General features: G+C 41.0%; 1 protein-coding gene and 2 long non-coding RNA genes across 3 annotated transcripts; 2 read left to right on the top strand and 1 right to left on the bottom strand.

The window, feature by feature from the left end:
* Positions 1-15,919: 15,919 nt before the first annotated feature.
* Positions 15,920-26,329, top strand: LOC105480215 (uncharacterized). Its single transcript, XR_986344.2, has 3 exons — positions 15,920-16,001; positions 21,842-21,981; positions 25,551-26,329. It is a non-coding gene; the product is annotated as an uncharacterized lncRNA (long non-coding RNA).
* Positions 26,330-54,289: 27,960 nt separating this feature from the next.
* On the top strand, positions 54,290-162,950 carry LOC105480214 (sodium voltage-gated channel alpha subunit 11). The gene is made up of 25 exons (XM_071091459.1): positions 54,290-54,617; positions 57,780-57,898; positions 59,217-59,318; positions 71,044-71,172; positions 72,785-72,879; positions 77,398-77,577; positions 78,627-78,693; positions 88,950-89,091; positions 90,011-90,208; positions 91,086-91,259; positions 93,856-93,985; positions 95,099-95,337; positions 99,208-99,384; positions 102,383-102,763; positions 104,644-105,075; positions 123,973-124,087; positions 125,990-126,144; positions 129,242-129,415; positions 136,667-136,768; positions 137,252-137,515; positions 138,208-138,261; positions 141,558-141,695; positions 143,455-143,559; positions 157,945-158,215; positions 161,268-162,950. Exons 1-25 carry the CDS (start codon positions 54,351-54,353, stop codon positions 162,314-162,316), a joined length of 5,259 nt encoding a protein of 1,752 aa, XP_070947560.1. The 5' UTR covers positions 54,290-54,350; the 3' UTR covers positions 162,317-162,950.
* On the bottom strand, positions 133,864-138,270 carry LOC105480213 (uncharacterized). Its single transcript, XR_986343.3, has 4 exons — positions 137,498-138,270; positions 137,283-137,357; positions 136,645-136,775; positions 133,864-135,503 (listed from the first exon to the last, which is right to left on the bottom strand). It is a non-coding gene; the product is annotated as an uncharacterized lncRNA (long non-coding RNA).
* Positions 162,951-212,677: the final 49,727 nt, after the last annotated feature.

Genomic DNA, 212,677 nt, shown 5'->3' with positions numbered 1-212,677 from the left:
CCATCAGAGAATACTATAAACACCTCTACGCAAATAAACTGGAAAATCTAGAAGAAATGGATAATTTCCTGGACACTTACACTCTTCCAAGACTAAACCAGGAAGAAGTTGAATCCCTGAATAGACCAATAGCAGGCTCTGAAATTGAGGCAACAATTAATAGTCTACCAACCAAAAAAAGTCCAGGACCAGATGGATTCACAGCTGAATTCTACCAGAGGTACAAGGAAGAGTTGGTACCATTCCTTCTGAAACTATTCCAATCAATAGAAAAAGAGGGAATCCTCCCTAACTCATTTTATGAGGCCAACATCATCCTGATACCAAAGCCTGGCAGAGACACAACAAAAAAAGAGAATTTTAGACCAATATCCCTGATGAACATCGATGCAAAAATCCTCAATAAAATACTGGCAAACCGGATTCAGCAACACATCAAAAAGCTTATCCACCATGATCAAGTGGGCTTCATCCCTGGGATGCAAGGCTGGTTCAACATTCGCAAATCAATAAACATAATCCAGCATATAAACAGAACCAAAGACAAGAACCACATGATTATCTCAATTGATGCAGAAAAGGCTTTTGACAAAATTCAACAGCCCTTCATGCTAAAAACGCTCAATAAATTCGGTATTGATGGAACGTACCTCAAAATAATAAGAGCTATTTATGACAAACCCACAGCCAATATCATACTGAATGGGCAAAAACTGGAAAAATTCCCTTTGAAAACTGGCACAAGACAGGGATGCCCTCTCTCACCACTCCTATTCAACATAGTGTTGGAAGTTCTGGCTAGGGCAATCAGGCAAGAGAAAGAAATCAAGGGTATTCAGTTAGGAAAAGAAGAAGTCAAATTGTCCCTGTTTGCAGATGACATGATTGTATATTTAGAAAACCCCATCATCTCAGCCCAAAATCTCCTTAAGCTGATAAGCAACTTCAGCAAAGTCTCAGGATACAAAATTAATGTGCAAAAATCACAAGCATTCTTATACACCAGTAACAGACAAACAGAGAGCCAAATCAGGAATGAACTTCCATTCACAATTGCTTCAAAGAGAATCAAATACCTAGGAATCCAACTGACAAGGGATGTAAAGGACCTCTTCAAGGAGAACTACAAACCACTGCTCAGTGAAATCAAAGAGGACACAAACAAATGGAAGAACATACCATGCTCATGGATAGGAAGAATCAATATCGTGAAAATGGCCATACTGCCCAAGGTAATTTATAGATTCAATGCCATCCCCATCAAGCTACCAATGAGTTTCTTCACAGAATTGGAAAAAACTGCTTTAAAGTTCATATGGAACCAAAAAAGAGCCCGCATCTCCAAGACAATACTAAGTCAAAAGAACAAAGCTGGAGGCATCACGCTACCTGACTTCAAACTATACTACAAGGCTACAGTAACCAAAACAGCATGGTACTGGTACCAAAACAGAGATATAGACCAATGGAACAGAACAGAGTCCTCAGAAATAATACCACACATCTACAGCCATTTGATCTTTGACAAACCTGAGAGAAACAAGAAATGGGGAAAGGATTCCCTATTTAATAAATGGTGCTGGGAAAATTGGCTAGCCATAAGTAGAAAGCTGAAACTGGATCCTTTCCTTACTCCTTATACGAAAATTAATTCAAGATGGATTAGAGACTTAAATGTTAGACCTAATACCATAAAAATCCTAGAGGAAAACCTAGGTAGTACCATTCAGGACATAGGCATGGGCAAAGACTTCATGTCTAAAACACCAAAAGCAACGGCAGCAAAAGCCAAAATTGACAAATGGGATCTCATTAAACTAAAGAGCTTCTGCACAGCAAAAGAAACTACCATCAGAGTGAACAGGCAACCTACAGAATGGGAGAAAATTTTTGCAATCTACTCATCTGACAAAGGGCTAATATCCAGAACCTACAAAGAACTCAAACAAATTTACAAGAAAAAAACAAACAACCCCATCAAAAAGTGGGCAAAGGATATGAACAGACATTTCTCAAAAGAAGACATTCATACAGCCAACAGACACATGAAAAAATGCTCATCATCACTGGCCATCAGAGAAATGCAAATCAAAACCACAATGAGATACCATCTCACACCAGTTAGAATGGCGATCATTAAAAAGTCAGGAAACAACAGGTGCTGGAGAGGATGTGGAGAAATAGGAACACTTTTACACTGTTGGTGGGATTGTAAACTAGTTCAACCATTATGGAAAACAGTATGGCGATTCCTCAAGGATCTAGAACTAGATGTACCATATGACCCAGCCATCCCATTACTGGGTATATACCCAAAGGATTATAAATTATGCTGCTATAAAGACACATGCACACGTATGTTTATTGCGGCACTATTCACAATAGCAAAGACTTGGAATCAACCCAAATGTCCATCAGTGACAGATTGGATTAAGAAAATGTGGCACATATACACCATGGAATACTATGCAGCCATCAAAAAGGATGAGTTTGAGTCCTTTGTAGGGACTTGGATGCAGCTGGAATCCATCATTCTTAGCAAACTATCACAAGAACAGAAAACCAAACACCGCATGTTCTCACTCATAGGTGGGAACTGAACAATGAGATCACTCGGACTCAGGAAGGGGAACATCACACACCGGGGCCTATCATGGGGAGGGGGGAGGGGGGAGGGATTGCACTGGGAGTTATACCTGATGTAAATGACGAGTTGATGGGTGCAGCACAGCAACATGGCACAAGTATACATATGTAACAAACCTGCACGTTATGCACATGTACCCTCCAACTTAAAGTATAATAATAATAAATAAATTAAAAAAAAAAAAAAAAAAAACCCAAAACTCTAAAAACCCTGACAGACAACCTAGGCAATACCACCCTGGACATAGGAATAGGCAAAGATTTCATGACAAAGACACCAAAAGCAATTGCAACAAAAGCAAAATTTGACAACTGGAATCTAATTAAGCTTAAGAGCTTCATCACAGCAAGACAAACCATCAACAGAGTAAACAACCTACAGAATAGGAGAAAATATTTGCAAACTATGCATCTGACAAAGGTCTAATATCCAGCATCTATAAGGAACTTAAACAAACTTACAAGAAATAAAAACTCATTAAAAAGTGGACAAAGGACATGAACAGACAGTTTTCAAAAGAAGACATACATGCAGCCAACAGGCATATGAAGAAAAGTTTAACATCACAGATCATTAAAGAAATGCAAATAAAAACCACAATGAGATACCATCTCACACCAGTCAGAATGGCTATCACTAAAAGGTAAAAAAAGAACAGATGCTGGGGAAGTTGTGGAGAGAAGGGAACACATATACTGTCGGTGGGAGTGTAAATTAGTTCAACCACCGTGGAAATCCATGTGGTGATTCCTCAAAGAGCTACAAGTAGAACTACCATTCAACCCAGCAATCCCATTAGTGGGTATAGACCTAGAGGAATATAAATCGTTCGACCATAAAGACACATATGTGGATGTTCATTGCAGCACTGTTCACAAGAGCAAAGATATGGAATCAACCCGAATGCCCATCAATGACAGATTGGATAAAGAAAATCTGGTACATGTACATCATGGAATACTATGCAGTCCTAAAAAAGAATGAGATCATGTCTTTTGCAGAAATGTGGATGGAGCTGGAGGCCATTATCCCTAGGAAACTAATGCAGAAACAGAAAACTAAATATTGCATGTTCTCACTTATAAGTGGAAGCTAAATGATGAGAACTTATGAACACAAAGAAGAAAAACACTGTGGTCTACTTGAGGATAGAGGGTAGGAAGAGGGAGAGGAGCAGAAAAGATAACTATTGGGTACTGGACTTCATATCTGGGTGATTGAATAATCTGTGCAACAAATTCCCATGACATGGGTTTATCTATGTAACAAACCTTCTACATGCACCTCTGAACCTAAAATAAAAGTTAAAAAAGAAATACTTTCTACAAAGACTAAATAAGTTTACTCCATACTAGTTGGGTAGGCAAAACACTATAATAAACAACTTTTAATTTTCTAAATTAAGTTCCTAAAAAAGAACGAGAACATGATCCTGTTGACTGATTTAGACTGAACTTAGTTGGTGCAGTTCAGCTTGACTCCATGGGTCTCCTATCCTTCTCCTGGCCAAGCAGGCTAACTCAAGCATGTTTCTCTTTGACAGAGGCAGAGGTTCAAGAAAGCAAACAAAATTACAGAAGAGCATTTAAGGTTTGCAACCGACATACTATGACTTCTGCTTTGTTCCATTGGCCAAAGCAAGTCACAAAGCCAAATCCAAAATCAAGGAGTGTGTGAAACTGCAAAGCCACATGGCAAAGGGTATGGATACAGGGAAGGGTGAAGAATTATACTACCTCTGTCTCCTTACATCTTATATACCTCGATGTCAGTTGGAGCCTCCATGGTTTGTGTGATCTGGGTAAAATGGCTTTGAACCTTCAGTTACACAACTTGTAGAAATACAAATCCCTTCTTAAAAGACAGCAAATTCCTGGACTGTATATGTTTTCCTGTTCCTTTTTGCCTTTGGCCTTCTGCTTGTATAACTCATTCAAGATGGTGAAACTCAGCTCTTTTTACTTCGCAAACATAGTCCATTTACACAAAGCTCATGTGAGTAAGGAGAATTTATTAAAGCACCGGTTGTGGGTCATATTATAGACAAAATGAATCACAATGTTTGTTTCTCATTTAGACTTTTTTTTTACTTTTCAGGTTAGGAATCACTGACAGAATTTCAAAACTTATTATAAATTACAGTAATCAAACAGTTTGGTACTGGCATAAAGATAGATGTAAAGCTGAATGGAATAAAATTGAGAGTTCACAAATAAACTCATACATCTATGGTCAATTGATTTCTGACAAGTGTGCCAAGACCTTCAGTCGGGAAATAATAATAGTTTTTTGTTGTTGTTGTTTGTTTGTTTGTTTTTAACAAATGCTACTGGGAACAACTAGATAGCTACATACAAAAGAATAAAGTTGGGCCCCTACTTGCCCAATATTGTGAATATATCAAAAGCCACTAAATTGTACACTTTCAGATGGTTAAAAAGGTGAATTTTACCTTACTAAAAAAATGAGTTTAGGAGGTTGATGTAACCTTGGTGAAACTAAGGACCATTTGGCATAATCGTGGTTTTGTTTTTGTTTTTGTTTTTTGAGACAGAGTCTTGCTCTGTCACCCAGGCTGGAGTGCAGTAGCATGATCTTGGCTCACTGCCACCTCTGCCTCCCAGGTTCAAGCAATTCTCATGCCTCAGCCACCTGAGTAGCTGGGATTGTAGGCACACGCCACCATGCCCAGCTATTTTTTGTATTTTCAGTAGAGACAAGGTTTCGCCATGTTACCCAGGCTGGTCTCAAACTCCTGGCCTCAAGTGATTCGCCCACCTTGGCCTGCAAAGTGCTGAAATTACAGCAGTGAGCCGCTGCACCCAGGCAATCATGGTATTTTAAAAAATTAATTTAATAAATGTTTAGTGATTATCTTCAATGTGCTAGGTAGTGAATGGAATACATGCTAATAAGATCAAACCGTAACAGTTGCACCCCAAAATCTTGAGTTTAGAGGAAGAAATGGACTATTAAATAATTAAGTTGCATGTGGTAAATGTAACAGAACTGAGTAAAACTTGATCTAAAAGCACAGAAGAAAGTGAGAACAAGTTTGGGGAGGCGGGAGTTGAGAACGCCCTTCTAGAGGGGATATTTGAATTTGATTTTTAAGGAGAACAGTTTGCTGATTGAGTGGAGGAGAAGCTGGAGAGTAGGTCAACAGTATAAAGAACACATGCAAAGTCAGGAGATGAAAGAACAAGCCTTATTCCAAGAGTGAATCATCATGCATACCTTGAGGACTTGTAGAACCAAGCTCTACCCAGTCCACACCAACCCAGACACAAATCTAAGACCTCCAAACAGACTCCCAGCAGAGGGAAAGGATTTTAAGTCTTGTCAGCTCTTACAAAGCTAAACTAAGCCATCCAAGTGACAGACTACATGCAATGTATTGCCCCCTAGAGTTGGTTATGATGTCAACAACAATAAAATTGGAAATGAAGCTTCAATTTCACTAGATGGCAGTAGCTACAAAGCAGATATTTGTGTTACTTTATCTTTTCAGTATTCTAGCTTTAGGTGTTGACCACATCTTAGGGCTCAAACCCAGAGGAGTTGGGAGCCAAGCCTGAAGGGGTCTTGGTCTGTTCCTCAGCCAGCATGCATAGGTTACAGCTGATCACCTTTACAGGTGCTATATCCATCATCATACTTCTTCCTATTAGTCCTTTCACCAAGAACCTGCAATGCTAATTCCTGTTTTTGAGTGCAGGGGAACCTCATTTTCAGAGTATTTTCTACTGGAATACCCATAATTATAAGTTGGGATGCAAAGGTCATCCCAACACGAAATGTTCACTAACAGAACCTTATAAAGCTAGTCCCCACTCACACCTCCCTCCGGCTTAACACTGGCATCTACTCCCACCCAATACTATTGTCAGGTGTTTTTACTGTGATTACTATGCTGACAAATTGCAAGGTGAAACTGCCAATCTCACAAACGTGAAGGATTTCACTAAGATAATGAAAGCAATGGAGGAGGACTGATGGAATAATTATTAGAATGCCTCCAAGAAATGCGGATCTGGCAGAGTTTGTCTGATTACAATTTAAGACGAGAAAATTAACAAAGATGGTGACACAGTAGTCTTCAAAAGGGGATAATTAGAAATTCAAAGGGTTAGGAGAGGTCCTGGAGAAAAGTGAAGTCCTTGATTATTTTGCAAAATTCACCTTCTTTAAAATCTTGCTGTGAAGGTCAAATGAGAAATGATGGATGCCATATTTTGCTATCTTACAATTTTTTTGTTAGAAAAAAAGCACACCAAAATGAGTCTCGATTCAACCTCCTGTCCTAAGAATTCGTCTATAGTTGCAATTATAATCAAAAGTGGTTAAATATAAAACAAATATAGTATTATAATTTTTAGTTCTTTTAAAGCTAAAGCTTCAATCCACACTCTCCCTTACCTCCATCATTTGCTGTTAAATGTTACTTCCCATTTAAGTGGATTCATGTTAAGTGGACTTTTCCCAGGAATAATTATCCTTAAATAGGCTTTTTCTAAGGAACTCCTTAATTCTACCTTATAAGAGCTTACAGAGCCCACTAGGCATAAAAGCGTCATAGAGGTGCTACTATGTGTTTGGTTAGTGGAGATTACAAACCCGATTCCAGACTCACTCATCCAGCTTCTTCCTCTAAGAGGAATGAGGTTTTCCTATGATGGCTACATCTGCTTGCTTCAAACTTAAATCATAGAAATGCTGGGCTGGCTCATAAAAGCTGCCCTCTGGATGTTGTGAGAAATTCAGCTGCGGAGATAACTGTTTGTTCTTCCTTCCCTTAATGTAGTAGTCATATTTCTGAAAAACAGTACATGCAAATAAAGTATTTATAAAGTGAGTCTAATTCTAATCAGTTCTGGAAGAAGTTCCATGTTTAAAAAGCAAGACTTCTTTTTTACGGGAGGGAGTTGTTAAAGCAAAGAATCCCTTTGTTTTTGGAAGGGGATTATGAAAATCCTTTTCTTTTCATCCTTAAGTTATAGATGTTTAATACATTTATTTTAAAAATCGGATTCTCTCCTACCAGCATATGTCTTCATTGTCCCAAGTGAGGATATCTTGAATTAAAAGTATTAATCTATAACATGTACCCTAACAGGCATTGGTTGGTATTCATGATAAATACTTACAGGTATTATGTGATACTGCAGACGGTGGGGAAAGCCCCATTGTCTAAGGCCTACACTCCTTTCTGAATCTTTGGAGATAGAAAATTAGAGATGAACATGGAGATCCCACATTCATTTATCTCCATTATTCAAGCACTAACTTACTCATTCAACAAACATTTACTAAATGTCTCATTTGTGTTCTATACAGTGTTGTAGGCACACGAGATTGTCAGTGAACAAAACAGATACAGATCCCTGCCCTTGTGTAGCTAACATTCTAGTGGGGGTGGGGGAATACATATCAAACCTAGTATGTTGTATAGGATGTTAAAAAAAGAATAAGTACTATGGAAACAAAAAATAAAAATAAAGCATAGCATGGGGACTGGGATTTCTTTGTGAACTATAATTTAAATAGGGTGACTGGTATAGATGTATGGAGAAGGTGACAGTTGAGCAGAGACTTAAAGGAGATGAGGGAGCTAGGTATTTTCACATCTGGGGATGAGCACTCCAGCAGGGGGAATGACCAGGGCCAAAACCCTGAGAGGAGAGCAGCCTGGTTTGTCCCAGGAACATCAGGGAAGACTAACGTGGTTGGAGTGGAGTAAGTGTAGGTAAGAAAGACCAAAAGCAAGGTCAGAGATGTAATGGGAGTGAAGCAGATAGAACAGGGCTTTGGAGGTCATTGAGGTCACTGCGAAGACTTTGAGAGAAATAGAGAACCGTGGGAAGGTTTTGAGCAGTGCGGTGACATGACATGACTTTATTAAAAGATCACTGGACTGCTATGTTGAGGATAGATTACCGGGGGCAAGGGTGGAAGCAGGGGGATCAGTTAGGAGGCCATTTGTGGTAACTGAGGGGGGAACTGATGGTCATGTAAACCCAGGAGGGTTTGCAAAGAAAGCAGTAAGATGTGATTGGCGGTGAAGGAAGAATTAACATTTATCCTGTACAGTGGTATGATCCAGTGGCTGCTCACTGCAGCCTTGAACTCCTGAGTTCAAGTGATCCTCCCGTCTCAGCCTCTTGGTAGCCAGGACTACAGGCATGCACCACCATGCCTGGTTGACTCTCCTTCTTGAAGAGAGAAACTGCAAATTTACACAACTATAGGGCATGGAAGAATTTGTTGCCATCTTTGCAGTATACCACAGGAGGGAAGACAGTGCTTATGGATGCAGATGCTAATAGGTGGGTCAATACAGTTGTAGTATTATGGGAACATTCTCTTCTCAGCACTTTGATCTTCTCAAAAGTAGGGTCTCAAGTTCAAAGTCAACACAAGGCTGCTGTTGATTTATTCATTTACAATAAGAGACAACACTGCCAAGATAACTGGGGCCTTATGGCAGCTTCCTAGAGTCTTCAGAAAAATGCTTCCTGGAAGCCACCTTATCATGAAGTCTGGGATTCCTGCAAATGAGGCTAATTGGATAAATGATGGCTGATGTCATGAATCTTGACAGCAAGATGCACTCATCCTTGAAAAGCACAGACTTTTCAAGCAGATTGAAATACCTATCTGCTAGGCACTCCCTGTCCTGGATAATGCTACATACGGGCTGCTGGGCTCTGTCTTAGTAGACAGAAAGAGAGAGAGAAAGAGAGAGAGAGAGAGAGAGAGAGCGCTTATGCTCTGGTGTCTCTTCATCTTTTGCAAGGGTACCAGCTCTATCAGATTACAGCCACATTCTTATGACCTTATTTACAGTCCTTATCTCTATATACATCCTTATCTCTACATTGGGAGGTTATGGCTTTGTATTAGTCAGGGTTCTCCAGAGAAACAAAAGATAGATAGATAGATAGATAGATAGATAGATAGATAGATAGATAGATAGATAGATAGACAGACAGACAGACAATTTATTGTGAGAAATTGGCTCACATTATATGGAGGCTGAGAAGTTCCACATTCTGCCATTTGCAGGCTGGAGAACCAGGAAAAACTGTGGTGTAATTCTAGTCCAAACCCAAAGGCCTGAGAACCAGGGGAGCCAGGGCTGTAAATTCTAGTCCAAGAGCAGGAGAATATTGAGGTCCCAGCTCAAACAGGCAGGTGGGAAGGAAAAGGGAGGAATTTCTCCTTCCTCTTCCTTTCTGTTCTATTCAGACTCCCAACAGATTAAATGATGTCCCCCATCTCCTGACATGGAGGAAGGTGGTCCACTGAATCCACAATTCAAACACTAATTTCATCCAGGAAGCTTCATTCACATTTCCTCTTAAACTTCTTAAATTGGCCGGGCGCCAATTTAAGCCGTGGCTTAAATTTAAGCCGTGGCTCACGCCTGTAATCACAGCACTTTGGGAGGCCGAGTCGGGCAGATCACAAGGTCAGGAGATCGAGACCATCCTGGCTAACATGGTGAAACCCTGTCTCTACTAAAAATACAAAAAATTAGCCGGGCATGGTGGCAGGCACCTGTAGTCTCAGCTACTCAGGAGGCTGAGGCAGGAGAATGGCGTGAACCCGGGAGGCGGAGCTTTCAGTGAGCCGAGATCATGCCACTGCACTCCAGCCTGGGCAACAGAGGGAGGCTCTGTCTCAAAAAATAAAAAAAGTTCTTAAATTAAAGCTTCTCTTGTATGCCAATATGGCTTATTTGGGGCCTAGAAATCACACTATGTCTTCTCTACCCTTTCCTGCCAGCTTGTTAGCTTCCCAGGGAGTGTGTCTGTCTCTTTGAGGGTGGAGGGTGGGTGAATGTGGATGCCAGGAGGTGGGGAGGTAGAATGAGAGGTAGGGGTGTTTCCCTTAATGACTATGTGGTGCTTCTGTGGGTCTTCAGAGACTGGCCTCACATTTCTGGCAGCCTCTCAGCTGCAGACAAATAGCTCCTCTGCTGGCCATGTGAGTCTCTCCCCTAGAGCCCTGTGAGTGTAGGTCCCTCCAGCTTCCATCTGTCTCCAGGTGGATCTTGTGGGCCAAGTCTAGTTAAATTGCCTCTCCCCTTTGCCTCCCACGTGGTCCATAGAAACACTCCCCATGCTTTGGCTTGACAAACCTCTCCATGCTCCACAGAGTCTGCAGACTCCAAGGGACTTAGGCCAACTTCCTCAGGAGTGCCCCTTGATGTCCTCTAACTAGGTTTGATGTAGGGGTTTGTAAACCTACATGCTTATCTCTGATGGATAAGTAGGGAGGAATCATAATACAACAACAGTTCTCTCCAAAGAAATCCTCTTTCTCTTTTCCAGTTTGTGGCCCCTTAACATCAACAATAAACGGGAAAGTGGCAAAGAGTCTTGGAACCAGTTTTATGTAAGTCCTAGATATGTCCTAAACATGTTCTGAACATTTCCTATGCTAGTCTAGCACTTCACCTTAAATGTGACACGCAGTATCCTGGGTGCTCATTTTACCATCCTGTTACAGGTTCCTATAGAGGGATCCAGGAGCTTAGCTGGTCCATCGTTCTGTCATGACAATATATAGGAATACTTTATAATTAGCATTAAGAAAAATAAGATTAATTGCAATCAAAATATATCATTGAGTTAGTTTTCAGTCTTATCTTGTGTCTAGTTTGATTCTTTCAGACCCTGAAACAACGACTTGGATGCACATAATTTATTTGGGAAGTGATCCCAGGAAGACCAGTAGAGGACAGAGGAGAATGAGGCAGGGAAAGGAGGAAAGTCCACGTAGAGTATGCTATTGAATGGTTACTGCATGGACAGCTAGGGCTGCACTGCACTGGGCCCTCTAAGAGACTGCGTGGAAGATGCTGCACAATCTTCTCACCGGAGGAAGGCGAGGCTGCTTCCCACGTAATTTGTGGCGAACTTGCCCCCAGTGGTGTTAATTGCAGCCTCCTACTCCAAGTTCCCTGCATGCAGGAGACAGAAAAGAAGAGAGACACTAGGCACATTAGGGGTTGGAAGCCATCTCCAGTGCTGTGGAACTTAGGTGGGCTGGGATAGGTGGGATATTGGTCAGGGCAGAAACAACAGCTGATACCGTTGCACACAAGCCGGAAGAAAAGTGATGAAAAAAGATTGCTTGGGTGTTTCTTTCTTTGAATGTGTAGATTTTCCTATCTCAGACCCCTTTCTTCTGCATTTGCAGTCTCTCCCTGTAGTTTTATGAAATCTCAGTGACCAGAACTTTCTCTTGGCCTGATGTTATGATCAATACATGTTTTGTTTATTATAGTAAAACCAATTTCCCTCCTGTTTAGTATGAAAGTATTTGATAGGAAACTAAAAGTTTTAGAGGAGGAGAAGGGAGCCAAGGCTAGCATAACTTTGAGACATCTGCTATACGACATAACCTGGCTGAGGAGAGTGAGACCCAGCTTTGGCTCAGTGCCTCTCAGTGGCATTTGAGATTGGCTTCTGTTAGGGTTCTTTTTTTTCTGATCCCAGTAGCCTTCATCCTGGATTCTTCAATGAATAACACTCCCAGAGGTGCTCCAGTGTCTGGCGTCTATTGTCCCTTAAAAGGCCCTTCAAAAAGGACACTATTCTTCTCCCATGGCCACCCCAGAGGAGTCCAGGTGGATTCTCAAGCACTTGGGAGTCACAGTCATCTCAAACAACCACAGTCACAGGTAATCTGAAGAAGAGGAATGCCTCAAGAGAACCACATTTTCTTTTCCTCTTATTGCAACCCATTAGGGACCAGTTTTCTGGGGCTGAGTGGGCTGAGTGCAGCATTGGCCATTGCTCCTGAGAATCGGGGATGTCTGTACCTGACCTAGGACTGAGCTGGCAAGTGTGTGTGGTAAGGTAGGAGAGTGGCATAGGAAGATCTCAGCCTGGCCCACAGCTGAAGGCTAAGCAGTGAACAAAAGCAAAATGGAAAAGGGAAAGGTAGCCAGTAAAACTCTACCTGCCCTTGATATATCAAGAAAAAGCACTAGATTGGTGCAGGTCCCAGCTGGGAGATATGATGCTTGGCAAGCTACCTAACCTATCTGTGCATTGATTTCCTAACCTGTAATGTGGTGACCATGCCACCCTCCAGGGGTTGCTGTAAGTATTCGGTGAGACTAAAGGTAAGAAAGAGCTTTAGCATGACACACAGGCTGTAAGGGTATTTTCTTTTACTATTTGTAATGAATCAGGTAATAGGTATAAGGGATTCCTCCTTTTGTTGATACATGAGTCATTCATATAATATGCATGAGCAAGAGAGATGTAATGGGAAGTTGACTGTCAAGGCAGGAAGACAGATCCGCCAGAGGGATGCAGTTTGTTTGTAAAGACAGATAACAGAAATCAGAAGTTATATTTAGTAAAACCATAAGCCTAGGGGAGAGCAGCATGTTGTCTATCAATATTCCGAGGCATAAAAGCACAGAGCATTCTTGAGGAGGATTGAGCGTTGAGCTGCACAGATGATGTGGCCATAGCCAATCCTGGATAGACTGAAATCCAGGTCTTTACTCTGTAACTTAATCATGACAGATCAGTTCATCAGGCCTTCAACAAAAAGCTTCACTGTTAGAATATAGGTGGAATGCAAAGGATGTGTTGGACTTTGTTTCTGCACTCAAGGATCTTTGGGAAAACAGAAGTGTGAAACAACTGGAAGTTATTTGCAATCTAAAGCACAGAGTGACCAGGCGCGTTGGCTCACACCTGTAATCCCAGCACTTTGGAAGGCTGAGGCGGGCAGATTACCTGAGGTCAGGAGTTTGAGACCAGCCTGGCCAACATGGCAAAACCCCATCTCTACTAAAAGTATAAAAATTAGCTGGGCGTGGTGGCGTGCTCCTGTAATCCCAGCTACTCAGGAGACTGAGGCATAGAATCATTTGAACCCAGGAGGCAGAGGTTGTAGTGAGCCAAGATCACGCCACTGGACTCCAGCCTGGGGGATAGAGTGAGACTCTGTCTCAAAAATAAAATACAATAAAATAAATAAACAAAAAATAAAGCACAGACTGCCGATTCAACTGCTTACCAGGACCCAGCAGGTGATATAGCTAAGCAAGCATGCTAGTTATAAGAAAAACAACAGCATAGGTGCCATGTAAATGACATTTGACCTTAACATCAACTCTGCTTCCAGATTGTCCAGTGAAAATGCAGGCCTAGGATTGTCAGATCTTTTATTTTATCCAAAGTCAGAAATCCAAATTTTTACACAAATTTTGTCAATTTTTGTAAGCTCTCAAGTAACTTTAGGAAATTGTACAACATTATCAGGTCAAACAAAGAGGTCTTCATCTCTCTGTGATCTCTGCAAACACACGGTTGTGAGTAGAAAGCTTGGGGAGCTCAGAGAGAAAGGAAGAGAGGGTGGGGGTGAGCGTAGTGTCCAGAGCCTGAAGGATGGATTCTGTGAGCTGGCAGGAGGGCAGGTCCCCAGCTCCCTCTGGGCGGCGGAAAGAGTCCATAGGCTCATCTTCCCTGTACCCAGTTGCTGCCAAGGACCGGCCCTGGCTTGGTCGGCTTGGTCTGCTTTTCCTTCTGAGCAAGTGCTTCCTTTAGAGAAATGGTGGGACATGGGGAGGATAGTCTTAATTTGTTTTTTATAAAACAATATTTAGTTGTAAAAGTGATTCAAGGTGAAATTTTCTAACTTTTAGAAAGTATAAAATACTTTTTTCACTTCACTCTCATCCATTTCTAAGAAGTAATCACTGATAACATTTATTTTTCCATATCATTCCGGAAATTTCCTAAGCACAAAAAACCATATACATGATTATTTTTTCCCCCAGGAGACGGAAGAAAGATGTGATTGGCCGCTGAGTGGGGAGCAGAGGCCCCACTCTGTACATTTGTGCCTGCAGTGTCTCCTGCTTGGAAGGTCCTTCCCTTTCTTCTCGTCTACTTTACTGCCTTGAAAGACACACAGTGTGGTGGTGAAGAACACAGGCCCCCAAGTCAGACTTTCTGGCTCCACATCCTGCCTCTACCAGTTACTAGCTCTGACCTGTGCCGAGTTTCTCAACCTTTCATGCTATGATTTTCTCATCTGTGTAAAAGAGGGATTGGAAGCAGACTCTATCTCGAAGGGCTGTGGAGAGGAGTGAATGTGTAAAGTATATAAAAGGCTTGCACAGGATTTGGACCAGAGCATGTGGTATGTAAGTGTTTACTATTATTATTGTTCTCAAAGGCCCAGCACTTGTTTCCTTCCTAGCAGGAAACCATTCTCAATTATCCCTCATCTTTGCTCCTCTCTCCCGCTCCCATTTACCTCTTTTAATGCTCATTATGCCATCTAAATTGGCACCTAATTATATTGCCTCACATTATCTCACCACCTATCATACATGCAAGCATAATGCTGACTTTCTGAGGGCAGGCACCATGCCTTTCACTCCTTTGTGCCCACACAGAGGCATTGCGTGGGCAGATTTGGGTCAGGAATGCAGGTGTGAGGGGCTCCATGTCTGTGTTCGTCTCTGCCCCTTATTGCAGAGGTGAGTGAGATGCAGCAGGAAGCCAGGGGCCCAGCAGTTTCTCCCCTCCAGCACCTTGGATAAGGGGGAGATGGAGTGCCTCCCTTGCTCTTAGCTGCTCTTTATATTCCCCAGAAGTTCCTCTGCCAAAATTTAGAGCCAACCGTTTTAGAAACTCTCGGCAAGCACCAGGGCCCTAAGGGCAGCAATGCTCTGCACTTCCCCTGCTCCCCGGGGAGCCTCTGAGCTCATCTCAGTAAAACTTTAATGCCTGGAAGTCAATTAGAGTGAATTCTCCTGTAATCAAAAGAGGCAATGCTTTTATTGGAAAGGTGCAAACTGGAAGAGAAAGATGACAGCTGCGTGAGTCTCTGGAAAGCTAATGGCTTGGACTGGGAACATTATTTCGACAGAGTCACCCTGTATCTACCAGGCACCAAGGCAAAATGAGAGGGGATGGGATGGACTGGGGGAACAGATTGTAGGGAGCCTTAATGATTATTTTCATAATGTGCTGCAAAGTTCCCAGAGCATGTTCATACATTTGCTTTCCTAAAATCCCCCACTAGTTCCACAATGTGGAATTACTCACTAATTCCCATTTTACAGAGGAAAAACTGAAGTTCAGAGAAGTTAAGTATGGAACTGGAGTTGGAACCCTAGCCTGTCCACTTCTTTTCAGAAAGCAGACCTGGCTGGACTGAGGCATGTGGATGAGGAAGAGGAATTCCTGCTCTTTCTAAGCACATTCTTCAAAAGCACCATCTTTTTGTTGCCTGTTGAAGGAATTCTGAAAAGCAGTTAGAGGAAGTCATGTGAAATTTATGACTTGAACATCGGTGGACAGATGCACAGGTTGTATCTAGCTATTCCAATTACTACTGTTGCATAACAGCTCACTCCGAAACTTACTGTCTTTGAACAACCATTTTAGTATACTCGCAGATCTGTGGGTTAGGGATTCAGTCAGGGCAGTGGGTCTCTGCTCCATGATGTCTGGAGCCTCAGTTAAAAAAACTTTTAGGCAGGGGCTGGAATCTTCTAATGGCCTAACTGGCTGGAAGTCCAAGATTGCTCATTGCATGGCTGGAGTTAATGCTGGCTGCTGGCTGGATGCTCAACTAGGGCTGTTGACCAGAGCGCTACATGTGATCTCCCCAGGATGGCGGTCTCAGGATGTCTGGAGTTCTTATATGGAGGCTGACTTTCCCCCAGAGTGAGCATCACAGGAGAACCAGGCAGACTTTTGTTGACTTTTCATCACTTCCACCTTACTCTAATGGTTGCAGTCACAAGCCTGCCCAGACTCAGAAGGGACATAGATCCCCACCTCTCAATGGTGCCAAAGAATATGCAGCCATTGTTTTAAAAAACCACATACTGTCTTTTTCCTTTATGTCCTTATTCTTTCATTCTCCTATGACCCCATCAGTCCCAACTTTAGGAGTTGTAGTAGGAGTCAGCAAGTGCTGAAATCCCATCTCGGCTTTGCCACTCATTAGTTATGTGACCTTGGACAAGCCACTTACCCCATCCACATTCCTATTTCCTCATTTATAAAATCAGAGTTGTAATAAAAATAAACTTTTAGATATCTCCTGTCACTTATAAAATATCTTTAAAGTCTAGCAGTCTTATAAAATTCTGAACAGAGTTGTTACAAGGGGTGGGAATATTCCCAAGTTGCTGGCAGAACTCTTTTGTTGGGCAGAATCCTGGTGACAAGACAAATAAATGAGGCAATGGCTTTCAGAAACAATGGCAGAGAGTTGGAGTCAGGGCTGGACAGGGGAAAGATGTGTGGGAGGACTACTTGAGATAGAAAGAGACTGCAAGGTGTGTGGAAGGCAGGCAGGGGCTGCAGACAGGGAAAGAACTGTAACAAGGAGGGATGGGGGAGCCCAGAGACTTGTGATGGAGACCACAGGGTCTGTACTGCCCAGGAGATGAATGATGGAATTGCCTAGGCTCAGAGAATGAGAGATAGGTGATAAATAAGGAAGGAAGAGTATTTCTCTTTCAGAGCCCTGTGTGGCTCAGCCCGGGGCTAGAGAGGCATGCAAGGAGACTGGCTGGAAGGATGTTAAGGGCAGGCATCAAGGCTGTGGACTCAGAGGAAGTCACAGGCAGGCAGGGTGAGCTTTATGGGTGTGTAACCAGTGCAGTCACACGGGCCCAGTGCTTTAATGCTCTGTTGTCACCATTCTGAAATTCTGAATTATTTATGGACAAGGAGCCTCAAATTCCCATTTGCACCGGGTGCCACAAATTATGTAGCTAGTCCTGGAGGCAGGATGGTATGACTATTTCCTTCATGCTTGATTCTTAGACTTAACTAGACTTTGTGCTCAAATCCTTCCCAGGATGGCACAGTTGAGTTATGTGCCAGCTCTGCGAATGTGGGCTGGAGGCAGAAACAGGGCAGCAAAATATTCTGCCACTGGAGAAGTCAGACAGGTTTGGGATGTGGTCCTTTATTAAGAAAATTTCTCCTCAAGGTTGGGCCCAGAGGAAGAGGGCACCTTGGCTCCCTGAGAGAGCAGCCCTGGGCTCTGTGGCTTCACAGAGCCTGCTCTTTGCATTTTTAAGGTAAGATTCAGCAAATTTGATCAACTAGGCTTCACTGAAGTGCCAGTGTCCAGAACGAGTGTGAGGTCGCCTCAGGGATGAAGTTAAAACCCTTCAAGTCACATGGGCAAATGGTGTCTCTTTTGTGTGATGCCTGCTCTTAGCAGAAAACTCTTGGATCTCAGAGTGTCTTGGGGAGATTACTACTTTCCTCAATACTTGATCCACATTCCTTGAGGAGTCCCTAAGAAGGTTCAGGCACTGAGAGAGAGAGAGAGAGCCCTGTCCCTATGGAAGAAGCTGTAAGTTAGAAATATGGGACCCAGACATGCCTGTGCCATTAGCCAGCCTTGCAAGGTGAGTGGCTCCTGTAAAGGACAGGACAGGTGTGTGTGTGTGTGTGTGTGTGTGTGTGTGTGTGAGAGGGAGAGAGAGAGAGAGAGAGGCACTGGAAAGGAGAGAAAGGGAGGGAGAAGAAAGAGGAGGGAAGAGGGGAGAAAGGAGAGATGAAAAGAGGACAGGACAGGAAAGAGGAGTAATGGATGAATGTCTGTGATATTAATTTTCCCATCCTCCCTTCCAAAGATATTCAGCTTCTGTCTTTTACTGAGTATTAGTCACTATGTACTGTGTTTAGGGTGGTTTCACATTAAACACTTGTGCGTGTGTGGTAGGCAGAGGCTTGTGTTTCTCAATGGGATGTATCTCTACTGGCCTTGTTGTAGTTGTCCAGGTGCGGAAAGAAAGGGGTAGGGGTACAAAAATGCAGGGTACTGAATTCCACCTTGACCTGTCAAGGGGAAAGTGGTTTCATAGCTGGAAAATGACATATGGCTCTATAGATCCTTGCTCCAAGTGACTCAGTACAAACCTCAAACACGAGGCTGTGCTCTGCATGGCCAGGCTGCAAAAATCACAGAGTTAATTGCAAGACTTCCACTCTGGTTTTATCAGTATCATATGGATCTGCCCAATGTTTCAATGCCTCCTTGTCCTTTGTTTGCTCCTCTCCAACATGCTTGATCTCTGGCTCATTCCACAACTCTACTCCCACTCAATACTACAACACCACCACCACTACCACACACACACACACACACACACACACACACACACAGAGAGAGAGAGAGAGAGAGAAGGAGGGAGGGGGAGATACTTGCATCTTCAACCTGGTTAGCAGCCTGGATTGATTTCTTTTTACATCTTCAGTTTCGGGTTCCCCCTTCTTTCTTGTGGTCACCTCACTGCATCACCATTCATAAAGCCTGGTGGGCCACTCAGTATGTAAGGCAGAAGCAGGATCTGTCCAGCTCAGCTCACCCTTTAATGGGGAACACCCAGCTCCACTGAAGTCTCCATTCCATGTGTCTGGAATCATTCACTTTGACCCATTTGTATCTCTCTGAATCTGATCATTCCACTCCCGTTCCTGCCTATTCTTCAGTTCCTCTTTATTAGACTGGCCTCCCTGACACTCCTGCTGGCTTTGTCTGCACTTCCTTCTGGCAGCAGTGTGGAGGGTGTGGTGACTGTCCATTGAAATGGCCCCTAGTAATATTCAGCTCCTAGTATTCATGCCCCTGTGTAGTCTCCTCCCACAATAAAGGCAGCTGATCTGTATTACCAACAGTATATTGTGGAAATCAGAGTGTGACCTCCAAGGCTAGACATTGTGGCTTTTGCCTTACTTTCTTACATCACTTGTATAGGACATTCAAACAGACTGTGGAAAGGTCCAGGTAGGAAGAAATGGCAGCTTCCCACCAATGGCCAGTACAACTTCACCTCATGAGTGAGCCACCTGCAAAGCAGACGCTTTATCCCCAACTGAGACCAACTAGCCAACATCTTGACTGCAACCTCAGGAGAGATCATGAGCCGGAGGCACCCAGCTAAGCCATTCTGGAATTTGTGACCCATAGAAACTGTGAGATGGTAAATGCTTATGGCTATTTTAAGCCACTAAGTTTTGAGGTCATTTCTTACGCAGCAGTAGATGACTAATACTTTAAATGTTATGTCTCCTCTAGTTTTCACCATTCCAGCAAATGGCAAATCCATTTATGCTGTTGTTGAGTCCAAAATCTAAGACTCAGCCTTGATTATACTCTTCCCCTCACAATCCACATCAGCAAATTATGTGAGACAGCTTTTCCTTGAAACAGTATCACGAATCTGTCTGCCTTTCTCACTGCCATAACTCACACCCAAGCCATGGTCACCTCCAGCCTGCACTCCTGCAACAGTGTCCCCACTGTTCTTTTCATTTTTACATTTGTCCCTAACAGTTGATTCTTAAGACAGCCAGCCAGAAAGACATTTTTTAAAAAATTGGAATATGTCATCCTCTGTTCAAGCCCTCCTGTGGCTTTCATTGTATCACAAAACTGAAATAGTCTGCTGCAGCCTAGTGACCGTACCTAATCCAGCCCCTGCCTACATCTCTGCCTCATCTCCTACCATGCTTGCTCACTCACTCAACTCCAGTCACATTGGCCTCCTCGCTGCCCTTGAATATGTTTCTGAGTCAAGGTCTTTGCATTTGCTCTTATTTTCTTGGAATGTTCCTTCCCTCAGACTTCTGCGTGCCTTGTTCTCACACTTCACTGAAAGCTCAACACGAATTTCAGCCAGGCGCAGTGGCTCACACCTGTAATCTCAGCACATTGGAAAGCTGAGGTGGGTGGATCACCTGAGGTCAGGAGTTGGAGACCAGCCTGGCCAACATGGTGAAACCCTGTATCTACTAAAAATACAAAAATTAGCTGGGCGTGGTGGCAGGCGCCTGTAATCCCAGCTACTTGGGAGGCTGAGGCAGGAGAATTGCTTGAACCCGGGAGGCAGAAGTTGCAGTGAGCCGAGATCACATCATTGCGCTCCAGCCTGGGGGACAAGAGTGAGACTTTGTCTCAAAAAAAAAAGAAAGCTCAGCACAAATTTCACCTCCTCAGAAAGGCTTTTCTTGACAATTCAATATAAATATCTCCCTTTTACCATCTACCCCTTTGTCCTCACCACTAAGGTGCATATTGGAGTTAGGGTTCTTGAGTTGCAAGCAACAGAAACCAGCTCTTTCTTATTTAAACTAAAATAACAATTATGGGAAGGTAGGAGGAGCTCTTTAGGTTGAATGCAATGCTGAAGAGCCAGAAGGAGGCAGATACTAGCAGCTCTGAACATGTTGATCTCCAGATGAATAGAGCACCTTCCTCAGTGGAGGGACCCCCTGAAGAGTGAGTACATTCCTAGAGAATGTGGTCTAAGAGGATTGTGAGTGAAAAGGACCTGATGGCCATGGAGCAAGACTGCTCTGGGATTCCTCCTTTCCTGGTGGTTGCAGAGAAGGAATAGCGAGAAAGAGAGAGCCTGTAGGAGGATGACTGGTGTAAAAACTTTCCCAAAGCAATGGGACTAAAAAGATTTAGAAATGTGATCAGCAGGACTTCATTCTACCCTGTTCTCCTGGGAACAAATCAATGAGGTGATCATTATTATCTTCACCAGAGGCCCATTTAGAAATATAACATTTTAAAAAGCACACAGAACAGAAGGATTTGTAATGTGTAAGTTTATCTCTAAGTAATTTCTCTTTCTAACTTCCTGGTGGATAAAACCCAACACAAGTTAGCTTAAGTAAAAAAGGTTTGTGTTTTTTGTTTTTGTTTTTTAAATAGAGATAGATAGTTCTTTCGTAAAACCACAGGACTGTCATGATGGTCAAAGAACTAGAACCAGAAACTTAAGAGTTATTAGCAACTCAAAGAGATTCTTTCAAGCTCCCTTATGGGGTAGGGGTTGTCATTAACTTATAGATGAGGAAACTCAGGCACAGAGGTTAAGTGACTTGCCTTAGGGTCACACTTGGCTTTACCTTGATGATAGAAGGGTCCTTGTTTGTCTTGCGGGTTTCAGAATTTCCTTGTTCATTTCTCTATTACTTTCTTTCCCCATTCAAGTGAGACTCAAGTTGCCAACACAGGGGAGGTCAGGTCACAGAGGACCCAGTGTCCATTGAAACTCTATTTTATAGGGCACAGTAAGCACCCTTCCTCAGCCCCCAATGCTGCTTCTTTCTAGGAGCCCTTAACTTAACTAGGGGAGCTGAAAGTCATGTACCTTTTGCCTAGGTCTGAATATTGAAGAATGACCTGACTACTCTGGGGAAGGTGACATGGAGCAAAAAGCATCAAAGCTCAGGGGTGAAGAGGAATCATGAAGACCATCTAATGCAGGGGCCACAAACCCACATGCAGTAGGAACCTCTCAGGTACTATAAAAGAAATAAGTAGCATAGTAAGAAGAGTGGTGAGGTCCGTGGCTAATGGTGTCATCTAAAACAGCCCTCCCTATTCAGCTCTGGCTTCTTGCTGACATTTTGGATGGATACTCAACATTGTTAGATTTTCTGAGTTTTCTAGAGAAGCAGAATTTTTCCCTCCTACTTTGTATTGTTGTGAAAATTAAATGAGATAACTCACATAAGGTGATTGGAAGATGTGTCTGGCATATGGGGTAAGCTTTCAGTAAGTGTTCATGGCCATAATAGCATTTCACAGATGTGGAAACCAAGGCCCAGAATGGTCTCCCCCAAGATCACATTTATTGGAAGATGTTACATGACAGCCCAGGATCCTGACCCTGGGTCCAGTGTTCTTCCTTTCTGGTTTTCCTCTCCTGACCCCTACGCCATCCTTGAGCCATCACCATTGTCACTGTGTAGCATGACATATTTTAACTAACTATATACTGCTTCACCACTGTATCTTTCATGCATTATGTCTGCTGATTCCCTACTTTCAGAGAAATTTTCCTCCCTTAGTAAATGAAACCTATTTCAAAGTTTGTTCCAGTAAAACAATCCACTGGGTTGTTTGTGTAAAAGCAATAGCTCCAAAGCAGCTCCCCACCCTGGCTTATTAGCTCGGCAGGGCTGTATTACATAATCTCAGACCTTTCCATTTAAGTCAGGGGCTCACCCACTGTTTACCCAGGGCCCATTAAATCATTAAGAAAAAAGGATGCCTTAGTGGGCCAGGAAGGCTTGTGCACTTTGTTGGGAATGAAGCTAATTTCCTCTTGCTCTGTGGAAACAAATGTGCTTTACACCCAGTAAAAGTTCCAGGAATTCCGCATCCTGTAGTGGTGCAGGTGTGGTCCCACAGAGCAGGCAGCAGGGACTGCCATTTCCTCCTTAGTACTCACAGCTCCAAACGGGCCAGGGTTGGCCCAAGTTGGTACTTTCATCTTTTGCTCATTCCCACAGTTCTAAGTTAATGCCATCTCGCCTTGCACTTCGTGTCAGCTTCATTTGACTCACTGGAGCACCGGAGGCTGGATGGGGCCACACTGTCCCTTGTGGTTTTGTTTTTGTTTTTTTCTTTTTTTTTTTTTTTGAGACAGAGTCATGCTCTGTTGCTCAGGCTAGAGTACAGTGGCACAATCTTGGGATCTTGGCTCACTGCAAGCTCTGCCTCCTGGGTTCAAGCGATTCTCATGCTTCAGCCTCCAGAGTAGTTGGGACTACAGGTGCCTGCCACCATGCCCGACTCATTTTTGTAATTTTAGTAGAACAGGATTTTGCCATGTTGGCCAGGTTGGTCTCAAACTCCTGACCTCAGGTGATCCGCCTGCCTCAGCCTACCAAAGTGCTGGGATTACAGGAGTGAGCCACTGTGCCAGGCTGTTCCTTATGTTTTTTGAACTGGAATTCTCTCTGTGGATTGCCCTGGTGCTAGATTCATGCTTGGCCTTGGGATGGCTACTATGGCACTTTGTCTATAAAATTTGCCATAAATCAGATGCCTGCTGATCTTTCCTGAGACCATGGATGAGGAACACACACACACACACACACACACACACACACACACACATACACACATGCACACAAAACCCAGGTACACTGACCCCTAAAGGTACCAGGAAGATGGGCCCTGGAGGCACTGGCCACCTTGGTGCTCAATGTAGCTGCTTTTTCAGGCTTTCTCTCAGTGCTCTATTCATATTGGAGTCAAATTCAAGTCATTTTCCAGGTCTGTTTTTCTGAATCACTTGGAAATGTAATTAAAGTATAAAAGAAGGGATTCTTTGAATTTGTCCAACAGGTCAGGAAGTGACATTCCTGGATAATAAGAATTTCCATAATATATGGAAAGCTCAACTCAGAGAAGGCTTGTTAAACATGTGGTTGATCAGATTAGAGTTTTTTTGAATCAGGAAGATAAGGAAGAAAACCAAGAGCCACAGCATAAACTGTAGCCTTGGAAACTGTGACATACTAGTGGAAAATGCAGATGGAGGGTAGACAGCTACAGAAAGGGCAGACAAAGGATTTCTCCTGAAATTGAAGAAAACCAATTACAGGGTTTGTTCTGCTACCGACAAGAGAGAGATACTGTGTCTGGTGTTCTGGGGTATCTCACCCTGGTTTTGACAGACCATTTCTCCACTGCATCAGAAATTTCAGGCTCTGTGTAAGTTGCGGTTTAAAAAAACTGTGTCTCTGACTATCTGGTCCCCTTGGCTCAGCTTCCACCTCCAGTAAGTAAATCTCTGGTTATTAATTTGGTTTCCTTGAAAGTGTGATATTGGGGAAAAGCTGCCCTGGATACCAGTCAGAACCATTTTCTTAAATAAATGAAATGTTTCTGAATCATCAAAGGTGGGGACAAAATTCTGGATCTGACCTGGTTTATCTGTAAGCCCCTCTCTGCCAGAAGCAACCACCTCCAGAAAACCCAAAAAGCCCCCACGGGTCTCTCTTGAGCTCATACACACTTGAAACCAGGCTACAGTTTATAACACCTCTTCACATATTCTCCCACTTTTCTGATGACGTTTACTTTACCATCTCCGTAACACAGACTCAGAGAGGTTCTGTGATTTGCCTGGGCTCTGCAGTAAGAGCATATTGTAGCTGCAGCTCCATGATGGACATCACTGAATCACAGTTGCCTGCAGTGGGTCTTTTGTTGGATTGCTTCCCCATTAACTTCCCTTCCTGGAGAGATGGTTTTAGAAACCAATTTGCCTCTGGAGGTGATTCCGCTTGTTTCTGCCATTCTTCTCCCTGAGTGCAGTTTTCCATGGTTTTCCCAGGATCCATGTAAAGTAAATGATTCTATTCTTTCAATGTGAGTTGCTTTTTTTCTCAAAGAAAGCAGAAAGAGAGATTTTCATTCACACCCATTATAAGTTGTGCCTAAGTTGATGCCTCCTCCGGCATTTACGAGCACCCGGCAGCAAGGGTTGTCTGCACCTCTGAGAGCTTCCTCAGGTGTGGGGACTAACGCTGAGTTGCTCAGGTTCTCCTTCTGCCTGGTCGCCTGGGCCTGGCACTAGTGTGGGTGTGATGTGGGCCATAGATGAGCTGCAGGCCTGGGTTGAATCTCAGGGTGGCCACAGAACAGCAAGCAGCTTTCTCTTCTGTTGGGCAAAGAAGTTGAATGGGCAGGGTGGGGTCTGCACTAACGGAGGTGTTAAATGTTTGCTGGGGAAGCCTTCATGTGATTTGTGGGGAATTGGGAGTTGGGAGACTTCCTAGTGTTTCAGCTAAGAGGCAACCTGCCCATATATGAATCTAGGACTGTGCCTGTTAGAGAATCCATTAGAGAAGACAAAGGCTGGAGAGCTCTGTTAGAATGGTTGAGATGCCAGGGACAAGAGTGTGACTTAGAGATTGGCAGTGGAGACAGAGAGATTTTGGAGAAATACTATGCAGACTTGGCGGAGAAATGATCACCTTTTTTTGGTGTTTTATGAAATGTGAAGTCTAAAAGAATCATGGAAGGCTGTTTTACACCTTGTTAATTATATCTTTATTTTTCCATGTGGAAGCCCCTGCCTGTCGGTCACAGTCCTGTGTGAATGGGATGACACAGATCTGCAAAGGATGGACAATGGAGATGGCAGTATCTGGAGGACTCAGAAGATTCAGAAAGCGCTGACTCTCAAAACTTGTGAGCACCACACTCAGCTGTGCCTCCTTGGTCAAAGGAAGCAGTGGTGACCTCACTGGAGAAAGCTTACAGTATCTCTCACACCACATAATCAAGTCAGAAACACAGGTGTTGAGTAGGGAAGAAAAGAGTTACATCCACAAGGAATTGCGCTTTACTACTCAGATTTCAAAAATCTGGGAACCATTCAGTCACTCGTTCACTCTTTCATTCATTCAGCAAATACTATTAAATGCCTACTGTGTATCAGGCACCATGCAAAATTCTGGAAATTCAATGGTGAGCAAAACCAGGAATAGTCATAGCCCTGGTGGAATTTATATGACAGAGGCTAATCAATTTCATAAACAAATGCAAAACTATCCCTGGGAAAAGTGCTATGAAGGAGAGACCCACAGTGCCCTGAGGCCTGAGGTAGAGAGGATTTGGCCCAATTAAGTCTTTAAAGGTTTCTTGAGGCTGACCTTTGAAAGACTGGAAGGAGGTAAGTAAACATGATGGGGAAGAGGGTTTTAGGTCAAGGAATGTCATGTGCAAATACCCTGTGGCAGTAGCATGGCAAGCACTAAGGACAGAAAGAAGGCTGCTGTGGAAGGGCAAGGGGGAGAGTGAAGGGGTCGAGGCTGGAGGGGACAGGGCCAAAGTATGCTGGGTCCACAAACCACATTAGGGAGCTTTTCTTTATCCTCCGTATCGTGTTTAAATTTAATAACATCAAATTATCTTCATTTCACTTTATATTACTTTCTGTTTATGAAAAGAATTATTAATTTTTTTTCGAGACAGGGTCTTACTCTGTCATCCTGACTGGAGTGTAGTGGCGCAATCTCGGTTCTCCGCAACCTCTGCCTCCCAGGCTCAAGTAATTCTGCCTCGGCCTCCCGAGTAGCTGGGATTACAGGAGTGTGCCATCACACCCAGCTAATTTTTGTATTTTTAGTAGAAACAGGGTTTCACCATGTTGGCCAGGCTGGTCTTGAACTCCTGACCTCAAATGATCCACCCACCTGGGCCTTCCAAAGTGCTGGGATTACAGGTATGAACTACCGTGGAAGTGTTATTCATTTTTAATGAACAGGAGTGACATACAGATTTTAAAAAGAATATATTTAAGAATAAAAATGGACTTGATATCAATAAAAATAGTGAGTTAATAGTTACACAGGTGGTCGGCAGAAGTGGCAAAAATGGCAGACCCGGAGCAGAGATGACTGCGGTGGAAGGAGTGTGGGTTCTGGAGGAAGCAGATGTGTTCGTGGATCCTGGCCTCTCCACTACCAGCTCTGTGATCTTGGCATTCAGCATCAGTTTTCTTGTCTGTAAAACGGGGATAATAATACCTGCTGTATGTGGGTAGTTGCAGTGAGTAATAAAATATTGCAGAAGGTTCTAACAGTGCTTGGCATATCATAGGCAATCAGTGAATGTATGTTCTTCTAAAAGGAAAAGAACTTTCTGGAAGCACTGAGAATAGTAATATTGGTGGGGAGAGGCTGAAGGTGGTCTGACTATTCAACTATTCCTGGTGAGAGGTGATGCAGATTTAATATGGGATGGTGGCAAGAAGAAAGTCCATGGAGGAGGTAAACTTGAGTTATGCCTTTAAAAGAATGGCTTATCTGCTGATTAATCAGTATGTAGAGAGAAAAAAAAAATCCATTCCAAGTAGAAGTTACAGAGTGAACTAAGCACAGAAGGGGAAGCTCCAAGGCATGTTGTCGGGGGATAGAGATGTTCCAATTTGGGTCTCAGTGGGAAATGAGTCTGGAAAGGCAGGTGAAGGTAGGGCCATATTCTGCAGCTTTACTTGCAGAGCAGAGTTGTGATCAAAACAAGAGAAAACACAAAGCACTAACAGCGGTAATGGCTCACTTTTGTTGAGCACTTATGATGTATCAAGCCATGTTCTAAAGGGTTTTCAAATATTGACTCTTCATTCTTGTATCAACCACATGACTGCCTACAAATTATTACCATCTACAATTTACAAACGAAGGAACTGAGGCACAGAGGGGTAAAGTGACTTGTTCAGGTGATGTAATTCTTATCCAGCGCTAATGGGGAGCCCTCCAAGTCTTCTAAGCAACGCTGGTCTCAGATGTGGCATGTACAGCGCCAGTGGAGGGGGAGGAGGAACAGCAGGCCAACTGGCTAGAGAAGAAACCATGGCAACATTTCAGACAAATTAGGAGGGCTGGACTAGGAAGTCAAGGGTGGAGTGGAAACCCACTCTTTCTTCCTTTTGAGTGATCACAACCTACTCAGCAACAGTAATTTCTTTTTGTTTTCTCTTTTGCTTAATAGAGATGTTTGTGGATCCAAATCCACGGTAGGAGGTCTGATTAAGAGGATTTGCAGAGAGGCGTTTGAGAAGTTGGATGCTCACTGCTGGTTAGAAACTACTGCTCTGGAATGAGCCACACTCTGCGCAGTATTTGATATTAAAATAGTCTCCTGATTGCTTCTAATTCTACAAGTAATAATAAATCACTACCTTCTGAGAAGGAAGGCTCTTATTAAGTAAAACGTCTGTCAATATTCTGAGCGTCTACATGAATTTGGATATTGACTGGGTTTGGGTAGGGCGACTGGAGAAAGCTGAATTCCTGGGCATGATGAGCAAGAAGAATTAGAGATCCTGGGTGCAAGTGTGGGAGACAGAGGGGAAGGGTTAAGGGAGAAGCCAATGAGATTATATGATGCCTGCAGCTTTGGAGTGGGGTGACTAAAGAACTGCTGAGATCAAGTGTACAATACAGGTTGAGTATCCCTTATCCAAAATACTTGGGACAAGAAGTACCTTGAATTTCAGATTTTTAAAGATTTTGGAATATTTGCAGACCAGTTGAGCATTCCTAATCTGAAAATATGAAATCTGAAATGTTTTAGTGAGCATTGCCTTTGAATGTCATATCAGTGTTCAAAATGTTTCAGATTTTGGAGCATTTCTGACTTCAGATTTTTTAGATTATGAATGCTCTATCTGTATTTGATTTGAAATTGTTTCTATTTCTGTATGCAGTTTCTGCCATCACCTCCCCAGGCCTTAAGTCTGCTGCATTCAAAAGTGTCTTGTGGGAGGTGTGAGTAGATGTGTTGAGTATGTAAAACTAAGAAACAGTCCTCATAAGTATGGAAACTTGGTTTGTGACAGTATATATATTTCTGTTCTTTGACTTTCAATATTTCTGTCTTCTTATATTTTAATTATATCTCATAACAAGCATGTAACTGGATTGCTACTTTAAATCCAATATGAAAACACTGTTTGAAACTGGAGAGTTAAGTCTATTGAATTTTAAAGTGATTACTGATATATTAAGATATATTTACACTATCTTATGCTTATTATGTGTTTTCTCTTTATACCTCATTTTATGGTTAAAAAAATTTTCTAAACAATTTCCTCTCTTTTTTCCTTTTAAAATATTGTGGCAAATACACCTAACATCTCTACCATTTTAAAGTGTACCATTCAATAGTGTTACGTACATTCACATGGTTGTGAGATCAATCTCCAGAGCTTTTTCATCTTCCCAAACTGAAACTCTATATCCATTAAACAACTCCTCTTTCTCCCCTCCTCTTGGCCCCTGGCTACTACCATTTTACCTTCTGTCTCTATGAATGGCTAGGTATCCCATATAAGTGTAATCATATAATATTTATCTTTTTGTGACTGTATTATGTCACTTTACATAATGTTTAACAATCTTCAATTTTGACTTCTTTTCCTTTTCTTACTATAATTTCCTTCTTGACTTGTTTGGAAAAAGTTATCCACTCTATGTCCACTTGAACAACTTGCTCAACTTGCTAAAGAAGTTGAACAATTTGTTGAGCAAGTTATTTTAATATGCCTGCACTAAACCAAAACCAACCCATATATTAATCCTGCTGAATTAGACCAGTACGAGGATCTGAGAATGCTTTAATTCTCGTTAGCCTCTCTCAATTTAGATGCTTTTGTTATTCCGTATTTTATTTCCAGCTTACCTTCTAATCCCTCGAATTAGACATTATTCTATTAGACATTATTACTATTGTTAGTGTTATTATTAACTTCAGAGTTAGAGTTTGCTCAGCTGTATCCCCCTATTCATATCCACTGAAATTTTTACTCACCATTCCTTCATGTGTCTCAGACTTAGCATTTGGAAGTATTTTTCTTCTGCTTGAAGTATATTTTTTAGGATTTTCTTCAGTGAGGATCTTTTAATGATAAACTTTTCTTAGTTTTTGTCTGAAATTGTCTATATTTTACTGTTGTTTTTGAAAGAGTTTTTATCAGCATACAAGTTTAGGTTGACAGTTTGGGGTTTTTTCTTCTCTCAATATATTGAACATTTTACTCTACTGATTTCTGTATTCTTTTATTGATATTGAGGTATCAGCCAAGAATTAAATTGCCATTCATTGGTACATGATCTATATTTTCTATATGGCTTTCAGAATCTAGTTGCCTTCGATGTTTCAAAATTTCACTATTTTGTATGTAGTTATTGATTTTAAAAATTATTTCACCTTGGATTTATTGAACTTCTTAGATTCGAAGATTGGCATTTCCCAATACTTCTGGAAATTTCTCCATTGTTATAATACACTTCGAATATTGTTTTTCTTATTTTTTCTATTATTTCCTTTTAGAAATTCAATTAGACTTGAATTAGGCCTTCTTTTTTTTTTTTTTTTTTTTTTTTTTTTGAGATGGTATCTTGCTCTCTTTTTGTTTTCAGTCTTAATTCACTTTATTTTTCTTGTATAAAAACCCTATGTTGTAGCCACAGCTGGAGCCTGGGTCCGCTGCACGGATACTCTGGTGTGGGTCTTGACAAGGTGGTCAGTGAATTCCTGATAGGGTGTCTCCTTCTTTCGCCCTGGCTGGAGTCCAGTGGCGCAATCTCGGCTCACTGCAAGCTCCGCCTCCCGAGTTCACGCCATTCTCCTGCCTCAGCCTCCCGAGTAGCTGGGACTACAGGCGCCCGCCACTATGCCCGGCTAATTTTTTTTTATATTTTTAGTAGAGACGGGGTTTCACTGTGTTAGTCAGGATGGTCCCGATCTCCTGACTTTGTGATCCACCCACCTCGGCCTCACAAAGTGCTGGGATTACAGGTGTGAGCCACCGCGTCTGGCCTTGAATTAGGCCTTCTTAATTCATTCTTCATGTCCCAACCCTTCTTACTTATTTGCGTCATTTTGTATTCCTGTGTGGTACTTCAGTTTAATTTTGTTATATTTACCTTTTAGTTTACTAACTTTCTCTTCATATATGTCTAATCTGTTTAACTTGTGCATTACATTTGTAAATCCCAGTTGTTAATTATTTTTATTTCTAGAAATTCTGTTTCTTTAATTTTGAAATTTTCTAAGATTATTCTTTATGATCTCTTGTACGCTCATATTTTTCAGCTGTTCTATTAGTTTTCACATTTTCTATCTATTAATTCCAGTTCCTAAGTCTTTGTGTTGTCTATTACTTTGGCTCTCACTCATGGTGACTTATTTCCTTGTATGTTTTGTGATTTTGATCATAAGGTGATATTTTTACTAAAATCTTATTTGTGGGAATTGCTTGAGGTCTGGGTCACAGTAGAACTCCTTCAGAAAGAATTCGTGTTGGCATCTGCCAGCCTCCTTCTAAAGAGAGATTTTATTTCTTGTTCACCTTACACTGTAAGTGGAGCCCTTTGATGCTCCAGCTTTACACAATGAACTCCTTTAAAATATTCCACTTTAGGTGGCCCCCAGGCTTTCTGTCCTGCCTCAACCCTGTGCAGTCATCCAAGTGGAAGCCTAAGATCTTCAGGTGGGGCACAGATCCTTCAGGTCAAAGCTGCTTCCAACACTCTCTTCCACCCAGAGGTTTCTGTTTTATATTGATCTCTAGAGTCCTTAAATCATCAGAGCTTTTTAAATATTCTAATTTTTAAACTTTTAATATTTTATCTAATATTTTAGTTGTTTTACTAGCAAGAATTATTCAAGGTATCTAACTATCCATACTGATAGAACTGTCGTTCTAGGCTCTTCTTTAAGCATCACAGTTGTTTAATATAAAAACCATTATCTCATATTCCTTTCTTTGTTAGCATTTTGATTTTGCTACATATAATTATATATATATATGTGTGTGTGTGTGTGTGTATCTCCACACCATTTATGTGGTGTTACTGTTGACTTCTGACTGCAAGAAGAGACTGTGAGCCTCTAATTAACAGACTTGTGAAAAAGCTTTTCATCCTGAGATAACATTTATTTATTCAAAAGTTTATTCAAACGAATATAGCAGTTAAAAACATTTTCTTGTGATAAAACTGAAGGTTGAGAATAGTTTCTAAACATAAGATTAAATGTAAATTTAAATATTGTTTAGAAAAAATGACATGGCCTTCCAACTTATACCTGTGCTACATCTTATCACTTTCTTTTTCTACTTCTATAATTATAAAAATGCCTTTTGATGGTACTTATTAAAGTATCTTGTAGACATGTGGACTTCAACATTTTAATATTGTCTCCTATATAATGTAATGAAAACTCTCCAAGCCTCATTAATTAATTTTTATGTAAACATTTTGTGTGAAATCCTGATCCGTAACACATGTTCCTCAATTTCTTTCCTTTGCTGACAGTATTATCAAGCTCACTTTGCCTGCCTCTTCTCCCTTTGGCCACAGGATTATTAATAAAATCCCAAACTCTAACAGATTCTTTGTGTTGAATTAAGTGTTAGAAAGACTTTTTTTTTTTCCTATGCAGCCCACAATAAATTCAATATACTTGTATCTGCCTTCCCCAGTAAGTGAAGGCAGAAACTGTGTCTTACTCATTTCTGTATGTCTCCTTTGACCCCTTTCTCCACTAAGTGCTTTATAATTTGGTAAAAACGCTCAGTGTACCTCAGTGTGTTTCAGTGTGTGTATGTACATATATATATGTGTGTGTATATATATGTGTGTGTGTGTGTGTATACATATATATGAAACATAAGGGAAAAAAGAGTCACAATCCAAGTTCTTAACTGAGATTAAATCTGCTGTTGATGCCATCTAGCTTTCTTTCGGGTGAGAGACAGCTGGGGCCTGGTTGGTGTTCAGAGTCTGGGGCATCCTTTAGGTGACCTCTGGCCACTCAGCTCACCTCTGATTCTCTCTCTCTTGGGCTACCTGGGCTGCCAATGACTCAAGCCTGCTAGAGGACCACAGCATAGGTAAAAGGACCTGGGTCACCGCAGGAAGCTGGGGAGTGAACGGTGGTTTGTCAGCCCTTCATCGTGGCTGCGTGGTCCTGGAGAAGTGAAAAATCTGAGACTGCAAGGGGGCTTCCAAGGCTCCCCGCTCCCTCCACCATCCAGGCAGGCACAGCTCTGAGCTCTTCTCTGTGGCAGCATTTTGTTCCCTCCAATTAACTGTACATAACAACAAGGAGTGAAACCAAGTAATTTAAGAAATAATTTATCATATTCAGTTCACCATTAACAGCCATCTAGTGTTTCCTTTGCCCTCTTAAATGAGTCTTTGTTCTGATGCTCAGCTCTTCTGTGTATTCCATAAGCTTTTAGTGAGTGCCTCTTCCCCCTCCCTCCCTCTCTGCCTCCCTCCTTCCTCCTGCCTCCTGCCTTCCTTAAGCTTTGAAGCACAAGTGTCTTTCTGGAAGCAGCTGAGCCTTCTCCCATCCAACATCTTTTGTCCCAGTTAATAAGGAATTGAATATTAATTTATGAGCATGAACTCCAGGCTGGGTGTTGAGATATACAGAGAATAGGATAGTCTTTGCCCTGAACCAGCTTTCAGCCCACCCAGGAGATGAGGCTTATTCACCAAGAAACAGGGAGAGGAGGAAGGAGCACATAGTATTTGTCAGTGTCATTGGCTGGGCTACTGGGGCCCAAGAGAGGTCAGATCTTGCTGTGAGAAAAACTCCGTGGAAGAAGAGGGCTTGAACCCGTTCTGAATGTTGGTATGGATTTGGAAAGGAAGTAAAGAAGAGGGCAGCTCATATAGGGGTCCAGCAGGAGCACAGATGTGGCTGTGGAAATAAGCCTCTGGCATGAGGGCAGGTGAGAGTGAGGACATAGAGGTGAGCCTTAGCCAGGCCAGGGCCCAGTTAGTAAGGCCCTTTACCTGCTTGCTTGCTCTTTTGTCTCCGCTTTGGGATCACCTGGCCTGTGAGCCTCTCTTTCCTTACCTCTAGGGTAAAGGGAGTCCAACCGTCCAGAATAGATTAGGTGGCGTCCTCAGTGACGTTTTAGGTTTTAGAGTCTGTTTCTTTCACTTGTCTCTTCTGCTGAGCTCTGTGTATGTGTGTGTAAGCCCAGGAGGTCAACCCTGCAGGGAGCTATGATTGTGCCACTGAGCTCCAACCTGGGCAGCAGAGAGAGACCCTGTCCCTTAAAAAAAATAAGAAAAAGAAAAGAAAAAAAGTGTGTGTAAGTGTATGGGTGAGTGTGAATGCACAGCTGAGCTCTCAGGGACACACATCAGACATTTACATCTTTGGATTTGAGCCATGGCAGCAGGGTCTATAGCTTTGAGTTGCTGAGGCTGTGAGACCCTGGACCCTCCACTGGGGCTCTGGTAGCAGCTCTGCCTCTACTTCAAAGCCTGTTAAGCTCCCTGATGGTGGAAGATGGGTCTAGGGATTGGGAGATCAGGAAGTCTGGGGCTGAAAGAGTACCCACACATGCCCCTCTTTTTGAGCAAGGTCCCAAAGCTCTGGGGGCACAATGAAACCTTCATGGTCAAGGTGTGCTCATGGCCCATGGTGCTGACCTCTTCTCAGAAGGCAGCATCATGCTGAGTGCTATAGGGAAGGCGTCTTGCTGGTGTCCAAGGAGCCTAGAGGCTAACAGTCTGGACTGCCCAGAGCATGGACCACAGATGATCCAGGAAGAGTGAGCTAAGCAGGGACCCCGAGGGTCTGACTCTCTAGACATCTATGAGCAGGCACACACACTCACCTCAAGGCCTCTTGAATAGTGTCTGAAAGGCCAGGCCTCAACCAAAAAGTTAACTAAGATTTCCAGTATCTATTTTTAATTTCTAAGATTAAATATGAAATTGACAGCAAACTAAAAAAGAAAGATACCTTTAATTCCAAATTATGACAATATAATGAGCTGGTGACATATTTCTTTACTAAAATTTCTTTTGGAGAGGGCATATTATTTGAAAGAAATATTCAGGTAAATTGAGTGAGATAGAGAGTAAGATCCCAAGGGCATGCATGCAAAAATTACAGGGGGTGGCATCTTTAAGATTGGAAACAGTATTGAAATTTGTTTCATTCCTGAGAGGAAAGATGGCAAGAAATTGAGGTGAATAGATACAATCGAGGGTCCAGTAGGGTTAGGGAAGGCCAAAAGAGATGCCCCTTCTTGCTGTGGGCTGTGCAGTATTACCCTCCTCCGCTCTCTCCCCTACAGAAACACTGGTGAGATCTACGGTGCTCATAATGCTTTCCTGAGAGCAGGCTCTTTGAGGGGCCAGAAGCCAGGGGCAGCGGGAGTGGATACAGGTGACAGCAGAGAAACAGGCGGCTAACATCTGCGCTGCAGATAAAAGGGAGCGTTCAAAAGATGGCCACACGGGCGGGCAAGCCTGGAGGTTTCGATTGGACCACTTATGTGGGAGGTAGACTCGGGGGCGGGGTTGTGTTCTCCATTTTAAAGAGAGAACGGAGCCTTCTTAAGACTAGGCTTTGGCATTAAGCAGTTACCTTATGGTGGAGTGAGGAGCTGATCCTGTGGTATCCAATCATGCTGCTTCTGAACTTGAACTTCGGTTATCAGACACTGTCTCTTTTCTTATGCACATTGTGAATTCATTTCCAGAAGCTTTTAAACTTGTTCCAGAAATACCAACATGCACTTTCTGCCTAGTCAGGAAAAAACAAGGCAAGCTGAAATGACCAAATACAGGGAGCATCACAAGGCAACCCTCCCTTGACTCTTCAAAGGACACTAAACTGCAGCCCCCAGACCACAGGGCCAGGGATGGCAGCTTCACAGCCAGGTCAGACGTGTGTTTCTTCCTGTCACTACAACTCAACTCCCTCACTCCCTGTGTTCCCTAAGGAGGGGCCGTGCAGGCAGCTGATGTCACAGCAGGCCGCTGAGATTGTGTTCAAAGCTTAGACCTGTTCCTCCCTCTTATGTGCTTGGTGGTGCTGCCCCTTTAAGATTTTTCTCCTCCTTCCTCCCCAGTAAGGGCAAACCAGGAAGAATGAAGCCAGGGTAAATTGAGAAAATATTTGAAGCCTATTAAGAATGGCAACAAGTTTATGGTGATTCTTAAGTTAATTATATCCTTTTTGACTTCCAGCCAGTCCCTTCGCTGGGCCTCCATGTAGACTTGGCCACCTATCCTAGCCTCAGTCTGGCAGCGTGCCTGCCTGCCTTGTTCCTTCTCTTCCTCCCTCCAACCACCTCTTCCCTGCACCCTCCTGCACAAATAGTCAGCAAGCCACTGCAGCTGCTACTTGGGGCTTAAATGTGGTAGGTAGGGGCTGGGATGGGCATAAATAATCTGGAGTGTGTATGTATTTGTATCTGTGTGTGGGGTAGGGACATGGTAGCTAGTGGGAGACCACATATATAAACACTATTACCACAACCATATGCATTTATTTTTGCATGTACTTTACAGTTTATAAAGTGTTATCTCCTGATCCTTTAAATACATGAAAACTTTACGTAGTAGATGTTATCAGTGCCATTTTCTAGATGAAGAAACTGAGGCTCAGAAAGTTCAAAAGGAGATCACACCGCTATTAGGTGGCAGAACAAGGTAGGCCTCAGGCCAGGTCTTTGATTCCGTCGTGTGTGTGTGCATGTGTGTGTATGTGTGTGATTGTGTGTTTGTGCGTGTATGCATGTGTGTGCACGTGTGTGCAGGCATGCATGTGTTTGCATATATGCATGTGTGTACATGGATATGCACATGTGTGCACGTGTGTGTGCATGTGTGTGCTTGTGTGGGTGTGTTTGCATATGTGTGTGTGTGCACATATGTAAGCACGTGTGTGTGCTTGTGTGTGTGTGTGCATGTGTGTGTGCATGTGTGTGTTGGGAGGAGGCATGGGTATTTTCCCTCTACACTATTACTGGTTCCCAAATAACAATAAAGTTGTACCTTTGTATAACATTTTAGAGTATACGAGGGGAAGTTTTGACATACTGCCTCATTTAATCCTTAAAACATTGCTATAATGTTGCTATCTCATTGGGGGTTTCTTTAGGGATTGCTTCTCCCTGGTCCACCAGGTCGGCAGGGGCAGCTGACCTCTGTCTCTCTAGCCTCTGTTGAGGTTCAGAGTGAGGCCCCTGAGCCAGGTGGGGCCACTCAGTCCCTTCCCTAGGAATTTTGTATCTGGGAATGAGAGAGAGCAGCATGTAAACATGGTGGTTGAGAGTGACCATTTTCTGTTAGGTGTACTAGGATCAGAGAAAACCAGTGAACACTGAGAAAGGAGAGCAAAGAGGCTGTAGACTAGCAACAACTGCAAGACATAAGGAGACACAGAGCTCCCCGTACTTCCTACAGGTCTTCATTCTTCGGTTCTACTCCACGAGGGTCAGGAGCTTCTCTCCCCTTGAATTCTGTGTGACACCCATGTTCTCTGCCAGTAAGGTTTCTTTTATGCTTATACTAGCTAGGGTTAGTGTTCTGTTCCAAAAGAATCCTCAATACTATATATTAGAATTGGAAGCAGAGTGAACTAAATACTTAGAATAGGTATAATGAATGAATAGTGGAAGTCAGAGGATGGAGCAGTTTTCACTGTTGTGTTGTAGGAGTTCTCATGAGTTGGGCGTTGATGCCTTTGGTGAATACTGACATGTGTGAGTAGCCCTTCGGTGAGCCCTGGGGAAGGGAAATAAGAATATGCAGGAATCATCTTTTAGGAAGTTGCTCAGTCTAGCAGGTGCTGTGGCGTCCATGCCACATTCCAGCAGCCCACCTCTGATTCCAGCTAAAGCTGTGGTGGACAGTTCCCTTGCATACTGACAGCATATCACCTCAAGAGTCTGCCTTGCTTCACTTGGCTTTTCTGTCTCAGCGCTTTCTCCAAAGCCATGGGAGCTCTCTTAGCCCATAAACAAGCATAGCCCAGGGAAGGAAATGAATCCCTGAGAGTAGAGGGTCTGCTTCCAAGATGACTTACTCATATGGCTGGTAAGTTGGTGCTGGCTATTGGCAAGAGGCCTCAGATACTCCCCACGTGGAATCTCCGTAGGGCTGATTGAGTGTCCTCACAGCATGGCAACTAACTTCCTCCAGAGTGAGCAATCCAAGACAGCAAGACAAAACATGCAATGCCCTTTACGACTGAGTCTCAGGAATTACACATTGTCACTTCTCCAATATTCTGTTGGTTACACATGTCAGCCCTGTTCAATTTGGGATAGAACCACACAAGAAAGTGAATTTCAGGAGATATGGATCATTGGGCTGCCTTGGAGGCTGGTTACCATGACATCTCTGACAATAGGGAATATAAGCCAGAGGATAAATGTTTCAGCCTCCTAATATTCAAGTACATTCTATGTGGTTCCCCAGACAGTCTCTAGAGAGGCTGAGCCACAGGTGGCCATATCAGTAATCATCTCAAGTGCACACCCCTTATTGGCTTTTCCTTCTTAACTTTCCATTGCTCACTCCCTCATTCCTGTTTCCTGAGATCACTTTCCAAATGAACTCCCACACTGAAGTGCTTGTCTAATGCTTCTGGGGGAACCCAAACCAAAACACAAAGGCAATATCGAAAATAATTTTGAAACATGAAAGTATGCAATGCACTGCACAAACATGGTCAAGAAAGGCTTCACAGAAGCCAAGTAGAATAATAGATACCAGAGGCTGGGAAGGATGTAGAGGGCAGTGGTAGGAAGAGAGATTGGTCAGTGGGTACAAACATGCAGTTAGGTAGAAGGCATAAGTTCTAATGTTCAATAGCAGAGCAGGGTGACTGTAGTTAACAACAATGTATTGTGTATTTCAAAGTAGCTAGAAGAGAGAATTTGAAATGTTTCCAATACATACAAATAATACATATTCAAGGTGATGGATACTGGCCCAGATACTCTGACTTGGTCGCTACACATTCTATGCATGCAACAAAATCAAACATACCCCATAAATGGGTAAAATATTGTATAGCAATAAAAATGTACAATCCTTGCTACTCTCTCCTCTTACCTTGCTTCATCTTTTTTTTTTTTTTTTTTTGTAAAATACTCCTACCTCAAATTATGTAATTTATTTGTTTTGTAATGAATGAATGATCTGTAATGATAATAATGAACTATGACATCAACGAATGTTAATTTCCTTTGTTATGTGAAACTGATACACAAATGGTGTCTCTCTGGTTCAGATCTCTAAAGTGAAGTCAGGGAGCCATTCTAGGCAGGACTGACGACCTGCAACCTTGCAAACAACAACAAAAACCCCCAGAAACTTGCCTCGAATTTGCAACCTTGACAGCAACATTCTGGAAAGCAGCTGAATTTCACCAGTGCTGCAACTTCTGAACAGAAACAACCAATGATCTCAGGTACTAAGCCAGCTGCTTCTACCAATGATATATATATTTTTTCAAAACAACTTGCATAGTGATCCTCAGCTTCCTTTTTAAAAAAATTTTTTTTGAGGGACAGCGTCTTGTTCTATTACCCAGGGTGGTGTAACGTGGCACAGTCCTAACTCACTGCAGTCTTCACCTCCAGGGCTCCCATAAGTCTCCTGCCTTAGCCTCCCAAAGTGCTGGGATTGCAGGTGTGCACCACCATATCCAGCCCTCGGCTTCCTTTTAAAAACCCATACTCCCCTCCCTCTCTTTGGAACACAAGTTGACTTCTAGTTGAATCTGTGTCTTCCAAATTACAATTCTTAAGACTCCAATAAACACCTTGTCATATGGGGAAAAAAAAAAAGAAAAAGAAAAAGAAAGGCTTCACAGGAGCAGCAGAAATTCAGAGATTGGGAAATGCAGTGAGAAGAAAGGCAAGAGGAGAGCACTGCAACCTCAGCAAGACTCAGTGGCCACAACGCCTGGCCAGGGCAGAGAACAGAGAAGAGCGAGATGTGGCTGGGACAGGGGTGGTCAGGACAGGGACAGCCTACCAGGAGGGAACTGGAGCAGATTGTCAATTGTGAAGGCCTTCATGATGGTCAAGGTGAGAGGTGAAAAGGGCTTGCACTGGGCGAAGCTGGCTGGAAACAAAAGATGGGAATGAAGAAACCAGATCTTACAAATGTTGTCTTACAGGGGCCTGGCAGGGCCTCCTTCCCAGGACCAGATAATTAAGATTGAGGAGCCAGGACTTGGTCTCAGAAAGGACTACGAGGAGGTTAGCAGTTATTTTATTTATTCACAAACAATTATTCAGCACCTGTTAAGTGATATGCACTGTTTTAATCATGGCACGGCAGTGAACAAGATCATGAAACTCTGTTCTCAATGAGCATGATTTCTGTAAGGATCTGCTAGGAGTCTCCATTAGAACTCTGGAGGAAGTGCTTCCTAGCCACTGATTCTGTGCTTCCTCAGAGCTGTCTCTGCAGAATCAGTCACAGCCAGTTCTTTTTGGTTTGCTTACTCTCAGTTTCCCCACACAATGCTCTGTTCACTTTGGCTGTTCACTCTTCTGCATGTTACTCATCCTACACTGAACGTTGCCCATTGACATCTGCTTCTTTGCATGGATGTCAGCAGTGGCACACATCAGGGAAACAGAAGACTTAGTGGTTATGCCTAAAGTAATCAAGAGCTTGAGATGGTGCCAGTGTCAGGCCTGCTGTGTGAATCAATACAAGTTCAGGTTTGAACTCCTTGGTGGTATGCAAGAGATATTCAAGGCCATGCAAAGCATTCCTTCAACTTTGCTTCCTCTTCTTCCACGGTCCTCCTGCTGGCAATACCACATCTTCATGAAACCACTTGAGGTTGTCTGCACATGCTTGTACCTCCAGGCCTGTGTGCCCTGGCTCCTCCTGCTTTTCTTGGAAAGCCCATCCCCACTTTCTCCACCTGTTGAGTTCTTAGTCATCTTCTATGCTTCAGTTTAAATCTCACCTCTTCTTGGAAGCCATCCCAGCATGAGTTGGCCCCTGTCTCACGTTGTGAAAGCCTCTGTATCTTACTTGCAGCTCCTTGATGCTCTCTTGCTTTTTTATGGTTCTTTCTCAGCACACCTGTTCTTTCTCATGCAGCAGACTGCATGCTCCTCAAGAGCTAAGGTCTTGTTTTGATGTTTTCAGGACACAGCATGGTGCTCTGCAGTAGTGGGGGCTCAATGTTATCTTTGCTAAATGAGCAGATGGGCAGTGTAGCTGCCACTAAAGCTGATGCACCTTACCTGGCCACTGATGCTGAAGCCAGACTCCTCATCAGATGGCAGAACTGAGACTGGCAGGGTCTTGCTGCCTGCTATCACCAAGGGAGGGCAATGTGCTGTGTGGCTCCAAGGATGCAAATGTAGGGGGCCTCCTGAACGTGTCTGATATTGACATCCTCTTACAATGTGGACTCAACACAGGTGTTCTGCTCCATTTGTCAGACACATGTTTTAATTTCCCGCAGGACAGAAAAGTCCTGAATGCAAACCCCATTCAAGTAAACTGTGTGTGTATTATTCTTTGTCACTTAAGTCTTTACACTTGGAATCATTTGCATTTACCTTAAAGAGGAAGCTAGAAAGATCCTTTGAAACTTCAGGAAGTCTGAATGTGACTTAAATGTGACTTAATTGTTTAGAAATTAAAAACAAATTTTTTTTCATAAGTTATTGGGGTACAGGTGGTATTTGGTTACATGAGTAAGTTCTTAAGTGGTGATTTGTGAGATTTTGGTACACATATCACCTGAGCAGTATACACTGTATCGTATTTGTAGTCTTTTAATCCCGCACCTCTCTCCCACTCTTTGCCCCGACTCCCCAAAGTCATTGTATCATTCCTATGCTTTTGCATCCTCATAGCTTAGCTCCCACATATCAATGAGAACATATGATGTTTGGTTTTCCATTCCTGAGTTACTTCACTTGAATAATAGCCTCCAGTCTTATCCAGGTCACTGCAAATACTGTTAATTCATTCCTTTTTATGTCTGTGTAGTAATATATATATATATATCACAATTTCTTTATCCACAGTTTATTTAATCACATAGTATTTCATATATATACATATATATACACACATATATATATATCACAGTTTTTTTATCCACTCATTGATTGATGGGCATTTAGGTTGGTTCCATGATTTTACAGTTGTGAATTGTGCTGCTACAAACATGCATGTGCAAATACCTTTTTCGAATAAAGACTTCTTTTCCTCTGGGTAGATACTCAATAGTGGGATTGCTAGATCAAATGGTAGTTCTATTTTTCGTTCTTTAAGGAATCTCCACACTGTTTTCCACAGTGGCTGTACTAGTTTACATTCCAACCAGCAGTGTAGAAGTGTTCCCTGTTCACTGTATCCATGCCAACGTCTACTGTTTTTTGATTTTTTAATTATGGCCATTCTTGCAGGAGTAAGGTAGTATCGCATTGTGTTTTGATTTGCGTTTTTCTGATCATTAGTGATGTTGAGCATTTTTCATATGTTTGTTGGCCATTTGTATATCTTCTTTTGAGAATTATCTATTCATGTCCTTAGCCCACTTTTTTTCTTTTTTTTATGGAGTTTCATTCTTTCGGTCAGGCTGGAGTAAAGTGGCATGGTATCAGCTCACTGCAACCTCCACTCCCTGTGTTCAAGTGATTCTCCTGCCTCAGACTGCTGAGTAGCTGGGATTATAGGTGCCTGCCACCATGCTCAGCTAATTTTGTGTTTTTAGTAGAGACGGGGTTTTGTCATGTTGTTCCGCCAAGGTCTCGAACTCCTGACCTCAAGTGATCCATTGGCCTCAGCCTCCCAAAGTGCTAGGATTACAGGTGTGAGCCACCGCATCCAGCCCTTAGCCCACTTTTTGATGGAATTAAAAGAAATCATAGATGACACAAACAAATGGAAACACATCCCATGCTCATGGATGGGTGGAATCAATATTGTGAAAATGACCATACCACCAAAAACAATCTACAAATTCAACACAATCCCCATCAAAATATCACCATCATTCTTCACAGAATTAGAAAAAACAATTCTAAAATTTATATGGAACCAAAAAAGAGCCCACACAGTGAAAGCAACACTAAGATAAAAGAACAAATCCGGAGGCATCACACTACCTGATTTTGAATTATACTATAGGGCCATAGTCATCAAAACAGTGCTATAAAAATAGGCACACAGACCTATGGAACAGAATAGGGAGCTCAGAAATAAACCCAAATACTTACAGCCAACTGATCTTCAACAAAGCAAACAAAAACATAAAGTGGGGAAAGGACACCCTTTTCAACAAATGGTGCTGGAATAATTGGCAAGCCACATGTAGAAGAGTGAAACTTGATCCTCATCTCTTGTCTTATGCAAAAATCAACTCAAGATGGATTAAAGACTTAAACCTAAGGCCTGAAACTATAAAAATTCTAGAAGATAACGTTGGAAAATCCCTTCTAGACGTTGGCTTAGGCAAGGATTTCATGACCAAGAACCCAAAAACAAATGCAATAAAAACAAAGATAAATATCTAGGACCAAATTGAACTAAAGAGCTTTTTCACAGCAAAAGGAACAGTCAGCAGAGTAAACAGACAAACAGAGTAAACAGAGTGGGAGAAAATCTTCACCATCTATACATTTGACAAAGGACTAATATCCAGAATCTACAACGAACTCAAACAAATCAGTAACAAAAAAACCCAAACAATCCCATTGGAAAAATAATATTTTTAAAGAGTCTACATTTTAAAAGGCCAGGGCTCTTTAAGATAATGGATTTAGAGGCCTCTTACCTTTTTAAACACACATGTTGCATTTATGTAAACAGTGCTTATTAACTCTAAGTACCTCTCTTATTCTTTGGTCTTCTCTTATTCTGAGAGTCACTGTGAAACCAGACAAGGGCTTAGAATTTCTGATCCCTGCTTCAAAAAGCCAAGCCATATGCTCCATGCCAGGCCAGATGCTGATCCCATGTCTGTGGTTTCAATTCCTCTCCAGAGGACCTGGGTGTTGGCTTAGTAGGGGGAGAAAAGCAACCAGGCATTTTTCCTCTTAAAAATCCACAGATACTTCAATGTAGTATTTGCTGAGTGTTTTTAGAGCTATTATCGCATTTGCTTCTTAACAGTAAAAAGATTTGAAAGAATTATCATATTTAACACGGAGAAAACTAAGGCTCAGGAAACTCAGTGATCTGTCCATTATCATGCAGCTGAGAAGTGGTGGAGCTGAAACTAGTATTCAGCGCCCCTTGTGGCGGCACCAAAATTTCCTATTTCCCATCCTGCACTACTTTTCCATCCCATAAGCACCTACTTCCTTGTGAACACTCACCCTGTACCCTTTATCTCAGCTGATTGTCAGCTAGTCTCCTGAAGGTGACAATGGCTGATAATAGCTTATGGTGTGATACTTTCCAGGGAGAGTTAAATTTTCCCCAGGAAAAAAAAAACACTAAGAGCTTACTTGGGGGAGTTTTGGGTTGGTGACAGGTCTGCTGTGGAGTTGCCTGGATGACCAAAAGTTCTTCTTGGTACCCCGGTGGCCACCACATAAGCATGCATGTTATTTGTATTTTTCTAGTTCTGAACCCTAAGGTTGATGGCACAAGAGAAGAGAAAGGAGGAGATGCCGAACGGACACCCTGTGAGCAATTCCATGTTGTACGGGCCTCAGTGGGTCCTGTGGGGGGTGAGACCCCAGAACCCTGGGTTAGGAGGCCTGCAGCTTAAGTTGAATGCGGTAGCACAATATGGCTTTTCACACAGACTTTTCTGTATTCCCTCACCCACTTGGATGAGGCCATAGGAAAAAAAACAACAACCTGTTTCTTTATTAATGATGCTTTCTGCAGAGTTAGATTAAGCACTGATTAAAGGCAGATGCTTCCAAAGTATAAATGTAAGTACCCTCTCAGTCACTTCTCCGGTTACAGGGTTTCCTACACAATTCTTTAGAATCACTTTGGCTCTCTTCCTATTTGCCTTCCTCCACACTCTCCACCCAGCTTCCAAGCCGCTCCTCCCAGAAGGGCTCCAGACAGCTGCCAGGAGCAGGAGCTCGAACTCTGCTGAGAGACTTGCTCTGGGGAGAGCTTCAAGAAGTATCGCTGGGATTGCTGTCTGGAGCCACCTTACCAAGAAGTCAGGTAAGTCCTCTGGGCTGGGTGCAGGCCTGTTCTGTTCTTTCAAGTCTGGGACCTGCCACCTGGAACTTGGTTGTTTTTCTCATCAGGATAGAGTACAGGACTTTTGTGATTATTTCCTGATCGAATTAGAAGCAGAGAGCGGGTATGAGATATATGGCTCAGCTGGTGGAGCCCATCGGGTTGTTTTTCCTGCTGTCAAATGCACTGAGAGGTCATGGGCTCACAGGGACAGGAGATGGCCAACTGGCCTAATAGGTGCTGGCAACCCTGGACTTTGTGTCAGCAATTGGACCTTGCTAGAAAAGGTCATCTCAAATCTTGTCTCCATCTGAGGCGATGGTAAAAATCCTCCAAATATTTTATGAATTCCCCGTGGCCAATTTATTTAATCAGAAATTGACATGCATGATTTCTTTACTGAAGAGCTAGCAAACTAATCTTGGGATTAACTTTGAATTGAAATCAATTTCATTAAACTCTGATCATGTTCGTTTGCTGTCTGATTTTCTTATGGGATCTATGAAAAGGGAAAGAGAGAAATTTTTTTGGTAACTATGTTAATAAATATGGATTATGTGTCACCAAAATTAAGAGCTTGTTCATGTTACACCTAAAATGAATGAGGAGGCTTTCTATAGGGCATGTCTACCATTAAGCTGTCTGACTTGGGTGGTGGGTGAGAGTGTCATGGTGGGGCCAGTGGAATTCCTGTAGGACTGACATGTGAATGAGGAGGTGGCAGCGGGCTGAGGTCCTGGGAGGCCATGTCACACATAGTGAGGCTGCCATAGATGCAGACCAGCCCAGTTAGAAGCTTGTGAGGCTTTCTCCTCTTGCCTCCTTTCTCCTATCTCCTTGGGGATATCTTAGTTTTAAGTATGAAGAACTAGGCACGTAGGTGGAATTGCATGGTGGCTAAGAGTACAAGGCCTGCAATGGGATTGTTTCAGCTTGAGATTTTCCAGCACTTATTTATGTGATCATAGGCAAGTTTTCTCAATTTCTGTAAGACCTAATGTCTTCTGCAAAATGGGGATGATGTAATCATGCCCACCTTGTAGATCTGGGGAAATTCTGAAAGATAATCCATTTAAAGCATTTGCCCCTTTGTTTAGCCCATAATTAATAGCTCTTATTAACCTCAGTGTGGACCTCTGGCATTCCAGATTGTGTGGACCACATCTATGCTGAAATGTTCCAGGTGAGCAGTTGCAAACGTCTTGCGATTTCCCTTACTGGTTAGGATAAAATATGAGAATCAGGGCGTCAGTTTGCTCTTTGCTAAAAGAGAAAGCTAGAAACATCAGGCAAGGAAGGTATAAGGTTAAAGACTCTGACCTTAAAGAGAAGGCCATAAATAATCCACCTTAATTCTAGATGAACATTTCTTTCAGAAATCCCCAAGAATAATATTTATCTCATAAAATTGTTTTGAGGGTTAAATGAGATAATGTATGTTAGCTAACACACCCCAAATTTCACCTGGAACAGCATAGACACTGAAATGGTAGCTTTCTTTATGAAAATGTTCTTGTTATAGGGTTTAGTGAAAAAGTCACCATTTAAAATTGTTATACAGGACAATGACAGTCATGTGAAATATATGGACAAAAAGACCACTGCAAAGAGATACACCAAAATGTTAAAACTTGCATGTATTAGATGGCTATGGCTTGTGAGTAATAATTTCCTTTTCTTGATTTCTAAATTGTATTTAGTGAATGACTCTATCAGCCAGAGCCCCAGCAGGAAACAGCACGTTCAAATTGGACATTGTGAGGATATTTTATTAAAGGGACTTTTTACAAAGGTGTGGGCAGAGTACCGTAACAGAAGCAGGTGATGGTGCATTTCTCAGGTTGGTGAGAGTGAGGTGCCATTACACCCCACAGCAGAAGAGGCCAGGGAAGGGAAGTATGAGTCCTGTAGATGGGCACCTCACAGCGTTGTGGCCCATGGCCACCATCAGGGGAAAGCTGGGGGAGAAATCCCTGCCCTCGCTTTCCTATCATATTCTGGGTCACTTGCTGGATGCCTCTCACCAACCAAACCCAGCCATAAGCCAGAGTGTGAGAGATCCCATGGGGGGCTACATGTGGGTCAGCTTTGCATCACTGAGCAGGGTGGGGAAGGATGGAGAGTGAGCTGGAGGGCACAGTGAGGCTACATGACTTTTATAACTACAGGCGAATTCATAAATAAGAGCCAGGAGCCGGTGTGCAACCCTCAGTGTTTTCACACTACGTTGCCTGTTGTCCAGGTCACCTCCCTCTCTCCTCCCAGCTAAATGACTTCTGATTCCTCGTCACCATGCCCCACTCAGGGCTCCCACAGTCCCAGACAATTGCCTCTGGTGCAGCCGTACACATGGCGTGGTTTCATCCTCCGTCATTTCTTCACCTGGTCCCCACAGGTTGGAAGACCCTGGAAGGCTGGTGTTTTACATCCCTTTGCATCCCCAGTGCCCACCACATGAATGAATGAACCACGGGAGGTCAGGTCTAAATACTTCTTTTTTTTTTTTTTTTTTTTTTTTTTGAGACAGAGTCTCCCTCTTTCGCCCAGGCTGGAATGCAGTGGCGGGATCTCAGCTCACTGCAAGCTCCGCCTCCCGAGTTTACGCCATTCTCCTGCCTCAGCCTCCCGAGTAGTTGGGATTACAGGCACCCGCCACCTCGCCCGGCTAGTTTTTTGTATTTTTTAGTAGAGACGGGTTTCACTGTGTTAGCCAGGATGGTCTCGATCTCCTGACCTCGTGATCCGTCCGTCTCGGCCTCCCAAAGTGCTGGGATTAGGGTCTAAATACTTCTATAAAGCTTGCAGCTTTGGAAAGTGAGGTCTTAGTCTTCTCTCCTAGGTGAGTGTTTGCTTTCTGTCTATTCGGCGGGAGTAGGCCAGGCCTCAAGAAGAGCGGTTGCAGAGTTCCCTGTGACAGGCAGCCCTGGCCACCCTGCAAGACAGGCCCCTTGGCTCATCAAGGTCTTGCAGGGGCTCCTCACTGCTCTCCCAGGCTCTGTCATTCCCCACATCAAGTGGTAACCTACGTGTAGCCGGCCTCCCAGTTTAAGACTGCATGCAAGTTGAGATTCTGCTTGTTTCCTTCATGGCCCAAGGGGATTGGGAGTCTGTCGTTGTGCTTGATATCTCGTCTCTCTAGTTTGAATCAGAAGACTTTTTGATCCCCTGAAGGGTTTTCACAATCCTTTTGCAACCTATAAAAGTAACACAAGCACATAATTCAAATAGCTTAGAAGGAAAAAATGTTGAGAAGGATATAACGTGAAAAGTAAAATGTCTCCACTTTCACCTCTATGCTCAGTCCCACTTCTAACCATTTTAGTTTTTAATTCTGGTCATTGTCTCTCTTTCTTTATTTAATTTTTTTAAAGTTTTATTTTATTTTTTTCTTTAGACTACTATGCCCAGGGACTATTTTATTTTCAACTGACAAAATAATCATCATATATATTTGTGGAGGGTCTCTCTAACTTTAAATTAGCTTATACTGCTATTTCTTGATTTATCAAGTTTGAGTAGAAGTTTTTGAATTGTCCCTATAGGAGATGGGGAATTTAGCTTATTGTTGGTAATTATTCTGGGCTCCCCATGATTCTTCCAGTTTTTGTTATTTGTATTTAAAATTTGGTTTTGTACTTTTTTTTTTTTTTTTTTTTTTTTTTGAGACAGAGTTTCACTCTTTTTGCCCAGGCTGGAGTGCAATGGCGCTATCTCGGCTCACCGCAACGTCTGCCTCCTGCGTTCAAGTGATTCTCTTGCCTCAGCCTCCTGAGTAGCTGGGATTACAGGCATGCACCACCATACCTGGCTAACTTTGTATTTTTAGTAGAGACGGGGTTTCTCCATGTTGGTCAGGCTGGTCTTGAACTCCCGACCTCAGGTGATCCACCCGCCTCGGCCTCCCAAAGTGCTGGGATTATAGGCGTGAGCTACCGCACCCGGCAGGTTTTGTACTTATCTGTGTAATTTTAAGGAATAAGCTTATTTTTGTATGGCTTGACCAACCTTTCATAGAGTGCCTTGACTCTCTAAATGTTTAAGGTAAGAAAATTGGTATCCTTAATCTTCCCTTCACTTTTTCTCTCCAACTTCAGCTTGCAGTAAAATTTTATAACATTTATAGCATTTGTATTCTACTCTATAATTGTATTAATTCTGCTTTATCTTTATGATGATTGTGAAAATTAAAAACTAATAGATAACCTGAATTATATAATAATTTTGTAGTTACTATTCTCCAAAAGCAAGAACTGTACTATATTTGGACCCGTAATAAAGGTAAAAGGATGGACTCTGGTGTTACTGACTGTCTGCTGCACATTCAATGTCAAGGTCAAATGAATGCTCTCATTTTTCCTATTATACTGAAGGATGGTCCTTACTAAGGTTCCTGTCAAAATGGCAGGGTATAAGGGCTCAAATCATTTAGTTGGCATTATCTGTAAACTATGACTTTTGAAGTATGTCTTATTTTGGTGGAATTTCTCATTGCCTTTCTTTTAACATGTGGAAAAATCATTTTCTTAAACATATTCTTTGTTACTTAAAATTTTCTTTATAGTTTAAAGATTTTTCCCAGGATTCTCTGACTTTTCTATGCAGTTGGAGCAATTGCTTGTTCTTCTTCTTCTTCCTCTTCTTCTTCTTTTTTTTTTGAGACAGTCTCCCTCTGTCACCCAGGCTGGGGTGCAATGGCACAATCTTGGCTCATGGAAACCTCCACCTCCAGGGTTCAAGTGATTCTGCTGCCTCAGCCTCCTGAGTAGCTGGGATTACAGGCACACACTACCACACCCGGCTAATTTTTGTATTTTTAGTAAAGATGGGGTTTCACCATGTTGGCCAGGCTGGTCTCGAACTCCTGACCTCTTGATCTGTCCTCCTCGGCCTCCCAAAGTGCTGGGATTACAGGCGTGAGCCACCATGCCTGGCCAAGATCCCCAACTTACAGCTTTTTTTTTTTTTTTTTTTTAATTAACTTTAAGTTCTGGGATACATGTGCAGAACGTGCAGGTTTGTTACATAGGTATACATGTGCCATGGTGGTTGAGCAATTACTTCTTAAGCCTATTGATGTGTGGTTGACCGGAAATATTTTATTGCACTCTTGGATTAAGGACACAATGTCTTGGATTCCATGCATCCTGTTTTCTGAATTCTCTTTTCATTGTTTGAAAGCATATACTCAAGTAACTTTTTTTTTGTAAAGAGTCATTCAATATCCGAAAATTTTACCTTCAAATTTGTTAGCAGGACTTGGAAAATAATTGCACCTACCTAATTTAATTCTTTGATCAATTTTCTAGTAACGCAATCTATTTTCTGTACAGAAAACTTTCAGAATTAAGTATTTCTGTACAAATTTCACCGTAAAGATTTGAGTCATTTCAAATATTACCAATTACAGCTCATGATTTTCTATTAATTTATCTATTTTATCTATTTTGTGGATGCAGCCTTGATTTTCACAGTCTAATTTTCTTGAGTTTACTTATTAAAGAATACTTGATTCTTCCATTAATTTTTTTTTTTTAGTAAATAAGGAAATTTTACTGCATACTACATGTGATTTTGTCAGACTTAATTTGAGTTGATGATTTTTATTCAGTTTTCCTTTTCCTGGGTCAATTTTTGCAGTTTTCAATGTTACTTTCTTTTTTTTGAGACAGAGTCTCATTCTGTGGCCCAAACTCAAGGGCAGTAGCGTGATCTCAGTTCACTGCAACCGCTACCTCCTGGTTCAAGTGATTCTGGTGCCTCAGCCTCCGGAGTAGGTGGGATTACAGGCACACGCCACCACACCCAACTAATTTTTGCATTTTTAGTAGAGATGGGGTTTCACCATGTTGGCCAGGCTGGTCTCGAACTCCTGGTCTCAAGCAATCTGTCTGACTTGGCATCTCAGTGTTGGGATTACAGGTGTAAGCCATTGCACCTGGCCTCAATGTTACTTTTTTCTTTTTTTCTTTCCTTTTTTTTTTTTTTGAGACACAGTCTGACTGGGTTACCCAGGCTAAAGTGCAGTGGCATGACCTTGGCTCGCTGCAACCTCCGCCTCCTGGATTCAACCGATTCTCTTGCTCAGCCTCCTGAGTGGCTAGGATTACAGGCACACGCCACCGTGCCCAGCCAATTTTGGTATTTTTAGTAGAAACAGGATTTCACCATGTTGGCCAGGCTGGTCTCAAACTCCTGACCTCAGGCGATCCACTCGCCTTGGCCTCCCAAAGTGCTAGGATTACAGGCATGAGCCACCACGCCTGGCTAATGTTACTTTTAAGATGTGGTTCTTCAGGGGTGTGTGTGTGTGTGTGTGTGTGTGTGTGTGTGTTTTATCATCTATAACAAATTTTAATGTGTGCACTTTCAGGGGTTGTCAGTTTTATTTTGTGTTATTTATTTTTAGCAAGTTTCTCTTTCTTAAGAACCCAGGCAAAATATCTTCCAGGGTCAAAATGGCAGGGCGATAGTGTCCGGTTGCTTCTTTAATCGCCACATTAGAATGGCAGCACCCGCCACTGGGCTCCTTGCTGTAACTGAGCATAGGGTCCAGGTTTTGCCATCCAGGGTCTTTCACAGAGCATCCATTTTATAGGATTGACTAGCATCCATATGGTGTTCACTGCAAAAGACTTATGCTCTGAATAAAATTTATTTCTTGAGCTCTAGAATCAAATGCAGCAGAGTCTCATTATATGCCCACTTCATTCATACAAATTCAATTATACATGTTCATGAGGAGGGGGGAATTTAAATAGTGTGGGAAATTCAATCATCCAGACCTATCAGTAATGAACTTGACTCTGGATGAGTGTGAGGTAGAATGTGATGAATCTACAGTCCTACATTCAGTTTCAGCTGATATATGGCTCTCACAGTATTATCATTGCTTGCCCTAATCATGCTTGATCTAATCATACTTGATTACTATGATAAGTAATTATCATACTTGCCCTTCAAGTATATTAATCATAGTATACTTGACGGGTCGTACATTGCTTTTATCATGGCCCTGAAACACAATCCAACTACTTTGTTTGGGGCTAACCTGAAGAAAGAGTGCCTGGTTCTGGCCCTGGAAGAAAAGCTGGTTGTATTGAACTCATTTAAGTAGTGAGTTGGGATGCCTCTTTAGTATGCTGCCTTCCTGAGGGAGTTTCAAGAGAAATTTTGACTACTTTTCTTTGCTTTCACACTGTTTTCAGAGCCTGGCATGCGTGAACTGTGATTTCCCTATATTTGAGAGCCTTTTAGTTCTCTCCACTTGCAGGTGCCTCAGGCAGCTTCAGCTTCATGTGTTGTAAATCAAATTTATTCCCTCGCAGCACCCTCCTTTTCTTGCACTTTCTGTCTCAGTGTGTGACCATGCTGTCCTCCAAGCTGCCCAAGCCAGGAATCTTGGTAAGGACCATCCCTCAAGTCTCTCTTCCCATTAATCACGTGTCAAGGCTATTTATTAACTCTCAAATCCGTCCATGTCATTGGATCATCCCCTGTGGTTTGATTTGCTGCAACAGTTTCCAAGCTCACTTCTCTGATTTTAGCCTCCCCTTTATCCTCCCATCTCAGGCCTTTTCAATCCCCAACAGTTAGAGGGACTTTTTTTTTTAACTTGTATTTTAAGTTCAGGGGTACACATGCAGGTTTGTTACACAGGTAAACTTGTGTCATGGAGGTTTGTGGTAGATTATTTCATCACCCAGATATTAAGCCTAGTATCCATTACTTATTTTTCCTGATCCTTTCCTTCCACCCTCCACCTTCCCATAGGCCTCAGTGTGTGTTGTCCCCCTCTATGTGTCCATGAGTTCCTATCATTTAGCTCCCACTTATAAGTGAGAACATGTGGTATTTGGTTTTCTGTTCCTGAGTTAGTTTGCTAAGGGCCTTCCAGCTCCATCCATATCCCTGCAATTCCCAATAGAGTGGCTTTTCTTTTTCTTTCTTTCTTTCTTTCTTTTTTTTTTTAAAAAAACCAAATCTGATAGCGTTTCTCCTCTATAATAATAATAATAGTAATGAAAAGCCAAATCTTCAGTAATTCCCCATTATCCTCAGGGGAAGTCCATGATCTTTATCAAAGATTATAGGCCTGCCCACTCTCTCCCTCTGCTGAGTAAAGCCCTATTAGCCATTCCACTCCATGAAATCCCCATTCCTGGCAAACAGAACCAGTTGCTGGACATCATGTTCTGAGGGTTCCTGTACACACTATTTGCTCTCCCTCAGCATCCTAATGCCCCCTTTTTCTCTTGTCCTAAGTCTTACATCTCCTTCAGGTCTCAATTTAGACATTAAAGCTTTGGACAACAATCCCTGATTCCCTGATGAGATGCCTATCCTATGTTGAGATACCTGTCCTATGCATAGACATAACCCCACTACTTCTCCCTGTAGTAGCATTTGTTCTATTTTAATTTCCTGTCTTTGTCTTTTCTACTACTCCAGGACAGTGTAACTGTTGGACTAGGGACTGTGTTTCTTCACCATTAGTGCCTGGCACCATGCCTACATAGACACAGGGCACATAATTGTTGAACGAACAAACTGGTGATATGTTGGGTTTCTTACTATAATTTCCTGGAGTGGGTGTAAGAGTCAGCCCTAGATTAGCATTCAGTAAATAAGAAAGAAAGAGGATGCCTGGCATGGGGAATATAGGCATTCAACCTGAACACTACTGCTTCTTTTCAGTGTTTAGCTTGAACCTTAGGGCTGTAGAGAAAGTCCTCAAAGGAGCGATTATCCTGTGGTAGAGTAACCCTATTAACAAACCCTTTCCACTTTCTTAGGGTCAGAGTCCTAGAAGTGAGAGGGCTGGCACGGGGTTGCAGTTCATGCCTACGTTTATGGCTCTTTTGTTCCCGTTTTATCACATTGTAAGAACTTTACTGACTGGATGTGAGAAAAGACCCATGCACTTACAGCTTTGCTTTTGCAGCCCATACCTATGGCCCAGTCAATCCCCTATTCCTTTTCCTCTTGTTTTGGCCATGGTGGCCACTTGCTGCTACTTGTAGGTCCCATTTCAGCAGTTCAGCCGGCTCAGCCTTATTGTCTTGCTTAATGTCTGGGTTTCAGTTTTAGAGACGGGGCTTCTTCTGCTCACTTGTTCCTGAACTCAACTTTCCATCTCTTGCCAGGTCCTCCAGGAATGATGCCCTGCTTTGGTTTTGTCTATGCCAAAAGTTTCTGCTATACCCACAGTGGTGGTCATCTCTTCTGATCTTCACAGCCAATCAGCTCGCAAGGCCCCTGACCTCAGCTCAGCTCTTGTAGATCCTTATGACATCATCCTTTAAGAGTGGAGTCCTAGGGCAGGCTGTTTTATTCCTGCCTCCTGAGGCCTTTCTGAGGATCTGTGGCTTATCTCTGTCCTGAGGGTGAAGATGGATGACAGATGCTACCCAGTAATCTTTCCAGATGAGCGGAATTTCCGCCCCTTCACTTCTGACTCTCTGGCTGCAATTGAGAAGCGGATTGCCATCCAAAAGGAGAAAGATAAGTCTAAAGACAAGACAGGAGAAGTACCCCATCTTCGGCCTCAGCTTGACCTAAAGGCCTCCAGGAAGTTGCCCAATCTCTATGGCGACATTCCTCGTGAGCTCATAGGAAAGCCCCTGGAAGACCTGGACCCATTCTACAGAAATCATAAGGTACTTCATGAGGAGGTGGGGGTGTTCTAACCATGTAGTTATAACTGGTGTTATGGGTTCTCCAAACACCACTCTTGGAGTTTACAGCAGGCAGGCTGTGCCTCTTCTTTGCTGTCATCCCCTGGCATTGCCTTGATAGTCCTGAAAACCCTTTTCAGTCCTCATTTTTTCTCTGCAATGCATGTATTAGAGGAGACGATGAGGATGAGGGACTGCAGAAGGATAAAAGGAAAACAGAGAAAACACAAAATGAAGTCTGGAAAGAGGACCGGACTAGTAGTCCCAGAAGTTAAGTACAGGCCATTTCAAGTGATTGGCTTTATGACTCTGGGCAAGTCACTTTACAAATCTTCACTTTGAAAATCTGTGTAACAGAAATAATGCCTGATGTTCCTACCTTAAAGCATAGACATGCTGGGAAAGCACTTTATCACTGTAATGCATTACACTGATACAAAGGATTAATATCATGGTCCAGAAATGCTCATTTTAGTGACAAGATTGTACCTTAAAAACTCTTGCATAATAGGCTTTCTAGGCTATTAAATGAGACTGATAGGGTTCAAACCAACACTTGATGCATAGTAGGAGCTCAGTAAATGAAACTTAAGAAAATGATAACCAAGTGGGCACATGCAGATTGTGTGTAAACTCAATGCAAATATGTGAAAGCCTTGCTATTTTATCTGCCTGGATGCAGTTCTTGCAGGGAAAGTCTAGTAAAGGTTTCTTGAAGGGGCTCCTGAGTAAGGAAATGTAAACTTTTAGCTCCCACATGACTGTTTTAGAGCCTGAGGTTGTGAGCACACTTGTCCCTTTCAGGAAAGTCTCAGAAGATTTTGCCATCATCACTTCGCAGTGTGATCCAGCAGAGGTTGGAAACACCACCTTGCCATACTGAGGTTAGAGGCCTAGGAGGCTGGGAGCTTTGGGGAAGCCCAAGAAAATATGGGATGCTGAGAGCATCTTTGGCTGGCATCCATAAGAAACTGATCTTTCAAAGAAAGATTGCCTGATTTGCATGTCCTTCAATTGGGACAGACTTAGGGTCATCAGGCCAAATGAGGACCACATGTACAGAGGAAAGCAGAGTATAAGTAGGAAGGACAAGCAAGGGGAAAGAAGTGAAGGAGCAAAAACACTCCAATATTTCTCCTTTTTCTGATGCCCCAAGATTCCAGGGTCTTCTTGGAGGTGTAGCTGTTGGAGGTGAGTTAACTGTAGAGGTCTCCTTCTGCCTCAATGCTGGAGAAGAGACCTATGAGTCAGGCGCAGTTTGGTGTGCAGCTGACAGTCCTGGGAGAACAGGACTATTCCAGCCTGAGTGGTAATTCTAGGACCACCACTTCTCGGCCTGGGTCCTCCCTTTAAATCAGAAGACATGATATCTGTTTAGAGCTCTGCACACCCATGATCTCACGTGACCAGTGCCCTCAGCAGTCATGTGAGGTATGTGTGATCATGATTAGCACTCTGCCTCACAGATGAGGAAACCAGAGCCCAGCTGGGAAAGCGGCTTAAGCCAGGTCAAGCAGCCAGTGAGTGGTGGAGCTAGGATGCAAACCCAAGGGTGCTTTTTATCGTCACAGGCTACTTCTCTTTAGAAGCCCCATTTTGAAGAGCAACAGGGGAAAGAAGTAGAGAAGTGTCAGCAAGCAGGCAGGAGGAGCTAGTACCTATCATTTTAATCATTAAAACCCTGGCACATAGAGTTAAATACACCATTAGTTAAAATATTTAAAGCAGTAAGAAGAGGCATCAATAAAACGTCAAAATCAAAGGGCACAGGAGAGCCATATTGTACCACTTATTAATGTGGGGTAACTTACCTCAAAGAGAGGTTTGTTTCTGCCCTAAAATTGTCTGTCTGTTCAAAGGAAAGGCACAGAATTTCCAAAGCAGGTCTTGGGGTCCTGGCTCATATTAAAAAAAAAAAAAACCCTGTGGCTCATTTCATTATTATGGGGGCAAAGAAAAATATCCTAGCACAGTTTTCTCTGCAGCCAGATGACCATCAGACCAGTCAATCCCAGCAACTCATTAAAGGAAGGTTGATGGTTGGCAGTGGCTAACGTTCTGGCACCTGAGCCAAGGTAGCACTCACAGTGCTGACATTGGGCCTGGGTGCCGAGGTCTGTTTTTCTTGCCTGAGAACATGCTGTATTACATGGCCAAGTAGTACTTTTTTGCAAATCTGAAAGGAGTCACGAGTTGGAGAGAAATGAATGACTTACTTTCTGAAGGCTTTTGTAACTGACAGCCATGGGGACAGATATGGGGACAGCTAGATAACAGTTAAATGGAAAGAGGGAGGTCTGGAGGTGGATGTTAGAAGCCTGTTAGTGACAGGTTGTTGTCCAGGGGCTGCTTCATTCCCAGTGCCCAGGGAGTCATGCTAGGAGAAAATGGGCAGAGGTTCAGTGTTCTTCAGTGGGACTCCATTGGACACCTTGGGGGGGCATAGTGTACCACTGGCAACTCTGTCCTGTTTGGCATCCCTGAGTCTTCCCAATAAAGGCCAGTAGAGCCCACAGTCATTACAGCAGACAACCAAAAATACCCACACACATTTCCAAATGCCTTCTGTAGGGGCAATGCCCACCTCTCCTGCTGGTTAAGGACCATGGGCAGATTTGCCCCTATGTCCATAGAGGTAAAGAAAGAGCAAATCCAGGAAACTTGGTGACTTTTTTCTTGAACATCATCAAGGTTAGAATTGACTGCTTATTTCACACAGTGCTTCTCAGACCTGAGGTAGCAAACATGCACCCTTTAGGTCACTTACTATTCTAAGATTCTTTACAAAGTTTTCATTAATAATCAAAATAATTTAAAATAATCTGCTGAATCTAAACGTCCAAGCTCAATTTCTGTCTCTTCAAGTTCTCTCCTAGTCCCTTTCCCCATTGATACATACCATGGAGTACAATATTAAGGATTTTGTTTTCCCCAGTTATTACTCTATACTCCTAATTTTGGTATTTTCAAGTGCCACGTTTTCCATCTCTGATTCCTCTGGAGTATCCCATTGGATAAATATTCCACAACCCAACAGTTACATTATAATTTTCTCTGAATGAATTCATGATAAATATTGCTTTGTCACTGCGTTTAATTCCTGTTGTGTATGTGTGTGTTTTCTTGTTTTGTTTTGTTTTGCAGACATTTATGGTGTTAAACAAAAAGAGGACAATCTACCGCTTCAGTGCCAAGCGTGCCTTGTTCATTTTTGGGCCTTTCAATTCAATCAGAAGTTTAGCCATTAGAGTCTCAGTCCATTCATATCCTTTCATTGCACCTTTTACTAAGTCCAGATTATTTGAAAAGCACACGTGCCCCACGATGTTCATGTTATTGAATGGAAGCAAATAACTAATTCTTTCTACAAATACTGGCTGAATGCCTACTGCTCAGGCAGGGACTGTGCTGGATGTGAGCAAGACGTCATCTCCTTCTCTGGGGTGCTATGGCCTCAGAAGGGCATGGACTAAAAGGCAGGCAATTTCTTTAGTGAGATTGGTAGTGTGAAAGTTCAGTGTTCTTCAGTGGGACTCCATTGGACACCTTGGGAGGGGTGTAGCAGGGAGGGGCACTGCTCTGCTTTAGAGGCATCAAGGATGGCTTCTTAGAGGAAGGCACATCTAAGCTGACACGTAAAGAGTTCTAAGCTGGCAACCTGTGCACCATATTGAGTTGATAATGTGTTGTGTTGGACCTACACAGTACTTAAAACTTTAAAAAACACTTTGTAATGTGAATACTCCAGATTTCCAGCTTTTCTTGAAAGATGGAAACTGGCAAGGGTAGGTTCACATTTCTGTTAATACCTGGCAAAAATCGGTAGAGTAAGAAATTGCTGCCTCTTTGGAGGGGGCATGTAAGCTGTGTCTCATCACCTTTGCACCCCTCTTGTGGCTGAACACCAGCCCATTTTACCCATTTATATGCCTTTTCAGGCTCTTAAAACTTAGGGTTTGCAATGTCAGTCTTAAAGCGTAAAGGCAGGTAGGAATTATGAAGCATTTCTGATGTATGCAAGGGTTGGGGGAGACACTAGGAAGTTTTAGACAGGGGAATGAGAAAAAGATATGGGTTGATAGATTTAGTAAAATGTTGAGGAGAATGGCAATGAATAACTATTTGGGTTTGGTTCCCTAGAAGCAGAGCCTGATGTGGGCATTCTTATTTAAGTGATTTAACAGAGGAGTGCTTTCTGGAGAAGGAGAAAGGGAAGCAGAACGGGGGGAAACAAAGAGCCAAGCAAGGATATGGTCTCAGCTGAGTCAGCTTCATCCTGATCCCACGAGGAACTCTGGAGCATGAATTGCACCACAGAATTGTCCCACTTTGAAGCAAGGGCTTGTGTCAGTCAGACATGTGGAAGGGGGTGCGTAGCTCTCCAAGTGAGAAGGCTGCCATTCAGCAGGGGACAATTCTCCACAGGAGGGGACAGTTGTGAGTTGTTCTCAGTCAATACTCACAGTCAGAAGATAGATGCACCTGCAGAAAAGGGGACCAGCAGGGGTACCCCCAGTCTTACCCAATAGCTAATGGCTCATGCCATCCTACAACATATCTGCCTTAATGGATGCTGGCCACATTGTTCAGCATGTTCATAATCGGCACTGTTATCATCAACTGCGTGTTCATGGCTACAGGGCCTGCTAAAAACAGCAACAGCAACAATACTGACATCGCAGAGTAAGTATTTTTCCTTCACTCACCTATCCTAAGTTTTTAAACAACTATACCTAAGACAGTTAATGATTACACTGGAGGGAAAGAAAAAGTCGCTGATAATTCTAACACACATGTTGGCAGAATCAGTTTTATTTTTGTCCTTTGTTTTTTTACAATTTGTAATAAACAGCACACATATGTTCACATTTTAAGTGGTTTTCTTTGTATTTACATAAGTTTTATAGGTGTCCATTTTGATGGTTATATAATATTTCATAGGTGAATAAACCATAATGTACTCAACCACTCTAGCATTTTAGTAGATTATAACATTGTCATAAAAATTTTTGAAGGGGAACATCACACACCGGGGCCTATCATGGGGAGGGCGGAGGGGGGAGGGATTGCATTGGGAGTTATACCTGATGTAAATGACGAGTTGATGGGTGCTGACGAGTTGATGGGTGCAGCACAGCAACATGGCACAAGTATACATATGTAACAAACCTGCACGTTATGCACATGTACCCTAGAACTTAAAGTATAATAAAAAAAAAAAAAAAAAAAAAGAATAGCAGGTCCTAAAGATGAATTGTAGCTCAGCACTCTTATCAGGATCAATAAATAGAGACTTTCAAGATAATTCAATACAGTGAGTTGCTGTTGAAATAAAAAAAAAAATTTTTTTTGCATAAAGCTACATTTATGTATTTATTTATTCTTTGTTTTTGTTTGTAAAAAATTTTTATGCCAATTCACTCTGCCAAAAATAAAGCTATCCTTTTTTAATTTTAATTTTTTTTTTAATTTTTTGAGACGGTTTCGCTGTTGTTGCCCAGGCTGGAGTGCAATGGTGCTATCTCAGCTCACTGCAACATCTGCCTCCCAGGTTCAAGCGATTCTCCGACGTCACCCTCCCAAGTAGCTGGGATTACAGGCGCCTGCCTCCACACCCAGCTAATTCTTTTGTATTTTTAGTAGAGACAGGATTTCACCGTATTGGCCAGGCTGGCCTCAAACTCCTACCTCAGGTGATCTGCTCACCTCAACCTTGCAAAGTGTTGGGATTACAGATGTGAGCCACTGCACCCAGCCCTATTCTTAAATTATTATTTTCTTGAGATATTCTCTTAGAAATGGATTTTCTAGATAAAAAGGTACATTTTAATGCTTTTAATAATATATATAGACAAAATATTTTCCAAAAAGTTTGTATCAATTTTCTCTGCCATCAGCAGTGTATTTTAATAACCAATTATATATCACATTCTTGCTAGCATTAAATTTTTTCCTCTCTAATTTATGGAGTTAAAATATTTGCATTTCTTTAATTTCCAGATGAGTTAGACTTAAGAAAATTTTAATTGACACATAATAATTGTACACATTTATAGGGTACATGTGATATTTTGATACGTGCATACACTGTGTAATGATCGCTCACAGGGTAATTGGGATATCAATCCCAATTGGACATTAATTATTTCCTTGTATTGGAAACATTTCAAATCTTCTGTTCTAGCTATTTTGATATATGCAATAAATTATTGTTAACTAAATAGTCACCCTACTGTCCTATTGAGTACTAGAATTTATTCCTTTTATCTGTTTTTTGTACTCATTAATCAACTTCTTTTCATTACCCACCTCTTGCCCAATCTTTCCCCATCTCTGGTAACCACCATTCCACTCTCTACCTCCATGTGATCCACTTTTTCAGTTCCCATATGTGAATGACAATATGAAATATTTGATTTAGACTCTTTTGATGTTTTCGTTTCTGAATTGTGTTTCCATCTTTGTTTCTGTATCATTTTTATTTTCTAATCAGTTTGAATGAGTTCTCTGTATAACTGAAATGTTAATTTTTTAATCATTTGTATTGGCTTTTCAGACATGTAAATTAGTTTTTTAACTTAGAAGTTCTATATTTGTATAAATATTTTCTTATCAAAATTCCAGTTTTTCTAGTTTAACATATTTGCTGCTTTAATCTTTCAGGAACATATTGAATGCAAATTGAATAAATGAGACCATTTTTTCTAACTCCTATTTAATTATGCAATATAAACCACTGCAATCAATATATAGAACATTTAAATTACCCCCCAAAATGTCTCATGCCTCTTTGCAGTTTATCCCCAACCCCCACTCCCAACCCCAGGCAAACATTGATCTCATTTCTGTCATTCGAGACTTGTTTTGCCTTTTTAAAGAATTTCACATACTTTTCATATGGTATGTATGATACCATATTTTTGTATCTGGTTTCTTTCATTTAGCATAATGCTTTGAGATGCATCCATGTTGTGTATATTTCTACATTTTTTCTTGTTTTTGTTGCTGAGTTGGATTCCATTGAATGGGTATACCACATTTTGTTTTCCCATTTATCTATTGCTGCACATTTGTGTTGTTGTCAGTTTAGGGCTATTATGAATAAAGTTGCTGCGAACATTTCTGTATAAAAATCTTTTGTGGATATATTTTTGCGTTTCTCTGGGATAAATACCTAGGTGTAATTGCTGGGCCCTGTGATAAGTATATATGTAACTTTCTAAGAAACTGCTAAACCTTTTTCAAATTGACAGCATAATTTTACATTCATACCAGCAATATATGAAAGTCTCAAAGTCTATTAATTTTTTCACTCAATTTGCTTTGATTTTAATTTGCTGTTCTATTTCTAGCTTCTTAAGTTGGAAGTTTAAATAGTTGGTTTTAGATTTTTCTTCTTATACAATTGTATAAAGCTATACATTTCTGTCCAAGAACTGCTTTAGCTGCATTCCACAGATGTCAATACACTGTGTTTTCATTACCTTTTGGTTCAAAATATTCCCTACATTTTCTCATGATTTATTCTTTGTCCCGTATGTCATTTAGAAGTGTGTTTTTTAATATTTCCAAATATTTTATGCTTTTCTAGTTATTTTCTGGTTGTCTGATTATTATCTAACTTCAGTTCAGTTATGGTCAGAGAATATACTCTGTAAAATTTCAATCTTTTGAAATAAAGAGAAACATCTTTTATAGTCTGTCTTGGGAAATGTTTCACATGCACTTGGAAAGAATGTGGATTCTGCCACATTCTTAAATACTCCTTAAAACGTCAGTTAAGTTAAGGTGGTTGATAGTGTCATTTAGATCTTTTGTACCTGTACTGAGTTTTACCTAGCATTTTTGTGAATTACTGAAAGAGAGGCTTGAAATCTCTATCTATTATTGTGGATTTGTCTATTCTTTCTCTCTTTTTGTCAAATTTGGCTTTGTGTATTTTGAAGCACTATTATCAGGTACATACATATTTATGATTATTATTATCCTCTGGATGTATTCATTCTTTTATTATTATGGAATGTCTTATTTGTCTCTAATAATACTCATTTAAATATTTGTTTTGTCTAATATTAATATAGCTACTCCAGCTTTCTTATGCTCTTTGTTTGTGTGGTATATCTTTTTCCATCCTTTTACTCTCAACCTTTTTGTGTCTTTGTATTTGTAGCATATATCTTGTAAACAACATATAGTTGGTTTTTGCTTTTTATGCAGTCTATCAATCCAGTTGCAGACTCTTGATGGACTAAAGTTCATTTACATTTAATATAGTTATATAATTGAATTTTGCTCTGCTATTTTTCTGTTGGTTTTCTATTTATCTCATCTTTTTTTTTGTCATTGTTGTTATTCCTTTGCTACTCCATTATTTCCCCATTCCTGTTTCCTTTTGTGTTAATCAAGTATATTTAGTATTTCATTTTAATCCTCTATTGGCCTTTTAGCTTTACTTACTTGCATTTTTTAGTGGTTTCTTCAGAGATTAAATTAGGCATTTTTAAATGGGCAAAATAGAGTTAATGTTGAATTCCTTCAAGTAAAACAGAAACCATGCCACAGTTCAGTCCTGTTTGTTTTTTGTCATATATTTATATTAATGTACACAATAAACCCAACAATATGGTTTATCATTTTTGCTTTAAATGGGCACATGCCTTTTAAAGACATTTTTTTTTTCCTGTAGATCCAAGTTATCTTTTGGTATTATTTCTTTTTAGCCTGAACAACTTCCTTTAATATTTCTTGTGGTTCAGTTCTGTTGGCAACACATTCTCAGTTTATATTGATCTGAAAATGTCCTTATTTCATACTCATTTTTGAAGTACAGTTTCATTGTATATAGATTTAGTGCTTGACAATTTGTTTTTCTAGCACTTTAAGTATGTCCTTTCCATGTTTTCTGCCCCTGTTGCTTAGCTCTCTCTTGCTTGCTTCCAGGATTTACTCCCTAAATTTCCAGCTGCTCTGCCAGCTCTGAACTCCACCCTCAGCCACCTTAAATCTTCAAGACTGCAGCTGTTTGCTAGTGTTGGGGTGGGAGTGGGGAAGTTGGAAAACACTCTCAGACCAAAACGTTAAACATTTTTATAATTCTTATGCATTGCAGGTACCTTCTTTCAAGAGGAACATCTGCCCCAGTTTCTGCCTCCTTTTGTTCATCTTGCAGGTCCTTCAAATAGTTGTCCTTATATATATATATATTTCCAGTTTAATACTCATTATCTGTGGGAGGGTTTGCCCAACCACTTCATGTCTTCATCACAATTGAAGCAGGCATTAATGGTCTCTTAATTTTGCTTATTATTTTTTTCTTTTCCTGTATTAAATTTAACAAACTTTCCTCTATGCCTGTGGATTTTGATTTATAGTTAGAAATACTTTCTCTAGCCTTAAGTTATAAAAGGATTCTCTCATATTTTCTTATAGTGCTTTTATAGTTTCCTTTTTTAAAAATTTAAATCCTTGAATAATTTGGAATTCATTCAAGGGTAGAGTGTCATAAATAGATCTGACTTCATATTTCCATCCCAGATGTCTATCCATTTGTCCCAACACCATTTGTTAAATAGTCCACATCCTATCCTCTAATGTGAAATGTTACTTAGGTATTCAGATCTATTTCTGGACTTTCTTTTCTCTTCCATTGGTCTTCATTTTCATATGCCAGAACCACACTTTTTAACTATCAAGATTGTCTAATATTGTAATGTTCAGGAGTGCTAGAGGTTCCTTTTGAGAATTTTTATGGTTCTTGTTGGTTTATTTTTTCATGTAAATTTTATAGTCAACTTGGCTGGTTTTACTGACATGATGAAAGGATTTATAAATGAACCTGGAGGAAATTGACATCTTTATGAGGTTGGAATTCATTGAGAACATGACATATTTTTCATTTGTTAAAATCTTCTTTTGTGTTCCTCTAATTGCTTTAAAACTTTCTTCATACAGATCTTCCACAATTCTTGCTAAATTTGTGAATTTTACTGTTTTTTGTTGCCATTATGAATGTGGTCTTTTCTTTCATTATACCTTGTAACTAGTTGCCTTGTTATATAAAACTATATGTATATATATGTATGTACATCAGTATTATATTTTATATATATATACAATTTTGTGTTATCTTTGATAAAATTTGTTGTCAGCATTTGTTTACTCTCTTGATGACTCGTATGGCTCCCCATCTTTCCCATGTATTGAAATTTTTTTTGTTTGTTTGTTTTGAGATGGAGTTTTGCTCTTGTCACCCAGGCTGGAGTGCAATGGTGCGATCTCGGCTCACCGCAACCTTCTCCTCCCGGGTTCAAGCAATTCTCCTGACTCAGCCTCCGGAGTAGCTGGGATTACAGACATGCACTGCCACGTCTGGCTAATTTTTGTATTTTTAGTAGAGACGGGGTTTTGCCATGTTGCCCAGGTCTTGAACTCCAGGACTCAGGTGATCCGCCTGCCTCAGCCTCCCAAAGTGCTGCGATTACAGGTGTGAGCCACGGCACCTGGCCTTAAATTCTATTTTAAAATATAATATTTTTGGCCGGGCACCGTGGCTCACCATCTATAATCCCAGCGCTTTGGGAGGCCGAGGCAGGCAGATAACCTGAGGTTGGGAGTTCGAGACCAGCCTGACCAGCATGGAGAAACCCTATCTCTACTAAAAATACAAAACTAGCCGGCCGTGGTGGCACATGCCTGTAATCCCAGCTACTCGGGAGGCTGAGGCAGGAGAATCACTTGAACCCGGGAGGCAGAGGTTGCGGAGAGCTGAATTTGTGCCATTGCGCTCCAGCCTGGGCAACAAGAGTGAAACTCCATCTCAAAAAATATATATATGTGTGTGTGTGTGTGTGTGTGTGTGTGTGTGTGTGTATAATATTTTTCCCTCTACCTTCTTTTATTTTCTTCCTTATACATTCAATAGGACATAACGTATTCTAAAATATGAATTTGAATGTTTAGTACATGTATTTTCCTTCTTGTAAATAATAAAAATGTGTATAGGGACAATGCTTGGGGTACAGGTTTGTCTCTGTCTTATAGGTTTTAATATGTGGCATTTCAATTTTTAATATCTTCTAAATGTCTTTTGTATTCTTATTTTCTCTTCCTCTTTGGTTCAGTTTCTTGCAGATTCTTCTTTAAGGATGTTTGTAGTAACATTTGTGGTATCTGACTTGGCAAGTTGCAAGTATTGTACTACATCTCCCACATTAGTTAATGTTTGGTTCAGTTTCTTGTAGATTCTTCTTTAAGGATGTTTGTAGTAACATTTGTGGTATCTGACTTGGCAAGTTGCAAGTATTGTACTACATCTCCCACATTAGTTACGCTTGAGCTGTACATTTCCTTTCAGATCCTCTAGTAATTCAAAGAGACTCACTCAGGTTCAGGCAAATATAAGAAGCTTCTTGTGAATGGAATGGCTTAGCTAATATTTCTAAAATGACTGGAGCAATGACTTACTGTTTCTAAGGCTTGAGGGACTTGGGCACACAGGCAAAAAATCACTCCTGCTAGAGGTATGACGGTGAAAGCTGACTAGCAGCTGTTTGTGCCTCTGGTGGGGAGTAGGACTGGGGACTTCCAGACCTTACAGGCACTTATTAGGGAATACAACATCATCAGGAAAGGGGCTATGTGAGCAAGGTTGGATGCTCCAGGGAAAGATGGACTAATGACCCTGAGAGGCTTTCCTCCCAGAATCTGGGTGATGCTCATTCTCGTCATGCTTCTTTAGAACATGTTTTTATTTTCACATGTTTTCACAGATTTTAAACGGGAATTTGGGAAGGCAGTCTCCAGTCACTTCCACCCTACTTTTTTTCCTGGAAGTGTTCTCTAAATCATATTCACATCTATTCTCATTTACTTGGCTCTAGTGGTTTCTGGGACACTGGTTAGAGGTCAGACTTTGAAAACTGCCCTTTCTTTGACTTTAAGTTCTGATTTGGTCTATTTGTCTCTGGAGAACTCTTCTCTCTCCTAGGTGGTGTCTTTGTAGGGACCATCTGTCTCTGTTGCTGGGTGGAACCTGGAACCTGGTTAAGTCTGGCCAGCGGAGGGTCTATGCCTTGAGGAGGGCACAGGTAGCCCCAGGAATAGATGCCATCCTGGCAGTGTCCCTGGGAAATGTGGTCTCCCCTTTGGAGATTTGGCTGTTGCATGAGGTGCTAACTTCAGTGCAGGTGCTGCTACTCGTTACTTACTGCAGCTTCCCTAGAAGCCTTTGTGATCAGGAGGGTAGGACCTATGGAGGAGACAGATCAGGAGAGTGCATTGTTTCCACAGCAGCAGTTTGCCCTGCCTAGCCTTTGTGGTGAGATGCAAGGAGACTTCTTTCTCTATTGGGGAAGGTAATTTGCTCTGAGGCCATTTTCACTATTAAAATACCCATAAGGCAGGGAGGAAAACCCCTTTTTAGGCCATAGAGAAGCAGAGAGGAAGGAAGCAAGGGTGGGGAAAGCTGCTGCTCTCCCCTGGCAGTTCTGAACAGTGGATACATGAATGTGGGGTGGAAGGAGGCTGTTAAAAATGTCTTCATACAAAGAGGCATGTAATTTCCTCCTGGTGGGCATGGCTTTATTCCATATCAGATGTCATTTTGATCAGCCTGTCCCATCATTGGTCAGGCTTCCTCTGGAAAAGAGAGAATGATGGAAGTAAGAGGTGGGAGGCTAGAATGTCAGGCCGAAATAGCAGCGATGGTCTGCTGTCTCATTTGCTTGAGAAATGTATGAAGACTTGAAAAATCCCACAAATATGCAATTACAGATTTTTATAAAAGCACCTATAACTTTATAGTTTAAAGTTGATATTAAAATATATTGCCTTTTTAAACTCTTTTAATGCCTGTTTACATGAGGACATTTTTAACAGCCTCCTGCAACCCTACATTCACACACACATAGTTTAGGACAGACATTATTTAATCTGATATGCTCATTTGTCACACAAAAGGTGAGCAGCTCAGAAAAAGCCTGAAGCAAGGAGGAGCTCTTGCCTGTAGCAGCCTCATGACCATTTCTGCTCTTGGACTTGGCTACTTTGAGGTTTTTCAAGTCCTCAAGGCCTTTGTTCTTTAGTTTTCAGGGCTACTACGGCTGGATAGTTTACCAGAAAAGGTCCACTTCTTCTACTTTTAACGGTCAAGTTGTTTAACTGAATTGCTTGTTTCTGTCCCAAGTGAGCGTGTCTATGTGTTTGCGCTTGCAGACCCAGTATTTTTGCAGCTTGGGATTATAACAAAAGATACAAGATTTTTTTTTTTGAGGCAGAAGAGAAAAAGGTAAATAAATTAGAGAATTGTCTTAGCCAATTTTATGTTGTGATAACAGAATACCACAGACTGGATAATTTGTAAAGGATACAGATGTATTTCTTACAGTTCTGGAGGCTGGGAAGTCCAAGATCAAAGGGTCTGCATCTGGTGAGGGTCTTCTTGCTGCATCATCCCATGGCAGAAGGCAGAAGGGCAAAAATGTGCACATGAGAGAGCAAGGGCAAAGAGGCCTGAACTCACCTTTTATCAGGAAAACATTCCTGAGATATTGGCATTAATACCTCACAAAGGCAGTATCTTCATGGCTTAATTACCTCCTAAGGGTCCCCCCTCTTAATACCATGATAATGCCAGTTAAATTTCAACATGACTTTTGGAGGGAACATTCAAACTATAGCAAGGATAGCATATGATGGAAGATTCAGGGAAGAAAAAGGAAGGGCCAGTTTTTATTAAAATTGTGATAAAGTACATATCACATAAAAGATACAATCTTAACTATTTTAAGTTCAGTGGAATTAAGTATACTCACAGTGTTACACAACATTATCATTATTCATCTCCAGAACTCTTTTCATCTTGCAAAACCGAAACTCTATATCCATGAAATACCAACTCCCCATTTCAGTCTTCCCCTCAGCCCCTGCCTCATAAAAGTGGATGACACAGTATTTGTCTTTTTATGACTGAATTGTTTCACCTTGCATAATGACTTCAAGGTTTATACATGTTGTAGAATGTGACAAAATTTTCTTCCTTTTTAAAGCTGATTAATATTCCATCACATGTAAATACCACATTTTACTCTGAACTGACAGGTTGTTTGACTGAATTACTTGTTTCAGTCCCAAACGTGTGTGTGTGTGTGTGTGTGCGTGTGTGTGTACAGACCCAGTATTTTTGACAGCGTAGGAATATAAAAAAAGATATAAACTATTTTTTTTTTAGAGATTGTCTACTTATCTGGCAAATGGCATTTGGGTTGCTTCCACCTCTTGGCTTTTGTGAATAGTGCTGCTACGAACATGGGTAGGCAAATATGTCCTTGAGAACCTGCTTTCAATTCTTTTATACATATACCTAGAAGTGGCTTTGTTGGATCATATGGCAGGTCTATTGTTAATTTTTGAGGAGTCTTCATACTGTTTTCCATAGGGATTGCACCATTTTACAATCTCATCAACAGTGCACAAGTGTTCCAATTTCTCCACATCTTCATCAACATTTGTTATTTTAGGTTTTTTTAAAAAATAGTAGCCGTCCTAATGGGTGTGAGGTCATCTCTTTGTGGTTTTGATTTGCATTTTTCTAATGATAAGTGATGTTGAGCATCTTTTCATAGCTCATTGGCCATTTATATTTCATCTTTGGAGAAATATCTACTCAAATCCTTTGGTCATTTTTTAATTAGGTCATTTAATTTTTTATTATTGAGTTGTAGGAGTTCTATTTTATTTCATTTTATTTTATTGTAAGTTCTGGGATACATGCACAGAACATGCAGGTTTGTTACATAGCTGTATGTGTGCCATGGTGGTTTGCTGCTCCATCAACCCATTATCTAGGTTTTAAGCCCCACATGCATTAGGTATTTGTCCTAATCCTCCCACTCCCCTTGCCCCCCACCCCACAACAGGCCCCAGTGTGTGTTGTTCCCCTCCCTGTGTCCATGTGTTCTTACTGTTCAACTCGCACTTACGAGTGAGTGAGAACATGCAGTGTTTGGTTTTCTGTTGTAGGAGTTACTTACATATTCTGGATGTTAACCCCGTGTTAGATATATGACTTCCAAATTTTTCTTCTATGAGTTTTATGTTTTTCAGATCTTACATTTAGGACTTTAATCCATATTGAGTTAATTTTTTATATGGTGTAAGTAAAGATTCTAACTTCATTTTTTCAAGTGGAGATTTAGTTTTCCCATTACCATTTGTTGAAAAGACTGTCCTTTTCCAAGGACATTGCCAAGACTATTCCATAGTCTTGTCACCCTTGTGGAAAATAATTTGGCCATATATGCAAAAGTTTACTTCTGGGCTCTCTATTCTATTCCATTGGTCTATATGTGTCTTTATGCTAGTACCACCTTGATATGCTTTGTCTGTGTCCCACCCAAATCTCATCTTGAATTGTAGTTCCCACAATCCCAACATGTGGTGGGAGGGCCCTGGTGGGAGATAATTGAGTCATGGAGATGGTTTCCCCCATGCTGTTCTGGTAATAGTAAGTTCTCATGAGATCTGATGGTTTCATTAGGGGCTTTCCCCTTCGCTTCACTCTCATTCTTCTCCTTCCTGCTGCCATATGAAGAAGGACATGTTTGCTTCCCCTTCTACCATAATGGTAATTTTTCTGAGGCCTTCTCCAGCCATGCTGAACTGAACTGTGAATCAATTAAATCTATTTCCATGATAAATTACCAGTCTCAGGTATGTCTTTGTTAGCAGTGTGAGAATGGACTGATACACACCTATTTTGATTACTGTAGCTTTGTAATAAATGTCAATATCAGGAAGTATGAGACCTCACAATTTGTTTTTTTTTTTTTTAAGATTGTTTTGGCTATTTGGGGTCACTTGAAATTCCATCTGAATTTTAGAATGGATTTATATATTTTTGTAAAAAATGTCATTGGGAGTGTGATAAGGATTGCACTGAATCTGTAGATCACCCTGGGTAGTACGACATCTTAATAATATTAAACCTTTCAATCCCTGAACACAGGTATGAAAAAATTCAGCTATTTGCTTGTCATTTACTCTCTTCATTGTCCTGTTACCATTGTCTCCTTCTGTACATCAGAGTGACAGCTCTAGAATGGTGGTGACAAACTACAACCTCCAGTACTTGGGCCTCATGTTACCTGAAACTATTCTCAAGAATATGGACATAAAGCTAGGTCTTGAAATGTAGTTTCACAATTTATCTCTAGGCCTGTTTCTCTGAAACTCTAAATACCAGAACTTGCTTAAAAAGCTTGCGTTTTTGAACTCTGGTTTGCTGAAGACCAGAATGTTAAATGTCACATTGAAATGGAAAAAAAAAATCAAGGCCAGTAAGATAGAAGGGCTCTTTACTTTTCATATTGTTCATCATGTTTCTTCCTGTTGTAAATGGTTTGCTTTTTAGGTGTGTCTTCACTGGGATTTATATTTTTGAAGCTTTGATTAAAATATTGGCAAGAGGTTTCATTCTGGATGAGTTTTCTTTCCTTCGAGATCCATGGAACTGGCTGGACTCCATTGTCATTGGAATAGCGTAAGAATGTTAAAGATGTTTTTGAAGAGACTTGGGTGGGAAAGAAGCCCCTTTGCTTCCATCAGAGCTCTGTGTGGATTCATTTGAGTGGCTGAGTATGCCCTAGTAATGCCTAGAGCTCTGAGTGCTGTGTTGGTTGGCCCTGAACAGCGCATGCAGCCAATTGACCAGATGCCTCCACACACAAACCCATTTCTAGGTCAACACTCAAGTTCTTGTTCCTTCAGCCATTTACTCACCAAAACTGGCCTGTTATGGGCCAGGCTTTATGCAAGATACAGAGTGTGCCAATGAAATACAAAAAAAAAAAAAAAAAAAAGACATGTTTTTCTATCTTATGAAGCTCACAGTCCAGAGGGGAAGAGTGACAATTAATGACGCTTAAAATATAGTATGATGAGTACCAGGATAGGGGCTGTACATGTATTAAGCTGTCAGAGGATATAGGAAGAACAAAGCAAAGCAGTCTAAAAAATCTTTGACTACTACAAGGTTACAAAGAGCTTTACTCCTGTTTACTTCTAGAAGTTCTGTAGTTTTGGCTTTTATGTTTCAGTCCATGGTCCATTTTGAGTTAATTATTATGTATGGTATAAGGTGTAAGGTGAAGGTTGAGGCTCTTCCTGCAGGAAAGACACTGATTTGGAATCTGAATGATGAAATGGAGTAAGCAAAAGAAAAAACGAGAAATGCAATGACACATTGCCAGCACAACAATAGTAAACCTAGCATCATTTAATCTGTACCAGGCATTATGTTAAGCACTTTGCATATTTTTTCCTATTTAATATTCACAAAAGCACTTGGAGGTAGGTGCTAGTAATTTCAGTTTGATATTTGAAGTTCAAAGGTTGTGTGCTCTTAGTTATTGAAAGGCGGTGAAGCACAGTGGTTTAGAGTGTGACTCTGGAGCTACACTGCCTGGCTGCACATTCAGGCTTGACTATGTAGTGGCTGGAGACTTTAGTGAAGTGCCTTGGGGCATGGAACTTGTCAGCCACTCAGTAAATTTTTTTTTTTTTTTTTTTGAGACGGAGTCTCGCTGTGTCTCCCAGGCTGGAGTGCAGTGGCGTGATCTCGGCTCACTGCAAGCTCCGCCTCCTGGGTTCACGCCATTCTCCCGCCTCAGCCTCCCAAGTAGCTGAGACTACAGGCGCCCGCCACCACGCCCGGCTAGTTTTTTGTATTTTTAGTAGAGACGGGGTTTCACCATGTTAGCCAGGATAGTCTCGATCTCCTGACCTCGTGATCCACCCGCCTCGGCCTCCCAAAGTGCTGGGATTACAGGCTTGAGCCACCGCGCCCGGCCCACTCAGTAAATATTTGAGAGGACTTCTATTATTCATTAGCCACAACTACATGGACTATTTCAAGGAGTCTTCATCTGTGTCCACATATGAAGGTAAACTGAGAACAGCCTCCTCTGCAGTTCATATCAAGAACAGTGGTATGCCAGATCCTAAGATAAAGGTGAGGCTGGAAAGGTGAGGCTGTCGATTTCACCTCGGAAGTCACAAGCCCCAGGCTGAGCTTACTTGTGGCTTTTGTGGAGATGTGCAGTGCAGCTGCAGGACTGAGCAAGCCCATGCTTTCCTTGTGCTTTCTCTTGTAGGATTGTGTCATGTATTCCAGGAATCACCATCAAACTGTTGTCCCTGCGTACCTTCCGTGTGTTCAGAGCTTTAAAAGCAATTTCAGTAGTTTCACGTAAGTCACTCTCACTTTCCACACTGGCTCCTATCTAGAAAGAATGTTAATTTGTATTTAAATTTTTTCAAAATGTCATCATGTAAACCAAAAACAAACAAACCCTGCTTTACAAATTTATCTGATGGCCCAACTGATAATTATTGAGCACCTAATATGTCCAGGCACTGTGCTAACTGCCTGAGATCTAGTAGTAAGCAAATGGATACAGACTCATGGAGTTTTACCTTCTAGGGTAGGGGGTGGGGACACAGACACGAAACAACAACTGTAATAAATAAGTACATTATGTAGCATGTGAGCAAGTGCTATGTGCCAGGGAAAATATAAAGAAAAAGTAGACACCATAGAGGCTATGGGAAGTCACAGGGTATAGGGGAAGCAGGTTGCAGTTTTAAACAGAGTGATCAGGATAGTTGTCATTGAGGTGAGACGTGGCAGAGATTTGAAGATGGCAAGGGAGTGACACAAGCAGATATATGGGAAAGAGTATTCTGAGCAGGGGAAACAGCCAGCACAGAGGTTGAGTAGGAAGGATGAAGATGGGACTGGAGGGGAGACAGTGAGGGGCCAGGTAGAGGTGAGATCATAGAAGTGAAGGGGGGCCGGATGCAGTCACTCACGCCAGTAATCCTAGCACTTTGGGAGGCCAAGGCGGAGAGATAACTTGAGGCCAGGAGTTTGAGACCAGCCTGGCCAATATGGTAAAGCCTTCTCTCTACAAAAATACAAAAGTTGGCCGGGCGCGGTGGCTCAAGCCTGTAATCCCAGCACTTTGGGAGGCCGAGGCGGGTGGATCACGAGGTCAGGAGATCGAGACCATCCTGGCTAACATGGTGAAACCCCGTCTCTACTAAAAAAAAATACAAAAAACTAGCCGGGCGTGGTGGCGGGCGCCTGTAGTCCCAGCTACTCGGAGGCTGAGGCGGGAGAATGGCGAACCCGGGAGGTGGAGCTTGCAGTGAGCCGAGATAGGGCCACTGCACTCTAGCCTGGGCCACACAGTGAGACTCCGTCTCAGAAAAAAAAAAAAAAAAAAAAGTTAAGGCCAGGCGCAGTGGCTCACGCCTGTAATCCCAACACTTTGGAAGGCTGAGGCAGGTGGATCACCTGAGGTTGGGAGTTTGGTACCAGCCTGATCAACATGGATAAACCCCATCTCTACTAAAAATACAAAAGTAACCAGGTGTAGTGGTGCATGCCTGTAATCCCAGCTACTTAGGAGGCTGAGGCCGGAGAATCACTTGAACCTGGGAGAGGGAGGTTGCGGTGAGCCTAGATTGCCCCATTGCACTCTGGCCTGGGGAACAAGAGCAAGACTCCGTCTCAGAAAAAAAAAAAAAAAAAATTAGTCAGGTGTGGTGGTGGGTACATTTAATCCCAGCTACTCGAGAGGCTGAGGCAGGAGAATTGCTTGAACCTGGGAGGAAGAGGCTGCAGTGAGCTGAGATTGTGCCATTGCACTGCAGCCTAAGGTAAAAAAAAAAAAAAAAACAAAAACAAGAAGAAGAACTGAAGGGGAGTTTTGTAGGCACAGGGAGGATCTAGGCTTCACTCTGAAGAAATGAGAGCTGTGGTGTGGAGAATGGAATGTAGGGGAGAAGATGGGAGAAGCAGGAAGACCTCCTACTACAGGGAGCATGGTGGACTAAAGATCCCGGCTTCCACCTCTCTGGATTCCCTACTGCATCCATCCACATGCCAAGATCATGCCTGCCCTGCACAGTGTGTGTGGGTTCTAGTGCTGGCCTATTCCTGAAGTATATGGGATTCTTCTAATAGGAAACTTTGGCTCAGGGACTCTCCAGTGACCTGGCTGAGACTCCGACAGCTGAACTGCAGTCTGAGGTTCTTCCTATCCAGTCCTCCTCCCTTGTCTCTCTCTCGGACGTCAAACCTGAGCTGCAGTCTGAAGTCTCTCCCTGCCACTCCTGCTCCCCGCACTCATCTTTCACAGGCATCCTCCCAACCCCCACAAATCTCTTGCACATCTGATCTCAGAATATCTGCTCCTCAAAACCCAAACTGACACAAGAGACCGTAATCGAAGCAAGGGATGGCGGTGCTCTCTGATCAGGTAGTGGTAGTGGAGTTGGTAGACACTGGTCTGATTCTGTGTCAATCTGAAGGTAGAAACAATAGCATTTCCTGACTGATAAATTGTATACATGGTGTGAGCAAAAGAGAGGAGTGAAAAATGACTTTTATGTCTGATGTCACTGATTGAGACAGAGAAGGCTGTGAGAGGAGCAGGCCTTGGGGTCAGATTACAAGCTAGCTTTGAACATGTTGTGTTTGAGATGGCTGTGAGACCACCAAGGGAAAGGATTCAGTAAGCAATTAGGTGTATATGAGTCTGGGATCCCAGGGATGAGTCAGAGCTGGAGATACCATTTCAGGCATCAAGGGTCTATAGATGATATTTAAAGCCATGAGATCTGAAGAGATCACCAAGGAAATGAGCATTGATGGAGAATAGAAGAGGACCAAGGCCTGAGCCCCAGGGCATTGAAACATGAAAGGGAGAAGAGGAGAAAACAGGGAATGAGATGAGCAGCAGGCACCTGTGAAGTAGGAGGGAAACCAAAGGTGGTCTTCTGGAAACCAGGTGAGGAAGGCACTTTAGCCCTTCGGATCAGGATGAAGCCAAGGTTGGGTGTGAATATGAATTTCAGTTTATGAAAAATAAGGTTATTATACACACCTTTTTTCTCTCCTCCCCCTTTCCTCCCTTTTGTTTACTAAAACAAACAAACAAAACAGTTTGTTATCTTCCCTCTCTAGACTCCTTTCCCCCCACCTTCTCCCCTTCCCTTCTTTTCTGTTCTATCAGTGGCTTTGGCAAACTATAAAAAGACATGGGAACTATTTAGTTGTGCTGATGATATAGACATAAACTATACCATATGGCCCCAATACCTAAACTCCAGGCAATTAGAGTCCTTTCAAACAGAAGCAGTAGGTTATTTTTTGAAACTTCATGAAAGCAACTGAATAGTGATAAAGAAACTGGTAGTCAGAGGACACTTTATGTATAATTTATGTCTTTTCCTTCTCCTCCTTCTCCTTCTCCTTCTCCTTCTTCTTCATTTCAAGTAGGGCTTTGTTTTCCCAGGTAGATTTAGGAGCTTTCTGCATGAGCTGAGCCCCTTTTATTTTCACGTAAGTAAATACACATTCTGGCAGTCATTTAGCAGCTTTCGTGTCCCCTTCATTATCTCCACACAGGTGAATATGGTCTCTATTTTGGTCCATGAAATGCACTGAGATGCCTGGATGCTTTTTGGAAGTAAGGGTGCAAGGTACAATCTTTTATGAGACTATGAAAAAATGATCCAGGAATCACAATCATCACTCATCCACATTTCTTGCTTTGGAGAAGCCTCTTGTTATAGGTTAAAATCTGCCTTGGGTGATGCTGTAGTAACCTCTAGTTTACCTTCAATTGGTGATATAGTAAGTGTCCCAGCTTAGCCTCCAGGTTCCTGCTATCTGGTGTCATACTTTGTGGGAAGCTCATCCACTGAGGGCTTGGCCTCCCACTGTATGCTGCCATGGGCTCTCACCTCTACACTGATGAAATGAAATTTTGTCACTTAGTGTCATTCCATGCATTGCAATCACATCTGAGAGTTTATCTCTCCAGTTATCTTGAGAGCAAAGCCCATGACTCAGTGGATTGCTGAAGTTGACTCCTTCTTTTTCCAGCTCTGTTCCGTGACATCATGTTGGTAGCTTGAAATCTAGCATGGTAGTGAGTGGGGATCAGGATCTAGACCACAGAATTCAGAAAACAAGGAAACCTATACATGCCATAGATCAGGGCTCTCCTGCCTCCCGCTTGAAGAGCCAGTTTTAAACATCTACTAGCCTGCCACAAGATTATTTATTTTGTAACTTTGGCAGCTTAACAGTGTGCCATGGACATAGTAGGTGCTTAATAAATACTTCTTGAATGAATGAATAAATGAAAAGAAAACACCCTATTCTAACTGGTAATCTGAGTTTTCCCTCCCAGGATATCCTTATAATTTGGGTTTAGACAAAACTCCTTCTTCATCCCCTATACCCCACAATTTAGCTGTGTTTCATGGTACTCATGTACTTTGACAGTAGACAGTATCTACTAAATGTTAAATACAGGTCTTTCTCATTCTCTAGTGTGGCCCCAGCTTAGGTGGTGTCTTTGCAACTGTCCTCAACCTATGCCTTCTTGAGTCCGTGTGGCATGTTTCTACTCAAAGCCTCCTTGCTTGCTCCTCATAGCAGCACTGAGGCAGGCATAGGGCAGCAATAGAGAGATTGAGTCTCAAACTTGTTGACTACTTTGAAGACACTCAGCTTCCAAGGCACAGAGTTGGAGCGCACACTAAAGGTATCAGAATCATAGGCTAGGCTGGAGTCCAGTTCCAGCCCGCAATTTGACAGTTTCCGAGACCTCAGTTGCTCCTTCCTTGGCCTTTGTGAGTGTCTGGCTCAGGGGGATGGGCTTCTCCCCATGCCTGTCCTCTTTCTCAGGTCTGAAGGTCATCGTGGGGGCCTTGCTGCGCTCTGTGAAGAAGCTGGTCAATGTGATTATCCTCACCTTCTTTTGCCTCAGCATCTTTGCCCTGGTAGGTCAGCAGCTCTTCATGGGAAGCCTGAACCTGAAATGCATCTCGAGGGACTGTAAAAATATCAGTAACCTGGAAGCTTATGGTAAATACCCAACCTTTCACTCCTTAGTTTTTGCATGGTTAACTTTTCCTTATCCTCACTTGTCCTGCCTTCACACCTCCCTTACAGAGTCTCTTAGGAGCAAGGGAGGACTTCATCCATCCAGGGTGTTCCTGTGGGCAGATGTGTTTCCTAGAGAATTGCCTTATTCTTTGGGTTGCCATGGAGAAGGAAAGTCTTGAAACTACATCCACAAGAGCAATTCTATGCTGTCCCATCCCTTTGCCATTTAGATCTCTGCTCACTTCTTTGTAATGATTTGCGGAAGTTTTCAGAATACTTGGATTTGGCCAACGATAATCAACAGCTTCCCAGCCCCGCTCCTCAAGTATTTCTTCAATTACTCTTTTTTTTTTTTTTTAAGATGGAGTCTAGCTCTGTCACCAGGCTGGAGTGCAGTGGCACGATCTCACCTCACTGCAACCTCTGCCTCCCAGGTTCAAGTGATTCTCCTGCCTCAGCCTCTCGAGTAGCTGGGATTACAGGCCTGTGCCTCCACACCCAGCTAATTTTTGTATTTTTAGTAGAGATGGGGCTTCACCATGTTGGCCAGGATGATCTCTATCTCCTGACCTCGTGATCTGCCCACCTCAGCCTCCCAAAGCTCTGGGATTACAGGTGTGAGTCACCATGCCTGGCTAACAATACTTCTTTCAATGCCCACCCTCTCTATGCTGAGGTTGACCCTACACCTACTCCATCTACACTCTCTTGAGGTCTGTCACAGGATGGGTCTCTGTCCAGCTTCCCCCAGGGAGGATTTTCGGTTCAGTATTATTTACTGAGAGGCAAAGTGGTGGTGGTGATGTCACTGCTTCCTTCTCCAACTTCTCCTTCCTTCTTCTTTTCCCTCCCTTTTTCTTGCTCCTTCTAGAGGTCTTGGGCCCCAGTTTCTCTCTGGACACACCCCCTTTAATCATTTTAGAAGATGTAGAAACATCCATTTTCAAGCATAGTCTGCATACTTACTATTCTCTTTCCTTTCGATTTTTTTTTTTCAAATCTGAATTTATGATTTTTTCCTCTCTCAGACCATTGCTTTGAAAAGAAAGAAAATTCGACTGAATTCAAAATGTGTGGCATCTGGATGGTTAAGAGGTAAGAGGTTTATAATCTTCATTTTCCTCCCAAGAAGAGTACCTCTAGACCTTTTAGAATGGTGTGGCAAATAGTCTTTATCTAATGACTGGTGGACACAGTGATGATAGTTCTCATATAATTATTTCATGTGTCTAAACAGGTTTAGACTTGTGTTATTAAATTAAAAAAACATTTCCTGGTGTTTAAGGCAGCTTTCCTCCCTAGTTATGTTAAATTGGAAGCTTGTAAGAAACCTACTGAAACAGTGATATTTCAACTTTATGGAGTAGGTATTCAAGACTTTCAAAGCTGAGAAGGGATGTTATGACTGAGAGCCCTGTGAAGCCCTGTTTCCTGTTCAGTGGCATTCTCCTGCTGCAAGAGTATCTGAACATGCTTCTTCTCTTTGTTGACCTGTTGACAACTATTGCCTCTAATTACAAACACAGTTGAACATACATCCATGCACACTTGCCCCAACAGCTACTGGCCCTCTGGTCCTATGGGGAAACTCTTTTTCCTTTCAGGATAGCAGTGCTTTCTGTGGTGAAAGATTCAATTCAGTGAAGATTTATTGAGTGTATTTCAAATTAAGATAATATGCAAGGTACTCTGATGAAACAGATGACATTCATTCCTAAATTACAAATACATAAAAGAATCTACAGAGTGTCAAGCCCTGAGTTAGCCTCAAAGAATGCAATTATGAACAAGGCAGCTCCACGCTTTTGGAATTGATGTCTTCTAGGGAAGACAGATGCACAGAAAATGCAGTTATATGTTGCATAATGACATTTAGGTTGATAATGGATGACACATATGATACTGTCCCTATAGAATTATGATACTGTATTTTTACAGTGCCTTTTCTGTGTTTAGATACACAAATTCCTACCATTGTATTACAGTTGCTTACAGTATTCAGTCCAGTAACACACTGTACAGGTTTGTAGCCTAGGAACAATAGGCTATGCCACTTAGTCTAGGTGTATAGTAGGCTATACCATCTAGGCTTGTGTGTACACTCTACGGTGTTTACACAACAAAATTGCCTAACTACACATTTCTCAGAATGTGTTCCTGCTGTTAAGCAATGAATGACTACTAGAAAGTGTGATGAGTGTTATAAGGGTGATGTGCAGGTACTGAGAGGTATGATGGGGGTGTGACCTTGTCTGGAGAATTAGGGAAGGCTTCTCTCCATTTGCAAGACACAATAGGCTTTAATCTAATATGAGACTTACTGAGTTTTCTAGAATGATTCTCAACAGAACGCACTGCATTGAACTTGCTGAGGATCATTCTAGAAAGAAAAACTGTCTTCCACGAAACTGGTCCCTGTTGCCAGAAACGTTCCCAACATTTTGGCACCAGGGACCGATTTCATGGAAGATAATTTTTTCATGGGCAGGAAGTGGTGGTGGTTTTGGGATGAAACTGTTCTACCTCAGATCATCAGGCATTAGTTAGATTCTCATAAGGAGCATGCAACCTAGATCCCTCACATGCACAGTTCACAACAGGGTTCACACTCTTACGAGAATCTAATGCTCACCACTGATGTGACAGGAGGTGGAGCTCAGGCGGTAATGCTCACTCGCCTGCTGCTCACTTGCTGTACAGCCCAGTTCCTAACAGGCCATGAACCAGTACTGGTCTGGGGCCCGGAGTTGGGGACCCCTGTCTTAAAGGGAGCCCAACAGCTGCTGCGTATAGCACTTCTTTTACCCCTCACACAGGCAGACAGGTGTGGTTACCACAGGCAAAATCCAAGGTGGGGTGTATAACCTAGTCATGCAGAAGCAGCAGCCTTGTTTCCAACTAGTCCTTTTTTTTCCCCCAAGTCTTTTGCCTCCAAAGTCTCTTATTACAATACTATACTGCTATCAAAGGTCCAAAAAAACTATTTTAGCTGTTGAAAACTCAAACAACACCATGCACAAAATGAATCAAGTGTGATATGTATATGACAATAGAGAGTGTTGGGGAAAGTAGAGAGGCAGAGGACACATGCCATGCTTAACAGCAGTCAAACTTGAGGGTTTTTTTTTATTTCAATAGGTTTTGGGGGAACAGGTGGTACTTGGTTACATGAATAAGTTCTTTAGTGGTGATTTCTGAGATTTTGGTGCATGAACTGGTCTTTTTAGCTTTTATTTTAAGTTCAGGGCTACATGTGCAGGTTTGTTATATAGGTAAATTTGTGTACAGATTATTTCATCACCCAGGTATTAAATCTAGTACCCATTAGTTATTTTTCCTGATTCTCTTCCTTCTTTCAACCTCCACCATCCAGTAGGTCCCAGTATCTATCGTTCCCCACTGTGTGTCCATGTGTTCTCACCATTTATCTCCCATTTACAAGTAAGAACATGTAGTATTTGGTTTTTCTGTTCCTGCATTAGTTTGTTAAGGTTAATGGCCTCCAGCTACATCCATGTTCTCGCAAAGTAATAGAACTCTTTCTTTTTATGGCTGCATAGTATTCCACGGCATACATGTACCACATTACCTTTATCCAGTCTGTCACTGATGAGCATTCAGGTTGCCTCCATGTCTTTGCTATTGTGAAGAGTGTGGCAATGAACACTCACGTGCATGTGTCTTTACAATATAATGGTTTATATTCCTTTGGGTATATACCCAGTAATGGGCTTGCCGGGTCAAATGGTAGTTCTGTTTTTAGGTCTTTGAGGAATTGCCATAGTTTTCCACAATGGTTGAGCTAATTTGCACTCCCAACAACAGTGGATAAATGTTCCTTTTTCTCCGCATCCATGCCAGCATATGTTATTTTTTGACTTTTTAATGTAGCCATTCTGACTGGTGTGAGATGGTATCTCATTGTGGTTTTGATTTGTATTTCTCTAATGATCGACGGTGTACAACTGATCTTTATAGGGCTCTTGTCTCTAAGTTTATGTGCCAGGCACATCTCTCTCAGTCTAGGTACAATATAAATGCTCCAGAGTTTTATGGTAAACCAACTCCTAGTACACAGCATTCCACACTGATCACAACATGCTCACTTCTGAGGAAATGGCACTCTGAGAAGGCAGGTCTGTGATGATCTTCCCAGGCAGGCTTTGGTCTGTTCAGGGCCCAGACTAGTCTTCACCCTCCGGTCACTGCTTCCTCCCCTGCTGACTAATTCATAGTGACTACAACTCAGATCTGAAGTCTAAGTAGGAGGTTCCAGTAGATAAAGAGAAAGAGTGAACAATTCCAGACAGTAGGCACAGCAAAGGTGAGCATAAGGTCTTGGAGCACAAGAGCATGTAGGGAATGATAAGAAGCCCAGCAGCTTTTTGGGCAGACAGGCAAGAGAGCAGGCAGGAACAGAGACAAGGGCCAACCATGAAGGACCTGATAGCTCATCAGTGCCAACGATTTTGGTCTTGATCACAAAAGAAGCAGGAGACATGGAAAGGTTTTAGGGCAGGCAGATGACCTGGGCAGATTAGACATATTTTAAATGCCACCATGGCTTCTGTGTAGAGAATGGATGCATAGAATAGATGAGGAAGCCAATTACAAGACTGTGGTAGAAAGAATAAGGAAATGGGCTAAATGCCCCACTTGAAAGGCACACAGTAGAAAGCTGGATAAAAAAGCAAGACCCAATGGTATGCTGTCTTCAAAAGACTCATCTTACATGTAATGACACCCATAGGCTCAAAATAAAAGAAATGGAGGAAAATATACCAAGCAAATGGAAATCAGATAAAAAGCAGGAGTTGCAATCTTAATTTCAGACAAAACAGACTTTAAACCAACAAAGATAAAAAAAATAGATAAAGAAGGGCATTACAAAATGGTAAAAGGTTCAATTCAACAAGAAGACTTAACTAATCGAAAGGTATATGCACCCAAGACAGGAGCACCTAGATTCATAAGGCAAGTTCTTAGAGACCTACAAAGAGGCTTAGACTCCCACACGAGAATAGTGGGAGACTTCAACACAGCACTGACAGTATTAGACAGATCACTGGGGCAGAAAATTAACAAAGATATTCAGGACCTGAATTCGACATTGGACCTCTACAGAATCTCCACCCCAAAACAACAGAATATACATTCTTCTCATCACCACATGGCACATACTCTAAAACTGACCACATAATGGAACATAAAACAAGCCTCAGCAAATGCAAAAGAACCAAAATCATACCAAACACACTCTCAGACCACAGCACAATAAAAATAGAAGAAAAAACTAAAATAATCACTCAAAACCATGCAATTACATGGAAATTAAACAACATGCCTCTGAATGACTTTTGAGTAAATAATCAAATTAAAGCAGAAATCAAGAAGTTTTTTGGAACTAATGAGAACAAAGATACAATGCCAGAATCTCTGGGACACAGCTGAGGCAGTGTTAAGAGAAAATTCATAGCACTAAATGCCCACATCAAAAACTTAGAAATAACTTTACAGTGTCACATCACAATGGAAAGAGTTAGATAAGCAAGAGCAAAGCTAGCAGAAGACAAAAAATAAGGAAATCCAAATAAACACAATTAGAAATGACAAAGGGGATGTTACCACTGACCCCACATAAATAAAAATAACCATCAAAAACTACTATAAACACCTCTAAGCACACAAACTAAGAATACCTGGACACAAACACCCTGCCAAGAATGAACCAGGAAGAAACTGATTCCCTGAATAGACCAATAACAAGCTCCAAAACTGAATCTATAGTAAATAGCCTACCAACCAAAAAACTCCCAAGACCAGGTGGATCCATACCTGAATTCTACTAGATGTAGAAAGAAGAGCAGGTACCATTCCTACAGAAACTATTCCAAAAATTGAGGAGCAGGGACTCCTCCCCAAATCATTCAATGAGACCAGCATCATCCTGATACCAAAACTTGGCAGAGGCACAACAAAAAAAGAAAACCTTAGGTCAATATCCTTGATGAACATTGATGCAAAAATCCTCAACAAAATACTTGCAAACCTAATCCAGCAGCACATTAAAAAGCTAATCCACCACAATCAAGTAGGCTTCATCCTTGGGATGCATAGTTATTTCAACATACGCAAATCAATAAATGTGATTCATCAGAACTAAAATCAAAAAACACATGATTATTTCAATAGTTGCAGAAAAGGCTTTTGATAAATTCAACATCCCTTCACGTTCAAAACTCTCAAAACACTAGATATTGAAGGAACGTACCTCAAAATAATAAGAGCCATCTATGACAAACCCACAGCCAACATCATACTGAATGGGGAAAAGCTGGAAGCATTCTCCTTGAAAAGTAGTACAAGACAGGATACCCTCTCTCACCACTCCTACTCAACATAGTATTGGGAGTCCTGGACAGAGCAATCAGGAAGAAAAGGAAAATAAAGGACATCCAAATAGGAAAAGAAGAAGTCAAACTATCCCTATTTGCAGGTAACATGACTCTATATCCAGAAAACCCCATAGTCTCAGCTCAAAAGCTCCTTCAGCTGATAAACAACTCCAGCAAAGTTTCAAGATACAAAATCAATGTACAAAAATCACTAACATTCCTGTATACCAACAGCCAAGCCGAGAGCCAAATCAGGAATGCAATCCTATTCATGATTGTGACAAAAGAATAAAATACATAGGAATACAGCCAACAGGGAGATGAAAGATCTCTACAGTGAGAATTGCTAAACACTGCTCAAAGAAATTAAAAATGACACAAACAAATGGAAAAACATCTCATGCTCATGGATAGGAAGAATCAATATCATTAAAATGGGCATACTGCCTAAAGCAATTTACAGATTCAATGCTATTCCTATCAAATTACCAATGACATTCTTGACAGAATTTTAAAAATGCTATTTTAAAATTTATATGGAATCAAGAAAGAGCCCAAATACCCAAGGCAATCCTCAGTAAAATGTACAAAGCTGGAGGCATCACATTTCCCAATTTCAAAATATACAACAAGGCTACAGTAACCAAAACAGCATGGTACTGATACAAAAACAGTCATATACATCAATGTACAGAATAGAGAGCCCAGAAATAAGGCTGCACACCTACAACCACCTGATCTTGAACAAAGCTGACAAAACAAGCAATGGGGAAAACACCCTATTCAATAAACAGTGCTGGAATAACTGGCTAGCTATATGCAAAAGATTGAAACTGGACTCCTTTCTTACACCATATACAAAAAATCAACTCAAGATGGATTAAAGACTTAAATGTAAATCCCCAAACTATAAAAACTGTGGAAGACAACCTAGGCAATACCATTCTGGATATAGAAATGGGCAAAGATTTCATGATGAAGATGCCAAAAGCAATCAGATGCCAAAATTTGACAAATGGGATCTAACTAAACTTAAGAGCTTCTGCACAGAAAAACAAAAACAAAAACAAAGAACTATTAGCAGAGTAAACAGATAACCTACAGAATGGGAGAAAATATTTGCAAACTATGCATCTGTTAAAGGTCTGATATTCAGCATCTGTAAGGAACTTAAACAAATTTACAATAAGAAAACAACGCCGGCCGGGTGCGGTGGCTCAAGCCTGTAATCCCAGCACTTTGGGAGGCCGAGGCGGGTGGATCACGAGGTCAGGAGATCGAGACTATCCTAGCTAACACGGTGAAACCCCGTCTCTACTAAAAATACAAAAAACTAGCCGGGCGTGGTGGCGGGTGCCTGTAGTCTCAGCTACTCGGGAGGCTGAGGCGGGAGAATGGCATGAACCCGGGAGGCGGAGCTTGCAGTGAGCCGAGATCACGCCACTGCACTCCAGCCTGGGAGACACAGCGAGACTCCGTCTCAAAAAAAAAAAAAAAAGAAAAAAAAGAAAGAAAACAACGCCATTGAAAAGTGGGCAAAGGACATGAATAGACCTTTTTTTTTTTAAGAAGACTTACATGCAGCCAATAAGCATATGAAAAAAAGCTCAACATCACTCACCATTAGACAAATGCAAATCAAAACCAAAATAAGATACTATTTCACACCAGTCAGAATGGCTATCATTAGAAAGTCAAAACATAACAGATGATGGCAATGTTGTGGAGAAAAGGGAACACATACACTGGTAGTAGAAGTATAAATTAGTTCAACCATTGTGGAAAGCGGTGTGGCAATTCCTCAAAGACCTAAAACAGAACTACTGTTTCTGGATTCATCCCAGCAATCGCATTACTGGGTAGGTACCCAGAGGAATATAAATCATTCTACTGTAAAGACACACACACGTGCATGTTCATTGCAGCACTATTCACAATAGCAAAGACATGGAAGCAACCTGAATGCCCATCAGTGACAAACTGGATAAAGAAAATGTGGTACACATACACCATGGAATACTATGCAGCCATAAAAAAGCGCGAGATTATGTCTTTTGCTGGAACATGGATGGAGTTAGAGGCCATTAGCCTTAGCAAACTAAAGCAGGAAACAGAAAACCAAATACTGCATGTTCTCACTTGTAAGTGGGAGCTAAATGATGAGAACTCATGGACATAGAGAAGAACAACAGCTACTGCAGCCGACTTGAGGATGAAGGGTAGGAGCAGCAAGAAGACCAGAAAAAATAACTGTTGGGTATTAGGCTTAGTACCTGGGTGATGAAATAATCTGTACAACAAACCCCTGTGACATGAGTTTACCTATATAACTAACCTGCACATGTACCCCAGAACCTAAAATAGTAGGTAAAAGTAAATAAATAGAAAAAATTGTGGAGATTGAAGAGGGGGTGTTGGTGTGTATTTGTGTGTACAAAGCCATGTGTAAGAGAGTGGTGGGAAGCACAAAGGAGAGAAAACTGTTACAAATGTTTCTCATATCGGTGTGAGTGAGTGATAATGTCATTAGCTGAGATAGGGATGCTGGCAGAGAGGCTGAATCACCTGTATAAGTTGATGAGAAGGTGCCCCCAGAGAGGAGTAGATTGAACAAAACAGGCTTATATTTTGAATGGTGACCAAGAAATGAGGGAGATTAAATACGATAGGTCCATCCTCAACAGACTCCTAGAAGTTAGAGGGCACTGGGACTTCACAGAATTTCCTCCAGGTCTGGTGAGAAAGAGGGCACAATGGATGCCCTCCTCCTCAGTCACCCTAAAGCAAAACTTACCACTCACAAAGTCCCACTCTGCCCACCAGGCAAATTCCAATCAGCTTGTCAGGTCCTCTGATTAAAACACATGAACAGCTCAGGCTCACCAGGCATCTGAAAAAAATCTTGGGTAAAAAGGAGGCCAAGATAAAGCCATAGAAAATGTGGCCATGAACAAAACAAAGGAACCAGAAAGGGCTCCGAAAACTTTGAATAGTGTCCTTGGTGAAATTAAAAGAGATAATACATACATAAAACAAAAAGCAGCTTGTTGTGAAAAAACAAAAACAAAAAGACAAGAAACTTATTAGAAATTAAACATTATTATACAAAAATCAACATTAGAACTAAAAGATGAAGTTGACAAAATAGCCTCCAAAGTAGGAAAAAGACAGAGAACAGAAAATCTGAGAGTAAATGTCAATCCAAAAGTTCCAATTTTTGACTAAGTAGGAATTCTAGAACGAGAGCACTGATTAAACTAAAGGGAGGAAATTAGTGAAGAAATGATGCAGAGAATTTACCTGGGACTAAAGATGCAAGTCCCTCAGTGCTCCAGAAAGTACCCAACACAGTGAATGAGAAAGGATCATGCCGAGGACATTATCATGGCATTTCAGAACTTTCTGGAAAAAGATTTTAAAACTAAAGGGCAAAAGAAGGTCACCCACAACGGAACAAAAATCAAACTGGCGTAAGAATTCTTTTTTTTTTTTTTTTGAGACGGAATCTCGCTCTGTCGCCCAGGCTGGAATGCAGTGGCCGGATCTCAGCTCACTGCAAGCTCCGCCTCCCGGGTTTACGCCATTCTCCTGCCTCAGCCTCCCGAGTAGCTGGGACTACAGGCGCCCTCCACCTCGCCCGGCTAGTTTTTTTTGTTTTGTTTTGTATTTTTTTTAGTAGAGACGGGGTTTCACCGTGTTAGCCAGGATGGTCTCGATCTCCTGACCTCGTGATCCGTCCGTCTCGGCCTCCCAAAGTGCTGGGATTACAGGCTTGAGCCACCGCGCCGGGCCAAGAATTCTTAATAGCAACACAGGATAATAGCTGAGCAGTGCTTTCATATTGCTAAGGAAAAATTTGCAACTCAGAATTCTATTTCTGGCCAAACTACCAATTGATTGTGAAAATGGAATAAATATATATTCATATATGCAAAGATTACACAGTCTTCTTAAGAAGCTAATTGAGAGGTGCTCCAGAAGAATGAGGGAGTAAAACATGAAAAAGCAACATGAAAAAGCCAAGAAAAAATGTCTACCATAGCAAGAAGTTAATCAACACGAACTACAATTGATAAATCAAATATCAGTGTAAGCACTATTTAGACATACAGAGGTAGAAGAGTTAACAGTGGTTGAATTTGGGGTATATAAATGACAGTTAAAGAATGATACAATTGATTTCATTATAAACTTTTTGGTGCATGTAATTTTTAAGCCATGTGCATGTATTACTTTGATTAAAATACTATTCATAAAAAAACTAAGAAATATATACCCTTAGTATATTTTATAGATACACTCAATAATGTGTGTTTTGGTAATATGGGAAAAGACCTATGTTCAAAGATATTCATTGCCCAAATGTTTGTAAGAATGAAGGACTGTCAATTACTGAAACCTAAATATTCATCATTAGCAGAGCAGTTAAATCATAGAACTGTAGACTATAGCAGTTAAATCATAGAACTCCCTGTATGGTGATATGAAAAGAGCTGTAAACTATATTGTTCCACTAAAAAAAGCAAGGTGCAGGAGAGTGTGCAAAGCATGTTTCCATTTTTGTGTATTATAAAAGTTGTGTATAGATATAGATGTGCTGTACAGCCATAGCAAACTTCTGGAAATTTACAAAAGTACCTGTTAACTATTGCCTCTAGGAAGTGGGATCAGGAGACAGGGAAGAGAGGAAGACTTAATATTCATTGTATGTGCTTTTTTACTGTTCATTGTTCACGTGTTACTGTACTCAATTTTTCAATGAAAAACTATCTTATATGAATTTATTGATCAGTTCATTAGCAAAAGAGTCTTGTCAGACAGGGCAATGACCACTTTACAAATACTGCCTCTAGGGCTCCTGGTGTGAGCCCATCAGAAAAACCAGTGTTGTTGGAAGGAAAGGGAAGCTTGGCTGTGGCATATATAATTATTTCTCTGTTTCTTTCCAATATCTAGTTCCTGTTCCGAACAATATGAATGTAACCACACCAAAATTAATCCTGACTATAATTATACGAATTTTGACAACTTTGGCTGGTCTTTTCTTGCCATGTTCCGGCTTATGACCCAAGATTCCTGGGAGAAGCTTTATCAACAGGTTATCTATTTATAGTCTCTCTTTTTCCTCTCTCCCTCCATCCTTTTCCTTCCCCCTCTATCTATCACTTATCTGTTTATCTACCATTTATTTATAACTACCATTCATCCCCCACTTTTATCATCTGTCTCATACTTAACAGTCGTACTGTTAAATTCTGCCTTACTAATTCTGTTAGAAACTTCAAGAAAATTGGCCGGGCACGCTGACTCAATGCCTGTAATCCCAGCACTTTGGGAAGTTGAGGCTTGAGGTCAGGAGTTCAAGACCAGCCTGGCCAATATGGTGAAACCTCATCTCTACTAAAAATGCAAAAATTAGCAGGGCAGGGTGGCAAGTGCCTGTAATCCCTGCTATTCAGAAAGCTGAGGCAGGAGAATCACTCGAACCTAGGAGGTGGAAGTTGCAGTGAGCCGAGATCATACTACTGTACTCCAGCCTGGGTGATAGAGTGCAATTCCGTCTCAAAAAAAAAAAAAAAAAAAAAAAAAAAAAAAAAAAAAAAGAAAAGAAACTTCAGGAAAATTTAAATGCAATATTTGGAAGAAGACTCCAAAAAACCCCTCCTCTTCCTAGAAATATTAGTCCCCTCCAGATTCCCTACTGCCTGAAGTTTTGCCACTAGCACTCTCTCTCTTGCCACTTTTATTTTTAAAATGCAGATACTCTTGAGAGAGTTATAGATAGTAAAGTCACTGAAACTTCCATATGAAGGTGTGGATAGTATCTCCCCACTGAGAGACAGGGCATCAGGAATTCCTGGGATATTAGGGAAGCTATGGATGATTCTGTGGTCAACTGAGCCCACCAGTGCTGGGGAAGATCAATTTTCTGCTACTGTGTGATCCTTGCTTGAGGTGATGGTCACCCTCCTGTGGAAGAAGGTTTGAGATGCAAGAACATGCTCTGTCCTTTGCAGACCCTGCGTACTGCTGGACTCTACTCAGTCTTCTTCTTCATTGTGGTCATTTTCCTGGGCTCCTTCTACCTGATTAACTTAACCCTGGCTGTTGTTACCATGGCATATGAGGAGCAGAACAAGAATGTAGCTGCAGAGATAGAGGCCAAGGAAAAGATGTTTCAGGAAGCCCAGCAGCTGTTAAAGGAGGAAAAGGAGGTAGGGACATGAGGTCAGACAGTGGGATCTGGTTTGGGGAGGGGAAGAGGTCCCCAGAGGCAATGTGACCTGAGACTCAAGGCTGCCACCCTTGGCCTGGTCTCAGCAGTTTCTCTCCTGGTGCTTTTCTGAGAATATAAGTCCCTTGCAGAATGACTGTGCAGCTATCTTTCACAAAATTGTCCAGGCACCAGGCCCTTGAAAACGGGGAACTCTTGGCCTTGATGCTTTTTGACCTTCTGAAGCCTAAGCCTTCTAAGACATGCCCCAAATTACTGACTAGACGATACAACATAAGTTTATGTAAATCCAGACTGTGATCCAGGCTTTCTTGTGGAAATCTGGAGATGTTTGTGTTCGGGGTCTTTGCTTGAAGTGGACTCTAGAGCAATGATCACCTCTCCCTGTTTGAAATCCTTGTCATATTTATAGGCCATTCTAATAGTTTCCGTGGAATCTTTAGATTCTTCCAGCTCAAGTCTAGGATTTTCAGGACAGGGACCATGTTTTATACTTGCACCGATCCTCTCTAAGATTTGTCAGAAGGATGCCCATCATAAGTGCTTAACGTCTGCATTATCAGGCATAAGTATTTATTGAGTGCCTAGCACATACTGGACACTGTGGTAAGGGGCAGTGACACAGAGATATGAAAGAGTCAATGCTGCTTTTGGTGGCTGCAATTTCTGTGCAAAAACAGGACATGTTTCCCCAGATAAATAATAACAGAGCTAGCATAGTCCAGATAGATGATGAGCAATTTAAATGTTTCAGAGCTACCAGAAGAGAGATTTTCACCACTCTAAGGTCGGGGTCATTTGCAATGTTTCATGAGGAGGTGTAATCTATTCTTTAATTGCTTTTGTTCAATTTGAAGGCTCTGGTTGCCATGGGAATTGACAGAAGTTCACTTACTTCCCTCGAAACATCATATTTTACCCCCCAAAAGAGAAAGCTCTTTGGTAATAAGAAAAGGAAGTCCTTCTTTTTGAGAGAGTCTGGGAAAGGCCAGCCTCCAGGGTCAGATTCTGATGAAGATTCCCAAAAAAAGGTAAGTCTTATCCAGTGCGTTAGTGATACCATAGTGCTGTCCCGGGGACAGGTCTAATTGCCAATCACATTGAAATAATTCATTTATTCATTTACTCATTTATTCATTCATCCATTTGCACATACTTTCATGCATCCATGTGTCTTTTCAATTATCCATTTATTTGTAAACATCAATTTAGAGTGTTTACAGTGTGTACTATCTTCTTGGCACTGGGATAGCTACTAGGGATACATGATTTATACTCCACAGAGTGTACGGCTAATGATGAAGACATACTGATAAGAAGGCAGTTACGAGTCAATGTGATGACTGATGTGCTGATCACTGTGGGAGAACAGAGGAGGAACTATGTGTCAGTGTGGGCGCCCTTGGAAGCAAACCCAAAGACATTACAGTGCAAGTAGATTATTTGGGAAATGATCCTAGGAAGCACTGGGAAAGGAGGGAAGAAACGCTATATGGAATGGAAGGTAACCAGTGAAGATGCATTATCAAGCCAGTTACCACTGAAGCCAGGTAGTTGGAGTTTAATCCTTTTGAAGTAAGGGCATCAGAGTGTGTAATATATATATGTGTGTGTATGTGTGTGTGTGTGTGTGTATGTTGGTATATATACCAACTTTCATCCATCATAGATTAAAGATTGCTGAAGACTGAAGACAATAATTTCCCTCTAATTTCCTACTTGCCGTGCACTAAAGAAGCGGGGATTTGAGTCATCAGAGAAAGTCCTCAAGTAAGGACATATGGGTGGGAAAACCAAGAGCATCCAGAATTCATGGGGCCTGGGGGAAAAGCAGTAGATAAGAAAAGGGTCCCCAGAAGATGCAGGGATGTTGACTGGATGTATCAGTTGAAAGGATGAATTCACCAGCAAAAGGAAAAAGAAAGCATTACCTGCAGAGAGAACAGAATGTGCAAAAGCCTAGAAGCGAAGGCAAGCAGGAGAACATGACCCATTAGAAAATTTGCAAGTGCGTGTGTGTGTGTGTGCATGCGTGCTCATGTGTGCACATGTGTGATGAGGCTGGGGGAGAGTGGGTGGCACGAGGCTATAGTGATCAGTTGGGGGAACACAAAAGAGTTTACCCTTTGCAAAGAGGGCAAGGGGTAAAGAGCATTGAAAGGTTTATATAGGAAAGAGATATGACTGGATTTATGAAATCTTGGATGCATTGAAGACAGGGGATTGGAGGAGGGCAAGACTGGAGGCAACCAGTTAAGAGGTTGTTGTGGTAACCAAATAAGAGGTACCTGTGGCTTAAACCAAGGTTAGGGAAGTGAGGATGAAGAGCAATTAACAGACGACTGTGATCTGCAGAAGATGAAATTTAGCAGTTCAGTTGATGGACAGCATGGGGATAAGGCCTGGTTTCTGACATGATTAGCTAACTTGATGGAGGGTAATTTATGGAGACAGGAAAGGTACACATTTTGGGAGTGGAAAGATAGCTCGTTCAGTTTTGAATGTGCCAATTTCGAGATGCTTATGGGACCTCCAAGCAGGGATGTTGATTAGGCAGCGTGATGTGCAGAAATGAAGCTGGCAGGGGCGGTTGGGGGGCGGCGGGGAGGGATGGGCCGCAGAAAAAGTTATTCTTATCATTAAGGTGGGGGATGTTCAGACATATTTTAATTGTCCAGAGAAAAGTCAGAAGAGAGGAAGATGCTAAAGATATAGGTAAAGATGGCAAGAGCCACTTTCCTGAGATAGAGGGAGATGCAGTAGGTAGAAGGTGGATATGTATGCCTGATAATGCGGTGGGGAAAAGGAATCGAGGGGCCTTTGCAGAAGTAGGTAGAAGGATCCCATCCACTGCTATGATCAGTTCTCTGCTGTAGTAATAGGGAGAGAGCTCATAGAAAGACTATCTAGATTGACTTATCACAAAAGGATAGTTCCCTCTGGGGCCCTGGTCAGTCAGAACCCTTGGAAAATAAGCCATTAGGAAAACCCAAATTTTCTGGATAACTGGAGGTTTGCATTCTTTAATTCCAGTAACTTTAGAATGGAGGTGGATGTGAGACAGTCAGCTAACCCTTGGGCACAGCTTGAGAGTGTGCTTGAGGTTTGGGATATAGATTTTGTGATATTTAGTGGGATTGTTCTTTTTAGTTACTGATCGTTTTAAAAATCAGTGTAGGCAGTTGTTCACTTCACAACTGGAGCCAGCACTTCACAATCTGGCTCCAGTCCACCTTTCTAAATTTATACTCCACTTCTGCCCCTTTAAACATTGTTTTCAAATTGGATTCTATATTGCTTTCATACCCTGAACCATTGCTTACTAGTTTTTGTAAAATTTTGTTTGCTCTTTGTTGGAAGTGAATAAAACACAGAGAAAGTAAAATCTCTGTAGATAGGACCCTAGAAATGTGCATGCATAGGAAATATGAATGATCAAACCAGATTTCTCTTATCTGTTAAAAATGAAATAAGAAAACTGAATATTTGGCATGCTGTAAAACAAGGTGAGTAGACCTATAGAAAATGTTGAGCACTTTTGTTATATGTAGCATTGGAACAAAGTAGTTAAGTTTTGAGGAGAGGCAGCCCCTGTCTTTAGAAGGTGCGCCATGCCTTCTCTTACAGCCACAGCTCCTAGAGCAAACCAAACGACTGTCCCAGAATCTATCACTGGACCACTTTGACGAGCATAGAGATCCTCTCCAAAGGCAGAGAGCACTGAGTGCTGTCAGCATCCTCACCATCACCATGAAGGGTAAGTTCCACCTTCCAATCCAAGGGAAAGCCTACTTCAATGACGTCCTTCCATTCTTCTTCTTCCCAATCCCCTAGAAGCCCTCTGCAAAGGAGGCTGTTTTGGAACCAACCCACTCTACTGTCCTGCAAAGAGTGACTTTCTTTGCTTCTTTGGAGCAAGTAAACAAAGTGACTCACAAGAAACAGACCTTTCTTGAGGGCCCACTCTAAACTGGCACTTGGATAGTGATGGAAGCTGGCTAGACTTGGGATGGGACTTCAGACCAAATGCGTAAACAGGGCCTCACAACCAGGCCAGGGAGTCATAAGAGATCCAAGTGACAACAATAGTCAGTCAAAGAACAGAAGACCTTGGAGTCTCCAGGAGGTGGCAGTTGTTATTGAAGTTAGAGTCAGAAACCCCACATGGGCAATTGAAGACCTGTGTAGATAGGCTGGAACCATCTGATGGACCAGATTAACAGCAGGTCACAGGACCCCACCCCAGAGGTTGGTGTTCAGGAGCAGAATCAAGTCCCTGAAAGGGGAGTGGGTGTCAAATAGGTCCTCTAGCACTTTTAAGCCTACTGCATCATTTCCTTTGCCCTGCATGTGTCCCTGCAGTGGTGCCAGGGAAATCAGTGGTGTCAGGGAAATCAGGGGTGGTCTGAACTCAACTAGTGGATAGAGCCCCTTTTACTGTTTCAGTGCTTACAGATGCCCCTTCCCTTGAGCCCTGGTTGCTCCTTTTGCCTCTGTTATAGCTGACCTTATGGTCTGTCTTGAGTGGACATAACTTGGGCCTGTATCTCTCTCTCTCTTGGATTCACAGCCAGCCAATATTGACTTCCACATCTATATATCTAACAGCAAAGCCCAGTTCCTGGATGCTCAGTAAGAGTGTAAATATTTGATGGATTTGACTGTGCCGCATGCTAGTTGTATGTGGAATATTGTCTCTTCTGCACTATGATTGGTGGAAAAACCTTTCTGGCTACACAAATCAAAGTCTTTCACAACTGATCATGTATCAGGAGGCCCTGGGGAAGAGGGAGGAAGGAATGCAGTCAGGCAAAGGGCATCTGGATTGCTTCAGAGCTAACTCCTCAACCTCTCGCTCATTCTCCTCCAGAACAAGAAAAATCACAAGAGCCTTGTCTCCCTTGCGGGGAAAACCTGGCATCCAAATACCTCGTGTGGAACTGCTGCCCCCAGTGGCTGTGCATTAAGAAGGTCCTGAGAACTGTGATGACTGATCCATTTACTGAGCTGGCCATCACCATCTGCATCATCATCAACACTGTCTTCTTGGCCATGGAGCATCACAAGATGGAGGCCAGTTTTGAGAAGATGTTGAATACAGGGAATTTGGTAACATTATGCTTTTTAAAAATAAAAAACAAATTCCAAACTTTAAAGTATAACTCTTCAAAGTCTAAACATTTTGTGAATGACCTAACCTAACCTAGGTTTTTGGTCCCCTTCAGTGGAGTATAGGGAAAAGATGGCTGTTGCGGTTTTACTTTTGCCCAGTTCATTTCAGAAATTGTCCATGTGTCCTGAGTTGGCCCTCTGGTATGTTCAGGTATCTCTTTAGTCATTCAGTGGTAAGCCAGATGCAAGCAGACATCCGAAAAGGTCAGCTCTCTGAGATAATCAAGAAAATGTTAACCATATCCAGAGAACCATGGTAATGACTGCTGTGGTCCCAGTGATATTCATGCCATCATTTGTCACAAAATAATGTGACTACCATTACTAGGTGTTATTCTCCCTGGAAAGATGGATCAGGGCCTGGCAGCTGTGGGAGGTTCACTTTTCTGGGAGGGGTTGTTTAGGGGGTGGTCAGGGTGAGGTGGGGTGAATTTCTAGACTTGAGCCTGCTTCAATATGTTTCTCATTGGATAGATCTAGTCTCAGTTAAATTGGGAAAACTAAGGGGAGCAGACTTTTCAAGGACTGTTCACTTCAGTTTATGGTTCTTGTGGAGGGCATTTTTCTCAAAGAAAAGTTAGTCCCTCGAATATCAGAAACAATAAGTAATTGCCCACCAGATGATCTACCCTAATTAGCTGATGGGTTAATGAGCTAAAAACCTTACCAGAATATCTAGCCTTTTCTTCTTAAACTTTTGTTTTATTTTTCTAATTTAAAAAATAATAAATGCTGTTTTATTTTTTAAAAATAAAGAAAAATATAAATAAGGGAAATAGAATAAACTCATGTCCCATGTACCTACTGACAAAGATGATCATTTTTAGCATTGCAGAATATTTCCAAGCAATATGTAAGCATGTGTGTATGTATGTATTTTTATTTAGTTTTTTTCTCCTTTTTTGGTATATTTTTTGTTTGTGATGTCTTTTTACATGTCTTTAAAAAAATTGTTTTACATTGTTAAGAAACCACTGCGGCCAGGCACAGTGGCTCACGCCTGTTATCCCAGCACTTTGGGAGGCTGAGGCGGGTGGATCATGAGGTCAGGAGATCAAGACCATCCTGGCTAACATGGTGAAACCCCATCTCTACTAAAAATACAAAAAATTAGCCGGGCGTGGTGGTGGGCACCTGTAGTCCCAACTACTTGGGAGGCTGAGGCAGGAAAATGGCATGAACCCAGGAGGCGGATCTTGCAGTGAGCCAAGATCCTGCCACTGCACTCCAGCCTGGGTGACAGAGCAAGATTCCATCTCAAAACAAAAAACAAAAAACAAAAAACAAAAACAACCCACTACACCTATTGAATTATTGAATCAGGAGTTCATTCACAGAGCACTTTTATGCATCAAGTTTATGATGGTGTGGAACTAGAGGCAGGTCCTGTCATCCTCAGCTCCACATCCCGCCACAAGGAGCAGCAATACAGTGGAACTGTAGTATAAAACCAGGGTGGTTCTCCTCACAGGCAGTCTGCACATAACACATAAATTCCTTTCTCCATGCTGCCTTTGGGAATAAATGCCTTGTGGGTGTGAATGGGTTAGACTAGATTCTATGGTGCTTGACAAACCTAACACATAGTTCCTTTTCACAGATCAGGGTCTCCTGGCCATGTATTCAGCTATCCTCTTCTGAGGCATCCCAGAAATAAGCTGAAATTGTTTCAGTTGAAGGCAGAAAGCTATGTCCACAGGGGTATGGTCAGCAGACTCCACCTTTCAGCACCTCCTGGTGGAATGGAGTTACTGAATAAGCTCTAGAGAATACTCAAAAATCCAGAGTCATCTCCGTGGACAGGGCTTCCCAATTGCAGAGGTGATTGTTTTCATCTGCTGGTCCAAATTTAGAAAACGAGAAATACCCCCGTCTCAGATTTCCCACTGACTAGACATCCTGAGTGTGGAGGTGAAGCTACATTTTGCAGTTGGAAACTGAGTGATTGACATTCTTCTTCATTTCCTCCAGAGCAGGAGGAGCCACAGGACCACAGGGACATTGTTGTTTTTCAAGTACACAAGCAACAGCTGCGCCCTAGCTCCTAAAAACTGGCAGGAAATATGTAGAACCATATACATAGCTTGTGTTTCCATTCCATGTGCCTACTCCCTGGATATACAATACCAAAATGGCAGCCACACTATGTATTGCTCCCATGGTAGTAGTGGTGGTGAGAAGCCTTGGAGTCCTGAGTTCCAAGGAACATATCAAAACTTCCCTCCTCTGATATATGGGCCAGGATTAAGTCACTCTGTGGAGTTCTGCAGGACTGGACTAGAAAATTAACTCTCTAGGATAGAGATTGCTCTAATCGGAGGGATATACTGAATGCCAAGAAGACATAAAGAAAAATTGGATTGAATTGACAACACTAATGGTCCCAAGGTATCTGGGGATGCTGTAGAGCTTGATGCCTAAAGCCTAAAGAAGATACAAGAAGGAGGAGTGAGTCAAAAGAGGTGGGGATGACTACACAATTATCTAGGACAGGCATCACTGAATGCTTTTAGATACTGGTGGTGACATTGAGCAGGAGTACATAGCAGTATTTAAAGGGGGAATATGAAAATAAACTTGAATTTTCTTTGTAACTCTTGATTTATTTTTATTTTTCTACCCTGTATTTATCTTTGCTATCCTTTTGTCTTTAACTTGTGCCATTTTATTTTAGGCATTTTAAAAAATAAATAGGAAATCATTGAATCATTTATAAAAACAGATAATCCATTATTTTTAATAATCGAATTTAGTCATTTATAGGTTCCCCCAGAATTGTAGTAGACAGTTTTATAAAAATCTTTGTAAAGACTTTAATCCTTTGAATATTACCTTATTATTTTTATATTCTTGCTTTTTTCATTTCTATTTATTTGTGTTTGTATGTGATAAGACTGTGCTATTTGCTGTGAAGAAATGATTTGGTTTATTTTCTGCAAAGATATGGAAGACAGATTTAGTTTTTAATTGGCTACTACATTCAACATTTTTACAAATTTCTTAAGCCTTATTTATCTGATTATTGAAGACAAAGACAAAACTGTTTTGCCCATGGAAAATACAAAGTTCAGTACTTTTTGTAATTCCTGCCTCTCCTTTTTATTCTTTGATATTTTGTTCTGGAAGTGTGAGCCCTGCATTCTGAATGAGTTTTTAGGATTGTATTCTAAATCACTAATTCTTCTTTCAACCATAACCATAACCAATCTAAGGCTTATCCCATATATTGAGTTGCTCAAAGACAGTTTTTTTGTCCCTGGAAGTGTTTTCTAATTCTATGATCTGTGCCCCTTTTTTGTTTTTATTTTTAATTTTTTTGATCAAGGTGTTGAAATTAGGTGGTCAGGTGAACTCCTCCTGGATTCTAGTTTATGGGGGATAGTTACCCTTAGTTTTCAGGGCTATTGTATACATTCCTTCTCTCCCTATTTTAATTGTTTTAATTGGTATTCTAAAGAGAATTCATAGGAGAAATTGCCTGACACTTTCTGTCACCCTGCCATCTACCAGTAATACCATTTTGCTTTATCTTCAACAGAATGAGGAGTAATATTCATTTTCCATTCTGGTGTCTTTGAGCTTGGTTACATTGCTCTGGGCACCATGGAGAGGGATGGAGAGAGGAGCAAAGTCACAGTGAGGTTCATGCTACAACAGTAAATGTTTCTATTGCATGAACTTTAGGGTATAGTGTATCAATCATTAGAATACTTTTCATTTCTTTGTAACCTCTGTACTTCCCTTGGGCCATTCTTAAAAGTGTGTCTCTGCAGCTTCCTTCTCTCATTCTTCTTTGTCCCACTCTAGGTTTTCACTAGCATTTTTATAGCAGAAATGTGCCTAAAAATCATTGCTCTCGATCCCTACCACTACTTTCGCCGAGGCTGGAACATTTTTGACAGCATTGTTGCTCTTCTGAGTTTTGCAGATGTAATGAACATCTTTCAAAAGAGAAGCTGGCCATTCTTGCGTTCCTTCAGAGTGGTAAGGCACTTTCTTATTTTACTGCATAAACGTAGCCGACTAAGTGGAAAAAAAAGCCTTGAGAGAATTCAATGGTTATCTTGGACTAAACTTTAATTTATCTTACTTTAACCCCAGAACCAAAACTGCACTCCTCTTCCTGCACAGATCTTTGATAGCCTTGCAAGTCCCTGGGGGTCTTCGCTTAACTGAACCCTTATACCCTCAGCCCCTTCCTGCCAGAGATGACCCTTTAGGCAACTGGGTACAAAATTGTGTCTCCCAGTGTGGGGACTCTGCTCCTTGCTCTGTGCACAACCCTTCCAACACTCTTTTTTCCCATGGAGCTCTGAGGCAATAAATAAATAAGGGAAAATATTCCTATCTCTCCGGTCATATTGGGCTCACCGAGGGGGGGTGAAGACTGTAGAATGTATGGGAGGAATGCAGGGGAGCTGACGGCAGGTGCTATCTCACAAGTTTCCTTCTCACTGCTGCCAGTGCCACATTCCTGTTCTGTAGTCTTTGCCCTCTATGCAGTTTGGAAGCATTCTGGAAACCTTTACAGAGTGCCTAATATAAACTGACATGAGGGAAGGAACAAAGATGAGGAAATCACTGTCTTTCAGAAGTTCGCAGCACAGGAGTGATACAAGACTGGGCTACATGCACAGTACAGTGTGACAGAGTCCAGGAAAGGTATAGACAGAGGACTACAGATAAATCCAATCTGAGAGGGGAAACTAGAAAACCTCCAACGTGGGATTTCGTCCCCTTTCAAAGATATTTACCTTTTCTTTTTTAGATAGGATTTCTAAGCCTATAGAGTAAGATACTTAATTCAGTTACCTAAGTGTACATTTTATTTTACTTTATTTTATTTTATTTTATTTTTTTGAGACGGAGTCTCGCTCTGACTCCCAGGCTGGAGTGCAGTGGCCGGATCTCAGCTCACTGCAAGCTCCGCCTTCCGGGTCCACGCCATTCTCCTGCCTCAGCCTCCCGAGTAGGTGGGACTACAGGCGCCCGCCACCTCGCCCGGCTAGTTTTTTTTTTATTTTTATTTTTTTAGTAGAGACGGGGTTTCACCGTGTTCGCCAGGATGGTCTTGATCTGACCTCGTGATCCACCCGTCTCGGCCTCCCAAAGTGCTGGGATTACAGGCTTGAGTCACCGCGCCCGGCCATTTTATATTTTTTATACTTGGGATATAGTAAGAGGTTACACTGCTCAAAGTCAAGTGTTATTAAGCTTTTCTACTAATGTTTTATTAGCACTCAGGTAAGCAAAATTGCGTTTGCTTTATCATTGTTTAGGCTTATTACAGCCAGGCTCTAATGCACGGAAGTCTGTGGCATTGTCTCTGTATGAGAATGGAACCACAGTTTCTTCCTGGGATGCTCCTAGCTCCCCTTTGAGCAGACAATGACCGTCCTCTTCAAGCAGAAGCCTTACTGACCTGCAATATTTCCATCCCCAAATAGGGGATGTGCTTAACAAAATTGTACTTTGGAGTAAAACCGTCAGTTTACATCAAAAGTTAATATAAGAAACAACCTATAAAACAAGTTGCTATGTTTTCTCTAATGTTTGCTATAAAGTCTGTGAAGATCTAGGATAAAATTTATCTTTGGAAAAAGTATACAAGTCTTGAATAGCTGGTTGCCTTTTCTCTCCTGACTACAAATGTCATATTACTGTAATCATTCTTATGAGGCTTAGATTCAGACTCGTGGCCTGAATTATATAATGCAGAAGTTAGCAAACTTTCTCTGTAAAGGGCCAGATGGTAAATGTTTTCAGCCTTACAGGCTATGTGGTCTGTGTTGCAACCGTTAAGCTTTGCCATTGTAGCATAAAAGAAGCCATAGACTTTCAAAAACCAATGAGCATGGCTATGTTCCAATAAACTTTATGGATACTGAAACTTGAACTTCACATGATTTTAATGCATCCTGAAATATCCTTTTGATTATTGTCATTTTCTTTTTTGAGACAGAGTTTGGCTCTGTCGCCCAGGCTGTAGTGCAGTGGCGTGATCTCAGCTCACTGCAACCTCCACCTCCCAAGCTCAAGCCATCCTCCCTCCTCAGCCTCCCGAGTAGCTGGGACTACAGATGCATGCCACCACACCTGGCTAATTTTTGTATTTTTTGTAGACATGGTGTTTCACCATGTTGCCCAGGCTGTTCTTGAACTCTCTGGTGCTCAAGTGATCACCCACCTCAACCTCCCAAAGTGATTATAGGTGTGAGCCACTGTGCCTGGCCTGATCATTTTTCAATCATTTAAATGTGGAAAAGTATTCCTGTCTCTGAGGTCATACAAAAATAGGCAATGGACTGGATTTGGCTCTCAGACCAGAGTTTGCTGACACTTGGTATATTATATAGAATTCCAAAACATTCATTTTATATAACAATTATGTAGCTCAGTTACCATGCTGATCCCAAAGTTCTTATGATTAAAAAACTGAGACAAAATATTTCTCTCTCTGTGTGTGTGTGTGTGTGTGTGTGTGTGTGTGTGTGTGATGGAGTCTTGCTCAGTCTCCAGACTGGAATGCAACGGTGCAATCTCGGCTCACTGCAACCTCTGACTCCCAGGTTCAAGCGATTCCCCTGCCTCAGCCTCCCGAGTAGCTGGGACTACAGGCATGCACCACTATATCCGGCTATTTTTTTTGTATTTTAGTAGAGACGAGTTTTCGCCATGTTGGCCAGGATGGTCTCAATCTCCTGACCTTGTGATCCACCTGCCTTGGCCTCCCAAAGTGCTGGGATTACAGGTGTGAACCACTGTGTCCAGCCAATATTTCCATTTTCAAATAAGAAAGTAGATACAGGTGAGCATTAGATTATGACAGAGAGTTGATGGCTATGTTCAGGATGGATTTAACTTTGAGAAGAGTTTTGGATGTCATAAGTTTGGGTATATGTCATTTGCTTTATAGATGAACAGATGGAATTTGTCCTTAACTGACTTTTCTTCCATTTTTGTTTGTTGTCTTTTTCTACAGCTCAGGGTCTTCAAGTTAGCCAAATCCTGGCCAACTTTGAACACACTAATTAAGATAATCGGCAACTCTGTTGGAGCCCTTGGAAGCCTGACTGTGGTCCTGGTCATTGTGATCTTTATTTTCTCAGTAGTTGGCATGCAGCTTTTTGGCCATAGCTTCAATTCTCAAAAGAGTGCAAAACTCTGTAACCCGACAGGCCCGACAGTCTCATGTTTACGGCACTGGCACATGGGGGATTTCTGGCACTCCTTCCTAGTGGTGTTCCGCATCCTCTGCGGGGAATGGATCGAAAATATGTGGGAATGTATGCAGGAAGCGAATGCATCGTCATCATTGTGTGTTATTGTCTTCATATTGATCACGGTGATAGGAAAACTTGTGGTATGTTTCTTAGATTTTTTTTCAAAAAAATAAAAGACCCTACATGCCTCTCAAATGCATTACTTCATTTGCAAAACTTTACTAGTAAAAATTATTATTCTCAATATAATGCCAAATAAATATTTAAAATATTCATTCAAATTTTGCTTGAAAAAAGTATGATAAGCATGAAAAAAAACCTATTTGACACATACTACTCATTTGACTGATGCCCCAAAATTTATTTTATTCCCGATGATTCTTCTAAGACAATAGTATTCTCTTCCCCAGTGATTGGCTGAAGTAGGAGTTTGTGAGTTTATATGGTCAATAGGATGTAAAGAGATGTCCACTGGAGAAACTTGGGAACAATCTTTTGTTCTTAAGAAATATATGTTTAAAAAAATGATCCTTTTACTTCCTCTGGACTTTTTAATGACTGTGACCCCTGGAAAAGCCAGATCATGAGCTTGGAACTGTGGTGGAATTGCCCACAGGAATTTGGATCTGACATCCAGGACTGCTGTGCAATCCTCTCCTGTTTGCACAAATTGAGAGACGGTGTACTTTGTGCAGTTTCTTTAGGTCCTGTTCCCCTAACTTCAATGAGGTAACGGTGCCTAGCCAGAGGGGTTTGAACCAAACCTGCAAGCATTATGCAACCATGAGAAGAGCCAGCCTAAAACAAAGCCAATACTGAGGCAGGTAGAGTGAAAAGAGAGAACAAACCTGTATTTGTGTCATAATTCGCCCCCTGTTCTATTTTCAAACTTCTTGTTATGCTAGAGTTTTTTGTTATATAAGCTGGCTTGAGTGTGTTACTTGCAGCTGGAAGCATAGATATTTATGAGGAGGCTTATTAAGTGCACTTCATTGCCTTACTGCACAAGATCTTCAGGATCAAGTTGGGGCTATAGTGCAATATAATTAACTCTCTACACATGATAGCTTTATCCTAAGTACCTAATAAATGGTGTTCCTAGACAGTAAGTGATACATACAAAAGCTCAGAAGAACAGGGCATCACCAGTGGGAGTGGGAGGAGAGCACTGAGAAAGGATTTGTGGAAGATTACAGAACTTGAAAAGACCACTTACAAGGTAAGGAGAACTTAGACAGATAGAGGAGAGCTTAAGCAAAGATCCAGAGATGGGAATTCTCACAGTGCAGCTGAGGAACTGTGACTAGACCCATTCACACCCACCGGGCACTTCTCTCCAAAGGCTGTCTATTGCTGAGTTGAAGAGAGCCACAAACAAAGGAATTTGAGGAGGTAAAGACGATGAATTAGAGGGTGTGTAATTATGAGCAAAGAACCCAGGAAGAAGCTATTGGGATTACATGAATTTGAAGTGATATGTGGTTCAACAGAAGAGTTGCATATTTGGTCCAACCCCGTTGGCTTGGCCTCAATACATTACTAAGGTTAGGGCAACAGGACCTAAAGAAACTGTAAAGTACATCATCTCACAAATATGCAAATAAGAAAGGACTGTACATTGGGCTTGAATATCAGATTCATCTCCTTGTGGGAAATTCCAGGAAAAATCAAAGCTCACTATCCAGCTGTTCCTCAAGAAACATACACTCTTAATTTTGCCATATGGTTATCCCATTCTGCTTTACCTTGGTGAGGGTCTACTCATCCATGTTCTTTATATGTAGGGAAAGTGGACTTGGCTATTTGTACCCTCTAATTTCAACTTTTATTCTGTCTTACTGTTTCCATTTCTTTCTCAATCTTTTATTTATTGGATAGATGAACTTTCTTAGGAGACAGTGGGACATAAAACTCTCATTTGATTCTGTTTTTAGTCTTGGGAAAAAGTTGTCCTGGAAACCCACTATATCTTTTCCTTTGCTAAACTTTCCTTTCTTCTTGCTACCCACCCCATTCCCAGGTGCTCAACCTCTTCATTGCCTTACTGCTCAATTCCTTTAGCAATGAGGAAAGAAATGGAAACTTAGAAGGACAGGCCAGGAAAACTAAAGTCCAGTTAGCACTGGATCGATTCCGCCGGGCTTTTTGTTTTGTGAGACACACTCTTGAGCATTTCTGTCACAAGTGGTGCAGGAAGCAAAAGTTACCGAAGCAAAAAGAGGTGACAGGAGGCTGTGCTGCACAAAGCAAAGATATCATTCCCCTGGTCACAGAGATGAAAAGGGGCTCAGAGACCCAGGAGGAGCTTGGTATACTAACCTCTGTACCAAAGACCTTGGGCATCAGGCATGACCGGACTTGGTTGGCGCCACTTGCAGAGGAGGAAGATGATGCTGAATTTTCTGGTGAAGATAATGCACAGCCCATCACACAACCTGAGGCAGAACAACAGGTATGAAGGTTCACACATTCACACATAGACTTAAAGGTCATACAAAGCTGGAGTTACCACAGGGCACTGGTTGCCTGCCCTTTTCTAGGCACTATGCAAGGATAATAAGGGTACAAAATGTGGCTGCCCTTTGATACCCATGTGCACATCTCAGGACAGGTTCTTTATTGTGGTCCTGCAAGTGTGGCACAGATAGGAGGTGTCAGAAGAGTTCAGAGGGGAACAAAATCAGAATGGGCTGGGATGACAGGGGGAGTTCCTTTGGTTGAACTCTACAAGAAATGTAGAATTTGGATTGGCTGAAAAGTGAGGAGAAGGGATTTGGGAAGTAAACTGAATCTCATGTTTTGTTTGTTGGTTGGTTTGTCTTTTTTTTAAAAAAAGGCAGTGCTGGGAACAACCTCAGTTTCTGCAGAGACCAATCTTGTGGGTGAGGAGTGGTGGGAGATGGGGGCTGTCAGGGAGTGTGAGGGCAATGGATACTGTATGAGTCTGTTCAGGCTGCTATAACAAAATATCATAGACTGGGTAACTTCTAAGCAACAGAAATTTATTTCTTGCAGCTCTGAAGCCTGGGAAGTTTCAGATCAAGGCAGCGACAGATTTGATGTCTGGGGAGGGCCCATTTACTGACTCATAGACAGCACCTTCTCACTGTGCTCATATAATGGAGGAGTGAACAACTTCCCCTGGGCCTATTTTATGAGCACATTAATAGAAGTCCACACATCTTAATGCTATCATCTTGGGGGTTAGGATTTCAGTATACGAAAATTGTGAGGAGTGGGCAGAAACATTCCAACCTTAAAAAATACATAAAATAAACAAGGGACTTGTTTTGGATGCAGCAGGGGCTGTCTGTGTACTTGTTTCCTACCATGGTTGTGACATACTGCATTCCCACCAGCAACCTATGGGCATTCCATTGGCTCTGCATCCTGCCCAGTGTTTTTGTTGTCAGCCTTTTAAATTTTAACCATTCTAGTGGTTTTGTAGTGGTATCTAACTGTGGTTTTAATTCTAATTTCACCAACAAATAATGATATTGTATTGCTTTTTATTTACATTTTGGTCATTTGTATACTTCATTGGTGAAGTGTCTATTGCCCATTTTTATTAAGGGATTTGTCTTCCCATTATCGAATTGTAAGGCAACTTTCCCCACCCTTTTTGGCACCAGGGACCAATTTCATAGAAGACAATTTTTCCATGGATCAGGGTGGAGGGAGAATGGTTTTGGGACGATTCAAGTGCATTACATTTATTGTGCACTTTATTTCTATTATTATTACATTGTAATATACAATGAAATAATTATACAACTCACCATAATGTAGAATCCGTGGGAGCTTGTTTTCCAGCAATTAGATAGTCCCATCTGGGGGTGATGGCAGACAGTGACAGATCATCAGCCATTAGATTCTCATATGGAGCATGCAACCTAGATCCCTTCCATGTGTAGTTCACAGTAGGGTTCATGCTCCTATAAGAATCTAATGCCACCACTGATCTGATGGGAGGCGAAGGTCAGGCAGTAATGCGAGCGATGGGGAGTGGCTGTAAATGCAGATGAAGCTTTGCTCACAGCCCAAGACAAGTACTGGTCTCTGGCCTAGGGGTTGGGGACCCCTGTTGTAAAGAATAATTGTGTATTCTGAACACAAGTCCTTTTTCTGACATGTACATTTCACATATTTCCTACCAGTCTGTGGCTTGCATTTATTTTCTTAAGGGTATTTTTCAATGAGTATAAAGTTTTAATTTTGATAATATATGATTTAACAAAATTTCTCCTATGGTTCATGTGTTTTGTTTTCATTCTAAGAAATCTTTGCATAACCTAAACTCACAGAGGTTTTCTCGCATGTTTTCTTTTAGAGTTTTATAGGTTTAACTCTCAGGTTCAAGTCCATGATCCATTTCAATTTAATGTTTGTGTATGGTGTGAGTTGAGGTATTGTTTTTCCTCAACTCACACCATACACAAACATTAAATTGAATTTTAGCCATATATTGAAAAGACTTATATTTAGTCTTTTGTATCCAGTGATTTCAGCCATATATTGAAAAGACTACTCTTTCTCCATTGAATTAACTTGGTATCTTTGTAAAAAAAAAAAAAAAGCAATTGACCATATATGCATAGGTCTATTTCTGAAATATTACTTCTGTTTCATTGATTTATATATGTGTCTTTATATGAATACCACACTGTCTTGATTGCTGTAGATTTATATTAGATTTTGAAAGCAAGGTGTGTAACTTTGTTCTTTATTAATTTGTTTTGTGTAGGTTCTTTGCATTTTTGTATGCATTTTAGAATCAACTTATCAAATTTTCACAAAAAAATTGCTGGAATTTTGTTTGGGACTGCATTGAATATATGGATCATTTTGTAGATAATTGGCATCTTACCAAAAATGAGTGTCCTGATTCATGAACATGTCTACCTCTCTACTTATTTAGATGTTCTTTAATTTCTCTTAGCAATGTTTTATGATTTTCATTGTACAAGTCTTGACATATTTTGTTAAATTTGTACTGAAGTAGTTAATGTTTTTCACACTATTGTAAATGTAATTTTAAGATATTTTAATTTCCATATGTTTATAGCTAGTATAATGAAATTGTCTTTTGTCTATTGACCTTGTATCTTCAAACCTTGGAAAACTGACTTATTAATTCTAAATCATTTTGTGTAAATTGAGTAGAATTTTCTGTTTATACAGTTTTTTTTTTACCTGAAGAGAAAAACCGTTTTACTTCTTCTTTAAAAAAAATCTATATATTTTTTCTTCCTTTATTATACTGGCTAGGATCTATAGTATAATCTTTAACAGGATTGGTGAGACAGGATATATTGCCTAGCTCTTAATCTTAGATAGAAAGCATAATCTTTCACTATTGAACAAGATTTTAGTTGAGGAAGTTCCTTTTATTCCTAGTTGTTGAGAGTTTTATTTTTAATTACAAAAATATGTTGAATTTCTGAAATGCATTTTTTGCATGTATTAAGATGATCATTGTGTTTTTTTCTTATTTATTTTGAATGTTAAATCACCTATGCATTCCTTAGATTATCCCTACTTGGTTACAGCATATTATCCTTTATATGTATCTAGATTCAATTTGCTAATATTTTGTTAAGCATTTTGCAGGCAGAGTTTCTCCTTTGTAATGTGTTTGGCTTTACAAAAATTAACATGGGCCTCATTAAATGAGTTGAGAAGTCTTCCTCCTTTTCTATTTCTGAGACACTGTGTGTATAACTGGTATTATTTCTTCTATTAATGTTTGATAGAATTTACCAAATATTCATTAAAGTGGGCATAAGTTGTCTTTTTTGGAATTTTTAAATTATGAATTCAATTTCTTTAATAAATATAGGACTATTCCAGCTTTCTACTTTTTTTGTTCCAATTTGGTTAATATGTATGTTTTAAAAATTAGATAAAGGAATTTATGGGTATAAAGTTGTTTATAGTATTTTCTTATTCTTTTAGTGTTTGTAGAATTTTTATAGTGTCTGTAGATTTCTAGTAGTGTCTGTAGTGATGTTTTTCCTCATGCATATTGATAATTTTTATCTTCCTTTCTATTCAATATAGTTAGAAGTTTATCAACTTCATTGATATTTTCAAAGAATCAGCTTTTGGTTTTATTTTTCCTTATTGTTTTTACATGTTTTTATTTTATAGATAGATTCTCTTTTTCTTATTTTTTTTCTTCCTTTTGCTTAGTATGGGTTTAATTTGCTCTTCTTTGTCTGGATTATTAGAGTGTACACTTAAACTAGGGTCTGGCAAACTACAACCTATGGGCCATTTCTGGCTCACCCCTTGTTTTCTTTTTTAAATAAAGATTTATTGACTCACAGCCACGCTAAATTGTTTACCTATTATCTCTGCTGCTTTAATGCCACAACAACAGAGTTAAATAGTCACAACAGAGACTTCATGGCCTGCAAAACCTAAGATATTTGCTAGTGGGCTCTTTAAGGGTAAAGTTTTTCAACCCCTGGCTTAGATTATTGATTTAAGTCTTTTTTCTTTATTATTGCAAACATTTAAAACTACAAATTTCTCTTTAAGCACTGCTTTAGCTGCATTCTACTAATTTTGCGACGCTGTATTTTCCTCTTAACTTGTTTAAAAATATATTCTAATTTCTCTTGTGATTTCTGCTTTTGCTCATCAATTATTTATGAGTGTTGTTCAATTTTCAAATAATTAAAGATTCTCCTGATATACTTGTTATTCATTAAAGTTTTATTTTTTTTGTGGCCAAATAATATATTTTATATGCTTTAAACCTTTTAAAATTTCTTGAGATATGTTTTATGATTTTTTTGTTTTTTATGTTCCAGCATATAGTCTGACTTGGTGAATGTTCAATATGCAATTGAAAGGAGTATGCACTTTAAAAGAATGATTGGGTGAAGTGCTGTATTTGTGTCAATTAGATCAAGTTGGTTGTTAGTGTTGTTCAAGTCTTCTATGTCCTTATTGATTTCCTCTTACCTTCAAATATTAGGACACCAGTGTTGCAATTTTTAACTGTAGTTGTGAATTTGTTTGTTTCTAATTTTAGTTTCATTAAGTTTTTTACTTCATGTATTTTGAAGCTCTGTTATAAGGAGAACACATACCTAGGATTGTTAGGTGTTTCCTTTATCCTTATTAAATGTTCCTTTTCATCTCTGATAACATTCTTTATTCTGGAGCCTACTTTGTCTGATATTAATATATCCACTCCAACTTTCTTATGTTTAGTATTTGTATGGTATCGTTTTTCTTCTTTTATTTTAATCTATGGGTGTTTTTATATTTAAAATGCATTTTGTATACACATCATATTGTTAAATCTTGCTTTTCTCTTGCAGGTAGTCTTTTTATTTTAGAATAATTTTAGGTTTACATGAATATTGTATAGTAGAGAGAGTTCCCGTATACTCCACATCCAGTTTCCCTCTCATTAACATTTTACATTGGTATGGTACATTTTTTACAATTAATGAACCAAGATGAATAATTGTTAACTAAAGTCCATAGTTGATTTATATTTCCTTAGTTTGTATCTAGCACACAGTTTTCCTACCCCAGGAGTCTACTCAGGATACCACATTACATTTAGTTGTCGTATCTTCTTAGGCTTCCTCAGTTTTTCAGACATTCCCTGTTTGTGATGACTTTGATATTTTAAAGTGACATTGGTCAGGTGTGTTGTAGAATGTACCCCAATTTGGATTTGCTCTAATTTTTCTCATAGATTGAGATTACAGGTTGTAGGGAGAAATACCACAGAGACAAAATGCTCTTCTCATCATATCATATCAAAAGTGCATGCTATTACTATTTATATTAACCTTGATCACTTGGCTGAGGTAGTGTTTGTCAGTCTCATCCTCTGTAAACTTACTCTTCTTTACCCCTTTTTCCTCACCATACTCTTTGAAAAGTGGTCACTATGTTTAGCACACACGTAATGAATGAAGAGAAATTTTATTTTCTTATCCAGTCTGATAATTGCTGCCTTTTAATTTGAATGCCTGGGTCATTTACATTTAATGTAATTCTTGATACATTTGAATTTAACTATTATTTGTTCCCTTACCTCACTTTTCCCTGCCTTATTTTGGATTGAGTATTTTTTCAGTATACTATTTTATCTCCCTTACTGGTTTATTCTGTAGAAACAGATACCAATGTGTGGAGTTTCTCCACACCAAGCAACACTCCAACACTCTGGACACTAACTGAATGTACAACAGTTCAACTCAATTCTTGTTTTGTTCTGGATCTTGGAGAAGAAGCATTCAGTCTGTAACCATTTAAATGTAGTGTTGAATATGCCCTTTAGCAAGTTACAGAAATTCCACTCCATTTGTAGTTTGCTGAGTGTTTTTATTACAGTGTTTTCTTTTGTCAAGTGCTTTCTCTAGATGTATTTAGATGATAATGCTTTTGTCCTTATTTCTATTCACTTTTCAGATGTTAAATCAACTTTTTATTCCCAGAATAAATCCCGCTTGGTCATGGCATATAATCATTTTTATATATTGTTGGGAATTCAGTTTGCTAGTGTTTTGTTAAGAATTTTTTCTTCTATATTTATAAGAGATATTGGTTTATAGTTTATTTTTCTTGTGATGTCATTGTCTAGTATTTATATCAGGGTAATACTGGCCTCAAATATTGCCCAAATGAGTTAAGTGTTCCTTCTTCTATCTTTTTCAAGTCTTAGTGAAAATTTGGTATTAATTTTTCTTTAAATGTTTAGTAGAATTGACCAGTAAGGCATTTGGGTCTGGGCTTTTCTTTGTGGGAATTTTGGTTTTCAAATATAACATTTTTTAGAGCAGTTAAAAATTGAGCAGAAGGTACAGAAATTTCCTACATACACCTTCACCCTACATATGAATAGCATCCCCCATTATCAACATTTCCCCCCAGAGTGGTACATTTGTCATAATTGACAAACCTACTTTGACATGTAATTATCACCCAAAGTCCATAGTTTACATCAGGGTTTAGTTTTGGTATTGTACAGTGTGTAGTTTTAGACAAACATATAATAAATATATCCACCATTATAGTATTATACAGAGTGGTTTTACTGCTCCAGAAATCCTCTGTGCTCCTCCTATTTATCTCTTCAACTCCCAACCTCTGGCAAACGCTGTCCTTTTTATTGTCTCCATAGTTTTGTCTTTTCCAGAACATGATATTATTGGAATCATATAGTATATAGTCTTTTCAGATTGGCTTTGTTCACTTAGGATTATGCATTTATGTTTCCCCTGTGTCTGTGCATTGCTTGATAATTCATTTCTTTTTGTTGCCCTTGTACTTTTTCCTATTTTTGTTTTCCACTTCTTTTCTGCATTTTGTGGTTTAAATCAAACATTTCATATGGTTCCATTTTCTCTTCTTTCTCAGTATATCAGTTTTACTTTTGCTTTTTACTTTTTTTAGTGGTTGTCCTAGAATTTTCAATATATATTTTCAACTGATCCAAGTCCACTTACAAATAACATTACTTCATGGGTAGTGTGCATAGCTTATAATAATAAAATAATCCCAGTTCCTCCCTTACATTCTTTGTATAATTGCAGTCATTTATTTTATTTATTCATTAGTAAAATAACATATTTGAAATATATATTTAAATACATTGTTGTTATTATTATTTTGAACAAAGTGTTCTCTGTTAGATAAATTAAGAATAAGAAAAATAAATGTGTTTGTCGGGTGCAGTGGCTCACGCCTATAATCCCAGCACTCTGGGAGGCCAAGGCAGGTGGATCACCTGAGGTCAGGAGTTTGAGACCAGCCTGGCCAACCCCAGACGGGGTTGTGAAACCCCGTCTCTACTAAAAATACAAAAACTAGTCAGGCATGGTGGCAGGTGCCTGTAATCCCAACTACTCAGGAGGCTGAGGCATAAGAATCTCTTGAACCCAGGAGGCAGAGGTTGCAGTGAGCTGAGATTGCTCCATTGCACTCCAGCCTGGGTGACAAGAGTAAAACTCCATCTCAAAAAAAAATGTGTTTTTATTTTGCTTCACTTATTATTTAGTCCTTATCTTTCTTTCTTTATGTAGATCTGAGTTTCTGACCTATATCATTTTCCTTACCTCTAAACAACTTCATTTAACATTTCTTACAAGATAGGTAAGGCAACAAATTTCCTCAACTTGTTTGTCTGAGAAAGTATTTATCCTTTACTTAAAGAATAATGTCACAGGGTACAGAGTTCTAGGTTGGTGGATTTTTTCTCTCAGTTCTTTAAATATTTAACTCTCTTGCTTCACTCTTCTTGCTTGCATGATTTCTGACAAGTCAGACATAATTTTTACCTTAGCTCCTGTGTAGGTAAAGTGTTTTCTTCCTCTATCTTCTTTCAGGATTTTTTATCTTTGATTTTCTGTAGTTTAAATATGATATGTCTGTCTAAGTGTAGTTTTTTGGATCTTTATCTTGCTTAGTCTCTCAGCTTCCTGGATGTGCAGTTTGGTTCTGATATTAAATAGAGGGAAACTCTTGGTCATTATTGTTTCAAATAATTCTTCGATTTCTTTCTTTCTTCTCCTTCTGGTATTGCCATTACATGTATCTTATACCTTTTGTAGTTGTCCCACAGTTCTTGAATATCTTGTTCTGGTTTTTAGAAATCTTTTTCTGTTTACTGAAAAGTTTCTGTTTACTGAAAAGTTTTTGATATTTTCATTGAGATATCCTCAAGCTCAGAGATTCTTTCCTTCAGCATGTCCAATATACTGATAAACCCATCAAAGGCATTCTTTATTTCTGTTAAATGTTTTTTATCTCTAGCATTTCTTTTTGGTTTTAGAATTTCCATTTCTCTGTTTACATTGTTAATCTGTTCTTGCATACTGTCTGCCTTATCCATTAGGGTCCTTAGCAGATTAATCATAGTTGTTTTAAATTCCCTGTCTGATAATTCTAACATCCCTGTTATATCCGAGTTTGGTTCTGATGCTTGCTCTGGCTCTTCAAACTGTGGTTTTTTTGTTTTTTGTTTTGTTTTTGTTTTGTCTTTTGGTATACTTTTTAATTATAGCCAGACATGATACACAGAATGAAAGAAACTGCTATGAACAGACCTTCAGTAATGTGGTGAAAAGGAATGGGGGAAGGGGAAGTGTTCTATAGTCCTATGATTAGGTCTCAGTCTCTTGGTGAGCCTGTGCCTCTGGGCTGTGAACTTTGTAAATGCTTCTTAGTCTCCCTTAGGTGGGATAGGATGACTAGAGTGGGCTCGATAGGTACTTCTCTTCTTTCACAGGGATGGCTAGAACCAGCTGGAGTTGGGTATTTCCCGTCTCCTAAATCAGTCAGTCTATGATAAACCCCAGCAGGTTAGGCTCTAGTAAAATCATTTCTCTTGAAGGCAGAACTTGTTGGAAAGAATGTAATCCTGTACCAAACATTAAAATGGTTCCTTTTTCAGTCCCCCTTCAAGCCAGAAGCTTGAAGGGATGTTTCTCTGGTATTCTCAGTGAGAACCTGGGAGAGCTCCAAGAGGTAAACCTCACAAAAGTGTGGTGGCCTCCCTCATGACTGGGTACCCTTGGAGGTTTTTTTTTTTTTTTAATCTCTTAGACATACTGAGCCTTTAGCAATTTGTCAGTTACAGTTCAGGTTTTCTTTACCCGGCACTGGTTCCCATTAAGGTTTTGGCTCCGTAAGTTGTGATTCTCTGTATTTGCCTGCATCTCCAGTTTTAGAGGCAGTGTTAGCTCCGTAACTTCACTTCTCTTACATATCTAGGAAGAGTTGTTGATTTTTCCATTGTTCATCTTTTTATTTGTTGTTAGGATAGAGTGGTGACTTTCAAGGTTCTTACTTGATGAACCAGAAACCAGAAGTATCTACACAAAGTTTTTATATTACAAAATCAAGCTCTTTACTTGTAGGGCTATTCAGATTTTCTGTTAATTCTGCTTGTTCTTTTATATATTTCTATGAATATGTTAATTTCATTGAAGTTATTTAATTTGTTAACATACAATTATTCATAATATTTTCTTACAATCCTTTTGATTTCTGTAAGGTTAATACTAATCCCCTCCCCACCTTTTTTTTAGTAATTTAGATCTTTTGATTCATGGTTAGTCTAGTTCACATCTTGTCAATTTTGAAAATCTTTTCAAATAGCCAACTTTCAGTTTTGTTAATTTTCCTCTAATATTTTTGTACCCTCTATTCATTAATTTCTGTCAAATATTTATTATATCCTTTCTTCTGCTTCCTTTGATTTTACTTTTCTCTTCTTTTTTCTGTGTCTTAAATGAAAGATTAGGCTATTGATTTGAAATTTTTCTTGCCTTTTTATTGTAGGTTTTTTTATAGCTATAAATTTCTAATCAGTGTTTAGCTGTATCAAATACATTTTATTTTCATTTTTATTTTCTATATATTTAATTGTGTTTTTATTTTATCTTATTTTCTAATTCTTCTTATGATTTCTTCTTTGACCCACTGCTTATTAAAAAATGTGTTGTTTAATATTTATAAATTTCTCAAATTTCTAACTGTTATTAATTTCTAATTTCACTCCATTGTGATTAGAGAATATACTTCATACAATTTCAGCCCTTTTAAATTTTTGAGGCTTCTTTTGTGGTGTAGTGTATTGTCTATCCTGGAAATGTTCCATTTGTACCTGAGAAGAATGTGTACTCTGCCATTTGGAATTAAGTATTCTATAGATGTCTGCTAGGTTTAACTGGTATATAGTTTTGTTCAAATCTTCCGTTTCCCTGTGGATCTTCTATCTAGTCGTTATTCATTCATTTCTGAAAATGAGGTATTGAGGTCTCCAATGTTTACTGTTGAATTATCTGTTTCTCCCAACAATTATGTCAGTTTTTGCTTCATATATTTTGGGGCTCTTCTGTTAGGTGTATATATGTTTATAAATGCTATATCTTCCCAATATTTTGACTCTTTTATCATTATAAAATGTCCCTCTTCATCTCTAGTAAGTTTTTTGTTTTTAAATCTATTTTATCTGATGTTAATAGAGTCATCCCAGCTTCTTTTATGGTTGCTGTTTGCGTAACATGTCTTTTTCCATTCTTTCATTTTCAATCTATTTATATCTTTGAATCTAAAATGTGTACTCTGCAGACAGTGTATAATTGGATCTTGTTTTCTTATCTATTCTGGCAATCTCTGCCTTCTGATGGGATTGGTTAACCCATTCATATTTAATGCTATTGTTAACACAGTTTATTTATCATATTTTCTTCTTTGTCTTCTATATGTCTTCCATGTTTTTTCCTTTATTATTTCTCTACTGCTTCATTTGCATTAAGTGAATATTTTCTAGTGTAACATTTTAATATCTTTAGTTTTTTTTCAAAATCTTTTTGAATTATTTCCTTATTTGAGTGCTCTAAAATTTGACACATACATCTAACTCATCAGAATCTGTCTCAGATTTATATTAATTCCAGTAAGCTATAGAAATATTACTCATATATAGCTCTATTTCCTCTCTCCTCTTTTTGTATTGTTTTTAATTCTACATATTATATTCATACATGTTAAAACCCAAGCAACATTATTTTATTATTGCTTAATATAACTAGATGTCTACTAAAGGAGCTGAGAAAATAAAAAAAAAATAAGTGTATATTTATAAGATTTACTTTAATAATCTTCTTAGTTACTTTTGGCTCTCTTCATTTGTTCCTGTGAATGTGAGTTACCTGCAGGTGTGATTTTCTTACTCCAATGCAACTTTGCTCCCACCCATATCCTTTGTGCTTTTATTAGCAAATATATTTTTTTATTTCTATGTTACATATCCAGCAACACAATTTTAAACATAATGTTTTACACAATTGCTTTTGAAATCAGCTAAAAGAAGAAAGGAAAAGAAATATATATTTTTTACTATATTTGTGTGTGTGTGTTGGGGGTGCTGTATTACCATTTAGCATTACTTGTTTTTAGTCTGGAAGATATCCTTTAGTATTCTTTATAAGGTAGGGCAACTACCAAAGAATTCTCTGTATTTATCTGGAAACACGATTATTTCATCTTCATTTTTGAAAGACAGCCTCACTGGATATAAAAATCTTGGTTCACTGTTGTTTTTTCTTTCAGCACTTTGAATATATCATATCACTGCCTTTGGCTTCCATTATTTCTAATGCAATGTCAATGTTAATTTTATCAATGTCACCTTGTACATGATGAACCACTTTTCTCTTGCTACTAAGATTTTCTCTTTTCTTTGTGTTTCAGCACTTTTACTATGATGTGTCTAGGTGTGGATCTCTTTGTGTTTTTTCTACTTGGGGTTTCATTGAGCTTCTTAGATGTGGAGTGCTAGGATTTCAATGTGCCCTCTAAAGTTTATGTGTTGGAGAATTAATTCCCAAAGTAACAATGTTGAGAGGTAAGACCTTTAATAGGTGATTAGATTATGAGGGCTCTGGTCTCATGAATGGATTAATGCTGTTATTGTGGGAGTGGTTTAGTTACTGTGGAAGTGGGTTCCTAATAAAAGACTGAGTTTGGCCCCCTTCCCTTCTTTCACTTTCTTGCCTTGTGATGCCTTCTGCCATGTTATGATGCAGCAAGAAGTCCTTCACAAGATGCTGGCCTGCTGATCTTGGTCTTCCTAGCCTCTAGAACTGTAGGAAATACATCTCTGTTCTTTATAAATTACTAATTTCAGGAATTCTATTATAGCAGCATAAATTGGACTAAGACGTGTAGATTAATGTTTTCAATCAATTTTGAGGAGTCTTCAGCCATTATTTATTTAAGTATTTTTTCTGTTCATTTTTCTCTGTTTCCCTTCTGGTCTGTGTGCTTAATGGTGCACCACATTTCTCTGAGGCTCTTTTTATTTTTCTTTCTTTTGTTTTCTCTGTGCTCTTTAGATTGCACAGTCTCCATTGATTCATCTTTAAATTCACTGGTTCTTTCTTCAAATGTACTGTTGGTCTCTCTAGTGACTTTTTCATTTCAGTTATGATACTTTTCAACTCCACAGTTTGTATTTGGCTCTGTTTAAAATATAATTTCTATTGATATTTTGCATTTGATTGTACCTTGTCATAGTATGTTTTATTTCCTTAAGCATTGTACCTTTTAATTCTTTAAATATATTTATAATGGCTTCTTTGCATTCTTTATCTTTTAGCTCTGACATCTTGACCCTTTCAAGTGCAGTTTCTATTACTGATTGTTTTCCCCTGTATGGGTCATGCTTTCTTGTTTTTTGCACATTTCATAATTTTTTGTATTGGACATTTTAAGTAACATATTGTGGAAACTCTATAACTGATTCACTTTTCTCCTCTCTGGGGCTTCTTTATTAAATGGTAATCTCACTAGACTATTTTAGTGGAGTCTACTCCCTCTCCAACCCATCCCCCTCCATTCACACACAATGTGAAACCTTTGGTGTCACTCCTAGGACAGTACGTCCTTGGATGTGCACACAGTCAGTTTAGGATGACTGTTGTTTCAGCAAGGCTATCTTTGACTGTCTCCTGTGATCTCTCTGTTAAGCTGTCTGCCTCTTTTGGTATTATATTTTGATTTTAGGTTCAACTAATTGCTAGATAATTGCTCTATTTTCCTTGACAATGCCATGGGGCATAAATTGCTCAACTGTCTGATTCAATTAAATTCTGGAAGTGATAGCTTTTAAGCGCAGTCTTTGAGATTTGCTTTGACCCCAGGGGGACTCTCCTTAGCTGTTTCTTTTCATAGTTCCTTGTGCTGAGCTTCCTAACCTATATTTTAGTTTGTTGCCTTTATTGAAGGAGAGCTACCAGTCTCTTCTTATTTGCTTACCAACAAAATACCCATTGTTTTCAAGAGCACTTTTAGACTTTTACTTCCCCACACCACTTTGTTTCAAATAAAGTCAGTTCTATGGAGAACTTCAAAGCTCTTTTTTCTTATGAATTGCCTCCCACTCTGGGCAAAATCTCTTAGGCACAATTCCAGGCACTTGGGCAGGGGCAGTAGCCTCTCAACTTCTCAGTTTCCTTCTTCCTTAATCCTCCCCACCCCCAGAGCTTTCGCCCTACAAGTAAGCTGGAATGAGGGTGATTCTAGTATTCTTGGGCTGCCGCTTCTGGGATAAAGTCTCTGCCCTATGAGTGGAGGGCTAGATGGAAAAAGGGAGCCGACATTTTGGCCACACTCACCAGAAATTTAGAGGCCTTAACTCAGAATTGGAAGAGATAAGAAATGCTGGTGGCCTGAAGCTGCTGCTGCTTCTTTTTTTTTTTTTTTCCCATAACTCATACATTTTTATTGGTAGACATTTCATGGTGTTGTAATCATTTATGTATTGGAAAATGGGATTATTTTTGATGATAACAGCATTTCTTTATTTCAAATGCATTGAATGACCACCATGTGACAGGCCTTGCACTAAGATAAAATAAATATGCAATAAGTAATTTTTTTTTGAGGCAGAGTTTTGCTCTTGCCACCCAGGCTGCAGTGCAATGGCACAATCTCATCTCACTGCAACCTCTGCTTGCCGAGTTCAAGTTATTCTACTGCCTCAGCCTCCCAAGTAGCTGGGATTACAGGAGTGTGCCACCATGCCTGGCTAATTTTGTATTTTTAGTAGAGATGGGGTTTCACCATGTTGGCCAGCCTGGTCTTGAACTCCTGACCCCAGATGATCCACCCACCTCAGCCTCCCAAAGTGGTAGAATTACAGGCATGAGCCACTGTGCCTGGCCTGCAATAGGTAATTTAACATGTAGGCAGTATTTTTTTAAATAAAAGCATTTAAAAAGATTTTCCTTTTATGCAGATATCATTGATGTGCCTTTCCATTCAAAAGGCTCAATGTCTTTTTCTTCAATTTCATAAAAAAATTTGATTTCAATAGTTTTTGGGGAATAAGTGGTTTTTGGTTACATGGATATTTCTACTTGGGGTTTCATTGAGCTTCTTAGAGGTGGAGTGCTAGGATTTGAATGTTCTTTAGCAATGATTTGTGAGATTTTGGTGCACCCATCACCACATTCCTTGATTGGGAGCTAGGGTAGAGGAAACCCTATCTTTTTGGCCACCTCTGTCTAAAGTGGAGCCTCCATAAAACTTGCTGGAAGGGCCTGGGGGAGACATCAGATCATGGCTTCAGTGTCATCAATTTCTACCATTCTTACTGAATTTTAGTAGATTTTCTTGAATGAATGTTTCTTCATTTGCTGTACACTCTCAGAATAATTTCCAGAGACTTCAAATTATTTTTAAAACAGTTTTCACCACTTACACTTATTTCCCTAGGGAGAACGTTCACAGAGATTCTCATGCTATCATCCACGGAAGTGAAACTCTATGTGACTTCTTTATTAAATTATAAATGTATTCATTTAAAGACATTTTCCGATTATTATGTTACTTTCATCTTTTTCTCAAGTGAATTCACCTCCTTGTTGTTAATTTTAGGAAGTCTACTGATTTTATGTTTGTTTCCTCATACATTTTGGAATGTTAGCTTAAAAGCTCATCTTTAGTGGGAGGATCTGTCATTCTCTTTGCAGTTTAAGTTCTATGATTGTCTGTAATAAATCCTTCTGTGGCATCCATTTCAGATCCATGTCTTATATTGCCAACTTTGGATTGTGGTCTAATAGTGATACAAGTCATATTGCAGATCAAGTCACTGAACCAGTGGGTACCTTTGCCCAGGTCCTATTTCTGAGGCTGTACTTCTTCCTGTCTCACTAGGTATGCAGCTTTGTACAATTGTAATTATAAGCATTTGCTACAGCATTTTTTTTTTTTTTGGCTTTTTTTCTTAAGTGCAAGAACTTTACCTCAGCCCATAGTTTCAAGTCTTAAATATAGCTCTGGTTCCCTTCCTCGTCTTAGGGTACTTTTAGACACCATTACCTGCTATCTTATTTAAATTTTTACTACTTTATATTTCGTTTCTGTGTCTAGTCCATAGACAGGTTACCTCTTTTTGTATGCATATGCTTGTGAGGTATATTTGTGGCTATATTAGTGAGGTGACAATGCTAGTAGCCCTTGCTCACTCTCAGCACCTCCTCAGCTTCGGAGTCCACTCTGGCTGCACTTGAGGAGCCCTACGGTCTGCTGCTGCACTGTGGGAGCCCCTCTCTGGGCTGGCCATGTCTGGAGCCGGCTCCCTCTGTTTGCCGGGAGGTTTGGAGAGAGAGTCGTGGGCAGGAACCCAGGATGTGCTTGGCACTGGCAGGCCAGTGTGAGTTCTGGGTGGGTGCAGGTGCAGGCTCAGTGGGGCCTGAATCTCGGCACTGCGGACCCCTGCTGGGCTTGATGGAGGGATGAGCTCCCTCTGGGCTGAGCTCCCTCTGGGCTGCTGGAGTACCCAGGCTAGGTGCCACAAAGTCCCACCCTGACTGCCATTGAAAGGTGAAGCAGGCTGGGCTTCTGGGTTGGGTGGGGACTTGGAAAACTTCTCTGTCTAGCTAAAGGATTGTTAATGCACCAATCAGCACTCTGTGTCTAGTTCAAGGTTTGTAAATGCACCAATCAGCGCTCTGTGTCTAGCTAATTGGGTAGGGGACTTGGAGAAATTTTGGGTCTAGTTAAAGGATTGTAAATGCACCAATATGCGCTCTGTGTCTAGCTAAAGGTTTGTAAATGCACCAATCAGCGCTCTGTCAAAATGGACCAATCAACTCTCAGTAAAATGGACCAATCAGCTCTCTGTAAAATGGACCAATCAGCAGGATGTGGGTGGGGTCAGATAAGGGAATAAAGGTAGGCTGCCCAAACTTGCAGCAGCAACCTGCTGGTCCACTTACATGCTATTGAAGGTTTGTGCTATTGCTCTTAGTGATAAATCTTGCTGATGGTCACTCTTTGGGTCCTCGTCGTTTTTAAGAGCTGTAACACTCACTGCGAAGGTCTGCACCTTCACCTCTGAGGCCAGGGACACCACAAACCCACCAGAAGAGAGAAATTCTGGACACATTTTCGGACACATCTGAAGATCTGAAGGAACAAACTCCGGACATGCCATGTTTAAGAACTGTAACACTCACTGTGAGGGTCTACAGCTTCATTCTTGAAGGCAGCAAGACCCAGAACCCACCAATTCTGGACACATTAGTATGTGTGTGTATTTTTACATATGCTATTACATGAGTGGAGAAATGTTTCTGAATCATTACCTTATAATGTCACAGTTGCAGGAGTCTTCACATAGATGTTAGTGTAAAACATTCACCCAAGATGTAACTGTAACCTGCAAAAGGGTCTGGCTGCTAGCTGCTTATGAAAAGAATTCGAAATAATAACAAATTATGATAAGAGCAATATTCCCTTACTATCTGTGCCAGCAAGGGGAAGAGCAGAGACTCATTCTACTCTTCAATTTGTGGAAGGAGTGCGGGGGTTTTTAAAGAAAGCATTTGAGATAGAGAAGAGGCAAGGGGGGGTGAGGGGGTGCTCAGTGGTGTGACTTGCTCCAGTGGCCCTTCTTGAATTGTTGTCCCATTTGGTGAAGGGGCTGGCACCATCATGGATCATGGATCCTGCCAGGTTACACATTAGTTGCAGTCAATCTTGTAGTCAGTCTACAGCCGGGGATAGGTTCCATTCTTGAAGTAATCTTGTTAGAGAATTCTAGAGGTATCTGGTCCCTATCAGGATCTGACTCTTGAAGCTTCTAAGAAAATTAATGATCACATAAAAGAGCATGGTGTGCGGTTAGAAAGCATTTAGGTAAATAAATGTGCATAAGGTATGGGAATATAGTATGGGAAAGGAAAGGCAGTGGAGGTTCACAGCGCATTCCGAGGCTGTATTTCAAGATAAGAGGTAACACGTAGGCAGTTTGTCTCAAAGTTGTATCTTTGACTTGGAGGAGAAAGAGGAACAGGAAGAGGGAAAAAAGAAAAAAAAGTTTAAAACACGGTTTGAGGCTCAGCTGCCAAGCTGCTCGGTTACATGACTTTACACATTCTTCTTAGATATCCCTGTAGGTCATCAGACCAAATTTATTTTTCAGTTTTATGTAGTGATATATTATTTTTCTTTATGCCTTTTAGTTTCCTATTTTGCTAAGGAAACTCTGTACCCCACATGATAGCAAGTTATTTTTCAAATTTTCCTTTTAAAATGCTTACCCATTTATTTTTACATCAGAATATCATATGATTATATATTTTATTTTTACTGTATAATGGAATTGTGTACCATTTATTAAATAATTTATCATTTAGTCATTGAATTGAAAGGGTATGTTTAAAATATATTAAATCCCCATATAAATTATATTAAATCCCCACATAAGTTTTATTTATGAATTACTTGTGGAGTTTTGTATCAGAACCATACTGTTTTGATTATGTATCTTTGCAACAAGTTCAATATCTGTTTCCTCTAGTAGTTTTCCCAGAATTATGTTGAGTTTTTCCAGGAGCAGTTTTTAAAGAGAAAAAAGAGTAATAATGTCAAAGGCTTATTCTCATGACGAAGAGAAAACGAAATAGCATTCAAACTTCTTTCATCTTAAGTGACATGTCCAGGAGGAATATTAATTCTATCCTGGGCTCTCTGTGTTAGGCCTATGAGCTCCATCAGGAGAACAAGAAGCCCACCAGCCAGGGAGTTCAAAATGTGGAAATTGACATGTTCCCTGAAGATGAGCCTCATCTCACCATACAGGATCCCCGAAAGGTAATTTTCCTAGGATGTCAGAGGAGCTTGTGGCTCATCCACACACCTTCTCCAGGATAGCTATTATGGAAAAATGGCACAGTTAATGCAGAGAAAATTGCAAATCAAGTTTTGAGCAAAAGTCTAGGCCAAGTTTCTCAACTTTACTTCTATGACATTTGAAGCAGGACAATTATTTGTTGCGGTGAGCTTTTCTGTGGATTATAAGATGTTTATCCATATCCTTGGCCTCTATGCATTCAGTGCCAGTAGCATCCCCCAGTTAAGAAAATGAAAAATGTCCTAGACACTGCCAAAATATCTCCTGGAGGGCCAAGGAAATAAGAACTTCTGGTCTAGGCCTATTATTCCAGTAGGTGAGACAGTGGAAAATTACAGTCTCAGTGAAGTAGTCGTCTTAACGCTTAGGCAGCATATCAGGGTTATGATCCATAGGGAGAAAAAGTAGAGGTACTATATCTGCATATGCCTTGCCATTCCTCAGCCATAGAGATGAGCTAGAGAGTTCTCTTCTGAAATCAGACTGCTCATAGCACTTAGAGAAGAGCCCAGCAGGAGGGGTGATTCTTGACACACCTCATCCTAGAAACCTTTGTCTAGTTCATTTCATCCTTAAAAAATCAGACAGTGAGAAACTCCATACTACCATGGTGAAAGAAGGTCTTAGTAAATGGCTCCCCATTCCTTTTGTTCTGATGTGCAGAAGTCTGATGTTACCAGTATACTATCAGAATGTAGCACCATTGATCTTCAGGATGGCTTTGGATTGTTACCTGAGATGGTTCCCGAAAAGCAACCAGAGAGATGTTTGCCCAAAGGTAAGTGGCAGTATTTCTGCATCCAGTTCACATAATCTTTGGATGGGGTTTCTGTTCTTCTCTGAGGCTCTGTGGTTTTAGCAGACAGCATCTTTCTACTTCTATTGGAGACAAAAGCAATGAGAGGGCACCCATAGATTCTTGGGGCGATTGTCAGGTCTAGGCAGAGAAGATTTCAGGAAATTCTTGCTTTAATTGGGCTCCTCTCACATGGCCCAACATGCCAGGTAAACACTCTAGAAAACTTTCTTAGAAAGCCCACTGGGTCAATATGTCTGCCACTTTTTGTGGTTCCCAGGGCATTCAATGTCAGTGTATATTTGAGGTGAAAGACCAAGAAAAGAGTTCAGACATTGTAGTCAGGATCTTTAGCTTAGGAGCAAGACTGCCTGAGCTCAAATTTTGGCCTCGCCACTTATGAACTGTGCGACTTGTTCAATTTAGTTAACCTCTCTGTGCTTTATTTCTAAAATGAGGGTAATAATAGTACCCAAAGCAAAGAGCTGCTGTGAGTATTAAATGAGTTAGTATAAATCACTTAGAAGAGCATCTGGAACAAAAATAAGCAATCAATAAATGCAGCCTTTCCTAATTCCTTGAGTGGATGTAGTGGCTTTTTCCTATGGCTTTTACTATTTCTTATATTCATTGTAGTGAACTTATTTGCACTGGTTTCCCCCATGGGGTCCTTAAAAACAAAGGCAGTGACTTCATCAGCATTGTATCTCTTGTGTAAGAATAGAAGCCGGCCCAGAAATGGGTTCAACAAATGTCAATGAATATATAAGTGACAACAAATTAATGAATGAATCTAAAAAATTATCTATCAGATTAGGACTAAATTGGGTCCAGAAAGAACACAGATAACAGATTTCAAAGTCACATTCCAGGTTGTTTAACAGCTCCAAAGCTGGACAGGAGTTGGATTAAGGATTTCCAGTAGATTGCAGTTCTCCTGATTTACATTTGCACTGGCCCTTGAGGTGTGCATATGATGTCAACAGTGGAGATGAGAAAGAAGGGTGATTTTATCAAAGAAGGGAGGAGTGGGATAAAAGCCAGGAAAAAAGTGTAGTATTTTAGGAAGATGAACCTACTGACATTCTTGGAAGAAGAAAAGAGGCAGAGTGAAGAGAGCCCATAGTGGTTTAAGAAGATGAGGAAAGGAGCAGAATGTTATAATCATCATGAAGTAAGGATCAGCAGAATTTGTATAAGGGGAGGAGGAGAAAAGGTGGAAAGGGCAATGTGGTCTATGCTGAAGGCCTGTGTGTGTTGAGAACAAATGCTCAGCTCTTTGTAAACATCTCGACATTTGATGAAATTCTTTCGTGTATGACCTGAGAGGTTCACAAAGCCTGTGACCATTCTACCTAATTCCCTGGAGTCCTCCAGACATGATCTCTTTATGATTACCAAAAAAAATTACTGCATAACAAACAACCACAAAACCTCAGTTGCATAAAATAGTAAACATGTGCCTGCAGGATTCTGCTGATCTTGGCTGGCTTCATTCATGCAAGTGTTATCTAGTCTGGGCTCAACAGGGCAACATGGCTCTGCTCCACATGTCTATCAGCCTCCTTCCAGACCCAATGGGGTAGCCTGAATATGCCTTTTTTTATGGAGATGACACAAGAGAGCAAATGGAAACATGCAAGGCTTTTCAAGACCTGGGCTCAGAACTGGCACGGTGTGACTTCCATTCTACTCTATCGGCCAAAGCAAGTCACATGGCTGGGACCAGATTTAAGCGGTTAGAAAAAGATGCTGTACTTCTTTAATGGGAGCAACTGCAGGTCACGTGGCAAGGGATATGAACACAGGAGGGGGTGAAAAGTTGCATTTTAATGCAATTTATTACAGACACTAATGATAGTGCCTACCGTTAATTCCTTTCAGGCTTTGGTTGCTGCTTTCCATGCTGTAGCATGGACAAGAGAAAGCCTCACTGGGTCATTTGGTGGAACCTGCGGAAAACCTGCTACCAAATAGTGAAACACAGCTGGTTTGAGAGCTTTATTATCTTTGTGATTCTGCTGAGCAGTGGGGCACTGGTAAATCATCATGGTCTTGTGGAGACATTGGGCATCAGGGCAGCTGGGGAAGCTGCACTCTTACTTGGCTTCTCATGGGACTGTGAATATGGGAGACCAGGCAGAAGTGGTCTCTGGTGCTGCTGGTTCCCGCAGTGGGCAGGGTTTTGCACAACTTCTGAAGTCATGCTCAACTGGGATATCCCCAAGCAAAGATGCTTCGTCTGTGTGGAAGAGTAACTAAAACCAGCACTTTAAAGTGGCCACTAGAGTCTGGTCCTTGATCATCTACCTCTCAATTTTGGGGGATTTCTAGACATTTTCACTATATCCTCCATAGTTCCTCCTCTAGACAGCAATGCTTTTACTCTCCCTCTTACTGTAAACTGTTTTCTGAAAGGTAAAATATTATAGGAGGGAGTTACAGGGACCAGATTAGGATATAATAAGTTGCCTTGGTGTTTTCTGTCATTCATGATCCCTTGAAAGAAAGGACAAGGAGATGTTGCTTTATATGCATGATCAAAGTGTGGTATGAGTCCCAATGAAGTTTAGAAATAACTCTGAACCCATCAGCTTCCATAGCCATAAAGCCATCCACTCCTTTATGCTCTCTCTTCACACCTTCTGGTCCTTCTTGTCTCCCTTTCCCCTCTCTGCTAGGGGGATAGTATCTTTTCTCTTATCATCTGCATATTTCTCCCTCTCCTTTTCTATTTTCTGCTTTTTTCTATCATGTATATTCACTTAAAATGATTATACAGTAATGTGGAGCTAAATAATATGGAACCAAACTCTCTTACTGTTTGACATAACAAACAGTTATGAGTTTGTTATGAGAGTTTGGTTCCATATTACTAAACCCAGGAGTCTTGGGTTCTCCCCTACTAAGAGTGACAGAACATTTCACAGTGAGTCATTAGCAAGTGGAAAAGGCAAGGAAATATCTTGCTCCTACACCCCATAGCTTCTGATTAGTGTTTTACACTTGTGTGATCTCTAGGTGAAAAGAGAGGAATACATACCAGAGACCACCAGGGATTGTGATCAACATACATCTCCGTTTGTCTACTTATTACAGTGTAAATTATTCTTCAGACAGAAAAGCAGATTTCTCTAAAACCATCCCAGAGGATTCCCTTGATCAATTTTTATTGTTAATCTTGGGTCTAGTGTTACCTGTACACTTGCCGGTGACTACATTTTGACTGGCTGTCTACTCTTATTCAAGTGGTAGGGTTTTTTGTATTTATTCCACAAATGATACTTATGATAGGCAGTGGGAAAGCAGTGATGTTGCTAAAAGGCCACAGCAAAAATGCCCCATGGTGCCATAAAAAGAAAATTTATGATCAGAAATGTAGCAGAGGGCACACAGCCCCAGTTTTTACCTGCCTTCAGAAAGGCAGGTGCAGGCTGGGCAGAACAAAGCTGAATACACGATGCAGAGGGTGCCAGGAGAAGGACCCAGCCCGTATTTCTCTGTACGTATTTGTAGACAATGAGAACAAGAGACATCAAGTCGTTTGCCACTATATATATCTATCAGCAGCATCAGAATCACCTGGAAGCTTGTTAGAAATGTAGATTATTACACTGTAACAAGCAGTCCATTATAACAAGTTCCCTAGGTGATTTGGGGTCCATTAGAGTTTGAGAAACTCTGGTCTAGGCAACTATGTAATAATAAGAGCTTCCTGTGTCAGAAAACGGCCTAGATATAATGTGGAAGCCCCTGAAGCACAGTTGCAGATATAAGCCTGCTCATCCATTGAGCTAACTACTCAGGTCTGCTGAACCATCTTACCGTTAAGCTTCCCAAATAAGGGAGGAAATGAGCACCTAATACCATTCAGATTTGTTTATCCTCAAGAGGCAAACAAACAAAGTCCCTGACCTCCAGGAGCTTGAAGTCTAGTAGGAAAGATAGCTGGAGCGATTATAGACCAGAAAGTATAGATCAAGATAGATAGAGCAATTAAGTGGCCTACTCAGGGAAGCAGTGGGTGACATGGGAGCATGTAGGATGGGAACCTAACCCAATCCTGCTGGAACAGGACAGTTTCCTGTAGAAAATATCAGCTAGGCTGAAATCTTAAAGCCAAAGAAGAGCCGAAAGAGCAGAGGATGAGATAGAGGGCCTTCTCCAGCCAAAAACCCACTTGGCAATTGGAAGTGAGACTGTTTCACTCTTTTGCATTCTTTTTTTCACCCCAGGACTTTGGGGCTGTGGGCTTACCCTAGTCCCCAACAGGAAAGGTGATTTCCTTCCTGCCTTCAATGTTGGCGTAAATTTCATGGGCAGCTTTAGTAACAGCCTTCTTCCTTTCTTTCATTCTCAGTAACTCTGTAAAGGCCAAAAGGACAGCTTATACCCTAGTTATATAGACCCTGTAGAATCACATACACTTTGGGTGAGGGAAGTGTTTGGATGTAGCATTAAAAAGGGTTGCTCTGAAAGCCAGAATTTATTTTTTCATAGTTACACATAACAATGTTCAATACTCAAAGTAATTTACACTGGGAGCTTTAGCCCAGAGTGTTCCAAATTTTGTGTGTCATGGCACACATATGAAATGACACTATTTGTAGGGAATGGTAAGGTAAATGGATGAGGCTGTTTGTAGGGGGAGATGAGGGGCATCAGGGTTGGCAGGATTTAGAGGGTGGGCTAAAGCACTTGGACTTCATGTTATAAGCAACAAAGAGACACTGAATTAATTCACCAAGGCAATTGGGAGGATGAGAGATGGTCTGTGCCACTGGGTGGTCCTGGGAATGTTGACAAGACATATTTGGCAGCAGTTGAAAGTATGAGGAAGCCCAGGAAATAATGTGATCCATTAGGAAGAAGTTTTAATATTCAGGGGACCAGTAATAAGAAGTTGAGAAACTATTATGACAACAGAAGAAAGAGGATTTTCCTTCTTCCATTTTTACTTACTCAAGGAATGGATTCCATTGGAAAAGTTTAGCCTTAATATCTTTTGAGCAAAACCTCATTACCAAGAGAGATACCCGTTTTTATTCACATAAGGAAGAAAAACAAAAAGCAAAGTTACCAAGGAGTTCTTTGCAAATATTCAGTCTGGCCTATGGCTATGCTTTTTCGTTTCAGATATTTGAAGATGTTAACCTTAAGGACCGACCCAAAATCCAAGAATTACTAAATTGTACTGACATGATTTTTACACATGTTTTTATCCTGGAGATGGTACTAAAATGGGTAGCCTTTGGATTTGGAAAGTATTTCACCAGTGCCTGGTGCTGCCTTGATTTCATCATTGTGATTGTAAGTTTACCATCTCTGTGTCCCACACAGGCTGGGGTAGTGGTTAAGGCAGGGATCATATGGGGGCTGCTTTTCCTGTGTGCCTCATGTGGGATGTCTGTCTAAAATAGTTTTTCTTATTATCATTGCCTCTTCGCAGTACTTGGAAGTAGTTGTCATTTGTCTATCAGCAGTTTAGCCTTTTCTAGGTCTCACTCCTCATACACTGCACTTTATATGCTCACCACTCCAACCTTTCCCATGATGGGAAAGGTTTTTTCCTTTCCCATGATTCATTCACTTCTCTGCATAAGCACTGTTTATGTATGATATGTACCTAGAATAACTTTCAGTATCCTCGATTTTTTCTTCTTCCAACTGTATATTTCTTTTCAAGACTTCTCAAAGCTGGTCAGCAGCCAATAGATTAGGCTAATATCCATCTTAATTGTCAAGCAACATAAGAGGATTGTTCACATACAGTCTCTCGTTTAATATGCATGACAATGTTCTGAGTTAAGCAGCATCGTGTGACGCCTCCCACACTGTATACAAGGAAACCTGAAGCTCAGAGGATTAGCAGTTTGTTTCAGGTCATAGAGCTGATAAGTGGTGAAATTGGAATTCACATGTCTAGCTATATGACACAAAAGCTAATAATAGTATTAGTGGATCACATTTATTGAGTGCTTTCTCTGTATCAAGTACTCTTCCATATGTTCCAAATGCCTTCTGTCTTTTAGTTATCATAGCCACTCTGTGGCAGGTACTACTATTTTTGTATATTCAGAGAAAGAAAGTAAGTCATAGAGAGGCTAAGAAACATGTTCAAGATTGCCCAGCTAGAAGTGGTGGTGAGATACAAACCTAGTAAGCCTCACTCCAAAACTCTTGATTTAACATTACATCCTCTTTTTAAGATTAATTTTATGTTTACTGATATATAGTAGATGGACGCATTTTCAGGATACATGTGATTATGTAATACCTTTAAATAATTAGAAGTGGTGGAACCTAGTAAGTCTCACTCCAGGGCCCTTGATTTTAACATTACCTTCTTTCCATCATGATAAAATTAGTTAAACTTTGTCCCTGCTGTGCAAGGAAGTAGATAAGACAAATGCATGAGCATAAACCATGTGGTCAGCAAACCCCACTGGAGAACCATAATGTTGCTGGTTAGCACAAACAGACTATGTGTTCATTTAATGTGGACATCAATATCCTGAGTTCATCAGTATTACATGACATCTACCACATTGCAAACAAGAAAACCAGAAGCTCAGAGGCAAGGAAAGAGAAGCTCATTGTGGTTCAGGCATTTTAGAAAGGCATCAATGCCATAGAAGCTACAACAGGATTCAAAGATGAGAATAAAAACATCCACGTTTGTCAGTCCTGTTAATTTCTAGAGAACAAATAATTCTGTACCTATTATCTTAGTAGATTATAGTAAAAAGAAAGCCCTATAAACTATGTGATAAACAGAAGATTGGTATCTCAATTATAGGGACCTGTGTTTTACTGGATACAAGCCCTACACTTAGGAGCCTGGGTCCTAAAGCTAATTGGTCTACCCTCCTTTTGCATAACCTTAAGCGAAACACTTCCCCTCTTTTGACAGTAATTTTCTCACAGGTAAAAATGAGGATGTGGACTATAAATTGCCCAAACTGACTGAATACAAAATAGAAAACTAGTGATAGTTTCACTAGAAATCTAGGATCGCCATTAACGATATCAAAACAGTAGTCCAAAGCCACACTGTCAAAAGGTACCAGGCCCAGATGGGTGGGTGGGTTTATTTATTTATTTATTTATTTATTTATTTATTATATTTCAATAGGTTTTCAGGGAACAGCTGGTGTTTGATTACATGAATAACTTATTTAGTGGTGATTTCTGAGATTTTGGTGCCCCATCGCCTGATCAGTGTACACTGTACTCAATGTAGTCTTTTATCCCTCACACCCTTCTTTCCCCTGAGTCCCCAAAGTCCATTGTATTATTCTTACTCCTTTGTGTCCTCTTAACTTAGGTCCCTCTTATGAGTGAGAACATACAATGTTTGGTTTTCCATTCCTGAGTTACTTCACTTAGAATAATAGTCTCCAATTCCATCCAGGTTGCTGTGAATTCCATTATTTTGGTTCTTTTTATGGCTAAGTAGTATTCCATGGTGTATGTGTATATATATGGCATATACTATATATACACCATATATATATATCACATTTTCTTTATCCACGATTTGATTGATAGGCATTTGGGCCGATCAATATTTTTGCAGTTGCGAATCGTGCCTGCTATAAACGAGTGTGCAAGTGTCTTTTTCATATAATGATTTGTTTTCTTCTGGGTAGTTACACAATAGTGGGATTACTGGATCAAATGACAGATCTATTTTTAGTTCTTTAAGGAATCTCCACATTGTTTTCTATAGTGGTTGTACTAGTTTACATTCCCACCAGCATTGTAGAAGTGTTCTCTTTTCACCACATCCACTCCAACATCTATAATTTTTGATTAGGGCCATCCTTGCAGGAGTAAGGTGGTATTGCATTGTGGTTATGATTTGTATTTCCCTGATAATCAGTGAGGTTGAATATTTTTTCCTATGTTTGTTGGCCATTTGTAAATCTTCTTTTGAGAGTTGTCTATTCATGTCCTTTGCCCACTTTTGGATAGGATTATTTGTTTTTTTACTTGCTGATTTGATTGAGTTCTTTGTAGATTCTGGATATTAGTCCTTTGTCAGATGTATAGATTGCAAAGATTTTCACCCACTCCGTGGATGTCTGTTTACTGTGCTGATTGTTTCTTTTGCTGTGCAGGAGCTTTTTAGTTTAAGTTCCATCTATTCATCTTTGTTTCTGTTGCATTTGCTTTTGGGTTCTTGGTCATGAAGACTTTGCCTAAGCCAATGTCTAGAAGAGTTTTTCCCATGTTATCTTCTAGAATTTGTATGGTTTCAGGTCTTAGATTTAAATCTCTGATCCATCTTGAGTTGATTTTTCTATAAGGTGAGAGATGAGGATCCAGTTTCATTCTCTTACCTATAGCTAACCAGTTATCCCAGCACCATTTATTGAATAGGGTGCTCTTTTCCCAATTTATGTTTTTGTTTGCTTTGTTGAAGGTCAGTTGGCTGTAGGTATTTAGCTTTATTTCTGGGTTCTTTATTCTGTTCAATTGGTCTGTGTGCCTATTTTTATACCAGTACCATGCTGTTTTGGTACCTTTGGCCCTATAGTATAGTTTGAAGTCTGATAATGTGATACCTCCAGACTTGCTCTTTTTGGTGAGTCTTGCTTTGGGTATGCAGGCTCTTTTTTGGTTCCATGTAAATTTTAAGATTGTTTTTTCTAGTTCTGGGAAGAATGATAGTGGTATTTTGATGGGAATTGCATTGAATTTGTAGATTGCTTTTGGTAGTAGGGTCATTTTTCACAATGTTGATTCTACCCATCCATGAACATGAGATGTGTTTTCATTTGTTTGTGTCATTCATGATTTCTTTCAGCAGTGTTTTGTAGTTTTCTTTGTAGAGGTCTTTTACCTCCTTGGTTGGGTATATTCCTAAGTATTTTTGTAGTTTTCTTTGTAGAGGTCTTTCACCTCCTTGGTTAGGTATATTCTTAAGTGTTTTATTTTATTTTATTTTGTTTTATTTTCAGCTATTGTAAAATGGGTTGAGTTCTTGACTTGTTTCTGAGCTTGGTCACTGTTGGTGTATCACAATGCTACTGATTTTTGTACATTGATTATGTAACCTGAAACTTTGCTGAATTCATTTGCCAGTTCTAGAAGCTTTTTGAATGACTCTTTAGGGTTTTCTATGTATACAATCATATTATCACAAGACCCAGATGGCTTTGCAGGTAAGTTTCACCAAACTTACAAGGAGCAATTAATCTCATCTTATTCAAATTGTTACAAAGAATAGACAAAAAAGGGAAAGCTTGCAAACTTATTTAGTGAGACAAACATAATATTGATAATAAAATGAATAGAACAGAAATTAATCAAATAAGAAGAAAATAATATTACAATTGTATATCTTTATAAATCACAGATAAAGAACTCAACACATGTGGTTTACTATTATTATTATTAGCCTTGACAGCATGCAGACTGTGGTGTGGATCTGAAATTCACCACTTATCAGCTGTATGACCTGAAACAAGTTGCTGATCCATTTAGCTTCAGGTTTTCTCACCTATAATATGGTATATGTTGCAAAATGCTGCTTAGCTTGGGATATTGTTGTACAGATTAAATGAGAGAACGTATGTGAACAATTCTATAATATTTATTGTCAATCAAGATTATATAAAATTGCCATCATAATTTTTATTAGAAAAGTATAAATCACAAGAAGATACACAATTCAACTACATCAAAATGTAGTAAAACTTTTATTTTTGTATTCAACAATACTCTAATTACAGTTAAAAACCAACTAGAGCCTGAGAGACAGTATTTGCCACAACAGATCATTCATTATTATTCACAACATATAAAAATTTCCTACAGATTCACAGGAAAAAAACAACCCAAAGTAAGAATGGGATAAGTATACAAACAGCCAGTTCACAAAAGGAATAAATGTATGATGAAATATACACTAGTTCTATCACCAGTTAGCATAGAAGTGCATATTAAAATGAGAGGCCTCTTTTTACTCATTTGATTGGAAAACAAAATATATTGTTTTGAAACATGGTCTCACTCCGTCACCCAGGCTGGAGTGCAGTGGCAACCTCTGCCTCCCAGGCTCAATTGATCCTCTTGCCTCAGCCTCCTAAATAGGTGGGACTGCAGGTGCCTACCACCATGCCCAGCTAATTTTTGTAATTTTTGTGGAGACGGGTTTTACCATGTTGCCCAGGATGGTCTCAGACTCCTGAGCTCAAGCTATCCTCCTGCCTCGGCCTCCCAAAGTGCTGGGATTACAGGCTTGAGCCACTGTGCCCAGCCATGGCAAAAATTTTAAAGTTGGATAACATCGATATTTAGAAGGATACAGGAAAATGTGATCTCAAACCACTGCTAATAATTTAATTGGTACAGCCACTGTAGGGAACATTTTGCACTGTTAAGTAAAAATCACAAATGACCCAACTCACAATCCACAAATATCACTTGTTATAGATCCAAGGAGAACTCTTGCCTATGTACCCAAGAAAAATGCACACATCTGTCCAGTGTACAGTTGTGCGTAATACTGTCCAGTGTACTGTTTTGCCTAATAGCAAAGAAATGGAAATAACCTAGGTATTCACCAAGGAGGAGTGGATCCATAAAATATGAAGATTTATATGCTGTACTATTCCTCAATAGTTACAAGGAGCAAACCATGAGAATATAATCAATATGATGATTTCAAAAACAGTGCAGAGTGATAAATGCAAGTTAGATTTAAAAAATAAGATAAAACTAGTAGATGACTTCTCACTTGAAGAGTGAGTACAGTAGGATGGGAAAGAATATGGGTGCTTCTCTGTGTCTCACTGATACCTGCAAGTCTGATGGAACAGAAACTGGGGTGAGATTTCAGGTAAAGAGGTGTGTAAGGTCCCTGTAGGAACATCTCTTCTCACCAACTATGACAATGATTTGGTAAAACAGAAGAATTGCTAAACTTTGCCATCTGTTTTCATCTGGCTAGGAACAAATGGAGTATTTACGCGAAAGCTACTTAAATAACTCTCTAAAAGTGGTGCCATTGTAAACAAAAAGCCCATTAAAAACATTATAAATACACTATAAATTGATTATAAATTTCAAAATCTTAATATTCTGTCATATTAACTCAATTTCTCTTCACTGCTACAATGAGGTTGGCAAGATTTGTGAGGAATGTTTTTAGTTAATAGTGAACTCTGACATCAGCTTAGTCAGGACTAGCCTGATTCACTTTCTATCCAGCTGAGCAACTCTTCTTCCAAGTTGAGCCTCTGAAAACTCTCCATAATAAGAATGGCTGAAGATCTGCAGCAAGCAGCCTCAACTCAAGCTCAGCATTGATTCCATTGTGATAATAGAAGCAAATCCTAATTCCTCATATGAAAGCCAATGCCTTCTGGAATTGTCCTCTACTGAGCATCTGTAAATATTGTTAAGATTTAATTTGGTATACTTAACAGAGCTTTCTAATACTCAATTCTGTCCTATTGAGGAGAAGTGTATTGGGAGAGAAAATAGCATTTAATTCCCCAATAAGGAGTGATTTGGGTTAGGGGAACTATTAGCAAATAATTAATTTTTTCCATGTAACTTTTTATTTTGATATCATTTCAAACTAAGAAAAATGTTGCAAGAAATAGCATAATGAAATCCACATATTCTTTCTTCAGGTTCACCAATTATTGTCACCCATCTGCTTTGTCATTTTTTCTCTTTTCTTCCCCCCTGAACTGCTTGAGATTAAGTTGCAAGCATCAAACCTGTTACCGCTAAACATGTCAATGTATATTTCCTAACAAGGACAATGTCTCACATGATTACAATACAGTGATCAAAGTTAGGAAATTTAACATTGATTGAATTAAAATCCACGTCCATTTTCAAATTTTTCAAATTCACCATAAAGAGCTTTTTTAGGGCAATTGACTGTCATAATAAATTTCAATTGACTGGCTGGGCGCGGTGGCTCACACATGTAATCCCAGCACTTTGGGAGGCCGAGGTGGGTGGATCACAAGGTCAGGAGATCGAGACCATCCTGGCTAACGTGGTGAAACCCCGTCTCTACTAAAAAATACAAAAAAATTAACTGGGCATGGTGGCGGGCACCTGTAGTCCCAGCTACAGGCTGAGGCAGGAGAATGGCGTTAAACTGGGAGGCGGAGCTTGCAGTGAGCCGAGATCGCGCGGCTGCACTCCAGCCTGGGCGACAGAGCGAGATTCCATCTCAAAAAATAAATAAATAAATAAATAAATAAATAAATAAATAAATAAATAAATTTATTTCAATTGACTGCCATAACAAGATTCTTTATGGTTAATTCCCTCTATGCATCCACCTCCTGCCCCCACTCCAATCCAGGATTCAATTCAGGACCCCATATTACATATGATTGTTATATCTCTTTGGTTTCCTTTAATTCACAACACTTTCTCAGATTTTCTTTGTCTTTCACTAAACAAATAATGTGAGTGCATTGTCCCCACCTTTATGGACTGTAGCTTTGGTAGATAAGGAGAAAAATGGACTTTTGAGCTGGACACCAAGTCAGGTGCATTACCTGTGGCTTCTCTTCCCATCAGGTCTCTGTGACCACCCTCATTAACTTAAAGGAATTGAAGTCCTTCCGAACTCTGCGAGCACTGAGGCCTCTTCGTGCGCTGTCCCAGTTTGAAGGAATGAAGGTACATTCTGCAGAGGAGTGGGTGGAAGTTTAGTTAACAGGGAAAGGTGGAAAGACCAACAGTTCTTTCTGGGCTGAGATTTCCTTAAATTGCCAAGCTTTCCCTGGGTTATTTCCCAGCCTGCCTACTGCTTAGAATTTGAGAGGTAGGGAAAAGCCTAAGATAGTACTTTCTACCTTAAAAGCTACTGTGACAGCCAAGATGAGTTCTAGCTTCCCTTCAGAATCCTGGGGTAGGTGTCCATAAGTCTCTAACACTGTCATCACAGGGCACTTCTCAAGGTATCCTTAGTGGCAACAGAGAGGACCCATTATGCAGGTAGCTGAGAGCAGGGCTTGTCATGGGGGTGGGGCGCATGTATGTGGAGATTAAGGACAGAGCTCCAAGAGATCCAGCCCTGCGCATCAGGCCCATCCTGAGAATCGAAGAGCCTGGTGCATCCTACCAGTCTGTTACGGTTTTCTCTGGTTTTGTTTCCATAAGGTGGTGGTCAATGCTCTCATAGGTGCCATACCTGCCATTCTGAATGTTTTGCTTGTCTGCCTCATTTTCTGGCTCATATTTTGTATTCTGGGAGTACACTTCTTTTCTGGAAAATTTGGGAAATGCATTAATGGAACAGAGTCAGTTATAAATTATACCATCATTGCAAATAAAAGTCAATGTGAAAGTGGCAATTTCTCTTGGATCAACCAGAAAGTCAACTTTGACAATGTGGGAAATGCTTACCTCGCTCTGCTGCAAGTGGTGAGTACAATCAGTATGTTTTTCACTCTGAGGAGAAAATACTTCAAATAATCATGAATTGTTTCTCAGCTAAAAAATGCAGTGACTCCATTGTGATAATAGAAGCAAATCCTGATTCCTCATATGAAAGCCAATGTCTACTGGAATTGTCCTCTACTGAGCATCTGCAACTTCATTGACTGCTGAGCCTCAGCTTCCTAGTGATGCCCCTTTAAGGATCTGTACATCTCACCTTGTCCTGTATGGCACCTTTGCTGGCTCTCCACATCTCCAGGCAGAGAGGAGTGGAGCCTTGGGTGTAGGTCATGACACTTTGAACAGTTCCCTGTTTAAACCACAGTTGCCAGGTCTTGAACAGGCAGTGCAAATAAATATGGCATCAGAAAAGAACCCTTAGCCAGTCTCTTTTCAGCTGTTGGGCCACAGCTTCAGCTTCTCTGGTAACTTTTAAGGTGGAAATTTCTTGTTTTTAAACTTTGTATCTTGTACAAATGAAGAAGAAGAAAAAAAATCCAAGACACACATCCTTGAGTTCTCTTCTACTGTTCTTTTATTTGAGCATCCTGTCCTAGAAAGTTGGGGTATCATCTTATATATTCAGCCCACTGGACCTCACCTGCTTTTCCATGCCACGTGTCTGTTGATGGCAAGTCTACATTTGTATTATTCATGTTTTTCTGCTTTTGTTGCAGGCAACATTTAAGGGCTGGATGGATATTATATATGCAGCTGTTGATTCCAGAGAGGTGAGTCAGCGTTCTACCATGTTCTGGAGTGTTAGGGTCAAGTCAGAGATACCACGGCTACATGGACAGTCCAGAACTTATGGCATCATAGTTCCAGCAGCCAGGGTTCTCTGCCTTGTTTTCTTTGGAACAAAACACCATGAGATACCACCGCCTGATACAAAGGGTTCTTACGCATCCTCTAGTGAGTATCTGATACCCACCCAGTATTTTCTAAAATCCAATCCTCTTTCTCCATGGTGGCCAAGGAAAAACCACTCATATAGGAGATGGAGCCAAAAGTGGCCGAATCACAGGATGCCTTGATTTTCCTCTTACCTCTTCTCCAAATGGTTGTATAAGCAGAAACCAAATTTCAAAGAGTATCTGTCTTAGACTGTGGAAAACCTTAAGACTGCACTAAATTTGCAAGGGAGACCCTTCCATGGCTCCAGACTCCCTAGTGATGGCCAACTGGAATTTTAGTTAAAGAAAAAGATAATCACGGACTCCCAAAGTTGGAAGTGTACTCAGTAATCTAGCCTAGCTTCTATTTTCCAGCTTGGAAATTTGAGGGATAAAAAGAAAGAGTTTCCCAAAGCCATAGAGTGAGCAGATGGTTAGCTCAAGAATGGAGTCAATGGCAGAAATTACTGTTTTCTATTGCAGCACATGTGTGTGTTTTGACCTGTTTGGGAGTCAGCAGAGTTGATGCCTAACACCGTATTCAGTACCTGTGAGCTGGTACAGACTGAGTATCCCTTATCTGAAATGCTTGGGACCAGAAGGGTTTCAGATTTTGAATTTTGTAAGATTTGGGAATATTTGCATAATACTTACAGTTGAGCATCCCTGATCTGAAAATCCAAAATGCCACAGTGAACATTTCCTTTAAGCATGACCTTTGCATGTTATGTCAGCACTCAAAAAGTTTCAGATTCTGGAACACTTGAGACTTTGAATTTTCAGATTAAGCATGTTCAACCTGTAGTAGCAGTAGAGGTGGTTTGAGTAGTGTTATAGCAGCACCAAGAGATGAGAATGAATCTTTATGGTGATTCCAGTTGTCATTATAAATTCACAGATTGGCATTATAAGTTAATATACAGATGATGCATAGCAACAAATCTGAGTTTGCTTACTTCTGTGGGTGTGTTAATAAAATCAACTTTCTGGAAAGGCGGAGCTAACAGTAGATACTTAACTGTTTATAACAATTATAGTTTACATTGTAATGTTTATATATATTTATATGTAATTACAAATTAATTACATATAATTTTTATATGTAATTATAAAATTATGTTGTGTATATAATTATAAAATGTACTTTTATAATTTCATAATTTTAAAATGTAATTTTATAATTATATACACAACATAATTTTATAATTACAATTTATAGCAAAGGAAATATTTTAAAAATACTAATGTACTCATTTGTCTTTTTGAGTACATGACCTTCACTCTAGTTTGGCTTTGACATCCATCTTCGTGGAGGTGGAGATGGGGAGTGGGGAGGAAAGGTTTTGCAGATGTGTAGCAGACAAGGTGTGTGGCTTGCAAATGCTCCCAGAGTGAGTGACAGGTGGGTGGAAATGTGTGGAGGGGTGCCTGTTTTGGTGCTGGTCCTGCTATGTACTGGTTGTTGTATGCTGGCTTCTAGCCTGATGACTCTTGTCTATGTAGTCACCCAGCACCCTGCTGGCCTCAAATATTGAAGTTGTGATTGTTGAAACTGCGGGCATTCTCCCCATCATTTCCTCCTGGCCTTAAATGCTGGTTCTCTGCCATATCCTCCACAGGGTCCTTGGCAGTCTACTCCCATCCCTTGCTACAAGGCCCAACATGACAAGCCCATAGCTATGAACTCCATGTCCAAGCCACATGAGAACTGAGAGGTTCAAGAGACTTCTCTCTGTTCAATTATGTTACTCTAATCTCTTAAGTCAGCCTGCCTGCCTAATATATCTCAGGCCTTCCTACTAGTAATTCCTTCCAGAAAAATGCAGAAGTAAAGCGAGAATACCCTCTCTGCCTTCCATTTCCCTCAATTTACTGGATCCCAACCCCTCTTTCCAGACCCAAAGAGGGATAATCAGGACAGATATCTTGTAGCTCTGATTTTCTGTCTCTGTTTATTTTTCCTACATTTCCTATGGACAAATTGAGTAAGCTTTGATCATTTCATATTCTTGTCTAAACCTCCCTCCAATAAAACTCTCCACCTTCAAACCCTTGATCTAACAAAGAGGGACATGAAGGAGTGTAGACATTCCTATATCTCAAAGCAATAACCTAACTTGCAAGACTATTAGCCTACTTGGCAATTTTATTTTAAATGTCCAATGCTGAATATTCTTTCCATTACATTGTTTCTGTACTAATGTCTACCTTTTGTTCAAATAAATGGATGCCTCAAGCAAACCTGGACTAAGGTCAGGTAGTCTTCGTAGCAAAAGAGAGAAATAATATTTTCAAATAATTAACTTCATTACACTAGTCTACATTGTGAGTGTTGAATAACAAATACCATAAATACATTCAACATTAGTCAGAGCTATCAGCACTTACGTCTTTGATGTGATAGAAGGGAAAAAAGTGAAATTCTTTTGCTACCTGCCTAAAAGTGCTTGAAGCCAATAACAATGCGAAGGACTTGAATGAAAGGGATCTCAGATGATTTGGGCGGTACCTCGAACTAGGAGAGCTTGGTTGAAGTCAATTTGTATCCATTTTAGAGCTTGATCATTCATTCATTCATTTAGATATTTATTCCATGTGTGTCAAAAATCTACATATCAGAAGGTATGCTAGGCACAAGGAATTTAAGAGTGAAAGGACATAACCACATATTAAATAAAGCAGTGGGCTCTATATGGGGGACATAGTAGTTCGACAACATTTAGTAGTTTAGTCACCTCTGCCCAAGGTGAATGTGCCCCTCCTCTGGTGGCCTCACTTCCAGTCAGGTTCCCTCCAGTTACATATCCATATGGACATTCCATATGGATGACTTTTTAAAAACACAAATGTGATCATACCACTCCTCTCCCTTACAATCCCTCAATGATTCTCCTTTGCTTAGAATAAAAAGCCCAATTTTCCACCACCCCAGGTCCCCACCACATGCCACCACTCAAGCTGAGCTGGGAAAACTGAGAGACAGGCTCCCAACAGGGTCCATGGCTGTTAGGAAGAGGCTATGTAGTCAATGCTGCTGTAAGAAACACCTTGGTCTTCTAGATAAGGCAGTTCGATGCTTATATTTTTCTCCAGTAATTGTTTTTTTCTCTTATTAAAAAAATTTCTAACAGAAAGAACAGCAGCCAGAGTTTGAGAGCAATTCACTCGGTTACATTTACTTCGTAGTTTTTATCGTCTTTGGCTCATTCTTCACTCTGAATCTCTTCATTGGTGTTATTATTGACAACTTCAACCAACAGCAGAAAAAGATAAGTATCCGAGTTGTCTTGATTTGGTAATTTTATCTCTGTCCTCCAAATGCATTGAAACATAATTCTGGCCTAGAATATTATACAAAGTAGCCTTTATGATCTGCACAATAACAAGGAGGGAGCCTCCCCTGTCTGCCTGGAGATGATCCTCAAAGATGAGGCTGAAAGAAGACTGAAAACATCTGGGTTTAGTTAAGTCATTGCTTTTATTCTCTTTTACCTTCTTAATCAATGGACATTGTTACTATTGAGATGAAACCCATTAATAATTGAACCCTAATAGAACAACCACCACCAGGATTAGTATTTATTAAATATGACAGGAGGGTCATATTTTAATAATCTTTCAAATGCACTTTATTACCACAATAAAAATAATATACTCTCCTTTTTCAGCCAATGTATCCTGGCCCCCAGCCCCCAAGCCTCAGCAGATCTATCCACCCTACTTGGAAAGAAGATGATTGGGGAAGAGGCAGGGCTAGGGAGGTTTCCTTCTCCATACACTATAATAAACACATATTTATTTTGCTGATTCTAAAATCCACAGGAGCTTTATAGTGAATGTGAAAATTAAGGAAGATAAAAAGAAATTTTAAATCACCCTAAAGTGGCCACCAAATGGTAATCACTTTAGACAATGCCTCTTATGATTTTGGTATAATCCATTTCAGTCACTTTGTATTACTTTTACACAGTTAGAATTACCTTATAATTTTAATTTTGTAGTTTTGACCTCATTAGTTATAAGCTTATGTCGTAAAAGTATCTTTGCTATAAGAATTCTCAGGGCCGCTGGCAGGGCATGGTGGCTCATACCTGTAATCCCAGTACTTTGGGAGGCCGAGGCGCAGAGATCACTTGAGGTCAGGAGTTCGAGACCAGCCTGGCCAACATGGTAAAACCCAGTCTCTACAAAAAATACAAAAAAATTAGCCAGCTGTGGTGGTACAGGCCTGTAATCCCAGCTACCCGGGAGGCTGAGGTAGAAGAATTGCTTGAACCCGGGAGACGGAGGTTGCAGTAAGCCGAGATCGCTCCACTGCACTCCAACCTGGGCAACAGAGCAAGACTCCATCTCAAAAAAAAAAAAAAAAAGAAAAGAATTCTCAGGGCTGAATTACATTGCATATTATGGATAGATCATAATTTATCCTGATCATTCCCCTCTTTGGACATTTATAGGTTGTTTTTAAATTTCATGCTAGATATTTTGCCCTCAAATTTCCAGATGTGAGAATCCTAGCTCATTTTTCTGTTCTTTCTTGCTCAGTAGTGAAAATAGTTAGAACTTTTTTTTCCCTGAGAGTGGCTCTGAACAGATTTTATGCAGCTTTGTTAGTAGTGTTATGTGTATTCATTATTTAAGAGAAATCCAGTTGCCCTTTATGAGATTTTTGTCTAAATTTTGGTACTAATTTCTGTTTTTGTTGCATCGTGGTTTGATTTATGCAAGCTGAAATATATCAAATTTTTGTAAAGATTCTGTGTATATTTGCAAAGATTTATAACCTTTCTGTTCTAAAAAATGAAAAATAACTGATGAAATCTTATTTCTCTTGTATACCTTAACTTAAATCTTGTTTCTTTGCAGCATTTCCCTATAGTCCAGTCTCTTAAGCTTACTATTGGAATTTTAGGAACTGTTAATAGAAATGTAATGTAACTTTAAAATTGTGTCAAAAAATTCAGAACTAGATTCCAAAAAAAAAAAAAAAAGTGTTAAAGGTAATTAGCTCTTATCTTTTCCATATACTTAGGTGGCCAAGACATTTTTATGACGGAAGAACAGAAGAAATACTATAATGCAATGAGAAAATTAGGATCCAAAAAACCTCAAAAACCTATTCCACGGCCTCTGGTGAGAGCAATTGAATGACTGTAAATATGTAGAACTGTTGAGTTATTGTGAGGAACTCACATTTCTGCAGTGCCATCCTTCTTTATTTTTAAAATTTGCAGGCATTAAGGACTCAACAGAAGTCAAGACATATTCAAACACTTAGGAAAATTAGATACTCAGATTCAAAAGTAAGAGCCTGGACAACAACTTAAATTTATTTTTTAGTGAGCCAGGCAATATGTGCTTAAGTAAATACTTATTGCAACCATATGAACTTAGTGGTCTGTTTGAACTTAATTTTGACCAGTTTTATTTTATTTCATTTCAGTAGTTTTTGGGGAACAGGTGGTTTTTTTTGTTCCATGCATTAAGTTCTTTAGTAGTGATTTCTGAGATTTTGGTGCACATGTCACCCAAGCAGTGCACACTGTATCCAGTGTGTAGTCTTGTATTCCTCACCCTCTTCTCACCCATCTCCTTGATTCCCCAAAGTCCATTGTATCATTCTCATGCCTTTATGTCCTCACAGCTTAGGTCCCACTTATAAGTTAGAAAATACAATACTTGATTTTCAATTCCTGAGTTACTTCACTTAGAATAATGGTCTCCAATTCCATCCAGGTTGCTGCAATTGCCATTATTTCATTCCTTTTTATGGCTGACTAGTATTCCATGGTGTAGATATACCACATTTTCTCTATTTATTCTTTGGTTGGCAGGCATTTAGCTTGGTTTCACATTTTTTCCATTGAGAATTGTTCAGCTACAAACGTGGTGTAAGTGTATTTTTCATATAATAACGTATTTTCCTTTGGGTAGGTACGTAGTAGTGAGATTGCTTAATCGAATAGTAGTTCTCCTTTTGGATCTTTAAGAAATTTCCATACTGGTTTTTATGGTGGTTATACTTGTCTACATTCCCACTAACAGTGTGAAAGTGTTTCCTTTTCACCACATCCATGCCAACATCTATTTTTTTTTTTGATTTTTTAAATTATGATCATTCTTGCAGAAGTAAGGTGGCACCCCATTGTGGTTTTAATTTACATTTGCCTAAGAATTAGTGATGTTGAGCATTTTTTTTCTATGTTTTCCTGGCCATATGTAAATCTTTTTTTGAGAATTGTCTGATTATGTCCTTTGCCTACTTTTGGATAGAATTGTTTTTGTCTTGATGATTCCTTTGAGTTCCTCGTAGATCCTGAAAATTAGTCTTTTGTCAGATGCAAAGTGTGTGAATATTTTCTCCCACTTGGTGAGTTTTCTCTTTACTCTGCTGATTATTTCTTTTGCCATGCAGAAGATTTTTAGTTTAATTAGGTCTCATTTATTTATTTTTGTTTTTGTTGCATTTGCATTTGGGTTCTCGGTCATGAATTATTTGCCTAAGCCAATATGTGGAAGAGTTATATTCTAGAATTTGTATGGTTTCAGGTCTTAGAGTTAAGCCTGATCCATCTTGAGTTAATTTTTGTACCAGGTGAGAGATGAGGATCTAGCTTCATTCTTCTACATGTGAATTGCCAATTATCCCAACGCAATTTGTGGAATAGGGTGCCCGTCCCCCAATTTATGTTTGTTTGCTTTGCCAAAGATCAATTGGCTGTAACTATTTGGCTTTTTTGGAGGGTTCTCTATTCTGTTCCACTGGTCTACATACTTGTTTTTATACCAGTACCATGCTGTTTCAGTAACTATGGCCTTGTAGTATAGTTTAAAGTCCAGTAATGTGATTCCTCCAGATTTGTTGTTTTTGCTTAGTCTTGCTTTGGCTATGCAGGCTCTTTTTTGGTTCCATATGAATTTCAAGAATTTTTTTCTAGTCCTGTGAAGGATGATGGTGGTATTTTGTTGGGAATTGCATTGAGTCTGTAGATTGCTTTTAACAGTATGGTCATTTTCACAATGTTAATTCTACCTATCCATGAGCAGGGGATGTGTTTCCATTTGTTTGTGTCATTAATGATTTTTTTCAGCAGTGTTTTGTAGTTTTCCCTGTAGAGATCTTTCATCTCCTTGGTTGGGTATGTTTGTAAGTATTTTATGTTTTTCTGCAGCTGTTGTAAAATACATTGAATTCTTGATTTGTTTCTCAGCTTGGTTGTTGTTGGTGTATAGCAGTGCTACTGATTTATGTACATTGAATTTGTATCCTGAAACTTTACTGAATTCATTTATTAGATCTAGGAGTTTTTTGGATGAGTCTTTAGGGTGTTCTAAATATACAGTCATATCCTTGGCAAACAGCAATAGTTTGACTTCCTCTTTTCCAATTTGAATGCTCTTTATTTCTTTCTCTTATCTGATTGCTCTGGCTAGGACTTCCAGTGCTATGTTGAATAGAAGTGGTGAAAGTGGGCATCCTTATCTTGTCCCATTTGTTATGGGGAATGCTTTCAACCATTATCTGTTCAGTATGATGTTGGCTGTGGGTTTGTCACAGATGGCTTTTACTACCTTGTGCTATGTTCCTTCTATGCCAATTTTGCTGAGGGTTTTTTATCATAAAGAGATGCTGATATTGTCAAATGTTTTTTCTGTGTCTATTGAGATGATCATATAATTTTTGTTTTTAATTCTGTTTATGTGATGTATCACACTTATTGGCTTGTGTATGTTAAACCATCCCTGCATTCCTGGTATAAAACCCACTTGATCATGGTGGATTTTCTTTTTGATATGCTGTTGGATTTAGTTAGCTAGTATTTTTTGAGTTGGATTTAGTTAGCTAGTATTTTTTGAGTATTTTGCACCTATCGTCATCAGGGATGTTGGTCTGTAGTTTTCTTTTTTGTTGTGTCCTTTCCTGGTTTTGGTATTAGGGTGATACTGGCTTCATAGAATGATTTAGGGAGGAGTTCCTCTTTCTCTATCTTTTAGTGTCAGTGTAACCAGCCTTGCCCTCTGCCTAGTCAGAGCCAACTTATCAAGATGGGGGAATTGCAATGGAGAAAGAGTAATTCACACAGAGCTGGCTGTGTGAGAGATGAGAGTTTTATTATTACTCACATCAGTCTCCCCGAGCATTCAGGGATCAGAGTTTTTAAAGATAATTTGGTGGATAGGGGCTAGGGAAATGGGGAGTGCTAATTGGTCAGGTTTGATATGGAATCATAGGGGGTCAAAGTGAGATTTTCTTGCTGTCTTCTGTTCCTGGGTGGAATGGCAGAACCAGTTGAGCCAGATTATGGGTCTGGGTGGTGTCAGCTGATCCATCCAGTGCAGGGTCTGCAAAATATCTCCAGCACTGATCTTAGGTTTTACAATACTGATGTTATCTCCAGGAGCAATTTGAGGAGGTTCAGACTCTTGAAACCCAGAGGCTGCACGACCCCTAAACCCTAATTTCTAATCTTGTAGCTAATTTGTTAGTCCTGCAAAGGCAGCCTGGTCCCCAGGCAAGAGGATGGGGTCTTTTTGGGAAATATCTATTATCAATTTTGTTTCAAAGTCAAGCCATGAATTGAATTCCTTCCCAAAGTTAGTTCAGCCTATACCCAGGAATGAACAAGGACAGCTTAAAGGTTAGAAGCAGATGGAGTCCGTTAGGTGTGATCTCTTTCACTATCATAATTTCCTCAGTTATAATTTTGCAAATGCAGTTCCATAAGTAGGATTGGTACCAATTCTTCTTTAAATGTCTGATAGATTTCAGCTGTTGATCCATCTGGTCCTGGACTTTTTTAGGTTGGTAACTTTTTTATTACTGTTTCAATCTTGCTACTTTTTATTGGTCTGTTTAGAGTTTCTACTTCTTCCTGATTTAATCTAGGGTGGTTGTATATTTCCAGGAATTTATCCATTTCCTCTGGATTTTCGAATTTGTGCATGTATGTGTTTGTAGTAGCCTTGAATGATCTTTTGTATTTCTGTGGTATCAGTTGTAATATCTCCTGTATCATTTTTAATTGAGCTTATTTTGATATTTCTTCTTTTCTTGGTTAATCTCACTAAAGGTCTATCATTTTTGTCTTTTCAAATAACCAGCTTTTTGTTTAATTTATCTTTTGTATTTTTTTGTTTGTTTCAGTTTCATTTAGTTCTGCTTGATCTTTGTTATTTATTTTCTTCTGCTGGGTTTGGATTTGCCTTTGGCTTGTTTTTCTTTCTCTGGTTCCTTGAGATCTGACCTTAGATTGTCTGTTAGTGCTTTTTCAGACATTGTGATGTAGGCATTTAATGCTATACACTTTCCTCTTAGCACCACTTTCACTGTATCTCAGTGGTTTTCATAAGTTGTGTCACTATTATCATTCAGTTCAAATAATTTTTAAATTTCCATCTTGATTTCGTTGTTAACCTAAAGATCATTCAAGAGGAGATTGTTTAATTTCCATGTATTTGTATAGTTTTGAAGGTTCCTTTTGGAGTTAATTTCCAGTTTTATTGCACTGTGGTCTGGAAAGATACTTGATATGATTTAGATTTTCTTAAATTTATTATGACTTGCTTTGTGATCTATCATATGGTCTATCTTGGAGAATGCTCCGTGTGCTGATGAATAGAAAATATATTCTTCAGTTGTTGGGTAGAATATTCTGTAAATATCTGTTAATTTCGTTTGTTCTAGAGTATAGTTTAAGTCCATTGTTTCTTTGTTTAATTTCTGTCTTGATTATCTGTCTAGTGCTGTCAGTGGAGTACTGAAGTCTCCCACTATTATTGTGTTGCCTCATTACTTAGGTCTAATAGTGATTGTTTATGAATTTGGGAGCTCCAGTGTTAGGTGCATATGTATTTAGGACTGTGATGTTTTCCTGTTGGACTAACCATTTTATCATTATATAATGTCCCTCTTTGTCTTTTTTAACTGTTGTTGCTTTAAAGTCTGTTTTGTCTGATACAAGAATAGCTACTCTTGCTCACTTTTCATTTCCATTTGCATGGAATATCTTTTTTCACCCTTTACCTTAAGTGTATGAGTCCTTATGTGTTAGGTGAGTCTCTTGAAGACAGTAGATGCTTGCTTTGTGGATTTGTATCCATTCTACAATTCTGTATCTTTTAAAGGGAGCATTTAGGCCATTTACATTCTACATTAGTATTGAGATGTGAGTTACTGTTCTATTCATCATGTTAGTTGTTGCCTAAATACTTTGTTGAGTTTTTTGAAATTATGTTGCTGTTTTATAGGCCCCATGCTTTAAGGAGGCTTTGTTTGTTTGGTTTTGGTGTATTTCAAGGTTTTGTTTCATAATTTAGAATTCCTTTTTGCATTTCTTGTAGTGTTGGTTTGGTGGTGATGAATTCTCTCAGCATTTATTTGTCTGAAAAAGACTTTACCTTTCCCTCATTTATGAAGCTTAGTTTCACTGGATACAAAATTCTTGGCTGACAATTATGTTGTTTATGGAGGCTAAAGATAGGACCCCAGTTCCTTCCAGCTGGTAAGGTTTCTGCTGAGAAGTTAACTGTTAATCTGATAGGTTTTCCTTTATGGGTTATCTAATTCTTTTGTCTCACAGCTCTTGACTCTTTCCTTCATCTTGACTTTGGATAACTTGATGACTATGTTCCTAGGTGATAATCTTTTTCTGATGAACTTCCCAGAAGTTTTTTGAGCTTCCTATTTGGTTGTCTAGATTTCTAATTAGGCCAGGAAAGTTTTCCTCAATTATTTCTTCAAGTAAGTTTTCTGAACTTTAGATATCTCTTCTTCATCAGGAAGACCAGTTATTCTTAGGTTTAGCCATTTAACATAATCCCAAATGTCTTGGAGGCTTCATTCATTTTTAAAACTTTTTCTTTGTCTTTGTCTGATTGGTTTTTAATTCAAAAGCCTTGTCTTTGAGCTCTAAAGTTCTTCTACTTGTCCTAGTCTATTGTTGAAACTTAGCATGGCATTTTGCATTTCCCTGGGTGTGTCTTTCACTTCCAGAAGTTGTGACTATTTTTTTCTTTATGATATCTATTTCTCTGGAAAAATTTTTTATCCATCTCTTGTATTGTTTTTTAAATTTCTTTAACTGGGTTTTCACCTTTCTTTGGTATCTCCTTGATTAGCTGAATAATCAATCTTCTGAATTCTTTATCTGGAAATTCAGAGATTTCTTCTTGGTTTAGATCCATTGCTGGGAAGCTAGTATGATCTTTTGGAGGTGTTATAGAACCCTGTCTTGTCATATTACCAGAATTACTTTTCTGGTTCCTTTTCACTTGGGTGAAAAATTGTTACTTATTTTATTACTTAAAATTGTTCTTGGATTTAATTTTAATTGAACTTAAAAAAAATTTTTTTTTAATTTAAAATATTTCCCTCTTTAACATCAGTGTGTATTTTAGCCTAATTTGATTATTGGTACTTGTAGGAGTAAAGACTGTATATGAGATCCTTAGTTATAGAGCGTCATTGTGAGAAGTGACAGTGTGCTGGCAGCCCTTCCTCGCTCTTGGCACCTCCTCAGCCTTGGTGCCCACTCTGGTCATGCTTGAGGAGCCCTTCAGCCTGCTGCTGCACTGTGGGAGCCCCTCTCTGGGCTGACCAAGGCTGGAGCCGGCTCCCTCTGCTTGCGGGGAGGTGTGGAGGGAGAGGTGCGGATGGGAACCGAGGCTGCACAAGGTGCTTATGGGCCAGTGAGAGTTCCAGGTAGGCGTGGGCTCGGTGGGCCCCACACTTGGAGTGGCCGGCTGGCGCTGCCGGCCCCAGGCAGTGAGGGGCTTAGCACCCCGGCCAGCAGCTGCAGAGGGTGTGCTGGGTCCCCAAGTAGTGCTGGCCTGCTGGTACTGCGCTCGAATTCTCACCAGGCCTTAGCTGCCTCCCCATGGGGCAGGGCTCGGGACCCACAGCCCACCATGCCCGAGCCTCCCCCCCACCGTGGGCTCCTGCATGGCCCCAGCCTCCCCTATGAGCACCGCCCCCTGTTCCACCGTGCGGGGTCCCATCAACCGCCCAAGGGCTGAGGAGTGTGGGCACATGGCGCAGGACTGGCAGGCAGCTCCACCTGTGGCCCTGGTGCAGGATCCACTAGGTGAAGCTGACTGGGCTCCTAGGTCTAGTGGGGACTTGGAGAACCTTTATGTCTAGCTAAGGGAGTGTAAATACACCAATCAGCACTCTGTGTCTAGCTCAAGGTTTGTAAACACACCAATCAGCGCCCTGTGTCTAGCTCAAGGTTTGCAAATGCACCAGTCAGTGCTCTGTATCTAGCTAATCTAGTGGGGACTTGGAGAACTTTTCTGTCTAGCACTGTGTCTAGCTAAAGGTTTGTAAACACACCAATCAGCACTGTGTGTCTAGCTCTGGGATTGTAAACACACCAATCAGCACCCTGTATCTAGCTCAAGGTTTGTAAATACACCAATCAGTATTCTGTATCTAGCTAATCTAGTGGGGACTGGGAGAACCTTTATGTCTGGCTAAAGGATTGTAAATGCACCAATCAGCACTCTGTGTCTAGCTCAAGGTTTGTAAACACACCAGTCAGCACCCTGTGTCTAGCTCAAGGTTTGTGAACACACCAATCAATACTCTGTGTTTAGTTAATTTGGTGAGGACTTGAAGAACTTTTATGTCTAGCTAGAAGATTGTAAATGCACCAATCAGCACTCTGTGTCTAGCTCAAAGTTTGTAAATGCACCAGTCAGTGCTCTGTGTCTAGTTAATCTGGTGAAGACTTGGCTAACTTTTATGTCTAGCTAGAGTATTGTAAATGCACCAATCAGCACTCTGTGTCTAGCTCAGGGATTGTAAATGCACCAATCAACACCCTGTCAAAACGGACCAATCAGCTCTCTGTAAAATGGACCAATCAGCAGGATATGGGTGGGGCCAGAAAAGGGAATAAAAGCAGGCTGCCTGAGCCAATAGTGGAAACTTGCTGGGGTCCCCTTCCATGCTGTGGAAGCTTTGTTCTTTTGCTCTTTGCAGTAAATCTTGTTGGCGCTCACTCTTTGGGTCCACACTGCTTTTTTGAGCTGTAACACTCACCGGGAAGGTCTGCAGCTTCACTCCTAAGGCCAGCGAGACCACGAACCCACCGGGAGGAATGAACAACTCCTGACATGCTGCCTTAAGAGCTGTAACACTCACCACTAAGGTCTGCTGCTTCACTCCTGAAGCCAGCGAGACCACAAACACACCAGAAGGAAGAAACTCCAAACATGTCCGAACATCAGAAGGAACAAACTCCGGACACACCATCTTTAAGAACTGTAACACTCACCGCGAGGGTCTGCGGCTTCATTCTTGAAGTCGGTGAGACCAAGAACCCACCAATTCCGGACACAATTGTGCACTGGCTTTCCCTGATGCTGGTTGTAGTAGTAATAGTCTTAGTATGCTGGCAAGTTCACTGTCTCCTATGGGGTTGGAATGGCAGGGATCTCTTGCAGCTTATCTGGTTCTCTCATGGTGTACATTTTTATTTATTTATGTAATTTTCTCCCAGTGTTTTATTTACTGAGTTGATTCAGGCTTCAAGCCAATAGGGAAGGTATTTCTAGGTAGGCACTGGCTATGGTTAAGGCAGGTGGGTAAATGTAGTATCCAACAGTGGGCTGAGGTCCCAGCCATGATGAAGGTGGCTGTGAGAGCTCTCAGATGTGCTGTTTTATCAGGGTGAAGAGGAGAAGCTACCTCAGCTCCTCTGCCAGGTCAGCCAGAAAGCTATTCACCTTATAGCCTCACTCCTGTCCCAGTGTTTTGGCTCTTCAGATCAGACAGCCACCTCTTTTCATCTGTAGGAATGTTGATGTTCCAAATAGGGAGGAATTGTGACTCTGCCTCTCACACAGACCTGAATCTGGAGTGCGCTGCTTCTGTGGGGCCACACTCACCCTGGATTGTTCCAGACAGGCTGTCTATTGATGCCTCCATACTGTGTTCCTGTGGGGGAAGCCCCAGCTGTGTCTCAGTGGAGTGCCAGGGGAAAACAAGGACCTCTTCTCCAAGGCCCTTCACAATCACAGAGGATACCTGCCCACTGGGGTAGGGGCGCAGACTTTCCCTACTGTGCCAGCACTGCAATTGTGTTTCTGCTGTGAGAAACTACTCACCAGCAGAAATATCTGGAACTCAAGGCCTGCTCTTCAGATTCTTTTGTCCCACAGGGTAATCCCCTGATGTGGTGCACTCCCCCTTCCCTAGGGATGGGGCTTCCTGAAAGCCAGACTGCAGTGATTGTTCCTGCTCTTTTGGGTCTAGCCACCTGGCAGGGCTACCAGGCTCTGGGGTGGTGCTGGGGAGTGTTTGCAAAGAGTCCTGTGATATGATCTGTTTTCAGGTCTCCCAGGTGTGGATACCAGCACCTGCTCTGGTGGAAGTGGCAGGAGAGTGAAGTAGACTCTGAGAGTCCTTGGTTGTAGATACAGTTAGTATGCTGGCTTTCTCGAATGCTGGTTATACTAGCAGTGAAGTTGTCACGTGGACAGACTCAGGACCTCTGGTTAGCCAGGATGTTGCAGGCAGTAGAATTAGCTGTCGTCTTCCCCTTCCTGGGATCAGGGCTATTCTGTCATGAATTGCAGTCACGTCCTGAGTTGGTTGACCTCCAGCCAGGAGGTGGTGCTTTCAAGAGAGCACCAGCCATACTATTAGCAGTGGGATATATGCTTGCCCTAAGTTGGCCAGGGGAAGTATTCTGACTTTTCAGGTGATGGGCAGAGTCGTAAGGGTTTATGTTTTTTGTGTGCAGCTACCAGGACAGGTAGAGAAAAACCGTCAGGTGGGGGCAGGGTTAGGCAGGTCCAAGTGCAGACTGTCCTTGAATGGGGCTTGCCATAACCACTGTGGGGGATGAGGAGGTGGTCCTCAGGCCAATGGGGTTATGTTCCAGAGGGGATTATGGCTACCTCTGCTGTGCAGTATAGTTCACCAGGGAAGTGGGGAATAGTGAGTAGTGAAAGGCCTTGCCCAGCTCCCACACAGTTAGTGAGGCTGGTCTTGCTCCTGCAGTGCCCTACTAACTGCATGAAGTTTAGATCCAGGTAGCCTATGCAGGGATCTCAGACCTGCCCCAGGCCATAAGTTTCCCTGCTGACAAAGCAAGAATGGCTTTCAGGCCACATCCCTCCCTGTCTGCCCACGATGTCAGCAGCTCGTGCACTTGTATCTGGAGCAATTCCCGTTAGCCCCCTGGATTCTGCTCAAGGAAGTTTGTGCCCAGTCGAAATTATCACAAAATCTAATTGGAAGTTTCTTTCACCCTATGGTCCCTCCTTTATTTGTCTGTCTGCCTTCTCAGAAGGCCTCTGTGAGATACAGTCAGGAATGGCATTCCAGGGCTCAAGCTGGAGACTGGGAGTGCCTTCAAGGTTCCTGCTGCTGCTTCTACTTTTGCACTTCATGCAGCTCCCTGAATTCATTTCAGCTCTAGGTAAGGTTACATCCTTCTCTCGTGATCTGGATTTTCAGATTCCCCAGTGGGGATGTGTGTTCGGAGGCAGGTTTTCCCCCCTCTCACTCACACTTTGGGAACTCACTGCCTTTCACCTGTCCTGTGCAGTCTGCAGTCGCATGTCGCTTCTTTCAAAGGATCTGTGAATTCTTCTGGTTTTCTTGTTACGTTCCTGCGATGGTTCTTGAAGCAAAAGTCCACAGTGTGAGTCTCCACACACTGTTCTCTCCATCCAGGTGGGAGATGCACGTTAGCCTTGCCGCCTGTCTGCCCGTCTTCCCGTTTTTGCTTTTTTCAATTTTGACCAGTTTAAAATGTACTTATAACACTTTTTACTAGTTTTTTTTTTAGTGTGAGGTTAAGGTCGTGTATACTTACTTCCACTTTACAAGTGTTTATGACAAACTTTGTATATCAGGGATTGACAGACTTTTCCTTAAAGACACAGATAGTAAATATTTTAGTCTTTGCTGGCTATTTGTCTCTGTCATAGTACTCAACTCTGCCACTGTGGCACCGAAGCAGCCATAAACAATATAGAAGAAATGAACATGCCTGTATTACAACACAAGTTTTTATGTAGGTACATGGAAATTTGGATTTTATATAATTATCATATGTCACAAAATTTTATTCTTCTTTTGATTTTTGTTTCACCAAACATTTAAAAATGTAAAACCCATTCTGAGCTCATGGGCTGTACAATAACACATAGGTCACTGGATTTGTCCTATAGGCCATGGTTTGCTGATCCCTGCTCTCTATGAATCCTGCTTTGTCAGGTACTATGGGACAAGATAGAAGCAGCATCCAGGGCAGCTCTGTGCTTACAGTCTAACTGAGGAGCTGAGATGTTGTATACATACTTGAGAGCATTGGATTATAAAGTAGTACAACAGGCACAACAAAGTTGGTAGCTCTGACAAGTAAGTTTGAAAGCTCCAAACCTGAGCAGGTCAGTGGAGGCTGAAAAGTCAGGGAAAGCAGTATGAAAGAGGGGCTTGCAATCTGAAGCATGTAGATAATTTGGAAATTCCCATTTGAACATGAGATCCCAAATAATGAATGCAGTTCACCCACTGTTATTCTCAGCACTCAGAATAGAACTTGGCATAAAATGTGTTCTCAGTAATTATTTATTGAATAAAAAATATGCTTTAAGGCACAAACAGAGTCCATCACACTAAAATGAAGTATTTGTGATGCACTAAAAATGTCAATGAATGTCAGGGCCAAGAATTTAGAATTTGTCTTTTACGTAGTGAGAGATTTTTGATCACAGGGTTAATGATAAAATTTTATTTGGGGAGGTTTAACCTGCCAACGGTGTATGGGACTTCAGTTTACCTAAATTGAATCTAGTTTTTAAATACCACCAACGGTTTATGGGACTTCAGTTTACCTAAATTGAATCTAGTTTTTAAATACCAATCTCACTTTCTAGTACTAATTTCACTTTAAAGTTCTTACTTGAACTTGAGCCAACAACAAGAAAAGAGAATTTTTCTTCACATATGCATGCAATACAACCACTGATTCATTACCAGTTGGTCTTGGGTTTGGCATTAACTAAAAGAGTCACAAGACACAATATGTTCCCACATATTTATCAGTGTATTTCAAGCCACGCAGCACACAGCCAAACAGGAGTTGTTACAACATAGATGCACTGCACAGAGTATGCTAGGCTGCAAAAGATGAACTGAAAGTGGGTGCAGACTATGTTAGTATAGGAAAGCTGTCACCTCCATTCCTTAACCATCTTTTATAGCATGTTTTTCACATGGCTTATCTGGGAGTAGGTGCAAAGTCACAGCTCTCCCTGTGTAGCTGCAACTCATGAATCAAGCCTTCAATGAATGATTCTGGTAATAAAACACAATCTCACCACTTAACACTGCATGTTTATCTTGACTTTTACATTCCAGAGAGTAGTGCCGCATGAGATAAATCCAACATCATATCACCAGAAGTCCCTGAGTCTGGGCTTAGACTTCAACAGTTAGCCATTGACCCACAACTTAATCTCCCCAGAGATTTTTTTTTCCATCTCTAAAATCCAAATATTAGCTTTTGACCCTTAAAACAAATGAATAGCAATTGCATAGGAGGAAAACATAGCTGTTTTAGCCTGAGCATTGATGCATTTCATTTCCAGTAATAGAACAAGGGGTTTGGAATCACTTCTGATTTCTCTTGAAACATCTTCACAGGGTGACTTTATTTCTTGGTTAAAAATTCATACTGAGGTATAGGAGTCACTATACGTTCTGAAGTGATGTAGAATGCTTTTTCGATCATCCAACACTTTAGGTAGTCCAACACTTTAGGTAATTTATGCTCTTAATCTTCTCTATTTGTCTTGATGTTAGAGTTAACTATAAAACCAATACTTACCCTCCCTCATATTTCTTTTTGGCCTTCATTCCACTTCCCTGGAGTGCATCCTTGAAAGTGTCTTTTCTCCAGCTCCTTTCTGACTTCCAAATTCATGCTCAAATAGGAAAGGCACTTGACTTTCTAGTGTCTTCTGGCTCTTTGATAAAAGCTTTGGGGCTCCCAGCGCATGGCTTGAAAGTCGCAATGGAAATGTAGTGTCTTCCAGTGTTGTCCCTACCCTCCTTCCTCTCATTGCCCTTGCTCTCCCCGAATGATGTATAATTCACTCCTGTGGTTTTAATTCATATCAGTATTAATGCCATCTGTATTGTAGCTTCCAAACTCATACTTCTACCTGCCATTGCCCTTGGATCCCCCACTGGCACCTGAACTCAACATGCTCAGGTCAGATCTCACCATCTCCTTTTAATATTCCTCATCCTCTGCTCTCTGGCTGGTTAAATGGTTTCATCAACCAGAAACTATATTCTCAATCTTAACTTTCCCAAAGCCCCACTACATTTGAATTCTCTGACAGTTCTTGCTTCTACCTCACATTAGCTCTTAAACATACATGCTTTTATCTTTATCTGCTGTCACCACCACAAGCCAACATCATCTTTGCCTGGGTTACATAACAGATCCCTAGGGTGTCTAAAGATGTATTCTTAGGGGTATATGAGTTCTCTAAAGATAATAATGTAGCCACTTTGATTAAATGATAATATAATATAAAATAATATGTACACAGATTGTATGTGTACCAACGTATAGTCAAGAATGCTGTAAAATGTCAATTTCTGAGTTTGTAGTTAGGAATAGTTTTCCACTAAGTGAAGAACTAAGTAGTGCTTCACAGCAGTTGTATTAAAGAAAATCATGGAATAATTGAGTAATTTCACCACATATGGTAGACTTGGCATGCAAACTTGAGTTAGAACCTGTGCCAGACCAATCACCATATACACACTTTTTGGGCAGTATAGCCATCTATATACAAACCGCATGTAAATTCACCCTCCATTGTAATATAAATTAATAATTTTTTCTGTTTTCAGTTTTAGTAATTATTGGATTCTAATCTCATCTATTAGCTTTATCTTTAAGTGAACAAGAATTTTTAAATTGGCATTGAAGAATTATTTGAATACAGAGTTTTGGTTAAGTTCTGATTATTTTGAATTGGTAAAAGGAGCATTGAAGATATTAATTCCATTTTTTCCAACATACTCATGTGAGCAGGTATTCTCTGCACTAATATTGTTGAAGTAAGAATACAGAAAGAGATAAAATATAGACCAAGATTCATCTTTTTATTATTAAATCCAACATGCACTGTTTTATTTCAGCAAAGCACATCATCAATCACATCAGTTATTTTGTTACTAAGACTTTTTAATATTTTTTGTTTTAAAAAATATTTTAATATTAAATGTTTTAATATTTTTTGTTTTAAAGCTATAAGCCTAAGCACTTAAAACCAGTTACTAATTACATTTGAATGAAAATATATAAGGCAACACTGGGGATATATAGGAATTTCTTGCCCTTTGAAAAGGGTCTGTATATTTTTCAAGGAAGTGCTTCAATTGTAAGGAAAAACAAATTCTGTTGTATTTATGTTGTTTTTTATTGTACATAATTTTATTCTTGCATTCAAAATGATTTATAATTTCTTTTTTTTTCTCAGAACAAATGTCAAGGTCTTGTGTTCGACATAGTCACAAGCCAGATCTTTGACATCATCATCATAAGTCTCATTATCCTAAACATGATTAGCATGATGGCTGAATCATACGACCAATCCAAAGCTGTGAAATCCACCCTTGACCATCTCAACTGGGTCTTTGTGGTCATCTTTACATTAGAATGTCTCATCAAAATCTTCGCTTTGAGGCAATACTACTTCACCAATGGCTGGAATTTATTTGACTCTGTGGTCGTGCTTATTTCTATTGTTAGTAAGTAAAATCAGCAGTCAGAGGGGCTTTAAGAACCAGAAGTAAGTTTGTAAATCTTACTATTTTTTGAAGTTTGTTCAAACTATCCACAAAGCAGAAAACTGGGCCTAGTGTAGTTTCTGAAAGAATAGACAGGGTTACTAATGCCATTCTCTACTGGGAAGTTGCTAGAAGATAGAGAGTAATTTCCATTCCCTGAACTCGCTACACAACTGAGATAGAGTTAAATAATTATGCAGATAATATATTCAATGGAAATAGACAAAATTAAAATGACTCAGAAGTTTTTGGGGTGGTAACCTAATTTATTCAGATAATTGAGTCAAAGTTCCACCTTTCCTGTGCAACTATAAGCCCTGTGAGCATTTTATAGTTTTAAGGATTTACTGCCCATGTTTTTCCTTTGTTTAAAATCCACATGGATGCCAGATCATAATTATTGTGCCCCTGTGGCACTGCTGTGCCCCCTTTCAACCCCTATTCAAGGCCCCATGGCCCACTCTAGATTGGGCTTCCAAGAGTATATCATTCAGACAATCAAAGCTTTTTTTTCTATTCTATATCCCGTGTTAACTTAAACCATAGTGTGAACTATGCTTGTCTCAGATTCTTTGATCCCATTTACTAACCAGCCTCATTCTCTAATCAGTATATTTTTCCTAATCACAGACAGGGTTAACTAAAAGGTTTATAAAAGAATACAAAAGAAAGAAGGTTATTGCCATACACCTTCTTATAAAACACACACATACACACATCATCTTTAAAATTAAATTATTCATGGCTAAATCATAAGTGCTTACTCTGGGTGTTTGAAGTTTGGTTTTAATTAAATTGTTAACTTTTTATAATTATGTAAAACTGTCCAGGAGGCCTTCTCATAGTTCAAAACGCAATGAAGACAAAGAAAACTGATTTTCCAAGTGGACGCTTTTGTGCGATCTCAGAAAGAATGCATCAAACAGATATATTGGATTACGATATTTTGGTTCCTAATGCTACTGCAGCAATGCAGATGTTTCAGAGAACAACAACAAATATGCTACAGTTCATAGTGTTTTCTGGTTTTTAAGCCATGATGTTAATGTAGATAAAGCTTAGCAATAGATTATTCCATGAGTTTACAGTTAAGTAGACCTTTAATTTTTATTAGTCAGTTCCAATCACAAGTCCTGGTGAAACTGACAGCAGCAAAAAAAAAAAAAAAAAAAAAAAAAAAAAAAATGGTGGTCGGATGTCTGGGGCAGACCCTCTAAGAACTCAGAGAGCCCTTCCTCTGATGAGTAAAGAGCAGCTCATTCATTCCAAAGTTCCTTCCATGCAATGCCAAGCATCATGCAGTTTGTTAAAATGTTTCTGACTTTTGTCCTTTGAACAACTGCTAAGCAATTGCAGTTATACATGCTGTCTGGCATTTGCTCCAGTGGATGAGAAAATCCACATATTAAGCCAGATAATACTCAGCAGTCGGATTAATCCATATATTAATCTTACTCACTAATGTGGACAGAGTTTTATATGCCTTTGCCAATGTTTCTGCTGTCCAACGCTTAGCCTCAATACTTTTCCAAGCTCTTTCCTAAGTTTTTGGAGAAATGCAAAATGAATGTGAGTTGAAATGAATCTCTCTCTAGGAGTTAACAATATAGTTGAGGTATTACGGCTTACTCATCTTAAAGTGCCAAAAAAAGATAGGGAAATTAATTGAACACCATATCACATGGTGCAAAGCAGAAATGAGCTCAGAGAAAGAACAGATTACTATGAGCTTGATCAGCCCAAGAAATATTCATAGAGGAGGTAAATCTTAAATGATGGGCCTCCTCCAGTTGTTGCTGAATTGGCACTTAATAAATTTTACATCTTTCCGGGTTGACTTCCCAATTAAGGTATGAATTAAACTTCTTTGGCACAATTGAGGAGTCAGTGAAGTATATAATCAACTAGCTCTCTTTAGTCATTAGGTGACAGCAGAGCGTTCTGCTGCCCATAACCCCTAATAGACCCCTAGTGACCTTAGAGGACACTCAAGGTCATTAGGGTCATCGGCACTCAAAGACTGTCCATGACCCCTAACGACCCTAGAAGACTCTCAAAGCAAGAACAAAGCCATGTCTACACAAGGCAAGTATGTTCCAACCATTCTATAATGTTTAGGCCAAAATGTGAGTTGTCTTAAATCCTTGCATCACTTGCCTGCAGAGCAGACAATGGAAGAACAGGGCAACATTTTAGGTCACATATTCAGCTGTTTGATCAAACCTTTGAAATGACATTTATGGGGTTTGCAGCAACAGAGAAAGTATCTCCAAATTGTGTTCCCTTGAGCTTTTTGAGTTTGGGTCTCAGAAGTCCTTGGAATGAGGATGACAAATAAGAACAATCCATAGGCAGCTTCAGCCTAAAGTTGGGCATTCCAATGCTACCATTTCCCTCGAGCCCTACATACACTGTGGCTCTTTCAGCAGATAAACTGTCCTCACCTGTAGTAGGGCTGTATTTAAATTCTTCTACACAAATAAGGACCTGTCCCTTTTAAGGAACTTTGGGATTGGGGATTCTACAATTTCCACTGGCAGCTCAGGCTCAAGGCAACCTTCTGTAGCAGAAATCTCTCCTTGCACTCTAGTCTAAAAGACTCAAGCTGTAGTTTATCTGTTTTACATTCTATATTCTATATATTCAATACATATGGAAACCTGTTGTATTTATTCTTCCTGAGTGGCTTTAAAAACCCAACATAGATAATACACTTCAAGTACATAACTCACAAAATAGGCTTTCATAAACTGCATTCCTTTCCTTAGTTGTCTCTAATATTTTAGACATCCGATCCCATCTAAAATTGTATGGCCCTTGGAAACTTATTTTCTGAATTAAGACACAGATAAGTATTTTCCCTGATAGTGGTAAAAGAAATTCTTAGTTTTGTACATGAGCTACAAAGTGTTGATAAAAAGTTGGGCCCCGTAGGATTCTGAGGCAGGAGACAGGCTGGAGCTGAAACCAGTGTGCCTTCTGGAAACTCATTGACTTTTCTCCTTCTTCTGAGGTACAATGATTTCTACCTTGGAAAGTCAGGAGTACATTCCTTTCCCTCCGACGCTCTTCAGAATTGTCCGCTTGGCTCGGATTGGCCGAATCCTGAGGCTTGTCCGGGCTGCACGAGGAATCAGGACTCTCCTCTTTGCTCTGATGATGTCGCTCCCTTCTCTGTTCAACATTGGTCTTCTACTCTTTCTGATTATGTTTATCTATGCCATTTTGGGTATGAACTGGTTTTCCAAAGTGAATCCAGGGTCTGGAATTGATGATATATTCAACTTCGAGACTTTTGCCGGAAGCATGCTCTGTCTCTTCCAGATAAGCACATCAGCAGGTTGGGATTCCCTGCTCAGCCCCATGCTGCGATCAAAAGAATCATGTAACTCCTCCTCAGAAAACTGCCACCTCCCTGGCATAGCCACATCCTACTTTGTCAGTTACATTATCATCTCCTTTCTCATTGTTGTCAACATGTACATTGCTGTGATTTTAGAGAACTTCAATACAGCCACTGAAGAAAGTGAGGACCCTTTGGGTGAAGATGACTTTGACATATTTTATGAAGTGTGGGAAAAGTTTGACCCAGAAGCAACACAATTTATCGAATATTCTGCCCTTTCTGACTTTGCTGATGCCTTGCCTGAGCCTTTGCGTGTGGCAAAGCCAAATAAATATCAATTTCTAGTAATGGACTTGCCCATGGTGAGTGGAGATCGCCTCCACTGCATGGATATTCTTTTCGCCTTCACCGCTAGGGTACTTGGTGGGTCTGATGGCCTGGATAGCATGAAAGCAATGATGGAAGAGAAGTTCATGGAAACCAATCCTCTCAAGAAGTTGTATGAACCCATAGTCACCACCACCAAGAGAAAGGAAGAGGAAAGATGTGCTGCAGTTATTCAAAAGGCCTTTCGAAAGTACATGATGAAGGTGACCAAGGGTGACCAAGGTGACCAAAGTGACTTGGAAAACAGGCCTCATTCACCACTCCAGACTCTTTGCAATGGAGACTTACCTAGCTTTGGGGTGGTCAAGGGCAAGGTCCACTATGACTGAGCCGTCACCTCCACGCTTACCTCACAGCTTCACAGCCTTGCCTCCAGCCTCTGAGCTCCAGGGGTCGGCAACTTAGTGTATGAACAGGTAGCGGATTCACCAAATTAGCCATTCCATTTTCTTTTCTGGCTAAAAGAAGTGATATTTCAATTTCATTTTAAATGATACAGAGATATAAGATAAAGCTGCCTGACAACCACTGGTACTATGTTAATAAAGAAGAAGACACCAGGAAGGACTGTAAAAGGACATACCAATGTTAGGATTGGAATAGTTCAGGCCGGGCGCAGTGTCTCATACCTGTAATCCCAGCACTTTGAGACGCTGAAGCGAGCAGATCATGAGGCCAAGAGATTGAGACCATCCTGGCCAACATGGTGAAATCCCATCTCTTCCAAAAAATACAAAAATTAGCTGGACATGGTGGCGTGCACCTGTACTCCCAGCTACTCGGGAGGCTGAGGCAGGAGAATCGCTTAGACCTGGGAGATGGAGGTTGCAGTGAGTCAAGATCGTGCTGCTGCACTCCAGCCTGGTGACAGAGTTGGACTCTGTCTCAAAAGAAAAACAAAAAAAAAAGGAAAAAAAAAGAAACATGGTTGAAACATGGTTCAAATTATATCTAAATAAAAAAGAATAAGACACAAAAAACACATTAAAATTTTAAGTTGTATTTTCTATGTTTCTAGGTACATCATTTTTGTTTGATATTTTCCTGATGCAAGTATGTGGTTTATCACCTGTAGCTCTTTTGCATGCTAAATGAAAATTCAAAACTTGCCAATAAATGAATAGCTTATTGCAGATTTTTTTACCAACATTAATTATTTTGGGTTTGTTTAAGACCTAGAGGCATAGGCCGGGCGCGGTGGCTCAAGCCTGTAATCCCAGCACTTTGGGAGGCCGAGGCGGGTGGATCACGAGGTCAGGAGATCGAGACCATCCTGGCTAACATGGTGAAACCCCGTCTCTACTAAAAATACAAAAAACTAGCTGGGCGTGGTGGCGGGCGCCTGTAGTCCCAGCTACTCGGAGGCTGAGGCAGGAGAATGGCGTGAACCTGGGAGGCGGAGCTTGCAGTGAGCCGAGATCGCGCCACTGCACTCCAGCCTGGGTGACACAGCGCGAGACTCCGTCTCAAAAAAAAAAAAAAAGAAGACCTAGAGGCACAATCTTGACTTGTCAATTACTACCCTTTCACAAGTTACTGTCATACATATATATTTTTTTAATATAATTTTCTGTTTGTGTTTCTTTCAGATAGTACACTAATATTCCCCTTTTGTTCAGTGGTTGTGTGAGTAGTGGTTTAAATGTGGTGCTTTGCTTGCAATTAAAGACTAGAGCCAGTGGTGTATCCGACAAGTGTTTTAACAACTGGCTCTTCAGGAAAAAAGAAAGCCATGCTTTGTAGCATTCACTAATCTCTGTGGTGTGAGTACTCCCATTATGACTGATTTCAAGCTATCAACATAATATTACTGGACGTGGAGTTGAGAAGAGATGCTCGTAATAAGTTGAGAGCTGGCTCAAGCTGACTGCAGCACATCACTTGCTGAAACTGATAAGAGCCCCCCACTTGACGGGTTAAAATATTTGCAGTGGGCACCTGGGGGAGAGAGAGTACCCTCTTAGCAACACCTGGGGCACAGGGTGAGAGATCCATAGACATACTGCTTAACCAGTGATCTTAGCCATTTGATGAGCCCTACATACAGTTTTGGCTGAATGTCTGTTTCAAAGAAACACCCAGACCTATCAAAAGGACTTGGGAGCAGGAGGAGCCCGGGAGTTCCCTAAAAACTGGAGATGCCAAGAGGTCAAACAGGCATTAGGCTTTCAGTCCCCCAAAAGACTGGGCGAGGACAAAGAACCTACATTGTGATCATTGAGGAGTGGAGGAAAACCTCATAGAAATAGCTCTGGGACCCTGGATCTCAGACAGGTGAGAAGAACTGATGTGTCTGTCGGCAGCCTGCAGTCTGAGGTCGGGGCCTCTGACCTGCCCCACATTGCCCAGCAAAGGGAAGGGCAGCACTGGATCCTGTGGTGGGCTGAGAGGTGATTATTTTCAGTGTGTAAGATCTTACCATGACTTGATGTATTCATTTCAAGGACCTGAGTTTTGTAGGCGGCCTTGTGCTCTGAAGCATTGGTAAAAATAGTGATAATATCATTCTCTAATATTTATTTAGTGGTTGCTGTGCATCAGGCACTGGCTAAGCATTTGCCATGAATGATCTCATTTGTACCTCATACCAACTCAATGAGGAAGACATACCCCATTTAAAAAGGAGAAAACTGAGACTCAGAGAGGTTGAGTGACCTGCATACAATCATGCACCTGGTGGAGCCTGAGCCTGTGTGCCACGCTGGGAAGGGGAAGTGGGTGGGCTCAGGACCAGGGAAGGTTTGAGATGAGCTACCAGGGCTCCTGTGCAGGACTGGGAGGGCCTCATGGAAATCACTAGTTACAAAGTCATGGCTACATTCTCCTTAAGGTACTGGGAATAACCTATGGGTCCTTTTTAAAAAGCTCTGATTATGAACTTTAGGTGTTTTATAGATTCTCTATCAAGTTTTCAAAAAAAAAAAGATGGCTGGTCATCATTTCAAGAAGGGTACCTTTTGGGTAGAGGTAGGGAGAGGATCTGGAAGGATATGGTCTTGCCCATTCCAGGCTACCATGCAGGAGCTTGAATGTGATCTGTTTTGTATATAAGCCTCACCCTCAGAACATGTGGAACAAAGTAAAAATAATAATAAAACAAGCTTCACCCTCCTCCCTTTCATACACACCTGTATACCCTGACATGCTTCTGTTTAACCAGGGCTGGTTTCTTGGAGCCACCTCCTAGGAAGAGAACAAGATCTGCTTAGCTTTATCAAGAGGTTGGACCACTCTACCTTCACTAGATGGCAGCAAATGTCCAACATGATCTTTTCAGAGAGGGCTGCACATCATCTGTACGCAGGCCTGGCACTTAGAAAGCCACAGGGTTGAAGGGAGAAGAGCCCTTAGATAGACCTTAGATAATAGTGAATTATCAAAATGGTGATAGAAAGCTCATAGTAATATCCCTAGAAATATTGCTCGCTGTGAGAGGATCCAGGACACCCTCAGGAGGCAGAGATGTTGGTGTGAGCTCTGTTTCCCTGGGACATACTGATTTTCCACTGCAAGCAGCCCTCCAGGCACATGAATCCAGTCCCCTTACTCTCTGAGTTTTCTTTTCTCCAGGTAGATCAGCCCCCTGCAATTCAATGGGCAGACATGTTCCAAGGATGAATGCAGTGTTTTGTGTAAACTGCTTCTAACCAAATAGACTATAGGACTATAATCTCAAGAGCATATTTGCTGTTTGGCAGGAGAATTAGATGAGTGTCCACGCAATAATAATGCAATACAACATAACAAGTGCCATAAACAAGAAACATGCCTCTGCTCTGAGGACGTGAATGAAGCAAGCTCACAGAAAGGCTTCCTGAGAGAGGAGCATCTGAGATGGATGCACTTAACTGGGGTGTAGGATTTTGAAAGGCAAACCTGGGTTTGGAGGGCATTTAAAGTTGGGGAGACAGCACAGGCAGCTTGATGGCAATTAGGAAGTGTGAGGAAGTATGAATTACCCAGTTGACTGGACATGGAGTATAGGGAGTGAAGCAGCAGCTACTGAATCTTAGACACAGACATTTGTGGAGAGCCTCAAATGCCAGAGTGAGGAATTCTAGCGTATTTAGAAAATAAGAAGGCATTAAAGGTATTTTAGCAGGGAAGAAAAATAACTGGATAGAATGCGCAAGGTGGAATGGAGGAAAACAAGATCTGATCCTGGTGGGGGAGAGGCACTGAGCCAGGAAGGAGGTAAGAGCAATGTGGTGTGATTCCAAGATGCTTGTGCCAGCAGCCTGACCATCAGGGAAGACAAGATAGATGGCAGTAAAGGGTACGAAGTTAATAGCATAGGAGGAACAAGGGTTTGAGTTTTTTTGTTTGTTTGTTTTAATGGCTAATGAGGAAGAAAATCTAAAACGTAATTCAATTTTAAATATTTTGGAAGTTTAAGATCTCAGGTCTAACTGACAATGCCCAGCCAAGACTTGAACTTGAGGACAAGGTGTGGACGAGAGTCTTCGGTGCAAAGGTGATGTCTGAAACCCCAGGAGCAGATGACATCATGGGAGAGAGAGTATACCCAGCTCTAGAAGCAGGCAGGGTACTTGCCCTGAGGGTATGTTTTCAGGGAATGACGGTGAAGAGGAGTGAGACAGTCCAGAGAAGAATGTGGGATAGCAGGTGACAGTAAATACCGTGACTTGTATTGGGGGAAGAGAGCAGGCTTCACTGGAGAAATTCAGTCAACAAGGTGAGATACACAGTCCCACGTTTTCATCCCTTCTACCAAACAGCATGCAGGATCCAGGAAACAATCCCACCACTTACTGCTCTACCTTTTTGTAGGGCGAAGATGAGAGCTTGCCTTATAAACAACTGGGCCAGGGAGCCAGCTATTCCAGGGAGCAGTCTTGGAATGTCAGTTACTAACACCCAATGCCCTTGGGGAACTGAAATTCTGTATAGCTCCTCCTGCTCAAGGAGGGGAAGCCACTGATCCCAGATTGCTAGTTGCCTGGCAACCCAGATAGAACCTCCAGGGTCATTGAATGGGCAATCTTGTCCCTTGATACACAAGGAGTAATCAAAGTGGCACTGAGAAAACAAGAGCTAACATTTATTGAGTGCTTACTCTGGGCCAGGTAGTCACTTTACCAGCATTACTTCTTCACAACATCTCTATTAGGTAGAAACTATTTGTAATCTTCATTATATAGACGAAGAAACTGAGGCATGTAGAGGAAATAAGAGGCTTCTTTGAGAGCCAGTAGGAGGTTTTTTCAGGATTCAAACCCAAGCATTCTGGCTCCAGGTCTCAAGCTATCAATGCTATACTGCACTGCCTCTCAGACAAAAAGAGACAACGTGCTTGATGTTAAACAGAAGGTACGGAGTTTTCTTGGTAGTGTCTGTGAACCTTTTGCATTTATTTCTTTTTCTCTCAAGATAATGCATGTTTTTAAAGTTATCTTTACAATGTGGAAACTCACACTGGGGAGATGCTGTGCTCCCTCTCCAAATTTAATATACTCAGTTCTGTCGATGTATTTGGTCCCCTAATATTTTGACAGAGCTTCCATCCTTTTTCCATTCTCTCCCTTCTTCTCCAGGCAAACTATGGTTAATCTATCTCTTCTAAAACCGGGTGCCCAGGGGGCAATGGAACATCTTTTCCTTTTGGCCAGTAGACTTCTATTAATATAGACTACAATTATACTAGTCAGACTGTAGTGCTACCAAGAGGTATCCCGGGGGTACTAATTTAGCTTCCGTTAATCCGCACCAATCCCCCAATTTAAGACACTTTGAATGAGCATACAGGCTAAGTAAAAACACTGTGTCAGTGGTGCCAATGCAGCTTCAAGTTCCCCTGCCCCATTTCCGTACTCTGAGTTCTTCCTATATTTTAAGTATAGGAGATATATTGGAGCTATAGGACTACAGGAAATATACCTGGAGCCAAATCACACCGATGGCTCATATTCTATTGATTCATGAGTCCTAGTTAGACTTCTAAAGAGTTTTTCTCCTAAATTAATGTTTCAAAGAGCAATACTTGAAAAACATTGCTTTGGATCTAAATGAAGGTCTCAGTAAGGTTCTGTATCATCCATTTTCACATTGAAGTTTGAAAAGAGAGGTTTCTACTATTCCGTGGGAGGGCAGCAGAGCCTCAAGGGATGGACCACCAATCAGGGGAGACGTCAAGTGAGGGAAATGCCCGGCCTGGAGTTGAGAGTGACCACTCTAGGACTGAGTGAAAATATAAAAAGGTACAGGAGACTTGAACAAAACTATCAGCCAACTTGCTCTAATTGATTTTTATAGAACTCAGTAAGAATAAAAAATACACATTATTTTTAAGTACTTATAGAATATTTACCAAGATAGGACCATCAAATGTCTCAATAAATTTAAAATATTCAAATCATAAAAATATGCTGTCAGATTACAATGGAATTGAATTATAAATCTATAACAGAAAGATACCTGAAAAATCCCTAAAACTGGAAACTAAAAACATGCTCCTAAATAGAAGATATTGAATAATAAAGAGAGAAATTAATGAAATGGAATGCAGAAAAATCAGAGAGAGAGTCAATAAAACCAAAAGCTGGCTCTTTGAGCTGATCAATAAAACTGAAAAATTTCTAGCTAAAAAGGGAAGAGATATAAATGACCAATACCAGGAATGAGAATAGAATGAATCCCTCATTATTGTGTTATTGTCTATAGAATCACCCACTGATTCTATAGACAGTAAATTCTACAGACAATAACACGGTAAGGGATTATCACAAAGAATTTTATTCTGATAAACTGATTCTATAGACAGTAAATTCTACAGACAATAACACGGTAAGGGATTATCACAAAGAATTTTATTCTGATAAACTGAACAACTTAGATGAAGTGAATAACTTCCACAAAAGACATAAACTAGCCTCATTCAAGAAGAAATAACTTGAATAGTACTATATCTAGGTTAAAAATTGAATTTTTAGTTAAAATTCTTTCCACAAAGAAAACTCCAAGAAAGCAAAAAGTAATTCCATTTCTACACAAACTCTTCCAAAAAATTGAAGAAGTAGAAATATTTCCAATTCACCCTATTAGGCCCTGATATAAAAACCAGACAAAGATGTATCAAGAAAAGAAAACTACAAGCCAATAAGCTTCATGAACATAGATCCAAAGATCTTTTACAAAATTTAGCAAATCAAATCCAGAAATATGTTTTTAAAAATACATTACAACAAATGGGATTTATCTCAGAAATACATGAATGGTCTGATGTTGAAAATCAATCAGTGTAATGCATCATACTGATAAACTAACAAAGAAAAACCATATGACTATCTCAAAGATGAAAAAAACTCATTTATCAAAATTTAACATTCATTCCTGATTTTTTAAAAAAATGCTCTAAGATTCCAGCAAATTAGGCATAAAAGAGAATTTCCTCAATCTGACGAAGAGCATAAAATAAAGGAGAGCTAACTATGTAATGATGTACTTTCCCCCGAAGATCTGAAACAAAGCAAGGAAGGCGGCTCATGAAGCTTCTACTCAACATTGTATAGAAAATTCTAACCAGGAAAATAAGGCAAGAAAAAGTAAAAGGCATCCAGATACATTGAAAAATAAGTAGGACTGTCTTTGTTGGCAAATGACATAATTGACTATGTAGACTTTCCTATGGAATCTACAAAAAAGGTGAGGTTAGGGAGGCAGCAGGATACAAAATCATTATTTTAAAATCAATTGTATTTCTATATGCTAGCAAGGAACAACTGTAAGTTAAAACTTAAAATACTATTTACAACAGCATGGGGAAATATGAAATACTTAGAAATAAATTTGACAACTAAGATGCAAGACCTGTGTACTGAAAACTACAAAACATTGTTGTGAGAAATTTAAACAGATCTAAATAATTAAAGGAAATAATACTATGGTCATGGATCAGAAGACTCAATATTTGTTAAGACATAACTTTTCCCCAAAGCAATCCTAAAGTCCCTGCAAGTTTTTTGTAGAAATGAATAAGCTGATTCTAAAATTTGTATGAAAATACAAAAGACCTAGAATAGCAAAAATAACTTAGAAAAAGAAGAAAAAAGTTGGAGAGGTCAACACTACCTGATTTCAAGAAATATTATATAGCTATAGTAATCAAGATAGTGTATTAGTGGCATAAATATAGACAAATAGCTCAAAGGAAGAGAACAGAACAGAATCCAGAAAAGAAATAGAACCACACATATATGTTCAATTGATATGTAACAAAGATGTCAAGGAGATTCAATGAGGAAACCATTTCCAAAAAATGATTCCAGAATAACTGGATACTCATATACAAAAACAACAACAACAACAAAGTACATTGATTCTTACTGCATGCCATATATAAAAATTAACCAAAATAGATCACAGACATAAATGTGAGTTAAACTAAAAATTTCTATTAGAAAACACAGGAGAATGATCTTGGGTTGGCAAAGATTTCTTAAGTCCAACATATGAAGTACTAGTTTTTGAAGAGGAAAAACAATAAAGTGGACTTTAGTGAAAAGAAAAGAAAAAATTTGACACTATCAAGTTTTGTTAAGGAAGTTGAGTAACTAGAACTGTCATATATTGCTGGTAGAATCATAAAATAGCTCAGTCACTTTGGGAAACAGTTTCCTTATTTCTTGTGAAGTAAAACGTACACCTACCAACCATACAACTCAGTCATTCCACTCCCAAGTATTTACCCAATAGAAATGAAACATGCCTACACAAAGACTTGTGCACAAACACTAACGGTAGCTTTGTTTTTAATGACCCAAACTGCAAACAACCCAAATATCCATCAACAAGTGAATGAATAAATAAATGGTGATATATCCATCCAATACTATACTACCTAGTAAACATGAAGGAATGAACTATTGATAGTTGATAGCAATGACAGGAATGATTCTCAAAAGAATGATGCTGAATGAAAGAAACTAGACAAAAACAATTATATACTGAATAACTGCATTTATCTAAAATTCTAAACAACGTAAACTAAACAGTAGTGACGAGTAAATCTGTGGTAAGCTGCGGGATGAGAATTGGATTGATAAGAAAGAAAGATAGAGATGCAGGAAGAAGCTTTTGAGGATGTTGATATGTTTGCTATCTTGATCATGGTAATGGTTTCTAAAGTGAATAATATAGGTCACAATTTATCAAGTTGTATTCTTTAAATGTGTGCAGTTCTCAGTATGTCAGCTTCAACAAACTTGTAACAAAACGCCTGCCCTTGAGGTTTGGGGGGTTTAAATGGAAGTCTCAGTAAACCTCAGCATCCCTCATTTTAGCTCTGAAGTCAAACTGAGGGGCTGCAGCTGTTCCAGGGATGGCTGCTGCATCTTGGCACCTGCCCACCTAAGAATGAAGATAACGCCCTCATTAGGGAATAGCAACACTCAGAAAACTTCAAGACATCATCTGGCTCAGCTCATTACACAGATGAGAACACTGATGTCCAGAGATTGGTAGTGATTGAAGCAAGGTTCATAATTGATGGCAGGACAGATTTAGGGATAAACCAGTGAGTGAGATTGGTCAGGAGAGGAGAGGGCTATGTCCTATGAGCAGGGACTGCGTTCTCTGTCTCCTCTTCCCTACCCCTGCAGTAGTCTCTCACTGCACAGAGCATGACGGCTTGATGGCTGTTGGGTGGGTGGTCTAAACCCCTGTCCTCTTTCCGCCTGGTGTTGGAGAGGACAAGGTGGGCACTGAACACTCTGCTTCCTAGCCTGCACCATCTCCTGGGACCTTACCCCTCTTCTCCCTCCCAGGAGAGGGCCACATCCTGTAGCCAGGAGGAGGGGCTTTCCATACAGACGCTGCCCCACGAGGCAGGAAACGCCAGGCACTTTCCCTCTCCCTACAGACCTTGTGTGAGCTCATTCTGGTAAAAGTTTAATGCCTAAACGTCAATTACACTTAAGAATGCTGCGATGAGCCCAAGAGCAGCCTCTTCTCAGAGCCACTGGGGCCTGAAGCTACTTTCCTGCTCCCTCCCTTCGATGCTGAGAAAACCTCCCTGCCTTCCTCACAGTCCGTGCTTTCCCACCAACTTGCTATGTGACCTTGATCAAGACCCATCCCCTCTTTGGGCCCGATTTTGAATTAATAAAACAGAAGGACTGACTCAAATGCTCTCTGAGGTGTGTGCTTTGCTTGTTCCTCCTCAAGAGCCTGTACCTCTGGGTGAGCAGAGCAAGAAGAGGGGACATGCACCAGGTTGGAGGTCTGTAAAGGAATGGCTAAGGGCAGAAATGCCAAAAACCAGAGGTATTGGAAAAGATGGAGAAATACTTGATGTGTTTATGCTCATTTAGGCAGTAAACATGTTACAATCAATGTGCAAATAATTATGCAAAAGTACAGGACAGGTTTAGTGATCTGGCCACCTTTCCTGTATGGCATCCAACTCCACATGCCATCATGGACTTTTCATCAGCTGGCCCAGATGTGCCACAGCTGGCCTTGGGCATAGAATAAATGGCTCAGGCAGCCTCCAGGGAGAGAAAGAAAGAGGCCACTTGTGTCTTCTTTTGCAGGCCATGATGGACATTTTCCCTCTAATCCACCAAACTCATTACTTCCCATTCAGGCTCTGCCAGCCCCCAGGCTGTTCTTTGCATAATCCCTGTGTTTCCTGCCTCCACATCCTCCTCACAACAATCCCTTCCACTGGAATGTCCTCTGCTTCTTGTTTCCTTCTCATTGAATCCCAGTGCAGCTCTGGACTCAATCTGGGGAAGCCTCTCTGCCTAACTTCATTCCAAGCTGACTGAGTACCACTCTTGTCATCCCTCAAGTTCTCCACAGCTTTTTGCTATGCAGAGAACAGCTTTCAGACAAAGGTGTGGAGGATGTTCTGTCTGGGAACATGGGCTTCGTGTGCTAATCTGTCCCCTGCCCCCCACCCCACCACTGGGACCCAACAAAGCATGCCAAACCACAGATAAAATGCTGGTGGTGCTGAGAGATTTGTTCCTAATCCAAAATGGCAGCTCTTTTTAGCCAGGGGAACCCTTCCCTATGGGACATAGAGCCTGTTTCTGCCCTGGTTCAGGCTGCTTTAGTGTGTGAAACATGGGTTCTCCCTGTTTCAAGACCGAACTCCCTCATTTGACTCTCATTAGGCCATCCTTCTCTGCTTTAGTTAAAATTATTTCCTTTGCTGTCTGTTCTAGCCAGAGGTGATATTTAAAAATACTTAATCTCTGGTGAGGCTTGGGCACTGACGAAACAGAATGGAATGTCACCGAGTGCTGGAGAGGGTCCTTGAGACTGGCCAAAAGGAAGGCAGTGGGTGGCTGGATTAGAGATGTGGCTGGGTGTGGCCCTTTAGAGGTTGGATCCCAGGACATATTGGGGGTGGGGGCATTAGGAGAGGAGCCAGGGCAGCTCCAGCAGCCAGGGAACACTTAGGGGTGCTGGTTAGAATCCATTTACCTACACTCCCACCTCAGATCCATTATCTGTTTTTCTCTTCCTTGACCTGTGTCCAGAGAGACAGATCCTTTCAGGCTGCATCAGTTGGACTCCCTTGCTGACTGACTTCCAGTTGGGCTAAGTCAATGGCAGGCACCAGCGAGAGACAGAGGGAAGGAAGAGAAGAAGTCAGGGTTTTTCTTTCCTGCTTCCTCCCTGCTTCAGGCTGTGTTTCTAGCAGTGGCTATATTCCTCCAACACTACAAATCCTGTCCTGCACTCCTTTTCCATTGTTCCAGCTTTCCTGGGCTCCAGCAATGCTGTCTTCCCTTTTCCCCTTCCAGTCTAAGGATGGAAATTGTTTCCTGCTATTGCTAGTCTCTGAGTGCCTAACATCCTTAACTCCTGGGTGGCCAGCCTTTGGGATGGCCCCTAGTGGTCTTTGCCCCCTGCTATTCATCCCTTTGAATAGTCTCTCCCACATCGTCCCTGGTTTGTTTTGTATGACTTGGTTTGAGGCAGACAGCAGTAGTGATGGGGGTGTCAGACTGAGACTTCTGTCTTGACTACCCTATGACTTGCTTTCTCTTGGATCATTCACTGTGGGGAAGGCAGGCCACCAGGTTGTGAGTAGCCCTATGGAGAGGCGCCCATGGCAAAAAAAAAAAAAAAAAGAATTCTAACTAATAGCCAGCAAGGAACTGCAATTTGTCAATAATTCCCTAAATGAACTTGGAAACAGCTCCTGCAGCCCCTGGGCAAGTCTTGAGATGACGTGAGATGACTGTAGCCCCTGCAGACAAGTTGACGACAACCTTGTGAGAGACTCTGTGTCAGAACCACCCAGCTAAGTCACTCTCAAATTCTCACTTCTTGGAAACTGCAAGAGATAATAAATATTGGTTGCTTTAAGCTGCAATGTATTGGGGGTGATTTGTTACATAGCATAGATAATTAATGTAACTCCATCTGTACTTCTGGAAGTATTCACTTGACTAAAGTTTCCTGAACCATCTGAGACAGATTCTGCTTTTTGATTAATACTAAGGCTCACTGTGGCTGCCACTTAACCAGTACTACAGAAAAAGTTCTATATTTTAACAATGCTATGGTTGCACTGGTATGTTCCCTCTGAATATCTTCTGACCCATCACTTGAAGATCAGGGAAGTCCAGGGTGGAGCCCCCAAGCTCAATGAGAGTCTTGGATGGGACAGAGCCCAGGGGTTGAGGAGGGAATAGGAAAAAAGGGTTAGAGGAGAAAAGGAAGAAGGGAAGTGAAAGAGAGGCAGATAGGGAGCTAGATGGCAGAATAAAATATTCAGGCCTGAGTTAGTCCACAAGAAATTAGGAGAGGCATCTTCCAGAACTCCACCTGCTCTGCAATAAACCCTACCTAACTCGTCCGGTGGAATGGAGATGAGAGCTAGACAGAGTCCAGTACAGATAATAGTGCCTAGACTGATAGTTCTGTGTGGGTAATTTAGCATTATTTCTAGATGAGTTTTCCTTGAAGCACCAAATCCTGACTCTCCTCAGCTCTCAGCCTCACGGTGTTGTTCATCTCTACAAGCCAGCATGCCAGCAGTCCCTGAGGCCCCACCGAGAAGCCCCTGCCTGGAGGAGATGGGCAGCATCCTCCATCGTAGGCGGGGCACTTTCCTCTCTGCAGTTGGCCGGCGCCAGCAGCCAGGCATTACTGCGCAGGGGGCCCCTTTCTATGGCTGTGTGGCCTCAGGGTGCCCTCTGTGAGTCATTTCCTGTTATTCTCATCGAAGAAGTCCTGCCATTCTTTAGAGCAACATTTGACATTTTTACAGGACTTACTTCTGCGGCCTTTTGGTCAAGAGAAAAGGCAGGGATCTTTTCATTTATATTTACAAAGCCATTAATTGGCTTCTTTATAAAATTAGACTCCATTATAAGCTCAATTGGAGTGGGAGCATAGCTTTATTTAGTCCAAAACATCAAACGATTTTAAAGGATTCTTTTTTAACAACCAAGTGTTCAGTGGCAAGTAGACTGGAGAAGCAGGCTCAACTTCCTTCTGCTGCTGAAAATGCAGGTGTGCCCACCGCTCACGGATACACCTCAGGTGTGCCCACCTACCCTGGAGAGAGAGAAGGGAAGATGGAAGGCACGATCGAGAGCCATTCCCAGGGCCCTGCCTGCAGCTCCTGCTTCTGTCTTCAGGTACCCGTCTAGCTCCAGAAGAGTGCCAGAGGAGGAATCTCCCAAACCTGATCCCCTCTCCAGACCAAGCCCAGGCATGGGCAGTACCAGCGGTGTGGCTCACCACACTTGCTGCTCCCTGACCCTGTGGTCGGCCAGGCACTGTGCCTTTACAGAGAGTTTATCTCCACTCAACCCATGTCACGAAGCTGCAAGAATCAGTCATTTCCTATCACCCACATCATAGTCTGGGAACTTGGAACCAGTCGCCTAAGTTACTTTGATTTCTCTCACTCCAGGGCACACAGAGCATTGAATGCAGGGCTTTTCAAGTTTTAATATATAGATGCATCACCAGGGAGCCTGCAAAAATGCAGACTCTTACTCAGTCACTCTGGGTGGGGCCTGAGTGCATTTCTAACAAGGTGATGCTGATGCTGCTGGTCCAACACCATAATTTATGGAGCAGGAATCTGAGTCAGACCCCTCATGTTACAGGTGGGAAGACTGAGCCAAGAGCAGGAGAGTGGCTTTCTCATGATACTTAAATCAGGCTGGAGGAAGTGTTTCAGGTAGGCTCACCTACCTCCTGTCACCTCACTTATGATACAGACCCCCAGCTATTTAGGGAAGTGCTTCTCAAACTTTAATGTGCACATGAATTACCCAGGATATTGTAAAAACACAGAGTCTGATTCAGTAGATCTGTGGTGAGTCCAGAATCTTAATTTTGTCACAGCTCTCAGGTGGTGCCAATGCTGTTGATACATGGATCTCACTTGAGTAATAAGGTCCCGGACAATGGCAGTGCTATGGTTTGAATGTTTGTCCCCTCCAAAGCTTGTGTTGAAATTTAGTTACTATTGTAACAGTTTTAAAAGGCATACCTTTGAGAGGTGGTTAGGCCCTGAGGGCTCTGCCCTCATAGGTGGGATTAATGCCCTTACAAAAGGGTGAATTCAGCACCCTTTCGCCTTTCTCTCTCTTTGCCTTCTCACCATGTGATGTCACAGAAAGCCCTCACCGGATGACAGTATTTTAATCTTGGATTTCCCAGCCTCCAGAGCTGTGGTGAAATAAATTTGTTCTTTATAAATTACCCATTCTTGGGTATTCTGTTATAGCAGCACAAAACAGATTAAGATAGACAGTAAGAGCATTGACTTGGTGACATCAGGAAGCATCAATAGTTTATAACTGGCTGTTACATGCATTCACTTCCCTGAGGTTCACAGCTGCCATGGGGCACAGCCAAGCCAAAGGTATTTATTTCCCCCATACCTAGTTGGTTTCCTACCTGAGGTCAGCCCAGAGAGGAGTTGTGCTGTTAAGGCTGCTGTTGAAAAGAGAAAAAAGTTTAGAATAGTGACAGACTTTAAGATTTCTGATGGTGGAAGTTACTTACAGCTTAGTTTCTGTGGAAATGCTTCCCAGGGTTGTCTTTAGCTACAGAGACCAAAGCTAGAGCAAGGTAAAGTAGAGCTATAGCAAAGATGGGGGTGAGTGTGCTTAATATACATTCCCCCCTTTTTCTTATTAAAAGATATCTGATTTTACTGGAGGCATCAAAGTACCCAGCTTTTAAAAACTGCCATTTCTATTCTCCCTTGAAGCTAGGAATAGACTTTCACTAAGTTCTGGCCAATGAATTATGAATTATAAGTAGACATTGCTGGATGAGGCTTCCAGAAAAGATCCTTAAAAGCAGAAGAAAAAATCAGTTCGTACATGCCTTTTTATCCTTCAGTATCTCTTCCTTCTTGCTGCCTGGAATGCAGATGTGAAGTTGGGGCTCCAATAGCCATCTTGTGTCTATGAGGCACTCCGAAGAACAGAAGCTATATCTTAAAGATGACAGAGTCAAAAGATAGAAACAACATGAGGACAGATGGAATCATGGATCTTCTGCATTATCCCTGAACCAACTAATTCTGCATATCATATTATGTTACAGTAAAAGAGACCCACATATTCTTTAAGCCACTCTTCTGTGAGTCTCTGTTTCAAACAGTTGTGGGGAATTTCTGATTCTGTCATCAATCCTGAAAAGTGGTGCAACAATATATTTATGTATTCCATTCCCAGAATGAAATAATGGAATTGAAATTGGATTTAAAATGACCCAAAGTGGACAAATTTGTGTGGAATGAGCTAGAGAGAGTGCCACTGTGTCTATGGGTGGGTGTGTGCAGCCTGCTTCCAGGCCTACAGCATCCTCATTGCAAGGACTCTTTGTTGCCCCCTTTGTGTGCAAACTGTGGCAGACAGAGGCTGCTTGGCTCTCACATCCATTCTACCAAATAGCAGCAGGGTGTCTGTGGACCCAGTCGTCAATCCCTCTGAGGCTCTAGTTATCTAAAAAAATGGAGAGGTCAGGCTCAGTGGCTCACACCTGTAATCCCAGCACTTTGGGAGGCCGAGGCAGGCGGATCACAAGGTCAGGAGATTGAGACCATCCTGGCCAACATGGTGAAACCCCGTCCCTACTAAAAATATGAAAAATTAGCAGGACACAATGGCGGACGTCTGTAATCCCAACTACTCGGGAGGCTGAGGCAGGAGAGTTGCTTGAACCTAGGAGGTGGAGGTTGCGGTGAGCCGAGATTGCGCCACTGTACTCCAGCCTGGTGACAGAGTAAGACTCATTTCAAAAAAAAAAAAAAAAGAGGAGACTGTAATTAAAATGCTTACTTCTTAGGGTTGCTGTGATCCTTAAATGGGACACATCTCAATTAGCATTAATTACTATTACTTAAATATTTATTGTACGTATATTTACTAAATTTTGAAGAGCCAAGATGGGGACACAAAGATGACAAAAGAGTAGCCCTATTCCCTCAAGGACCTTCCAATTTCATTCCTTGAAGAGAGTTGTTCCATGCCTTTGTCAGGAAGACGTTTAAATGCTACCAAAGAAACAATCCCGAAGATGAGGTTGTATCCTAGGACTCAGCCTCTGCAAGGCTGTAGGCGGACATTCTACCAGGAGTAAGTTCGAAATGGATTTCTCCAGGACACTCAACAGTGTGCAGAGACCTGGCTGCCTCAGCATCCTGCTTGATCTTTCTCTTGAAAAGTATGTCCCTAACTCAATTTTCTCAGCATTAAAATATAAAGATAAAGCCACTTATCTCCCAGGGCTTCAGGGAGAACTCAGTGAGGGCTTGCAGGTCAAGGGGTCAGGTGTGCTGGCAGCCATCGGGTCTGTGACTGTCCTTCCCTTATGGGGTCCTGCTGGTCCCATCCTCATTCAGATCCCTTCTCTACACCTCTATGCTGAGGAGTTCAGCTGCCAGCCCCATGTGCTGCTTTGCAGAGGACTGCTCATGTGGGACTGGAATATCCTTCCTTGTGCTGGGTGTGGAGTTGTGGAAGGAGGAGGAGTCCCACGGATAATTACAGCAAACCTCCACTTATCCAAATAAATTAGTCAGGACTCTGCAAGGCAGGGAGGGCAGCAGCTGCCTCCGAGGTCTGCCTGTTTGAGGCCTGTCCGTGCTCAGCCCAGGACTTGCCTCAGAGAAAGAACTGGAGGAAATGAACCTTTCTTCCCCTCTCTCTTTTGAGAGCTGACTCATCTACCCTCAACTCCTGGCAGCTGCCCCTCTGCCACCAGCCTGGATCAGGAAGGTGGGGAGGGGAGAATGTGGCTTAGGAGCCAGAGTCAGGCAGGAAAGGGGTCCTGACAACAGACTCCTTCACACTCTCCTTCTCGTCTCACTTCAGAACTGAGGCCCAGAGGACACAGACATACTTGCTTTTTACCAAACCGACTGGCTCCCAGCTGATGGCCTAAGTGTTCACGGATAAGTTCAGGGGAAGGCCTGGACCTCGTTTAGAAAATTTTATCAGAGGAACCTGGGAGCCACCATTGCCCCTCCCTCCCCCTGCACCAGCCATTGATCTATGGGTAAACACTGTCAATCCCAGCTCCCAACACGCCACACATTGAGCCCAGCCATCCTCATTCTGGGAATTAATAAGATGATCCTGTAAGGCTCTTTACCCATGGCAAGAACCAGTGTCAGCTGGCATCATTCTTACCATTAGTGTGATTCTCCCTGGCTCTCACCATCCTTTGTGGCCTCACCCTTCCTCCATAGCCCAGAACAGCTTATTGCGGAAGGTCATTGCTGATGAAGGAACCCAGCGCCACATCCAGATGCCCTGCCCTCTCTGCCTGTGCTGCAGCATGCCCAGGTCAGGATGCACAGCTCCCGTATCTCAGAGAAATGCACTAAGTGCCTTTTCTAATGGTTCATAGACTCTCCCCAGAGCATAGTAGTTTTAGTGCTTCTGACATAGTCTCTGGATCTTCTCCCTTCACTCTGTGGTCTGCCAGCATTCCTTTTGTGGACACCCAGTACCATTCCAAGCTCAGTGGGAGAATGCTTAGGCTGGGAGGTGAGAAAGCTGCTTCCCCAAGATGCATGCCAGAGCTCCGAATTGAGTTTTTTTCCCTCCATGTCCGCCCCACAAAGTTAGCAGCAGTTATCTTGGAGTGGTGGTGGTAGTGGGCTGTGTGTGTGTGTGTGTGTGTGTGTGTGTGTGTGTGTGTGTGTGTGGTTTTCCTAGGGTTTCTAGATGTTCCAGATGTCATGTTAGTTTTCTGATATCTGATAATTTTTAAGGTTAGCAAAACCAAATAAATTACAAGATTTGGTTAAAGCAGAGGAACCAGACCACCCCAGATGAGAATGAGAGGAGCAGCGCCAGAATGGGAGGCCTGGGTCTCAGAATCTGCTCCTGCCCTGGCATGGACTTACTGTGTGACCTTAGGCTAGGCAAGTCTTTTCCCCTTTCTGACCCTCTGATTCTCATCTGTGAAACATGGAAGCCAATGAGATGAGCTCTGTGGTCTCGCCCAGTGCTGACATTCTTTGATCTACTCACCCTGTGGAGACACTCTAGATCTCTTTTGGCCCTGCTACTTTGCAGACGGTTAAGAAATATGCTCAGTAGCTCTTTCCTGCCTTCCAGGGCTGAGTGATGCCACATATCACACACTAAGTCCCTAAGGCCAAAACACTGCAAGGAATTTGATAAGGGTAAACCATTAAATTCCACAGGGTAGTGGTTCTGAAACTTCAGTAGGCATCAAAACACCCAGCTTTCATACTCTGTTCTTCCCCAAGCCCACCCCCAGGGAGGGACAATGTTGCTCTATTACAGGCCTACTGGACACAGACTGTGTGGATACTCCCAGAGCAGGAAGGTGTGGAGTGGGCCAGGTTGGACTTTCTTGGATAAAGTGGACATTGCCTGGAACAAGAAAGGGGACCTTCTTGATTGGCAGAGGCCTCAATATTTTGTGCATCCTGTTAAATTTGGCTGGGGAGAAATTCTGAGCTAGGAGTCGTGGGAAAATCCAAGGAAAATTGCAGAACCAGAGCAACATGGCCTCTTGATATAAAAGGGAAGCTGGGTTGCAGGTCCCAAGTATCCCAGCCCAGAAAAAAAAGATGTCTTGCCAAGCAGAGTGCCAAGCAGTAACCTTGAAACAGTATTTCAAGAAACCATGCAGGCTTGGGCAATGGACATGGCCACGGTGACTGGGATACCAGAGCACCTTCCCCAGGTATTTCAGAACTAGTAAGGCCGGCCTGGAAAGGTTCATTTGCTTCTGAGAGGAGGTGGAGAGAGGAAGAACTCCAGGGATGACTGAGATGTTCTCATCCCCTGGAGGAATGAGGGCTCAGAGAAACATTTAGTTTAATTTTATAAAAATAAAGTAATGTAGCATTTCTAGCACCAGAGCATTGTGGTGAAGTAAAATCCCTACTTTCTACACACAGATCTTCAGATGATCTGAGGTAGGCTGGCAGCATGGTATCCAATCATCTCCTTGCACAAGATCCTTCACCAGGGTTTTGGTCCCTGTCACTGAACATCCCCTACCACCCTCAGCCAGTTGTACAGGCCCCACTTTCCTAAAGGAGTGGTACCACTAAGGACTGAATTGTGCCCTGCCAAAATTTACAGGTGGAAGCCTAAACCCCAATGTAACAGGACTTGGAAATGAGGCCTTCAGGAGGTAGGTAAGGTTAAATGAGGTCTTAAGGTTGAGGTCCTAACCTGATAGGATTGGTTACCTTAGAAGAGGAAGAGAGATCTCTCTTCTACACACTCTGTGGTGTTTCGTTTGGGCAGTACCCAAACTGCAATGCTCCATCCTCTTTATCAGAATTACCCAGAGTACTTGTAAAAAATAGAGAATCAACTTGGAATCAACTTCAAACTTACCAAAAAAGCAAAAAGAAAAAAAATAAGATCTTAGGAATGGGGCTCTGGAATATGCATTTTAGGACCACCCCAGGCAATTTCTGAAGTTTGACAGGCACTCATTTCTAGGTCTCACTATCTCCCTTCCCCACCCTCCATACCCCAAGGAGTCCAGACACAACTCTCTCCCTTCCAGGAAAGTTCCAGCCCACCCTGATCCCCTTCAGGAAGATCCCTGGATGGATGTTCTGCTCTGAGTGCCAGAAAGTGCACCCAGGGAGAGCAGAGATGTTTGCTGCGTGCAGTCATCTCTGACAGTGACAGGGGTCATGGGCAGGTGCACACTTCCATGCCACCACAGTGGTTTCTCAAAAGACACCTTTCCATATAGCTGCCATCTTCCTTCCAGCACTCTGTCCTTTATTGGCCACTGTCACAGACAGATTGTTCTGGAGTTACAGGTGTCAAGTGCATGAGCCTTCCCAGCCAAACTGTGAGTTATTTGAGAGGGAGGCCATCTGACTGCCCTCCCCTGGAATGCCAGTTCCACATACAACTTCTGATACGGAGGTTCACTGCCGGTTCCAGTGAACTTCCCAGCCGGTTCACTGCCCTAGCCTTGTTGCCAGCACCTGCCTTCATCTCTCCGGTGGTTGATTCGTGGGTCAGGAGAGTACCATTTCTGGCCTAGGGGAATAGGCACCTCAGGGCTCCCCTCAGGAAACTCTCCTCCAAGAGAAAAGACTCCTAACCAGTCCCCCCTCCCAGTTTTTCATCTTATTCTACTTATCAAAGTAATATATTCACTGTAGAAAACCTGGAAAGTACAGGAAATTAACTGCATTATTAAAAGTACATTTTTGAAACTCTCCTCTGCCAATTTCAACTTCATTCATTCATTGAATCATTCATCCAGCAAATATTTGAGCTAACCGTTCTCTACCCAAATAAGCATTAGAGAGGGAGAAAATACAGGTCGCAGAGCAATTCTCACCCTGTGTGGAAATGCTAACATCATTTTTGATTTAAGATATGTAGTTCATTTCAATTAAATATATATTGTATTGAAATGCTCCTTGGACTCGTATTTCATCTTGAATTGAAATATCCATTAACATCCATTCCGTATTTCCTCTGTCCATTTAGATTAATTCCGAGCTCCTGATTCTCTTGGGCATGGCATAGCTCTTAGAACACACCCCACTTCTTTCAGCCCATCTCTCAGTTTTTCCTCCAGCTGAGGGCTAAGAGGTTTGCGATCTCAAATGTTTTCTCTTCTTCTAAAAACCTTTCCGTTCAGCTTGCGCTGATCTACGTCAGGCAAGGCATTTTACTTTGAACATCTCTCTGTAAATGAAATGCTATTGTCTAAGAACGGTGCCTACAGATTTCACTGCCATTGCTGATTTAAGCGTCTGTTCTTTTACCTATTTTTTTCTTACTTTGAAATTATGAAAACAGGTATCAATTATGACTGTGAAACAATTGTCATTTTAATGAATGTGAATCCATTTGGAAGATAATGTGAGCAACAGTGCCTCTCTCACACCAGCACCACCCCCATCCAATCCTATTAGAACTAGGAGCCTGGGGTACAAAACAAAATCACATCTTTTAGTATTCAGATCAGTATAATTTCAAGCTCTGTTCTGTTCACTGCAAGGGTGTCACTCTTCCCCAGAGCCACCTGCTCTACAAAGTTCACAAATCTTGATGATTCGCTGAACTTGGTCCATCCGTGTGATGGTAATTTGGAACCCCAGGGGTCAAGGTATCAATTTGCTGTGTTATTACTCTGTTAAACTCTTTCCTCCCAAACGACTTCATGACCCATATACAGAGTGTCCCTCTTTCATTCTAGAAACTTTCCTGTCTCAGGAGTTTGGGGTGGGAGGTGGTTCAATGAATCTCATGCCTACAGAACCCTAGTCCTTCCAAACAAATATCGTATTACACTTTCTTCCAGAACAATGGTGATTCAAGATCCTGAAGGGTCTCAGGACCCTTTGCAACTGTGCCTCCAATGAGTGCCCGTTCCCAACTATGCCTCTTCCCCCTTAAATCAGTGGATGCTCTGATAGCATCCACGAAGACCTTTCTAAATCATGAATCCAGCCCCACTGCTCCCTTCCCTTCATAGAATGAACCCCTCTTTCCCTATGGATAGAACCCCAGCTTCACAATTTCCGCAGTTTGGATCTCCTGCCCATCCCCCAACCGTGCATCCCCCTTCCCCCCTTTCCACTTCACCTCATACTCTGTGACTTCACAGAGGATGTTCTTTCATCCAGTGTTTGCAGAAGCCCCTTCCTCTGCGTGGAGCGAAGCTTCCTCTTATTCTGGAACTTTCCCAGAGCTGAAGGATCCCTCCTCTGTTTCTTGCCCTGAGTTCCACTGTTGCCAGGCCATACTGTGTTGGAATTTTCAGCTCTATGGCCTGTCTTTCTCGCCTCTCCCTAAGGATGGTGACTGCACTTCAGTCATCTTGGTGTCTGTAGGCTCTGGCACAGAGAGAATGCTCCATTCGTGAAATAGAAAGCCCCATAGTCCCAAGTTCTCAAATCTACCTTTGGTTGGGGTGGGGAAGGTTTGAGAGGCTAGTGCACCCAAAACTCAGTCTTTCTTCCAAAGGCCCTGAGCCAAAGAGGAGCTACCAGAATTACAGAGCAGTTTTAATTCGGGTATCTGATCACAGGCAGCATGTGCCCACAGCCGTCCCCATAGGAACCGTGTCAGGCGAAGCTCTGAATCCGAGTGAGCAGCCTGCCTCAGGCCTGCACTCCTTCCTGCCTACTGCGGCCCCAGGGCCCAGTAGGGCACCCACAGCCCCCACCTCAGGGGCCCACAGGTGCTGCAGCTGCAGGGATCTGGGTGGGCAGGTTGCCATGGAAACCAAGCTGCTCATCTCTCCCTGGTGTCTGGAATTCTGACAAAGAGGCCAGGCGCCACCAACGCATCCTTATTCCTGGACTCCTCCTCAACCTCTCAGCCTGTGTCCAGGGCACATCATGAACACAGAGATGGATCAAGAGGCTGAGAGGTGCCGGGAAAACAGAGGAACCGAGAAACTGGCCATGATTCTCTCCCTTCCACCTCATCTGGCCACTGCCACAGTTCCCGGTGCAGGTTACCACCTGAAAGGAGTTGACCCACCCGAGGGGTAGTAACCAAAGAAGTCCAGAGTCACATTTGGGAAATTTTGGTGTCAGGAACCTTGGACCAGGAAATCTTGTTCTGACCTCATTCTGATATTTCATAGCCTGGTGTCAATGGTGAAGCCTCTCAACCTCTCTAAGCCCAGTTTCTCCACATATAAAATAGGGACCATTTTATCCACCAGATTTTCATCGGGTTTTTTACTCAAAGATAAATTGTAAGCTATAAAGACTGTATGTATAAGGGGTTGTTACTATCCAGGTTAAAACATAACTTGTATTCAAAAGAATTCGATCAATGCACATGTGACAAAAGCTGATGAAATATTAAAAGGATCAATTCCTTGACTTCTCTCCTAAGTCTTACTTAGCTCAAAACCTTTCTACCTAGCTAGGCCTGGTGCTAAGGGCTGGAGATCTAGAAACAAGCCATGACCCCTGCTCTGGAGGAACTCCTGGCCTCACAGAAGTGTTGTTTGTTGACCTACTGGGTGCCTAACACTGTGAAGCATGCCAGAATAGACACGGTCACACTTTTCTTAAGGAACACAAATAAAACTTTTCAGGGAGATGAACACAAGACATACACCTGTGAAACAGACTTATTATGAAATTAACTTATTTGGGAAGAAAGCTCTAATGCATGTCTCCAGTAGATACAGGAAGGTTCCTGGGATATAGTGTGGAAAGAGGAGATTGAGTCAAAGGGGCAAACACTAGTCTGCATTATAAAATTCTCTGGTTGGCAAGGGAAGAAAAAATTTTTGCAAAATATGTTGCCCTCTGAGGAATAATTATTGTCTTTTAATATGCATTTGTTAATTCATTTAATTGCACATTTTGTCTCTCCCTCCCTCCAGAATGTAAGCTCCATGAGTGCAGAACTTCATCTTTTCATTTTGGTATCTGTAGCCCTGAGCATAGATTTTCATTAAGCAGATTTTCATTAAGCACTACTTAAATAATTACATAGTAGGGACAATAGGCATTCAACAAGCTGCTTGAGGAAGTGCTTTCTATCCACAGTGACATAAGCACTTCTCTTTTATTTTTCCTCCAAAACTCCTATTGCAGTTGGTAGCACGGTAAAATCCTGCCATGATGCCCTATGTGGGGGCCAAAAAGTTCATTTGCAGAGAATATGTGTTGCATTGTCATGAGGTCCGTGGAGTGACTAGGCTGTGCCAGCCACCAAGGATGAGAGCTAATTGCCAACTGCTGATTGTGTGAGTTTGTGTTATTCTAGGAAATGTCACCACAAGACACATTAACGTGGTCATTTTCAGAATTAGTTGTTCTGTCTTTGTTTCCCCACTAGACTGTGAGCTCCTCACACGTGGGCAGTGCTCAATAAATATGTATTGAATTAATGAATAAGTGAATTCATAGGAGAGTAGAACATGAGTATTCCACCTTGCTTTGGAGGGTCAGGGAATGTTTAGTTTGAGGAGAGAAGGATGACTCAAAGTTGGTAAGTGAAGGGAAGGGAACAAATGGGATGTGAGAAAACAAGCAAGAACATTTACAAAGATTCTGAATTGGAAGAGTGTAGTGTGTTCAAGCATTTCACAGCAGCCCAGTATCACTGCGGTATGAAAGAGAGGGCAGGGTGGGGCATTGTTAAAGAGAGATCATGGAGAACTCATAAACTACTTCTGGGATTGGGGACTTCATTGTAACAGCAGTGGGCAGGCACTTAAAGGTTCTCAGTAGAGGTGTCTTCTGACAAGATATTCATTTTCATAAAGAACATCTCTGGAGAATGTGCTGCAGAGTAGTGAAATGATAGTGGGGAAACCTGCTGGGAGCTCACCAATGTCATCTAGGAGAGAAGACAGTGATGTATCATGTTGGTGGCCAGGGAGGTAGAATCAGGGAGTTTCTAGGAGTTCAAGTTAAAGGACTTGGTAGGGAATGGAGGTAGGGGTGAGGAATAGGAGGGATTCCTGCATAACCTCTAGACTTCTGGCTTGAGTGTCCAGGTAGACGGTGACTGAGGAGGAGCTCTGAAGGAGAACCATTTTGAAGTGGGGCATGAGAACAGAAATATCTAGCTTAGTTTTAAACATACTCAACCGGAGATGCTTATGAGATACTCATAAATGGAGATTTGAGACTTTGCTACATTCACGGATATATGGGTCCAGAATGTAGGGAAAATATTTGTATTGGAGATAAGGGCTTAGATGCCATTTAGGTGTGAGGTAATTGAAGTTATACGAGAGAATGAAATCACCAAAAGGAGGGCCTAGGACAATACCTTAAGCAATGTCATGGTTCAATAGTCAGAGGATGGAGAACCAGCTATGGAGGCAGAAGAGGATCCTCTGCCAATAAAAGCCAAGGGAAGGGATTGCTTCTGCAAGGTGAATGTGGCCAATTATGCTGAACACCCATGATAAGGACCAACTGAAAAGATTCATAAGTCTACAGATAAAAAATGGAAATCCCTCAGGATTCCGGGGGGCTCTCATCTTGGTCCCCCATGAAAGCTTCTTGCTTCCTTGGATATACCCATTTCTCTCCTTCTTCCGGCTTGCTGTCTCTGGATAGGAATTCAAGAGTCAGCCTATTTCCCCCTATAACTGGAGTTTGGAGGGTGTGAGAGGAGTAAGTAGCTTGTGGCACTAAGAGGTCCCTTGGAATAATTTTCACCATCGTACATCATCACTGCTATAGACACTTCCTGTTGTTTCCTGAAACAGGAAGCTGGTCCCTTCAGAAATGGGCCTCCTTCCACCTCCGACAGGCTCACTAGAGTGGACCAAATACACCCCAGCCCAGATATCATCAGAATGTTAAAAACCCACCTCCTTTGCTCTTTTGTACCTTAAACGAATCGCTTCTGGATAGCTTAAAGAGATTCATCATTTAAGATTTGGCCTCCTATCCAGCAGTAGGTCATTGGGAAAGCAGGTTTAATTGGGGCTGCCTATGGCATTTTACAGATACAGCCTTGGAACCTACGACAGAATGCTAGATATCACCATGAATAACTGGCACTAAAGGAATTAGGCCACTTGCATGGGTGCTCGATGAATACAGAGCTTCCCTACCCTCCGTGTATGCCACCACTCTTCCACCCGCTATCAGGCTTACTTTAATATTTTAAAAAATATATAACATTTTTGGCTGGGGACAGGGGTTCATGCCTATAATTCCAGCACTTTGGGAGGCCGAGGCAGGCAGATCACCTGAGGTCAGGAATTTGAGACCAGCCTGGCCAACATGGCAAAACCCCATCTCTACTAAAAATACAAAAATTAGCCAGGCATGGCGGTGTGTGCCTGTAATCCCAACTACTCGGGAGGCTGAGGCACAAGAATCGCTTGAACCCGGGAGGCGGAGGTTTCAGTGAGCCGAGATCGCACCACTGCACTCCAGCCTGGGCGACAGAGTGAGACTCCATCTCTAAATAAATACATATAAAAAATATATAACATTTTATTTTGAAATAGCTTGAAAGACTTGAAAGACTCTCAAAAGGTTGCAAAAATAGTATTGTTTCCATGTACTCTTTTATCCAACTTTCCCCAATTATAATATCTTCTATAATCATAGTACATTGTATAAACCAGGAAATTGATGTGACTACAATATTTTTAACTCAGGTATAAGCTTTATTTGGAGTGCACCAGCTTTTACATGTACTTTCTTCTTATTAGTCTTATTCTTATTTTGGAGGGTCTAGAGTTCCATATAATTTTTACCCAGTTTTTTTTTGTAATTAAGATGTAATTCCCACACCACAAAATTTACCATTTTAAGGTGCACAGTTCAGTGGTTTTTAATATATTCACAAAGTAGTGCAACATCACCACTATCTAATTCCAGACATTTTTATCACTCTAAAAAGAAACCCCATACTCATTAGCACTCACTTCTTTTCCTTCTCTTCCTTGGCAACCACTAGTCTATTTTCTGTCTATGAATGGACATTTCATATAAATGGAATCATAAAATATGTGACCTTTGTGTTTGATTTATTTTACTTAACATACTACTTTTTAAATTTTATTTATTTATTTATTTGTATTATTCTTTAAGTTCTAGGGTACATGTGCACAACATGCAGGTTTGTTACATATGTATACATGTGCCTTACTTAACATGTTATTTTTAAGCTTTGTCCAGGTTGTAGCACTTATCAGTACTTTCTTTCTTTTTCTTTATTTCTTTTTTCATTTTTCTTTTTCTTTTTTTTTTTTTTTTTTTTTGGTTTTTTTTTTTGTTTTTTTTTTGAGGGAAAGTCTTGCTCTGTTGCCCAGGCTGGAGTGCAGAGGCCCAATCTCGGCTCACTGCAACCTCCACCTCCAGTGTTCAAACAATCCTCCTGCCTCAGCCTCCCGAGTAGCTGGGACTACAGGGGCACAGCACCATGCCCGGCTAATTTTTTTGTGTTTTAGCAGAGATGGGGTTTCATCATGTTGCCCAGGCTGATCTTGAACTCCCGACCTCAGGCAATCCACCTGCCTCAGCCTCCCAAAGTGCTAGGATTACAGGCATGAGCCATGGCCCCCGGCCAGTACTTTATTTCTTTTTATGGCTGAACAATATTCCATCAACAGCCGGGCGCGGTGGCTCAAGCCTGTAATCCCAGCACTTTGGGAGGCCGAGACGGGCGGATCACGAGGTCAGGAGATCGAGACCATCCTGGCTAACACGGTGAAACCCCGTCTCTACTAAAAAATACAAAAAACTAGCCGGGCGAGGTGGCGGGCGCCTATAGTCCCAGCTACTCGGGAGGCTGAGGCAGGAGAATGGCGTGAACCCGGGAGGCGGAGCTTGCAGTGAGCTGAGATCCGGCCACCGCACTCCAGCCTGGGTGACAGAGCGAGACTCCGTCTCAAAAAAAAAAAAAAAAAAAAATATTCCATCAACATATTTTTGAATGGGTATCCAGCGCAGTGCTGAGATCCTCCAATGAGACATCATCTAAAGTTCCCTGGAATGGCTCTTTTTACTCTCTCAGCTGCACCCACACAACTATGACCAGCATCCATAAGTGGTCCAAGAATAAGGAGGGGAGTTGTGGCGGTTGAAATGAAGTTCCAGTAGGCAACTTTCCCCAAGTGCCTTCCCTCTCTTTGCCCTCAGCTTCCACTCTGCCTCAAATGGTGAAGGCATTTGGCATAGACCTTGCATACCAAAGAGCAAAAGTATTTCCATCCAAAGGGAACCACCATAAAAACAGCCATATTGCAGTGGCTCACCCTTGTAATTCCAACACTTTGGGAGACTGAGGTGAGAGGATCACTCGAAGTCAGGAGTTCAAGTCCAGCCTGGGCAACAAATCTAGACCCCTATCTCTACAAAAAAAAAAAAAAAAAAAACCTTGAGAAATTAGCTGGGCATGTCGGTGCACGCCTGTAGTCCCAGCTGCTTAGGAGACTGAGAAGGGGTATCACTTGAGCCCAGGGATTTGAGGCTTCAGTGAGCTATGATAATGCCACTGCACTCCAGCCTGGGAGACAGAGCAAAACAACAACAACAGCAACAACAAAACAACAAACAAACAAACAAGCAAAAAAACAAAAAACACCAACAACAAAATTGGCTGCTTCTCCTGAACCATCAATCTGCAAGTATATTGAGATGAACCCTGATTGTGGTAATTAGTTACAGGAGGGGAAAGATCACATCATACCAATAGTGTGGTAAGACTTCTGAACATCTGCGAGGAAAGAGATGGTTAATGATTTTTATGACATTTCTAAGTTCAAACCCAACTGCAAAACCAGAAGGCAGCTAAGAGTTCTCCTTGAAAAATGTGTTTATTTTGCAGGTGGAGAAAATGAGATCCAGAGAAATTAAGACACAAAACTTACCAGTGGCAGCACTGACCCTCCATGACAAACTCCACAGCTATTTCCCCTAACAATGCCCCTTCTGAGAACCCTGAAGCCCTGGTTCTAGGATGGGAGGAAGAGAGAGAGCAAGCGGAAAGGGTGGTTCCAAAAACCGAAAAGAAGCCCTTTTCTAGCCGTGCAGATTCATTTGAGGGAAGACGACAGGGCTTAATGTATGTGCAGGGGCACTCAGGGGATACCCTCTGAAGGAAGGATTCCCTTTTCCCAGTCGACACTCCCAGCAGTTGCTCCTTCTTACTCACCAGACAAAGGGGGGCAGAAATCCTGACAGAGCCCTCACCATGCTCTTTAATTTTTCTGAAATTAGCAAGTTTAATATGGAGAGAAGTTTAAAAAAAGGGAGAAGAAGAAAAAAAAATATTACCCATAATTCTACTACGCACATACAAACACTCAAACTTTGAGTGTCTTTCGTTCCAGACAGTATTCTCTGTATATCTCTAGAATTTTGTTTTCATAAAGTTAGAATCAACAGTGTCACAATTCAGTTTTCATGTAACAGCCTAGTGTTAATGCCTTTGCATGAGCATCACAATTTACAAACATTTTGTTACAGAAATTTTCAAGAATATACCAAAGTAGAAAAAAATAACATAATAAAATTATTACCGACTCCAATTCTACAATTATCTACTCAGAGTCAATAAATTATTTTGCAGCAAATTCCAGACCTCAAGTCATTCCACCCATAAATATTTCAGAACCACCATCTTTCGAGGCAGTTCAGTTTTCATTGCCTGGATAGACTGACAGCAGAAGCACCTTAAAAAGCTTGCTGGGGTTGAGGAAGCACCCTCCTCCTCCTCTTCCTCCTCGTCTCTACCCTCCATGGAGCTCTCTGATGCCCATACCCTCTGACCTCTACCCTTTCTGTAGATCTGTGCCTTGGAGCAGGGATGTGGCTGTCCTTGGCTGGTCCCCTTACAAATTGCAGTCCCTTCAGGAAAAGGCCAAGGCTTCACAAGAAAGGAACCCTGGCCCAAAGAAACTGTTTTTTGCTTGACTTAAGAGGTTTTGAGTAAACAGAGTTGTAATGTAATAAAGTACCGAGCCAGTTTCCTCCTCTATTAACTGGCACTGAGAGACAAGATGAATCAAGCAGCTGCAGGGGAGCTGGCTTGGCCTGGGACCCCGCTGCAGCACCTCCTCTACCTCCCCCTCCCTTTTGGTCCTGTGGCCCTGTGGACAGGTTATTTTCTCCTGCTCTTTGTTTTGTTTAATCTCATTGGAGGTTTCAGATCTTTTTTTTTTTTTTGTAATTTCATTTCAAACTATTATTTTATAAGACCTGGCCTATTACTTAGTATGCATGCAAAATATGAAAATTACTCCAGAACTTTTTTAAATGAAATTTTCAAGATGCAAAAAGTGAAACTTTAAAATTTCAATGGAAGAAGGGGAGCAAAAACATTTTAATAAATGAGAGTGTTTATTCTGGAATGGGAATATAGAGACAAGGAAGGTACCATGTGAATGGGTGCACCTGTGCTCTCTCGGGTCAATGGTAGGAAACAGCCTGTCCCACAGTCAAGGCAGGCTTGCGCAGGCTATGAGTCTATTGTGGATGCTGGAGGCATTGTTATCTAAGTGCAGCCTCTTTGCTTCCTCAGGTTTCAGCATTTCCCATGAGATCATTTAAAACCACATTTGCTATTTTACCATCTAATCACACATAAGCCTCTCCCCACACTCCCCCCGCCCTGTTTCCATCCAAAGAGTGCACTTTCTGGAGCACGAGCAACCAGGGTGGAACTCGTGACGGGAAATGGGAATGACACCCAAGAAAGCAAGATTCCTGTAGTTTCGTGAATGACAGCAAGGCTCCCATCAGACAAGCTGAGCCACTGTCACTGAGGAGGACAAACAAGTGCAAGTCTTTGCAAAGCTTGGCATTTCAGACTTGCTTCTCCTACCTTGCTTCACACACTAGCCTCTTGGCTAGAGAACAGACATCAGATGGAGTTTCTTCTTCTTGCTATGCCTGGATGTTAAGCTGAATGTATGTTCCAGGAGCTCGTGGTCTCCAGTAGAGGCAATCTGGGATAGAAGGGAAGATATTTCTTACGTAGAAGACAAGCAAGATTGAGCAGCAAAGGTTTGGCTGTGCGACTTTGTTAGTCTGTGGCTAACAGTGTAAAGATATTTGCCTGGGGTATTTTGAGGGGGATTACATATTTTATTCATAAACCAAAAACAAAACATGTTTGGTGGGACGTTTTAATATATGACCTTCCTCAAATAGTATTTTCTTGGAAAAATACTATTAATCTATATGCCTAAAAGACTCCCACTGCATCTCTTCCTCCGAAGGATAAGAGTGAAAATATAGCTAAATCCAAAAGCTATCAATTTCTACACACTACATCAATGTCAAGTTTATACTCTTCAAAGAGTTGTGTTGATATAAAAAGACGGTTTATCAGCAAATGTGATTTCAGACATTTAACAAAAACTGTGATCACAGAGCTCAAATGTCCTGGTAGTATTGATGAAGTTGTTAAAACTAAACAAAAAGGGGCACAGAAACAGAGAATGCATGGTCTCCAGGTCAGTGGTGATACACAGCTTCAGCAAGAAGTTTTGCCTCAAACTCAAGGCAACAAGTTATCTTGTTAGAGAAGTAAGAATCAGGGTCAGAGCAGTGGTTTTCATTCTTAGTACACATCAGAATAAAGTGGAGAACTTTTTAGAAACACAGACTCTTGGACCCCACTCCAGGCCTATTGGCTCTGAATGTCTAGGGGGTGAGAGTCAGAAATCTGCATTTTTCCAATACTCTCCAGAAAATTCAGATGGACAACAAGATTGAGGAACTTTTGTTTTCAAATATTGTGATGAAAAAAGACAAGACCAGGTAGCCAAGGGTATTATTCAACCTTCAGTGTAGCATTTATACGTGTTCAGAGAGGTGACAACAGGCACGACCAAAGTCACCTAATCTTTGTTTGTCACCCCAAATCTGTAATCCAGAATGCCTCATTCAGAAGTTTCTGTGGTTCTGGCTTTGTTTGTTTTTTCTCCCCATACCTCTAGCACACTTAGTGTAAATTTGATTCTTGATCATGATTTTGCTCTTCGAGATTACCTGATTAGATTTGTGCCAGAAAAGAGAAATATTTGCTATGATTTTAAAACATAGTTTGAATCAGCTTTACTGGACTTGTAAAATAAAGCAGAGAGAAGCAACCACATGTATATGTTTTAAGTAACAGAAGCCAAAGGTTGGACTTTCTAGCCACATGTTGTGGGAGGAAGTTTGAAATGACACAGATAAATGAATTGCTTTTAAACTGGTGGAAATTTTTGGTTTGAAATGGCATGAAGTTGGTTTGAAACATTAGGAAGGTTTTAGAGTGGCCTTAAAAAGTAATTTCCTAGTTCCCTGTCCACTCAGTCAAGTAATGGTAGTAATAATATTAATAATAAACAAGCATATAAATTGAAACATCAGCATGTTTTTGCCCCAAGCATATGAAAGAGCATATACCTACAATGATGATTTTGAGATAATAATCATTAGAAGGAAATGAAAAAGAAACCTGAGAATGGTCTGTAATGGTAAATGGTGGTAAAGGGTCTTTTACAACTAAATATTTCCAAGAAAATGTTATTCCAGGAGGAGAAACCCACTAATTACTGACTCTGGGCATGTGCAGTCATGTATTCCCTTCTGTCAGCACCCAATCAAGTCAAGAAGACTCTTAAGATTTTCAGCTTTTTTTGTGAGTGTTAGCCCCAAGATTCCCCTTAGCTCCCCCACTCTCAGAATACAGACCAGCCCTATGGTCCCCAGATACAAAGTGATACTGTGAGTTTAGGGTCCACAACTCCTGAGCCCATGAGTGAAACACTGTCCCTGCCCCCTCTTCAATTGCCGTATTCTTTCTCATTCGGCAATTGAATGAGAGCATCCGCCGGGCTCTCCCTTTCTGCACAATCACTTTCTGCCCAAATCTTACCTGCCTTTCCAACTCCTGAATAGACCTCATTCTCCCACAAGGCATAGTGCCTTCTCTCTCTTCCTCTGCTCCCACCTCACCTCTTAATTTGTATTTATTTACATGGTGCATGTCTCATTTTAGAGTGATGCTTGTATGTGTCTCTCTCCCCACCAGAGTGTGAGTTTATGAGGATCTCCCTCTCCTCGATTTCTATACCCCATCAAAACTTTGCACATATTAGCAGCCCAGTAAGTGCTTACTGAATAAAAAGCATGGCCTGGTGTCCTGGATCATAGAGGAATAAGATTCAAATGTGACAGCACCTTCTCTCACCCTCCTCACTCAAGCAAATATGTTCTGTCCCTTGCCTGCCAGCATCAATTCTGAGAGGCTTAGAACTACTAATATTTGTCCTTAGAATGTCACTTTGGTCCGTCTTGCTCATTAGATACCATGGTCACTCTTCTTACCTTGGTATTTATATATTGCGCTTTTCTCTGTTCTCCAAAGATATCTAGAGCCATGTTTTATGAACTAGTTCATGAGGGTAGGAAGGGGTCAGAGTGCCCATGGCCAGTTATAGAGTACAGTGGCTAAGAGCATAGGCCTTGTGAACTCAGCTAGACCTTGGTTAGGGTCCGTTTCGTCAATTGTGACATGGCCATAATAATACGTATGTCACAAGATGACTGTAAATATTAAACAGGGGATGCACAAAAAGGTTAGCCTAGTCTATTATCTCCTATTCCTATTATCATTTAGTCTGATACACTCATTTTATAGATAAAGAAACTGAGACTCAGTTTCAGTTTTAGTGACTTATTCAAGGCCATGTAGCTGGTTACTGGCACAAGGAACAGGAACCCCACTCCCCTGCCTGCAACGTGAGGTGACAAGAGGGGAGTCCTGTTGGAGACACTTTGTTCACACTTTGTTCATACACTGTAGGCAGGAGCCAAGGCACTCAAAGCTCCGCATGAATTCATCAGCAGGTGTGAGCTTGACTTGCATTAGGCACAGTCCTTTGGGAGATAAGGTGGAATGGTAATTATTGTTGTGATTATTTTGAGGTACTCACAGAGCTGACCAGCAGCACAAATCAGAGGATGCTTCAGAAAAAGGGGAATTGAGGGGGTTTGTGAATAACAGGTAGACTTATTTATTTATTTATTTACTTATTTATTTATTTGAGACAGGGTCTCACTCCAACACCCAGGCTGGAGTGCAGTGGTACAATCTCAACTCACTGTGGCCTTGATCTCCAGGGCTCAGGTGATCCCCTTACCTCATCTTCTGAGTGGCCTCTACCACACTTGGAAAATTTTTATGGTTTTGATAGAGACAGGGTCTCGCCATGTTGCCCAGACTGGTCTCGAACTCCTAGGCTCAAGTCATCCTCCTGCTGAAGCCTCCCAAAGTGATGGGATTATAGGTGTGAGTTACCATGCCCAGCCATGGGTAGACTTTAGATAAATGGAAGAGAGGGGAGATTTCTGTGCCCAGAGTGCAGTGACAGGAAGAGAATCAGAAACATCTAGCAAGTGCTGACTCTGACAACAGAAGATGAACGGTAGTTCCCTCCAGGCAGAAGAGGGGTAGCCACTGGGAAGGGGCGCAGGAGAGTCTTCTCATTTTCTACATCTTGGTCTTGGGGGTAGTTACACAGGTGTTTGCATATGTTTTTTAAAAAGCATCAAACTGTAAACTTAAGATGAATGAACTTGGTGTACTTTGTGTATGTATACTCCTCAATTAAAAAAAAAATCACCAGTACTACCACTCCCCAAGAATGATGTGTTAATATTTGTATTCATTACCTACTGAGCGAAGAGATAAGATCATTGCCCATCTCCGATAGGCTATGACCTTCACTAAGTTAACCTCAAGGCTTTAGTGGCTTCTCTGCAGAAATGGGTTAATTATAGGATATTCTCCTATGATTGTGTGAGGATCAAATGAGTGTTCATAAAATACTTAGCACTATGCCCAAAATTTAGAAAGCAAATAAGAAGACACATTTGTTAGTAAGACAATCATCTTTTTTGTTCAATTTTTAAACACATAAAGCTGTGGTTACACTTTTAAAAACACTGGCTGCCTTGGTGGATGATCATAGGCCAAGCATGGGTCAGTGGCACTCAGGCTGCCAGCTGCCCTAGAGCTTGCTGGCAGTCACCATGGATCAAGGTGCTCAGGAAGTATTGATTGGTTGCCTGGCTCATTGCTCCACCATAAACCAAGTGAGGGGCAGGGGGTTCAGGACATCCTGGTTGGCCTGCTGGTTCAGTGGCTGGCCAGAGGCTGGTCAGACACCTCACTGTTTCCCCTGCTCCAATATATTCCAGTTCTAGCTTTGTGAGAAATCAGTATGAGAGGAGGAAAAAGGGAATCCTGGGGAAATTGGTAGCCTTGGCCCTGGACAGTAGAAAGTCCTGGAAAATCTGGGTTGTTGTCCAGCTCTGCCTCTTATTGCTGGAGTCCCAGGCAAGATTCACTACCTAGTCTCAGATTCTGCAACTGTTGGCTGGAAGAGTTGCACATTAGGAAGACTGTATGTTTTGATGTAAAATCAGACAAAGTGGGTAGCACTTCTGAGTCAACTACTTAATTATGTTACCTTGGGAGATAATAGTATTAATAGCAAGATTAATATATTGCTTCCTTAGTTCTTGAGCAGTACATATCTTTTTTACGCTCATTTAATTTAATTTTCATGACTACTTCATAGTTCAATTTTTTTTTTTTTTTTGAGACAGAGTCTCACTCTGCTGCCCAGGCTGGAGTGCAGTGGCACAATGTCGGCTCACTGCAACCTTCACCTCTCATTAAGCAATTCTCCTACTTCAGCCTCCTGAGTAGCTGGGATTACAGGTGCATGCCACCACGCCTGGCTAGTTTTTGTATTTTTATTAGAAATGGGGTTTCACCATGTTAGCTAGGCTGGTGTTGAACTTCTGACCTCAAGTAAGCCAGCTGCCTCAGCCTCCCAAAGTGCTGGGATTACAGGCGTGAACCACCGTGCCTGACCTGTAGTTCTATTATTATGATTATTTTGTAGATGAGAAAACTAAGGCACAGAGAAGTTAAGTAGTCTTCTAATAGTCCCACAACTGGTAATTGTAGAGCGGGGATTTAAGCCGGGAAAGTAAGGCTCCGGTATCCAAGATTATAATCATTACCCTATCCTCTTGAAACATTAGTTTCTTAACCAATGGAAAATACGTTGCTCTGTTGAAGAAAAGATATGACAAGTGTAAAAAATGTGTAGAAAAAAAGTTGGGAGGATTCAAACTTTACATGCAATCAAATGCATTTTGAAAAATCTGAAACAGTAAGCATATGCTACAATGTTTGCAAAATGCGACTATTTCACTGAGATCTCATTTTTACCTAATGAGACTATTTCATGCAAACATTCAACAAACCTACTTGGGGTATGTGCTAATGTGCTGTTTGCTGCCAGGCACTAGGGGCACAGAGCTGTGGACAGAATGATTTTTATGTCTGCTCTCATAGAACTTACAGTCTAGTGGGGCAGACAGATATTATACAAATACACAAATAAATATAATTTTAAAGTGTGGTAAGTGCCAGGAAAGAAATAAACTAGATTCTTTGGGAGATCTCGGGGCCACCTAATTTAGACAGACAAGACCAAGGAAGGCCTCCGTGAGGAAGTGACATTTAAGCTTTAGCCTAAAAGGAGATACACTATTTTTGTCCGAGTTTGCCATTTATAAGCAGAATTTGAGAACCAAATCAAAATGCGACTTGTGAACAAAAGACAGATTCCTTCAGTGTCAGAACTGCACAGCAACACTGGATTTCCTGTGTATCCTTTGCTTCCCTGGAATAAACTGAAGGGCTGCATTATACTGGTTGGCATTTACATAATGTTCACAGTGTTTTTGTCTTAGAACCTTGCCCAAAACCCATTTCTACCTGTCAATTTTTATTAGAATTTGCATATTTTTTCTTTAGAAACTTAGAAGAGAAAAAGGGGGATTGTTGTTCATGAGAAACACTTTGGCTTTGAAATAATTAATGTTTAAGAAGATTAACAACCACGGAGTTGCTTAACGAGCAGGGGCTCATGCTTTTGGCAGGTGTTCAACCAAGGCCATGCACAGAGAGAAAGTGCCCAGTGGGGGCTTCAGTCTGGGCATGTATTTGTGTATTTTTCAGTGTACGAAAGCCCAGAGTGTATGTGGCACTGTGTATGTGGCATTCACATTGTGACAAACACAGTCATAAAAGTACTCTACCAACAGCTTCCTAGGAAGCCTTTACCAGCTTCTCTCATCTATATTGATCCATCCCTTCTTTAGTACCTTGAGTCACTTACCTTTATTACTTAAAATTCCATGGTCAGAACCATATAATATAGCCCTTATTTGTTTTTCTTGTGATTTCCTCGTTATAAGGGCTTCTTTTCTCCCTGAGTAGACTCAGAGGCCCCGAAAATAAGGAACACGGCTTCTTGTCAAGATAGAAGGGCCTCATTATACACCTAGACCAATCCTCTCATTGTACAAATGAGAAAACAGATCCAGAGAGAGAAGATGCCCAAAGACTGAACATGGTTTATTACAGACCTGCTGGGACTCAAGACTCCTAACCGCTAGCCCATTGCTTTTCCCACTACACCACATCATCTTCCACAGCACCTAATTGTGCTACTACTGATAATGAAAGCATTTTAAAATATTCAACAGAATGAGAAAGAGCTGTCTTGCCGGCTCACCCCATAACCTCCAGCAGCTCAGCTGGCACTTTCAGGCTCTGACAGTTTCAAGAGATAAGCCCCTGAACCTTAAAAACTCAAGGCCACGTCCACATTTGATTGAAGTCAGGAACACACAGATCTGTTGTTTCTCATTTTCTAGGAAGTCAAGAACAAAGTGTCTATGAAGAGCAGTCTTCTAATTCTTCCAAAAGTTGCATTCAGAAAGCAACTAAACAGACCAATCACATTTGGGAGAAATACTTCTGCCAGGTGTGTGATCAAACCCAGTTCTGTTGTTTGCTACTGCAAAGTCAACCTGTCTACATGGAACCTGCCTGGCTTCTAATATGACAAAGCCTTAGTTTCCTCACAAGATCATAATCAGAATGAATCAGAGCCATAACATTACTTCCAGGTCCCTAAAGCACCAGAGTTTGCAGAGGTCACCTCAGAGCACTTCTTCATCTTCCTGCATAGTAACTGCCTCTCAAAGACAAAAGCAACAACAACAAAAGCATGTCCAACATCAGAAAGCAAGTCAGCAGAAGGTCCAGGGTTACCTAACCCCAGAACCCCTCATTTCGGAATCACAGTTCTTTTCACTGCGTTACAATGACTCCTTCTTAAAAAATGTCACTGAGCTCCCCTTCAGTCATTGTCCCCATTTTAGTTTTCTTGCCTTGATATTTCAGCTTCAAGCTCCTCTTTCTTCACAAGACAAGGTCAGTCGTGCTTAGCATCTTTGGGACATAGGAACAATGTCTTTAATTCTAAGGTCAAACTAGGCACACTGACAGCAGAAATTCTAAACTTAACAGTCACAGGGCACATTCATGATGATTCTCTAAAATAGTCTGTCTCTGAGAAAGCCATCATCGTTCATTCATTTGTTCTTTCACTTCACAAATATTTCTCAAACACTTACATGTGTCACATTGTCTTAGATGCTGAGGATACAGCAGAGGAAGATATGAACATTGTCTGTGGCTCAGGAAGCTTACTTTCTAACATAGGAACAGAGACATTGAACAGATAATCATCAAATAAATGGCCACCAGGAAATACTGGCTGCTATGCAACTGAATAACAAAGAAAACGTGTCTAGTTCAGAGAGTCAAGAATGGTTGTTCTGAAAAAGTGACTCTTAACTAAATTGAAAGAAGAAAGAAGTCACCTGGGGGAAAGAAGAACAAAAACGTTGCTGAGAAAGAGAGAAAAGTATGTGTGAAAAGATAAATTTCACCAGCAGAAAGCAAGCTGGTGAAAGTTAGTAAGTGAAAGAAGACCAGGGTAACTACCAGGGGAAAAACAAGGAAAAAGGTGATGTACAAGCAGGTGATGGGCAGGGACCAGATCATGCCAGGCCTTAAGTGCCATGTGAATGAATTCAGACATTCACAAGGGTTGAATGTGAATGTCTAAACCCAAAGAGGTTGAGAAGTCTTTGAAAAGTATCATCAGAGAAGTGATATGATCAGATTTGCAGTTTTAAAAGATTATGTTGGTTGCTATGAAAGTAGGCAAAAAAGAATATGGGGAGAGACCAGTTAATAAGCAAGTCTCTGGTAACAGACCAGATAAGAGATGGTTGTGACTTAGTGGTTGGGGCACACGTGAAGAGGTGGTGAGAGGAGAGTCTACGTGTTTATGATGTGAGAAACTGGGTGCTTTATAGTGCTGTTTAACCAAATAGTGAATATGAAAGAAGCAACCAATTTATAGGGGGGAGATATCAAAAAAGAACAGGTGGATAGTCAGGTCTGGAACAGAAAAGAGGTTTGAGTGGGAGTTAAAACCATGAGAGGAGATTAGATTTTGATGCAAGGGAATATAAAAGAGGACTAGGACAGAATGCCAAGAAGCTCTGATATTTAATGACCTCCAGTACGCAGAAGACTTCAGTGAAGCCTCATATGGAACAGAGAGAGGATTTCAAGAAAAATAGAGTGGTCAGTCATGTCAAATTCTGCTGGGAAATCAAGTCAGTAGAAGTATAAAAGTTTATCTGGAATTGTCAGCCTGGAGGCCATTTGCATCTTAGCAAAAGCTTTGGTAAAGGAAGCTGGGAGAGACATATTGCAGTGCTTTGAGGTGCAAAAGCACGCATTGATGTACTTTTCATGTATGAGCTTTGTGATATTATATCACTTAATTAAACCTGTGACCTCATCATCCCTAGAAAAAATTGATTACACAAATTCTACTGTCCACCAAAACTTTATAAATGGCAAATAATTATCTACATTAGTGATTTTAATATTCTTCTTGAATTAAGCCTATACTTCATCCTTACAAAATCTTTGGCTTACTTAAATGTAACTGGTAATGTTAAGCCACAGTTTTAAAAATTGTAAGAACTCACACTGTTTTCCAGGCCTCCTCCTCCAAGAATTATGAAGGAATCCTATGATATCTGTTCAGGATATCATAGGATGAAAATTTGGGGGAGAGGGGGAATTAGAAATAGGAGAAAGGAACACGGCTTCTTGTCAAGACAGAGGGGTCTCATTATACACCCAGACCACTTCCCTCATTGTACAAATGGAAAACTTTTTTTTCGGTCAGCTGAACCATATTCAAAAGCATTTGCAAACTAAAGGTGGGATATGGAGAAATAAAGTGGAACATTGTAAATTCTTTATATTTAATATAATTGCAAATGATCCCACATGTTTGTTTTGTTTATACACTGAGAGCTAGTGGTGTGGAATTGAAATAGGCTAAGTGGTTATTGGCTATTAAATCACATACGTAATGGAAATATTAAGGTCTATATTATGCATTTGTCTATAATTTATCTTACACAGTGCTTTCATATATGTTATTTGATTTTCCCAGCAACAGTGTCAGATGAGTAGGGCAGAGGCAATCATCTGCAGTTTGCAAATCACAGAAATGAGGGTCAAATAATTCAAAAGACCCAGTCAATGTCAGAACTCATGCTTCCTGTCTTTGAGTCCAATGGCTATTTCAACAAAACCACACTATCTCTCTGGTTTTTTTTTTTTTTTGAATGATTATAACTCAAGGTTTCTATAGCTGACTGAATCCACCGTCCTGAGTTTTTTGGTTCACAACACTTTCAGATCACGTGATGAGGAACTTCTTTTCTTCCTTAGACACAAAAATCTATTTCTTCTTTCTGATCCCATTCTCAATGGGTTGGAAGAGATGATATAGAGGTAAAGACTCATGAGAAGTTAACATTTCTCCTCTTCAACTTCGTTTGGATCTCCATTCTGGTGGGCAGATCTGTTTAAAGTGGCTTATTAGGCACTTTCTTCTCTAAACTCCAGCTTTCTTTTTTGAATTACGCTCTTCTTCCCCTTTAGCACCCATATAAATGCACCTATTCTCAGCACTTCAGCCTGACACACTCATTCAGCAATACCACCATATCAGTCATTTACCAAGCCCCACAAAAAGCCAGTCCCATCCAGCTCTCACCCATTCCTTCCTCTCTTGTTCAGTACCACGGTCAGCTCAAATCCAGACTAGGCACCCACTAGCTATTTCAGGACCATGGATAGCGCACGCACCTTTCTCCGCCCTGCAAATTACTTTGGTCCTGCTCCAACAACAGGTTACCTAGCTATTATCTCTGAGATCATTCAGAGGTGATTCAGTTAAGTAAGGATTTCCCTAACCCCATTTTTTGATGTCAGAGGCAACTTAGGATTATTCAACTTCAAAGACAGCTAAGTGCTATTTTTCCAGTGTCACAGATTATTGAGAGTCGGTCTTGAACGACTGGGCAGGATCACGTAGAGTGTGGTCTTACTTTCGTCACCACAAACAGCTTATTACACCGTCTCAGTGGCTTATCTATTTCAAATGCTATCTCTTTCCTGGACAGCTTACTCGTATGTTCGGTGTCCTGTTGCTCCCATCAGATGTCTAAAGATTAAAATTTTTCGAGGCAGTGGACTGCTTAGCTTGGCACATATCAGTGTCACTGGCTATATGAAATGCTTACATCTTGGAGACAATCTTTTTAAAGTCTTGACCAGTCTGGCCACATCTGCAAAACCAGGGACATTTAATCTCATGCTCGTGTTGCCATGGAGAGCCCAGCAATATCTTCAGTGCTAAAGCTAGTGTGGTTATTTGTTCCATGTATTAGAGAACCTAATCACTCTCAGCACCGTGCATAACACAGTTTCACTCAGACACAACAATAGTTCAGTTAGTATTTCTTAGCACCAGCTCAGTCACACTTTCACCCAGTGCTATGAAAGGTCCAACCACATTCTCAGTCCTAATAACATTCTTACAGCACACTCCTTATTCCGCCAAGCAGCTAAGTCATACCGGGCAGATAATGAACCTGAAACAGTTCATTATCATGGCCTGCTCTTTTGGTATCTCTTATAATTAGCTTAGTCATGTTTGCAGTCACACCAATATCTCAAACACCCTCTTCCAGCAACTTGAGAAATCTAGTCACATCCTCTCCACTCCACGGTACTTATTCACACTGCCTCTGAGTCTTCATGACTAAAATCATTCCCACAACTAGAACAAGACTCAGCAGTTCTTGAAACTTTTCTTCCTGCTGTTTTTATGACACTGACATATCCTTTTTCTTCTCTTTCATTTTTGGCTACTGCATCTTTGTAATATTCAATGCCATTCCGCCCCCACAACCCTCCTGGTTTCAGCCTTTATTGTTCCCCTCTCATTTTGGAGAATAACTTTTATCCAGATCTTGATGGATTTTAGTAAGTCGTTATTGAACATAAGATACTTGTCTTTTCAGTAACATGGAATATGGTCAGTTTCTATCCACACTGGACTCGCAGTTCAGCTACAGGTGCCTCCTCTTCCCTGTGTTCCCTAAACTCAATTTTGGTGTCAGGTGAAAGGCTCTTTTTATAAATATCTGATACATGCCCATCCAGATCTCTTGAATATTTATTTATTTATTCAACAAATATCTGTTGATTACCTACAATGTACTAAACATTATTCTCAGTGTTTGGGGTTCAACAGTTAAGCAAATAGACAAAATCTATACTTTCATGGGGCAAACATTCTAGCTGAAGGAGATAAATAACGAAAAAGAATGTAAACTATTGGTGGAAAAAAGTGTTATGAAGAAAAATGAAGAGAGAGCTAAAGGAGTACAAAGTGGCCAGAGGCTGCTGTTTGGGAAAGGATGGTCGGGGAGTCTTCTTTAGTAAGGTAATAGTTGAATGAGGTATGTAATTATAAACATGAAGAGAATATGGGCAGAGAGAAGGGCAAGTTGAAAAACACAGGCAATATTGTGCTTGGTGTGTTCAAGAAACAGCCAGGAAGTCTGTGGGACTCAGTTCCAATGAACAAGCAGGAGAATGATATGAAGTGAGTTCAGAGATGAAGTTTATGGGAACACACTATAGGGTATATTTCAAAAGTTCCATTCTGATTGCTACAGAAAGTATAGTCTTCAAGTGGTTGGGTGAATGCTAGCAGTGAGACAAGTTAAGAAGATATAATCGCAGTCCAATCAAGAGCTGATGGAGGATTGGACTGTGGCAGCAGCAATGGAAGTGGGTGATAGTAGCTTGGACTACATGGTTAGCAGTGGCTGTGATGAGAATTAGACAGCTGTACTTCAGAATCAGAGTTTTCTGAGACCGGATATGAGATTTGAGAGAGAGAAATAATGGGTAATTAAAAAGTTTTAAGGCTTTGGACCTAAGTTACCAGAATAATGAAGTTACAATGTGTTAAAATGGGAGAAGGCTAAGGAAACAGTATATTGGGAGTAAAATATTATAATTTGACTTTATACTTCTGTCAGACATCTGGGTGGGTGGTGATGAATAGATGGCTGAATACAAGGATTTGGAATGTAAGTGAAAGACTTGGGCTAGAGATATAAATTTAATGTTTCAAATGTGGCCACGGACTACTTAGGTTGTCATCATAACTTCAGCCTTTTTCTCCTTTGAACAGTAAGGGTCTGGGAAGCTGGCCAGATTAGTCGACTGAGGCCCAGAGCTACATTTAAGCTCCCAAAGGTTATGGACCTATAGTTTGTGTACTGCTGTATCCCCAGAATGTAAAAAAGTGTCTGGGATAAGGGAGGAAGATTTGAGGAAGCATAAAGGAAGACTCCTAAGTTTCCATCTTGGAAAAATGGCTATGCAGTTTATTGAGATAGGGAACACAGAGGGGAGAGAAGCTTGATTTTGGTGGAGGAAGATGATGAGATCATGGAAGACAATGATTTTGAGGTGTTTATGGAGCATTAAAGGGGATATGTCCAAAGGCAGTGGGTTAGCGTGACTGGAACTCAGAAGAAAAGGTCAAGAGTTTGGAGTCACCTACATGAAAATGTTAACTGTAGTTGTATATAAGTAGATGAGAGCAACCATGGGAAGTATGAGAAGGTACAATCCTACACAGGTAAAATCTTACAATTTTGCTTACTAATTAAGTTCTGGAAAAACTATCATTACCTGTTTATCCATATCATATCTGCTATACAGAGTCATATGTTACATTAGTAGAGAAAGTCCTCTACTGGGTTCTTAAGACCTCAGTGAGTTACAGGAAAAAAAGGCTGTTCTCAGAGGCCCCTTGAAATCTCACCAAATCTGAACACATTCAGATCAGTTGCTGCCTCTCTCAAGTCCCAGAACTCTCCAATGGTGCCCCAATCAGTAGGATTCCAGACCTGCCCCAGAGATGGTAAAGCTCTGAGTCTGGAATCAAAAGACTCAGAGATAAGCTTGTTCAGTCCAATTAACATCTTTATATCACAATAAGCACAGACCCTCATTGGTTCTTAGTTTTCTCTTAAGAAAATACCTTTGACCTACTCTACAGGATTTCTCTGGAGATGAAAAGGGATAATTAGGCAGAAGTACTTTGTAAACTCACTGTACATAAATGAGGTGCTGTTGATATTGCTGTGGATCAAGGATTTGAGTAGTTCACCTCATGAGGCTTAGTCATTTCTGTGATCAGACTCAATTAGTAAACACTCAGGAGATAGAGAATTTATGATTGCTGTGTAATCAGAGAAACATCCTGATAAGATCTACAAAATCTGGTCGGAAGAACCTTCTCTCCTTCCCTGCCCACTGTAATCTCAGGGAGACCCTCATTGTCACCCTTATTCGCACCAGCCTCTGCCAAGAAGCTCTGAGTCAGCTAGCTCTCCCAAACCATAGGTCTTAATCAAAGACCAACCACAGCTATTTTAATCACCATCGAAATGGCAAATGTGAAACACCTGTTATCTGTTCAATTACATTTAGTCTCCTTCTTAGAAACTGCTCATTCATCAGATCTCAGAAATGCAAGTCAAGATGCTACTATGGCCCATGAAGAAGAGACCCAGTGGGTCCTCTTGAATCCCAGAAATCCCCAAAACAGGATAAATATCTATATAAACTTGATCCTCAGAAATAACCAAATTCCACTCTGTTCTCATTCCCTGGGTGTAAGTTTCCTGAAGTTCCTGGCCAGGAGTTGCCCTGATTCTGACAACAGAAGGAAGTCCTAAGGACTGCCCCAACAAAACCTCTGGGGAGTCAGAGTTTCCTGGAACGAATAGGAATACCTGCCACTTGGTGCCAGGTCTCTTTTTCCAAAACTCTCTAATACTGGCTTCTGACCTACCTCCAAAATCCAGAAATATTTTCATCCAGGCCCTAAGACTGTGGGAGTAGATCGTGGCTTCATCAGATTCTATAACCTTGTCCTGTTTCATCTCACAGTTGCAAAGAACTTCAGTGCTTCTCAAAGGGACAACACCTTTGGCAGCTTCAGTTATGAGTCTGTTAAAAATTGGGCTCCCTGGGCCTCACCTCAGACTTACTGAATGAGAGTCTTTGCAGGTGGAGTCCAGGAATCTGCATCTTAGCCCACTTCCCCGCTGTGATGGGGATAGAGCTAGCTCAGCACCAGACTGCGGACTGGCATGTGAAGTTCACTGTACTAGAGAAGGTGGAAGAGCTGTTTTCCATAACACTAGTGGTTACTAGTGGTTACTGCAGAGAACTAAGACGATCAATGCCTGTTGTAGGAGCTTTGGTTCTAGCTTCCCTAAAGCAAGCAACAAAAAATTCCACATAGATACTGCTTTACCCATCTGTGATGGCAAACCATCCTGTTTACCTCCAGACTAGCCCTAGGGCTGATGAGCTTTCTGAGAATATTATAACGCTTAAAGAACTTAGAAAGTCAGTGAACTGCCTGGACCATGATGGACCAGGGATCCCAGAGACCCTTTCTGGAAGCATTAGAGAACATATCTTAGGACAAGATTTCACAAGCTTATAGGACCAGCAAACAACTTTAAAATCATCATGCACTGTTAAGTCATCAGTTGGCCCTCAGGAGATGCAAGATATACTTGAAGTAAAATAACACAGCAAACATGGTTTCATGAATAAATCACCTGAAGAAATTATCAAAACCTTAATCAAATGATTTTTTTTAAGAAAAACTTTATATGAGAAGGAAAAGTAACCAATTAGGGAAATTAAATAATTTGTTTTATTAAGAATAAAAAACTGCAATTATGCTGCCAAACTGGAGAGTGTCAGGCAGAAGCACATTCTCAATTAGCAAGTACATCCATGTATTCAAGGAGCTGGGCCTTCTCCTCTATCTCCCTGCCACGTTCGAGATTGGCTGTCACTTCTTAAAAGCATACCATTACATAATAAAAAGAACAATAAAACATGTTAGTGTCTTCTATACTTTTCAACAAATGCATTATAAAGGGGAAAATTTTACCCACATTGTTTTCCCTATAGGACTCTTATTTACAAATTCCGCAGAACACATTGGGGAAAATGCAAGGTTAGACAGTCCTCTCTGAAGGCTCTGAGTCAATACCCTTATAATTGATTAGTCGATGTGAGTGATGGGGGACTGCCTGTGAAAGGAATTTCTGTAGGCCTGGATCTGGCCCTCAGGATCTGGGGCAGAGAGGGTCACCACTGCATAAAGGAAAGTATTGGCCCTATACCTAATCTGTTCTGCCATCACTCAGGTTAGTGTCAGGAAACTCAACCTTCCCCCGGAGATCCTACAGGTTCTGGGAGACATGGAGCTTTAGAGAAGGGCAATAGAGAAAGAACCTCTCCCACCTGATATTAAGAAGGCAAAAGGGGCTGGGTACAGTGGCTCATGCCTGTAATCCTAGCACTTTGGGAGGCTGAGGTGGGAAGATTGCTTGAGCCCAGGAGTTCGAGACCAGCCTGGGCAACATGGAAAAACTCTGTCAAAAATACAAAAAGTAGCCAGGCATGGTGGCACATACCTGGAGTCCCAGCTACTTGGGAGGCTGAGGTGGAAGGATCACTCAAACCTGGGAAGTCAAGGCTGCAGTGAGCTATGATTGTGCCACTGCACTCCAGCCTGGACAACAGAGTGAGACCTTGTCTCAAAAAAAAAAAAAAAAAAAAAAAAAAAAAAAAAAAAAAAGGAGGCAAGGGGAACCAAATATCACTGTTGGTTCATCTTGGGAGAGCTGAATGCCCACCAAATAGAGAGGCTCGCTTAGCAGGAACAGCTATTAAACTTAGGGGAATATAACTGCAAAAACTTATGCAGACTATTTGAAAACTAGGGCTGAGCTTGGAGCCAAACTAGAATAGATATTTCTTGATTTCTTGGATTGTCTCCTCCTCAACCACCAATTCAAGAAGTGAATTATTGGGCCCAGACTAACTCTATAACACATACATTTGATATTGCTACCTCACAAAGGATGTGCCTTCCCCACTGCATTCAACTGGACCCTAAAATAGAGATTCCCAATTAAGGTTGCAAGGACTGTAGCAGTCACTATCTGCATCTTGCTCATTTCCTATGGATCTAGCCCAGAGGTCATCAGCAGACACTTCCTACATGTGACTTCCTGCCTCTCTCTGCCCAGGACTTTCTCTGGCCACTGAAGTAAGTTCTGTAGAGTTAAGATCCCAGGGCGACCCTCAACCAGTAAGGGACAGGACCGGTAGATAAAACCCTAGTATCCTTACCCCTAAGTGAAACAATTCTGAGCCCAGTTTGCCCATAAGAGTAAATGGCTCATAAAAATACTGCTTTCTTCTTCTTATCTTACTTTTCCACTCTTCTATGACATTCCTAGAAATAGCTCTCAGATAAACTACTTGCACTCCAATATTTTTCTCAGGATGTCATGTAAAGACACTGGGTAATAGATGAGAATATAGAGAACCACTTCAATCAAGAGATCCCAGGTCCAGAGCTATCACCTCTAATGGGAAAGTCTTAAAAGAAGGACTGGTCCCTCATACCCACATCACATCACTACAAATTCCCACCCCAATGTTGAAAACAACTTTATCCTTAGTCAGAGGGATTTATGGTAGCCCAGAAGAACTACGGACGTTTGGCACCAAGTCAGTCTCATGACTGCGTCTGCTTTGACCTCAAGCCCCAGCTCCAGGACCTGGAATTACGGCTTAGTCCTGTTCTCAATCCTCAACATTGCATTCCAGTGTTACTGAGAGAACTCCTGCATTGTTACTAAACAACTGAGTCCTGGGATTCAAATTTGGTTCCAAACTATAAGTATCTCTTCTCCCCTAGATGAGGAAGAGAAAGTTAACTTAATCCTTGTTTCTCAGAAGGGAAGAATTAAAGACACTGAAGTCAACAGTGTTTGAATGGTCATTGCATAAATACACCATGTTAATCAGAATTTAGGCACACAATGCACAGAATTTCTAGGTTAGAAGAAAATAGAAGACAGATGTTCAATTATGTAACGTAGGTTGACTTTGAAAAGTTCCCTAAGAGACAGATCAACTACAAATAGGCAGGAAGAGAGGAAGGGGGTGAGGGAAAGTTCTCAGAAGAAAGTAATGGAGGACATTAAGGAAGAGGAATGGTGTCAGAGCAGTGAGAGCTCCTCCCAGGATTTCAATGCATGGAAGGACTGGTGACAACCAACGGAGCCTCCCACATATGGGTATTGGGTACCAGAGCTGCCTCTAGGGCTGGTGACAATAAGTAGTGTCTGTATCACAGGGGTGTTGGATTCAAGAGACACCTGTAGCTATGGTGGGAGCAAGCAGGATAGCCATCATAGGGGTATTTGATTTAAGCAGTGCCTCTGCCGCCATCTGCTTGACTTTGGAGTGTGTGAGCTTTAAAATGTCAATAGACTCAATCATCTCTTTGGTTCCTTATATTCCTATTATTGGATCTGTGATTTTTGCTGTATTTTTCTGAACAAAATGTTCTTTAGTTTTTCAGCTATTATGCTTTGTCATTACCTCTATTCATGCGACAACTATCTATTCTGTATCTACTAAGTACCAGACACTATACTAGGTTCTGGAAAATCTATGCTGAACAAAATAGATGTGAGTCCAGCCCTCACTGAGCTTATAATTTGGTGGAAACAATAGAAAGGCAAACAAAAATTACAAATCAGAGGTTTATAGAGAAAGAGCAGAGAGTTATGGAAACATGAAACAGGAATCCTAACATAGACTTCATATAGATCAGAAATGGAAGAAATTGTCTCAAAGCCAAGAGTACAAGAATGAGAGAGGATTAACCAGGCAAAACAAAGTGGAAAGATAATTTTAGGCAAAGTAAGTGGAATATGGAAAAGCCTTAACATAAAAAAGAAAGCATCAAATTCAAGGAGAAACTTATAAAAGTAGTGTGGCTGGGAACTACCATGCTGGAGAGGTCAGCACACAGTTTGGGTTATCTTGAGTGCTATGGAGAGCCTTAGAATGATTTTAAATAAAGATATCATATAACCAGATTTGCATTTTGGAAATATCATTTGGCCACTGTTGGTGAATAGGTTAGAAAGGACTAAAGGGTAATCAAAATGACACCTATGAGGCCATTGGGATGGCAGTGATTGGACCAACAGTATGATGGAGAGGTTAGAGAGACATGAAGAGAAGATACTAAGGAGGCAGAAGCAACAGCACTAGATGTCTGATGGCATGTGGGAATGAAATAGAAAGGGCATAATTATGGTACCCAGGTTGTGGGCAGACACAGAAACAGGCTATCTGGGGCTAATGGCAGCAAAAAGACATGGAGGAGAGGCATGTATTCAAAAGAAGTGAGGAGATAACAATGAGTAGTTTGGGGCATGCTGAGTTTTAGGTGCTCAGGAGACACTCAAGTGGAGAGGTCAAATGAAGATCTGAGCCCCATGGACTTCTGAGAGCTACAGATTAAGACTCAGTCATCTGCATATAAATGAGAAGTGAAGACATGGGAATGATGAGATGTTCCCAAGAGATTGTGGCAAACATACGTGAGTTTAAGTACCATTCTGCCACTCATTAGTAATGTGATCTTGGAAAATTTAATTTTGATGCTCTGGTATCTTATTTATATATTAGATATAATACTTCACAGGTACAGTGATAGTTAATGTAAATAATGCATGAAAATTGCTTGATCCAGAGTCTGAAATACAGTGGAATCTCAGTAAATGCTAGTGCTGTTGAAGTTGTTACTATTGTTATTATTCTGAAAACAAAAGATAGAGTGCCAATATTCACAATCATGTATGGGAGAAGCTGAGAAAGGAGAGACTGAGAAGAAGACAGAAAGTTAGGAAAACCAAGAGTGTGTCATGGTAGCCAAAGAGAGACAGTATTTTAAGGAGGAAGTTGTCAAAACAGCCAATAGGACCATCAAGATAAGAACTGATATGGGCCTGGACAATATAGTGGTACATCGTCTCTACAAAAATTTTTTTCAAAACCAGTCGAGTGTGGTGACATGTGACTGTAGCCCAGCTAGTAGGGAGGCTGAGGTGGGAGAATTGCTTGAGCCCAGGAGACAGAGGTTGCAGTGAGCAGAGATTACACCATTGCATTCTAGTCTGGGTGACAGTGATACCCTTTCTCATAAAAGAAAAAGAAAAAGAAAAAAGAGATAAGAACTGAGAAGGGCCCCCTGACTTTAGCCACAAGGTGATCTCTTGTATCCCTGCAAGGAAGCATTTTAGTGAGATAGGAGGGCAAAATCCAAGCTTCAAAGACTGAAGAGTGACTAGAAACAGTGAGCAGAAGTAAGTCCTTTTTTAAAAGCCAGCAGAGAACAGAAGGAGAGAGGAGGGAAGACCTGGATGGGCTCTGCATCAAGGGAGAGTTTTTAAAGTTGAAGGAAAGTTAAGCATCTTTAAATGCTGATAGGAAAGAGCTGGCAGACAAGGA

This window comes from Macaca nemestrina, chromosome 2, assembly GCF_043159975.1.
Source record: "Macaca nemestrina isolate mMacNem1 chromosome 2, mMacNem.hap1, whole genome shotgun sequence".
In the NCBI taxonomy this organism is placed as follows: domain Eukaryota; kingdom Metazoa; phylum Chordata; class Mammalia; order Primates; family Cercopithecidae; genus Macaca; species Macaca nemestrina.
This window is presented reverse-complemented; position numbering and strand designations above follow the sequence as displayed.

Excerpts from the sequence above, each read along its gene's own strand:
- LOC105480214 (XM_071091459.1), top strand. The coding sequence starts at position 54,351 with ATGGATGACAGATGCTACCCAGTAATCTTTCCAGATGAGCGGAATTTC. Across the intron at positions 137,516-138,207 it reads ACCTCGCTCTGCTGCAAGTG|GCAACATTTAAGGGCTGGAT; the intron begins GTGAGTACAATC and ends CTTTTGTTGCAG. Across the intron at positions 143,560-157,944 it reads AACCTATTCCACGGCCTCTG|AACAAATGTCAAGGTCTTGT; the intron begins GTGAGAGCAATT and ends TTTTTTTCTCAG.